The 288,358-nt window shown below is 45.2% G+C and overlaps 4 protein-coding genes and 1 long non-coding RNA gene across 19 annotated transcripts; 2 read left to right on the forward strand and 3 right to left on the reverse strand.

Moving 5' to 3' along the window:
- The first annotated feature begins 10,064 nt into the window (after nucleotides 1-10,064).
- CALD1 (caldesmon 1) lies at nucleotides 10,065-192,737 on the forward strand. Of its 12 annotated transcripts, none has more exons than XM_053407364.1 (16): nucleotides 10,065-10,228; nucleotides 86,269-86,374; nucleotides 109,779-109,892; nucleotides 161,510-161,656; nucleotides 163,418-164,591; nucleotides 165,312-165,395; nucleotides 171,560-171,720; nucleotides 175,186-175,447; nucleotides 177,403-177,543; nucleotides 182,858-182,901; nucleotides 183,001-183,079; nucleotides 184,651-184,788; nucleotides 186,705-186,800; nucleotides 188,822-188,902; nucleotides 189,076-189,109; nucleotides 190,344-192,737. In XM_053407364.1, exons 3-16 carry the CDS (start codon nucleotides 109,822-109,824, stop codon nucleotides 190,373-190,375), a joined length of 2,544 nt encoding a protein of 847 aa, XP_053263339.1. In that variant the 5' UTR covers nucleotides 10,065-10,228; nucleotides 86,269-86,374; nucleotides 109,779-109,821; the 3' UTR covers nucleotides 190,376-192,737. The 12 variants fall into 12 exon arrangements, with proteins under 12 accessions (XP_053263339.1, XP_053263340.1, XP_053263338.1 ...); XM_053407365.1 differs by having other exon boundaries at nucleotides 109,784-109,892; XM_053407363.1 differs by lacking the exons at nucleotides 10,065-10,228; nucleotides 86,269-86,374 and adding an exon at nucleotides 108,587-108,910.
- LOC128422831 (uncharacterized) lies at nucleotides 127,616-140,913 on the reverse strand. The gene is made up of 2 exons (XR_008332602.1): nucleotides 140,714-140,913; nucleotides 127,616-128,050 (listed from the first exon to the last, which is right to left on the reverse strand). It is a non-coding gene; the product is annotated as an uncharacterized LOC128422831 (long non-coding RNA).
- Nucleotides 192,738-192,980: 243 nt separating the features above from the next.
- On the reverse strand, nucleotides 192,981-213,724 carry LOC128422830 (aldo-keto reductase family 1 member B7-like). Its single transcript, XM_053407376.1, has 10 exons — nucleotides 213,563-213,724; nucleotides 202,883-203,050; nucleotides 201,805-201,921; nucleotides 201,580-201,657; nucleotides 199,638-199,760; nucleotides 199,008-199,105; nucleotides 196,955-197,036; nucleotides 195,875-195,958; nucleotides 194,396-194,478; nucleotides 192,981-193,747 (listed from the first exon to the last, which is right to left on the reverse strand). Exons 1-10 carry the CDS (start codon nucleotides 213,626-213,628, stop codon nucleotides 193,705-193,707), a joined length of 942 nt encoding a protein of 313 aa, XP_053263351.1. The 5' UTR covers nucleotides 213,629-213,724; the 3' UTR covers nucleotides 192,981-193,704.
- A 7,627-nt stretch (nucleotides 213,725-221,351) lies between these two features.
- On the reverse strand, nucleotides 221,352-236,028 carry LOC128422476 (perilipin-3-like). 4 transcript variants are annotated; one of them, XM_053406545.1, is made up of 8 exons: nucleotides 235,886-236,028; nucleotides 235,192-235,275; nucleotides 231,083-231,168; nucleotides 229,893-230,088; nucleotides 227,605-227,687; nucleotides 225,801-226,065; nucleotides 223,971-224,167; nucleotides 221,352-221,918 (listed from the first exon to the last, which is right to left on the reverse strand). In XM_053406545.1, the coding sequence occupies exons 1-8, from the start codon at nucleotides 235,950-235,952 to the stop codon at nucleotides 221,484-221,486; spliced, it is 1,413 nt and encodes a 470-aa protein (XP_053262520.1). In that variant the 5' UTR covers nucleotides 235,953-236,028; the 3' UTR covers nucleotides 221,352-221,483. The 4 variants fall into 4 exon arrangements, with proteins under 4 accessions (XP_053262520.1, XP_053262523.1, XP_053262524.1 ...); XM_053406548.1 differs by having other exon boundaries at nucleotides 235,836-235,979; XM_053406549.1 differs by lacking the exons at nucleotides 235,192-235,275; nucleotides 235,886-236,028 and adding an exon at nucleotides 232,691-233,006.
- Nucleotides 236,029-253,835: 17,807 nt separating this feature from the next.
- LOC128422058 (perilipin-3-like) lies at nucleotides 253,836-260,381 on the forward strand. Its single transcript, XM_053405579.1, has 7 exons — nucleotides 253,836-254,104; nucleotides 254,736-254,931; nucleotides 256,030-256,112; nucleotides 257,009-257,207; nucleotides 257,958-258,145; nucleotides 259,382-259,444; nucleotides 259,663-260,381. The coding sequence occupies exons 1-7, from the start codon at nucleotides 254,006-254,008 to the stop codon at nucleotides 260,056-260,058; spliced, it is 1,224 nt and encodes a 407-aa protein (XP_053261554.1). The 5' UTR covers nucleotides 253,836-254,005; the 3' UTR covers nucleotides 260,059-260,381.
- The last annotated feature ends 27,977 nt before the right edge of the window (nucleotides 260,382-288,358 follow it).

Raw genomic sequence — 288,358 nt, forward strand, 5'->3', positions numbered from 1 at the left:
GTCAGGCATGCTGAATTAATAGTCCATTGCTCTCTTAAGGTAGGGGGTGGAGATTCGATACTCTTCCAGAGGTTGTGTGGCTACCATAATTCCCAAACTGGGGTGTGTGTGGGGGGGGGGGGTTGGAGTTCCACAACAGATGGAAAACCACAGGCTCCCTCATCCTGCCTTGAGCACAACTCAAGCTCTGAGCTCCTCCTTCCCTACCTCCTCCAGCTGCTCCTTTTTCCCTAGTAGGGAGAGAGCCAGCCGCAGGCTCGTATTAAGTGCCCTGCTAGGGAGCAGTAAAATAAACTAGTTAACAACACAGCTGTGAGGAGTCCGAAATCTGATGGACAATATAGCCACCATCAACTTAAGTCTCCCTGCTTCTCTTCCACCGTCTTAGCCATGGTGAGGTGGCTTAGAGAATCTTCACAGCACTGCAACAAGACATTCCACGTGGTAAAATTGTAGGTGTAAGAGCTTGCTATGGGAATGGATTTATTTTTATTTTTTACCAGAGTCTCCACGGCAAGTAAAATATGTATGCCCAGGGAATTTGTGGCTAAGCCCAAGATATGAATCAAAGCTTTCCAAGACGTATGTAGAACCCTATAGAGCTTCTTTTCCATACTGACGTTTTAGCTGAATTTCGTAGAGCTCATAAAATGTCCGAAACTCCACTAATTAGGGAACAAAGGGTGGTTGCTGCAGGGAGGGGGAAATGCCTAAAGATATTGAGCAATGTGGTGACCCAAGCTGTGCAGCAATAACTTCTGCCGAAAACAAAACCCAAACAGCTATTTTGAAATACGAAAGGGTGGGTGGTGAGGAAGATTTACGAGCCCTTTTCTCACAGTGGTCCATGTTGCCAGCATACAGAGGCCAATGCATCTGGAAGAGAGAAGTTAGCATGGAGCGAAGGGGAAGATAAACAGTGCAATCCTATGCCCGACTGCTCAGAAATAAGTCTGTCTTGTGCTCAGTTGGGTTTTCTCCTAGGTTTCCCCCCCATGCATGCAGGGGGACTCGCAAAGGACTGGTGGATGTAGTGGGAGGTTGTTCTTGGCTCCCCAAATATGGGGAGACCAGCCACGCTAATTCTCTTGTTGTGGAGAATCGGGAAAGGGAAGCGGTGAGGAAATCATGACACCATTGAGCCAATGCATTTACAATTCATGGGGTTTAAGATGCAAGCTTTGCTTTAGATCAAGAATTTCCCCAGAAATTATAGGCCCTGCTGCACAGCTGAGTTTGTTGTGCACTGAATGGACATGTTTTCCTCAATGGTTGTGCAGGCCTTTCCTCCCTCTTAAGCCTCACTGGAAAGCACCCAATTATCGGGGCATATTCAGGGCAGACTGAAGAGTATTTTTTCCCCAAACATCGCATCATATGGAATTCATTGCCACAACATATGGTGATGGCTACTAGCTTAGAAGGCTTTAGGAAGGGATTACGCAAATTCAAGGAGGACCACGTCAATCAGTGCGATTGCCACATGCGACAAGCCACATGTTTAGAAGCTGCTATATAGCTAAACAAGGACCCTTCACGATCATTTCTTCAAACAAAGAGCTACCAGTCTAAACCCACCTAGCTTCCACACTGGTAGGTGGGCTTATTCTGCACCAAAATACCATTCAATGCCTACAAAATTATATACAATTTGTGTTTTTTTAAGAAATATTTACACTCAATCTTCAATCCAAGTTGTTTAACGATGTTAATTTTTCTTGGTTTCTCATTTTTCAAGCTTTCAGTTCAGTTCAGCTTGCCCTATAGCTGCATCAGTGTGAATCCTCATGAAATCTGTCAGTATTCCAGTGCACCTTTCCCCAAATGAACACATTTTTGCAAGCAATTTTTGCATTGTTATTTTCATGAATATTTTGGAGAACTGCATCGCAAAATTCTGAGAAGCGTGAACAGTTGTCTCCCATTTGGAACTGAATTGGTGCTGCGACCAGTACAATCATAGTGAAAATAACCGGCTTTCTAAATTAGAAGGATCTGGGGGTTACTAGAAGTGTAAGATCATTTGCGGCACTATCTGCAGGAAAAGAAGAGTCCATTGTAGGCCTGTGATGAAACGAATCTTATTAGTGGAAATTGTCATACATTAGATTTTAGCATTATGCAGCTGCCCTTTCCATGTCTGGTCCCATAATACTTTTACAGTCAGCACAAGTACAGAAAATGAGAAGCAAGCTCTTTCTTTCTTTCTTTCTTTCTTTCTTTCTTTCTTTCTTTCTTTCTTTCTTTCTTAGTGCATCATTTGAATTGGGAAAAGCCAACTCTATGTGATAGCAATTGACTTGTGCTTGAGATGTCGCCAATGCTCCTTATGTTTTACAGCTGTTTTATACCTGTTTGTGGGGATGAGTATGATGATACAAGACGAAGAACATACCAAAATGCATAAAAGTTTTCAGTGGATTATTTTTTTAAAATAAAAAATCATAAAAATATTTATACACCGCTATGTCTTAGAAATACATCGCAGTGGTTTGCAACAATATAAAACCATACAGTAAAATCACAAAAAGTTAAAAGCAACAGAATTAGGAGCAAATGTCAGTAGACCATGGGTGTGTGTGTGTGTGTGTGTGTGTGTACACAATGGTACCTCGGGTTAAGTACTTAATTCATTCCGGAGGTCCGTTCTGAACCTGAAACTGTTCTTAACCTGAAGCACCACTTTAGCTAATTGGGCTGCTGCCACGCCACTGGAGCACGATTTCTGTTCTCATCCTGAAGCAAAGTTCTTAACCTGAAGCACTATTTCTGGGTTAGCAGAGTCTGTAACCTGAAGTGTATGTAACCTGAAGCATATGTAACCTGAGGTACCCCTGTACTCTTAATTGCCTGTGGAACAGAAAGGTTGCAAAACAGAAAAGGCAGCTCATCTGAAGCCCTCCCTGTTGTAGTATGGATATGTGCAGGCCAAGTTATGAAGTTGGGCTCACACCATAAGTGTAGAATCTGCTGTGCTTATTACATGCAGAGCTGGTACTAGAGCTGGTCTGGGCTATAACCTTTTCAAGAGTCTAGATGAAAGTTTTATGTACTTCAAGGGGGTTTGCAGTGATGACAGCAGGAATGACGACAAGCAATAAAATGTCATACTAAAATTATTTATGTGCATGGATTAAGTTCACATTCATCAAGGGAAGGCTGGAGGTTGAAAAAATGTAGTTATACTTCTCAAGAGCATTTTTTTAAATAAAATAAAAATAAAAATAAATGTTGAATATGTGCTATGATGGCTAGTGTGCTCTTTACCGGTAAATTCCACTGGCATGTTTCAAGGCTAACAAGACTTTGCTTATGCCTTGGATTAGGTGAAAGCTGGGCTTTCTGTCTGTGCATGTGACATGAAACTACAGTCGTATCTTGGATCCCGAACGCCTTAGTACTCGGATGTTTTGGCTCCTGAATGCTGCAAACCCAGAAGTGAGTGTTCCGGTTTGCGAACCTTCTTTGAAACCTGAACGTCTGACGGGGCTTCTGTGGTTTCTGATTGGCTGCAGGAGCTTCCTGCAGCCAATCAAAAGTTGCACCTTGGTTTCCAAACGTTTTGGAAGTCAAACAGACTTCTGGAACGGATTCCGTCCGACTTCCAAGGTACGACTGTATAGTTAGGCCGGAAGTCAGAATTGGGGTGGGAGGTGGTGGGTGGAGTGGGATAGGGATGGATGGATCTTTTAATTTCAGCTCCCTCTGTTTCTCATTTCCCCCCATTTTAAATTCACATTTCTGCAGCAGTTTGCATTTTTAAAAACCCTCATGAAAACCCACCCACGTTTTAGTGCAAAATTCTCTGAATAAACACATTTTTTGTATGTCATTTTGAATAATGCACACATTCTTGGAAGCAGTATACACCAATATAGTGCATTTTTGTGTTATTTTCATTAATTTATGCATTTTATACACATTTTCCGGCAATACATGCATTTTTGTATACATTATTTGGTTGGAGAACTGTATCGCAAAATTCCTAAAAGTGCAAATTTTGAAAGATAGCTGTGTTTCCGTTCATGAGAAGTGCAAATTGGGTAGTTTCTTATTAAAATGAAAACCAAATTGAATTTCTCCAGCACCCCTAGCTGGGGAGCGAAGGGAGAAGCACAGCGATTGAGGGAGATATGCCACTGTCATCCTAAAATGTCTCCACAATCTTTTTTATGGCACAAGCTTTCATGGATTAGAGTCCACAATGAAGTATTGTCTGACCGCTCCCCCACTTCCTGAGGAAAAAAAACATAGATTGGCTGCAGTTTGGTGTTAAGTCACTTAGGAAATATCTCACAGCAATCAAGTGATTCACTCCACTCTTACTTTATCCCATCTCTGTCAACATAAGGCTGATCTGTGCCCTATGTGTCTCTGATGGCACCACGGTCTTTGCTGCTGTTGCATGAAGAGGGAGGGACCCTTCCTCATGTCATGCAGGAGTGGTAATGTTGAGAGAGTTGCTCTAGATATGAGACACATTGCCCAGAGCAGGGGTGAATAACCTGAGAACCTTTCCTAGAATCCTCTTGCAGGGGTGCTCCCGACTCAGGTACTGACCTTTCCAGACCACTGGATCCCTTCCTGAGACAATCCAGCAGCCACTCCTCTCCTCTGTCCTGGCCTGGTCAGCCAACCTGGACAGGGCAGAGAAACTATGCTAGCTTCTAGGCAGGCAGGTCATTGTTGCTTACTGGGTGGGAAGGCTGGCGCGGTGCAAACACATTGGCAGAGCCAATCTTGCTGGTGCACTTGCAGTGTCGACCTCCTTGTCCCTCCCTCTCTCCCACCCAGTAAGCCACTGATGAGGAGACGTTTCCTGTGAGGACAGTTCACCTTACCTGCTGGGAAGTGGTGTAGCAGCTCTGCTCCACCCACCATGAGGAGGCATTGGAGGATAGCTCAGATCTGAGGTCTAGCAGAGACATCACCTTGCCAACAAAGGTCCGTATAGTTAAAGCTGTTTTCCCCAGTAGGGATGTATGGTAGTGAGAGCTGGACCATAAAGAAGGCTGATCGCCAAAGAATGGATGCTTTTGAATTATGGTGCTGGAGGAGACTCTTGAGAGTCCCTTGAACTGCAAGAAGATCAAGCCTATCCATTCTTAAGGAAATCAGTCCTGAGTGCTCACTGGAAGGACAGATCCTGAAGCTGAGGCTCCAAGACTTTGGCCACCTCATGAGAAGAGAAGACTCCCTGGAAAAGACCCTGATGTTGGGAAAGATGGAGGGCACAAGGAGAAGGGGACGACAGAGGACGAGATAGTTGGACAGAGCATCCAGAAAGTATAAAACAATGCAGCTACATAAGAAACTCAGGGCTGATTTCCTTAAGAATGGATAGGTTTGATCTTCTTGCAGTCCATGGGACTCTCAAGAGTCTCCTCCAGCACCATAATTCAAAAGCATCAATTCTTTGGTGATCAGCCTTCTTGATGGTCCAGCTCTCACTTCCATACATCACTACTGGGAAAACCATAGCTTTTACTATACGGACCTTTGTTGGCAAGGTGGTGTCTCTGCTTTTTAAGATGCTGTCTAGGTTTGTCATTGCTTTTCTTCCAAGAAGCAGGCGTCTTTTAATTTCGTGACTGCTGTCACCATCTTCAGTGATCATGGAGCCCAAGAAAGTAAAATCTCTCACTGCCTCCATTTCTTCCCCTTCTATTTGCCAGGAGGTGATGGGACCAGTGGCCATGATCTTTGTTTTCTTGATGTTGAGCTTCAGACCATATTTTGCGCTCTCCTCTTTCACCCTCTTTAATTCCTCCTCACTTTCTGCCATCTAGGTTGTGTCATCTGCATATCAATAAAAAAATAATTGGTGTGGCTGAAAGTGTGGCCCAGAGAAAAACGTTTGAGAACCACAGCTCCATACTTTTCTTTCTTTTTTTTCATTATTATCAGATAATGGCTTCATTATTATCAGATAATAATGGCTTCATTATTATCAGATAAATGAAGTCTTCAAACAGGACAGGAAAATTGGCTTCCAGGTGGAGAGGTCAAAATTAGAAACAGAGCTATTGGAACCCAATACTAAGAACTTGTCAAGAATGTATAACTTGCTGTTGAAATGGAATACACAGGATGAGACGGTTAAATCAGCTATGATTAAATGGGCACAAGACATTGGTCATAACATTATGTTTGCTGACTGGGAACAGTTATGGACCACCGGTATAAAGTTCACGGCATGTAATGCCTTGAGAGAGAACATTATGAAAATGATTTATAGGTGGTACATGACCCCAGTCAAGCTTGCAAAAATTTATCACATGCCCGATAATAAATGTTGGAAATGTAAGGAAACTGAAGGTACTTTCTACCACCTTTGGTGGACGTGCCCAAGGATCAAGGTATTCTGGGAAATGATTTATAATGAAATGAAAAAGGTGCTTAAATGCACGTTCGTGAAGAAACCAGAAGCCTTCCTCCTGGGCATGGTAGGCCAATTGGTGTCAAGGAAAGATAGGACGTTTTTTATGTACGCTACAACAGCAGCAAGAGTATTATTAGCGAAGTATTGGAAGACACAAGAACTACCCACACTGGAAGAATGGCAGACTAAGGTAATAGACTATATGGGACTGGCTGAGATGACCGGCAGAATCCGTGACCAAGGGAAAGAGACGGTGGAAGAAGACTGGAAGAAGTTTAAAATCTATCTTAAGAACTGTTGTAAAATTAATGAATGCTAAAATGTTTTGGGTAACGCAAAATAGAATTGCAGCGATTAGCAATTGGATATGAGAAATAAGACCTAAAGAAAGTATTATATTGAAATTAGGGGATGCTGAAAAGATTGATAACAGGGATGCAGAAAGGGGAGGTATGGGGAAGTCGCTGAAAGAAGGCTTAAGAAATGAAAGGTCAAGAAATTATACTTGTTTACATGTTTGTATGTCTTGTATTGTGTTGTATTGTCTTGTATTATGTGTGGAAAAAACCAATAAAAAAATTTTTTTTTAAAAAAAGAGAACCACAGCTCCAGTATATTGTTTCCTGAATCAAAGTACCGTAGTTCTATGGACTTAAATACCATATTTGGGTGGGAAGGAAATTCTGCAGACTAAGGATAGATTGATAGTAGGCTTAGAAGGAAAGTGTTGTTGACAGGTGACCAGCAGTCCTGTGGGGCCAGATGACCACTCCTTGCTCTGATTTTGGGGGAATTATTTATGGGAGGGCTGAGTTTGGGGAAATGAAGCTGCAGGTAGCTTAGGGAAGTTTTTAATGTTTAATGTTTTATTCTATTTAATATTCTGTTGGGAGCTGCCCAGAGTGTCTGGGGAAACCCAGCCAGATGGGCTGGGTATAAATAAATAATAATTATTATTAAACAACTCAGTTTTTAAAAAGCTTGGGACTCTTAAGTATAAGAATCTGGATGTATGCTAAGCTTAACAGATGTGGAGTTCAGTCTCCTGGTTCCTTTCTTGCATGTGGCCACAAGTTGACTCCTATGTCTTCAAGTTTTGAAATGAACCCATTCATATGTGACTAACCCAGGGCATTTTGAAACGCTGGTCTGGATTAAGGAATGGATCTGCCATATTACAACTAGCATTACAGACCACAAAGTCTCCTTGCCCTGAATAATCAGGTGACCCCAGAGAGCCAATCCACATGCAACTGCCTGCTATAAACTCCAAAATATGCTGAGAACTAGCTGGTCTAGGGCCTGAGTGCCTGACAATTGCATTCTCCTTCACCATCTTGGCTCACTGACGTCAATCGGATCAAACGATACACACCCTTTTTGGCCTGGATTGATCTGTATGTGTGTGTGTTGGGGGAATGGCAACTATGAATGTATTGTTCTATCTTTCAGCAGAGAGTTAGGCGAGAGGAGCTTTTGATTCCCTCCAAGTATATGAATCTGTGGATACCTTTGTAAGTGGTGGGGTCATTATGAACGCATGGATAGTCTGATTCCCTGTGTTGGCCAATTCAGTCGGCTGGGTAACCTGAGGAGAAGGTGGGCCCCTCTCAGATCTTTTCTAGAGGCTTTCACAGTAGGCATTAGTTATTCATTTGGCACCATCAATATAAATATATGTGTTTAGAGACTAAGCAAAATATAATTCCTGTGCAGAGGAGTCCAAATTTAGACAACAGAAGCGGAGTACAGAGGGAAAAAGAGAGTAGAGACGGAGGAGAATAAGGGAGCAGTGAAGGTAAGAAAAGGGAGTAAAGGGAGGAATTGAAAAGGAAAGGGAGGAATTGAAAAGGAAAGGATAACAAGGGCTTTTAGTGAGCAAATGCTTCATACATTCTCTCACTAACATGCTAAATGAGAGAATATTATTATCTCAGAAAGGAACACGATTCCTGGTTCTTCACTGGGGGCGAGGAGAGAGCACTGTAAATAGTTATTGATTTAAGATACTAATTCCTACTTTATCACAAAATTCCAGGTGGCTATACATAGCCCCTCCCCATACCCGTTAACCTGAAGTTGCCTACAGAAGGGGGGAAATGGTCATTGCACCCAGCTCTCCCATTGTGTCCTTCTAAGGGGCAGCTGTTGGTGGCCCCTTCCACTATTAGGGGTAATGGTGAGTTGCCCTGAAATGCAACATGTTATCCCCACCCCCTCACTTTGTAGTTATGGAGCAGCCATTTGCTTATGATGGATTGTGGCTGACTCAAGATATTTTGCTGCCAGGGGCAGAATAGAAAATGGCACCCTTCTCCTCAAGTCAAGCACTATGGTACACAAGGCTGACCAAGTAACGTTGGCACCCGAGGCAGAAAATCCTACAAGTGACTCTCACTCTTATTGGGAAAATAACCAACAATTTGTTGCTGTTCTATGACACCCAAAGTCAGCTACAATTTTTTTCCTGATGAATTTTTGCATCTTGACTAACAGACAAATATTTTTACAAGCGATTTCCCTCCAATATTACGCATTTTGTAGGTTATTTTCACTAGTGCCTTCATTTGTTTAGACCCACTTCGCCAGTGTGTGAATTTTTGTAAACATTTGTTAGAGAACTGCATCGTAAAATTCAGATGAGTGCAAATTTCGGAGCTCCTATGTTTTGGTTTTGCAAATAGAAAGTGTCAATTTGATAGATTCAGCTTTAAATGTGAACTGAATTGAGTTTCTCCTGCATCCATATATGCTATATCAACCTTTTAACTGGAGACACCAAGAACTGAAGGGGAGAACCTTCTCCATGAAAAAGCATGAACTTGTCACTGAGCTGTGGCTTTTCCTTTTGGAGAGTGGGACGAATAGCTGGAATAGCTAGCCAGGTATTTAGAAAGATACAATTCAACAGATGTTGTCTTTAAAAAAAACCCCAACAACAATGCCATGAGAAATATGCAAGGACTATAGAGTTATTTTTTTAAAAGAGAAATCAGCGTATTTTAATAGTTGTACATGCAACTGAAAATGCTTTCTTCTCTGTTCAAAATGCTTCTAAAGCCCGCTAACTCATCTTTTTCACTCTCCCCTCCACTTTCCTTTCCCAGCAGATTCGAAATGATAAAGGAAATACTTCTAAAACATCTGGTATTCATTCCCAAAATACAGTGTCGCTGTATTTTGTTTGCGTCGAATGCCTTGCTTTTAATTTTATCCCACCTCCTCCTCTCCAAAATGAATGCATCAGTAAATATGCAGAGACCGATTCTCTCCCCCCCCAACCCCTGTTTTCCAATATATTTCATTTTTTAAAATATATATATATATATACACAAAAAACCCACCCTCCATTTGTGTTCAACAAGAGAGCCTCTTTCTCCAAGATTAACATTTCTTATGATTGTTCCTGACAGAGGATTTACTTTCAGAGGCCCTGCGAAGGATAACCAAAAAAGGGCATGGAGCAAGACAGTTTTGGCAGCTTGTGCGAATTTTCGGAGGTTTTTAGGTCTTGGTTTCTTATGAGTGGCTTCCTGAGCGTGCCTAGGGAATGACAGGCATCCCTTCAGGCTGGCTGACCCCACCTTTGGCTGAAGCCTAGCCATTGGCTGCTTATTAGAATAAATTGAGGACAATGCATACCACTGGCTGCCAATTTTAAACATAAGGGATATGTATTCACTTAGCACTCACTTTAGGGAGGGGCCAAGGAGAGAGTTTAGTTCCATGGACTAGGGCTTGCGGGGCTTAGACTGCCTGGGTGCTTCTTATGCTCTGCTGCCGCCGCTGGGGAACAGCCAGAGCCTCACTGCCTAGACCGGTCTGAGAACAGTTTCTGCTGCTGAGGTAAGGGCTCAATGAACGATAAATAAATCCAGAGGACTTTTTTCTTTTGCACTTGCACTGTGGATAATTTGCAGGAGCATTCCCATTAAAACAAACGCAAAGCAAGCGTTAGAGGTATTGCAAAGACCACCTCACAGCTTTGCAATGATGCTCAGCGTTGAATTAATGGAGGAGGGATGCCAGAGTCTGATGTTTCCCAGAGATACTTTTTTTTATTGTATATGTGTAAGTACGATGGGTATGTTTGCACAGAACGAAGACTCCGTGCAGCAGGATTTCTTACCTGTCTGTCATTGGGAGACGGATAACAACTGCCCTCTTAGATGGGGTGTTTTATCTCCCGTTGTAACAGGGCTGCTAATCTCCTTTTTAAAGCGTGGGGTTTTTGTTTCAAAACTTGAGGAAGAAAAGTTGCACAACTGGAAACTAGCCTCTCTGCTCCCCAGCCTGCCCCGCCTTTTTAAGAGTCCAAAACCTGGGCTCTGAAAAGCTTAGCAGCAGAGAGAGAACGCAACTAGCACAGACCTGGCAAAGCTCTGGTTAATGTTATGGATTTGATATGTTGCTGAAACAGATGTCTCGCTCCGACTGTCTTTTATAAAAGAGGAGCTTTGTTGAAAGTAGTCTCCATCCGTTTTTAGTTTTTAGCCTTCCACATGTAATGTTGCCTATTGCCAGGATGTTTCTTATGAGGGAGCCTTTCCGGTTAACAGAAGAAATGTTCATGGATGGAACTGGCTGATAATAAAGTGAGTGTGGGTGGGTGAGCCAGACTGTCGCTCTGCAAAGACTGGAAGCAGACGTTTAAAGCACTCCTGACATGCTCTGATGACTTTGTGAGTAGAAGGCGATGATATTCTGGAAAGCACAGAATTTCTCTTAATGCTAGTAATAATGGGAGCAAAGGGGTGGAAATGTCTAAAGGAGACAATATCCTTCACCCAGAACCAAAGATAATACATGGGCATCTAGTGTTTGTTTGCTTTTGTTGAACAAAACGGCTTTCTTTTCTTTCTTTTTGGTAGCCCAGGCTTCCTTTTCTTGGTATGTGGCTGTGCCTATATTTTGTTTTAGTTCATTGTGGATCTTTTTTGCCCTGGAAAAGGGGCTATGTAGGCGAAAGCTCTCTTAAAAACATCAAGGACAAGCTACCAGGAACCTCCGCTGAGCAAACACCTTTAAATTAATTTGAGATGCAGGAGAGGTGTGCTCTCCCAGGATGTGCTTTTTTCATAAGACCATTGCGCACATTTGCATCTTTTCGGTAGACACCTAAAAATGTAATGTGTGAATCAGACATGTGTTGGGCAGTCTTTGTATCACTTGGATACACTTGTCACAAAGGCAGCTCCCGGACCAGGGGAGACCCAGTCACTAACCTGGGTTTACTGCCCCATTATGCATGGAAAGGCCCTTAGGTCCACTTCACATGTTACTGTTTAGATATAACTTACAAATGTAATGTGGGAATGCATCAGGCACTTGAATCAGACAGTTACACTTGGGAGGGACTTGCAGTTGGCTGGCGGTAAGCCTGGGTTTCCCCCTGAACAATGTGTGAAATTGCCCAAGAAACAATGAATGAGATCTAAACCATCAACACAACGAAATATGCAATAGATAACACAAACATCAGAATCATGTCTGTTTCATAAGGACTGCCACAGCATGCAGTTCATTAAGCAATGCTGCTTTTAAATTCCAATTCCTTTTAGCAGTGCTTACAACTTATAAGGGAGTAGAGTGCCTTGTAAGTGTTGCCTCTATGGTCCAATGTTGCCTTCAACCTACCAATCAGTCTCTTGGTCCAACTAGGCATGATGTATGAGCTCTGGGTGTGGAAATTCCAACCGCATTTCCTTAAGTTGTGATGTGACTCCTGATAGTGGATCAGGGCTGCCGCACCAAGGCAGTGGACTTTTTAGCTCTTTGCCCTCCAGGTGATTTCCAAATCAACCCCGCCCCCCCAAGCTCCTATTAATCATGAAGGGGAAAACTTATTTCCTTCTGCATGAGCATCTGGACAAGGAATGGGGCAACTGAGAAGTGGTCCAGTCCAGTCTTTCACTCTTGGCTTCTGGCAGAAAGATGGACTGGACCACTTTAACTCCCAGTCATTGTCTGTATGCAGCTTAATCTTCCACACAGAGAGATGTGTACAGGCCAGGTGCATATGCAGATGCAACAGGGGCACTTTGGATGCTGAAGCAGCATAATTTAATAGCCTTACTTCAGCTGATTTTGCAGTGGATCTGATTTGCAAGTGAGTGAATGAGGATGGTTGCAGAAAGGGATTGACAAGGTGCTGAATTTGCAAACGGGTCATTGGCAACAAGTGTGCTTCCCCCCCCCACTTTCCCCAGAAATTGGATATTTGGATCATAGGATTCAACTCATAGGGGCAGAGGAGTCTTTGGCTCCCCAATAACATTTTTGAGGAAGCTGCACCGCCCCCAAAGTTGATGGGCATTGCCATTCAAATGGTGTGTCTACACTGCATCATGTGAATGACTGGGCAGGGCTTACCTGCTCCCACCAATATTTTATGCAAGTGGGCACTCCTGATCTGGATGAAATACGATGACAATTGCATGCATGTGGAGAACTCTTTTTATGATTCACATCCAGCTGGAAGCACCTTTGTTAATAAAACAATAAAGGCTTTGTTCTGTAATAATTAAGGGCCAAAGCAGCTCTGGAATCAGGAACATTTCTCTCTCCAGTTTGGATCAGGGACATAGTGATGGTGGGGGAAGGGTTAAGCATGATCTCACTTGCAGTCATTTTTCACATTTAACCCTTCCACAACCTCTTTGCAGGTATGTCCCCCTACCAGCGTGGCAAATAGCAAATTGGGAGGGGTGTATGTGCCAGCACTGCAACACTGTTGGCTCAGTGTATGGTTGCCCCATATGGTTACCTTTAAGAACTTCAGGTTGGAACATTTGGGCAGTGAAGTGACCTCAGGTTCTGGACTGGCTCCACCCACCCAAGCTGGCGAGGAAGGACTATAAAAAACTTCCTGTTTGGTCTGAAGCCTTGCCTGAGCGACAATGCCTTCCTAATTCTGGCATGTTTCTGCACAGCTCTTGGTGAGAACCCTTTGTCCCTTGATGAGGGCTTATCTCCTGTTCCCCTCTGAATTGCTGCCTGCAGCTCAGCAATTTTAACTGGGGGGTGAAATTATGGTATATTGGCACATGGAGAGTTAACTCTTCCACATCCTGCACTGTAATCCCAGTCCGAATCACACTTGTTATTAAGTTTAAATAAATAAATAAATGTGAAGATCCTGAGTGTGGGTCCTCTGCATCGTACCAAGACGCCCCTTCAATATCGAGCCGTGTGCCCCCTCCTGTTATTTCTGTTTCAAAGCCTTTGGGAGGAAGATGAGGGAAGGGGTCACAAGGCTGTCGCTATAGCACTGGAAGTTAGAATGGTGCATATTCCGGTTTCTCTTCAGATTGTATGCCTTTGGTCAGAATGTGTTGTTCATATTAACTTTGGTTTGCAAAAAGTCCTGAGTATTTGCAGACGTTAACATATTTTCAATTATTTTCCTGTGATGTGGGTACTAACGTATCGATGACGAAAGTGGACCCTGCGGGTTGTTAGGAGAGGTGTGTTTTGGTTTGTGTATTGGGTCGGCATCCCTCTTAATGGACAGTCCAGCAGGTTCTTCTCAGAAATATCTCGCCAAACATCTTTGTCACCTGGTTTGGAATATGAATTTCTCCAGCTCATAATGCTTGGATGTATTTCAAATCGAGCACAGCTTCAATTAGAAGTTATTATCTGGCTCAGAATGTGATAGAAGATTGTTCACATGCACGATCCGCGACCCCATCAAAAACACTGCCTGTTTTTTGTCTGAATCGTAGCTCTGCAAAAGGCCTCCAGAAGCTGTTTTTAGGCTCCAAGAAACTGCAGCTCTTCAGCAATTAGCAACAGGCGTGGCTTGGGAAAGAACCCAAGTCTCCAGAGCTAGAAAAAGAAAGCTCATAAATAACTGTTTTGAGTCAAGCTGAGTGGAGTTCACCTCTGACCAGTTCTTCATTTTCTGGTTGGGTGCCACAGAAATTGCAGCTTAGCTCAGACCTTCTCCGTATCTATAAGGAACTGCATTGGTGTTCCCTCCCTCATTGTTGCTGTTGTTGAATCGTTTAGTCGTGTCCGACTTTTCGTGACCCCATGGACCAGAGCACGCCAGGCACTCCTGTCTTCCACTGCCTCCCGCAAACTCATGCTAGTAGCTTCAAGAACACTGTCCAACCATCTCGTCCTCTGTCATCCCCTTCTCCTTGTGCCCTCCATGTTTCCCAACATCAGGGTCTTTTCCAGGGAGTCTTCTCTTCTCATGAGGAGGCCAAAGTATTGGAGCCTCAGCTTCACAATCTGTCCTTCCAATGAGCACTCAGGTCTGATTTCCTTCAGAATGGAGAGGTTTGATCTTCTTGCAGTCTATGGGACTCTCAAGAGTTTCCTCTAGCATCATAATTCAAAAGCATCAATTCTTCGGCGATCAGCCTTCTCGATGGTCCAGCTCTCTGTTCCATACGTCACTACTGGCCCTCCCTCATTACTGTGCACCATTTGCATAGATCTGAAGGCCTATAAAGGGCATCCTATATTGTACTTCTAGAGCTTTATTGTGCAGAAATTCCATATGGTGGGGTACTGTACACAGTTGGGGTTCCTTATCACATGGAGTATCTGTGCACGCATAGCTCTGCTAACACACAGAGGTGCTCCTTTTTTATGTCTATGGGTCTACATGTGAAGGTCATGGGCAGAGCCAGTGGTGTGGTCCCACTCTTCTTTCTCACCCCCCTCCTCTGCATTCCTTCTACCCAATGAGAATATTTGAACAGGGCTTTTCCTATCATTAAAATAATGAAAGCTGTGATTTTCAAGGTGCTGAATGCGGTGTTCTGTACAAGCTCCAGCCCTTCTGTGGAACACACACAGTGCTTTTGAAATCTATTGGTTTCAATGGGGTTTTTTGTTTTTGTTTTAGCAAACTGGACTTCCTCAGGAGTTTACATTTATGGAGTTCTTTCCTTCCAAGTAATATGAATGTGGAGGCGGAAAGTTTATCTTGGGACAATTGAGGGATTTAGTCCTTGCGAATTCCTATATGAAATGGCCTTATCAGGATCTCTTGGACTAATGTGCAGCTTGGGACTTAGGCATCCAACAGATTTTCCACATCTCCAAATTCTGCAGTTCCTGGATGTTCATCTGTCAAAATACTCACTGAAATATGTATTTTGGAAGGAGTTTTGTTTTTGCATTAAAAATAAAAATAAAAAATCAGATGAATGTGGAAAGAGAGTGGAATGAAATTATGGGTGAAAACCTGAGAAATGTATAATGACCAGAAGTTGGCAGATTCAACCATCCCTAACCTGGAGGAAGGATGTGAAATTGGCAGCATGGCCCGAGTAGCAAAGGTAGCCTGCGTTTTTGTGACAGTCTCTGTTCTCAGCGACTTTGTGAATGACAAGCAGCCTGCACAACTGGCAAGGCCGAAGGGAGCATCCTTGTGACTGCTCTCACCAGGGTTTCCAAGCAGAGGAGAGCCTAAGGCACAGATGGGAAACCTGTGTTCGTTCTGCCTAGACACTGAGGTCCAGCGCCGAGGGCCTTCTGCCGGTTCCCTCGCTGCGAGAAGCCAAGTTACAGGGAACCAGGCAGAGGGCCTTCTTGGTAGTGGCACCCGCCCTGTGGAACGCCCTCCCACCAGATGTCAAAGAGAAAAATAACTACCAAACTTTTATAAGACATCTGAAGGCAGCCCTGTTTAGGGAAGCTTTTAATATTTAATAGGTTATTGTATTTTAATATTCTGATGGAAACCGCCCAGAGTGGCTGGAGAAACCCAGCCAGATGGGTGGGGTATAAATAAATAATTAATAATAATAATAATAATTTTCCACTTCAAGAGTCACATTCCCTTCTGGGTAACCTTCCAGGGGCCACATGCCACTGGTGGACAGGGCCAGGAAGTAAATAACACACCCCCCTCTATCCAGGAAAGCAAAGAGGCATCACCAGAGTTCATGGACAGGCTACATCCTTCTGTAGCCTTCAACCTAATATCATGGAGAGGGAGAATGGGGTGGAAGAAGTGGCAAAAAGATGGGGGAAGAAGGGAGAAGATGGAGAAAAGAGGCAAAACAACAACAACAAAACCCTGCAAAAGGAGTGCCCTCTCCACTTCTGACTCTATTCCTGCCCACTGCTGGCCTTGCTTTCAATATCAGCCCCAACAGAACAAGGCCACATATGCACATGCAAAACTTTGGCATCAACCTTAACTTGGGAAGGCTGATTATTCTTTGGGAATGAAATTTGATGGGCTATTTTTTAAGATGAACCTATTGATGAGACTAGAATTTGTGATCTGAGCAACTGGAACCAGGACAGGCAGTGGTGGGAAAGTACCCTACTTGGAAAAGCTTTGGCTCTGTGGAAACTTCCACTACATATTTCAATGCTCTGCTCATACCGATAATAAATAAGGGTCCTCTGAGAGACGCTGCGCAGGGTGTAAAAACAAGACAATAAGCAACCCGCCCGCTTGCACATTCATTGGTTGGATGTCCTTAAATAGGAAAAAAGGGGGAATAATGGAAATTGGCTCATAGAACTGTGTAGAACACCATGTCTAGTCATAAATACTTTTTAGCTTGGAACTACCCAGAGGTTGTGGGATACTTCAATATGTATGCATGCCCCCCTCACCCCCGCCACACACACAGATTGACAAGTTACAACGAAACCCAAAACAATGCTGGGAATATTGCCCTTAAGAATCTGGTAACTCAGACTTGTCAGGAACTTTATATTGTAGTTTTAAAGAACACAAAGGACAGAAACAACAGATTTACGAGGCAAACTTTCTTCGCACCAGCTAATCCGTGGGGAGATATGATCAGCATTGCCATAAAACACGTTTGTAAATAAGCAATTCCGCAGGCCTGGGATTTTGGAGGGGGCTTTTGAAACGTGCCCTCTCTCCTTTTTAAGAACACAATTACTGGGTCATATGCATGACCCATCTCATCCACTAGTTTATTTCCAAGCGTGGCTGTTGGTGGATTTGACAGGGAAAGTGTTCAAGAACATGGAGCAGGGAGTTAAGCCAAATGTTCAGGGGTGTTTTGAGGACAGACTTGATGGGAGAGAAACGGAATCACATGCCTGTTCTGAAAGGAGAGGGAATAAAGAATAATAAGCAGGGTGCTTGTGGAAGTATATTGGAGGAGCACAGGTCACAGGAAGGCTATAATGAGAAATAAGGTGGTGAGGGGAGATTGTAGGACAAGTACATTGAGGGGTTTAAGGGACAAAAGCTTGAACTGGATGCAAATGGGGTTTGAGGAAGGGGTTCCTATGGTTTGATCAACCATCGATATGCGTGCCTTTTATTTTTTTAAAAGGTGAACAGATAGTATATGTTGAAAATACTCACATTACTCAGGGTTTTTTTTGTTTGATTGCAAAATTGCTTGGAAAATGCTTAACCATTATTATTATTATTATTATTATTATTATTATTATTATTATAGCTCAGTGACCCCAGTGATCTTGAGCCTCTCTTGGTTTTTGAGCAGTACACCTGTTCTGGAAGTGGGATTTTATTTTTTTATTTTTAGTATTTTATTTTCAATTTTTCTAATAACAATTTTCTTACACATAGATATCCAATCCAAATTTGCATTGATTGACTCCCCCCTGCCCCGGTTTCCAATTTTTCATTTTTCATTTTTCATTGCATCTAATTATTTTCCCCAATTAATTTCCAATTATTTTTCACATCATAATCCGGCCTTCAGCTCATAAATGCTGCAGCAATCCTGCTAATGTTTCCACGTTCTTGCAGTGTTCTTTAAAATAATCCACAAAGTTTTTCCAATCTTGATTAAATGAAATGGAGTTGAGATTTTAAATCTGAACCATCTTCCAGTTCCACATAAGCAGCTCCTAAGCATGAGATCCTAGCCCTCAACCACGAATAATCTGTACTGGCAATGATCCAGTGAAGCTGGAGACACTTCCATACTCTGTTGTAGCCTTCCTCAACCTGTGTGCTGGCTGATGCTGATGGAAGTTGCCATCTGGAGAGGGCACCAGGCTAAGGAAGCTTGCTCTCTTGCTTGAAATATTCTTCTGAGGCAACAGTTGGCATCGCTCACTTTTCCAGCTTGAAAATAATCACAATAACCTTTCCGTTCAGCTTGCTCACGTTGACAGCTGCCTCCCGAAGCTTCGGTTATCAAAGTGGCTTCAAACCTTTCCGGCGTTCAAGTGCCTCAGAGCTCCTGCCTGGCTCGCTGTCTCCTTTGCTCCTGAGTGGCCCTGGGGGAGACAAGGAGGTGTCCGGTTTCCTATGAAGGAACCAGGAAAATCCCACAGCGGGGTGTGGCGATCACACAGGGTCCCCAGACATTTCACCGTCTGTTGATCCCTGTGCCACCACTTTATTTCTTGCTGCCACCACCCAGGCCCTACCTGGTACAATATTGAGTCCAGTCAGGGTTAAATTGGAACATAAACTTCTGTTTATTTATTGCAGTTTAACAAGCGTGTGGTTTCATAAACTGTATTGGTCCATTACAATAATGGGGTGCCTATCCAGATCTATAACTTCCGCTACCTGCTCTCACTCACTAAACCACCTCTCAAATGTCTTCCTAGTTCCTAAATGTTCATGACTCAGCTTATTTCGCTAGACTAACTCAGCCTACCCACAGACTCTATTCCAATTCACTCCCACTCCAGCCAACGACCCAACTCCCAATGAACTGTCCCTTTGCCCCTCCCAGAGCTGGTTTTATAGTCCCTCTGACTCCACCCCTGGGTTCTGATTGGGTAACCTGTTTAACTATTTCACCTCCAGCACTCTCATATGTTAACGTCACATGGGGATGCCTGGATCTATACAGTTTTTCGGGGTTGCTGGTGGCGCAGAGGTTTCTGGGTGGTGGTGGTGTAGATAGCTAGCTAGAAAGGGGCAAGATTTTAGATACGGGCGAATGGAACAATTTTTTAATTAAAATAAAATCAAGACTCCTTGTGCTCTGCTCCCCCTTTCTTCCCACCCAGGGCAGCCCAGCTCTCTGGCTGCACCTCAGAGCTGGCATGACACACCAGGCAGGGCCTCAACAGGGGCAGCTTCTCCTCTTTGCCCGCTCTTCAGTAACCACTATCAGCTGCCCAAGGGAGGAAACAACAGAGGGGCCACAGGATGCTCCCCTATATCTTCCACTGCTGCTCAGGACAACCATGGCTCAACCCAAGCTCGGTGGCGGCGGCACTGGTGGGGAAAACAGGGACATTCCAGGATCAAATCAGAAGCCAGGATGGTGTTTTGTAATTCTGGGTCTGTCCCTGGAAAATAGGGACACTTGGAGGGTGTGGGGTAGTCTGCCTCTGAAAACCAGATACTGGGAACAACAAACAGCTTAGGGAATCTACGAAATGCTGAATTAACAATACCCTTTAGATTTCATGGGACCCGTAGGTATATTTAGAGCCAAGGTCCTAATGCCCAAAGATGGCCCCGTTTTTACAATTTTTTTAGGAGACTTCTGTTTAATTTCCTTGGCAGTTACCACGTTGACCACAGAAAGGCACAAGTATTCGGCAAACAGATTCTTCAATCAGTAAGTAACTTGTGGTTAGGATTTAAGAGCTTTTCGGTCCCGTTTGCAAACACCTGAGCCCATCATTAACAGGTCAAGGATAACTGGAGCTTTGGAGCACTTTTTATGTACCTAGGAAGGCTCAGTGTAAATACAGCAATTCATAAGAGGCAGGCCTGCGAAAGGCATGAGCCATCGGACTGAATAAAGCCTGTCAATCATGTCTCGCGGGCTGCAAGGTCCCCTAGATTGTGGAATTTGAGGAGGACTGCGAAAAGAGAAATCTTAGAGACTTCCTCTTGGGCTGCTTAGGGGCTGGTTTTGGTGGTTTTGGCTCAGTGGCTCATAAGTTGTGGAGGCCTGTGACAGGGAGAGAGAAACAGAGAGACAGAGGACGGAAATTAAGACTGGGCGAAAATGTCTGCCTTTCCAATTTCCCCACTACTGTATAATTTCAGGGAGGAGTGGGTGGGTGGGTGGAAAGGTGACAAAGCTGGCAGAAAATTTACCACGGACTCAGCTACATTAGTAGAAAACAACAACAGCGATTTCAATGTGCTATAAACATGCAACACCAGATGGCGCTGGAGAGCAGGAAATTTTAAAACGCAATTTTCCATAGGGATTTTTTTCTTGTGTTAAAATGATCTAATTTCTGACTTATTTATAGTGTTCCTCTCTGCCCCCCGAGTTTAGATCCAACCCATCAGTGGTGACAGTCTTCCCAGAAGTCATGGCAATTGCAAGCTGCCATCTTCTCTCTAAGGAGTTCCTAAAGCAGGGGAGGGGAATCTCAGGCCTAGGAGCTGAATGCAGCCTTCCAAGCTTCTCTGGGCCCTGGGACTTTATTCACACCACATATCACTCTGGCTGTCTGCCCTCTACCCAGGGCTTAGCCCTCACTGGTCTTGCTTGAGTGTCATTGCCTGTCAGGACTGTGTCATTGAACTCTGATACTGCCTTTTGCTTGCCTGATGGAGGGTAGGGAGGGACAGGTGAGAGCGTGAAGAAAAACTTGCCCAGTGTATAAAAACATTTATATTTATTGCTACACCAGCTTTGGCCACTGGCATGTGGCTCCTGGAAAATTGCCCAGAAGGGAATGCCCTCAGACTGAAAATGGTTCCTATCCTGACCTAGATTAAGGTTCTAGGCCTAGTTTTGTTCTCACAGTTTAAGACAGAGCATCTCCTTTGTCTCCAAAAATTCACAAATGAGATTCGAGCAGTTTATTTGAGTGAAATGCGAGACCAGTTTCCTGCTTTGAAAAATTATTTATGGGTTGTTGATGGGTTTTCTTTTTGCTCTTCTTCCGGTTATTTGACCCTAAAATAATGGCAAGGCCATCACAGCATATGTTCATCAGACTCCACATTGCAGCAGTTAAAATTCAGCATTCCTGTAAAAAAAAAAAAAAAAGGCTTTTGAGCTCCCAGAGTGTCAAATACCATCTTGCAATGAACTTAGAATCTTGATTAGACTGACACACAAGGAATTTTTATTCTCCGTGTATGATCCTGTACTCCAGTTCCTAGATTCCAGTTCCATATTTTGTGGTACCTGTCATATTTAGGGCTCTGTGCCTTAATTAAGATTAACTTAACTGCTTGGGCTTCTGGAGTATCCTCACTTGTATTATCTGTTTTTCCTCTCTGAGTTGAAATCACAATTCTTAATAACTATTAGCAGCAGTTGGAACAGAACTAAGTTCTTAGGAATAATACACATTTCGCTGCGAAGTCCTTCGAAATCATTTATTGATTTGTGACAATTATGTATACCCCACCTTTCAGGATGCCAGTTCTCCCAAAGTATTTGGAACATGACCAGGCACTCAATGTGTGGTGTAGTGGTTAAGAGCAGTAGTCTCATAATCTGGGGAACCGGGTTCGCTTCTCCGCTCCTCCACATGCAGCTGCTGGGTGACCTTGGGCCAGTCACACTTCTTTGAAGTCTCTCAGCCCCACTCACCTCACAGAGTGTTTGTTGTGGGGGAGGAAGGGAAAGGAGATTTGAGACTCCTTTGGGTAGTGATAAAGCAGGATATCAAATCCAAACTACTATTCCTCCTCCTCCTCCTCCTCCTCCTCCTCCTCCTCCTCCTCCTCTTCTTCTTCTTCTTCTTCTTCTTCTTCTTCTTCTTCTTCTTCTTCTTCTCCTTCTCCTTCTCCTCCTCCTCCTCCTCCTCCTCCTCCTCCTCCTCCTCCTCCTCCTCCTCTTCTTCTTCTTCTTCTTCTTCTTCTTCTTCTTCTTCTTCTTCTTCTTCTTCTTCTCCTCGTTCTCTTGGGATTCTTGCACCAGTTGCGAGTGTGTGCATTGGGTGGCTGGAGTCTAGTGGTCTGTCTTTTCTGGCTGCCTCTAGCGGACATTTGTACTGCTTCATATTTCAAGATCTTGCTGATTACTGGGTTTTAATTGACTACACGTAGGAGTGGCTAACTCACAGCCTGTGTGCCTTATGCAGCCCGTTGCCCAGGAAAAAGTGGCCTGCCAGCCCCTGTGGATTTAGTGCCTCGTTTGATAGGGAGGTAGGCCTCTCTCCCTGTTCTTCAGAGAGCCATCTCCAAAGAGCAGGAGGAGCTCTTTATCTCCTGAAAGGGAGATAAAAACCCTTCTGCCTTTTCTTTAGAGATCTTCTCTAAAGGGCAGCCAAAGGGATCTTCTATCTTCGGTCTTTAGGACTAACTCCACTGTACTGAGATTTGAAGCGAAGTCCTTTTCCCTGCTCTTTAAGATTAAAAGGCAGCATTTCTCCCTCCCCTCTTTTAGAGGTGGAAATGCTGCCTTTTTGTATAAATCCTGAAGTAGATCTGTGTAGAAACTGAAGGAAAGAAGCTGGGAAGTGCTGGTTACATGTGCCCTTGCACCTCTGTATGTGCATGCATGACTATTCATGTGTGTGAGAGGGGTGGAGAGGGGATGTATGTGGGCATACATTGGCCACACCAGCCACTGACCTGTGGCCCTCAAATTGGTAGCTGACCATCAATAGATATCACAGATGTTCTATTTCTGAGGTGAATAAGATGCTAAAATACTTAATTGTTCCTCCACGATCTCCTTACAGCCCCTTTTAATGGTTTAGTCATAAGTTTCATCCTTATTCTAAGGCTGTAGCACTAACATATTGGCTGCATTTGGGGACAATAATATGCTACAGTTTGTTGTTACAGGAATCAGTTTAGGCAAGCGTAGGTTTTGCATGCTCTTCCACTCCTTTCTCTTCCTCTGGTATGGACATGATCAGAATCTTTGCTTGCATTTCTGATTAACCACAGTTTAGTGTTACATCCAAAACTCATTTTTACACAGTCATCTAATCCTAAGCTTTTATTTCTTAGTAGATGATCTAGAACTGTTCTAACTACTTAAATAACACCACCGTTAAACATTCATTATCCTCCTCACCATTTTATTAAGAATGTTCCCATGGTGATCCTTTGAAGTCTTAACCAAAGAATATGATTCTGTATAACATTTTGCAAGTTCACTCAGTAGTTGCTTCTCCTTCCACTTTGATTCCTTCTCTTGTTTATATAGGCAAAATCAGTGTTTTCCTCTTAGCTTGTTTTGTTCTCTGTGCCAAAATCTTCCCAAGTTTGTTCCCACACACACAAAAAAATAGTTCTGCAAAAGCCAAATTTTATCTATTTCAACCTTTATACTTATACAAATATGTCAGGGTATCATCTTTGCCTATTTTCTGCGGTGTTTTAAGTGTTGTTAATCTTTTTACATTACTTCTCTTTCCCCGTTAGTTTCCTTCCATTCCTAAAAGCTGCAACAGATGCGAAAAGCCCTCTGCAAAAACTAGAAATTAAACACGTCTGATGTCATACAGTATTAACTTGCAAGAAGTGGTTGTATTCTTCCTTTACTTGCTTAACTCATCCGCACTTCCATTTGACCCCTGATTTATAGTCATGAGTCTGAGAGGTTCCTTTTTTTTGGTCCCATCTCTTTCCCTGGGAAAAACCTGTGATTTACCTGAAGTAGGGGCCATATTCACACCCTGCACTTAAAGAACTGTGGATACTGATTTAACTATCTTCTACCTCCAGAGAATTCTGTGAGTTGTGGTTTAAGAGTGCTGAGAATTGTTAGGAGACCCCCGTTCCCCTCAAGAGCTACAGTTCTCTGAGCAGTTTGACAACCAATTGCTCTTCCCAGCAAAATTTGGGAATTGCAGCTCTGTGAGTAGAATAGTGCACTGTGGGTTAAACCACAGAGCCTAGGACTTGCCGATCAGAAGTTTGGCAGTTCGAATCCCCGCAACGGGGTGAGCTCCTGTTGCTCGGTCCCTGCTCCTGCCAACCTAGCAGTTCAAAAGCACGTCAAAGTGCAAGTAGATAAATAGGTACCACTCCGGTGGGAAGGTAAATGGTGTTTCCATGCACTGCTCTGGTTCGCCAGAAGCGGCTTAGTCATGCTGGCCACATGACCTGGAAGCTGTACGCCGGCTCCCTCAGCCAGTAAAGCGAGATGAGCGCCGCAACCCCAGAGTCGGCTACGACTGGACCTAATGGTCAGGGGTCCCTTTACCTGTAACAACTCTCAGCACCATTAACAAACCATGCTCCCATAGTTCTTTGGGGGAATCCATTGTTGCTTAATGCAGTGTTTCAAATATACTGTCTGAAGGTGTCTGGAGTGTGTTTTCACGTTCCCTGAGGTCAAATGATTGGGAGCTGAGGCTGCCAGCCCACAGGAACAGATATTACCTTTCTTCTGCCCTCTGTGCCTGAAGTGCCTGAAGAGGATTCACTAAGATCAGTCTCCATCTCAAGCCATAAGGTTCCCAGAGTCTCTGAGACTACACTGAGCCGAGGCTCCAGTGCAATGCAACTTGGAAATCTTTTGAAACCACCACATGGGAGTTCCTCACATGGTGATACAATGGTTCCATGTTGTAAGTTTTTATACATTGAGTTTTATATGCTGTTGAGAGTTTTCTTTAAAAAAAAGAGAGTTAGAAATGTTCTTAAAATAACGTCTTCATCAGACACGGAAAAGCAATATGGAATGCCTGTTTTGCAAAAGGGTTCTGTTCCCTGTATTGCATAAGAATAAGCAAATTACATCAAATCTCACCTCAGAGGAAAGGTGAAATCCCGACAACAGTGCACCCTCCTTGCTTCTGGACTCTGTACAGAAGGTGATCTATGGTGCTTCCTCGTAAGAACTTTTTGAGGTTGGAAAGGCCTACATAAGCATAAAAAATAAAAGGGTTATGAGGGAACGCTTGAAGAACCTGGGCATGCTTAGTGTTGATTCATTTAGACTGCATTTTGGGGTCAAATTCTCCCAGTTGTATAGTGTGGGGGGCACAGGAGTGGTTGCTCAGGGTGGAAATTGTTAGGGCGTACAAAATTTCAACACCCGGTGCTGCCTCAATGTGTGCTTCTGTTGCTGGGCTCTGTTGAAAACAGATTCTCCATGCGAACGAGGAAGTCACTTCTCCAGACAATAGGACAACTCTTCTCTTCTTATCTCTGTGGCTGTGATCTCCTGGGTGATGCGGACACCGTGAGGCAGTTGTATACACGTGCCTACTCTGTCTGTTTTTTTCCCTCCCACCCACACCCTCCACACGGACCCACGCTACATCACTGAACTCTCCCAAGGCAGCTTCTGACATATAGACTCATACTATATAAGCCACAATTAATTTAGAACCATACAACAATAGAATTAATAAATAACAAGAACAGGCACTAACGCTAGACACCAATGAGATCTGGCTCAATGGATGAAAAATAAGCTGCAGAAGTGAAGGACCGCCATAAAATCACCATGTAAAGAAAAAGGAGGCGCAAAGAGAACACATATAAAAGGATATGTGCAAAAAAGAGGGAAACTGCTCACCTTTGTCTATAGGGGACATTACAGCAAGGAAGGTTCTAAAATATGGTTGGAGGACTGGAGGAGGAGGGTGGGACTGGCTCCAGGATTACAATACAAAGCCATCTAGGGAAATAGTGGTGTTCTCCCTTGCCTTCCCTCGGCTTCCTTGGAGGTCTGCTGGGAAATAGTTATGTACTTGATGTACTGGTTTGGCCTATCCAAAGGCAGGTGGCTCCAGTCAGGCTCGCGCAGTTGTACATTAAGGGCTGTGGAAAGGCCTATTCCCCACGAGGCGAAAAGGGTACCTCTCTTGAGTATGTGATTTATGCGCCAGATGTGACTCTGCCGCGATGCAGGTGTGACCAGCTTGAGCTGAAAGGCAATTCTGGAAGGAGACAGATTGCCTCATTATGTAATCAATGTAAATTATGGCTTGACTTTTACATGTGTAGAGTATAAAGCTAACACGCACCACTTGCGCCGGCCGTTTCCGAGTGTACATGAAAGAGAACCTGTGCTCGTCAGGCTTCCAGGAAAAGCATATGGGTATAATGCACCAATTCAGCATTCATAAAAATATATGAGACCTCTGCTGAGGACAGGGTCCTGAAGGCAATTTCAGAATTCCACCCAGATGAAGTCACGGATTGTTGCAAATAGAATATTAATGCACTTTCCTTCTTTATTCTGTGTAATGTTAATTAGGAGGTAAAGCATCAGCTGAATGTGGCATGCCTTGCTTTTCTAACATGCTCTGGGATCTCTCGAATTTATCTTCAGTTCCCATGCTCTCTGACAAGGCACACAAAAAATATGACAGTGCAAATCTAAACAGTGCTAAACAGAAGCTTCTGAAGCGGCGGCAGGGTGCTGCCAAGTTGGTATGAACCTCCTTAGAAGGCAACAGAACACTTTTTTTATTTTTATAAAGGCACTATGAACATATAGGGGCTCATTCCACAGGCCTTAATGCACAGCAGCCAGCCACCTGTGTGATGCTTGTTTCTGCTAGGCCGGAGACCTAAGGGAGATGCAACTGATTTGGGAAAAGGCAGAGCCCTTCATACAAGCTTATTTTATTTCCCTACTGCAGGGGTGGGCAACCTGTGCCCCCCACCGACGTTGTTGGGGCTATGCCTCCCGCCATCCTTGACCATTGGCCATGCTGCCTGGAATTGACGGAAGGGAGTTAAGAGTCTAACAATGTATGGAGTGCCATGGGTTCCTTATCCTTGCCCCATTCCCTGTGGTCCAACAGGTTTTGACCAAAAGCAAAAGTGAGATGAGGCTACATACCATAAACAGCTATCTTTTCTTAAACCAGCTAGAGAAAAAAAATAAAACAGAACAACCCCCCCCCCCACACACACTATTGTCCATCTCTAGCCTCAATGACATTAATAACAGAGTGAGTCTTAGGCTTCAGTCCTAAGCATATTTACTGGCCACAAGCCCTTTGAGCTCCATAAGCTTTGCTTTTTCGGATAGACATGTTTGTATAACTGGACTGTTGAGATGCACCCCAAAATGAAATACTCGTTTAACCTTGGAAATATTACGATGCATAATTTGTAGTCTGCGTTTCTTTTCTCTCTGTTGTGACTCTGTTGTTGAGTAGCTTGGTGGATTCTCTTCACAATACAAACCAATGTTTGTTGCTAAAACTGCTGCAAAACACTCTGACCCTGTTACAGATATTGGTGTGAATTTGTAGCCCTTGAGAAAGCTACAATTGAGGAAGGGCTGTAGCTCAGCAGAAGAGCGGATAACTTTGTGTGCAGAAGGTCCTAGGTTCAATCAATGTAGAGCATGAGGAGATGCGAGTTGGAAAAACTGGAGAGTCTCGGTCAGTTGGTGTGTGGATTAATGGTCCAGGCAAGCCTGTGTTCCTATGTTTCTCCAATGGCCATAGCAGGGATGGCCTGGTCTTCTTTATTACACAGGCAACTCCCTGTTTGCATGGAACAGGCACATGCGCAACTGCTGACATGTGCGCCTTTCAGTCCACATGGGGGTGGGGCAGGCTTTATGCGCACCCATCGGACACACACGGTGCCTTGGAACGCAACCCTCAAGTAAATGGGGAGTTGCCTGTACTGGGTTTTCACAATTTAATTCTTGTCTTAGTTTAACATAAAGCAATAGAAACAGCTAGAAGATCAGCTTTCAGTTTATTCTTTAAAATGGCATTTAAATAAAAGAAAGCATATATACTCACGCCCACATTGAACTGATCGTTTCTTTGGCTTGCCTCTTGGCCTAGGTGCTTAATGCTGTAGAATAGTCCCTGAGCCAGTTTGACACAAGCCATAGAGGCATAGCTTCTTCTTGAGTTAGAATTCCAACCCTGGGTCACTGGGGACTTCCTTCCTGTTGTGCTGAGAGGGGAGGCAGAAATCAGAGCAGGGTTAGCACCAGTGGTTGGACAGGTCAGGCTCTGGCAACAATGGATGATCTAGGGGAGTGTGACCAGGCCGGTCACACCGGACACAGATCTTCTGGGGTGCTACAGCAGGCACTGCAACTACAATGCCCAACAGAAGATGGTGGATTTTGGGGGTGCCACTGAAATTTGAGATGCCATGGTCCATCACTTCTGGCCGAGGCCCCCAGCAGCTCAGAAGAGCCCTTCACTGGCATAACCCAACTTGGCCACTACTGCTGTCTCCACTGGGACCCAAGATGGCTGTTTTAGAAGGGGGTAGGTGATGGCGCTGCTTTTGAACAGGAGTATGATGTGGCCTGTTGTCTTTGTCCTAGACAGCATCTTAAAAAGCAGAGACATCACTTTGCCAACAAAGGTCCGTATAGTTAAAGCTATGGTTTTCCCAGTAGTGACGTATGGAAGTGAGAGCTGGACCATAAAGAAGGCTGATCGCCGAAGAATGGATGCTTTTGAATTATGGTGCTGGAGGAGACTCTTGAGAGTCCCATGAACCACAAGAAGATCAAATCTATCCATTCTGAAGGAAATCAGCCCTGAGTGCTCACTGGAAGGACAGATCCTGAAGCTGAGGCTTCAATACTTTGGCCACCTCATGAGAAGAGAAGACTCCCTGGAAAAGACCCTGATGTTGGGAAAGATTGAGGGCATAAGGAGAAGGGGACGACTGAGGACGAGATGGTTGGACAGTGTTCTCGAAGCTACCAGCATGAGTCTGACCAAACTGCGGGAGGCAGTGGAAGATAGGAGTGCCTGGCATGCTCTGGTCCATGGGGTCACGAAGAGTCGGACACGACTAAACGACTAAACAACAACATGATATGGCACCTGTAAGAGTGCCAGTTCTGCAGGGTGAGGCAGCCAAGTGGGCACATACGGAGTAAGGTGATTGTTGATCTATATAACCTTCTCTGCTACTTACCAAGAGTTCAAAACTGGTAGGGGCATTTTCCAAACAATAAAACCAAAATGGGAAGCTTGGTCCTGTGGGAGCTGAGGTGGCACACGATGTATCTGATTTTATCTCTGTGAAATGAAGCAAAACCTCTGGGCTTTGCTCCATTTAGGGAGCAGAGCCAAAGGCTGCTGCCTGTGCCATCCTAATCTAAACAGCTGCAATTCAGCCAAGCAGTTATTTTCTTTTTGTAAGAGTGGCCCCTAGTTCCAAGGAGTACTTTTGCCTTGAAATGTGAACTGAATCAAATGTATCCCCCTCCCACCTTTATTCTCTATAAATCACACAGCAACAACAACAGCCTACAAGAATACCAGCATGCTTCTATGCATGCCTACTCTGGAGTAAGCCCCACTGAGTTCAATAGCACTTGCTCCCTGGTAATTATACATAAGATTACAGCCTGAATCTCCCTGAGACCCCCCCCTCCCGATAGCAGCCTATTCCAACCTCTGTGTTTGCCAGCTGCAGTGAGAAGAACCAGTTTATAGACTCTTTGCCTTCAGAGCACCTCAGCAGTGGTGATTTGTATTTGGAAACACCCCAAACTTCTCTCACTCCGAAGAAAATATATGATTTTTATCTTGGGTGTTTCTGCGGCGCTCCATTCTGCCTGCTCTGCAGTCTGCATTCCATTTAGCGCAAGTGTTGAAATGCAAAGCCACTAAAGAGTTTTATGCAAGTGCCTGTATGAAAATTATATTATTTATTAGCACATATGAAGCTGGGAACCAGAAGCGTGATGAGGGGAGGGGGAGAGTGATGGGGGCGCCTGGCCTGGGCACAGTCTGGTTAGGGGTGCTAGCTAAATGTACTAAAGCTCATGTAATACGTTGACAGTTATTGCATAAATTAACTTCACTAGCAGATTCTGTATTTATTTTTTGTATGGAACACGTTTTCAAGATGGCCGATGAGAAGCGAGAGACCAGCTTCCTCAGAGGTTTAGTGAGGCCAGCAGGCCGGGCAGAAGAGTGTATATTGCATCTTCTCAGTGGTGTTTGGTGCCTAGCAAACCTCCCATTTTAATACTGCCGCTGGGAGAGATGAAGATTGGAGACACCAGCTTGGTTCACACGTAGCACTAAGTCAAATTGAGGCTTAGTGCAAAGGCAAAAACATGCAGGTTTCAGAGAGGAGACAGTCACCGCTTAATCTGGTCCTGCTTCTGGCGTGATGCTGCGAGCTAAGACACACTTTGCTTATCTTAGCATCCAAACCCTAGGCTCAAGGTTTGTCTGGAAGAGAGAAACCATGGACGACAAACCATGGCTTACCTCACAACGGTGCAGCAGCAGCAGCAGCAGCAGGACTGGAGGAGAAGCAAAATGGCTGTCATTTCCTCTCTGGAAACCTTCTTTTTTGCCTGCTCAAGCTAAGCCACGGTTTGGCTTAGTGGGGTATTTGGACTGAACCACTGAAAACCAGTAGCCAGCAAATATTTTGCAGAATAGCTGATGGTGAACAGGAGCAGTATGCTGGGAGAACTTTTTTTAAAAATTTAAGCAGAAGGCCATTTCTTTCTATGATTATGGGATTTAAAGATCCACAAACTCACTCTGGTGTTTGTTCCTAGGGGTGTTGGAAAATGGAATTTTGAAATTGACCTAGGGTAGTTCTGGTGTTGTTAGAAGCAACATGCTTTAAATAATAATAATAATAATAATAATAATAATAATAATAATAATAATACCCTGCCCATCTGCCACTACATATCAGAGAAGCACCATCTCTACTGGCTTTTCAGTGCCCATTGAAAAGTCTCCCCTTTTCAGCAAACTTTCCAAGTGGAAATTTTAATCTGAGTCCATCTGCATTCAATTTGATAGTGCTTTCATATCTGCTGATATTTCTGTGATTTTATTTTATTTTTTGGTTAATTGCTTCATAGCCCAACCCCCTGCAATGCATGAATCTTTTTTGTCTGACATGGGATTAAGAGTCTCATGCTCTACCAGCTGAGCATTAAAAAATCTACCTGCAACTCTGCAGTGGGGAACCCTAGGCTTCTTAGAGAAAAATCAGGATACAAATGTGATGGATAAATAAATAAATAAATAAATAGATAAAAACAGCTGGAAACTCACAGTTGAACCCTCTGAATGCATCCATCTGAGAATCTTCAAAGCTGTGGTGACAAGAACTGTTGCCATTTCACTCTTACTTCTAAAGTAATTGCTGGCCTTGGTGAAATTACAAAAAACAAAACAAAACAGTAAGGTAACTTATTGACTGGTTTCTCTCTGTCTTTTCTAAATCATTCTTTTCACACTCTCCTGGCAAAACCCCACTATGAATAATTCTTGCTCTCCCGGAGAAATTTGCCCATTTTGTCTTTCAACCCCTCCCTGCACTGATACATGCCTTTCAGAGCACATTTTATAGCTAAGGGTGAAGACATGGGGGGAAAGCAGGGAAAATGGGGAGCTGAAATGTAATCGGAAAAATATTTGTGCTTCAAGGCCCACCACAGTTTTCTTACTAACGCCAGCTTCCCTGAGGATTCCCAGACGCAGCCACGCCTCAAGGATACAGCTCTGATAATCTTAGGGAAACTGACTTAAAAGAGATGTGGGTACTGTATTGTGTTTTTGTTTTTTAAGCTACAGATCTATGGCTACCTCAGTCCTAAGCTGTGCTCATGTTGTGGAGAAAGAAAAAGAAAAAGGTGAGCTTGAGCTGCAAATTAGATGTTAGATGCTGTTATCTGTACTAAATGATGGTCAGATAGAAGAGAGGTTTGCTCCCTTTGGAATGCTTCATGGGTTCCAAGCTGTGGACATTGCCCTCTGTTAGAAAGGAGTCGTGAATTTCACTGGCCGGAATGGAAATGCTGGACACTCTCTAGACCAGCATCAAAGTAAACTCATGTCATTTGCCAAAGTGAATGCAGATACTTGACAAATGTATGCCAGCTGTCCAGGTTTCGTGCCAACATACCTGTTTGCTAAGAACCAGTTAACAGCAGGCGACAGTATTCTGGAATCAGTGGTGGGAGATGAGAAACAGTGGCAACGTACCAGGTAATTGAAATGCAAGGTTTTGAGGGTCAGTTCCTGCTGGGTGCAGTACATGGGATTATCACAATGGAAGGCACCTGGATATAACCTGTTTTCGCATGATTTCTCCATATGTGCATACTGACAAGCGAACCTTGTCAGCATCAGATTTGACATTTGAAACAGCCCTAAGGGGTGTGGAACTGGCAAGGGGACCTTGAAGCTGGTGAGCAACCACCGTCTGTGTGAACTTGGACCTCACAACCCTCTCCAGGTCCAGAAGGACATGTAGCACCAACCCAGTCCAACTGGCAGGTGGTATGAAGCCCCTTGGTTGTTCCTGGAGCCTGGGACTTCACATGGACAGCAGAACAATGATGCCTTCTTGCTACACTTCAGTCTTAGCATATGTTGTCGCCCACTGGCACCCTGAGCTGGGAAGATTTGTTCAGATGTGGTTAACCACAGTCCTGGTTGGGTTTTGAAACTACCCCACTGCTTCCTTGAAGCAGAGATTTTGTGGGGTTAGGAAATGTACGTGCAGCGTTCTATGTCTTTGAATACCAGGTGCCGAGAATCACAAGTGGGGAGAGTGGCTGTTGCGTTTAGGTCCTGCATATGGGCTTCTCATAGGCCTCTGACTGGCCACTGTGTGACCAGGATGCAGCACTAGATAGGCCATTGACTTGGCCCAGTGTGGCCATTCTGCCCGGACACTGAGGTCCAGCTCCGAGGGCCTTCTGGCGGTTCCCTCACTGCGAGAGGCCAAGTTACAGGGAACCAGGCAGAGGGCCTTTTCGGTAGAGGCGCCCACCCTGTGGAACGCCCTCCCATCAGATGTCAAAGCGATAAACATCTACCTGACATTCAGAAGACATCTGAAGGCAGCCCTGTTCAGGGAAGTTTTTAATATGTGACATTTTAGTGTATTTTTCATCTTTGTTGGAAGCCGCCCAGAGTGGCTGGGGAAACCCAGCCAGATGGACGGGGTACAAATAATAAATTATGATGATGATGATGATGATGCACTCAGAGGGGGACTGGCTTAAACAGCATCTCCTCCTGTCTCCTCCCAGCTCTAACCCTTGCATTGCTAATAGACATTTCTCTAGGTGAGGAGTGTTTGGCTTACATCAGGGAATGGGAAGGAAGGTTTCAATACCTCCTCTCAGATAATTGTTTCTGATCTTCAAACCAGCCCCAAGGGGCTGCTAATTTGCAGAATGAAAAAGCATGGGGAGATCCTAATTTTGTATATCCCAGAGCCTTGTTTGGTGTGGCCTTTCAGCTTCTGTTTTCTGGAAGAAGATACAGGGTTATAAAGACTAGGACTAGCCACCTGAGAAACAGTTTCTATCCAAATGCGATTTTGGTTTTAAACACAGTGTAAGGTAGTCTCTGTAGGGACGCAGGTGGCGCTGTGGGTTAAACCACAGAGCCTAGGACTTGCCAATCAGAAGGTCAGCGGTTCAAATCCCCACAACGGGGTGAGCTCTCGTTGCTCGGTCCCTGCTCCTGCCAACCTAGCAGTTCGAAAGCACAAAGTGCAAGTAGATAAATAGGTACCACTCCGGAGGTAAGGTAAACGGTGTTTCCATGCACTGCTTTGGTTCGCCAGAAGCGGCTTAGTCATGCTGGCCACATGACCCGGAAGCTGTACGCCGGCTCCCTCAGCCAATAAAGTGAGATGAGTGCCACAACCCCAGAGTCGGCCACGACTGGACCTAATGGTCAGGGGTCTCTTTACCTTTACTTTTAAGGTAGTCTCTATGGGAGTATATTGTATTTAATTATGGGGTATCAGAGTTTTAAGGGGGCTAACCAGGCTGGGATAGCTGGAATAGCAGGCTTGTGGGTTTTTTAATGTCTGATGTAGATTTTTTCAATTTCATTGTTCTGTATGGGACAATGACAATAAAGATTATCGTATATCATATCGTGGTGCTGCCAGCCACTGGACAAGCATAGAAAACTGTACTTTGCAGATTGGAGGCTGCCTAGAAGGAGAGGCCACTGAAGCAAGACTTGTCAAATGGCATTAATACCCTCTCCTTTGGCTTCTTGAGTGCTGTCTTGCATTCCTGATTTGTTTGATAAAGCACATACCAGAAATGCAAAGAACCTCCTGTACAGTGATGACCTTAACCCCCAGCTCCGTGATCACTTCCTGTGGTAGCAGCATGAGGGCTCTGGATGGCCTGACCTGGTTGAGGGCACCTATTCTTCAGATGGGAGTTTAGTTTCGGTCATCTGCTAGGTATAGTTGTCTAGGGATGGGGGAGGAATTATGTTTGCATTTCAGTGCAGACCTACCTAATTCACGGGAACCGAAACACAGATATGCTTCAACATCCACCAATCTCTGAATTGTGTGATGCAATTCTTCAAAAAAAGTGTACAACAGCACACATATGAGGGGAAATTTTTGTGTAAAAATGAATACATTAGTGAACGTAATTACAGAAATTTATGAAATTGCATACAAAAATGCCAACAAATTTTTATGAGGTCTTTCCCTCCCCGCCCCCAAACTGCAAGCTGATTAGCTATTTGGACAAGTAGACTTCACGCTGGGAAAATGAAAAGCTGAGAGAGGCTGAAATTGATCCATCTATTCACAGTTTTGTCTCAGAGGCCAATTGTGCCTTGTCCTTGTTTTGGCCTTTTTGGGTGCAGGGGGATGCAACTGTTTCCTCCTAAGGTACACAAAGAGAGGAAGTAAAATACTGGCTCTGGGTTTTCTGTTAAACACTTGCACAAGGAAAGAAAGACTACCCTTCGTTAGTTGAGAGGAAGATCAGAAGAACAAAGACGTGTTCTTTGACATGTGAATTTGTTATCCAGGAATGTTTTGGCTGAGTTGGGGTGGAGAGATTTTGGGAATATGGAAGCCATTGTCATGTCACCTCTGCCTGCTGTCCAACCATCACACTCAAAACCTGGCAGTACGAAACAGACTACAACTCCACTTTTTATTTTTAATATACTAGATAAACATTGTTCTGTGGTGACCATGGCATCAGTCCAACAGGCCTTATTAAGTCAAAACTCCCCTTGGAGATTTCACTGGGTATATTGAACTCCAAGACTCTTGACAGACTAACATCTTTTTTTTTTTCTTTTCTGTAATGGAAACAGAAATTTCACACGTTATTCTCACGACAGGATATATGGCAGAAAACTGCACAAAGAACCTCGGCATTCTGTATCCTGTATCAATTCACGGGTAATAATATTTAGAAGTCTTAAAGCCCTCTCTGGGAGGGAGAAAAAAGTAAAATAATTTTGGCTGCCTCTCAGTAAAGTGTAAGTTGATAAAATGCTCAGAAAATATTGTATGTCCGCACATGTATTTTATCTTGACAGGCTCTGTGCAGTGGAGAGTCACACAGCAGAGTCTTGCAGCCAAGTTGGAAGAAAAGAATGTTTTTCTTACAAGATTGTATTTGAGGTGGACTCTGGGGTTCTCCTAGAGAATGCCAGGTTCTGGAATCTTCTTTTCTAGCCCAGACTTTCTGGTGACTTACGTTAGCATAGTATTACAGCGGTCAGTGGAATGAACTTCAGCCTAACCACAATGAAAACTAATTCTTATTGAAATAGCACTTATGGAGAAATTTATGGCCACAATATCACAATTATTTAAAAGGACGCTCTTGTTCTATCACCCCTTATGGCTGCTCTGAAGGAGGAGACTGGCCTCCCTTCCCCTCTGAACTGATTGGACGTCCCTCATGAGGAGGGACGTGTCATTCCTCACGTCAGACGTCCCCTCACAGGAGAGGACAAAATGGGGGGCCAACGCTGACTGGCTTGGTTTTTGTAGTTTAAGGAAGGTGCAAGGATTATTATGATCCAGTATTTACCAATAAGACTGGTGTAGCCCATCTCAGCCACATGTAGAAACCTTTTCCTATCCTCTTCTGCCCTAACCCCACTGGCCTCTCACAGTGTCTGTAGAGTGAAGACTACTTTAATGATGATAATGAACATAGATGTATGATGGGACGATATGCATCATTATGAAGAGTGAGATGGAGAAGAACTGGGGAAAAGCACCATCTATGGCAGGTTCTTGGGAGAGATCCACATGCATCTCTGCATTCTGTGTGATCCATGGGATCCTGTTAACAGAGGCTACCATTGTCCTCATTTCAGAGACAGGGTCACTTTTGCCCTCCGTAATGGTGATCAGACATGTTGTAGTTTGCCGATGGTAGTTGTTTGCTTACATGCAGGAAAGCAAAGTTACATTATCAGGGTCACATGACTGGAATAGGGCCAGAGTTGCCCCAATGGCTTCGGTTTCTCCCCCCTTTCTCATCAGTGTTCCTATTTGCCAGCCTACCCCATGGCTCAGTGGGACAAACACTGACAACCAAATCGACTTCTGTTTGCATAGTCCTCCCCAGGGCCTTGGTCAGAATGTGAGGATATTGGAGAGTGGCATGCATATTTTTATATACCACTGTCTCACAAAGCATCAGAGTGGTGTAAAGTAGCATAAAAATCCATGGATGGGTGGATGGATAGATAGATGATAGATAGACAGACAGACAGACAGACAGACAGACAGACAGACAGACAGACAGACAGATAAAGGTAAAGGGACCCCTGACCATTAGGTCCAGTCACGGACGACTCTGGGGTTGCGGCGCTCATCTGGCTTTATTGGCCGAGGGAGCTGGCATACAGCTTCCAGGTCATGTGACCAGCATGACTAAGCCACTTCTGGTGAACTAGAGCAGCGCACGGAAACACCGTTTACCTTCCCGCTGGAGCAGTACCTATTTATCTACTTGCACTTTGACGTGCTTTCAAACTGCTAGGTTGGCAGGAGATAGATGATAGATAGATCCCCGCAAAACATAAAGTAGGTCTGGGTATCCTATGTATTGCTCTCATGCACTTTTGGGATCTGTAATAAGGCATGTTCTTTGCGGATGGGAAGAATACCTTTCTTCTTTGGTGAGTGTTTTTGGGGTGTGTGTGTAAGAATCTGTCCAGTAGGCTCAGAACCGACATAACTAACGCAATTCTGTTTCTGAGCTGTCAGTATCAATATAGACTGGATCAGATGTTGCTTGTTATTCCCCCTCCCCATTTGTCTTTTTATTTTTTTAAATGTTCAATAAAACCTGACTTTTGAAATCTGCTTTTTAAAAGATGTTGTTTTCGAATAGCGTAACACTGACTCCCTTTCCCTCCGTCCCTCACCCCACCCTGCCTTTGACAGATGGGGGAAGGAGGCAGCCAGAAGGAGTGAGACATACTGGGCCCAGTTCCAGCAGTTGAAAAGATACCCTGGAACAGGATGTATGCGCAAATACCCACTCAGCAAACATGTAACATATTGATATATTTAAGAGGCTGAAGATTAGGACTATCCAGCCACCACTGGGAGTGGCCCTGTTTTCCTTTGTTTACAGTTTCAGTCCTATGAGTTGAAAGCTTTAAAGGAAAAGTTTTATCTACTTATCAAATATTAGAATTTATGATCTCTCTCTCTCTCTCTCTTTGGCTGAAGTACTTTTGGAGGAGTTGACATCTTGAAGTCTGCATGTTTGCTTGTTTGTGTTAGCTTAGCAGTTGTCAAAATTATCAAGTGGTCTTATCTGGTACTTTGTCTGCTACTTTTCTTGCTTCCTTAATTTTGCTTCCTAGGAGAATTTATAACAACAAAGGGTCCATCAGGAAATATTTTTTTTGTTAGTGGCCTCAAGCACCATCACTGAATGACGTTTCCTGAGGTTTCCTTGCCTGGGAGCCATGGCGCAGGCTTGGAATTAGTTAGAATTTGTAATGCCGATCTGGTCAGATGACGCTTTTGTGTGAACCCCCACCCATGGTGAAACATTTCCGCTGTGGTGACTTCACAAGCTTTGCCATTTGGTGATTTGCACACTGCACCAGAAACAGTGCTTATGTTATGCTTAAACCAGGGTAGGGAATCTGTGGCCCTCCAGAATTTGTGGGATTACAACTCCCACCATCCCCAAGCATTTATCATCATTTATCATGGACTGATGGGAGTGGGAGTCCAACAAGTTCTCCATCATGGATTTATTTATTTATTTTATAAAATATTTATTAGAGTTTTACAAAAAACAGAAAATTACAGAATAAAAAGAAAACAAGAGAAAAAAAAGAAAAGAAAAATACAAAAAATACAAAAATACATAGAAAAAAAGAAGATACAAAATACAGAAAAAGTAAATAGGAAAAATTAAAAACAAATCCATTTTTTCATATCTTGAATTTTGTTTGCTTATTTCCCTGACCTCCTCACACCTCCCTTTTTTGTATTCCCGTTCACATAGTCAGTTCAGCAAATCCTTACCCTCTTTCATTTATCTTAACTCTATATCTCAACATAATATAACTATATATTTTCATCCGTTATCACTCCATTTTTACATATTCTTATTAACCTTGTTGCTAATGCCACTTAATTTCAATCCAGCATCATTCTCCATCATTGATTTAAAGGGGAAGCCCACTCACTTAAATTGTATGACGGTTAGTCAACTGATTTGCCTGTTCCCGTGAGTCAAAGAGATATCAAAGACACAACTTTTCAGAAACCAATTGGAACGGCAAGGGTGCTGTAAATGTGATCCTGAACTTTGATGAGAAATGGTGGCCACTTCTCATTCTAAGCCCCTTTCGTCGTTAAAGCTTGTAGAACTTTAATTAGAACTTTCTGGATTTTGGAAGCAACATTTCAGCAAGATACTGCAACATAGGTCTCAAAATCCACATAGGTCTCAAAGCAGGCCTCAAAGAAGCACATGCTTCCAAAACCCCCCAAAAGTTTTGTTACGTTTAGAACATTCTTGGGATGTTGGTCTTTCATCACGGAATACAGTTGTAAGGGACATTTTCAAAATGTTGATGCAACACCAGAATATTTAGTATGTTGCTAGTTACTAATCTACTGCTTTTGCCAGAGAACCACATTCATTTTACTCTAAACAGATAATTTGTGTAGATTTTATGTTTATTACTGAATATCCAGTCTCTCTCTATTACATCTGTTTTTGATAAATTACTTTATGAGTGTCCTGTATATAAAAAACAAAACTGGCCAATTGGCCAAACAGTATAACCGAGGCCTCGTTTTCATAGATAGCAGATTAAATTATAAATCTGTGTCTGGAATGTACTACTTCAGACTTAAAGTGGGAATCACATGACTGAATATCATTTGTACAACATAAAATATATAATATTATATATAATAGACTATATCTGTGGCAAATGGATACATACTTTAAGAACAAAAACAAAGCAAAAACATTCCCAAACAGTCAAAACATTCTAAGAACAGTTAAAATTAAAAACATCTTTAAGCAGTTACAGTTAAAAACATTGTTGCATGCAATGATCTTGGGGTTGTCAGGCACAGTATTCTTAAGCCACCCGATGCCTGGGTAAACAGGAATGTTTTCTAATTCCTCCCAAAATTTAATAATGATGAGGACAGGCACTTCTTCCTTGAGAGGGCACTCCACAACTGGGGAACCATCACTGAAAAGGCCCTGTCACGGGTCAGTGGCAATTGGGCAGCCCCTGGTGGTTGTGCCACCAACAAGGCCTCATGTGGCTTAGCCTGGAATAGAGGAGACTGAGAGGAGATATGATAGTCATCTTCAAATATCCAAATAGCTGTCCCATGGAGGATGGAGCAAGCTTCTTTTTGCCTGCTCTGAAGGGTAGGACCTGAACCAATGGATTCAAGTTACAAGAAAGGAGATTCCGACTAAACACAAGGAAGAACTTTCTGACAGTAAGAGCTGTTTGACAATGGAACTGACTCCCTCAGGAAGTTGTGGACTCTCCTACCTTGGAGGTTTTTAAGCAGAGGTTGGATGGTCATCTGTCATAGATGCTTTATTTGATATTCCTGCATTGCAGGGGGTTGAATTAGGGGACACTCGAGGTCCCTTCCAACTCTATGATTGTAGAATTGTAGAATTCTATGACTCTGTATAAGGCAGCTTCCTAGTACAGTGGTACTTCGGGTTAAGTACTTAATTCATTCCGGAGGTCCGTTCTTAACCTGAAACTGTTCTTAACCTGAAGCACCACTTTAGCTAATGGGGCCTCCTGCTGCTGCCGCAGTGCCGGAACACGATTTCTGTTCTCATCCTGAAGCAAAGTTCTTAACCTGAGGTACTATTTCTGGTTTAACGGAGTCTGTAACCTGAAGCGTATGTAACCTGAAGCGTATATAACCCAAGGTACCACTGTATGATAAAAAAAATTTGGAAAAACTCAGCAAACAATGAAAAAGTGAATACAACCATGGCACTATGTTCCTCACCCATAGTAGTTATAGAGAGCTGACACTTAGTACCAATGGTGTATATTCATTAGATCAGCTTTTTGTTCATACTTATGCCCATTTTTTGTTGATTATAGCTGAATCTCCGCTTGAGCTGATGTCCTCGGTAGGGTTGCCATATTTTGAAGAGCAAAAAAGAGGACACATTTGTCGACTTCTCCTTTTAACTATGGATCACGATGATGACTCTCATTTTACATACCCATGAAAAAGAGGGTGTGTCCTGAAAAAAGAGGACATATGGCAACCCTATACAGTATAGCCCATGTATTTTATCATCACACTAATGGAGGGAAATAATAGAACCAAGGTATCCAGGCTAGATTCAACTCAAAGTACTCCGGCTAGGTTCTGCTCTAGGGGAAAGTTGTATGCTGCTTTAAGAGATGCCAAGAGTCAAGTTCAAACTGCTATGCAATGTTTTTCAACCCTTTTTAATGCCTTGATGCGGGGTTGATAACACAAAAGGAAAATTCCTGCCAAATACCTGATTTTTCACAGAATGGTATTTCATGGAAGGGAGACCTCTCTGTTGCATTCTGCAGAGTTCACAGACCTCTGCAGTTTATTTTAAGAGATCGGCATTTGTTTGGCCTAGTTTAATGTCAATTATCTAATCAGAAGCAGACACACAACATCTTAGGCTGTGAAAGATACCGAGGAATGTACTAAGAACTTCAAAGGGGAAAGTAAGAGTTCAGTACCCATCTTAACCATGAGACCCCTTACAACCCATCTCCCCCTTCTCTACTTAATTAGGTTTGGGGTTTTTCAAAGATCAGTTTATCAGCAGCTATATTTCTTCTGCGTGAATCACAGCTAACAGAATTGCAGTTAAGTCAGCTTTGCTTATACCAAGACAATCAACGTTAAGAGGTATTACCATCCCCTCCACTTCTGATGTTTAGCAATCAGTGCTGATGCATGTGTAGTGAATAATGTCTGTGCACAAGAGGGAGGTATCAGCAGGCATGGACAAAACGTCTTTAGGAGAAAACCCTGAAGTAGTGGACAAAGGGCACTGCAAAGCAATCCAATGAGGACCAAGCACGCTCAGTGACCATGGGGCAGAGGCAGGGGATCCCAGAATACTGAGTGGGACTGCAATAGAGCATCTGGAGGAGGGTGTGTCTGGCCTACGGAGACATTCTGCATGACAACCTGTTGCTGCAGATCCCACTTTTATTCACCGGCATTGGACAAAGCAGTATTGGTTATGCTGGACAGAAACCAACCACCATTTGTTTTTCCCATTGTCTCAGGCTGAGGACTCTAGGACAGTGGGGTTTCAGACGCATCATGCACCTGCCATTATGTAAGCCAGCTATTGCTGTCACTGCAGAGGGCCTTGCCAGGTCAAGGAAGGAGGTGGAGGCGCATGTGACACAAGCAGCCTATATATATATTGCATTTTATGTTCACAACCACCCTGGGAGGTGGGTTAGGCTGAGAGAAAGTGACTTGCCCAAGACCACCCAGTGAGTATGTGCTTGATTTCGACCTGGGTCTTCCCAGTCTGACAGTCTAACCCAGTGTTTCTCAAACTTGGGTCTCCAGCTGTTTACGGACTACAATTCCCATCATCCCTGACCACTGGTTTTGCTAGGGATGATGAGAGTTGTAGTCCAAAAAAACAACAGCTGGAGACCTAAGTCTAACCTCACTGACCACTGACCTGCTTCAGGTGTATCTGAAGAAGTGTGCATGCGCACGAAAGCTTATACCCAGAACAAACTTAGTTGGTCTCTAAGGTGCTACTGGACAATTTTTAAATTTATTTTGACTGCGTCAGACCAACACGGCTACCTACCTAAATCTAGACTCACTGACCTTATCTATTTAAAAAGCTGGCCCAGTCTGAACATGAAAACTCTGGATCTGGCCAAAGGCCGTCTGTCATCTTGTTCTTGCAGTGGCCTGTGATTCCCAGCAGCAAGTATTTAGAGGTATACTGCCTCTGACCCATGGAGGTATATCTTGGCTAGCAACGTGCTTTTGAAAAGTGCTCTGCTTTGATGTGCCTTTGGAGTGCTCTGGATTACAAAAAATAAAGACAGTGAAATCTGCCAAAACGAAACTACACACACCTTGATTTCAGTTTGGGTGTCTCAGGTAGAAGGTTGCCCTGTGCTTTCTAAGTTCCACCACATCTGCAGTTCTAGAGTTAGAGAATCCAGATCAGCACCTGCTGAAGTTGCCTTGGGAATTCCAGACATTTCCTGTGCACCTGCCAAGTTCTCTATACATTCATTGTATTATTTTCACTGGGACAGACACATTCACACTGAGCGGAAAGTGCCTGCTGTCCTGGAATTCTCAAGATTCTGGAATTCTGTTTGTTACCCTGCAAGGTAAATTTTACTGAAATAACACGATGTTCTCTTGAGGAGAACACACACACACACACACACACACACACACACACACACACTTCCTCCCTTAAGAGGCAAAAGGAGCCCTTGTGATCTAGGATTGTATTTCTTTCTTTTGGTGGAATATCTCAGAAATCAGCAGGACAGGGCTGTAGTAGTGTTACAAAAGAAGAAAAATAAGACAAAGTCGTCATGGCGCCCTGGAATATGGAAAATTCCGATAATAGTTTGGCTTCCATGTTGACAAAGAGGGTTGCTTTTGGCTTGAAAATGGCCCTCTATAAACCAAGGAATTGTCTACATCTCCTCTTTAAAGACATTACGGAGATCAAAATCCTGTCTTTTATTGGACCACATTGTGGGTAACTATTTGATACGATAAGGAAGGTTTCACGTCATGCAGAGTCCTCTGTTGGACTAATGCCGAGACAGATAATTTATTAACTCAGTTTGTAGCCCGGCTGTCTCCTTAGACACTGGATTGGACATGGAGAAGATTTGACAGCCATAAAGAAGGAAATGGGAGGGAAACCAAAGCCTATAGCCTGTAGTGCTGAGATTGTGCTGTGCAAGGTGTAGAATTCACTAGCATTTCAAAGGACTGACCCTGGCATGTTGGGAAGGAGAGAATGATAGATCCAGAGCGAGAACGGATGGGGAAAAGTCATGTTTGCCCTGTCACTAGGAATGGACTGAAATATTCAGTTCAGTAATTTGGGGAGGTGCTAAAAAATAAAAAAGACCCCGTAGACTAGCTCAATTTTCAGGAGGCAGGCAAATTCTAAGGAACTTTGGGTAATGGGGATCTTACCTTAAATGGCGTTTCCATGTGCTCTGGCACCTGTCCTGGTGTCCTGTGTGCCAGAGGCGGTTTAGTGATGCTGGCCACATGACCAGGAAAAGCTGTCTGTAGACAAAGACCAGCTCCTTTGGCCTGAAAGCGGAGATGAGTGTCACATCCCATAGTCAAATTCGACTGGACTTAACCGTCCAGGGGTCCTTTACCTTACCTTACTATAAGGTAAAGGGGCCCCTGACCATTAGGTCCAGTCGCAGATGACTCTGGGGTTGCAGCACTCATCTTGCTTTATTGGCCAAGGGAGCCGGCGTCCAGCTTCTGGGTCATGTGGCCAGCAGGCGAACCAGAGCAACTCACAGAAATACCATTTACCTTCCCGCCAGAGTGGTACCTATTTATCTACTTGCACTTTGATGTGCTTTCGAACTGCTAGGTTGGCAGGAGCTGGGACAGAGCAACAGGAGCTCACCCTGTCGCAGGGATTCGAACTGCCGACTTTCTGATCGGCAAGCCCTAGGCTCTGTGGTTTATCCCAAAGCACCACCCGCATCCCACCTTACCTTACCTTACCTTAAAAAATGAGGTTCTTATGTTCTCTTGAAGAGAAGAGCACAACTGGATCGAGCTCATCTAGTCCAGCATTGTGTTTGCATGATAGGCACCCAGATTCAAGTGGGAAAGCTGTAAGCAGGAAGCTTGGGGGTGGGTCAACTGCAGTTCTTTTGGGGGACAGGGGTTCTTAAAAGTAGATTATCTTACCACACAAATTCCACTCCAGATACCGGCCCCTCCACAAAAAGCTGAACAAAGTGTGCTTTGCTCCTTGCTGATGCTTACAAATGATGATCATGATGATGATAATAATAATAATATTTGTATCCCACCCATCTGACTGGGTTGCCCCAGCCACTCTGGCAGTTTTTCCATAGGAATCAGCCATATTTAATATCTGCTATGCAGCAATGATTCATGTAGCAATATGTTTCATTAGCTAGCAGACACAAAAAGGGAGTATTTGAAGGGTGTTTACTATTTAAGGATGTGCTGAAGCTTAACCTGTCCAAAGAGGAAGGTGAAGTAGAGGAGGTTTCGACCCCAAAAGGGAAGTGTTTTCTTGTTTTCTTTCTTTCTTTCTTTCTTTCTTTCTTTCTTTCTTTCTTTCTTTCTTTCTTGGAAACTGAATGCATTCTACCCTGATATAATTTGTGTATATGCTGTCCCTTACATTGCCTGTCATTTAAGTGCTTAATAGACGCATATGCCTAATGTGTCTTATTCTGCCTCCACTTTTCAAGCTGCACATTATCAGGTTTCCAAATGCAGAGACTTTTTACAGCTCTGTATTTTGTGTCCAACTGCACACAAAAAATAACACCTTGCTTTGGAAAAGGGTTCTCTTTGGGGAAAGGCAGTAGCTCAGTGGTAGAGCACACAAGTTCCGTGAAAATGGTTCCAGGTCGCACTCCCAACATCTCTAAGTTGGGCTGCGAGTGTCTCCTGTTTGAAGCCCTAGGCAGCTGCTGCCAGTCAGTGTTGACAGTCCTGAACTGGACAGACCAATGATCTGACTGGGTATAAGGCAGCTCCCTGTTTTCCTAGGTTGGTTTTTTTTTTTGCCAAAAACAAAATTCAAAAGCCACATTGCACATGAACAACAGTACATGTGTTCCGGTGGAGAGGGGAGATGGGTGCCCCACTGGTAGTTTTTGCAGCAACAAAGAATAGGTTGGATGCAGAGTGTTAAGTTGTGGGTGAACATATCAGATGACACAGCGATTCTTCAACAGCTCTTGTTTATTCACAGGCCAGAAGAGAACTGAACTGAAGGGTTCCGCCAGCCTGCTTATATAGAGCTCCACTAGAACGCAACAGTAACCATTTTCTGTAACTATCCAATCACTGAACGTCACTTTCAATCCCTTATTTGCATATGTGGACCTGAGTGAAAATTATCTACAGTATCCCCCTGCTGGCCCAGGGTGAGAACTTCAGTACATAACACAGAGGAAGTTAGTTATACCTTAGACCCACTGGAATCAATGGGACCATCATAGCTGTGTGACTAACTTACCCCATGGATTTCAGTGGGATTAAAGCAGGGGTCAGCAAACTTTTTCAGCAGGGGGCCGGTCCACTGTCCCTCAGACCTTGAGGGGGGCTGGACTGTATTTTTTTTTGGGGGGGGGGAATGAATGAATTCCTATGCCCCACAAATAACCCACAGTTGCATTTTAAATAAAAGGACACATTCTACTCATGTAAAAACTCTAGTCAGGCCCCACAAATAACCCAGAGATGCATTTTAAATAAAAGGACACATTCTACTCATGTAAAAACACTAGGCAGGCCCCACAAATAACCCAGAGATGCATTTTAAATAAAAGGACACATTCTACTCATGTAAAAACATGTCGATTCCCGGACCGTCTGCGGGCCGGATTGAGAAGGCGATTGGGTCGAATCTGGCCCCCAGGCCTTAGTTTGTCTACCCATGGATTAAAGAATGTCCAATTTACTATGGATTCAATTCAACATGTTTCTTACCCCTTCCCCCATTCAACTGAGCACCTGCAATTAGCCTCTAAGGCCCCATCCCTTGGGTTTGGGGCAGCCATCTTCAACCTGGTGCCCTCCAGATGTTTTAGACAATGGATCCCATTGGGCTGAACTTCTGGAGGGCACCAGGTTGAAGATGGATGGCTTAAGGGGAAGAAGGAATGCCATTTCAGAAGGCACAGAAACCAGACAAGCTTTAACCCTTGGAATTTCTCGTTATGGAACATAAAACACAGCACACCAGGCAAATGCACTCAGAAGTTTTGGTTAGGCTCATTTCTGTAACATTTTCATCTATCAGCAGAAGCACACCTCAGTGGAGCGTAACCCTTTTTTTGGCCCGAGATTTATACATTTCATTTTACAGACTTTGCCAAACTTTTAAAATCTCTTATTCTAAAGTGGAACAACCCCTGCCCCCCTTTTTTATGAAGTACAAGCACATATTTTACATTTATTTTCATAACTTCCACTTAAAAACAATCCTTTGGGGGGCTGTAGTTGGGTTAATAAAGCTGAGCAGTTAAAGAGTGTGGAAGGAGCCTTCGAGGCCTGTTCCGCACAAGGAGACAATGTTGGCTGAGGGACAGAAATTAAAGATGCAAGGACATGATCTGGCAGCCTTTCTCCAGAGCAGGACTCGGATCCAAGGGCTTCGTCCCAAGTGCACAGAAGTTAAAGGAACGACTCCGACAGTGCTTTCCACAAGATCACTTTAATGCAGATTAGCTGTTCTTTAACACCATTGCTGTTGGATTTCTTGGCAAACACAGGGCGAAAGCCAACGCAGTACTAAGCGAAAGTTCTCCCAACATGAGTGATTTTGCTTGCACTACAGAATCTTCTCCCCCTACACCCCACTAAAACTGTGATAAGGGTTCCCCTAACCGTTTAGAGGGACGTGGGTGCTGCTGTGGGTTAAACTACAGAGCCTGGGACTTGCCGATCAGAAGGGCGGTGGTTCGAATCCCTGCGATGGGGTGAGCTCCTGTTGCTCGGTCCCTGCTCCTGCCAACCTAGCAGTTCGAAAGCATGTCAAAGTGCAAGTAGATAAATAGGTACGACTCTGGCGGGAAGGTAAACGGCATTTCCGTGCGCTGCTCTGGTTTGCCAGAAGCAGCTCAGTCATGCTGGCCACATGACCTGGAAGCTGTACGCCGGCTCCCTCGGCCAATAAAACGAGATGAGCACCGCAACCCCAGAGTCGGCCACGACTGGACCTAATGGTCAGGGGTCCCTTTACCTTTACCCTTAACCCTCTAGAACAGATTTGGGAAAGGTGGAGGGAGAATCCCATTTCACAAGCAGAAATCCTTGCACAGGTAGGATGTGTAGGTTGAATACTGCCCAGGAATTTCCCACATTCTTCTGGAACATTTTACAGGCTGGAGGGTGTTGACCTACCCTAACCACTGAGGAAACAACCTTTTTTTTTTTTAGCTCCTTGGGCACATTTGGGTTTTTGAGTAAGGGCCATGGCAACAATGGAAGCAATTGCATGTGTTTTGGTAGGCTAAGCAAGGAAGTTTGCTTCAAGCAAAATTTGAGAACAAACTGGAGGTTTCTGCTTGGACAGAGCATCAGAGGAATTTTGATGGAAGTCATGCACTTTCGCGAAATGTGTACATAAGTGACAACTTTTTTTGTTTAAAATGAACTTACTACTTTAAAAAATGAAATTAGCACACAGGGTGCATGTGTGTGTGTATGGCACTAAAGGGTAGGGGGTAACCTCCAGCAGGAAACTGGTATGGGAAACCAGGAAACCAGATTGGGAGCATGATCAAGAATGGGTCCCCGCAGCTGTTTTCCTTCAAAATAAGAGTGGCAAGTTGAATCACGTGGCTTCCTCTCCCCCACCTCCACAAAGTGTTTGGGCCAAAGTCAGGCTTGAAAAGAACAAGACATCAAGTTTTATATTTGTAGCTTGATAAAAGCCAAGTTCTAATTAGTACTTGTGCAAGCAGGAACTGGAACAAAGCATTGTAGCTCCTGTCCAAAGTAGTAGCCAGCCAGCTAGCTGTGTCCTCTCCCAGGATACTCCATTGCATCCTCCCTCCCCATCTAGTTTTCCCCCCTTCCCTCAACAGCCAGCCAGCAAATCAGTGGCCACTGAGCATGTGCAGTCCCCCCTGATTTGCTTTCCCCACCCTCCAATAAAGATTTTTTTTTTTGCAGGTTTGCAAGTCTCCAGGTTCCCCTATGTATGGTGATATAGCTCTCTTATGCATGGAGGGTCCTGTTTCAATATCCAGCGGTCCTTCCCCCCCCCCCCAGACAACAACACACTTTCTGTATCATAAGTAGATTTATAATCTGCCCTACTGCCCACTTTCCCCCCTTTTAACTGGATTTTCATTATGAGACGTTAGTGATATAAAACAAAATGTATGGAATGCTGAACACGTCCTTGGGAAGGCTGCAGAGCAAATCTGCCTTCTGCGAAAGCCAAAGGCACAGTGGGAACCAATAATGTGGCATCCTCCCTCCGTCTCCCTCCTCACAATGATTCATTTCATTTTTCATAATTCCTCTGAAATGTTTCGGCTGGAGATTTGCAAAACAAACATGGCGTGATATCCAGCCCTTTGATATCTTGCCTTCTAGCCAATCTATCACCCTTCCCACCCGCAAGACACGCTCTTTAAAGTCTCCCCCCGATCTTTCCAACTTTCACGTACATCCTACGGGTCTCACTCTGGTTTACTGTAGACCTTTTAGCAATAGAACAAGACTTAGTCTTCAATATGCCACATGAAAAAAGAAAAATAAACATAAGAAGCTGCCCACCACTTCAGTCAAGTCACCATGGCCCGCGAAAGTGTGGGGGGACTGCTATTATTATGATTATTTTACTATTAGGATTCTCTGCCAGTATGCTTTCTACTAGGTTTTTATTATGTTTCCATCCTTGATGTTTTGTAATGTATTTCTAATGTTGTACACCGCCCTGAGATCTTTTGATAAAGGACAGTATATAAAATGAATTAATAATACTAAGACTAATACTAAAATACTAATAATACAGCACAGGTGGCCACTGGCACATAGGAAACTGAAGCACCAATTTTTCATGGGGGTTTACTATGGGGCACTTTTCACTGCAGCTCCTTATGCCACCCACAGGAGGGGAGAGCACTCTTGTGCTTGAATTCTGCTTGCGGGTTTCCCCACAGGCATCTGGTCATTGTTGTTGTTTAGTCCTTTAGTCATGTCCAACTCTTCGTGACCTCATGGACCAGAGCATACCAGGCACTCCTGTCTTCTACTGCCTCCCGCAGTTTGGTCAAACTCATGTTGGTAGCTTCGAGAACACTGTCCAACCATCTCGTCCTCTGTTGTCCCCTTCTCCTTGTGCCCTCCATCTTTCTCAACATCAGGGTCTTTTCCAGGGAGTCTTCTCTTCAGGATGCTGGCCTAGATGGATTCTCTTGAAAATGTGGAACCAAATAAACATAAGTCTTATAAGTCTCTGAAAGTCTTTGTAGACTATGCAAGTCTCTGAAAGAAGCAATAGGTCAGATTCTTATCTGGTGAAAACAAGTCGTAAAGCTTTGTTTTATGGCGTCCAACGCTGCCGAAGTGGTCTGCAAACAGATGTAGTGAACAGAACAGTGATTCCGGATATACCTACTGTTTCGTAGAATTCTTCTTCAGCACAGTAGAAGGATACGGAAATGCTGCATAAACCCATCTAGATGGTGAATGGAATTGTATAGCAGCAATAACTATGGAGCAGTGGCCATAAGGTTATGACCTTATATTTTGGAAATGTACAGCCAGGGTGTTTCTTCTTCAATTTTTTGGGGGGCCCCCAAGAAAGTGGGGCCCTAAGCTATTGCTTGTTTAGCTTATACGTCAATCTGGCACTGGGTCAGTATTGTCTACGGTGCTTGGCAGTCGGAGGTGGATTTTTAGGGGAGCGTGACTGGTTCTGTCACACTGGGTGCGGGGCCTCGGGGGCTCTGCAACCGTGATGCAAGGCAAGAGGCAAGGAGGGCATCGGATTTTGGCATTTCACAGGGCACCACTGTAGTTTGAGACCCCAAGGTCTCATGGTTTGTAACAGAGGATCTCCATGCTTTGTGGCAAGAGGACATCTGTCAGGAGTCCAGGTTCCCAGCTTGATAGCACAGTAAGTGTAGGTAATTAAAAAAGAGGATTTATTGCAAAAATGCTCCGGACAGCTCTGACAAAGCCTCGGGCATCATTACACAGGATGACCCTTCTGAAGACTCCTTCCAGCGTCAACAGAAGATATTGAACTTACGATGCTTACATCTTTTGTTTTGCTTCCTGTCTAGTAACCCTCCAATTCACCGACTCTTTGGCCTTAGTGGATCATCTCCAACCTCTTCCTGTTCTGAGAGGCTGTCTCTGAGTTTGTTCGCTCCTGTTTGTGCTTCCGTTGAGCTTTGGCTGTGTTCTAGCCTGCTCTCATTATCAGCCTGCCCATCAAGGTCAGGAAGAGCCGAAGACTGCAGCTGCCGGCTCTCCCCTGTCTGGCTAACATCTAAGCCTCTCTGTTCCTGGCTGCTTTCTGCAGTTGGCTGCAAACCTTCGCTTGGAGCTGGCTCATTCCTGACAACATCCCCAGCCCTAGTTGGAAGTGCTGGGGACTGAACTTTGGGCCTCCTGCATGGAAAGTGGCTGCTCTGCCACTAAGCTATGGCCCTCTGTGCTCAACTCCCTAAATTATGTGTTGTGCAAAGTACTAATCTGTTTCATTGGATCATGCTAAGTTCTACTAAGAGAGGGAGACATGCTTCTCCCTGTTCACTTTCTCCATACCAAACACCATTTTATGAACTTTGATCATGCTGCACTTAGCCACACCCCCTGCAAACCTAAAGAGGTCCACACATTTTTGTCTTTTCCCATAGGATCATGCAGACCTGAGACACGTAGATTGATAGCTCCAGAATCTCCAGTTTGGAATGGCAGTTCAGTGCTGATTCAGTGGTGTAGAAGCAGTGGTTTTTGAACTAGAGAAGGCAGGTGTGAACATAGGTTAACACCAGAGAGAATTACCTGACGGTAAGAGCAATTCTGCTTCCCAACACCATCGCAGAATATCCTAACCTTGATATGTTTCCAAGGAATAGATGCTTTTGGTATGAAGACAAAGGGTCAAGGTAAAATATATATGCAAGTAATGAGCAATCCAATAGCATGTAAGTGTCCTAAAGAGGCAGAGACTAAAATTGACGGACCTGCAAGAGTGGAAAGGTGTGACTGAGACTGTTTTCAGGCTATTGGTATTTTGCAGGTGGGGTTCAAACATATACCTGCACAATTAAAATGGATTTGGGGCTCTTGCACAAGCAACCTGCCTCCCACAACCAAATTAGACTTTTTGCAGCAAGGAAAGTGAAAGGAGAATGAAATGAAAAGTACAGGGTAACCATCACTTGATGTGATATCATGTAATCTCTGTACAAAATAAGAATGAATGCCCAATAAACAGCAGTTGTCATTTAACTTCAGTGCAAATATTGTGAACACAAATCAGGATGAATGCTCAAGAAACAGTCCATATGGAAATCCTCTAAGTCTCAACCTATGCTATAGGCACACCGTTAATAAAAGTTTTCTTCAAAAGATCTGAAAGGGGGGCAGTTTTTGTTGCTATGGAAAGCTTTTGAGAAAAAACACACTCACCTGTTTTGATTCAACCCTATTCTAGATCCATCACTGAGGTAACTTTGCAAGCGATTGGTGTAACTGTCAAAGAGTAACGAACTAAGCATTGATCCTGAAGCAAGTTACCAAAATCGGGGGAAAGCACTTGGTATAGCTTGTTTCAGGATTGGTGCTAATGCTTTACACTTCAGCGATTATATTGATAGGTCACAAATTTACCTCAGTCTCACCTGATGCCCTTTCACCCTTGGTTCAAGCCTATGACTTGCCTGTCTTTCCCAATCTCTTCATGGATGTCCAGTTCCCTCACTTACAAAAACATGAAGCTTTTGATCTTTCTAACCTTGCTCTCCTGGTCCTATTGAAGCGTGTACACACACACACACACACCCCCCCCTTCCCCTTCAGTATAGTTAAGCTTTATTATTATTATTATTGTTGTTGTTTTAAAAAGGTTGTGTGAACCTTTCATGAACCTGGGCTGAACTTTTTAAAAGATTGGTTATGCAGCTTGGACCCAGGAGATTTTTGCATGTTTTGGATTTTATTCTGAGCATTTGAGCTTTTCTGGGCTGTCCGTCTCCCAAGTGTTAAATGAAGAAAACCCAACACCGATTAAGAACTTGTATTTTCAACTATAATATTTTAATGGGCAGCTGAAATGCAGAGCTAGTCCTGTTGGGACTTGTAAGTATGCATTGAAAAAGGATAGTTATTCAAAACTAGAGTGCCACATGCATCCCTGTAGCATGGGAATTTAAACAGATGATGTTTATGGGAAAGAGTTAGTGAGTTCCACGATGGATATGTATGTTTCTTATAATTTTTTTGGCTGCGGCCTGCACTTCTTCCTGAGTGTGAGCAACAGAAGCATTGGCCCTCCTTTTGAAGGAAACCGTATAGTTCTGTGGTGAAAGAACAGCAAAACATGGTGGATGGTAGACGAGGGAATGAAAGACCTAAATGGGTGACTTGGCATCTTCTGCATAGGACCGGCCCAAGACATTTTGACACCTGAGGCAGACCCCAAAATGGCAGCCTCCTCCCCACAAGGAAAGAAGGGATGAGGGAAGATCTACATCAGGACCAAGGGGGGAAAGAAAGGTCAACATTTGATCTGCTGTCCTGGTGGATCTTGCGGCAGCTTTGCCTTGCCTCATGGGTGAACTTGGCCTGAATAACTATCTACATTGGGATCTGTTGCCCATGAGGATTTTGCCACCTGAGGCAGTCACCTCACCACCTCATGGGTGGGCCAGCCCTGAATTACAACTCTTGTTGGCCATGGTGGAACAACAGCATCTGCAGGGCCACAGGTTCCCCTTTCTTGACCTAGAGCTTGGGTGTGTGGCTTAAGTTCATCCTGGTCGCAGCCTATGAGGAAGAGGCGTGAGAGAAGCCCTTGGGTGGGGGGAAGTCCTCAATGAAACAACCTCAATCTGAATGCCATAGAGCAGCAGTTCTCAACCTGTGGGTCCCCAGATGTTGTTGGACTACAACTCCCATCATCCCTGAGCTCTGGCCTTGCTAGCTAGGGGTGATGGGAGTTGTAGTTCAATAGCATCTGAGGACCCACAGGTTGAGAAAGGCTGCCATAGAGCAAGAGAAAGATTTGTCTGCTCCCCTCAAGGAGTCAGACCAGTTGGTGCGTCTAGCTCAGTATTGCCAGTGCTGACTGGTAGCCACTGCAGGATTTCAGACAGGGAGTCTCTCCCAGCCCCGTCTGGAGGTGCCTGGGATTGACCTTGGGATCTTCTGCATGTAAGGCAAATGCTCTTCCACATAACAATGGTCTCTCCCCCCCCCCCCGTGCAAGAAAAGAGAAGATACACGTATTGCCAAAACAGAGGACACAGGTTGGCTTCAGATTTGCATATGCTAATTTGTATGCATAGGCTCAGATTTAGATTTCTGTCACCAGATTCTTCTGTTTTCAAAAGTTATAAATGCACTGTTTATGTTGGCTCGTGGGCTAGATGTTTGCCGCAGGCTGTTGTCCCACAAAAATGTATTGAAAGCCTTGCCAATGAAACTATGTAAAAATAGGCCTAAAGTACTAAAATAACTCCTAAAGAGGTTCTCCCCCCACCCACCCTGCAAAAAAACAACATGCCAGGTTTTTGATGTCACTCTGGTTAAGACTGCAGCCATACAGGATTATTTGAGAGCAAACTCTACCTAACGCTGTGAGACATATGTGCAAGGGGGCAGCCAGTTGAGAGGTTCGGGGTAGGCTGGTTGGCCTAATCGTGTCTAGTTTGGGCCTCCAGATTCCTATCTAACTGTTATGAAACATCTGTATTTGTAGGAGTTGTAGTTCAGCAACATCTGGAAGGCCGCAGTTTCACTGCCGCTGGCATACACAAGTCCTGTCAGTGTGTCAGACCCACCCCCTTCTAAAAGCTGTGCTAAGAAAACGAACCATCCTATGGAAGATTTTTGATGTACAGTGGTACCTCGGGTTAAGAACTTAATTCGTTCCGGAAGTCCATTCTTAACCTGAAACTGTTCTTAACCTGAAGCACCAAGTTTAGCTAATGGGGCCTCCCGCTGCCACCGCGCCACCGGAGCACGATTTCTGTTCTCATCCTGAAGCAAAGTTCTTAACCTGAGGTACTATTTCTGGGTTAGTGGAGTCTGTAACCTGAAGCGTCTGTAACCCGAGGTACCACTGTAAAAATAAATCAAAGTATTCCCTCCTCCAGTAGTCCTCCTCTGTCTCTTTTTCATTCAGCTGCTGTTTTTTCTCTCTCCTCCAAACTGGCACAGCTGCTTACCTCCAGCAGATATTTCCTGTTCAAAATCTGATCCAGACAGGATGCACAAACTATAATGCAACCCAGGAGAGAGTATGGTGAGCCCTGCAGTGAATAGCAATAGAAGAGAGTGTGGTTGTCTTAACCACATGAGCTCTCATGTGTAAGCAGACTCTGAGAAGCAATAGCTGATGAAGCAAATCCATTTGCTTCGAAGTGTGGTGTTACAGTTAAGGGTGTTATGACCCGGGAGACTATGGTTTGAATCCCCACTCAGCCATGAAGTTCTCTAGGCGACCTTGGGCCAGTCAGTAACATACCTCACAGGGTTGTTGTGAGGATAAAATGGGGAGGGAAGAACTGTGTACAGCACCTTGGGGGGGTTTTTTGGGGGGGGAGGAAATGGCAGATTATGAGGGATTGCTGTATTTGGTTGCTTTCTTGCTTGGGGGTACAGATTAGGTAGGCTCATATTAAAATGTGAATGTAATAGATTTCTCCCTATTGCTGATGTCACCCACCCTCCTCACTCTTGCTACTCATTGGTGGGTTTGCTGACCAGCAGTGGCACTGTAGTGGACCGGGAGCCAAGTGACTGCTCAGATCCTGGCTCATTGCCCTTCTGGTGCCAGGTAAGCTCTCGTGAAAGTGTGAATGGCAGGTTAAGGCCAGCCACTGCAGAGTGGTTACTACCAGGGGGCCCAAATGGCACAGGATCTTGGAGGTCATAGAATTGTAGAGTTGGAAGGAACCCCAATTGTAGAGTTGTCCAAACCCCTGCAATGCAGGAATCTCAGCTAAAGCATCCAAGACAGATGATCATCCAATCTCTGCTTGAAAACCTCCAAGGAAGGAGAGTCCACAACCACAAACAGCTCTTCCTGTCAGAAAAGTTCTTCCTGATGTTTAATCAGAATCTCCTTTCTTGTAACTTGAAGCCGTTGGGTCAAGCCCTGCTCCCCCAGAGCAGGAGAAAACAAGCTTGCACCATCTTCCATGTGACAACACTTGAGATATTTGAAGATGGCTATCATATCTCCTCTCAGTCTCCTTTTATTCAGGTCCTGGTCAGCTCTGGCTTGGTAAGCTGTGGGGAAACAGCCCATCGTCCACCCCTGCCCCAATCTGGAGCCAGGTCTTCCAACAAGAAGCAGAGGCAGCAGGGGTTTCTCCATCCTTTCATGACCATAGCCAGCCTCGAATCCTTTGAGACTGGAAGGAGTTCCCAGTCTTACTTCTACGCAGCTCCTTTCATTTAATGTATTTCTGTTGCCTAGTAATCCATGTCTGCAATCACACAGAAGATTCCTCCTGCTTGGATCAAATAGGAACTCTGTCACACTGCCCATGTGGGCATGTGGACAGAGATTTTGGTGGTGTGTGGGATCACTGGTAGCCCCCTGAACATTTTCTGGGCCCTGGCAAATTTCTTGACTTTGCCCACTGCTGATGCCAGCCATACCTCAGCTGCCACACTGAGTGGGGCGAAATGTTTCATGTCTTCCACACAAGCCCCAGCTGCTTATACTACTGGGTAAGAGCTCTGGATGGTTTTGAACCCGGGAAGGCACATCCCAGAACAAAAGTGAATTGGATTCTCCCTTCATGCATGGGTATATGCATACATCTTTCAATAAATAATGAGCTTAATTAAGCCCCAATTCCCTTTGGCCCAAGACATTGGTTCACAACAAAGAACCAAACTTGGACATTTTCTCTCCACTCCTCGCCTTCAATGTCTTTGTTCCAAGCCTGCTTTTTCTGTACATACAGCAAGGAGCAAAATGACCATTTTCAGAAAACAATCAAGCCACAATGCATTAGTATGACATTTCTGAGCAATTCCTTGCGTTTCATGTAACTTGACCGCTACGGTACGCATGCCGAGCGCTGTGGGTTATTATTTTGGCACGCAATGGAAAGCTTTGTTGAAATGGGGTGTGTGTGGCCATTGTCTCTCATCTGTGTTGCTTCTTGGCATAAAAGAATGTGGTTGAAAAAATCTGCTTTCTATGATTGGGGAAAAAAATTGGGCACAGATGAGAAACTTGGAGCTAATTTCTGCAGTTGTGGAATCCTCTTCCCATAGGCTTTAGAAGATCTTGGAAATGTATTGTAAGCAAATGTTGTAAGCAAAGGACGGATTCGGAGGTGTATGAGCCACATCCCCTTGCCTCCTGAGGCTCTGTTAGATGGCAAGCTGCGAGGTTCCGGAATATTTCTGCTTCCATCTGCTATCCCCCTTCCATTTTCTTTCCTTCCTTTCCAAATGCCACACTGGGCTTGAGCAGGAGAAAGTCTCAGGATAAACCCATCTAGCTGCAATTGGCTGAGTTGCTCTGACGTGAGCAGGGAAGTATTTTGTTCAGGACTGCAGCAAGGGAGAAAAGGATTAAATCTCTGCTCTGATTCTGTTCATCAGGGGTGGCTAACCCTTTGCAGCCCAGGGGCCACATATTCTGGGGCCACATTTCGGGAGTGGGAGGGGCCTGAGGCAAAAGTTGGTAGAGCAGTAAGTGTAAACGTTACCTTTGGACATTTTGCAAGTTTCTGCACACACTCATACATCCTTCTCTATCCTCCATCCAGGAGGGGAAAAAATCCAGCCAGGCGTAAAAAACGGTGGGTGCAATTAGAAAGGAGCTGTGGCCTGGGGAGAGTTCTGGGGGCCAGACAGAACAGCCTGGGGGCCGCATTTCCACTTCCTCATCCTGAGGTTTCTCACCCCTGCTGTAAATGATCAGCCCCACCCCTATTGGTGCAAATTAATTCTTCTTTTCAAGTGCATTAAATCGAAACACATTTTAACATCATGTACCGCTGGGTTTTTATTCCTTTTGAACTCTGTATTTGACCATGTGAGCAGAGGCTGTGCACCCAGGGGCAGGGCCATTGGGGAGGGGTAAGTGTTCCAGGGGGCGAGACGCCCATGGAGGCAGAGTGAGCTGCCCATGGCAGGGCGGGGGGGGGAGCCACTCCACTTTGCCAGCAGCCTTCCTCCCTTCCCTCTTCCTTTTGACAGCTTGGGTGAGGCTTCTGTTGGGATACTGCCGGGGAGACGGGGGCATCAGGCAGGCATCAGGCAGGCCCCCAGCTGGCTCCAGCCACCAGCCAGCAGCCGGTCTCCCTTGGAACAGCATCAATTAGCGACACAAGCCTCAGATTCATTTAGAGACCCGTGCACGCTCTATCAGCAGAGTGCGTAAATCTTCTCACAGCAGAAGAGACGGACAGAGAAATGTGTAAACATAATGTACAGCATTTTACTCAGCATAGTTCAGGAACATAGGAAAACATGTCTGCTTCCCTTCGTTTCCAGCAAAACAGCAGTAACACAAAAGCTATATACAAACGGAAGTTCCCAGCAAGTGCTGGAAGTAAACAGGCATGTGACACACCAGTCATGCCTGCTCCTTTTAAGGGGGAACGGAACTATATCCTAACAGCTCCCCCCCCCAGGAAGCAGCCCAGGAGCATGGGGCAACAGCGCACTACCCACCTGTGACTCCCAAGCCTCCCCCGAGCTGTCAAAATGAAGGGGAAAGGGGGGAAGGCCGCTGGCAAGGCAGCGCAGCTCTGCCCCTTTCCCTGACGGCTCAGGGTAGGCTTGGGAGTCATGGGCAGGCAGTGAGCTGAATGTCACACCCCTCAGTGATGACACCTGGGGCGACCCGCCCCTTCCTCCGCCCCTGCATGTGAGCACCCTCACTTGAATTCTTGTGCACAGAACTGAGGCTGGGCAGACCCCCATGCCTCAGTTCTGCTCACCCCACTTCAGTTCTGTTTACAGTCTCTTTTTCATCAACTGGCAGCCTCCAAAGTGGCTGGGTGGGGGACCACTTCTCCTCTGGGGACAGGAACATAGGAACAGTTGATAGCAAGCTCCCTTGAAGGCAGAAGAGACCCTCCCCCAACTTCAGGCTAAGTGCTGGAACCACAGCGATACTTCCAGTGGAAAATGACACGGGGGGAGGGGGGAAGCTCAGTGAGTCTCCCATTGTTTCCTCCGCTGACTGCTACCTTGCCCAGTAAATACAAAAAAAGGGAAATCTTTTATACTTCATAAATTATTATGATGTCTTTATTCCACCTAGTAGTGGCTGATGTCTGTTGGAACTGGGAGGGGTGTAAGGTAGGAGGCCAACAGTAGGTGGAGCTAAAGGTGACAAGGACATCTTCCTTCTGCATTCTGCAAAGGCAACACTTGAGGCTGAGGAGGAGGTAGCTGATAGCCCACGCAACCCCCTGGACTGGTTGTAAGCAAGGAGATAGGCAGGTGGAGGCTGCCTGAGGACATACCGGCATTGGTGGAGCCAAATGGACCAGCCTCTGCTGATTCCATCCTCCAAGCAAATTCACACAGTGGTGCACATGGCATTTCTCCCCATGCCCACAACAACTCTGTAAGGTTTGGGCTGAGCGATGTTTATTGGCCCCAAGTCCCTCAACAGGCTTCCTGATGGGAGTGGAGGGGAAGGTTTGAACCTGAGCCTTCCCTGTCATAGCCCTGCCTTCTCACCACTGCCCCAGGCTGTCTGTCTTTTAAGTCAAGCTGTGTTGACATCTCCCTTTCCTCCGAAACGTGTCTTGGCTCCACTCCTCCTCCTCCTCCTCCCTTGCTCCCCCCTGTCCCTTTTTGACCTCCTCTAGTTACACACAGGCAGGCAGGCAAGCGCAGAGGCAGTAATTAGAGTTCAATAGTCACCATTGTTTCTCTGCGGAAAGTTATGACTATGACGGCTGCTGCCACAGACCATTATAATAATGATATTGTTGGGCATGTAGCAAAGCCAGCAATTCTCAGTTTTCTACGCCCTCGGGCTAGCCTGAGTTGGCTGCGGGAAGCAGAAGGAATCCTTTCCAAGGCTTTTTCTCTCAGCTGCCAGGTGGAAGAGTTTGCCACAACAGTGAGTGACTTCCAGCAGGTTGCTGTGTCAGCACTTGATGCTATTCTCCCTCCCTTTCTCTCTCTTAAATAGCTACTAGGGTTATTTCCCCCATCACCCCTTTTCATTTCACGATTGCACTTTGGCAGCAACCTTTTAGAATTGAGGAATGTCACGATGACATGTACCGTACCTGCTTCGGAGACAGGAACAGATCAAGCAAATGTGTGGGATTTGCATTACTGCAGGTGTTCAGGAAGGGAGGCAGCAGCTGCGGTGTTTGTCAATGATACATACAGGGATGCAACATGCGCTCCACCTATCCCTGTTTGCTAGGGATGGGGCTTATTTCCCTGGACCTTGTTAAATCACTTTCCTATTTCATCCTTGGTTGTTGTTGTTTCATTTGTGGGGTGTTTTTTTTTGGGGGGGGGGGCGGACGCTTTGCTAGGCTGCTTCCAGACAGTTGCTATTTTGTAGGTAGGATTAAACTGCATACCAGCAAATTTAGGTGGCCCAGTTAAAGTGGTCTTGGTGCTCTTACACAAAACCCTGGACTTCCAAACAGCAAGGAGAATGTTGGGAAAATGCACTGGAAAGTGTGGTAGCAAATCAGGACGAATGCTTAGTAAACAGGTTGTCTATAAGCAGCTCTAGTCTGATCTGCTACAAATGTCAGCCTTCAGATATTAGGCCGCAGTCGTGACTGACTGACTGATTTCATTTTTACCCTGCTGTTCCTCTGAAATATTTAGAGGTGTGGGCTGATTTGGGAATAAGTCCTGGTTGCTTATATCCCAGTAGACAGGTGTAGGCTTGCATTGTTCACCTCCTGCCCCAGGCCTATGGAAATCAGGGCGGTTCACGCCATGAAAATGAAATGAGAAGCAAAACAAGTTAGTAAACGAAAGCACAAAGCAGTGGGTGAAAAGTAGCAAAAGCAACACCCTTAACTAACAAAAGCCTGCCTTTGAAAACTGGGTAAAATAGGTGCCAGGCAAGGCTTCCCAGGGAAAGGTGTTCCAGAAACATGGTGCCACCACTGAGAAGGCCCCCTCCTCAGTCACCCTTATCATGCTCCTCATGGTAGGGGCACTCCCTTGATCTCAACACACAGACTGGCTGATGTGGAGGCAAGTGTTCCTCCTGCTATCCTGCTCCCAGGCTGCTTACTCAAATGCAGACACATGTCAACACTCACTCACTCACTCACTTACCAGAGAACCCCATTCTGATAAGATTGCAGGACACTTTCAGCTGCATTCCTCCTTTTGTGGTTCCCATCACAAGAGGGAGAGTGTGTACGCCAGCCAGCCAGTCAGCCAGCCAGCCTCCTCCCTCCCTCTCTCACATTTCTGGAGACCTATTGCATGTCATGTGTTGGGGCTGAATATCTGCAGCGCAGAATGAACCCCACACCTGGAGGCTCCCTGCACCAGCATTGGGAATCATGCAAGGATCATCGACGAGTACAGCCGCCTTCCCACTGCAGATGTTTGCCCTCCAGGGCAAGGAAGGCAATGGAGTCAGCAAAGGCACTGTGAGATGGGGCAGGGCTAACAAGCATGGTCCTGTTCTTCCCTTCATGCTGCTGGAAGTGCAGTGTGTGTGTGTGTGTGTGTGTGTGAGAGAGAGAGAGAGAGAGAGAGAGAGAGAGAGAGAGAGAGAGAGAGAGAGAGAATCTATAAAACGGGCTAATGGTTTTCTGGCATAACTTTTTTTTTAACAAAACCACATTGGCTTTTGAAGCAGCACAGAACAGGGAACTGCAAAGGGATTGGAGCCTTCAGTAGTGCATAATGCAGGAGGTGAAGCTCGGGGGCAGTGATGCTTTGTGTTAGAAGTGTGTCCCTGTTTTCATCTGTGAAATGCTAGCCTTCCACAAGACAGAAGGCATCAGGTCTGCACTGCAGAAAAGAAGGCTGTGTATCAGCCTCCCATCACCTTTTCTGTAATCTTCAGTTCCAAGGAGCTGCCCATTTCCTGGACTAGAGGTGGACTGGAGGAAGCACACTGTTCTAGCTTAGCAAATGCATGACATGCTTCCTGATGCTGACCCGACCATTAGGCAGATGCAGGCGATCACCCCAGGCAATGGATGCTGGGGCCCGGTGAGTGGCATAGAAATGTTGGAGTTCTCTGTGTGTGCATGCCCTCTAAGCAAGCTTGCTACCCTCAGATGTGGTGTTGGATGTTCTCCCAGCATTGAAATAAGCTCCACCTGCCAATCTGGTCCGCTTCTGCCCATGGAATGATGGAGGGTGCCATCTTTTCCTTTGCCTCAGGTAGCGAAATGTCTTGGGCTGGCCCTGATGCTTCTATGGTCACTGTTTTCATGGCCATCCAAAAGAGGCTGGGGAAGACACATACATCAAGACTAATAGGCCATTGTTGCCAAGTGCTTTCTTCATTACTTCCTGTGAACTGAATCAAAACAGCCCTGGCCCAACAGTGTGATGTAATGATAAAAGAAAAGAATGAACCTATGACCACTCTTGATGTTCTCAAGGTGGGAAACATGTGACCCTCCAGATGCTGTTGGACTCCATCATCCCAATGAGCATGCTCATTGACCAGGGATGATGGGAGTTGTAGTCCTGCAACATCTGGGGGGCCATAGGCTCCCCATTCAGATCTACTCTGACAGACAGCAGCATAATGTTTCCCACGGTCTCTAGCCAAATGCCTCTGAGAAGACCACAAGCTGGACATGAAGGCAATTGTTCCCTCCCATTGTTTCTCCCCAGCAACCAGCACTAGAAGTGACCCACACATAGGGGCGGTAAAAATTCTGGTTTCCTAGGCCGGAGGGAATTTTTGACATACCTAAAATTTGCTGGGACTTCTGAGCATTCCAGCCATTGCAGAATGTTATTTCCTAAGCAGATTATTGCAATGCTTCCCATGGAACAGATAAGAGGAGAAACATTCTGAATGTCAAGGTATTTGTGTAGTCTGTTGTTTTTATAGGGGGGTGTCAAGAGTCAGCTAGTCCAAAGGGAAATTCCCAGCTATCAGAACCAGTTTTGCACTGTGATCTTCACAGTTCACACAGCAGGGATGCTTGGGCATTCAATAGGAACTTCAGAAGCTGCCCTATACTGAGTTAGAGCACCAATCCATCTCACTCAGTATTGTCTACAGCCGCTGTTCAGGATTTCAGGCAAGGGACACTCCCAGCCCTGCCTAGTGTGGGAGCAGGGATTGAACCAGGGGAAACTTCTGCATGCAGAGCAGATGCTTTGACAGGGAGTAACAGCCCTTCCTCAGCAAATTACAAAGACATAGGTCATGTGAGACTATTTCCATCTTTTATAACTTGAAAACCATTTCCCCATCCTTCTGCTGAGTAAAGGCTGAGCAAAAATGGCCTCGCAGAATTTGGGGAGGAATGAGGAGATCTTGCTGAATATTCTCAGGGGCAGAGGACAAAATTCTCCCGTAGTTTCTTAAGTGTCAAGAAGCAGCACAGCTTCTTTCTTTCTTCTCCTCTGTGCCCTCCCCCAAATTGCTGGAAGTAAGACCTACTGGGTGCCTGGGTTGGCATTTGGTCACCATTTCATATTCCTTGTCATCCTGGGCATTAGTGGTGGTAATGGTGGCAAGCTGCCGAGAATAACCAGCGAATATTCTGCAGAAGTGTCCTCTTTTTCAGAAGGGTTCTAAAAATCCCCCCAAACCAAAGATGTCTCAGAGAATTTATTTTACTTGTCTCGAAGTGAAATAGTTTCTATCTACTCTTTGATCAAAGCTGCAGGCAGGCATTTCACGGCATTTTGGTTCAATGTGGCCCCATAAAACTCCCGTGGGGGCTAAATTTGGCCTGAGGGCCACCTGATCTCAGGAGCACCCTAGATGTCCTTCCTTCCTTTATATAGCCCAAGACAGTCAAGCAGCTTTTAACTCTGCACCCCTTCTATGGTAAATGATGTTTACTGTTGCATTTCACTGATGGCAGGGAGAATACCAAGCTATCTGCTTTCTGTAACACAGAACCACTGGCGGGCTGCAGTCAAGTTATCTGCTCCATGCTGCAATTTCCCTGAGCCTAAGCAGAGGGCTCCTTGGCATTCTGCTTAGTTGTTAAATTTGGCCCTTGCCCGTGCACTCGCTTCCAGTCAAACATTTTGCTAACCATATTAGGCAATATGGACACCAGCCAACGAGCAAAGAGCTGGTTGAGTTGCTTACTTTTCGTGAAGCGCTTCTTAACATTTCTTAACCTCCCTCATTTTCGTTCAGCACATCTGTGGGTTCCTTCTGAGAAATGAAAGGAAAGCCCTAGTTTACTGTGGTTTACTGTGTTAGATGACAAGTCTCAAGCCTGTTTGGAATCCTTTTGGTCCCTAATTCCGGATCTGGTTGCAGTCACTCATGGATAAGGAAAAAGCATTCTGCACATGGTCAGAAAAACACTTCTGTTTCACAGGTTGGCTTTGCATTCCTTAATTCCATGCTATTCATACTGAATTTTTAAACCAAGATATTCTAGATTGGGGGTTCCCAAACTGTGGGCTGTGAGCTTCATTCAGCTGGTCTGTGGCATGTCCACATTAAACGCTCATATTGATTTTTATTTTTTGTTGCTTGTTATTTCTTATATTGTATTTAAATTCTTGATTTTAATTGCTTTTTATGCCTTATATTGAATTTAGATTTGAATTCCATAGGATGCCATTTGTGATACAATATGAGAAATAAAAGAAGCACTAAGAATACTATTAAAAATCGCACAGCATCTAGCACAGTGCATTGATAATTACTATTACAGGCAGAAAAATTAATAGGTGGTCTACCAAGACCATCAGCAATTTGTAAGTGGTCCATTGGGGGTGGGGATCTGGAAATAACTGGTCTAGATCTCAAATTGGCCTAGAAGCCCTAGACAAACATCTTTCCCATAATCAGATACAGGGGTTGGGTGGGTTGTTAATGAATGGTGAACAGAAGGCACAACACTCTGTCATGATGAAAGGCTAATTCTTCTGCATAGGAGTAAAACACACATAGTTCTGAGTGTTAATATTGTGTGTCTTAAATGATAAGCATTTCACATGCTGAAACCTGTTGATTTATGCTGCTTGGTTTTGTAGCTGTGTGCTTAACTTGCAATATTATGCCAATATTAGGCAAATCTGGGTCCTCTTTGTTCTCAGTATTTGGTGATGCATTTCCCACCCACCCACCCACAAAACAATGCATGAGTGGCCAATCTATAAGCAAACTGATTACATTTTGCACCATTTCTCTACAAAATGGCACACCACACAACATCGCATTGTCTGGAGGAGGCTGAGTGCTTGGTCGGAGCCAGTCACTGAATCTGCAGCATGCAAAACATGTTGTGCATGTGACGTTACATGCACATGATGTGCACCAGGCCCCTCAACATGAAGGGCTCTCGGCCCCCTTCCAGCAAATATTGAGGGGGCCAAGGTGTCTATGGCCCCCTAGAATTGGCACATCTAGGTAGGGTGGAGCTGTCTATCTCGGGAAGCAGATTTTGGAAGGTTGGGGACGTCATCTGGATTTTCTGCCTTGTGTACCAAAAGGTCTTGGGCACTCTCTGTGCCACAGGTAAAAAGGGTCCACTCTGGGGAAAAAATCCCCCTTCCTATGAATGGGTTTGCAGAGTAAAAATACCCATGTACATGCACTTGTGAATGAACCTGTGATTTATATTTTTGTTGACCAAGATTCTCTTTGGGAGTGAGAGGCTGGAGCTTCTCAAAGATAAGTTTGGTCAAAGAAAGGAATTCCCTTATTAGATATCTCTCATGTTTCTTGCATGCAGTCACTGATAAGTTGCTTCTGAGAGATTAGATTACATGGGTATCAGAATGAGGAGGGGATTAATCCTTCGAAGGGGTAGGGGAAGTTTATACAAAGACAGTGCCTAAGATGAATCATTCTGCCATGTGATGGATGCGCATTATGAAGAATGCAAGGAAGGAGGGGACTAGATCAGAAGGGATCAAGGAAGATACTTTATGGCCTTCAGCAATGTGTAGAACCAATCTTAAGTCTCTGGGTGAAATACAAGCCTGGTTTCCCAATGGTGATTGTTTTTTTACCTTTGTTCATGGTTGGTGAAAGGACCAGCTTATATCAAATTAGTCTGTCTAGCTCATTACTGTTTACTCTGACTGGCAACCTCTTCACAGAGTTTACCTAATAACGTCAGAGTCAGGATCACAAAATGGTGCAAGCATGCCCCGCATCAGCTCTCCCATCAAGGGGGAAAAGGCATCTGCAGTAGCCACCACTGCGTTCACTCACAGAGAGAGGTTCTTTTCACATCTCCTCTGTTCAGAGCAGAAAGGTCCAGTCCTGGCATCCAGCGAGCCGCGGGTTTGTTTAAGGGTGCGTCTTCAATGTAGGAGAGGCTGAGGCAGTGCAAACAAGAACTGAGTAGGAAGAGCCAACATTGTGCATTGTGGATTTTTAAAGGGATATTTGGTGAGACCTTTTGTGGGCACCTGAGTAGATGCTGATAGACAGGCTGGTCCCATAATGTCTATCTACAGTCTCTCCACAAGATAAGCTTTCATTCCAAACAACAGTGCAGCATTGACTCAAATTAATGTCATCAGTGGGTTCCTTGAAATATGGCAGGTTTGGCTGCTAACTATCCATCCGTGGAGTCTCATTCTCCACCTTATTTGCACAAGACATGCTTTGGCAATCCCCTTGTGGCTAGGAGAAGCAGAAGCTTGCACGAACAGAAGACTGCACCCAAAGCCCTCAGAAGGACCCCTTAAAACACATGCATCTTGATGCATCTTGTCATCATTCCCCCCCATGCTACGTGTGTGTGTGTGTGTGTGTGTGTGTGTGTTAAACAACTCTGGTGAAAGACCTGGTAATTCTGGTTTATAGGTTCAGAGGACTTCACTGTACCTTGCAAATGGTTCTACCGTCCAAAGCTGCTACCCAATTCACCCTCGGTGGAGAGCAAAATGTGCTCTTTGTACTGTTGTGCTTTATGCTGTTCCAATCTTTTTAGCAAATCAAATCAAATCCTTGGCAAGGCACTAAGATAATTTAGGTACGAAGGAAGATTTGGTTTTACAGCTATTAATTGAGCGTGCAGCTACACATGGGGAGATAACGATAATTGAATGTCATGCTCTAAAGAAAAGGCAGATTTGCTTATGGCTTAGAATGTCAATCTACTAACCGACCCTGCATTTTGCTGGCCACAGTCACCTGTGCAAGATAAGGAGCCTGCAGCAAAAAGATAAGGAGCCCACAGCAAAAGCCTGGGTGGTGATGCGGAGACTCAAGTTTGCCCTGCACCTGAGATCCCCTCTTGACCTTATAGGTTGACTCAAAAGGAAGCCCTAGATCTCAGCACTCTCATTTGCAAAATGCAAATATTAGTGTTTCTCCGAGTTTGTTTCAAGGATGAACGGAACACTTACATTAAAGACATCATATTTGAAATTAATGGTTGAAGGTCATAGCATGAGATTCATGTGGGGCAAAAGCACTGTGTGGGGTGGTGGTGGTGCAAGGGAGCATCATTGCAGTGGCAAACTCTGGCACAAACAGCATGCATACATTAGGGTGGGTGTGGGGAACCAGTGCTCCTCCAGATGTTGCTGAACCACAACTACCATTAACCCTGGTCATTGGCTAGGCTTGCTTGTTCTGATGAGTGTTAAAGGTAAAAGGTAAAGGGACCCCTGACCATTAGGTCCAGTCGTGGCCGACTCTGGGGTTGCGGCGCTCATCTCGCTTTATTGGCCGAGGGAGCCGGCGTACAGCTTCCAGGACATGTGGCCAGCATGACTAAGCCACTTCTGGCAAACCAGAGCAGCGCACGGAAACGTCGTTTACCTTCCTGCAGGAGCGGTACCTATTTATCTACTTGCACTTTGACGTGCTTTCGAACTGCTAGGTTGGCAGGAGCAGGGACCCAGCAATGGGAGCTCACCCCGTTGCGGGGATTCAAACCGCCAACCTTCTGATCAGCTCTGTGGTTTAACCCACAGTGCCACCCGCGTCCCCTGATGGGTGTAACAGATCATCAAAATCTATGCATGCCAGAAATTTGTACATATGTGGACTCTGTTTAGATATAATAAACACACTTAGGTTGGGAGCAGAACCTGCCACTGCATTGGTGACCCACCACATCTGACCGGAAAAGAGCTAATGATTTACCCAAAGCAAATCTTGTGACTTAGTAGGGACTTGATTTTCTGTCTTCTTCACAATGTTCTTTCAACCACACTGGGTTTTAAACATGAATCGAGTTATGGTCTGAGCTCTCCCATTCATTCACAGCTGGAACAAAGTAGGGGCTGATTACTTTCAGACAGCAGTTGCAAGATTATTAATGAAAGAAAGGAGGAGGGTATCCCCTTCCATTCTTGCACTGTGAACAGTTCTGTCTGCTTGCTTTGTACAAGTCTGTTGCAGACAGTTGCTTATATGGCACAAAATTGGCAATCATCTGCCACAGAATGGTTGCTGTGAAATGGGTAGAACTTCTCTAACTTGGTAAATTATTGGGTGGCTTTGTCAAAGCAAATGCCCTTGTTTCTACGCTTCCATAGAACTTATTTAGAGGTTTTAATCATCAAAAGTAGTTTTAAAAGAAAAATTAACAAGGGAAAAGGAAGCAACTCCAAAAACAAAACAAAAATTGCCTGATTCTGCCGAGTGAAAGGGCATTAAAATGGTGTTATACGACTCCTGTTGCAATATGTAGAGTTCCTATTTGCTTCACTTTGTGTGGGATAGAGGGGGAGAACTCCCACTTAGATTTTCAGTGAAATCACAATTTGCTAAATAAAAGGGTGTGTGCACAGGAAAGGATTGGAATTAACATAAACATAAAAAACCTTAATATAAAACTGAAGTGCATAACAAGAGTATGAAATGCTGGCACATCTTACCCTCATTACCATTCTAGGTCCATGTTGTTAATTGGCTGTGACTCTTGATGCAGCTGGTTCTTGAGGATGTGGTGGCCAAGTTAGTGAAGAACAGGCTGGATGGCTGTGTGGATGATTGGGGCAACTGTCCATGGTGCCAGCACAGAGAACATGCTCAGCAGTCTCTGTGTGCAGCCTCCCTTTACCATAGGGGACAAATTATAGCTCAGTGGTAGAGTAAATGCTTTGCAAGTGGAAGGTTCAATCCCTAGTAAAGGTAAAGGGACCCCTGACCATTAGGTCCAGTCGTGGCCGACTCTGGGGTTGCGGCGCTCATCTCGCTTTATTGGCCGAGGGAGCTGGCGTACAGCTTCCGGGTCATGTGGCCAGCATGACTAAGCCGCTTCTGGCGAACCAGAGCAGTGCACGGAAATGCCGTTTACCTTCCCGCCGGAGCGGAACCTATTTATCTACTTGCACTTTGACGTGCTTTTGAACTGCTAGGTTGGCAGGAGCAGGGACCGAGTAACAGGAGCTCACCCTGTCGTGGGGATTTGAACCGCCGACCTTCTGATCGGCAAGCCCTAGGCTCTGTGGTTTAAACCACAGCATCACCCATGTCCCACCTCGATCCCTAGTATTTCCAGTTTAAAGGGCTAGTAGCAGATGATGTGAAAGACCCTCTACCTGGGTCGTGGAGAGTTACTGTCAGCCAGGGTAGACAATATTGGGCTAGAAAAGTACAATTTTAGGGCGGCTTCCTGCAGTTCATGGTGCAGACACAGAACCAAGCTAAACACTGGTGAAAATGAGGAAGCTCTGAGTATACATTGGAGCTGCAAGGAGCACTGGATCATAGTATTTTACTGGCTCCAAAGCTGTCATCCTCCTCGCCATATCCACGTTGCAAGGACACTGATTACCGCGATGCATCAACAAGGACTTGATACTTTTTCATTAGTTCATGCCTCACACTTGATTTTGTCGGTCAGATCTGATTCAGTCCTGCCCCCTCTCTGTGGCCTGCCCCAGTGAATCAGGTCAAGGAGGAGCCTGAACCGTTTGCTCTTGTTATGCAGAAAATATGTGGTGCGGTGTGATATGCTACAAAAGGGGAGGAATGCTTAGGTTGCAGACAATGCCTGTCTTCCACAGGGCAGGCCTAAGCAAAGTTTTCAGAAGGGATGGGGAAGAGGCGTCTGCCTCAGCTACCAAAATGATTTGACTGACCTTGGGTTCAATCTAGCACAAGAAGAGCCCTGCTAGATCAGACCAAAGGCCCATCTAGACATCAGTGCAACCGTCCTCTACCCAGTTGTGATTCCCACATGGCTACTAGTCATTGATAGCCTTTTCTTCCATGCTGAAAGTCTTCCACGTTGGTGGCTATTACTATGTCTTGTGGGAACAAGTTCCAAAAATATGGGCTATGTGGTATTCAACTATGCACTGTGTGAAGATATACCACAACCACTGCCTCCTCCTAACAGGCTATCTAGATGATGTGCGACACCTGCAACCTTTGCACCATGCAGGCAAATCACCATGTGGTCTGCTTACCCATCATTAATCCACCTATACATGTTCCTAATGATTGAGGAGTATCGTTGGTGTGAGAAGATGTCTCTTCATCTCCCAATGAATGGGTACCTTTCTTACTAGGAGCCCCAATTTTAAATCCAAAAATGAAAAGAAAAACTATATAAACATCAAAAACTATATAAACAAATATATAATCGAAAACAAAGCTCCACCTTGAAAATCATCACAAAGAGCATGTGTTATCCCATACTGTGTATTTCCTCATCAGTTTCCTTATTGACGCAGGTGGCGCTGTGGGTTAAACCACTCTTGGGCTTGCCGATCAGAAGGTCGGCGGTTCAAATCCCCGCGACGGGGTGAGCTCCCGTTGCTCGGTCCCTGCTCCTGCCAACCTAGCAGTTCGAAAGCATGTCAAAGTGCAAGTAGAGAAATAGGTACCGCTCCGGCGGGAAGGTAAATGACGTTTCCATGCACTGCTCTGGTTCGCCAGAAGTGGCTTAGTCATGCTGGCCACATGTCCTGGAAGCTGTATGCCGGCTCCCTCGGCCAGTAAAGCGAGATGAGCGCCGTAATGGTCAGGGGTCCCTTTATCTTTTACCTTCCTTATTGGAAAAAGTGGGGTTGCCGGGCAAAACTTACCCACCAGCTATAATTGCACGGCCTGAATTTGCAGGTATGTAGTTGAATCCCACCCCCAAAAGTGTCTGTCTGGAAGCACCCAATAAACGAACCCCATGGAGGCATATCTTCTCATTTCCTGAGGCATGTGGAATGTGGAATTTCCAGGGTTTGCTTGTGGCTTGTAGAAGAGGGGGTGCTGAATTCATTCCATTCCTCCGCTGCCCAAATGAAAGCATATCTGCACTCTCTGAGGACCTGGCCACCCTTCCAGGATTCCAAGCTCCGCCTGCCTGCAGATGGAACTTGGAAAGCAAAAAAACCATAGGCTTACAGAGCGTGTGTAGATACCCTGTGGTTCTTTATAGTTTACATAACAACAAAAATTTAACTATTCAGGAAAATTCAAAACCCTAGGAAAGAAAAGTCATGTCCAAAACCCCAAGGGCAATCCAGAACGAACCAACCAAGTAGAAACATGTGGAGCACGTCTCGTCTCTATGTGTGCAAAAGCTAGTGACCACAGCGAATCCTGCTATGTCTGTTTTCCCCCCTATGGTCATGTTTTCAGTCCGCGTGGTACAGTGGTACCTCAGGTTACATACTCTTCAGGTTATAGACGCTTCAGGTTACAGAGTCTGCTAACCCAGAAATAGTACCTCAGGTTAAGAACTTTGCTTCAGGATGAGAACAGAAATCGTGCTCCAGCAGCGTGGCGGCAGAGGGAGGCCCCATTAGCTAAATTGGTGCTTCAGGTTAAGAATGGACCTCCAGAACGAATTAAGTTCTTAATCCGAGGTACCACTGTACTTATAAATTTAAAGTTTGCTTTATATTTACTCCAGGAATGCAGCGGTCACAGGAATGTAGGAAGTTGCCCTAGGCCAGAAGTAGCCAATGTGGTGCCCTCCAGGCAATGATGGACTACAATTCCCATCAGGATTGACCATCAGCCATGGGGGATGGAGCTGATAGGAGCTGTAGTCCAACATCAGCCCCAAGCAGTATGGCCAGATGTTGCGAAGGCTGCAAGTGGTAGCCCAACAGCCTCTACAAGGCACCATGGAAGCTACTCCTACCAAAGTATTGTCCACCCTAGTATTATCTACTCTGGTAGGCAGAAGCTTTCCAGGGTCTCAGGCAGGGATTGTTTTCCCCTTCCCCTCCTACTCAGTCCTTTTTATGTGGAGACACCAGGGGTTGAACATAGGAGCCTTCATGAAAAGGGTGCATCTAACGACTAAGTCTGGGGTCACCCACCAGCACAATGGTGCCCTTGAGAACTTCCCCTGGTATCTGCAGAGCCTCCACATCCCTGCACACAGCTCCCTTCATTGTGAGGTGGAAAGGGTGGTTTCATCTCCCGCACCCCAAAATGGCTTAGAGCTGAGGGAGGAAATTGGAAGAGTGGCAGTCTTCCAGCTCGGTGTGATTTTCAAGGTGCAGATTGGTACACCTGAGAAGGTGAGGAACACAGGGAGATCAACAGGATGGAGGGGAAAGAGGAGTGAGCCTGAAGATTGGGGGAAGGGAAACAGAAGTTATCAGGGAGAGGTGGGGCGAGGGGAGAAAGTGAGGGTGCTAGAGGTTTCAGAAGGGAAAGAGTTCAAGAGAGTTTGAGAGAGAACATGGAGTGCCAGAGAGAAAAAGAGCACGCATACACAAGTTGGATCAAAGAAAAGAGAGCCTATTGAAATTGCATGTTTTTTTTAATTTGTTCCCCCTCAAATCACAGATCATGTGTGTCTCCATTGTCTGAACTCTAAAAATCATGGATCCTGCACTTTTTAACATTGCCATGGCATAAAGACATGGATCCAAGGCACAGACCCTGATGAGGCCTCATAATTTTTACAAGAATATCCTGAAAACCACCATGAAATCGTAGGTCACCTCTGTGTCTGCAGATGGTCTTCTGTTGGTCTTGTTGTCATCTCATGCCTTGGCTCAATGGTTTTATGGTACTGGCAAGCTCTAGTAATGTGATGGTTGTTTTTTTTTTTTAAGTGCAGTCACCAATTAAAGTTTCAGTTTGATTTGGCGAGTGTGGAGGTTGCATGGAAAAATCATGCAAATCCATTTTAATTCTACTGGATTTGAGTCTAACCTTGACCCCCACGGAAAAGCAAAGTGTTGAATCCAACTACCTAGAGTAGAACCATTGAAATTAATGGAGCAAATTTAGTAATGTCGATTGATTTCAATGAATCTGCTTTGAGCATGGCTAATGTGAGACAGAACCGTGTGTGTGCAAGCAAGTGCAAATGTTTTCTTTCTGTCTGGGGTAGGTGGGGAGGGTGGAAATGTGGTACAGGGAAGGGAGAAGGAGAAGGAAACCCATAAGTGCCCGTGGGTCCAGAGACTGGCAACCCCTGCACTAAGTCTTGGCCTCTCCCCCAGAAGTACTAGAAGAGTCCAGCAACTTATTGTGAAGTACTGAGCACCTTGTCCAGCCAGGACTCTGGCTTCTAAATATAAACTTCTAAATGTCCATATGTGGTGGGCTGTTCTGGGCAATCTTGATTCATTCTGAAGGTATGTCCCAATGAGGCAATCCTTTGGCTGTTTACTTGGGCACCAACAAAACCCATAACGATCGAAACCCATTTTTATGGACCGTAGCAGAAGCCAGGTAGTTCTCAAGGGAAATTTATGGGTTTGAACGAACAGCAAGATTCATGGGGCAAACTAGCAGCGTTATTTATAGCATAGGATAAAATTTAGGTTTACCACTAATTGCAGTTTTTTTTTATTTTAAAAAATTTAATACTTGCAAAAAAGAGACATGCGTGATTTATATGGAAATATGTTATGAAGTTTCCATAGTGAAACAGAGTGGGATAGAAAAAGGGTTGTCTGTGTCTTATTATTTTCTAATGGCTGTCACAAGCAATTAATTCATTGAGCTCATTCATTAATTTGAGTGTGTTGCAAAATAATGTATGGATTTTAATTCGTGTTTTTGCTTGCGTATTTATTTTGAGAACTGAGTTTAAGTGCTCTTCTGAAACTGAAACCTTAATAGGCTCATAACATAACACATTCTTTCAGTTTCAGTCCATTGGTCCAAGGAGAAGCAGGAAAGCCCAAGCCAATAGCTTGTTGAAATGGCAGGCTTTACCTACAATGCAAATATTTATTTACTCATTTTACACAAAATATTTATAGGCATTTTTTTTTATTAACGTAACATTGAAAGTGGGCACTTCAAAAAGAGGAAAATGTATGGGAGCTTTATGGTTAGCATGAGAGCTCAGAGATTAATGCAGAAATCTCATTCGTTCAGTTTCCCCCCTGTTCATTTTAATGGAGGGAGGGCTAGGCCACTAGAAACCCTGGCAATCCCAATGCCATCAAAGATGAGGATATGCTGGGGATTTATATGCTGGGCCTTCTTCATATGTTCAAAAGAATATATGGAATCATGAAGTGGATATTGAGGCCATCGGTCTCACCCCCAAGTAGGGGTGGACTTGTTTGTTTCCAATCTTGATTTCTGCTTTCCCCATTTCTGTATCAGCTTGCAAACTCCCCCCCACCCAAACAACGTCTTGAAAATTGGTGCTTATTTTTTGTGTGTGATTTACTCCTAACATACACGTTTTTTCACATTGTTTTCACATGTCCTACTTAACAAAGGGCCATTGTCTGCTTGAAATTGCCCTCTATTTGAAGGACAGGACTGCCCCTATCATTTGCTGGCATGAGGCAGCTGCCTTAGATGGCAGGAGCTTTGGGACAAGGGGTGGCACCCAGGTTTTAGAGGACAGAGATCTATGTGCCATGCGATCTGCTCCCTCCATGCTAGCCTTCTGCCTTTAGGAGTACCGTCCCATCACCAGTGTTGAAGTGAGACTCAACTTCCAGTCCAGTTGGCTTCTGTAAATGGATTGGGGTGGGAAGCGCCATCTTGCTATTTGACCCAGGGACTGAACAGTCTTGAACTGGCCCGGTTGAAGGACTGTCTAGTCCGAATCCAGTTTAAAGCTAAAGAACTTTTAAAGAGGAGAGCAGGAAGGACCATGAAGTTGCCCACCAGCAACTTCATCAACCATCAGTTATCATCACCTGGGCAGCAAACTGGGCAGGCACACCGCTCCCCTGATCATAGCATTTATCTTCCCATATGGTGAAAGGTATCGTGTTTCTATTTAATAATGTAATTATTTCTAAATGTGTAATTAAATTGCAGTGGTTATTTCTAAATCTGTGTATGTAAACGTTAGCATAATGCACATTTGATGCAAATCCCTGCCCTCTCTTTTTTGGTGGTGTATTCCCACTTTTGGGGTGACACATAAATGGCCACCTTATCAAGCAGCAGAACCAGGAGCCCACAGAAAGCAGCAGTGGGGTCCACAGGTTGTTGGGGGTGCCTAATGTTGCCAACCTCTGACCTTGGCCCTGCATGGGTTCCTTCCTTATGCTCGGTCGTTTAGCAAAAGCAGCAAGAAGTACTGCCATGGTTTTTCCTTGCCCCTCCTCTGTTCTAATGATGAAAGCTTAAAAGACAACCAGCAGTGGATCTTCGTAGGAAGAAAGAACTAGGAGCAGCACCTGGTTCCCGAATTCTAAGCACGTGTCTGTGCTGATGGCATTTGGCACCTGCTCTGGTTGGTGAATCTTGCTGGGTCTGCCCAACCCTAGTTTAGAGAAGTCTGTGCAGGGTCCGTCTCTGAATATGTTGGCCTCTCCCAAATATACTACAGTCTCTCTCTCTAGCCTTATGTTGCTAGCTTCCTCACTTGGATCAGGGGCTACAGTGAGAGGCAGGCCATATCTGTTGTTTTGCATCTTCCCCATTTGTCCTTGGAATGCGTTTGCTATTCTTGGCGTATCGAGAGATGTTGTTGGGAATTGACTAAGCTGCTTCAAGGTCTCTTGGCTCAGTTGGCGCTTTACTTACTTGACATTCCATTTTGTTAAGGGGTTTTTGTCACACACACCCCCACACACAAAAAAGGGCTAGCGATTCAGAGGCCTTCAAGGCTGATTGCACCAGAGGAATAAATTTCCGAGGGTTGTTAATGCTCTTGCCTTCTCAGGGCATATTTATCTGGCTATGTTTGGAGAGAGGAAGGGCCTGCAGATTGCTGAGGGGAGCAGACTGCATAGAGGTTTCACCTGCTCTGTTTGCAGCTGACTGAGGGCCATGAACATGAGATTCTTAATCTGAGAGTTGTAAGTTCAAGCCTCACCTTGGGCACAAGATTCCTGCATTGCAGGGGGTTGGACTAGATGACCCTCGTGGTCTCTTCCAACTCTACAATTCTGTGATTTTGTGAAAACTAGGTTGAACAATGACAAACACAGACACTTGATCCATACTCCCCATTTCCTGGAGAAGTAGAGAGTTCCAGGAGCAGCTGTTTACTGAAGGAGTGGGGAACCTTTTCTGGGCCAGATCCTTATTTCCTCACTTCTAGGAGACCAGTTTTGACACGAAATGTGTCAATCACCTGATGTCATCACTTGAAGCTGCGGTTTGAAGCCCCAGTGGTTGGAACGTCAAAGCACAGAGTGAGGCTGTTTGAAAGCCCTTTTCCAAACAACCCTATGCTGCTCTTTGAAGCTCTGAAAACCATAGCTTTGAAGAACAGTGTGGATCTGTTTGCAAAAGGGCTTTCAAACAGCCCCACACTATGCTTTGGCCGCATGCAACCAAATGGAGCAGGGCTGAAGCGTCTGCTCAACAGCTGATGAGCAAAGGGTTCAATTCTGTTGGTAGCAGTGGCCTACTTCGCCAGCACATTCCCCGCCCCACTCACATCACCCAGTGATGTCAGCTGATTGACAGACGTGTGTGGTTTGGGGGAAATGGCCTCAGGGGTTGGAGATTGCTCATCCCGGGTTTACTGGGTAATTTCCTGTACTGTATTGAGACATAGCAAATTAACTATGCCCTGCCTCCTCAAACCCAATCCAGCCTGCAAACTCACTCCTTTTCTTCTGTGAGAAAACCTCCGGTCCCTCTTTGATTAATACATCTGTACCCTGCTGCCTGCACAGGAACTGCACCACCATGAAAGAAATGCAAACTCTTGATTTATTTTTGCTCGTAGTTTCAAGTTGTATTGCTGTAAAAATGATGAATGAATCTCCTTTCAAGGTTCATGGCTATGACCTGTGTCAGATGTGCAAGAATCTCAGTCTTCCCTAACGGCAGTAGAAAGTTTTTTAGTTTTGCTCATCCAAAAATGGAACAAATGCTCTCTATGCCAAAAAAGGCAGAGATATTGGACTCACTCCAGCCAAAATAGCTTCGTTCCAGTGAAAACAGGAATCAGATGTACAGTCCTTATGATAGACTAATAGCACAGTGCTATTTGCCATATGTTAATTGCAGTGACATTAGACCCATATTTTCTCATATGCAATTGCCTTAATTGTTACCATCAGTGGCCTGCAATGTCAGGCAGGAATGTCATTTGAAGAAATTGCTATTGCAGAAGACATTTTGGTTCAGCTTGGGCATTCCTGAAAGTCGTTTGAAAGAGGGAAGCCGTGTTTGCATCTGTACAGTCAATCCGGCAGGTAGCGAAAACAGATGGGACTCTATTTGGTGTCTCTATTGGGTGGGGAAACCTGTGATGTTCCAGATGTTCCAGATGTTTACTTATTCATTATATATATATATATATATATATATATATATATATATATATATCCCACCTTTTTTCCAAGGAGCTCAAGCTGACGTGCACACTTTGCTGCCTCTCCATTTTATCCCCCTTCGCTGTCAGGAGCTGGAGTCAGGTGCAGGTCAGATATAAAAAACATGGTGTCAGTGAAGTCAACTCTTCATACAAAGAAACAACAACAGCTCAGGCCTTGTGATTGCAGCAACTCTTCCCAGTAGGTCTTGCCCCAGTGAGGCAGTTGCGAGGACTGATGGTCCTTCCTACAGCTGCCTAAGTCCCCTCCTCTCCAGGGTTACCCCCCCCAAGCAATTGGAGACTGTGCCCGTGTGCAACCAATCTCTCCTCTGCTCTTTTCATTTCTCTGTGTGTTCTTGGAGACCGGAGGTGGGGGGTGGGTAGAGATGGTTGCAACAGGAGGGGGAGACTCCCTGGATTCTTCAGCAGCCGGCCTCATCTCTGTCTCCTGGCCCTCCTCCTCTCCAGCCTTTGAATTAGGACTGCTCTCTGCCATCGCTTCTTCCAGCTAACTAAACCCTGTTGCTTCTTCTACTTCCAACACCACCTTCTCCCAGTCTGGAGGTGCTGTTGGTAAACCAGGAGGTAGCTTGGTCGCAGACAAGTAGGCAGCTTGTATGATGCAACTGGATTTCTATATACAAACAAGTTGCTCAGACTGCAGAGGTTGGCTAAGGTCTGTGGATTTATGCAACACCGCTAGAGGCTTAGATCACCTGAAAAGTGCCGGGTCACTAAACTGTAGTACCTCCTTCTGGCCATCTGCCTGGGTAGTGCCCAAGAGCAATTATCAGTAACTCCCTCTTCTGGCAAAACTACTACTGTGATACAGGACTGACTCCTAGAGTTCCTGGTGCTAGATACTTGCTGCTGCCCTACTTGCATGTTGTGGTCAAAGGGGACTTGTGGAAGTAGTATATAATCTCAATTTATTGTTCCCAAATTAACATGCAAATAGAAGTGGAGTCAAAGTTGTATTTGTTTTCAGCCTAGAACAGTCATAGGAAACCCGTGACCCTTCAGATGTTGACTCCAGGAGTGACAGACAGGGATTATGGAGGTTGGATTCTAATAACGTCTGGAAGTCCATGGGCTCTCCCATCTGTGGCCTAGAGCAGGGGTCAGTAAACTTTTTCAGCAGGGGGCCGGTCCACTATCCCTCAGACCTTGAGGGGGGCCGGGCTATATTTTTGGGGGGAAATGAACGAATTCCTATGCCCCACAAATAACCCAGAGATGCATTTTAAATAAAAAGACACATTCTACTCATGTAAACACGCTGATTCCCAGACCGTCTGCGGGCCGGATTTAGAAGGCGATTGGCCCTTAGTTTGCCTACCCATGGCCTAGAGGGTGCCTGTTTGCATGAACCCCGGCTCAGATTTAGGGAAAGGAAACCTTCAGTGCAGGGCATGAGGCGAGGGGAGGTGACTGCCTCAGGCGGCAGATCCACCAGGGCAGCAGATTCTGATGTCAATCTCTTCCCTCCTTCCTGATGTAGATTCTCCCTCACCCCTTCTTCCTTGACAAGGAGAGTGGGGAATATGTCATTTTGGGATCTGCCTCAGGTGCCAGCTCTGCTGCAGTGTAATAAACAAGCATTCATTGCTCTAGCTCTTGTAAATGAACAGAAAGCGTACGTGTTTGATTCAACTCCGGTATTAATTTCAAGCCAAATAAATGTGTAACTGGAGATCCAGTTGACGCCGAGGCACCAATAAAAGCGAGAAAAGATGGGGAGAAGCGGCCTTTTATCTCCGCTGTATCCCTTGCCAGGGGAGTGGATGTGACACATTGTCACATACAGACATCATTTCTGCAGTTCAGAGGAAGAATTTGAAGCATTTCGCTGCACTATTGAAGTGGATGGGAAAAAGTCAAAGGGGGACTATTTGGAAACTTTCAGTCAGGCATTCCAAATTCCTGCGAAGGCATCCCAGAGCGATCATCATTCTGCAGAACTTCTGCTGAACAGCACTCGTGAGACAGAGAGAAATATGAGAGAGAGAGAGAGGATGGCTTGCCTTGAGAAGAATAATGCCATTGTTTTCCTGATAATTACTTTGAGACTTCATTCAGTGGTGTGTGTTGGCATTCAAGAAATAGACGCTGCATAGGTCAGGAGCTTAGAATCCCAGCTCCTGAACTACTTCCTGCTATAGATTTTTGAAAGGGCAGAAGGATACCCAGAGGAGGAGCCATAGCTCAGCAGTATGGCTGAAGGTTCCAGGTGTTATCTCTGGCACCTCCAGGTAGGGCTGGGAGAGACCACCTGCCTGACGGTCAGTGTGGACAATACTGAGTTAGATAGCTTAATGGTCTGACTTGGTATAAGGCAGTCTCTTTCTATCTTCCTATCCTCCTAATCCATTCCTGTGAGTTTGGGAACATAGCGTCTGGGTTTCAAAGGACGTTTGGGTGTGCTGAGCTCAGCCAAAGAACAGATAATGGTGGTGTAATATCTGCCAGTGTGAAACTGAGGGGGGCGGGGAATCTAAATTAGGGATGGGGAACTTCTTGTTGTTGTTTAGTCGTGTCCGACTCTTCGTGACCCCATGGACCAGAGCACGCCAAGCACTCCTGTCTTCCACTGCCTCCCGCAGTTTGGTCAAACTCATGCTGGTAGCTTCGAGAACACTGTCCAACCATCTCGTCCTCTGTCGTCCCCATCTCCTTGTGCCCTCCATCTTTCCCAACATCAGGGTCTTTTCCAGGGAGTCTTCTCTTCTCATGAGGTGGCCAAAGTATTGGAGCCTCAGCTTCAGGATCTGTCCTTCTAGTGAGCACTCAGGGCTGATTTACTTCAGAATGGAGAGGTTTGATCTTCTTGCAGTCCATGGGACTCTCAAGAGTCTCCTCCAGCACCATAATTCAAAAGCATCAATTCTTCGGCGATCAGCCTTCCTTATGGTCCAGCTCTCACTTCCATACATCACTAATGGGAAAACCAGAGCTTTAACTATATGGACCTTTGTTGGCAAGGTGATGTCTCTGCTTTTTAGGATGCTGTCTAGGATGGGGAACTTATTGGGACTCAACTCCCATCAGCCCCAGTCAGCATGACCCGTGGTTAGGGATGATGGGAGTTGGAGCTCAACGACGTCTGAAGGGACAATGGTTCCCCATCCTGACCTATTTAGTAGTATTTTAAAATAGGTTGGTTTTTATTTTTTTATTCTTTTACATTGCCTAGCACCTTCATTTAAAGCAAGAACACACCTGTGAGTTTCTAGGAATGCCCCCTCCCCCTCAAAAAGTAATAAGTTTTATTTATTTGTTTACTTTTTAAAACCACAACAGCAACACATAAAACAATAGCAGTGGGGAACCTGTGGCCCCCTGGATACTGCTGGGCTGCATCAGCCCCTGCCCCCATAGCCAGGGATGCTGGGAATTGTAGTCCAGCGGCACCTCAAAGGCCACAGGTTCTTTGTTCCTCCTGTAAAGGATCAGGCAAGACTCAACTCTGTGCTAACTGGGGCAGATGAGGCACAGTCCAGCACAAGCTGGCAAGGGGTGTTCTAACCACTATACCACGCTGTCTCCCAGATACTGAAAGGTGTTTGGCATCCTTCCCTTATGAACTTGCGTATGAGCGTATCCTGGGAAGCAGAGAAGAGATGTCTAGCTCTGCCCCCACCCTGTCCACACCCCCCCACTTTCTTTCTTCTTCTTTCCTTGCGTTTTTCTCCCCAAGGAGCAATGGAAAGACATTTTGGTGGATGGCAGCGGGTTGTGTAGTTCATAGACTTGAGTGCAGTCTTGAGAACGTTTAAGAGCTAACACTCAGCAACGAGTAAGTTTCCCATGAGAAGCGCAAAAATAATGGAATGCCATAAATAGCTAATACTATTTGTGTTTCCTGCAGACAAAGAGGGGGAAATTGGCTGGTTTTAAGCATCTGTCACAGTCATATTGAGGCATCTGGCTATGTTTTTGTAGTGCCCATCTCACACTCCTTTGCCCTACAAGGCAGAGAGACAAAGGCCCCATCTGCGCTACACATTTAAAGCAGTATCATGTCACTTTAAATGGTCATGTCTTTTCCCCCCAAGAATCCTGGGAAATGTGGTTTGTAAAGGGGGCTGAGAGTTGCTTGATAGGAGACCCCGTTCCCATCCCTGGACCATAATTCCTAGAGAGGTTTAACAATCAGTGGCTCTTCCCAGGGAATGCTGGGAACTGTAGCTCTGTGATGGGGAATAGGGGCCTCCTAGCAACTCTCAGCACCCTTAACAAACTAGTGTTCCCAGAACCCTTTGGGGGAAGACACGGCTGTTTAAAGTGGTGCGATACTGATTTAAATGTATAGTGCGGATGGAGCCAAATAACCCTTTGCCACTCATTCAGTTTGACGAAAAGAGTCTGTTTCCTGATATATTTCCTGAGATAATCAATCAAAGGCCGACAAACAGAAGGGAACAACAAGCGAAAATTCACATCATAAGTAAATTATTTGTGGGTATAGAGAAATGCAGCATTGATTGGAAGTATTATGTATGGTCCACAGGAGGGAAATGGACTCCCGTGCAGTGGTGTTTCTGAAGTGCCCTGCATGAAAGGAGTCTGTTGTATGTTATATTGCACGCTCACCTAGCTTTATGAGTGCGGGGTGCGCTCGGCACAATTTTCGATAAGAATAATATGAAACAAAAAAACACACACAAAACCCTCACCCTTCCCTTCCCTGCAAGATGGAATGCTAACCAATCCCCTTATGGCAAATGCAGTGTTTATTTTTAATTAAAAAATAACAGAGCTGAGTTGACCTCAGTTTTCCCAGCTGCTATTCTTCCATCATAGCAGCTCATTGGTTGGTTTTCCCTTGCTGATTTCTGTCATTATTTGCACTGAGCCTGTATGTGTTATATATATATATATATATATATATATATATATATATATATATATATATTCACATTGCCTCCCATTTATTTAGCAGTACAGCTGGCCAATTGTTCACTAAGGGGTAATGCAATATTAAATGTTTTGGGTCATGCAGGCTGGCATCAGCTGTTGCTTCCCCAGGCAGCTCTTGGGGACTCCAGGACCTTAGTGGAGCTCACCAATGAATGCCTGCCAGCTGACCCATTAGGTGGCTAGGTCTGAGCTGCCCGTTTAGTTTCCCTCAATGCCCTGGAGCAGTGCTAAGTATGGGGCATTGTGGGGAATTAAAATGGTGGCTCCATAGTGCTTGGCATGGACTGCAGGGCAGCGGCTGCCACTGGGGCACTCTGAGGGGGCCCTCAAACTTGGAGGTAACCCTGAGGCTACCTGTGGTTATATTTTGTCTGTGTCGCAAAGATTTTAGGTTGCATTACCACAGCATTTGTGGCTATAACTCTACCCAGCCCCAGTACAGTGAAACCTGGGTTCACGAACGGCTTAGTTGCCGAACAAATTGGCTCCTGAATGCCACAAACCTGGAAGTAAATGTTCTGGTTTGCGAACGTTTTTTGGAAGCCGAACGTCCAAAGCTTGAGTGCAGGAAGCTCCTGCAGCCAATCGGAAGCCGTGCCTTGGTTTTTGACCGGTTTCAGGAGTCGAACAGACTCCCGGAATGGATTAAGTTTGAGAACCAAGGTATCACTGTACTTGAATTACAATGACCCAGAGAGATGCTGTTCTGTGGCTGGAGCCTACTAGGAAGTTAAAATGACAGCTGTAAGGCATCCAGTATGAGGGATTCAGGAAACTAATTGGCACCAAAGAGGGCTACACTGGGGTGCTGGAGCCTGGGCAACTTTCCCAAAGATTTCACTTACTGATCCTGTGTGTTCGTCCATTCAAGGAGCAGCCTGTTCAACCAGGCTGGGAACATTAAATCTGCCATGTGGCAATCCCTTGAAGACATCTGCAGCACCTGGAGGCAATCAAGTCAGATCATGTATCCACTGTTAGGATATTTCCGTTCCACCTTAAAAGGGAGCAGGATGTTTGTGTCACAGCCTGCGTATTTCCTGTCTCACAGGATGATTATGTTGTCAGTTGCTTTCGTTTTCTTGTTGTTGCCTGAGCAGCCGGAGCAGGCGGTCATGGATTCTTTGTTCTGACCAACGCTGAATAAACTGTAAATATGCTCTCCTGCTGTGCATCTTTTGCTGTGTGAATTCTGCTGATAGAGTGTGCACCAGTCCAAGAATGTGGCAATCTAAATTCTTGAGGCTTCGTGTCGCTGATTGCTGATATTGCCTGTCTACGGGAGATCGATGGATCGTCCGGCAGGAGCTTGGGGGCTCAGATGGACTTTATCTCCCTGGCAGTATCCCAACATCCACAGCAGTGACCAGGGGAGGAATGACTGCCGGGAGGAAGGCAGAAAGCATAAATGCCATAGTACACTTGCATCAGCACAACTGATGCCTTCATCTGCCCCAGCTGTAATGAAACATGTCTCTCTTGTATTGGTCTCTACAGCCACAGCAGGTGCTGTAACTCTCCAAAAGTTTGGTGCACTCTTCTATTGTCTCCTGAGATAGGTGGGTGCCAGCAATTAGCAAGATGAGTGTGTTTTAGGGGTGTTGAAGAATTCCAAGGAAAGCTGAAAGGGGAACAGAAATTGCCGGTGTCTGCTTATTTTCTCCATGACCAAAATGGAAATCAATTCTGCAAATATGATTGGTATTTGCTGCAGCTGTTGTTTTGAGCCTGAAAATACGCAATTGATTATGTGATCCTCCCTGCTTTTGCATTGTGTTTCCTTCACATTGAAATGAATGGAATGGCGTAACGTAATGACAACATGAATCACACAATGGATGTAATTAATTATGTAATTTATGCAATTTTGCTACATTAGTGAGTGAAATGAATAATGTAGCTTTGGGGAGAAGGCGAACTGCAGCCTGTTGGAAACAGTGCTGCAACACATTGTGAAATGGAAAACAGTGCTTCCTTCCGTCCCAAGATTTGTAAACACAGAGATATATCACAGCCCATGTTAACACTGCTAACATTTCCTATATAATACCCAACCAATTCCACACTTCTTTATGGTCAAATATAAGGGGGAAAAAACCCCAAAATGTCTTGCAAAAGAGATTCATCTTCATTTTAAGTGACTGCTCTGCCTCTCCATTTTGAAGTAATTCTGGTCTCTGCCAGCTAGGGTAGTGTGAGCAGCTGCCAAGCGATGCTTCGAATGAGTCAGTTTCTATTTGCCTCTTGTCCCAACAGCTATTTCCTGTCTCCTTATGGCACTAATTCTGTGCGCATATTAAAACTTGGATAGGAAAACCCCAGAAAAAGCACTTCTTCAGCTTTTCCAGAAAGGCACAATGAACTCCACATCCTGCTGTCATTGGAGCTCTTGGTAGCAGAGCTTTTTGAAGCTAGACGGCAAATGGAATGTCTAGGGAAATGCAGTGAAGTAAGTAATTTTTATTAACAGCAGTAAACAGATTGCTCCGGCAGGGGTATTCTGTTGCAGAAACGCCCCTCTCCAATGGCCTGTGTCATTCCTAGATGTGAAGATTTGCAAAGAGATGCATGGGCTGTTTTGACTAAGGCTCGATTTGGACAATATGCCGTTCATGTGGAGCCCACTGGAAACTGCCTCCACAGGACCACTGCTCTCTGTGGCAAGCTGCACACTTTTTGTTAAAGGCACATAGGGCTGGAATCACACCAAAAAACTTTATGCAGGCATGGGAGGAGTGTGCAAGCCTAAGACCGAATTCCACAATGTTTTTAAATTAGAAGTGCACAAAAAAGCTGCTCAGTTTTAACTGTGGTGAGATCCCAAGTCAGTAGCCATAATTCAGTTAATTGTTTTTCTTCAAATTACCCATGACCATAAACAGCTCCTAATCTTTCTGGCTGAGAGGAAATAGCAAAATCTTTTAACAAAAGTAAGATGACTTGAATAAGCGACATCCTTGTCAAAGCAGTAGCTGCGCTCCTTTGGCTGTTGGAGCTGATGAGGAGACGAAAGGGATGGGAAGCTGCTCAGGTTGGTATTGTGCAGAGGTTTGGCGGGAAAGGTGAGCACTTTCTTCCAGAAAGGCTAGTTGCCAATATCAGGTAGTTTAAGGCCTCTGAGATATCTTCTTCCTGTTCTCTTCAGAGCTTGCAGGACATGTGGAGGTGATCGGGTTAAGGGATCACAAGTCTTGCCTTCCTTCACAGCCCAGATTTTCTGTCAGGAACTGGATCATGGCCAGTCTAGTCACTGGAGGTCCGATTAATTTGACATCAGCAGAAATGAAGATCTGGGTTTGGACCAGGGTGGCCACTTACACCTTGTAAACAAGAGAGACATGGCCACCCTATTTTGGAAGAGGGTTTTGGGTGACAGGAAAAGAGAAGGGTGCTTCTCTTGCTACTGTTTCTCACCTGACTTTGGTGGTTTTTGTAGTGGTTTTCACTTTGTCCATGAGTACTAGAAACTGTGTGCAATTTAAATGGTGTATATAAGCCAATTTAAATGGTGTATATAAGCCAAAGTCCCCCTTATTTAAAGCCCTAAACGGCCTCAGTCCAGTATACCTGAAGGAGCATCTCCATCCCCATTGTTCTGCCCCGACACTGAAGTCCAGCTCTGAGGTCTTCTGGCGGTTCCCTCACTGTGAGAAGTGAAGTTACAGGGAACCAGGCAGAGGGCCTTCTCGGTAGTGGTGTCCGCCCTGTGAAACGCCCTCCCACCAGATGTCAAAGAGATAAACAACTACCTGACATTCAGAAGACATGTGAAGGCAGCCCTGTTTAGGGAAGCTTTTAATATCTGAAGGACTATTGTATTTTAATATTGTGTTGGAAGCTGCCCAGAGTGGGTGGGGTATAAATAATAAAATATTATTATTATTATTATTATTATTATTATTATTATTATTATTATTAGTATTATTAGTATTAGTATTATTATGGCTTCTCTTCTGTGAAGAGAAATCTTGCACACCTGCACACTCTTATTTGTGGGAAGCCTGTGTCTATATTGCAGCTGCCGGAGTAAGTCTGTACTGCAAAAGTTCCTGAATGTAAAACGACAATGTCATGTTGCTTTCGTCTCTCTTCAACGGAGTTGTGCAATAACACAGAAATGTTCTGTGTGAACTGTATCCTTCACCTCTTGAATCCTTTTCTTTCCACAGCGATAGCCTACTCAGGCTGCAGAGCCATCTCTGTCATCTAACCTCAAGCCTTCAGTCTTTGACACGCGACTGACCAGCTTTGACGTGCTTGCCCAGCTGAGTCAATGTGAGTATGATGGATGAGCTTTTGAAATTTGTGCTACTTTTGCACTGTTGTTTTCTCACTTTTGTTACTTAAAAACACAATGCATTGCAACAAACCATTGTAGGCAAACTGACCTTTCATGGGTATTTGTACTCTGCTTAATGAGAAGAAAAATTCAAATTCTGTGCTGAGAAAACCTACATTTCCCCCTCTCCATCATGCAAATCCAATGGCTTTGAATGGTAGAATCAGAATAATTCTAATATATTACACTGGGCTCTTGACATAGGTGCAAAACATTTGCTCTATTAGCAGAATCAGCCTCTTGAATGATGAAGGGTCTCCAAATGCAGCTTTCATCAAGTCCAGATATTTTGGACTATAAATCAGGAGAAATTTTTATTCTATTTGCATTTAAAGGTGAACCTACCTAATTTGCTCTTTCCGGAACAATAGATCAACTGGGAACAGTCTTCAAAATCCACACTTCTCTGAGTTTTGCAGTGCTGTTCTCCAGTAACGTGTACCAAAATGCACATACTATGCATAAATATACATCTATTAGTGAAACTAGCATGTAAAATTGTCTATAATTGTGTATATTAGTGGAAATCAGCACTACAATGCTGATGAATTTTCATGAGGACTTTTTAATAATTGCAAACTGTTGTGGAAATGTGAAAACTTAAGATTGGAAAAGTCAGCATTATAATAAAAAGAGTACAGAGGATTTTCACCTCATTATTAAGATTCCCACTTCATTATTATAAAAGATTCACTTGTTGGGTCTTTTGAAGCTGTTTTCTGGGGATGAGAAAAGCTGTCATGCATCATCCACCATTAAGCTAACCTTGAGAAGTTTGATTCAAAGCAAGACTGACGCTTGAAACAGCCATGATTCAAATGAAATGTGACATTACGATACCAGCTGCTCCGCTGTCAGGCGAAAGAGGCACATAGCTTAAATAGCACCTTTCGTTGAAGATGGTCTAAGCTTTTTTTCAAATATCTGAGCCTTGGGCGAAACATTTTAGCCTTCCTTAGGAGTGTTAAATGTAGTCAGGTGCAGAATTGTGGGGTCTGGAATCTAAGGTTTTGATCATAGGACAGGGATGGTCAATGTGGTGCCCTCTAGATTTCGTGAGACTCCAGCTCCAGTCAGCAGCAGCCAGCATGGCCAATGGCCAGGAATGCTGGGTGTTGAAATCCAGCAATGTTGATTACCCCTGTTATAGAAGATAAGCACCACTATCAGTTTGCAAATGATGGTTGTGTGCCTCATTGTTTCCCCATTGTTTGACTTCCTGCATGCTGGCATCATGTACTTGGGGCACTTACCTGCATTAAAAATATATATATTATGATTGTCATTTATGAGCATCTCATGCGTATAGATCCACAATCAGTTTAAATGGTGCTTCGTGTTTTGTGGTGGCACTGAAATTCAAAATGGCCTATGTGTCTCCAAAACACCTGCCCCCCAGGCAAGCCCAAACCCTCTCTGACATTTGAGCCTAGCATAGGAAGTTGAGTTGGAGCCACCGGTCTATCTAGATCAGTGTTACCTTCACTGACTGGCAGTGACTTTCTAGGGTTTCAGACAGCAAGACAATTCCTAGCCTGGTCTGGAGGTACTGGGGATTGAACCTGGGATCTTCTGTTTGCAAGGCAGAAGCTCTACCTATGAGCTATGTTGCTTCTCTGGTTTGTAATGGGGTTCCCCCCAGCTCCAGCAAGGCCGTCTGGAGTCATTCAGTCAGTCTTCCTTGCAGCCAAGCCCCTTTCTTTCCCCACTACACTTATGATGAAGAAGGGAATCCAGTGGAACAGAGGACTTCAGCAGCTTCAGAGGCCTAATTTTTAAGGCATGAGCGCTACTCAAAAGTGTTCTTTGCTTTGGTGAAGCCTGGGAAATGGAGTTCCCAGTGCTCCATCTGGTACACAGGCTGAGACCCTCCCTGCCCATGGACTGTCTCACCTGAGTTGTGCATGCTCTAGATATCTCCCGCTTGGACTACTGCAACACACTCTACATGGGGCTACCTTCGAAGGTGACTCGAAAACTGCAATTAATCCAGAATGCGGCAGCCAGACTGATGACTGGGAGCGGCCACCAGGACCACATAACACCAGTCCTGAAAAACCTACATTGGCTCCCAGTATGTTTCTGAGCACAATTCAAAGTGTTAGTGCTGACCTCGATGGCCTCCGTCCAGTATACCTGAAGGCACGTCTCCACCTCCATCATTCTGCCCGGACACTGAGGTCCAGCTCCGAGGGCCTTCTGGCGGTTCCCTCACTGTGAGAAGTGAAGTTACAGGGAGCCAGGCAGAGGGCCTTCTCAGTAGTGGCACCCGCCCTATGGAACACCCTACCATCAGATGTCAAGGAAATAAACAACTATATGACTTTTAGAAGACATCTGAAGGCAGCCCTGTTTAGGGAAGTTTTTAAAGTTTGGTTTTTTATCGTGTGTTTAATATTTTGTTGGGAACCACCCAGAGTGGCTGGGGAAACTCAGCCAGATGGGTGGGGTATAAATAATAAATTATCATCATCATCAATGACTTGAATTGGGAGAGGGGCCAAAAACTTCCACTGTCCATGTTTCCTCTCCTCCCCAGAAACCACTTCGTTTCAGTTCCTTTTTATCCCAGTGGGGTACTGAGCCTAGAAGTAACCCCCAGTGGGAGATGGCTGGGGGTGGAGGGTTTTTTTGGGGGGGAGGGGACATCATTTGTAGAGGAAGGTTGATTTCCCCCTCTTTGCTTCCCTTGTGCTGCGCCTTAAATTGCCCCCCACCCTTCCACATTGTGGGAAATTGGGATAACCTGCCTTATGACACATGGGGCCTTTGCCCCTGACCTCTGCTTCTGAAATTATGTGAGATGCTTATTTAAATGAGTTTTGCCAAGAAATCCAGAATGCCTCAACATCTTGTTTTCATAAATGGTTCAGGGTGGAGAGCGGGGCGGCGTATGCCAACAAACAAAAGATCCGTATACGACATCCAGAGCATGCAAACTGACCACAAATCCACATTTTGAATGGGTTTTAAAAATGTGACGTAAACACTCCAAGCTTGGTTGGTCCTGCTGGCTACAGGAATTCAGAGGCAGAGAGCAGAATGCCCTAGCGGTCAGGATTTGCCCCTCTTCTTTCTCAGCACAGAGTAGGAAGAGTTAGTGGCAGGAATTCTGTTGTACGTGTGCTTTTGGAACTCTGCATTTATTAATCTTCTTTAAAATAACATTTATTCTAAATGAAGAACAACTCCATGGAATGAGAATACAGTGAGATAGTAGACAACATTGCCAGAAAACCTGCCAGGGCCACCAGGGCCGTCTTAAGCATATGCGGTGCTGGGGTACAAAGATCCGCCCGGCTCCCCTGGGTTGCCCAGACTTGCTGACCTTTTTTTAGGGAGGGAACCCCCAAAGTTGTTGACCTTTTGTTTTAGGAAATAGCTGTTTACCTTTAGAACGGTTGTGGGACACAGGAACTCACAGCGCCAACCAATGGGGGTGCCAGTGCCCCCCACACAGGGGCGTATGAAGGTGGGTGCAGGTTCCATGCTGGGAGGGGCAAAATGCTGGGCGGCACAGTCGCCGCGCTGCCCACCCGCTGCCTCCCCCCCCCAGCTGCATGGCGGCTGTTTCGGCTGCACGCACAGCACCCGGCGCGCCGTGCAATGTTGTGGGTGCTGCGTGATGCATCCTGTTGTGTGCGCTGAGCTGTGGGTTCCTCTGCTGGCTTTTCTGCTGTCGGTGTACGCTCCCAGAGCCGCTCAATGTGGGGTCCCAGCACAGAATGACGGGGAATGCAAGTGGAGGAAAGTTTTCCGGAGGTGATCTGCTCGCTCCTATTCATTGGGTTTTGTTGCTGCCGTTGGCACTGTTGGCGCATGGGGGGGGTCCCATCTGGAGATGTTTCCTCTGCTGCCACTTGCATTCCCCATCATTCTGTGCTGGCACCCAAGGTTGGGCTTGGCGCACGCAACAGGATGCGTCATGCAGCACCCACAATGTTACACGGTGCTCCGGGCATGGCACGCACAGCCGAAACAGCCACCATTCAGCTGTGGCAAGAGCTGACAGCCGAGCGTAGCAGAGTGGTGGCTCGGCGTGAGTTCAGCGGTGAGCAGTGGAGTCTAGGGAAGAGCTGCCTGCGGCACTCCGACGGGATCTGCTCCGCTCGGCTGTCGGCGGCTCTGCCCCGGACTCCAACGCTTGGCCCCGGACTCTTGGCCTGGCGCCCCTGAGAGCCCGGCACCAGGGTGCCGTGCACTCCTAGCGCCAAAGGTTAAGACGGCCCTCAGGGCCACTGTATACTTATTGATCAAATAGAGGTGGTCTGAGCCAAGTATCAGATAAAGGCAAATAAAGTCCTGCCGAGAGCCAGTGTGGTGTAGTGGTTAAGAGCGGTAGTCTCGTAATCTGGGTAACCGGGTTCGCGTCTCCGCTCCTCCACATGCAGCTGCTGGGTGACCTTGGGCCAGTCACACTTCTTTGAAGTCTCTCAGCCCCACTCACCTCACAGAGTGTTTGTTGTGGGGGAGGAAGGGAAAGGAGATTGTTAGCCGCTTTGAGACTCCTGAAGGGGAGTGAAAGGCGGGATATCAAATCCAAACTCTTCTTCTTCTTCTTCTTGGACATGGATGCCCAGATGCTCTTATCAAGGATCCAATCATTGCCTTGCTGGATTGGATTAACAGTTTATCTAATCCAGCATTTTGTCTTCAACAGGGATTAAGAATAAAACTGTGAGCTACCATTGTGCCTTTCTACAAACTTTTGCAGGAACACATGGACTACTGTGTACAGTTCTGGTTGCCTTACCCCAAATAGGATACTGTAGAGCTGTTAACAGTTCTGGGATCATAGAATTTGAGAATTGGAAGGGACCCAGAGGGCCATCTAGTTCAACCCCCTGCAAGGCAGGAATGTCAGCTAAAGAATCCATGACAGATGGCCATCCATCTTCTCCTTAACAATCTCCAGGGAAGGAGAGTCCACAACCTCCTGAGGAAGTCCGTTCCACTATTGAACAGTTCTTACTGTCAGGAAGTTCTTCCTGATTTTTAGTCAGGATCTCCTTTCTTCTAACTTGAAGCCATTGGTTCAAATCCTACCCTCCAGAGCAGGAGAAAACAAGCTTGTTCCCTCCTTCATGTGATAGCCCTTGAGATATTTGAAGATGGCCATCATATCTCTTCTCAGTTTCCTCTTTTCCAGGCTAAACATACCCAGCTCCTTCAACCGCTTCTATTAAGGCTTGGTTTCCAGAATCCTGGATCATCTTGGTCTTCCTCCTTGGCACACATTCCAGCTTGTCAACATCCCTCTTAAATTGTGGTGCCCAGAATTGGACACAGTATTCCAGGTGTGGTCTGACCAAGGCAGAATAGAGTGGCAGTATTATTTCCTTTGATATGGACATTATAATTTTGTCAGCATGGGGAGGGGCTTCTGGGGCAGTTGGCCTGGTTGCATGGGGGGTGTGTGTCTCTGTTCACGCTCCCCTCCCTGAGCCAGGCAGTAAAATGTCCTGAAGTCAGGTGAAGTTTAACCCAGCATTTAAAGCATTCCATAGCCTTTGATGGCTCAGTTTTGGAATGCCTTAATTATTATTTCAGCTCTGCTTCTTTTGCTACTATAGTAGTACTCAGCTGCAGCCTTGGAAGGAGTTACAAAGGAATAAGGCGTGTTGCTTTACAAATAGGGAAACTGAAACTGAGGAGAGTGGAAGATGTACAATGAAATTCTGAGTTCTCGTGTCCCAGAGTGAATATAACTGTGACAGTGACGAAGTTTCCACCATCCTGTCTAGTTTGGCTCCTAGTCTAATGCTGCAGCCGCTAATCCACATCACCCTTTATCTAGGGTTCATCTCAGTTTCTGCAGAGTGCATTCCAACAAGAAACAAAGGCAATGAAGGGGCTGCTTCAAAGCCAATGCCCTGTTTAAGGAGATAAAGGTTGCATTTTTTCTCAACAAAGTTAGTCCTCTCATGATAGGCCTATAATCAGCGGTTCGGCTCACAAGTGATAAGCGTGTGGGAGAGCTGAGCAGACCTTGCCTTGCCTTGCTTTTAAGGCTTTGCTAGAGGGAGTTGAAATCCCTCTACTTAAATGTTTCCAAGCAGGATGAACCATGCAGCACAACGACTGCACAGCCGCTGGGTTGTTGTGTTTGGAATACATATGCACATGCATGTGTTTGCTCTTCTTTGTTGAGGAAAATGCCACAGGTCAGTTCTGTTCTCTGCAGATATAATTCAGACAGGTTCGTTGTTATATGCAAATAGGATTAGAAGGACCCTAAATGGACTGATTTTGCTCATCCAAGAATGGAGCCTCTTTCTAAATTAAGCCAAAATATTTTAATCCCCCCAGAGTTCCTTTATCCTCTGCATCTGTCTTACACTGGAGATACATTTTTAAGATTTCTTTGTCAAAATTACTTTTCTCTCCCACCCCCACCCACCTCCCGCTTCCTCCAACTGTACTGCGGTGGGGTCAACAGAGTATGGTTTTACTCAGGCTGAGAAACATCTGAGATTAATCACGTACCCGCAAGCCGGAGAAAACCATCACAGAGGGTCTAATGAATCTTGACTGTTAGTCAGGCTGGAGAATCCCCTTACAGACAGTGCGTGCGTTCAAAATTAAAACAAAGCAAAATACCTCTTGTGCACTCTGGCTCTGTGAGGGAGGCAAGCTGTTCCATTTCACGACCGTTCAAAAGATGGGGGGTTAAAAGGGAGCCTGTCCCTGCTGGTGGCCAGGATTTTCAAGGTCCGACCCTTCACAACACTTGCTCTCTGGTGGGCAAAGATACCACTGGCTCCTTCCATGCTGAGCACTGCGGCTCTGCAACTTATAAACGCTAAGAGTCTGTGCAGCCACCATGGAGCAAGGAGCCCGCGTCTTCCTGTGTTTCAGGGCCCAGGCTAGACCTGAGGGCAACCAAACCTTGATCAAGGTTATGAGGTCGTTCTCTGCAGCTCAGGCTCCCTGAGGGCTATGATTGCCCGATTCAAAGCAGGAGAGAACATTTAGTATATACGTTTTGCACAGAGTGACAAAAGCCAAGGCTGCAGCAACTTCTCCTGGCAGTTCCTTCCTTGTCCCTGTCTTCTATTCCTCCCCCAACGCTGCTGTGATTCATCAGGGCTCTATGCATGCCACACAGCAAGCAGGAGTGAGGAAGTGAAGGACAGAGCCAAGGAGAGAATGGGAAGGAGGCTGCCTCAACTCCTGTTATAAAGGTAAAGGTAAAGGGACCCCTGACAATTCCAGTTGTGAACGACTCTAAGGCTGCGGAGCTCATCTTGCTTTAAAGGCCGAGGGAGCCAGCATTTGTCCGCTTCTGAGGACAGTTTTTCCAGGTCATGTGGTCATGTGGACGTGCTTTCGAACTGCTAGGTTGGCAGGAGCTGGGACCGAGCAACGGGAGCTCACCCTGTTGCGGGGATTCGAACTGCTGACCTTTATATCGGCAAGCCCACAGTGGTTTAACTCACACCGCCACCCTGTTATAGCGACACCTGTGAGATTTAAAAGTCTATGTGTGTTCTGTGGTGTTGGGCAACCCTGCTGAGGTCACTTGCTAGAATTGGAAACTCCATTGGTAACTTTATCCTCCACGAATAGGTCTAATACCCGTTCAAAGCCATCCAAGTTGGTAACATCACTGCATCTTGTGGGAGCAAATTCCATTTGCTGCATGAGGAAATATTTTCTTTTCATCTGTCCTGAATCATCCATAATTCATCTTCATGTCCCTGAGTTCTGGGGGGGGGGTTTGCGGGGGAGAGACTTTTTCCTACCCACTTTCTCTATATCATGCATAATTTTATACATGTCTATCATGTCACCTCTTACTTGAATTTTCAAAAAGCCTCAAATGCTGTAACTTTTCCTTATAGGGCAGTTGCTCCATCCCCTTGATTCTTTTGGCTGCCCTGAACCTTTTCGAACTCTACAATATCCCTCTTGAGGGGAGGCGACTGGAATTGTGTACCTAGCGTTCCAACTGAGGTTGCACCATAGACATGGCAATCTCAGAGTTTATAACTTAGAGATATCCAGTCCACTAAGTATTAAGAAGTTGGTAATTTGAGGACTTGCCCTAAGGTCACATGATGCAGGCAGTTCCAGTGACCTATCCATTGCTGCACGTTTATCTTGGGGAAGGGCTGCGGCTCAGAGGTAGAGCACAAGATTTGCATGCTGGGTAAACAGTGCTGAGCTACATGGGCCAGTGGCCTGACTCCATATAAGGCAGATTCTTGTGTTCCTAGATACTGGATGCTCTAGAGTCAAGCTGTTTCTAGCCATTCCCCATTCATCTAATCTGCCTGTGAAGCATCACAGACATGGTACAGTCATCCTGAGATTGCACCACCTCAGAATGCATGTAAAAGGGGAACTGTGTGTGCAAGCAGAACAAAACAGAACCAAAACCCCCAAAACCATTACAACTTGGCTATGCCATGCTAAAAACCTCTCTCCTTAGCAAGCAAACTTTTCTCAGGCAGAGATGCTGGGATTCCTTTCATTGGCCTTCTGATCTTTAGTCCTTAGTGTACACGCAGGCTATGCTTTTGATCTTTGCTCCAGAAAAAAGAAACCACGAGACTCAGAAACGTCTTATGTCTGTGCATATTTATTTTTTAAACAAAAGTTGGGGTTTCTGACCATGAATGTGAAGCTTCAAGCAAACCTCCCAGTACCATGAGGCCTGCAGTAAAAAGGCTCAGGTTGGCAAAACGACTGATGTAATAAACAGAAGCGGGCTTGTTTATTCAGACTGTTGGGCATCAGCTGAGGGTAATTTGCTGTACTGCCTGAAGAGCACAGCCTTTGCTGAACAGAAACTTGTGGGAAAGGCTGTCGTTTGCTCCTGAAAAGTCTCGTTTAATTCATACTTTAGTTGAGACAATTTTTGGTGGTGCGTGCCTCATTCTTAGTCCTCGAGATTTTGCAGTGCAATTCTCCAACCAAAAAATGTGTACAAAACTGTATACCAGAGGAAAAAGAGTGTCAAAATGCATATATTAGTGAAAACAACAAACAAAAATGTATCATGTTAGGGGGAATTGTTTGCAAAAATATGTACAGTCGTACCTTGGATCCTGAACGTCCTAGAACTCGGACGTTTTGGCGCCCGGACGCCACAAACCTGGAAGTGATTGTTCCGGTTTGCAAATGTTCTTTTGGAACCCGAATGTCTGACGGGGCTTCCATGGCTTCCGATTGGCTGCAGGAGCTTCCTGCAGCCAATCAGAAGCTGCAACTTGGCTTCTGAATGTTTTGGAAGTCGAACGGACTTCCGGAATGGATTCTGTTCGACTTCCAAGGTATGACTGTGTGTTAATCAAAATGCCTGGCAAAGAGTTTTTTATTAGGAGAAATTTGCACAGGAAGGCTTATGGCTTTTCTTTAAAATTGGGAATTGATGTGGAAATGTGGACAGCTGAATTTAAGATGGGAAAAACAAGAAAGGGACTGAACTGAACACAACAATATTCTAGGGAAGCAGTTTCCTGAGGGTGTGGCCAATGTCATGTGCTGACAGCTTCTAGAGCCACTGATGCAAGGAGCTGAATGCAAGGTGGAGATCAGTGGTGCACAAACGACCCCAGAAGGAGCAGGATATGTCCCTCACCAGAGGTACTACCCTGGCCCTAACACCTGGAGTGGAGTCCCTAAGGCCTTGCACACCTCCTCCTAGCAACTCCTGCAGCCAAGCTGGTGCCAAACATATTGCTCTGCTTATCTTTGCACACATCAACAAGGTTGAGAGGGGGGTGTGTGTCTGGTCATTTGGGCAGCCCAAGACCTCCATTCATCCTGTCCAGACTTGCGCCTCAGAGAGGTCACTTCGGTGCTGCTAACGCAGCCGTTTGACTTCACCCCCGAATGCTCAGAAAGACGGGTGCCAACAATTCTTGGAGGAATACACCTATACGAAGGAAGTTGTGGCAAGAAATGTGTGAATTCTCAAAATGGGCCTCTCAATAGCCCCTTTCCCACTTGAATTGTGGGAAGGGGACACCATGCTGGTTCTGGGAGCAGGGCATTGTTGGATGTCAGGAAGTTCTGGGGTAGTTTCTTTAGAAGGTGGATATTACTATTATTTTATTGGGGAAACAGTCATCCTTACCTCCCCATCAGCAATCTGCCATTTGTGTGATCTAGGTCATGGTCTCCTAATGAAACCATGTGTTTATGCTCAGTTTCCCTTGCTATAAATGAATTATGTTAAGTTTGCTGCTTTGGTCTGCCCATATTCTTGAGTTATTTCTAAAGTTGCTATTAAAACTGAAAGAATGCCAAAGCCAAACACAATTTCTTCTAGTATGGTAAGTTATTTTTGAACCATTACTGTCCTTGGAGCCATGGAAATAAATTCCATTGCCAGTGGGTGACCTACAGTGATGGGAAAAGGGACATTAGACATTGAAGACATTTCTCTTAACTTTTTTTCTGTAGTTTCTGTGCGACCAGAAAATAATACCTCTGATTTTAATGCTACAGAGAAGGAGTTCACAAACTTTCTATCCCCACGATCCGTTTGAGAGAGATGAAAATTACTGAGCACTGCCCATCGCAACATGGGGTGGATGTACACACAGGAAAATCCCCACTATAAATAAGTCATAAATTAAATTGTTATAACAAAGGGGGAAAAAACCCTATGTAAAATCTCATAGAAAAGTTCTATGCTCTACAGCATCATCTGGTGTTGTTTGTTTACAATGCATTTAAAATGCTGTTTTCTGACTAATGTAGCTGAGACCATGGTGGTGCAGGGGCAGAGCCAATTACAAAAAACATGGCAGGTGGAGGTGGAGATCGGCACAATCAGCTCACAACTACAGATATCATTTTCTATTGACATCTACTCCCTCTTTAGAAACTGCTAAATTCTTTACCATAGTGATTTCCTTGTTGCAAAGCGTCCCACAACTTTAGCTTTCCTCAGGCTAAGTACAGATACTGGCTCTGGAGGTTTTGTGACTTATCCTCCCTGTTTTAGGCAAAATTTGCTGATCCAAAGGCTTTAAAGTGGAGAAGCCCTTTTACTTTATTTTTTGCCCTCCCTCACTCCCTGCTGCTTCTTTTTTTTAAAAAAAAAAAAACTCCCTGAACTACCCTTTCTCCTTTGGTACCTTTACATAGTGTGTGGGGAATTGCTGGAGCTGTCCTCAGTCCATGCAAAAGGCTAAGGTGCGCCCAGGGGGCAGGGCAGGAGAGCAAGGAGGCACACCTGAAAGTGGCCTGAGATGACACACACACACACAGTGCTTTTTTTCTAGAAAAAGAGGTGCAGGAACTCCGACCTTTTGGGGATGGACAACCCTAAGTTGTTGAGCCTTTTTTTTTTTTTTTAGAAAGGCAATTGTCATGATTGGCTTTGGAGTTATTGGAAGCAAAGCTGATCTTAAACTGTAGTAGTAGTTGTTGTTATTTAGTCGTTTAGTCGTGTCCGACTCTTCGTGACCCCATGGACCAGAGCACACCAGGCACTCCTGTCTTCCACTGCCTCCCGCAGTTTGGTCAAATTCATGTTGGTAGCTTCGAGAAGACTGTCCAACCATCTCGTCCTCTGTCGTCCCCTTCTCCTTGTGCCCTCAATCTTTCCCAACATCAGGGTCTTTTCCAGGGAGTCTTCTTTTCTCATGAGGTGGCCAAAGTCTTGGAGCCTCAGCTTCAGGATCTGTCCTTCCAGTGAGCACTCAGGGCTGATTTCCTTCAGAATGGAGAGGTTTGATTTTCTTGCAGTCCATGGGACTCTCAAGAGTCTCCTCCAGCACCATAATTCAAAAGCATCAATTCTTCAGTGATCAGCCTTCTTTATGGTCCAGCTCTCACTTCCATACATCACTACTGGGAAAACCATAGCTTTAACTATACGGAGCTTTGTTGGCAAGGTGATGTCTCTACTTTTTAAGATGCTGTCTAGGTTTGTCATTGCTTTTCTCACAAGAAGCAGGCGTCTTTTAATTTCGTGGCTGCTCTCACCATCTGCAGTGATCATGGAGCCCAAGAAAGTAAAATCTCTCACTGCCTCCATTTCTTCCCCTTCTATTTGCCAGGAGGTGATGGGCCCAGTGGCGATGATCTTCGTTTTTTTGATGTTGAGCTTCAGACCATATTTTGCACTCTCCTCTTTCACCCTCATTAAAAGGTTCTTTAATTCCTCCTCACTTTCTGCCATCAATGCTGTCACCTGAATATCTGAGGTTGTTGATATTTCTTCTGGCAATCTTAATTCCGGCTTGGGATTCATCCAGCCCAGCCTTTCGCATGATGAATTCTGCATATAAGTTAAATAAGCAAGGAGACAATATACAGCCTTGTCATACACCCTTAAACTGTAGACACTTTTAATAATAACCCTCAGAGTGCTTAGTCATTTCCACAATCATTTTTGTCTGCTTTAACATTTTGCAATGTGCAAAGGGGGAATCGTATGTTCTCTGAGCAACAAGATGGATTGTATCCATTCAGACTTCCGGGTAAGTCTGCATTCGATATGTATGCATGTGTGTGTCTCTCTATGCTCTGATTAGCAGCACCTGTTTCATCCCCTCCCCCCTCCCATGGTCTTCCTCGTGAAATACAGTAGTTTACTTGAGGAACAAGTCTCCCGAATGCCCCTTAGATGAAAAAGCTTGCCATGAGCCATGAATGATCCGCAAAGCTCCTGAGAGTGGTTTCATTTGAAAGCAGGTAGAATCCCAAATTGTTGAGATGCTTTTGTTGTTGCTATTGTTGTTTTTAATGTCTGTCTTGGTGGAGGAGAACACCAGGTTTTCCAGTTGCACAGAAGTCTTTGTGAGGCAGAGGGTAAATCAATCAATCAATCAATCAGAGCATAAGAACAAGAGCAAGAATAAGAACATCTAGTCCGGCATCCTGTTTTCACAGTGGCCAACCAGATTCCTGTGGGAGACCCGCAAGCAATTTCTGAGCCCAAGAGCATGCACGCCCCCTGCAGTTTACAGCGACTGGTACTGTATTTCAAACCATTTCTGCCTCCATGGCTAGTAGCCTTTGAAAAGCCTGGCCCACTATGAACTCATCTAATCTTCTTTGAAAACCATCCAAGTTAGTGGTCCTTACTGCTTCCTGTGGGAGGAGTTCCACCATTTAACTATGTTCTGCATGATACCTGTTCTGAATCTTCCAACATCCAGTTTCATTGCAGGTCCATGAGTTTCTGTTGTTATGAGAGAGGGAGAAAAACCTGAATTAGAGTGGAGGTTGGGTAAAGGGTGAATCTCGAAAGATGACTGCACAGTCCAGGAAGGGCAAATTGCATAGGTTTCCCTCTAAATGATAACAGACCCACATTTCTTCCCCATTCCTGCGCCATGCCTTCTGGTGCATTCTAGGATACTCTGGGTAGGTTCCCAGCTGCTGCTGTGACCATCACCACTACCAGGTAAGCGCTTCTGGATCCCTGAGACTGCCAGCAACCAGAGCTTCAAGTCCATACCTTTGAGGTTGTCCTCCAGTTGGCTTTCTGGAAAATTCTAGAAGAGTAAAAACGATACGTGTGGTTGGGAGTGTCTGAAGCGGTGATCCTGCTCTCTGCCGGCTCCTTGTACGATTTAGGACCCTGCACAATGCCGTTTCTAAATCACAGGGGGAGCCTCTGCGTATAGAGCAGGATCCGTGCTTCAGACCTCGTCCTCAAGCATGCAAGTGGTGGAGATGCTTGCTGATGGGTCAGCTACACACTCCCCCTGAAGGCCCAAATAAGGCTCATGCTGCTGTCTTTTCCATTCCACATGAAGGCATTATTAATTCATTTTACACAAAAACATAAGTCCCCCCACAAAAAAAATTAAATATCTGATGAGATCTTAGTACAGTGGTACCTCGGGTTAAGTACTTAATTCGTTCCGGAGGTCCGTTCTTAACCTGAAACTGTTCCTAACCTGAAGCACCACTTTAGCTAATGGGGCCTCCTGCTGCCGCCGGAGCCCGATTTCTGTTCTTATCCTGCACAATTTCTGTTCTTATCCAGAAGCAAAGTTCTTAACCTGAAGCACTATTTCTGGGTTAGTGGAGTCTGTAACCTGAAGCGTATGTAACCTGAGGTACCACTGTATTGATTTCAGTATCCTGATTTTGATCATGTTCCCCACCCTAGCCATTTTAACTTTAAAAAATGTATTTTTAAAACTGTAAACTGCCCTAATGTTTTCTGCAGAAGGGTAACATATATGTTTAACAACAACTCTGATTTGTGTAGCCTCATGTTGGGCCAAAGGGGATGGACTATATGTCCCTCTAAGAGAGTCAGAGAATCATAGAGTTGGAAGAGACCACAAGGGCCATCGAGTCCAACCCCCTGCCAAGCAGGAAACACCATCAGAGTACTCCTGACATATGGTTGTCAAGCCTCTGCTTAAAGACCTCCAAAGAAGGAGACTCCACCACACTCCTTGGCAGCAAATTCCACTGTCGAACAGCTCTTACTGTCAGGAAGTTCTTCCTAATGTTTAGGTGGAATCTTCTTTCTTGTAGTGTGGATCCATTGCTCCGTGTCCGCTTCTCTGGAGCAGCAGAAAACAACCTTTCTCCCTCCTCTATGTGACATCCTTTTATATATTTGAACATGGCTATCATATCACCCCTTAACCTCCTCTTCTCCAGGCTAAACATGCCCAGCTCCCTTAGCCGTTCCTCATAAGGCATCGTTTCCAGGCCTTTGACCATTTTGGTTGCCCTCCTCTGGACACGTTCCAGTTTGTCAGTGTCCTTCTTGAACTGTGGTGCCCAGAACTGGACACAGTACTCCAGGTGAGGTCTGACCAGAGCAGAATACAGTGGCACTATTACTTCCCTTGATCTAAAGGCTATACTCCTATTGATGCAGCCCAGAATTGCATTGGCTTTTTTAGCTGCCGCGTCACACTGTTGGCTCATGTCAAGTTTGTGGTCAACCAAGACTCCTAGATCCTTTTCACATGTACTGCTCTCAAGCCAGGTGTCACCCATCTTGTATTTGTGCCTCTCATTTTTTTTGCCCAAGTGCAATACTTTACATTTCTCCCTGTTAAAATTCATCTTGTTTGTTTTGGCCCAGTTCTCTAATCTGTCAAGGTCGTTTTGAAGTGTGATCCTGTCCTCTGGGGTGTTAGCCACCCCTCCCAGTTTGGTGTCATCTGCAAATTTGATCAGGATGCCCTTGAGTCCATCATCCAAGTCGTTGATAAAGATGTTGAATAAGACCGGGCCCAAGACAGAACCCTGTGGCACCCCACTAGTCACTCTTCTCCAGGATGAAGAGGAACCATTGATGAGAGAGAGAGAGAGAGAGAGAGAGAGAGAGAGAGAGAGAGAGAGAACGAGAACTAACTGAACCCTCGCTGAACTCAGTGGCACTTACATACAACAAGATTGTACTGGTGAACTCTATAAATGCTAAGTATTATATAGGAATTCTGTCCCTGTTTGTATCTGGCCACCCGAACTCTGAACAATCCCCACACCCGTCCTCAAAGATATTATAGGCTGCTGACTGCATCGCATGGAATTACTATATTCCAGAATCCCCCCCTCCCTGGGTGAAAGGTTAGCTCAGAGGATCATTGTTTGTCTTGTAAAATATACTGCTGAAAGCATGCAGCTAGCTGAATTAATTAGTGTTCCTGCTGGAATTTTACCTTTTGCATTTCCTGGCTTCTCGCGACTGTCCTTGCGTGTGACCTTAATGTTTTGTTTAGCTCAAGATGCGAGGAAAAAGAGAGGGAAAGGAGGAGGGAGGGTGTCGGCCGAGTGATAAAAGCATTCATAAAACAAGCTCATTCACAGGTGATTAAGGCTTTTATATAGCATTTTAATTAAAAACCCAGAAGCGGGTTTAGTGCTGCCGTGGGAGAGGGCCATTAAAACAAGCTGTCAAGTGCAGTATACGTAGGGTATGTTCAGACATGACACCTATCCATGGATTTTTGTTACATGAATGTGCACTGAGGGGCCTGTGGCTCTTTCTTTTCCCCTGCATGGCAAGACACCTTCTTTCTAATCCTTACTTGTCGCAAACCATAGTTTATAGTTTTGTCCAAATGGGCAGAAGACGGTCAGTGCTTGCTTATGAACCAGGAGGGAATATTGTTGAACATGGGGAGTGAAATATACTCGGAGTCGAGAGTGGATTTCATGCTCTTTATTCAGCTCATAGTGGTGAGGAGGAATGGAAGTTCCTCCAGAATGTCTATTTATATCCATTATTTACACAATGGGCCCCATGTGATTGGCTAATTTCGGGATTCACCTGTAGGCGAATCAGGTTGCGGATTCACTTCCACCTGGAGCTGGATTGGGTGGTTCCTGTGGATCAATCAGACTGCTGCATTCTGGATCCTATTGTTCTAGGACCAATCAGACTGCTGCATTCTGAATCCTATTGTTCTAGGGCCAATCAGGCTGCTGCATTCTGAATCCTATTGTTCTAGGACCAATCAGACTGCTGCATTTTGGATCCTATTCAACTCAGTACATAACAAGGAGGAAAGTGAGAGGTCTATGGACGAGCCCAAGGTTCCTCAGTGCTTACTCACAGAATGCCAAACCACGGCTTGGTGTTGCATCCAAAGATCTCCACAGATATGCACCAGTTTATGTCTGTTTCAGAGTGAGAAGCCCATTCAGGAAATCACTTGAAAGCTGATTTACAATTTCAATTAATAAAGCCGGACTGAATTTTCTGAAAGCAGTCAGGAAAGAGCGGGGGAGGGGGCAGATGCAAGACAGGCCTCCTGCACCTTTAATAGCTGGATAGAAGAAGGATTTCAGCAGGTGTAGCTTGTCACCTATTCTACACAATTACTAAAGGTGCAGAGGCCCTTCTTTTGCACCTGGCTGCTGTGCAGTATTCCTAGATTTGCTGCATGGATCTGTTCTCAACAGAGCAGAAAAGGAATCTTTAAGGCCACCAGGGTTGAAGGTGGTTTCTCTCTTATCCGATGTGAAGGTTGGGGGTGAGTATGAGTTTGTAACTTACCAGCTTTGCCCAATGCACAGTGTGTTTGCTCCACAGCCCTGGTTTTCCAGCCCTTGTAAAACTATATCGAGTTGAATGGCATTTAGGGTGGTTGTTGTTGTTTTGCCTGGGATTGCCATGCCTTGAAAGCCTTTAAAGGCACACACTGAAGAACGAAGGGATGGGCTGAATTCAAACAAAACTTCTATGTTCACATGAGCTAATGTGTTTATTTTAACTGGCGTCCCAAATGAGCTGTTCTGTTTGGGAAGAAGCAAGCTGCTGGATACATATCCTTTAAAAAAAAAAGTGGTACACAAGTTCAGTATCTTCAATGAACATGGAAACATAGTCAAGTTTACAGTAAGGACTGCGTACATGGTTACATGAAAGGAACACAGAGGAAGAAGTCAGTCCAGAACAACCTTAAATGGAGGGGTTTCTTTTTTTCTTTTTTTGAGCAGGGAGATAGGATGATAGATGCTGCCATTTTGTCTTGATTCCGAATGTCCCTTTTGCAATGCAGTACATTTTGCATTGTGGGTTTTTGACTGACAAACCACCACGTCACACTCAATTTCATTCATGAAAGTGGGTTGTGGTACGACACAACAAGGATTGTCAATGGACCTGTTATCACTCCATTACCCTTTTCCACTCATGCATGCTTCCGTTCCCCTATGATTCACTGTGAGGTATGCCAAAATACTCCCAAATATTTCATTACGCAAGCAAAGCACCCACAATATGGGTTTCTAGGGCTGCAAATGGTTTGAGTTTTTTTTAATGGGAATGATTAGCACAAAAATGAGCACTAAACTTCTACTACATTCCGCTAGATTTCCAGAAGCATATTTTTGTGTGTGCTATTTTGCCTAATATAGTCATTTTTGCAAGCAATTTCCCCTGTTGGGATGCTTTTTTTGTGTTATTTTCAGTAATATATGCATTTTTGTTCCTGCTTTAGTCTAAAATACAGTCTGTATGCATTTTCTGATTGGAGGACTGTATCACAAAATGAGGAGGGCTGTGAGTTTTGAAGGACAGCTGCATTTCAGCTTGTGTGTGGGTCTCAAAAGTGTGAGCTGGGTAGGTTTTCACTAACATTTAGACCATGCTAATTTCTCCCCCTGGTTTACATGTAGCATGTTAAAGGGTTAAACAGGTGCCTGTGAGTGGTTTCAACTTCTTCTCAGTTTCTGCAGAACTTGTCCCTGTTTATAGCAGGTCTGAACAATGGCCAATGACCCTCCCTCCCTTGTAGTCTTCTGGAGAATTTTTCACTTCCAAATATTTCTGAACAGGTTTTGATAGAAAACAGATTTATTTGTTTTCCTTCCAGACGGACTAAGAATATCTAATTCTTTTAGATATTGCAGAAGAATGCTTGACATAGCTATAAATTCAGGGTGCCAGTTTAAACAACCTAAGCTCGAGTCAGGATTGCTGCTAGTTTGCTCGACTTTTCAGATGGTGGAGGGGGTTGGGGAGGGGAGAATTGGAATGGCTCGCCTGTCTTCTTCCCCGGGGTTGCTTGCTTGTGGTTCAGCAGATGCCATAGCATACACGCAACTGAAGCAATACATTTTATACCCTCAAAGGCCAGAATGTCCAGTGTGCTTGGAATTGGCCATTTCACATCCTAGACGAGGCTATGCATACAAACAGACCCAGTCAGTCTCATGCCTCCACTAATAGCAGCTGCTAAAAGAGTTGGTGAACTTCAGCTATGGCCACTTTAACCTCCATCATCATCCCTCAATTTTTTCTAAGCTGTTTTTGGGCACTGTGAATTGTTTACAATATGTGTCCACTTCCTCCAGATCCTTTCTGCAGCCTCCTTAAGCTTTGTAGTATTGCAGACCACACCTTGTATCATCTTAACGAAATCTTGCATGCTCTTACATTTCAACTTTTGGGGGGGTGAGCAGCATGCCTTCCCTGTGCCCCGATTTCATTATTCTAATAAGCATTTAAGGCTACTGTAGAGACTAGGATTCTTTTTTTTTTAAAAAAAGGGTCTTGTGATTCCCCCCTCCCCTTTTTGTACTTTTCATACTAATTTTTTTCCTACTTAAAAAAAAGCCTAGTAAAAGAAAATGGGTGGTGTGATGTCATTCCACTTCACCCTGCTGTACCCTCCACTCAGAATCATCAATTTGGCTTTCGGAGGGCAAGGGGAAGGCTGACTGAGATATCTGCCATCTATTATGCTGGAAGTTACCAAGTCTATGGCGGGTGGGGAGATTAGGACATGAATCATCCACCGCCACAAGTCCCCTGCAACTTCTAGTTAGGGCCTGCATTCAGGAAGGGGGAGACATTTGATGAACTTTACATTTAAAGGTGAACTGCCCCAGTCTTCACTTTGTGAAAAAGATACACAAGCCAAAATGCAGCCATAATCTGAGATTTTCACAGTTTTTGGGAGAATAAACCAATTGCTATACATTTTGGCAAACCTAGACAGCATCTTAAAAAGCAGAGACATCACCCTGCCAACAAAGGTCCATATAGTTAAAACCATGGTTTTCCCAGTAGTGATGTATGGAAGTGAGAGCTGGACCATCAAGAAGGCTGATCGCCAAAGAATGGATGCTTTTGAATTATGGTCTGGAGGAGACTCTTGAGAGTCCCATGGACTGCAAGAAGATCAAACCTATCCATTCTTAAGGAAATCAGCCCTGAGTGCTCACTGGAAGGACAGATTCTGAAGCTGAGGCTCCAAGACTTTGGCCACCTCATGAGAAGAGAAGACTCCCTGGAAAAGACCCTGATGTTGGGAAAGATTGAGGGCACAAGGAGAAGGGGACAACAGAGGACGAGATGGTTGGACAGTCTTCTCGAAGCTACCAACATGAATTTGACCAAACTGCGGGAGGCAGTGGAAGACAGGAGTGCCTGGTGTGCTCTGGTCCATGGGGTCACGAAGAGTCGGACACGACTAAACGACTAAATAACAACAACATACATTTTGGAAAGTTGCTTGTTCACTGTGCATTTGGATGCCTCTTAAATGATCATGAAGAAATGTTAGTTACCAAGATCAAGGCGAGGGCTTTTGTCTATGTTTGGATACAACTGGGCCCCATTTTGAATCAAGATGGTGGACCGAACCTTTCAAAACTGCACTGATTTTAATCACTGATTTCATAACTCTGCCAATGTTTTGGTTTCTTAGAATCCCTAAGCAATGCTAGGCCTGAGACTGCTTGTATAGTATATAGAAGAACAGACCCTTAATCATTGAATACTATGGGGGTGGTGGACTGTGATCCTTGAATGACCATTGAAGTGTTGCAAGCGTATATCTGTTTTCATGTGTACAACACGGCAGCGCATGGGTGCTTGGATGTTGATAGGTTGGCACAGCTCCACATCACTGATATGTTGGCCATAGAACACTGCTTTGAAGGTAAGGGACCTAGGAAGGCATCTAGTCTACCCACCCTGCTCCTAGCAGCTTTTGCAGCGTAGAGCGCAGCTACAGCATCCTGACAGATGGACCCTTAGCCTCTGCTTAAATAACCCCAGTCAATCAGAATTGATCCTTTTCCTCCCATCATTCAGTGTCTCTGCATCAGAGTGCCAGAAATTGAGTTTTCCTTCTGCGTTTGTCATCATTTGGCCATTAGGAACTTTCAGCATTTGTCTCCCATCGTTTGCTGCTCCTTGCTTTGGTTGAAACAAGCTGAAAATGGTTGCTGCTGTTTCCAGATCTAAAGGTAAAGGTAAAGGGACCCTTGACCATTAGGTCCAGTCGTGGCCGACTCTGGGGTTGCGGTGCTCATCTCGCTTTATTGGCCGAGGGAGCTGGCGTACAGCTTCTGGGTCATGTGGCCAGCATGACTAAGCCGCTTCTGATGAACCAGAGTAGTGCACGGAAACGCCGTTTACCTTCCCGCAGGAGCGGTACCTATTTATCTACTTGCACTTTGACGTGCTTTCGAACTGCTAGGTTGGCAGGAGCAGGGACTGAGCAACGAAAGCTCACCCCATCGCGGGGATTCGAACCGCCGACCTTCTGATCGGCAAGCCCTAGGCTCTGTGGTTTAACCCACAGCGCCAACTGCATCCCATTTCCAGATCTAGCTGAGCACAATAGGTTTGCCAAATGCTGTGATAGTGTGTGATTATTTGTTCTGGGTGAGAGCTTTGGGGGGTGGAGCTCTCCGCCAGAGGGCAGAGCCTAGAGCAGTCTTTGCCAACCTGGTGCTCTCTGGGTATTTTGGACTGCAATTGCAGCCAGAGAGTTACAGTTCCCAGAACACCCTTGTGAAGAAGAGTGAGTAGTTGTTAAACCGCTCGGGGAATTGAGTGGAATAGGAACCTCATAATTACTCTCAGTACCCTTAAGAAACTAGAGCTCCAATAATTCTTTGGGGAAAGCTGTGACTGTTTAAAGGGGTATCATGGTGCTTTAAATGCCACCACTTCAGCTAACGGGGCCTCCTGCTGCCGTTGCGCCACCGCTGCACGATTTCTGTTCTCATCCAGAAGCAAAGTTCTGAACCCAGGGTAATATTTCTGGGTTAGCGGAGTCTGGAACCTGAAGCGTATGTAACCCTAGGTACCACTGTACAGTGGTACCTTGGGTTAAGTACTTAATGCATTCCGGAGGTCAGTTCTTAATCTGAAACTGTTCTGAACCTGAAGCACCACTTTAGCTAATGGGGCCTCCCGCTGCTGCCGTGCCATCGGAGCACAATTTCTGTTCTCATCCTGAAGCAAAGTTCTTAACCTGAAGCACTATTTCTGGGTTAGCGGAGTCTGTAACCTGAAGCATATGTAACCTGAAGCATATGTAACCTGAGGTACCACTGTAATAGGAAAATATTTGATGGTTGTCCAGCTCCCCTCCTCCACCTTCGTGAGATGTGCCCTTCAACTCGATAAGCATGGCAACAGTCCTCCTGTTCAAATATTAAGGAAGGTCTCTGCATAGGTCTCCCCTCCTCCTCTGTCTCACTTCCACCAAGTAATCATATGTGAGCAAGCCCTATATATACATATAATCAGCAGGCAAGCTTTAACTAATTCCAGTTTTCTTTTTGTCTCCTTAAAATTGCACTGTGCATCAACTCCGTGTCCTCCCGCCCCTTCTCTTTCCTCTTTCCTTCATTGCAAATGCCTGAACTTGGAGTAAAGGGTTGGAAATTTTGCACGAGGGAGGGGGGGAGGACTCTTTTTTCCCCTCTCTCCCTTTTAAATAATAAAAAAAAAGCACCCTGAGTGCAGAGTCTAGGCTAGAATTCCAGAGGAAGTTGAGGGCCTCCTGTTCTGCACAGGAAGCAATCTTGGAGCAGGCCTTAAATGCCAGATTCCAGGCAGAGTTTAACTAACCACTGACAGCTCTGTAAACAAAGCAGGGACAAAAAAGAGAGCAGCTTTCCCTTTTCTGGTAGTCATTTTTAAGTTTGGGGCCTGCAGGAGAATTCTCCTATATTTGTCTCGATAGGATATAAACCAAAGGCTGTGAGAGGGCTTTGCATATGAAGGAACTATAGAAGAGAGCAAATATTTCATGGAGTAAACCCTCAGGAGGAAGGTAGGTGCCTGTTTAAATTGCAGGGATCAAGCTCTGTCTCTTTCTCCCCTCCCCGCCCTTCTTCCCCAAAACCCAGCAAAAATGTGCCAAGCTCCAGCTTTGCTTTCTGAAGAAGGATTTATAGCAAAATTGCCTTTGACTGGGTGATGTTTTTAAACACTAGGTTCCCTCTCTCCACCCCCTCCTCTCCACTCCCAATGCCACCTTTAATCTTCCCAAAATTCCTCCTTTTAGTAGTGTGGCTAGCAAGGCAAAACGTCTTTCAAGTTCAGGGTAGAATTTTTCTGGGAAAAGTTGGTTAATTTCTTTAGTTACAGTTTCCCCCTCCTCTTTCTCTCTCTCCCCCAAGTCTGCAATTGTATAATTGTGATGTTACAAATTAACTAATATTTCATTCACAGTTCCAGTAACCAAGCTAATGTTAAAATGTATACATTGCTCATGTTTATTATACCCAGACTGTGGTTAAATAATATATAGTTGTTTTGTCAACTGTTGTGCAATCTTAAGGAATAATAAAATTGTTTATATATTTTTAATTTTTTTTAAAAAAAGACTGTTCCCCCTGCACAAAAAAGCCTTCGCATAACAAATAGAAAATGTTCTTGTTTACTTTTAAAACATCTTAATTTCTAGTTAGGGAGCTGAATTCCAAAATGTGTTGCATCAAAATTTTAAAATTTTTATCTCGGTGACTCTTTGGGGATCCAGTTTACTATCAAGGGGAACATGATAGAAAACTGAATTTGGAGCTGAATTTAAAAGGCGAACAAAAATTTAATGTAACCCAGTTAATTAAAGGCACCCTTTCATTTCCATCTGTTGTTCTAAGCAACTTTCGCCTCTCTCTCTCTCTTTCTCCCTGAAGTTCAGTCTGATTTGGGGGGTTTATCCAAGTCTGAGTTCACGCCATGGACGACTTTGAACGTCGCAGAGAGCTCAGGAGGCAAAAACGAGAGGAGATGCGCCTGGAAGCAGAGAGGTGAGTAATTAAATTTTATTTGGAAATGCTGTCTGCAGTTTTATTTTTTACTTTTTAAAAAAGCCTTGTCTCTGAGACTTCCTCCCGTTAAAATGAACCGAAGAGACATGGTTCAACAGACCGTGCTGCCTGGAAGCTTAAGAAAAGCAACTTTCTTTCTTTCTTTCTTTGCATAATATGAATGCAGCAGTTCCTCAACCACTAGGCCCTTTTGTGCCTTGGGAGGGGATTACCTGAAGGAGCAGGGAGGCAGAAGACAGTTTATAGGCCTTATTAGAAGGGAGCAGAAGAAGCTGGTAATAGCCATGTTTAAAGTGTCTAATTACTGTCAAGTCGACGCAGTCCTGTTTGAGAGCCTACGATGAAATTACAGGGTGTTTGAGTAGAAGCTGGTAGAGAACATTTTTAATGTGTCCTTAACAGTATAGTATGCAACAGTAAATACCGTTGCTTATTAATAGTGGATAGAGTGTTTAATTCTAACACGTCCTTTCGGACTATATCCACTGGAACAATTTCTTGCTTGTTCCCTTTGTATGGTGCTGGTGGAGAACAAAGCTATTTAAGCCCAGGGTAGGGAACTGATAGCCCGTGGGCCAAATCCACCACCTCCTGGCCCTTAGATAAGCACCTAATCCCAAGGATGCCTGCTTGGCAAATGCTGCAATGCTCAACCACTGTTCCCTGAGCTCAGACCCAGGTAAAGGGCTCTTTAACCACTTATCCACCTAGTATGAACTGCAACAGAAGTTATTCTGGGTGCTTCCTTTACATCCTACTGGTGTGTGAGCCAAATGAGAGCTGAGGTGTATTTGGCAAGAAGTCTAAACACACACACACACACACCAGCAGCCCCCAACGGACTGCTGTTATTAGTTCTGTGAAAGAGGGCTTAGTGAGGTTATTTGCATACGTTCCATTTTTTTATTGTTAAAGAAGGCAGCCATTTTGATTGCCGTTTCATCCCCCCCCCCGAAGAAGCGCTTTTTGCAGGGCTGCAATCTCGTGCGGCACCCCAAAATGTGTGTTTCTGGGCACGAAGCCCTGAAAAGTGTTTTTTGGGGGGTGGGGGAACCACAGCGCAAAATCATGCAAGATCACAGCAACCAAAATGGCTGCTGTGCTCTAGTGATAAAAACCAGGAAGATGGCGTCCCAGATATTGGTTTCAAACTGTTGAAGGGTATGCATTTTCGCGTGTTTTAGTTGGCATGGGAATAAGCCAAGTGGGTGGAGCAAAAGCAGTTCGCCTTTCATCCTCATTCAGTTCAGAATATGAGTCTTGTCGAAGAAGATTTGGTGTCCAGGGATTTTCACTGTAAGGAGCTGTTTTGAAAAGCTGCCCATTCCACTGCTCATATGTATGAGATTGCTGAGATTAGGCCAGCTTGTGTGTGGATGCAAATGGAGGGTGCACGGAAACTCTCAGCTACTTTGGGGGAGGTCCTTGGGCCAGATGATCTCTGTGGGTTGGGTTTCCCACTCTGAGCAGGCACACTGCTGTTGCCACTGCCTCTCCCTCTGGACCCAGTTGGCACCATCTCCCAGAGAGAGAGGACAAAGCCTTTGGAGACTACTGTTGCTTCTCCTCGCTCTCCTCAGTTCTTCTGAGATGGCATGTGAACCGGAAGCCACACCAAGCAAGGAGGTTGGGAGGCTCCAAGGAGTGGGGCCCTGGCTATAGGGTGGGACTCAGCTAGTGCCCAACTATGTCTACCTTGACATTGACCTTGCTTCCAGTATTGAGCTGGTTTTCCCTAACCCCAGTTAATTGAAGGTGGCATAATGGGACACTGTTGCCTCCTATGACATTTATGCATTCACCCCCCTACAGGTATGTGGGCAGAGTTTTGTGGGTTTCTATACCGCTTTAAAATCAGCAGAATTTTCACAATTGGGGAAAACATTTGAGAGAAATGCCCCTGGGGTGATGTTATGTCAGGGCATAGCATTGTTTGAAGTGAGGCATTATGGGAGAACATGGCAGCCCTTTAGGCCGTTGAGAGAAAAAATTACTCCTACTGTTTACACTGAATTTTTAACAATGAAAGGAAGAGGGTGGGGAGCTGCTACATGTTTCCAGTAAGCCCCTTGCCTCTGGCAATGTGGAAAAATTTTGCCCACCCTACCTAGAAATTGGGTGGGAGATCCATCCCATTTTCACTGCCGCCAGATGGGCTGGGAAGTGGAGCAGCATTTTGGGTTCAGCTTCTTTCTGGTACAGCTGGGCTAGAACATCTTTCCTAATGTTACTGTTAAATTTTCACCCCCATCTCCATGGTAACATGGGATATAACACAACTGCATGGCATGACCTCATGGTGTCTCTGCTCCTGTCTCGCCTCACTGGCTGACTGTGGAGAGGAGATACACCATGTCACATCAGATGTTGTGCTCTGCTCTACACCAGGGAGTGGAGGAAACCATGACGCTGCAAATGTGGCTGAACTCCAACTCCCATAAGTCCAAGCCAGCATGGCCAGTGGTCAGGGATGATGAGAGTAGTAGTCCAATGACATTTGGAGGGCCACTGAGTTCTTACACTGTTCTAGATGTAACCACATTGCAGTGGTGGTAGCCCTATTTGTCCTGCAACGCCTAGTTATACAATATACTTTAGATAGGAGCTTTAGAAATAAAGTAAAGTAACCATTTAGGTTAGAGGTTTAAAAAGTGCATTCTGTTTGCATTTCTGCAAAACGTCTGAAAGAAGTTTGCTGAGCCTTCCAAGGAATATATCTGTGGAGAAGTCAAGCATGAAGTCTGTGACCTGAAATGGCGTATAGATGGGGAAATGTATATGTTAAATCCATCAACTGATTGAAGATTGATTAGCTGTGCTATTGTAACTAATTAAACAAAAGGCCTGAAACCAGCAGTATTTCCAGGTTTTAAAACACTCTAGGGATTTCACCGAACACTTGCACCATTCAGATCTGGCTTGAATTATACTGGTATCAGTATTCCCTCTCCCCTCCCCCATATATCCAGCTGAAGTTTCCTGATTTGGCAAGGACTGGGGGCAAGCTCATGGGCGTTTTGAATTCCTCTCTCTACGTGTGGCCAACATCCAAGATGGCTGGCTGGGTAACAGTCTGTGGATGTGGGCATCTTGCTAGGGTGGCTGTTTAAAACAGCAAGAAACAATCTCTTTCTCCATATGGAGGCTCTGTGGGTTGGAGGATTTCATCCTAGGTGCATTGTCTCCTAGATTCATCTTTGTCACTGAAGGCCCAAGTGGCCTTGGTGTCATGGAGTCTTTGGACCAGCTTCAGCCATTCCCAGACAGGGATAGCTTGACCTCAGTCATCCATGATCTGCTAAGCTATCGACTGGGTGGCTACAATCCTTAAACATGACATGGAGGCTGCAACTTGCTGCACAATGTGGTGGCAGATATGCTGGGAAGAACATCTTATAGGAGCCACATAACACTAGTCCTCAAATAAGTCCACCGGCTGCCATTATGCTCTGGCCTGATTTCAAGGCACTAGATATGAGTGGTTTGAGACTTGGCTATTTGGAGGAATGTCTTTCCCCATATTGCCATGCCTGACCTTTAAGACCCACCTTGGGGAGCAGGGCGCTCCCTGACACCACCCTTTTAGAAGCTACACATTATGTGGGGTGTGAGACAGGTCTTCTGCACGGTGTGGCAGCAGCTTGATTACGTAATGCCAATGGAGGTTACTTTTTAGTGCTAAAATAAAACCTCTCTCTGTAAGCATTTGGGCTGGGCTCTTGGGACTGTTTGGTTATGACTTGCCTGCTGGTTTCTTCCTATTGATTAGGGTGATTTTGTCAGGGTTTTTTTTTTCTTAATTCCAGCTCCTCATTTTTTGAGTCTTCAGTTTAGTTCTCCACATTAGCTTGCATTTAAAAAGAAATCCTCATGAATATTCTCCAGCATTTTAGAGCAAATTTCTCCTGACGGACACATTTTGGCAAAGCGGTCTTCCCTAATAAAACACATTTGTGTATGCTACTTTCACTAAAATGTCATATTTTTGCACTCTAATATATGCATTTTTGTAAACATTACTCAGCTGGAGGACTGTAATGGCAGAAGTGAGACTTTCAAAGGATGGCTGTGTTTCAGTTTTTTGTATTGTTTCAGAAAGTGTGTATTAGGTACTGTAGATTCATCTTTAAATAGAAACTGAACCAAATTTCTCCCCCATCACTACTATTGATAGATCATGTTTTTCTGCTCTTACCTTTTAGTATGTGTGTTATAACTGTTAGGAAGTTGTGCTCCAGCCTGAAATAGTCATTGAAATGAATATAAATGAATAAAACTGGCCTTCCCAACTGAAGTTATGGGTATGAAGCATAGCTCGAACTTGGGCTTACTGCACCCTCTATGGTTAACCACCATTTTGTGGTGGGGATGGATTGAGGAAATATTGTGCTGTGCTGGACTTTCAGAAAGAGTAATGTTTGTTCGAGGACTGTGTTGTTGCTTAAAGGTAAAGGGACCCCTGACCATTAGGTCCAGTTGTGGCCGACTCTGGGGTTGTGGCGCTCATCTTGCTTTATTGGCCGAGGGAGCCGGCGTACAGCTTCCAGGTCATGTGGCCAGCATGACTAAGCAGCTTCTGGTGAACCAGAGCAGTGCACGGAAACACCGTTTACCTTCCCGCCGGAGCGGTACCTATTTATCTACTTGTATTTTGACATGCATTCGAACTGCTGTGTTGGCAGGAGCAGGGACCGAGCAACGTAAGCTCACCCCGTCACAGGGATTTGAACCGCTGACCTTCTGATCAGCAAGTTCTAGGCTCTGTGGTTTAACCCACAGCGCCACCTGAGTCCCGCGTTGTTGCTTAGTGCTTTTTAAAAAGAAGTCTCTTGTGTTTTTGTCTTTAGAAAAAAACCGAATCCCAGAAACTAGAAGAGTAAAATGGGCTTTTCTTTAGAACGTTCTCCTGCTCTCCCAACTTTCCTGAGCAATGAGATGTTATAGAGCTAGGGCTGCCATACACCTGGGTTTCCCCGGACATATCTGGGATTGGGCCCTCAGAAATTGCATCCAGGGGAAATTTCTGGTAAGTGGTAAAATGTCCGGGAAAACCCAGACATATTGCAACCCAGTGCAGCCTCCCCAACAGCTCCAGTCACAGATGCAGCAGCAAAAGGGAGGTAGAAAAGGAAGCAAACGACGGCTGAGCCTTCCTTGCCAACTGCCTCACTGGCCCAGGAGCAGGCAGCCCGAGAGGCCCATTGACCCTCTCTGTGGGGCCACTGAGAGTGCCCCAGCTGCCCTTCCTGTGTCCAGTGCACTGCACAGTGCGCTTGGCCAGAGGAGAAGAAGAAGAGAAGAAGAGTTTGGATTTGATATCCCACTTTATCACTACCCGAAGGAGTCTCAAAGCGGCTAACAATCTCCTTTCCCTTCCTCCCCCACAACAAACACTCTGTGGGGTGAGTGGGGCTGAGAGACTTCAGAGAAGTGTAACTGGCCCAAGGTCACCCAGCAGCTGCATGTGGAGGAGCGGGGAAGCGAACCCGGTTCACCAGATTACGAGTACACTGCTCTTAACCACTACACCACACTGGCGTGACGCCTGTTGTGCGCCAGACTCGGCCACGCACCCGACGGGAAGCACAGCGAGGCGACTCGGGGAGGAGCGCAGAGGCCTGCGGTTGGCTGGAAATGGCGCCCCCTGCCTCCCTAAACAGCTGGAGGCTCTGGGGAGCTGTGGTCACCCGGCGCCCTGCATTTGCCAGCAGCATGATGGGCAGCTCTGTTGCAAAGAAGGCACTGTAGCCTTGACACCTCGGATTGCCTCCGCACAGGATGCAAGTCAAAAGCCAGATTTTCACCTTTTGAAATATGTAGAGCCAGCAATTTTGGTTTCCATTGCCTAAGAGAACCTGGGAAACTTGGTAAATTTTGCTTTATACATACAGGTAGAGCATAGCTGGGCATAGACAGCAGGTAGTCATATCCATTGCACTTTTTAAATATACATTGATAGGCATAGTTCTCCAGGAATCCAGATGAAGGTCTACCTGAAGATGATGGTCTTAGTATGAATTCCCATCTGTATGCAAAGGGTCCATCACTGAGGCATGACCCTTCCTCCAGTATTGTCCATCTAGTCCAATATTGTCTACTCTGACTGAACAGCAGTTCATTGGGGTCTCCTATAGATTTCTTTACCCTCATCGCATCGTAAGTGAAGATATCCAGGACTGAACCTAGGACCTTCTTCGTGCAAATTACGCCCTTTACTATTGAGCTGTGTCCCTCCCTGAGGGGTCAAAACAAGAGAACGACTCAGAATGAAATGTCTTTTCAAGAGCCTCCTCGGGGCATATGTAAACCACACAACTTTACAGCTATGAGATTTATTTTCCATGTTACAGCTGGGGGCTCCCAATGCTGCTGTTATAGCTGAAAAAGGCATTTTCATTAAAGGACTTTGTTGTTTATGACCTTAATTTTCATCTGCTGATTTACAACAGCAATGTAAAGAGGCCTTTAAGTGAGTGTAAGTAGTGTAACTATTTAAGAAAATATTTACACTCTCTTAAAAAGCTACTTTTTGAAGCTATTTTCCTCCGGGCTAAAAGTCCAAGGACCCAGCGAGACTGGTGTTCTTGCACCTATGTGCTTGTGGGATGGCTGTCCTTCGTTATTCTGAAGATGCTGAAGTTTCTTAAAACCTTATATTCATTCCCTTTTAAATTCTGAAGGTATCTCACACTTCATAGATGGTGGGCATATCTGATGTTTGTAAAGTATTGTTTCCTACATAGAAACTTTGGTGTGCTGCATTGTAAGTCTTATTTTCTAAATTCACCAGGGTATAGAAGAACTGCTTTGGGCTAATAATGAAATACAGTCATTAGTTTTCCTAAGTGAAGACTATGGTGTCATTAAAAAGAAAAAGGCAAATAACAACAACAAAACAATAGATAGAATAGCTTCCTCCAGCAGTTCCCCTGTCTATATAATAACACAGATTAAAGTTCATGTCAAAGAACTGCATGCCATTCAAAGGAAGTTAAGTAAACGTTTCGGTAGCAGATTTTGTTTAATGTGATCATATCAGAGTATTGCTCCAAAATTGCAGGCAAATGTACTAAAACCTGCAGCTTTTACATTGTAACCTTGTGGTTACATTGTGGGGAGAACTATTGGTCACGCAGTGTCCCACGGGCAAGAAGGATTATTAAAAACTGTAGATCTTTGTGGGGAAACGGGGTCTCCTAAAAACTCACAGCACTCAAAACAAACTGCAATTCCCCGCATACCTTGGAAGAAGAGTTTCAGGTTAAGAACGGACCTCCAGAACGAATTAAGTACATAACCAGAGGTACCACTGTACTGCTTTAAATGTATACAGTGGTACCTCAGGTTATAAACACTTCAGGTTACAAACGCTTCAGGTTACAGACTCCGCTAACCCAGAAATAGTACCTCGGGTTAATAACTTTGCTTCAGGATGAGAACAGAAATCGTGCAGCAGCGGCACAGCGGCAGTGGGAGGCCCCATTAGCTAAAGTGGTGCTTCAGGTTAAGAACAGTTTCAGGTTAAGAACGGATGTCCAGAACGAATTAAGTTCTTAACCCGAGGTACCACTGAAGTGCAGATGGGGCCTACGTTGCTGCCCTTTGAAATGAAGGCGGGTATCTCTTAGGAGAGTTGCTAGTCATGAGATAGGGAAGACAATCTTCCTTAAGTCTGTCTGCAAAAGACTTTGCTATCATTTTTCAATGGCTACTGCTCCGTGGCAGCAAACAGAGACAAAAACAGAAAGCACACTTGGTAAGACTCCACTCTTGGTTTTTGTGCATGAAATCTCAATGAAGGCAATGTGGTTATGTGCGTGCAACTATGGGTTGGGGTTTGGCGTACAATCCCTTATTATGGCCAAACACTGTGTAATTTGTGTGGCATTTCAAATCTTTGTGGGGACGGCTCTGTTTGCAAACATAGGGGCTGCAAATGCTGCAGATGCGGCAACATGGCTAATCCAAATGTTCCTAAAAGGAATCTCCGTATCTGTAAGCAAAGAGGCCCTTCCACAAACAAACCAAGTTTTGTTATCTCAGCTGCTTCTTGAAGCCGAATATTCAGCAGCTGGAGATGTTGGGACCAAATCCAGCCCTACTGAGGGGTGAGTATCCCAAAAAAACCAATTGCCGTACTTCTCCGTGTATAACATGCCCGCATGTATAAGACGCCCCCTATTTTGGGGGACTCAAATTTAAGAAAATGGGGGGAGATGACACAAACTTGTTGAGCTTTTTTGAGAGAGAATTGCTGAGAGTTGTTATGCTGTTTTAGGGGGGAATGCCAAAAATTGCTCACCCGCAAGCGCTGCTAAATATGCCTCTCATATGTCCGCTCGCTAGCAGAAGCTGCCAATTGCCCGCCCAATTGCTGCAGCGTCAGCCAATCAGCACCACCCATTGATGCAGAAACCAATAACACACACAATAGCCACTGACAGCCACGGCAGCAACCAATCAAACATCCATCCTATGCACTACCCATGTATAAGATGACCCCCACTTTTTAGCATGATTTTTTTAAGTAAATATCCTAGTCTTAGACACAGAAAAGTACGGTATTTTATTTCTTTATTACAAGTGTTCTGTGAGTTGTGCCCAATCTAACTATAAATAATGCAAAAACCATCACAAGGTATGTGGTGTTTCTGGGAAAATTTTGATTTCATTTGGCGAACTTTGCATAGGAAAAAAAATCAGTTTGCGTTGGAAATTTTTCTGCCACCTTACAGAGTGATCTGTTTTAGCACATTTATTTTACTTGTAGGTTTATGTTTATTAAATTTACATATCACTTCCCAGTAAAAAAAAAAGTAACTTATAAGCATGTAATTATTATTATTTTTTACAAAAAAATGAAATTACAAAAGAAGATTTAACAATATAATATAATATCATTGCTGTCCAAAAGCCTGGGAAAACAAAAATCCTTGCCTGACTTGGAAACAATACCAAGGTTGGTGACACACAGCCTCCCTAGGAAGAGCACTCCATAAATACTTAGGCTTACCTGCATTTAGTACAAGGATGGGCGTTTGCTTAGGCCTGTACATAAATGTTTGTAACATCTGCATAAGTGATTACTAATAAAAATGATCACATTGGACATATATTCTGTTCTGTATTAAAGCCAAATGTGCTAATAAAACCCAAGGACCTTAGGAAGTCACCTCATGCCAAATATCATATTTATTGCTCATTTGCTTTTAATGATATTTCATGCAAACAAAAAGCTTCCTGCAAATGCTGATATCCTGTCCATTTCTGTTTTGGTTCCAACGATAGTGGATACAAGTCATATTTCTGATCCTGTCCACAAACGAACATGCGGACTGTGGCAATTTCTGCTCCTGTTTCCAATGGAATTCTCCAGAATTCCTTCCCGTAGCCAGAACGCTTCTACTGCAAGGATGGGGAAAGTGGGGTGCTCTGAATTTTGTTAGACCCCCTAGTCCCACCATCCCTGAATATTCTCCATGCTGGCTGGAGCTAATAGAAATCTGAAGTGCTATGGGTTCTCTGTCCCTGCAAAATAACTTTCCTTTGCAAAGGAGCCATTTCTCCTCCTGTTTAGAGGCTGCTTAGATGTAGCACCTGCGGCCTGTTCCTCACCTTCAGCCTACCTGCTCAGGTGGTAATGGTGCACTGTAGATATTCCAGAGGACTGGCCTGAGTTGAGACATCAGGCAGTGGCTGTCCTACAAATGCAGCCTCGTCCCAAGTCAATGCTTCAATACGCAGGCAGGGCTACGACATCCAAAATGTGTGCAGTGACAGATTTGGGTACTACGGTGGCCAGTGCAAGGCCAAAATTTGGCAGCCCCTCCCCAGACCTCACACTACCTTCCCAAAGGCGGATAAGGAGGCATCTGACTTTGGGAAGGAGGTGTGAGGGAACTGACAGGTCCAAGAGCCCTCCTACTTCCTTCCTGAAGCCAGCAAAGCGCTGACTAGGTTTTGGGAGTGAGAGGACTTTAGGACCCTGCTTCCACCCCAAACCCCAGTGCCTCAGTTACCGAGCTTCGAGACAGCACCCCCTCAGCTCTGTGCCCATTGCACGCTTGTACAGCCCGAAATCCACCCTGATGTGTGAAGTAAGAAGCAATAGTAAATCTACTCTTCTGAGGGTTTTTTATTTATTTTTGGCTTTGCTTCGTTTATCTCTGGCAACGGTAGAAGCGGATAAAATATTTGCTCCCCCAGTAAAAATCTGCCTGGGTGGCAACTCTGCTCAGGTCCATATTTGTAGAAGCCACTAAAATATCTGTTTCAAGATGTCAGGTCCCTCCAGTTCCCCACCCCCAGCCATAATCTATGCTAGCAAATTAATGGGCAGGACTGCACACTTTGTCTGTGAATAGTTCATTTGCAGCCCATGTGACACGACCGCTTCTTCTGGTCTCTGTTAGTGAGAACATTCCAAAGATTCTCCCTCTGAACTGTCACTTGTATGTCTTAATAAGGCAGCAGCATGTAGCTGTAAAACAGATGGGTGTTGCCCTTTTCTAAATACTGGTTGCCTGCAGATTCCATTTATGGCAAGGCTCGCAAACCTGGTATTCCATTGAAGGTCAGCAACACAGATAACAGTGCATTTCTCGCTGCAGTGCTGAGCTGGGTCTGATTGCAGGCGTCACGCCTTCGAACGAAGGATTGCCTTAGGGCAGAGAAATAGGGTGAAATAAGCAGAAAGAGATGGGGCAGTTTGTGATGCCTCTGGGTTAAGGTGCCAGAATGTGGGGGCTGCCAAAACGCACGATATCCATCTGTTTTTACATGTGCGGTGATGGGAGAGGGTGCTTGGGGAATTAGTTCTTTGCAAATTCTGATTGAACTTATCCGATCAAAACCTCCCAGGCTATTTTGCATATTTTAGGATAAGATGCATTTAGAAATGTGTATTTCATAGGAAACCTCATTCAAAATCCATATTTAAAATATGTATTTAAATTTGGATTTTCATGCTGTTTTTTTAAAAAACAAACAAACAACTGGGATTTTATATTAGATGCTGTTCACTTCTTACCAATGATGGTGAAGAGAAGCAACAGCTAGGATCCAAAGAACCATGCAGGAAATCCTGTGTGCCCTCAAGACCTTTAGGAGGCAAAACTAGAATTAGCTGGCTCATCATTGGTTCTGGCTCCCTCTATTGTTGACCTCCCTGCCTTCTGCCTTACCAGTCCCAAAGAGCACTGGCCACAATTGTTTGGGGTCAGTTGAGCTTTGTTCATCTATGGCTATATGACATATTGGTGCAGATTGGTTGAGTAGTTTTGGATAGAGAAATTGTGGGCAGGGATATTGGAGGGATGAAGGGAAATTTCTCTACAGTTTCTTGTTTGTTTGTGTTTGGTGTTGGGGGACACTTTGCATCCTCCACTGTTCCTTGGACTTATTGTTGTTCCAGGACAATGTGGGAGGAGACGCGGTGGAGCATATATGGGGGAAATTCTGCAAAGTGGACTTCCTTTTCTGAATCGCTCGCCCCCGCTGAAAAATATATTCTGGGAAAATTTGGCTCCACCCAACCTCAGATTTCTTTCCCAGAAATAAATGAGGTGCTTATTTAGATAGAACATAAGCGTGTCTTCTCTTTCTCATGCATGTACGCAGACATACAAAGTCCGTTTGCCTTTGGACGGGCTGTATTTGGGGCAGATGTTCCCAGATGCTAGAACAGGCTTCCTCAAACTCGGCCCTCCAGATGTTTTTGGCCCACAACTCCCATGATCCCTAGCTAGCAGGACCAGTGGTCAGGGATGATGGGAATTGTAGTCTCAAAACATCTGGAGGGCCGAGTTTGAGGAAGCCTGTGCTAGAACATAAGCCCATCAGAACAGCTCTGCTGGATCAGGCCAATGTCCCATTTGTCCACCATCCTGTTCTAATGGTGGCCAACTAGATGCCCACGGAAACCTGAGGCATGCAGTGCAAGTAGTGCTTCTCAACTTTAACTGAACACCATCAAAGGCAAATCAGAGATGCAGAAGATGAAAGAAGTTATATTGTATCTGCAAAAATTAAGCTCAATTTATTTATATAAGATTTATAGCCAGCCCCATTTTCTTACTTTGTTCATCCTCAGCCCAGTGACCCAGGTCACCAAATTTTAATGATAGGATATTGACGCCTGGGGGGTAGTGAATTGTAGAAGGCCACCCAGCAGGTTTTCGTAGCTGAGATTCGCACTTTCACCTCTCAGGTAGAAGACCAACAATGATCAAATGCCCTTGTGTATTTCCTTGCTCTAAGGAGGTTCTGCATGTTCACAAAATCCAGAAATAAAACAAAACATGATCATGCCTGACTCCACATTTTCAAGGCATGTGCAGCTTGTGTGAATCAGGGTGGACATTTCAGGAGGACCTCACTAGAACATTTGGAACGGCATGTTTCTTAAATCCACAGTATCTCAGAAGCCCTTGGTCTTCATCTGGTGGGTCATGATGCTGACTGAACTAAAGCAGATGACAGCAGTGGTGCTGTCTCCATTTTCTGTAGTGGTTGTTGTATTCACAATTTTATTTGTTTAGCTGCAAGCCATATCGAAGAAGAAAGACATTCAGAGTTGAGCTGGAAATCTGGTTATTAATTTCCTGGCAGCCAATGCAAACAGAGAAACAAGCAGGCTTTCTGGTGGTCTGTTTTAATACACGGATGAAGCCTAGAAAATATCAAGGAATGGATATTTAACATATCAGTCAAAGAAACTCTCTCTCATTATAAACCTGCCCGCTTTATATTGCATCTATACTTTGTATTTAGCCCAGATGAACGCAATGAGACCCTGTCTCAAATAAATGTGTACGGTACAGTCGTAATGTCTGAATATTACAACTCTTTTAATAGGGCCCCATTCTTTCTGCTCTGTATACTGGGGAACTACTAAAGCCCATTAAGCTTCTCGCTCAAGGCAACCCCACAGAGTTCAAGATGGGGTACAGGGGGAGGGTGATAGACACTTGAGCTGAGATTTCCTGGATTCAAGGGCAGCGCTGCATTCACAGGAGGGGACCCTGACTTTCCTTGAAGCCTCCAGGGCACGTACATAAAAAGAAGATAAAGAGGGAAGGAGAATCTGAAGAATGTACAGCAGGAAATGTCACAAAGCGTGAGCAAACTTGTTTGTTTACAGTGTTTTGCGTCTGCAAACAAAGAACATTTTCATTAGCAAAAAGAAGAATCGGGTCCAGATAATGCAGCAGGCTTGGGCTCCACCAAGCTGGAGGTTAGCTCCCCAGCCATTCATTGGTGAGTGCCAGACACTTGGCAATTTCCCACCCTTGTGTATGTTTGTGGAAGGGGTGTCAGTCCCTGGAGGAAGGCAGAAAAACTAGGAGGTTGATTCAGCCATGGCTGTTGAGCTGTGATGAGCTACAAGCCGAAGTACAATATAAGATGCCTGGCTAGTTTTCCTTTCTTTGGCTAGTTATCAGAGTGACATGTGGAGGTAACCAGTCGGTTGGCTGGTGTCTTGGTGGCAGACCAATTGGAAGGAAGAACTATTACTCTCATCCAAAGAGCCCAATAAAAGAATGAATATCAGATGTACGAAAGCCTGTTGAGCCACCAAGGAGAGGACAGGATGTCACTTCCTTAACCAGCCACAGCCCTCTGTGTATCCCTTACCTAATAAATCCATATACTGTGACTGAAATATGGGTGTCAGAGTGTTAAACTACTGGTGTGGTCTCTTGCAGCCTCCTTTGCTTCATGTGGAATATATTAAACCACCAGTTAGATTTAAGCCAGCTAACTCTGCTGTATTAACTCACTTCTCCCTCTAGAGAAATGGGAAGGAAGTCTTAATGTCACCCATGGAAAACTAGCTATTTATTTATTTATTTATCCTAGTGATATGAGTCCCATCACTGGAGGGACTGAAGAATGAATAGCACTCAGGTGCTGGAAATAGGTTCATAGGGTACATGGGGCTCTCTCTTACACCAGGAAATGGTCTAGTGCAGTGAAGAAGAAGAAGAAGAAGAAGAAGAAGAAGAAGAAGAAGAAGAAGAAGAAGAAGAAGAGGAGGAGGAGTAGTTTGGATTTGATATCCCGCCTTTCACTCCCTTTAAGGAGTCTCAAAGCGGCTAACATTCTCCTTTCCCTTCCTCCCCCACAACAAACACTCTGTGAGGTGAGTAGGGCTGAGAGACTTCAGAGAAATGTGACTGGCCCAAGGTCACCCAGCAGCTGCATGTGGAGGAGCGGAGACGCGAACCCGGTTCCCCAGATTATGAGACTACCGCTCTTAACCACTACACCACACTGGCTCTCAACCACCACAGTGGTTCGCAACCTTTTTTTTGGCCTTGCCCCACCTAGGTAAAGGTAAAGGGACCCCTGACCATTAGGTCCAGTCGTGACTGACTCTGGGGTTGTGGCGCTCATCTCACTTTATTGGCCGAGGGAGCCGGCGTACAGCTTCTGGGCCATGTGGCCAGCATGACTAAGCTGCTTCTGGCGAACCAGAGCAGCGCACGGAAATGCCATTTACCTTCCCGCCGGAGCGGTTCCTATTTATCTACTTGCACTTTGATGTGCTTTTGAACTGCTAGGTTGGCAGGAGCAGGGACCGAGCAACGGGAGCTCACCCCGTCACAGGGATTCGAACTGCCGACCTTCTGATCGGCAAGTCCTAGGCTTGGTGGTTTAACCCACAGCGCCACCTGTGTCCCCATGCCCCACCTAAGCACCTCTAAAGTCCTGACCCCCCCCCCCGTGACATATAATTCTTATTATTCAAAAAAACAACTCTTCACATGGAGGAAGCCTAAAAGGCCATTAACTTGGTCTAACTCATTCTTGAATTGCCCTCCTTAAAAATCAAATTGCCCCCCTATGGAGTGTGTGCCCCACATTGGGAACCACGGGTCTAGTGGTTGAACTTCATTGGACTTCAGATCTGGGCAGCCTGGATTCAAATCTCTGCTGAGTCCGAAAGCTTAGGTGATGCTGGGCCATTCACATTCTTCTAATCTAATTTATCTCATAGGTTGTTTTGAGGGAGAAATGGTTGGGAGGATGCGTGTCATGAGTAAAGGGATGGTATAAAAAATGTAATACTTATTTTAGGATTATAGTGCTTGGAGAAGGATACACAGGGCTGGGCGATATATTGATATATCGTCCATAACTGGTTTGAAGTCCATCTCATGGTATTGGTTTCATAATTTTTGACCTGGCAATATATTGCAAATTATGGTGTGGGTGTGCTATGCAAAAATCACAATGTGGGAACAACCGTGAAGCCAGCCAATGTTTCTCTCGATTCCTGCAGCCCCTGTTAACTCTGCTGGCTCAGCTCTCTCCAGCCTCCTGCGTAGGGCAGCGAATCACAAGAGCAGGGGCCGGCAAAAATCAAGATGCAGGGGAAACCCTGAAACCAGCCAGCATCACTACATAGCTCCATCCTTATATCAGACGTCACAGTGTATCGGTATATCATGATGTTTAGCTGGTGATATATTGTGATGTTGAAAACCAGATATCACCCTGCCCTGTTAGGCATTTTTCACTCTTTAACCTTGCGTCTTTCCTAGAACCTTGACAGACAGAAATTAAACAGGCAAAGCTTTCTCATCTCTTCATCTACATGTCAGAATATGCTTCCTTTAGGAATGGAGTAGTGTTCCACATCTCGCCAGAACTTGGACTAGAATTCTAGTGCTCCCCCCTGGGGAAAACCGCTCAGTCGGAGCAAATGGCAAGAGGGTTTCCGGCAGATTGTTGCCTGTTCCAATTTAGAGCTAAAGAGCGGGTTTTCCCTGGGGAGGGAGTGGTTCAAGCAGAAATCTGCTCAGACCCATGGCTTCTGGGCATGGGAGAAGTGGAAGTGTGTGAGAGCTTTTAATTTCCATTTTAGAAAAGAGTTATTAAAGCTTCATACAGCAGCTATTGTTGCTGTAAAAATATTTGACATTGCTACCCAATACATACGAATAATATGTGTTTAGTCCCAGGGTAGATTTCAAGCAAAAGTATTTTAAACCACAAACATTGTTTAGAGTAGGAAACTCTTTTCTGTTTTCCATTCTGTGTTGTTGGATCTCCCCCCCCCCGCCCCCTTTCAGCCTCTCACTGCAAGATTCAAGATAATAGCTGACCTGCATGTGAGGCAGACTTGAATGTGTGTCTGTGTGCCTTGCAATCCAGACTTGCTAATTTTGGCTCTTGGCAACCCTATGGGAATTTAGAACAATTTCTGGGGTTTATTGGAATGCGAACGAGATCTCTTGCAGTGTCTCACTATGAGTCAGGTAAGTTGGCTCGGGAGAATTTGATTTGCAAAATGGTCTATGGCAAAATAGCCTTCAACCTTTCCAGACCCAGAACCGAAACATAGCTTTGGGGCCCCATTTCTTAATCTTTAACCATATATTACCATGATGGTGGGACGCGGGTGGCGCTGTGGGTTAAACCACAGTGCCTAGGACTTGCCGATCAGAAGGTCGGCAGTTCAAATCCCCGCGACGGGGTGAGCTCCCACTGCTCGGTCCCTGCTCCTGCCAACCTAGCAGTTCGAAAGCACACCAAAAAGTGCAAGTAGATAAATAGGTACCGCTCCGGCGGGAAGGTAAACGGCGTTTCCGTGCGCTGCTCTGGTTCGCCAGAAGCGGCTTAGTCATGCTGGCCACATGACCCGGAAGCTCTACGCCGGCTCCTTCGGCCAATAAAGCGAGATGAGCGCCGCAACCCCAGAGTCGGCCACGACTGGACCTAATGGTCAGGGGTCCCTTTACCTTTACCATGATGGTAGTTCTCAAGTTGCAGCCCACCTCACGACTCACCAGTTGAAGACGAGTGACATTGAGATGGTTTACTCGCTGCTGCTTTGAGATAATTTTATGGTTTCATTATGCTCTGTTATGTACTTGGCAGTGTGATTTGTGAACTGCCCCAGGTTTTTGAAATTAAGAGTGGTATATGAATGAATTTAATAAATGAGTACAGAATGAATGCTCTATAAGTGCATAGATCATCAGATGAAGGAATGTGCCCCTTGGAATAACAGTACCTATTTTATACAGCCACAGAAAATATTCTTCTTCTTTTTCCTTCTGACAACTTTGTGTGAACTGCTGACGGGGCTAAACCTTTGCCGTAGCACCATCCTGTTGGAATGTGCTTTCACACTGAAGTAAAAAGCAAGAACCCAAATTCAGAGAGATAAGTTGACATCTGATGGGAGGGCATTCCACAGGGCGGGCGTGACTACCGAGAAGGCCCTCTGCCTGGTTCCCTGTAACATCACTTCTCGCAGTGAGGGAACCACCAGAAGGCCCTTGGAGCTGGACCTCAGTGTCCGGGCTGAACAATGGGGGTGGAGAAGCTCCTTTGGGTATACAGGGTGTAGGTTGTTTAAGATCAACGCCAACACTTTGAATTGTGCTGCCTTGAAGTCTGTATATATAACGACTGTTGCAGTTACCTTTAGCTCTCATGGATATTGGTAGGAGGGCATAAGACAGCCTTGAAATTGTGCAAGTGGGAATTAGCTTCCAAGGAAGCATTGATTTCCTCTTCCTGTTTTTCAAGAACTTTATGTGGGGCAGGGGGGAAAAGACTTCTGCTGCATACACATTGCAGGGAACACAGTTGGGACGCTGAACTCAAACGTTTTGTCAGTCCTTAAAGGATCTGTGTTAAGCTTTCGCTTCCTTTGGGGGGGGGGCTCCCATTAGAAGAATCTGTACTTAGACCAAGGCCACATTCATTTTAGTGGAGGATACATTCAGAAAGATTATGGTATAATCTCATCTTTCCTTTTCAACACATGTGCACCATATGTCCTTGTGCACGGCTCCTATGGCAAGTAGCATTCCTGAATGCCTCTAGTCGCATGGAAGTGTCTTGCAGAGCTAGTTTCCATTCTGCACGGCTGAGAGAATTGCCTGCTCAGTTTTTGTTGCATAATTGCTGGTCTGGTTCCGAAATCCATTGGCTAATAACTGTCTTCAAGCTCAGCCGTGGTTTGAATGCTCTTCTGAGACAGAAGCATGATGCACAAATCTGCCCAGGTGTGATCTGAACTCTTGCTTGTGTCAGCGGTGCCATCCATTGAAGCAACTAGGATCATGGCAGACGCCACTTTGAGCAACATCTAGTCAGCAGTGGACTGTGAGCAAGTCCTGTAATCAAAGGGAGAAATTTGATATACAGTGGTACCTCGGGTTAAGAACTTAATTTGTTCTGGAGGTCTGTTCTTAACCTGAAACTGTTCTTAACTTTAGCTAACGGGGCCTCCCGCTGCCGCTGCGTGATTTCTGTTCTCATCCTGAAGCAAAGTTCTTAACCCGAGGTACTATTTCTGGGTTAGCGGAGTCTGTAACCTGAAGCGTCTGTAACCCGAGGTACCACTTTAGTTGAAAGTTCAAGGTGAACCTGCCCAATTTGAATCTTCCAAAACAATACAATAACCCAGTGCTATTTTTTCTAGAAAAAGTGGTGCCAGAACTCACCACGAATGCCTCCTTTCTCCTCTTATCATGGCAATGGTACCCACCTGAGAGGTGCTGGAACTGAGTTCCAGCTGAAAAAAGATCTGCAATAACCAAAACACAGTGTCCCTTGAAAACTTCTCTGATTTTTGTCCTGCAGCTCTCTACCCAAGTAATGTGTACAAAAATGTGTGTGCTGTTGCAAAAGGGTGCATACAAATGCACAGGTTAGCGAAAACAACATTAAAATGCATTGTATCGGGCAGAATTGCTTTGCAAAAAATATGTTAGGTGCAATTGCATACAAAAGTGTATGTATTTGGAGAAATTCACACTGAAATGCTGGTGATTTTTCATGAGGACAATTGATGTGGAAATGTGGGGAAGTGAACTTCAAAAAGACTGGAGAAATTAGAAACTGAGAATAACTAAAATTGACAGATTCACCCATCGCCACTGTTATCACAACTACCAGGCCTTCCACTCACTGCTCTTGCCTCAGGGCGGGCAACTGAAAGGTGAGGCAAGCTAGCATTTCTCAAAGAGCCACATTTTCCGCTGGGATCTCCAGCTGCTGACCCCTCATTTAAATGAGTAGAGTAGATCTTTTAGGCATAGGCAAACTTGTTAGATTATAGACAATTGATTGCAATCCTGAGGTGTGTGCATGCACCAAACCTGATTGCACACCCAATCTTTCTCGTGCACAGCACCTTTTGATGCTGACCGTCAATCCTCTTTTATATTTATCGAGGCTTCAACAAGGGTGGAAGCTGCTGTATGTATATAAAAAAAGCCTTGAGGAAGCTCTGAAGAGAAACTATTTTTAAATTTTCTACCGGCTTTCAAAAGGAAAGAAAAGCATCATCTCCTGTCTTCAATTAACTCTGTTAATGATTCCCAGAGCCTTACAGTATGTGTGGTGGTATTTAATTAAATCAGAGGAGACATGATTTGAACAAGACTTTAGTTTCACTTTGAAAGTTATTAAATAAACTGATATGGTTTTGTTCCACTAAGGTTCCTGGGAGCATCCGGCTAAATTTTAATCGTGAGCAGCTAGTCAAATAGTGGCCCTCCCAAAAAAAAACCTGAGGATAATAACTAGATATTTAAAAAAGATGGTATGTAAGATCATATCTAGCAGCTTTAAACCCGGCACCCATCTGAACAGAGTGTACAACTTTTGCCCAACTAAATGAAGTTAACAATCATCTCACAGAGGCCCGTTTTGTGTGTTAGGTTGCAATCCCAAACATGTCTACTCAGAAGTAGGTCCCATTGAATTCAGTGGGGCTTACTCCCAGAGAAGTGGGGTTGAGACTGAAGCCTTAGGTGCTTGCTGACATTCCATTGACAAAAGAGTGGCTGGATATTGAATGGGCAGGGCTGGTGATTCTAGAAGGTTCTGCAATGATCATTCCACTGCCTAGTACTGTACAGTAGTTTCCATACTGTGCTTAAGGAAATTTTTTCACCTTGAACAGGCAGCTGAGGGACTCTCCTTGCATCTGCGATGCAATCCCATATGCACCACAGAAAATTTTGCATGCATTCTAGTCATAATATTGTGGCAGGTAGAGAGTAGCTAGCCTGTCTTTCTTTGTTTGACTTTTCCTACGGCATCTAGTCTGTTTCACCCTTGTGTACAAGGCAAGAGAGAGGCCTGGTTAACATCCTATACCCTGTTAAATGTATTTGTGGGAGGGGGTACTGGTTTGCATTGTCCCTGTTTTTATTATGTATTTTGTGTTGTTCATCTGGAATTTCAAGTTGTGAGGTCTGTGGATGAAGGGAGATATACAAATTTAAACAACAACACAGTTTATTTCCAAGCACTTTAATTTTACCATTCATCTCCAAACCCAAGGTCTCCAGCTGTTATGTTAAGGATATTTTAAGAAGAAGGGCTTTTGTTCTACCTGTGAAGGCAAAGTGACTACGTACAGTATAGTGCTTTTTTCTGGGGGGACGCAGGGGTATGCATACCCCTAAACATTTTGTGAATCTAAGTTTGGCCTCATTGAGGAGCAGTATTTCAATATGAGTAGGAAAATGAGAGTACCCCTAAACATTTTTTTAGAAAAAAAGCACTGACTACCTCTATTCAAGTAGCAGAATCAGCAAACCTTACGAGTTTTGCAAAGGGTGCAAAATTGACTTGGCAATTCATTCCACTCCATGAAGAGTGGGCTTTGGTTTCGCATGGTGAAATGCTCCTATTATTTTTAGATCTGCTCATTTTTTATCCTTTAATAACAATCATGCTATCAAAATGTCTTTATAGAAGCAACATGTTGTCAGAAACAAAGGACATTTCTCTGATAAAACTCAGACACCAGAATCCTTTCCCTTCTGTGTAAAATTGGTATATTTTTGGTGTGTGGGAACATCTTAAGAAAAACAGACAAATGTATCCACCCAAACAGACTGTGGTATTTATGCTGGAGCTCTCGGTGCAGATCTGTTTCATATGTACTTAGGTTGGCAGAGTTGATCCTGACCTGGTTAATGAGGCTGGAACTAGACGTTAGGGCAGATGCATGAAGGCTCTTGCCAAGAACAGCAGTCCTGTGTCTCATTCTTCTCTCCTTGGTAACATCAAGCAATGCAAAATTTATCAATTTCATTTTTATCCCTCCCAAGAAGGTCAGTGCAGTGCAAGGATGGGCAAATATGTCAACCTGCCACTATTTTACTTTCACTGGAGTGATGATGCGCCAGGCTATGGAGATGGGTGGAACTGCCGGTTTCAGTTTCTCTTTAATTCTCATTTTCCTAATCTTAACATTTGGCTCTTCTCATTTCCACATCCATTTGCAATTTACTACTACTACTACTACTACTACTACTACTATTATTTTAAAGGATGCATTGACATTTATCAGCATTTTGGTGCAAATTTCTCCGAACATACACATTTTTGTATGCAATCTTTCCTAATATGAACATTTATGCAAAGCATTTTCCCAGGATATAAGGCATTTTGGATGTTACTTTCACTATCATATGCATTTATCTGCACACTTTACTCTAGTACCTACGGGACTGACTCTCCTGGTATGTCCCATGGAGGACCTTACGGTCTTCAAACAAAAACATCTTGGAGGTCCCAGGCCACAGAGAGGTTAGGCTGGCCTCAACCAGAGCCAGGGCTTTTTCGGCTGTGGCTTTGATCTGGTGGAACGCTGTGTCACAAGAGACCAGTGCCCTGTGGGTCTTGACATCTTTCTGCAGGGCCTCCAAGACAGAGCTGTTCCACCAGGCCTTTGGCCAGGGCACAGCCTGACTCCCTCCTTTGGCAATCCTCACAGAACTCTAGCCCAATGGTTGCCATTAATCTGATTTGAATTGATTTTATAATGAAATTATTTTAGAATGTTGTATCATTTTACTGTTGTTAGCTGCTCTGAGCCCGGCTTCGGCTGGGGAGGGCGGGATAAAAATAAAATTTTATTATTATTGTTATTACTAGTACAGTGGTACCTCAGTTTTTGAACGTCTCTGTTGATGAACGTTTCGGTTTTCAAACATCATAAACCCGGAAGTAAATGCTTCGGTTTTTGAACAAGCCTCAGAAGTTGAACATGCCATGCGGCTTCCGTATTGAGGTTTCCATTTTGAGGCTTCCATTTTGAGTTTTTGGTTTTAGAATGTTTCGGAATTCAAACGGTCTTCTGGAATGGATTGTGTTCAAAAACCAAGGTACCACTGTATACCTATTTTTGTATGCATTACTTTGCTGGAGGACAACATTGCAAAATTTGTAGAAGGGTGAATTTTGAAGGATGGCAGTGTTTTGATTTGTGTCAGAAAAGATGAATTCAGTAAATTTGCCTTTGAATGCGAGCTTAATTGAATTTTCTCCCCATTGTCAACATAGCGTACACAATTCTCTTCCCTAACCCATTTTATCAACCCTGTTAAGTAAGCTAGGCTCAGAGGGAGCAGCTGGCCCAAGATCACCCATGGAGCTTCATTACTGAACAGAGATTTGAACCCGACACCCTTGTCCATCCTTCCTTCCTCCTTTGAACTGTAACTTGCATGAGCCCTAGCCAGCATGTCCAATGGTCGAGGTAATGGGAGTTGTAGTCCAATAACCTATGGAGAGCAATAGGTTGGAGAAAGCTGCTCCAGTCACCATACCATGCTAGACTTTGATGTGTGTGTCGTGATGTCTGCACGTGCATGCAGTGCAGTGGAGTGTCATATTGCACATTTTGAAACACAAGGCATTAGAGGGAGGAGAGTCAGAGAGTCAGGGCTGTTGTCTTCAAAACCACCATGTACCGTATTTTTTGCTCTGTAAGACTCGTTTTTTTCCCTCCTAAAAAGTAAGGGGAAATGTGTGTGCATCTTATGGAGCGAATGCCGGCTGCGCAGCTATCCCAGAAGCCAGAACAGCAAATGGGATTGCTGCTTTCACTGCGTAGCGATCCCTCTTGCTGTTCTGGCTTCTGAGATTCATAATTTTTTTCCTTCTTGTTTTCCTCCTCCAAAAACTAGGTGCGTCTTGTGGTCTGGTGTGTCTTATAGAGCAAAAAATACGGTATCTGCTGAAGCGTCTGCTTCCAGTTTGAGGGTGCAACTAGCCAAGTGTGATTGCATCATGACTGCCGTTTTGTTTATTATTTGTTTGCATATGAATATGCCAAATTGCTTTTTTCCTACACTGCATTTAGTGTGAGTTATAGTGTAAAATGCAAACTGAAGATAAAATTCCTATCAACACTAAAGCGAAGCACGGCATTAGACACGATCCAGCCAAGTCAAACACTTTTTAAGTCCCATTAATTTCGCTGACAGAGTTAAACGTTATTTTAAATTTCTCTCAGTGAGAAGCATTTGAACTTTAAAAGTGCTTAATTTGGACTGGATTGTTCCCATAATAGACAGCAGCAGCAAAAACACTTTAAAAAAATCCAGCTGCCAGAAGATTCAAAATGCCACAGCAGCTAAAAATAACCCAAGAGAGAAAGCTTTTTAAAAAATAAAATAAAAGCAAAACAGTACACAGGTCTGTTGGCTGGGAGCTTTGTCACATAGATGCCACTTGTAAAAAAAATAAAAATAAAGGCTTGCCAGTATGACCTAACACTGTCTGCTTCCAGGTGAAGTCTATATCGAAGCACCAATTGCCCTAATTTGCTTTCACAAAAATTGCATGGAGGTCATACTACTTCTCTCTCAATATTGTGCACTCTCAGCTGGAGTTTTCTTTCACTTTTCTTATTGCATAAAGTCTTTTTCTTCTTCTTGAGTGGATTTATTGTGCAAGGGCTCTGCTTAGATATTGCTTTTTTATTGCAGTGTATCCACTTCCTTTGTGGGATATGAAGGTACATTCTTACTGCGCAAAGGGAAATGTATTTGTGTTGAGAGTCGGTGTGCAGTGGTGGTGAAGAGTGTTGGGCCTCAAATCCCCGCTCAGCCATCAAGTTCACTGGGTGACCTTGGGCCAGCCACTATCCCTTATCCCTCAACCTAACCTACCCCACAGGGTGGTTGAGATGGTGGAGAACCATGTCCCACCTTGAGCTCCTTGGAGGAAAGGTACGATAGAAATGTAGTAATGAATAAACAAATGTTTACATAAGACACCTGGAGACCTTTTAGGTAACAAGTGACTAATCAGTTTAAAGAATAATAAAAATATACCTGCACCCAAACATGGGAGAGATTTGTGCAAACTGTGACAGTCTGGAAGCTCCCTGGAAAAAAATATACAGTGGACGCTCAGGTTGCGAACGTGATCCATGCGGGAGGCACGTTCGCAACCCGCAGCGCTGCGTCTGCACACGTGCGGGTCGCAATTCGGTACTTCTGTGCATGTGCAAAGCGCAATTTAGTGCTTCTGTGCATGCGCAAGCGCCAGAACCCGGAAGTAACCCATTCCGGTACTTCTGTGTTCAGCGCGGTGCGCAACCCAAAAACACGCAACCTGAAGCATCTGTAACCCGAGGTGTGACTGTATTTCAAGGCAGATTCTGTTCCCCTCCTAAATATACCAATCATTTGCTTATTTCGAATACTTAAGGAAATCATAGAATCATAAGGCTGGAAGGGGCCCTGAGGATAATCTATTCCAACCCCCTGCCATGCAGGGATTAATCCTGCAACACTGGACATCATCAGCACCATGCAACCAACTGAGCTTTCCAGGCTGCATCAAAGAAGCATTGTTATATCACCGTAGCCCTGAGAAGCTGTCAAAGATTAGAGAAGATCATCAGAATAAAATCATGCTCAAACCTAATAAAGGAGCAGAAATGACGCGGTGTCCATATGGAACCAGCGTTATGCAGGCAGCTCTTCCTGCTGTTTCCTGGTGTCGTAGACTGAGAAGCCAAGCAGCTGGGTCCTGCTGAACCATACATTTATCGTGTTGTGATGCCACTTCAAACAGTGATGGTTTCCCCAAAGAATTATTGGAGGCTGTGTTTTGTTAACGGTGCTGAGAGTTGTTAGGCAATCCCTATTCCCCTCCCAGAGCTACGGTTCCCAGAGTTTCCTGTGAAGAGGGGTTGACTGTTAAACCACTCTGGGAATTGTAGCTCTGGGAGTGGTGTTGGGGTTTTCTAATAGCATCCATAACAAACTCTGCTTCCATCAGCCCTAGCTAGCATGGCCAGGAATAATGAAATAATGAAGCCAAGTTACAGAGAACCAGGCAGAGGGCCTTCTCGGTAGTGGCACCAGCCCTGTGGAACGCCCTCCCACCAGATGTCAAAGAGAACAACTACCAGACTTTTAGAAGACATCCGAAGGCAGCCCTGTTTAGGGAAGCTTTTGATGTTTGATGCATTACTGTATTTTAATATTTTATTGAAAGCTGCCCACAACATCTGGAGTTCCACAACATCTGGAGGGCCACCGGTTCCCCATCCTTTCCACCACATGGGATCTGGACATGTAAGCTACAGTATTTCTTGAGGGATGCTTCAAGCCGCCGCTCATTGTAATAAGCTTTGATTTCACCCGACAGCTTCCACTTAATGATTTTAAAACCAGTATCTCTATGCTGTGTTGATATAGCTCTGGTAAAGGAGTGTGGCTCTATAGGACATTGTTGGAAGCCTTCTAAATTAACTGGCCTCCAGACATGACAAGGAGATCATTGTTCTAGGCTTTGTATAATGTACCCCACCACCAACGGCACAGCAGTAAAAACAACTCAAGGAAACACTCGGATGGAAATAGCCTTCCTTTCTATCACAGATTTATAAAATATTATGTTCCTTTGTTGCTGGATTTTGCATCACTTTGTGGACTGCCGACATGGAAGTTGGTCCTAGGAAATGTGGTTTTCTAATCAAGTTTCAGTTTGCAGTGAGAGAGGGAGCCGATATCATATCTTGCTACTCCTTTCTTATAAAGGAGAGCTGCCAGAAGGCAAAAAATATGGAAAACTCCATTTTCTGAACTCTCTAGTGGAATGCTGTTCTGATAGAACAGGGCTCCATTATGTTCTATGAGACTATTATGTTTTGGAAGAAGGGAGAGTTTAAAAAAAAATTATAATAACAGGTACGTAGACTGTTCACGTGAAACCTATCTAGATATTTCTTCAGGGGTTTAACAACTGTTAATGTCCTAAACATTGTGTACCAGTAACTGAGCGAAAGCCTGCACTTTGGATTAAATTCCACTTTGCCCTTCAGATTTTAGTTGCATTCAACATTTATAAGTCACTTTGCCAATAAAACCACCCGAAGCTGCATACAGGGAGTTAACACTATTCAGCAACAATCTTAAAATTGAGACTTCGAACCAATAAAAGCAGCAACCATAAGTATCGTATTTTTTGCTCTATAAGACTCACTTTTTCCCTCCTAAAAAGCAAGAGGAAATGTGTGTGCGTCTTATGGAGCGAATGCAGGCTGCGCAGCTATCCCAGAAGCCAGAACAGCAAGAGGGATTGCTGCTTTCACTGTGCAGCAATCCCTCTTGTTGTTCTGGCTTCTGAGATTCAGAATATATTTTTTTTCTTGTTTTCCTCCTCCAAAAACTAGGTGCGTCTTATGGTCTGGTGCGTCTTATAGAGTGAAAAATACGGTAAATACCTGGTAATCTGTTCCAAGGCAGTAAACAAAGCTCATGGGCTGTGATTTTTTTACTTGATGGCTTCAACTTTACATTTTCAAACAGTGACCAAGCTGCACTGATATATCTCCACTAAAGGAGATGCATCCATTTTTGACCTGGTGGTGGAAGGCAGGGAACAAGGAAGCCTACTTCCTTGTTATGGGCTTTCACAGGGCAATCTTTTGAGGAATTGGGGCCAGCACTAAAAAAGCCGTGTTCCATACTTTTGGCAGATTTCCCTTTATACACTGAAAGGCACATGGAGCAGACCGCCTCTAGATACCCCAAGAGACTAGGGTGGTTGATTTGGAATACAAGCATGGAGATACTTATGTAGTCTTCCTTTCTAGGAATCCCTCCCTCAATCTAGCTTAGACACACAGGCTACTAACCTCTAGTGAAAACATTGCCCCCGACTGGTCAGTCTTGTTGAGGAGGGAGAGAGCCAGTCTTCCTGTGTTTCTGTGCTGTCTGTGGAACAAAGGGTTTCCCTTCCTCAGAGCAAGCATGACTAAATGACATATGGAGAGATCTACCCCTGCTTCTATCAAATCTGCTTATTTGCCTGCCAAGAATTCTCTATGGTCTGTGCCTCTTACCATCTATGCCTTCTGTGCATTGCAGGGGGTTGGACTAGATTGCTCTAGGGGTCCCTTCCAACCTTACTATTCTGCTTCTATACCAGGCAAGGCTGGTCAGTAGCATGTACAGTGGTACCTCGGGTTACATATGCTTCAGGTTACAGACTCCACTAACCCAGAAATAGTACCTCGGGTTAAGAACTTTGCTTCAGGGTGAGAACAGAAATCGTGCTCCGACGGCACAGCAGCAGGAGGAGGCCCCATTAGCTAAAGTAGTGCTTCAGGTTAAGAACAGTTTCAGGTTAAGAACAGACCTCCAGAACGAATTAAGTACTTAACCAGAGGTACCACTGTAGTTCTATTTCTCTCCCTCCACAATGCAAGTAGCAATAAGGTGTTTTTTTCCCCGTTTTGCTGATCAGCTCTCCATAGCAATATTTCCTTTAAAAAAGGGAAACTCTGGTGTTCTATTCAGAGATCTCCCATATAGCATGCAGTTTAGCTCACAAATTAAATGGGATTATAATGGGATTGTAATTGCCACTGAACCTCAAATTGCTTCCAATTGCTTTGAATATGCAGGTGTTTTCCCTTGCTGTTGCTCCTGCTGCCTATTCCCTGTTTAATTAACCAGATAAGAATCTGCCGCTCCTTGCAATACCCAGAATTAAAGGGCTAAAGAAAGCTCTCTTAAAAAAGAAAGCATTTGAATGGGACTCAATACAGAAGGCTGGGTTAGCAATGTACGTTATAAAGGCAGAGTTCCTGTGTATTCTGCAACAGCAACAAAAAGTTGTGACAATCTTGACTTTCCCAGGTAGTGAAGAGTTAATATTATTATTTAAACAATGAGCAGATGTTAATGTCATTATGCTGGATTTTTTAACAACAAACACATTTCTTTTTCCTGCACAGTGCCAATAGCTTTGTGAAGCCTTTGGCAGATAAGGCTGTTTTCTGAGAAGTGGTACATGGCTGGAGTTTGTGTGTTTGTTGCAGAAGCTGGCATCTCTGAAATAAGGCAGTTGTATTTGTATCTCTTTCCCCCTTCCATCTTCAGTGTAAAGTTCAACGGAGGATAAATACCATGTTTACCAGGAGGTGAAAATAACAACTTTTTCTTTAAAAACAACACGTTTATCTAGTAAGCTACGATATTTGAGATTCCTGGCACTTTGCATCTTTTCCTCTCCAACAGACCCTGTGAAAGCATGTGGGGACTGAGTTCGAATTCAGACGTGAAATGTCGTTAAACACATGTTCATTTGGAGAAATTGTTGAAGGAGAAATGGTGCTACAGAAGTGCAAATAAATGCCAATGAAAGCAAAAGTTTCCCTTTTACATCAGCCAGCTTTCAGGTTTTAAAAATAAATTAAAGCCATTTAGCAATATTCAGTGTGAAAATCTTGTCCTGATCCAGAGAGAGTGACTGGTGCTCAGATCCCCCTGTTTAGACTTTGAGTTGCGCATGCAAAAAAAGGTGAGGCTTTTATGCTATTCCCTTTCCTGAATTCCTCCATGTAATACCAGGGTTACTGGCACAGTTCCCATCTCTGGAGCGAGGCTTCATATACAGTGTGAAACAGATGCTTGATGCTATCAGCTGCCCCTCATTGCTGAAGGTAAAGCCAGGAGATTAAATCTAGGCCCGCCCTCCCCTTTTGGAAGGTGATTGGTTCTGCCACCTTTGACGCTGCCAAACATTTGTTGGGTGGACATACATGCTGCCTGCTAATACATGCAGAAAGAGTTCCCATTTCGTTTTTAAAGAGGAAACACAGCTTGCATGTGTATGAAATCAAGACACAGTCTCTGCCGTATTTTGTACTGTGGCCTGACATTATGTTGCATAACTACTATTGCAGATAATTTGCTGAGCGTGCCGACTCTTATTGACACTGGTGGAACATACCCAACCCAATAGCTTCCTTAGAAGCTTAGAAAGGCAAAAGGGGCCATTCCCTCAAACAGGACAAGACTCTGAGTTCAAGAGACCACATTGGCTGCAATTCCTGGAAGACCTGCTCTTCCCCTTGCAGGTCATTTCCCCCAGACCTGGGAGGGTGGAGCCTGGACTGACTCCAGCTACAAAAACTGGAGTTGATTAACAGATTCTGGGGCTGGGGTATTTAGTGGATTTTGTTGGTGGGTAGTTGTTGCTGGTTTTTTAACATATATTTTAGATCTTATTATGATCTATGTAGAAATTATTCAGTTTGATTGTGTACTCTTTGATATTTCATTGTTTATGACTACTTTTGTTATGTTTGTAATTATGTGATTTTTGTTTCATGTTGTAAGCTGCCTTGAGCATGTTTTGAACTACAGAAAAGCAGGAGACAAATGAAATGATGTACATATGTAAGTTCTGTATGTCACCGTAAAGAACTATGGCAAGATCCCTTGGGGCAAAATTATATTTAAGTTGTAACTTAGCTCCTGGAAAAATCCTCATTTCCATAAAGGGTCAAACTGGACATGCCAACAAAGAGGTGCTCAGATGTGAACTTTTGGGCTTGTAAAATCAGTTTCACATGAGTGATGAGCTTTCAAATTCTAATAATAATTATTTATTATTTATACCCCGACCATCTGGCTGGGTTTCCACAGCTGCTCTGGGCAACTTCCAACAAAGATTAAAAATGCATTTAAACATCAGTCATTAAAAACTTCCCTAAACAGGGCTGCCTTCAGATGTATTCTAAAAGTCAGATAGTTGTTTATCTCTTTGACATCTGATGGGAGGGCGTTCCACAGGGCGGGTGCCACCACCGAGAAGGCCCTCTGCCTGGTTCCCTGTAACTTGGCTTCTTGCATGAGGGAATTGCCAGAAGGTCCTTGGCGTTGGATCTCAGTGTCCGGGCAGAACGATGGGGGTGGAGACACTCCTTCAGGTATACTGGGCCAAGGCCATTTATTCTAAATTCTTCTGGAGTTCAGATCAAAATCAGAGCTAGAAAGGTATTCCTGACACTTACTGAAGGGGCATAGCAGGAGTAGAGAATCTTCTTTGCATACTGAAGGTGCCCCCAGCATCTTCATGTAGGCTTGGGAATGTTCCCTAAAACTGGGTGGGATTCAACTGAAATGCAGTGGTTCCCAATTAGCCAAATGCTGAACACCCCTGAACAGCCTGGTGCAAGGACTTAAAGTTTGTGGAACGAGGCTTCCCCCCTCCTCTGTCCGCCACTCACAGGCTCCCTTGCCCCCAAACTCGGCTCTTTGGGGGGTAGGGAGAACCCAGAGGGTGAAGAAGGGAGCATTGCTCTGTTTGGCAAAACAAAATGCTTGCCTTGACATAACTATCGCCTTGGTGCAACATAAAATTAGGCAAAATTGCATGCAAAATATTAGCAGACATGTATTGGTGAATTTCCATGAGGGTTATAAAAAAGAAGAAGAAAAACTCCTGCAAACTGATACAGAAATGTGGGAAAATGAACTTGAGACTGGAAAAGGAGAGACTGAAATTGACAGATTTGCTTATCCCTAATTCAATCTATAACCATGCATAACTGAAAAAAGTATCTTACACATCTGGTGAAGTATTCTGTGTCCCACAAAAGCTCCTTTTACGAGAAAAAAATTGTTTTTAAGATGCCACGGGCCTTGTGCTTCTGCGTGTTTGCTGTTCAGACAGGCTTTTGACCTGAAGCCCTGCTGTTAACACACATGCTGGTTTACCTGGAATGCGGCTCCTGCTGCAAGCAGGGCATCTGCAAGTAAACAAACACCTTTGCATTGTGTTTCACGTCCCAGCAGCTCAGTGCTCGCTGCAGGCAAACCCAAACCGAAGAAAACTCTATGCAGCAGACCGGTATCTGCTTACCGGTGACATCACAGCGGAGCAGCTGGGAGAAACCTGTAGAATCCTTTCCAGTGTTTGCAAAAGAATGGGCCTGAGCTTTGCAAACGGGGCTCTATTAGAGAGAATGCAGTAAAGGTAGTGCTGGGGGTGGGGGCAGCTTGGGATCATGTGATCACAGTGCAGAGGGGACTAAGTGGTTGGAGGATTCGGGCTAGAGAGTCAGTAGAACAGAGGGCACAATCGGAGCTGCCATATAATACACCAAAGGGTCGTTCCAGAGCAGTTAGCTGACAAGGGAGGGAGCGAAAGCAGCCAATATCTTCTCTGGCTGCCTGAAGGCAAGAGGAATATTTTTGCTGCCTCCTTCCACACCCCTGCTCATTCCTTCAGCTGCTCCCTCCGAGGCTGTCAGCCGGCAAAGCACCATTCTCTAATCCCTGCGTTCCAGGGATGATCAGCGGAGCCTGTTGCAGGAGAAACCTATCAGGTCTTTCCATGTGAGTTCCTAATTTTTGATGCTGTGTGTGTGTGGAGGGGGAGAGTTTCTAACTTTTCAGTTTGTGGGGTTTTCCTCGTGAAGTTGGAGAAAAATTGGCTCTGATGGTTCAAAGAAGCAGAATAGGTTGCAACATGTTGGGAGAGCTATGAGCCAGTGCTTTCAATTGTCTTATTCCATCCCTGCCCCCCTTCGCCCTTTTTTGCTGTAGTTTGCTTTCTTGTAAAAATGGCCACAACTCTGTATGCATTCAGAAAAGATCTAGCAATCAAATTTCAAATGAAAATTGGCTGCTTAGTTGTTATGGAAGTCGCTTTCGTCTATGTCTAATTTGGAGGCTTCTTAATCTCCAGGTAAATACTAGACACTGATTAACTCAAGGGGCATAGAAAGTGATGTGGTATCTGATAGTATGATTTTGAGAGAGGAGTTGTATCATTGCACTGCATGTTTTAATTGCTGCGTTACACACACACACACACACACACACACACACCCGTTAAAGTCTTGAGAACAGGCATTGTGTCCCAGTCTGCTATTGGCAAAGTGCTCTTTCGATTTTAGAAATTTGCAGAAATGTTATATGGGGGTATTAATCAGGGTAGAGCAGACTCTAGCAATCAAACCAAAACTGGGGGTAGTTTAGAAAGCCTGTTTTCATGATGACAACAATGTGACCTACATGACTGCAGAGAGGTGAACATTGTATCCCTTAAACATTCAGAAATAACCAAACCCTCAAAGGATCCAAATGTGTCAGTTTTAGTTACAATGGTTATTTATTTATCATTTACAGTGGTACCTCAGGTTAAGTACTTAATTCATTCCGGAGGTCCGTTCTTAACCTGAAACTGTTCTTAACCTGAAGCACCACTTTAGCTAATGGGGCCTCCTGCTGCTGCCGCACCGCCGGAGCACAATTTCTGTTCTCATCCTGAAGCTAAGTTCTTAACCTGAAGCACTATTTCTGGGTTAGCTAAGTCTGTAACTTGAAGCGTATGTAACCTGAAGCGTATGTAACCTGAGGTAACCATATTTGTATACTGCTGTATCATAAAAATATATCACAGCGGCTTATGGCGGTTTGCATAAAGCCAGACAATAAAATCACAAAAGTTAAAAACAAGTTTATAGAAAAAAAAAACCCTAAAAACAAACAACATTAGGCCATTGTGGGAAATGTACTCTTAATTGCACACTCAGGCCTGGTGGAATAGAAGAATTTTCAGCAGGCCTTTAAAAGTTGGCACAGAAAAGTGCCCATGGAATCTCTAGTGGCAGGGTGTTCCAGAGGACTGGGCCGATAACACTAAAAGCCCCATTTCTTAGTTTTTTAATTCACGGTGGATTTTATGGCATGATTCATAATATGAAAACCTGCAGAGGTAATTATACGATTTCCCTGCAAAAGGAGACTTGACAAGATTACATACATTGAATCTGGATAAATTGATGCAGATATTTCTTCCAGCTGAATGAGATGAGTGGGAAACGACGATGGCACCACGTAGACAGTTAACCACAGGGGCTCATTTTTGTCTTGCTGAAGTCAGCTCAATTTGGCGTTTCCACATAATTCTGTGATTCTTCCAGCGTATCTCCAACTATCAGCTCAACCCTTCCCACTCATTCATCACTCAGCTTTGTCAGAAGGTGACACATGCTCATATCATGACTGAGGGTCACCAGGCTGCCTGACTCAGAGCCTGCCAGTGTTTCTCCCCTGTTAAAGGGATAAAGGCTCAAACAGGTATCTAGACAGTGACTTTGTTATCACACGGAAACTGGACTCGGGCAGCAGACAGAAAACGAAGTAAATATTAAACATTCCTTCGATACTTACATGTCCCACAACATTGCACCAACGAGCTTCACAAGTTACTCAACCTTTTGTGAATCACAGGTAATAAAAAACTTACTCAAGCGAGTCAGATTTGCAGCAGGACCTAGTAGACTCAGTGGCTCCAAATCCCTGACAGATTGAGTGAATCCAACCAAATTCCTCAATTCTGGATACTTAGATTCATATCAAACTGCTGGGGTTTTTTATTTTGTTTTGTTTTAACAGAGCAGAAGTCAGCTGAAGCTGCTGTGTCAAGCAAAGGTTATGTATGCAACAAGTCAACTTGGTACTGCAACATATAAAATTATAACCTGATATTAAATGCAAAAACGCATATATGGCAGATTTGGCCTTTCTGTGTGAGAACTGAGCCCAAAATGGCCCCAGGAATGGGTTCTTTGGGATCTCTTTTTAGTATGTAACGGGACTTGCAGAAAATAAAAATACAAAATAAAGTTTCAGGGTAGAGTGCTCTACCATGCCTACTTTTGGGATGTTCCATTCCATTTCTCATTCAAGATGGTTTTCTGCTTTCCACCCAGCAGTCAGCCAGCATGATGTAGTCACTGGGCATGCTCAGACTTCAGTGGGGGTCTTGGCCCCCACCCCTTAGGGGTTTTCTACTACTGCAGACCTTGGGGTTCTCTCCCCAGTCTGCTGATACCCCCCCTTGATATGCATGGATGGTGCCATCTAGGCTGCCTAATAATTGACCCTCTACATGCATTTGCTATTAAAATATAGGATAATATACAACATTCATCTGGTGATTTTGAGTGCTTTTAGCACCTCACTTACATTGCGTTTTCACAACAGTTCTGTACGGTGGTCATTATTATTATTATCCCTATACAGTAGTACCTTGGGTTACAGACGCTTCAGGTTACAGACTCCGCTAACCCAGAAATAGTACCTCAGGTTAAGAACTTTGCTTCAGGATGAGAACAGAAATCGGCGCAGCAGGAGGAGGAGGCCCCATTAGCTAAAGTGGTGCTTCAGGTTAAGAACAGTTTCAGGTTAAGAACGGACCTCCAGAACGAATTAAGTACTTAACCCAAGGTACCACTGTATTTCTGAATGTTTAAGGGATACAATGTTCACCTTTCTGCAGTCATGTGGGTTACATTGTTATCATCATGCAAACAGGCTTCAGGGCCATTATTATTATTGTCCCTATATGGTACCTCAGGTTACAGACGCTTCAGGTTACAGATGCTTCAGATTACGGACTCCGCTAACCCAGAAATAGTACCTCAAGTTAAGAACTTTGCTTCAGGATGAGAACAGAAATTGTGTGACGGCTGTGGCAGCAGCGGGAGGCCCCATTAGCTAAGTGGTGCTTCAGGTTAAGAACAGTTTCAGGTTAAGAAGGGACCTCCGGAATGAATTAAGTTCTTAACCCGAGGTCCCACTGTAATTAGAGATGGAGGGCTGAGGATAAGCACAATGGCTTCTTGAATGTGCTGTAGTAGTTAGTTTTGCTTGGACTGGGGAGAACCAGGTGGATAATCCAGGAAGCTCACGGAGTCCTTGGGCCGCTCACTGTCTCTCAGATCTGGCCTACCTCACAGGGTTGCCATGAGGACAAAACAGAGGTGGGTGGGAACAGGACTTTGTGCAGCAGCCTGAGTTCCTTCGAGGAAAGGAATAAGAAATGCAATGTTGCCTACTGAGCAGAGGCAGCAATACACTGCATAGCCCTTACTGGGGAATAGCAGCAGGGCAGGGTTCCCCCCCCCAATGCCCTGTTTATGGGACTCCCACAGACGTCTGGACGGCTGGTGTGGAAAAGAAGATCGGGGCCAGAGTCAAAATTCTGGGATCCCACAGGGGTCTTCTTATGTCCTTAGAGAAAAGATAAATTAGAGGCGACATGGCAGAAGTGTACAAAAAAGTATGAATGGGAAGTGGATAGAGAACCTCTTTCCTCCCTCTCCCATTAGGCCAGAACTCGTGGCCATCGAAGCAGAAGGTTGGAGGGTGGAAAGCACCCATTTAAACTGTGGAACTCACTGCCACAGGAGGCAGGGATGGCCCTCGACTTGGATGGCTTTGAAAAACAATTGAACGGTTCCTGGGAGGATAAGGCTACTACCCTTGATCTCCGCGTTCTGCCACTGCCGTTGGAGGCAGAAGGGGAGGGTTGCTGTTGTGCTCAGGACCTGTTTGCAGGTTTCCTGTCCTCACAGCATCTGGTTGGTTGCGGTGAGGGCAGGATGATGGAGTCAATGGGGCTTTGGTCTGATCCAGCAGCGCTGTTTCTAAGTTCTTAGAAATGAGTATTGAACGGGGGACTTCTGAGCGCTAAAATGCAGCCTCTTAACCATCATTTGCATTAACTCTCACTACAGCATATTATTAGCAGTAGTATTTGTTAAATACTCCCCATTCTTCCCAAATGAGTTTACTGATAGCTATATCTCTACAAACAGAACAAGCTAGTTTGTCACCACTGCCTTTGTAGCCAGAGGGCTCTCAGTACAATGAATGAAAACTATTTCCATTCAGGTAGATATATTTGTGTATGTGCCGCTTTGCACTGGTCTCTCTAGAGGTTTATCTCTCTCCTGATTGAAAAAATAATATTTCCATACAGAAGTGTTTGGTTGTGTGTGTACGCGCTTTGCATTCGTGTGTTTGTGCGTTCCTAGTTTTCCACCACTGTGAAAAATATTTTCTCATTTTAAAGGTGTTGTTTTCCCTCACCTACTACCTAGCTTTTTCCATGCCATTTTTGGATGTTTCCCCCCCAATCCAATTGGCTCTCAAAAGGATGGAGTTTCATAGACCTAGACTTTGCCTACGTTTCTTGTGTATTCAGGAGTAAGACATCCCCAAAAGTAAAAGTGAAGGTGTAACTGTGGTTTCTTTAAATATATATATAAAATTGGCTTTTAAATGGGTTCCAAGTGTCTTTTCATCAAAATTTCTTTCACAGTAGTAATCAGTTCACTCATGAGAGTTCTACCGTCTTTGGAAGGAATGGAGGGATAGAAATTTGGCAAATACATACGCACAAGGGTTTTACAATGCATCAAGGAAGGCAAAACCTGCAGAGCCGGGAAAATTCCTTCCCGGCTCCGAATATGGCAACCCTTACAAACCGTAGCAAAGCCCACAAAACATCCTGGAAGGAAAGGTTTAGGACACCAACACAAAGGCAATAACGAGCAGCGGGTGGGTGATGCTCCCGGCAGAATGTACTGCCGAGAGCAGCGCCAGCCCCGTTATATAGGCTGGGAGCGGACCTGAATGAAGACTGCCGCACTCAGGTCCACTCCCCAAGCCCCGCCCCCCAGGCCGCCACGGATTGGAGGATATTTCAAATCAGGTCTGGCGGGAACCTGTGATGCTCCGCAGTGGCGGGGAATGAAGCAAATGGCTGCCACACGACAGGTCACAACCACCGCCCACCCTGAACTGGTAAGGGGTGATTTCTGTGATAATTGAATATTGATCCTTCTGGATACTTTGGTCGCATTTACTTTGGCTTTCAAAGAATCCTGGCTTAGTGTTGAATTGGTTTAAAGCAACGCCCAGCCAGCGTATAAGCAAGCTGACCTCAAGCTACGTGTAATGAATTTAATACAGTTTAGTCCATTAAATGAGAGGTGCAGGGTTCAAACTTGCCTGAGCACCAACTAAGAGTTTGCTTCCTTGGTAATCAGGCAAATGCACTCTGTATGTACTGAGAGGCACGCTGTATTTTACGTGTTACAGGATGCAGAGCTGAGTCCTTGCTAAAATTATCAACAAGATAAGATTACTCTCTTTTAAAAAACGCAAAATCTTTCTTTTTTTAATTGGTCGCAAATTCTGATGCAGTTGTGCAAACCCAAGTGAACTCCCAGGCTTTTATTTCTTCCCTGTTCTTTTAATTTCCAATGTGTGCTTTATTTTATTTTGCTTTTTTATTGCTGATGTGCAGCGTATGTTTGCAAAGTAAACTTTAGGGCCCAGAGGTTGATAACCGAGATTGTCCTAATAAGGGCAAATAAAAAATGCACAGCTTTTATTGGCGAGGTCAAAGAAATGAGGCAGTGCATATATTAACTCCCTCTCTCACTGAGGAGGATATGGTGTGGTTTGGCCTGCGCAGCGGTGGTTTGGCTTAGCTGGTCACGAGTCAGTTTGTTCCACTGTTGAAATCCCTTGTAGAGTCGATGGTCACGACATTATAGCCTTCCTTCCTTCCTTCCTTCCCTCCCTCCCTTCATTATATTTTATGTATCTGCTCAATGAGTCACTCACCGGTGCAGTGAACAAAGCTGAAATACCTGGAGCCAGAAGATGCTGCCAGAAAAACTGTTGTCCCACTGTGAATTGGGGGCTCCTCCCCATTTATTGAGCATTCACCATGATTTGCTTGCACAAAGCTTACCTGGACTTTATTGAGGATGAGCGGGGAAGCTATATGACAATGATAATTCATCCTCTATCTGCCCTGATTTGCTTACGTGATGCTTACACACCACAGATCCATTATATCCTCACAAACAACCCTGCGAGGTAGGTTAGGCTGAGAGAGAGTGACTAGCCCACCCAAGGTGATCCAGTGAGATCCGTGGTTGATTGGGGATTTGAACCAGGATCTCCCCAGTCCTTCTTTCAAACCACAGCACCACACTGATAATGTGCCTGTTTTCACAGAAGTAGAGGTGTGTGCTGTGAAGGTAAGCACTATCGGCGCATAATGCTCTCCCCCGTTCATTTTTGATGTGCAGAAAGTTACTTTTACACATCATTACTGAGTGGTGTGCAGATCCACATCTTCAGCTGAAGCAAGGCCTAGGTTTGTGCCTCGGTACAGCATCTTAAAAAGCAGAGACATCACCTTGCCAACAAAGGTCCGTATAGTTAAAGCTATGGTTTTCCCAGTAGTGATGTATGGAAGTAAGAGCTGGACCATAAAGAAGGCTGAATTGATGCTTTTGAATTATGGTGCTGGAGGAGACTCTTGAGAGTCCCATGGACTGCAAGAAGATCAGACCTATCCATTCTTAAGGAAATCAGCCCTGAGTGCTCACTGGAAGGACAGATCCTGAAGCTGAGGCTCCAAGACGTTGGCCACCTCATGAGAAGAGAAGACTCCCTGGAAAAGACCCTGATGTTGGGAAAGATGGAGGGCACAAGGAGAAGGGGACGACAGAGGATGAGATGGTGGGACAGTGTTCTGGAAGCTACCAACATGAGTTTGACCAAACTGCGGGAGGCAGTGGAAGACAGGAGTGCCTGGCGTGCTCTGGTCCATAGGGTCACGAAGAGTTGGACACGACTAAATGACTAAACAACAGCAACAACAACAACAACTAGCATATCTTAACCATCATCCAGGTCCCTTTGCATTTTTCATTCCTCTGTTTCTCCTTTTCCTCTGGAGTTTTGTGCACTGCTGAAATTCAGTGCCACAGTGGAATGCAAGCTGGGAGATTTTTTTAATAAATAGATAAGGGGTGTGCATAGGGCCCTTCCATCTGTGCTTTTCAGAAGCCACCCTGCTTTTAAGGCAAGGATGTGCCCCACCAGATATTGTTGGATTCCCATCAGTCCTGACCATGCTCTCTGAGGCTGACGGGAGTTCGAAGCCTAACAGCATCAGGCTCCTGCTTCTGTCTTTGAAAGTTAGGGCAGTTCTGGTCTGTGGCTCCTCTTTGCTGCTATTCTGTTGATCTCTGTCAACTGGACTTCTTCTGACCATCCTCTACCCCCTGCCCTTTCCCTCAGTGCTTCCTCCTGGAAAGGAGCTGGAATGTGAGGGAAAGTTTTCAGATGGGTGTCACGGCAGAAAGGGAACACAAAACAAAAATGTATTCCGCTTATTTTTGGTGCTTTGAAAGTGCCCGTCAGTAGCACAGGAAGGAGGAGGCGGGTGTTTCAAGAGTGCCAAGTGGAACAAAACAGACGGCGAAGAATCTTCCCTGTCTGCTGCAGCACTTGCAGTGAAGAAACAATACCACATTCTTTCAGCGCTATCTCCTCCTTTTTGTCACTGGGATGTATCGGTGGGGATCTATGGAGCATGTTTATTTGGCTTGGTTTCCCAGAAGTGAAGACTCAACGGTTCTAGTTTTAAAAGCTGTTCTCTGAAACCATGAGAGCTAGAAACTTAGCAGGAGTGTAGATAAACGGATAGACAAATGTAACATGCTGTTTATGTATTTCTTCACCTTTTTAAAACTACCTGAATGAGGGAAGAACTTGCGGAAGCAGCAGATCTTCCATATGGTCAGGAAATGCTTCTGCCTTACCTGGAATCCAGAGTCAGGATTCTGATTTGGGCAGAGCTCTGGACACTGGAGAGCCAGCGTGGTGTAGTGGTTAAGAGCGGTAGTCTCGTAATCTGGGGAACCGGGTTCGCGTCTCCGCTCCTCCACATGCAGCTGCTGGGTGACCTTGGGCTAGTCATACTTCTCTGAAGTCTCTCAGCCTCACTCACCTCACAGAGTGTTTGTTGTGGGGGAGGAAGGGAAAGGAGAATGTTGGCTACTTTGAGACTCCTGAAGGGGAGTGAAAGGTGGGATATCAAATCCAAACTCCTCTTCTTCTTCTTCATGCTCACTTTAAGCCTGAACTGCAAGACTTGTTTGCCAGAGCTTGGAATAAAGGGATGCAACAATGTTTTCTTTGTTCCAAATGGCAAAGATCTTGTTTAGAGTGCCGCTTTGATCTTTCACCCGAGGTTCTACAAAGCCTACTAAAGTGCAGCGTGCTTTCTTTCGACGCAGCGTGAGTCATTTGCAAGTGTGCTGCAAAGTGTGCTGCAAAGTGCTTGTTAGCTTTAAACGGACCTGAGCTGTGCTGTGCAGTCTTCTGCACTGATTTAGCTGCTGGACTCAAAGACTTAACAGTTGATAGCAATGGTTAGAAAACTCCCGCGGAGTTAACAGTGACCAAAGGGAGAGAGAGAACATCAGATCAGAGTTCGTTGTGGGAGAATAGAAATCCGCCTTAGCATTGAGAAATTCCCACCTGACAAGTCTACATACGTAGTGGCCAAATAGGAAAACTCTCCCCAAATGGCATTGCTACAGTTGGTCACTTCTGCCCACTTGTGTGTGGCCTAGAATAGACAAATAACGCAGTGCCCACTTGCGACAGTTCTATATCATGTCCAAGCCACCAATCTCTCCCAGAGCGTTGAGCAAGTTATTGAGAAATGGGAGGCATGGGGGTGGATTTCGGGCACATTAGGGTCTGTGGCAAATTCTTCTGTGTGGTTTTATCCCACGCCTCTGCAGAAAACGAACCACATTTTGTTCTGCTTCTCAGTTTCCCAGAGGGTGTTTTAGAAGAAATAATAATAATAATAATAATAATAATAATAATATGCTGTTCTTTGTTATTTATATAAAACTATTCTTGCAAAGAATGAGAAAACAGGAATTACAGCTTCCCGCAGCGCATAGTTGAACTGTGGAATTTGCTGCCACAAGATATAGTCAGTGTCTTTAAATGGAGGTTAGGTCCAGTCGTGGCCGACTCTGGGGTTGCGGTGCTCATCTCACTTTATTGGCCAAGGGAGCCAGCATACAGCTTCCGGGTCATGTGGTCAGCATGACTAAGCCGCTTCTAGTGAATCAGAGCAGCGCATGGAAACCTTCCAGCCGGAGCAGTACCTATTTATCTACTTGCACTTTGATGTGCTTTTGAACTGCTAGGTTGGCAGGAACAGGGACTGAGCAATGGGAGCTCACCCCGTCACAGGGATTCAAACCGCTGACCTTCTGATCAGCAAGTCCTAGGCTCTGTGGTTTAACCCACAGCGCCCTGATAGCAAAATCAGGAATGCACCAGGAAAGGAGAAATAGGCTTGTGCGTCAACTCAAGGCAGACCCTCGTATGACCCCCCCCCCGCAATGGTTCCTTATTACAACGTTTTGTTAGAACTTTGGTAAATGGCATCATCGCTGTCATTCATCAGGTGGCTCATTAGCGACATTTAGCAACCAACGCCTTGTAAGTCTAGCAGCAACCAAAGCTAAGCAGTCTTCTTTGTGTTATCTTTGGAACCATTTTTCGCCGCCTTGCACTGCTTTTTCACTTAACTAGAGGCAAAGATGAGCAGATCAACATGTGCGTAGGAACGTTTTGTGCAATTGAAGTCAAATTGGATGAAACCACAGATTAAATGTAAGAGGTGACTGCCGGCGCCGAACTCAGCCCTTTTTCTGTAGCTCATTCTTTGGCTCTCTGAAAAGCCTTTTTGGGGTAGTTGGGTTGTCAATCTAAAACAGAACGTATATATTTTAGATAGAATATATCTATTTATCCCCTGCCATAGTAAGCTCCAGTTTCCCCCCCTCTCTGAAGAATCTGACACTCGGGACGGCATGCCTTTAAGTTAAAAGCCCTGAAATAATTGTGCCTGCGAACACCTGATACAGAGCCTTGGCTTTTGTTTGGCTCAGTGTAGCCAAATTGCCTACAGGCTTTTAGCCATAAAACATATCACTCATGCTGTGTGTAGGCCTGAAGCCTCTTAAGCATAATTACAGCAGAACTTTGCAGTGCCAGAAATGTTAAATATCTTGGCAGTGAACTTCTCTTTGTAAGAATCTTACCCAGGGCCAGATCTACAGGAGGGCAACTAGGATTCTGAGGGTTAAGAAAACTGCTTTGTATCTTCACTTTTGTGAACTATTATTTTACACTTCTTCATATTTATTCCCTGCCTTTCTTTAATTGTGGTACCCAAGATGGCATAGATATGGTTTCCAGGTGGCCTTAGCATCCAGGCACTGAGCCGATGAGGCCTGCTGGTTTCAGCCAGAAGATGACCTGGTGCCTCATCATAGTCAAAAGAAATAGTTTCTTAGGGCACCAGGAGCAGTTTGGGTTAAATTTGCCCTTTCAGAACCACAATAGTGACAGTGCTATATTGGTTTTGTCTACAAAGGCACTTCAATATTTTCAATGCCCTTGGACATACTATTTTCCTCATGGTTATCTGCAGGGAAAGATGAGCTCCTTTGTATATGAGGGATAAGTTAAAGGCGATTGGTTTTGTGTCGCTGTATGTTTCCAAACTGTTTGATCATGCTTGGTGCTGAGTGTAATCCAAATAACGCAAATATTTCTGTTATTCTCGGAATGTATTCAGAACTTTCAGAATTCCAGGACATTTTTACACTGCAATCTTCCCAGTTTATTGCTTATTCTTTATGCGCCTTTTGATCATAAAATACTTCAAAGCCGCTTACAAAAAGTTGGAGCAAAGACATCAGTCTTAGCCATTTTATGAAGTGGGAACAGGGATGGGCTGAAGGGAGGAAGTCAAATGGTTTTGAAGTTGAGGTGTATGGAAAGGAGGTGGGACTCACAGCTGTCCATGGAGGCACAGGTCAGTTCTGTATCCAGGGCAGCTGTCTACCAGCTCCATCTGGTACGCAGGCTGAGACCCTACCTGCCCGCAGACTGTCTCGCCAGAGTGGTGAATGCTCTGGTTATCTCCAGCTTGGACTACTGCAACATGCTCTATGTGGGGCTACCTTTGAAGGTGACCTGGAAACTACAATTAATCCAGAATGCGGCAGCTAGACTAGTGACTGGGAGCGGCCACCGAGACCACATAATGTAGGGCTTGAAAGACCTAAATTGGCTCCCGGTACATTTCCGAGCACAATTCAAAGTGTTGGTGCTAGCCTTTAAAGCCCTAAATGGCCTCGGACCAGTATACCTGAAGTAGCGTCTCCAACCCCATCGTTCGGTTCAGCACCGAGGGGCTTCTGGCAGTTCCCTCACTGTGAGAAGTGAGGTTACAGGGAACCAGGCAGAGGGCCTCCTTGGTAGTGGCTTCTGCCCTGTGGAACGCCCTCCCACCAGATGTCAAAGGAATAAGCAACTATCTGACTTTTAGAAGACATTTGAAGGCAGCCCTGTTTAGGGAAGTTTTTTAATGACTGATGTTTTAATGTATTTTTAATCTCCTGTTGGAAGCTGCCCAGAGTGGCTGGGGAAACCCAGCCAGATGGGTGGGATATAAATAATAAATTATTTTATTATTATTATTATTATTATTATTATTATTATTAGAGACCTTCCTTATTCATGGCTACGTGATATTGTGAGGTTGGTCAACAGTTATATGTTTGCAAGCAGGGGTACTGAGGCTGAGAGGTGGTGACTCGCCTCATCGCAAATGATAGTTTGGTTTCCATTGGTTAGAAAGGAAGTTCAGCAGCATATTTTTTAATTGTAGAAAAGTGCTTGGCAAAGGTATGCTGCAAATCCCCCACTTTGAAGAAAGATCCTTTCTGCTGTGCATGGTATCTATCCATCCAGCAAGTCTATGGAGACGTTGGCGAAGTAGGAATGTGGGGCATCTGATTCTTGTTAGCTCTGTTCTCCACATGCCACACAGCTCAGCACAGCACATCTTTGGGAAGCCAGGTCTCCCCTCCCTCCAAATCAGCACAGTTTATTTCAATTAATGTGAAATTTCACAGTCAGCTCTTGTTTGGTGTGGGTCTTTCTTTCACACGCATGGCTTTCTGGTTGCTAGCAATAGTTAGTCCACCAGCTGGAAAAAGGGGGGAAGGAAACACTCCGTGGGTATGTATCATCTAGGAAACGCATGCAGAGCACTTTTCTGTTGGTTGGGTAGCCTGCTCTCTGGTAGAAAAGCCACCACAATGGGGACATTTCTCACCTCTCTTATTAGAATATGGATATAGCTGTGCAATCTAATTTGAGCACAACCTACTAGAACATAGGATTGTGAAGAAGAGCCCTGGTGAATCAGGCCCGTCTAGTCCAGCATCCTGGACCAGTGGCCAATCAGATGCCAATCAGAAGCCTGCAAGCAGGACCGTGGTGCAATGCACACAGGGGTGTTACATCCCAGTTTTTCCTCTCAAGGTGAAATGAGAAGTGCTGCCCCACTCTGTCTCCCTGCAGTTCCCTCCTCCTTTGCTGGGCCACTCGCCTCCTCTGGCCCCACTGTACCGCCTCTGCCAGTGGTGGGGAAGTGGCCCTGCCATAGGCACCGATTTTCTGGCAGATATCATTTCTTGCGCTGCATAAGGTCTCACGAGATCTGGCATGAGGATTTGGTGCTGTTTCTCTGACAGCAGTTGGGCGGCTGCTTCACCCTACTTCCTGGGTGGGCTGGCCCTGAATTAATACATTATGGAACAAACTCTGTTGACCGCATGTCATATTCCACTGTTGGAAGGGCTGTCTGGTCCAAGTCAGCTTAAAGATAAATAACTGTAAGAAGGAAGAACAGGCGGTCCTTTGTAGCAGCACATCAACCCTGAGAGATTAAGAAGGCACATAGTCACCTGGTCACAATCTTCCCCACTGCTTGGAGATGAATTTCTTTTTGAACGAAAGTAATTGTTTCTAAATTTGCCTCTGTTCATATGAATTCACATTTGCCAATTTTATGCAAGTGTCTATCTTTCTGTCCTTTTGGGGGGGGGGCGGGGAGTGATTAACTTTCTCTTTTGGCAGTGTATGACTGGCCACCCTAGCATCAAAATTTATTCCATTCCAAGCAAGGTATATACTCCATAACTTCCATGTTTAGTTTCTTTTATTTTGCCAGTGTCTGTGATTTCCAGTTCTAAATTATCCCACTCAGACAGCAAAGGGATTTACAATACCAGGCCAAAGAGATTTTTGGTGCTGCCACTATGTTTTATATGACTGTGCACAATACAAACTAACGTGGAGAACTGAATTGGAGACTGGGAAAATGAGAAATTGAGAGAAGCTGAAAATGGCGCATTTGCCATCCGTAAAAAACAGAAGTGTGATATCCCACCTTTGGACATGTGTATCTTTTGGGTGGTCTGTGGCAGAGGTTAAAAAAGGCTGCCCTCTGAGATCACTGAGTCTTAAACCCATCGTAGATGCGGCAACCCAGCAACCCATTGTAGACTTCGCATATTGAGCACATTACTCGCTTTGGCTTTGGGATGCTTCCAGCAAAGCCCTTTTATCTTTTCGTTGGAGGCAAATTTAACATTGTTTCAGTAGCTGAAGGTTTTATTTTTGCTCTCTTTACAGGCTGCCTTGCCTGCAGTTCTTCCTGAGATATAAGCAGGAGGCAATTTATAGACTTGCTGCAGATGTGTTTTGTAGAATCAGCTTGCATTTCATGCTATGAAGCAAACGATCAGTCTTTCTACCATTTTTTTTAAAAAATAGGGCCTGCCTATAGAAATTGGTGGACTTTATTCAACAAAGTAGCCTATAAATACATAAAGGAAAAGTAAAATTTAAAGTTGAATTTAAATTTAAAGTTGTACACAGCAAGGTGGTGATGTTTAGAAGAAAAGTTCAGATTTAAGGCCTCTAGAATTGCTCAGAAGTGGGACCCCGTGTGAAGTCTTCGTTGATGTTCCTCGATGTTCCTGCATGGGTTCGTTCTTCACACTTTAGATATTTCTACCTCACAGACTGGTGCATGTGACACATCTATTATCTATTAGAGGTGGATGGATAAGCCAATTTCTCTTCCATGTCAGTTTTCCATGTGCTCAGTCATAGCTCTGTATTGCCCTATCTTTTTGGTTTAACTTGCGCACATTTGTATGCATTTTCTTGCTAGATCACACATTTTTGTAAGCTTTACTTTCCCCCTTAAAATACCTAGAACTTCTGTACACAATTTTAAATTTATGTGTGCAGCTTTGCACTACAACTTCATTGCAAAAATCAAATAAGTGCTTAACCCAATAGGTAGCTGTGCTTTAAGCCACATGAGAAGAACCCTACTAGATCAGACCAAAGACCTGCCTGGATTAGCATCTTGCTCTCACATTGGCCAATAAGGGAAACTTTCAGGTAGAACATGAGCACAGCAGCACTCTTCCCCACTAGTGGCTCTTGGAAACTGTTATGCAAAGGCCTACGGTCTCTAATACTGGAGAATCTATAAGGCACAAACCAGCAAATTAGGTTGGTTTTGCTTTAAAATGCAGAACAAACTAATTTCTCTTTCATCGCTATTAGCAAGAATAGCAAGAGCTTTCCAGGCAGGGCCGACCCACCCATTAGGCAACCTCCTCAGATGGTGGGATTGCCAGGGGCAGCAGATCCTGATGTCAATTTTTCTCCCCCTCTTGTTCCTGATGTAGATCTTCACTCACCCCTTTTTCCCTGGTGGGCATGGGTGTGCTATTTTGGGCTTTGCCTCAGGGGCCAAGCTGACTCAGGCTGGCCCTGTCTCCGGGCTTGGGGCAAGGGTTTCTCCCAATTATGTTACCAGGCTTTAAAGTCAAGATGTTGCGGGTTGAATTTGGAACTTCCTGCATGCAATGCATGTGCTCTACCATTGTAGTCTCATAGGGAGAATGGACAAGTCTTCACATGAAAATTCACGGTGTGCATCTGAACTCATGCAATTGGTGGCCCTTGAATATGGTCCATTCTAGCACCCAATACAGACTTCAATTCAGCCCTTAGTCTGTGATGCTGTGATTCCCCAGGAGACATTCTCCATTTCCTAGCTGCTTTGCCAGGCTTGAGCTTCTCTGAGCTATATGTTTGCCAAGATGTATTTTTAGATAGGAAGAGATGAATTAAATTTTAAGAATAGATTTGTAAACAATCCAGCTCTGCATCCAATTAATCCATGAAGCTGTGTGTTCCCCCCCTTTTTTTTGCAATCTGGTTGGCGTATGTAATACTTGCGCGCGAAGTTCATTGGAAACAAAACCTGCATCTTCTCCGTGCTGTACCTACCTCGGCGGTCTGGATTGAGACATTTTGGAGCTTCCCTAAGACAAATAAATACTATTAAGTGTAATGCAGCTGATGGGAACAGACAGCTCAAAAGAGAGAACAAGCAGCGTCAAATCACAGAGCCTTGACGGGCAGTCAGAGCAAAAACCTACGGCTCCGAGTGGAAATAGCCGAAATGTCGAGAAATTTTGTTGCCAGTGGCCAAAACCAGAATGCCTCTTGAGGGAGGAGATTGATAGCTGGTGGTGTATCCCATTTTATTTTTAGCAGGATGTAAATACAGATATTAAGGGCAGCTAAGAATTCCAACCACTTCCTTGGCTTCCGGTGTGTACATCGCATTAGCAAGTTTAGCAAGAGAAAGGGCTCCTCTTTCCCAGTGAACCTATTCTATGTGTACGTACTGCAATGACTATAACAACACAACAACTGCCTCACTGGAACAGTCTAAGGTCCTTCATGACGTGCAAACATTTTCTTATAGGTACTGGAACAAGCAGACAGAGATGTGAACTTACTTGATTCCCACTTCCTTAACCGATACATGAGCTGAACTACAGCTCTCCTTCAAAATCTACATTTCAGATTTGGTGACGGGAGTTCTCCCCCCTCCCCCCCCCAAATCTCTCTCTCTCTCTCTGTGTAAAAAAACTAGGGTCAAAATGTTGAAGTCATGAAACAGTATCTGGAGGCACTTCTGGAAGGAGAGAGGCATTACGGTAAAAGAGGGCATACCTGCCTTCTCAGTCCCTTGGCCGGAGGTGATGACATCAAGGTGTGTGCAAGACGGAAAGCAAACCATAGGCTGGTAGGTTTTAGACTGAATTGAGAAAAGGACCACCTCAGCGTACATGGCTCGTCTTGCGTACAGCTTATGCAAGACAAGTTGCCTGACCTATCTGGACCTATTTATCTGCTTGACAAGCCAGCAAGCGTTCAAAGGGCTTCACGCACATTATCTCTGTGGTTCTTACAAAAGGCTCAAGCAGGGCTTTGGTTGATGAAACCAAGGGCCCGCCTAGTTCAGCATCCTGTTTCTTACAGTGGCTGTCCAGATGTCTCTGGGAAAACCCAAAAGCAGGACATGAAGTCCACAGGCTTCTCCTGCCGCTGCTCCCCAGGAACTGGCCTTCGGAGCTAAGCTGCTTCTGAACACGGAGATTCAGAGGCGAATGGCATGTTTATGCTTCATGCCCTGCATGCTGTTACATCCTCTGTTTTTTCTGTAATTAATTACACGGGGGGCAAGGCATGTGTGTCTGTGTGTGTATGTGTCTATGTCCCCAGTATGCTAAGAAGGGAGGGGTTATTCCTTCCCCAGCCACAACCCCTCTCTGAAAATGCTCCCTCCCCCTGGTATGGCATATTAAAAATGACTATATAGAAAGGAGAGCCAGGCAGCCAGGCTGATGTAAAAACAAAAGTGCAGTTGAAGAGGGCCTTTAGATTTATTCCAGCTATGATTCTCTTAAGGCAAGGTTGGGGGTGAGATTTTCAGGCTCTCTCTGCTATGCATGCAGAAAGTGCATCTTCAGGCAGGACTGGGAAAGATCCCTTGTCTGAAATCCAGGAGAGCTGCTGGCCATCAGTGTAGACAATATTGGGCTAGATCAAGTGTTTCCCAAACTTGGGTCTGCAGCTGCTTATGGACTACAATTCCCATCATCCCTGACCACTGGTCTTGCTAGCTAGGGATGATGGGAGTTGTAGTCCAAAAACAGCTGGAGCCCCAAGTTTGGAAAACACTGAGCTAGATGGACCAGTGGATTTGACTCCGTAGAAGGCAGCTTCCTGTGATCCCATTATCCCTGACCATGGGCTCTACTAATTGGGGCTGATGGGAGTTGGAGTTCAGAGGGACCCTGTTGATCTACCCCTGGTTTAACGAAGCAGTGCACTTCCTGTTCCCGGTTGCACCATATATGGGAAATGCCCCGAGCAAAGAGCGAAAGAGAGAAGAGTGCTCTTATCTCACAACATCCTCCTTTCAGCTGAATATTTAATAAGGCATATCAGATGGTCAGGAGTGCAGAGAAACCTATCATTATGGAGCTGTTTTCCCAGCGGTGACAAAATAGCTTGCAGCAAGCAGATGTTCAACCAGGGAAAAAGTTTGTTAAGAGACATGCTGCAGGTAGAGAGAACGTTATCTCAGTGTGGATTGTGCAAGTTGCATTCTGGAGAAGGGCATTGTTGATTTGACATCCTGGGTTGCTTAGAAAGGAGGCAGAAGTGAATGTTTGCCCTGGCTGGGGAATATCTCACTTGCATGGAATGTTGCAGGGGCCCACAGCATGCATTATGGAGCCTTGGTGGGTCCCAGCTTCATGATGTTTGATAACAAGTGTCTGCCTTTTGCAGTTTATGTGTTTATTAAAAGAAACACACATGTAGCAACGGTCTGGATGTGGCAGGCACAGTTAGCCAGGTGAAGTATGAGGTGTCTGTGAGGACCAAATTAAGCATTACCTTTTATTGATTGACCTTTATTTTATTTATCTCTTGCATTTCTTCACTAGACCTAAAACTAAGCGCATGGCTGGCAGCTGTATGCTTTGTTCATATCTTTCCTTCTGTAATATCGGGGGTGGATGAAATGCAAAATGCTGCAGTGCCAGGATATCTAAGTTGAATTAGAACTCCCTTTTTGGGTTGGAGAACTTTTTTGCGAAATTCTGGGAAGTGTGACTATTGAAGGACAGGTATATTTTGGTTTGTGTGTTGTTTCAGGAAGGGCAAATTAGATAGGATTGTATTAATATGCAAACCCAACCCAATTCCTTCCCCCATGATATTCATTTTCCTCTAGCTGGCAACATCACCTACCAGGGCCAGATTTAGGTTTGATAAGGCCCTAAGCTACTGAAGGTAATGGGGCCCTTTATATGTCCAGCTGTCCTTTGTCAACAACCAATTGTTGCTGTTATTTGTGTTGCATATATGCTATATGGTACTGTAATTTATGGACCTAATAGGAGCAAACCAGTGATATTTTAGGTAGCAGGCTAGCAGGAGGGGCCCATTACTTATATCATAGGAGCCTACACAACACAAAACACTGTTGCTGTAAGTAGGTTTTATTGTATTTTTTTATCTTATATTTTGGAAATGTACATCCAATTTTTTTCCTTTAATTTTTTTTGGGGGGGGCCAAGAGAGTAGGGCCCTAAGCTATAGCTTGTTTAGCTTATACGTAAATCTGTCACTGGGTGGGAAACTTTTATGCATGGCTTCTAGGGCTCTCAATTTTTAAGTAAAGCAGATTCCCTGCTGCAGATGCTCACCCAGAGTTGGTGCCTCATTGTTTTGAATGCCAGGATAGGGCTCTGCTTTAGCCCTTATTCGTACCAGATCCTTCTCATTTAGGGTCAAGGTTTTCTGCTTTGTCTCTGCTTTGAACTCTTCCAACCGCAAGGGCTGCCCTGCTGACACATGCCTCCTCCCACTTTTTCTTCTTTTTATGGCAAGGTCTCACCAGCAAGATTAAAAGAAACAGTTGTGGTGGAACAAGGGGCAGGGGCAAACCAACCACAACAAAAGCTTGCGCCGTGCCAAAGCCAAGAAACACAGCATGGGAGCATAGTTTCCACTCCAGCTCTGGCACGTTAACGGCAACATTGGCTTTTAAGTTTCTTTTGGAACTCGTAAAGCCAGGGTGTGAAATGTCTGCTGATACAGCTTTTTCTCCCTTTCTCACTCCTCCCCCTTTGTGTGTTTTCCTCCTCCTAAGGGCAGCTTCCGACATGACGACTCCATGGAAAAGGTGTTTTTGCACCAAGCTGTTGGGAAACAGCCACATGGGTTCATTTTGGAACTTACAAGGCCCTTGATGCTCCTCAACGCCTGACCATCCCTCCTGGAGCACCTCATGACCCAACACCTTTCACCTTTTCCCATAAAGCCTTTCACTTAACCCTTTGGTTCCTGCCTCCATCAGAAACAAAACCAGGGAATGTTAAAGGGACCCCTGACAGTTAAGTCCAGTCACGAATGACTCTAGGGTTATGGCGCTCATCTCACTTTACAGGCTGAGGGAGCTGGTGTTTGTCCACAGTTTTTCTGGGTCATGTGGCCAGCATAACTAAGCTGCTTCTGGCGCAACAGAACACTGACATCAGAGCAGCACACGGAAACTCCATTTACCTTCCCGCCGGAGTAGTACCTATTTATCTACTTGCACTTTGATGTGCTTTTGAACTGTTAGGTTGGCAGGAGCTGGGACCGATCAACGGGACCTCACTCCATCGCGGGGATTCGAACCGCTGACCTTTTGATCGGCAAGCCCAAGGCTCAGTGGTTTAGACCACAGCACCATGTTAATTGCATGCAATTCCTGGCAATCACCTCTTGCTTTGCCACCCTGCTCCTTTCCCTTCCCTTCTCTCTTCTTGTAGACTTCCCACTCTGGCCATATATCAGATTGTAGGCTTGCTGGGTACAGAGACCTGCCTTCTTTCTCTTCTTTTCTGTTTTGCTTCCTCCGCACATTCGTTGGTAGTGTTGTACAATAGTAGAAACTCTGTAACCTTAGAAACAGTCTAATGCCGCTGAATGAACAACAGCAAAAAGGTTTGCAGGCTCACAATTGCTCCAGGATGGATTGAATAAAGGCTCTGACCTCTCCCAAATGGTCTTTTGCAGGTTAGCCTACCAAAGAAATGACGACGACGAGGAAGAGGCTGCCAGAGAACGCCGCAGGCGGGCCCGGCAAGAAAGACTGCGGCAAAAGGAAGATGATGACTTCACAGGGCAAGTGATAGAGAAGCCTGAAGTCAATGCCCAAAACAAGTAAGACTCAAATCTATGACTCTGTTCTCAGCTTGCCTGACAAATTAGGGCAGAGAAGTGTCAAGTAATGTAATAGCTCCTGCTCAGGGGTGACCTGTCCTGTTTTACCACCTGAGGCAAAAGGTGAATGTGCCATCTTCTGCTGCTGTGCCCCTGAGATGGCTGCTTCACCCGGCCTAATAGGTGGGCCGGCTCTGTTTCTGCTGTTTAACCCAATGTTCTATATCAGGCATCCCCAAACTCGGCCTTCCAGATGTTTTGGGACTACAACTCCCATCATCCCTAGCTAACAGGACCAGTGGTCAGGGATGATGGGAGTTGTAGTCTCAAAACATCTGGAGGGCCGAGTTTGGGGATGCCTGTTCTATATCATCTACTCCCTCAACTGAAAGAAATGTTTAGTGTAATAGAGGCACCAGTAATCTGGAACACAAAGCGTATTTTTAAAAACAAACATTTGATTGAAAGTATGGAAGAGAAGAGGGCTTCAAGTTGAGCAGCCCTGGTAAGTACAGTCAGCATAAGCGTTCAAAGCAAAGATACAGTGCGGATTGTAAGGATTGGATTCATGACTAGGAAGTGAACATACGTTTGGTTTGCATAATTGCATTTGTAAACAGGTCCTCCTCTCAAAAGGAAGCCTGTGTGAAAGGAGGAGGAGGAGGAGGAGGAGCGAGATGCTTGTTTACATAACTCACTAAGAGGGAACCAAACTTTGTCAAATTTATCACATCTGGCAACACTTCCCCTAACTGAAATCAAACAGACACCTACAGTTCTGATATTTAAGAACATAAGAAGAGGCTGCTGGATCAGGCCAGTGGCCCATCTAGTCCAGCATCCAACCAGAGGCCTGTGGGAAATTCTGCAAGCAGGACCTGAGCTCAAGAGCATTGTTCTATCCTGCTCTTTCCAAAACCTGGTATTCAGAAGCATTGCTGCTTCTAGCTGTGGAATCAGAGCATAGCAGGCATGGCCTATAGCAGGCATGGCCAAACTTGGCCCTCCAGATGTTTTGGGACTACAATTCCCATCATCCCTGACCACTGGTTCTGTTAGCTAGGGATGATGGGAGTTGTAGTCCCAAAACATCTGGAGGGCCAAGTTTGGCCATGCCTGGCCCTATAGTCATGAATGTCCCTCTCCTCCATGAATTTGCCTAATCCTCTTTTAAAGCCATCTAGATTTGGTGGCCTCCTATGGGATATAGAAGTACTTTCTTTTATCTGTCCCGAATCTTTCAACATTCAGCTTCATGGAATGTCCATGCATCCTAACATTTGTCGCCACTGAAAACATTATTGTTTCTCCAAATGTTTGTAGAGAATTCATTTGATTTGTCCTGTACAGTAGTACCTTGGTTCGCGAACGGCTTAGTTGTCGAACAAATCGGCTCCCGAACGCTGCAAACCCGAAAGTGAGTGTCCTGGTTTGCGAACCTTTTTCAGAAGCTGAACGTCCGCAGCTTCGGCTTGAGTGCAGGAAGCTCCTGCAGCCAATCGGGAGCCACGCCTTGGTATTTTAACAGTTTCGGGAGTCGAACGGACTCCCAGAATAGATTAAGTTTGAGAACCAAGGTACCACTCTATTTTATGATTTTTCACTTTGATGATATTTTACTGATTTCATTGTGCTCCTCTGTGAGTTGGCGGCTTATAAATATTAAGATAAAGAAAATTAATGTAATAGTTGACGTAAAACCAAAGCACTTTGTTGTGGCTGAAGGCTCACAGAGTATCACTAATTTTGTGTCTTATGTAGCATTGAAGAAGAGACCAAAAGTACTACGACAACAGTTACCACCGTTACAAATAGCCAAGGGGATGGGGATGATGATTCCGTGTTCTTGGAGAGGCTGGCCAGGAGAGAAGAAAGGCGCCAGAAGCGTCTCCAGGAAGCCATGGAACGCCAGAAGGAGTTTGACCCGACAATTACTGACGAGAGCCTGTCACTCATAAGCAAAAAGGAGATGAACAATGTGGAAGAAAATGAGACCCCAGAGAAAGATGAAAAAGTGGACACCCATAGGAGACGCTATGAGGTAGAGGAAACTGAAACCATCACCAAATCGTACCAGAGGAACAACTTGAGACAGGACGAGGAAGACGAGAAGAAAGATGAGGAAGACAAGGAAGAGCCTCAAGACGAGAAGCCAAAGCAAAGAACCCTAGAGGATAATCAGGTAGAAGTAACATCAGAAAAGGAAACAGTAGACAATGCAGAAGAAGCTGTGGTGGTAGAAATAAAACATTTTGAGGTAAACGCAGATGAGGGAAAAGTAGAAAACGGCACCGATGCCCTAGCAGTTGAGGAGGAAGCAGGGAGTGGGGAGGTAATAAATATCACCGTAGCCTTAGATCAAAAGACAGATGAAGAAGATGAAACAGAAGCAGAAAAGAAAAAATTAGAGGAGAAAGAGAGGCGTGAGAGAGAGGAAATGGAGAGGGCTAAAGCAGAGGCAGAAAGGAGGGCTGAGGAGGAGAGAGAGAGACTCGAAGCAGAGAAAAGGGCAGCTGAGGAGAAAGAGAAGTTAGAGGCAGAGGAAAGGGAAAGGATCAAAGCAGAGGAAGAACGGAAAGCGGAGGAAGAGAGGAAGAGGATTGAGGCAGAGGAGAGAAGGGCTGCCCAGGAGAAAGAGAGGCGTGAAGCTGAGGAGAGGGAAAGGGCTAAGGCGGCCGAAGAGAAGAAAGCTGCTGAGGAAAGGGCAAAGGAACAGGCAAAGAGGGAGGCTGAGGAACGGGAGAGGGCGAAGAAGGCAGCGGAAGAGAAGGCTAAGCTAGAAGAGGAAAGGTTGAAGGCAAAGCAAAAGGCTGAGGAGACCAAGGTAGATCAGGCCAAAGGGAGGAAGGGAGAAGAGAAGAAAATAGAAGACAAACAGGTAAAAGAGAAGAAAGTACAAGAGGAGAAAGCCCCGGCAGCTTCCCTGAGAAAACAGGTACAGTAAACATTTTGCACTCAGTCAACTTACGACACTTGTGTTTCGTGGGAAATGTAATGCATTTTACCAAAACAAAACAAAACAAAATGGCTGGATTGCGACTTGCTCACAGTCATCCCTCTGCACTTTTGACCACTAACTCTTGCAAAAAAAGGGAAAAAAATATTATTATTATTATTATTTGTTCTTAAACTTATTGCTTCCAACTCTGGCTAACATAGTGCATGGTGGTGCATGTCTGTTTGTTCCCTTCTTGGCTCTCAGATCTTCCAGTGGGATTTTGTGCATGATCTGAAACCCTCACCGTCTCTTTTGCCTTCTCTTTCTGCGGCTGCCAGTCGGCCAGGGGCAATAGCCGGGCGCATATGCAAGGTACAAAGGCACGGCATGGGCGGGCTGCGGACGAGCACCCAGCAAACGATTGTGGCGGGAGTGCCAGATAAGCACCCTTGAGTATTAGAGCCAAGCACAGACCGAGCTCTGCTGGGCTATGCGCAGACACGGGGCACTCCAGAACGGAGGGAAGAGAGCACGAGCGTGCAAGAGGGATGTGGAAGTCACTGTGCTACTACCCGGAGGGAGTTGTGTTGCACGGCGGCAGCAGCAGTGGCACGGAACCAGGGGGTATGTGAGCACAAGCTTGGTTGACGCCGTGACAGATGGGGCAGGGTTTGCCATGGAAATTGATCTTTTCGTCTTGCGGAAACATTGCAAAAGGGGGAAGAGAAAGAGGTTAAAGTGGAAGATAAAAAGGAAAAGCCTCAAGATGACAAACTCCGGCCGGCCTTCAAAAAAGAGGAGGTAACTAACCTGTTGCTTTGGGGAGGGGAGCATGTGGGAAGCAGAACGGAGCCACGGACATTCGTAAAATAAGCTCAGAGGAGAGTCACTCAGCGAAAATCAAAGCCATTTAATGTGCCTTCCAAGTGTAGGAGCACCTTGACTCCAGAGCACCGTTTTCCACTGGGGAAAAGGAAAGGAAGGTCGCAAGAAGATAACGGCCAATAGCAAGACGTGAGCTGAGTCAAAGCTTTGTGAAAACGGGTGTGTGTGGTAAAACAGGCATGAGGCTACTTTAGCCTGCCGCAGCCTTAGCTTGCATCCAGGTGTATGATGAAACAATCGCATTCCCATTTTACCAAAGAACCAGCTTCAGTCAACCTCAGCCCACATCCCTGTACAGAGTGCAGGATGTGGTCTTTGGTCCTGTATTTTTAGTAGGTTAAGGGAGCATCTGGTGTTGGGGTTCTGGACTGGCACCGACTAACCTTCCGTTTCTCAATTTCTCCCTCCATTTCCTCATAACTTCTTTTCCTGGAATTGGTAACTTACTCTATTAATGATGGATACCCCAAGAAACCTTTAGCTCCTTAGTCTGAACTGAACTAATGATTTTCCATTTCATCATATAAAATATGCAGACTCCAGCTTCCTCCCCCTTGTTGAAAAAATACATTTTTTTACAAAATACAGTGCATTGCATTTCTTCTGTAAACACAGGAGCTGGTGCCATTGTGTTTCACTGTATGGTAAGTAAAGAATATTGGGCCCCAGAGCATTATTCCCAAACTCAGGGTCTGGCTCACTTATGCAAGAACCATAATGTAGGTTTCGTTTGAGTGAATCTTTCCATTTCAGTTTCTCGTTTTTTCCCCAGTCGTTAGTCTAGTTTGCATTTATTTTTAAGTCCTCATAATTCTGAATTTATCCCAATGACCATTTTTTTTTTGTATTTAATTTTGCTTAACATACACATACTTGCAAACAATTTCCCACCAATCCATGCCTCTTTATACAGTTTGCCTGAGCATATGCATTTTTGAACACATTACTTGAGTGGTGAACCACACTGCAAAATTCGGAGAAAGGATTGTTGTGTTTTGGTTCACCTGCAAATTGGGTATATTTGACTTGAAATGTAAAGTAAATTGGCTTTCTCCCTGATCCCTTTTCACTACCCATGGTCCCAGTTCCATGAGGATCAAACTGGCAAGTATGATCTGTTGCCTGACCCATAAAACGAAGGATTTACCTGTGTGCTTTTAAAGCAAGCTGAGAAAAAGCTATATTTTGGTCAGTTCCCATCCTTAAATGCTAAATGAAGTGTTATGTGTTGTTGGCAATTAACTGATGAGCTTGACCATTCATCAGTTTCTCAGGGAAAAGCAAAGCTGTGAAAACGGGAAGAGATTCCAGTTCACAAGGGCAACCATCGTTCTGTATCCAGTTCAGTTTACATCCTAGAATCAGTTAGGTTCTCTAGGCTACCTTAAAATTCTGGGTGTGCAGAGCTGGCCTGCAAACGTCGTACTGAAGCAAGCTTTCTCATGACATGATATTTGTGGTATTTCCTGCTTCCAATTTGGCTAGACATGCTGCATGAACCACATTTTATTTTCCTTTTCTTTATTTACAGAGTCTCCACCCCCCTTTTTTCTTTTTAAAATGCATTTATGTTTACAAGAGGATAAGCTCTTAGTCTAAATTGTGGTCGTAAAAGGCTCACAACTTTCTTTGGAGAATTTTGATCTTGAAATCCAGTCAGGATTTGAATTGTCCAAAAGAAGTATTCAAGAAATCCAGATTAAAATACCACGCATTATATATTCCCTCTAAGTCAGCTGGTTGCCAGTCAACTGATTAAGGAGCTGTTGGTAAATTATATACATTTTAACTGAAAATTAAGTGATCACAAATGAGTTTGCAGGATATCAAAAACTTGTCTAGGTGTCTTTGGGGGCAGGAATATTAGAGGAAGTGTGAAACTGAAAGAGCAATGCTATATATACCTACTCATAAGTAAGTGCCATTGAATTCATTACACTTGTAAAGTGTTGTAGAGTTGCAGCCTCAAACTTACAAACTTACAAAAGCTACCATGTGTTACTAGATTTGGGTTGGAGTTCTGCCCTCCATGATGGAATCTGTTTCTGATGGGGTTTCCTGGAAGGTTTCTTTATTTAATTATTTTTTATTTTTATTATATATTTTTAGGAGGGCTTTAGAGGACATTGCAGCCTGGTGGTGGCTGGTTAGTGGTATTAGAGAAGTGCTTCCAGCTTTTGTATTTTTATTTTGTCTGGGTCCTTTTTCTCTCAATTGATTTGTTAAAAAAATGTTATTGTCTTTTTTTGCAAGCATCTTGAATATCAATATTGAGAGAAAGCTGGGGAAATATTCTAACCCCCCCCCAAATGAGGCAACTGCTATGATGCAACAGTTGAAACACTATGTTGTTGTATGTCTGGGTTTCATTTCTACCCTGAAATTGGAATAAATGTGTAGTAGAGCCATCTTGACATATCCTCCCCCCCCACAAATATATTTGGCAATCTCCAAAATTCCTTTTTCAAAGATTTTAGCATTTGTTCATGGTGAAGGTTGCTCGGTTGAGTCAAGGGAGAACATTTGCATTTTTGCTCACTGCCATTTCAGGTTTGCTTTGGCTGCTAGTTTAACTGATGTTCTTCCTGAGAATACAATTTCTCTTATGTGTCAGAAGAGAGGTTGTGTTGTTTTTTTTTAATGCTGCACGGTTCCAGTGAGCATCCAGCCATGATGACTCAGTGTGCTGTAGGGTCAGTCTGTCAGCCGTGGACATAAATGATGCTAATCCCTAATGATGCTTTTTGGGGTGGGAAGGACTTTGCAAGGATGTTGCATCTGGCTGAGAATATCACTAGGCCAAGAATTGTGCAGCAAAAGGGAAGAACTCCACTTGGCTTGCCTTTGGCACTGGAGCTCAACCTGAGCAGTAGAACTGCTTACCGTATTTTTCGCTCTATAACACGCACCCGACCATAACACGCACATAGTTTTTAGAGGAGGAAAATCCGTAGGCATGTCACCCGTAGGCATTTCCTCCATAACACGCACAGACATTTCCCCTTACTTTTTAGGAGGAAAAAAGTGAGTGTTATGGTGCAAAAAATACGGTATATGCTTGCGCAAAGCATATGGAATGGACTGCAGCTCAGGCTACCTGGTTTGCTTGAACAAAGTCTCAGGTTCATTCTCTGGCAACTCCAGGTAGGAAGGAGAGACCGCTGTCTGAAATCCAGGGAAGGCACTGGCAGTGAGCTAGATAGACCAATTGTCTTGACTTGATGTAAAACAGCTTTCTGTGGTCCTATAGGTATGGTGGAGTCATGTCTGCACCTAGATGCGCCTGAAGCCATTAAAACCCATAATCTGTGCATGGCACAGGGAACAGGAGTCAGTGGCTCACCTTGACAGGAGCAGGACATCCAAGTTGTGGCATTGAGCACAGGTGGTGTTATGTACTGAGTTGAATAGGATCCAAAAGGCAGCAGTCTGATTGGTCCTAGAACAATAGGATTCAGAATGCAACAGTCTGATTGGTCCTAGAACAATGCAGCAGTATGATTGGTTGGCAGGAACTACCCAATCATGCTCCAGATAGAAGTGAATCCACAACCTGATTGGCTTACAGTAGAATTCCGGAATTAGCCAATCATGTGCAGCCCATTGTGTAAATAATGTATATAAAGCAGATACTTTGAGGGGACATTCATTCATTCCTCCTCACCACTATGAGCTGAATAAAGAGCATGAAATCACTTCGTGACTCTGAGTATATTTCAGTGGCTAACCCACAGAGCAAAAACTGTTGTCATCCCTTGAGGCCCTTCCTTTTGTGCCTCCTACACAAGAGGTCTGGAGGATGGCAACACAAGAGCAGGCCTTTTCTGTGGTGGCTCCCCATTTGTGGAATGCTCTCCCCAGGGAGGTTGACCTGGTGCCTTCATTACATATCTTTAGGTGCCAGGCAAAAACATTACTTTTCTCCCATTCTATGCCCTTTTAAATGTGTTTGTGGGAGGTGAAGTTATTGGTTTGTTTTTGTTTTGTTTCATTAGGTATCTTATGTTCTCATTTTGTATTTTTTTCTGAACCGCCCTGGATGAAGGGCGGCATACAAATTTAATAAATAATAAAATAAAAAGCAGTGACTGGTTACAGTTGGAAGGGGTGTGCGACGAAATGCCTCTCCCAATTTCCCTATCTTTTTTTGCACAGAGCAAAGTTGGAGCTGGCATTTCCGTAATTTTTTTGACGGGTTGTAGCGTCATCAAGAAGCCAGTTACAGTGGACGCTCGGGTTGCGAATGTGATCTGTGCGGGATGCACATTCGCAACCCGCAGCGGTGCGCCTGTGCATGCGCGGGTTGCGATTTGATGTGTCTGCGCATGCGCAAAGCGCGATTTAGCGCTTCTGCGCATGTGCGACCGCCAAAACCCAGAAGTAACCCATTACGGTACTTCCGGGTTTCGGTGGTCCGCAACCCCGAAAAACACAACCTGAAGCGTCTGTAACCCAAGGTTTAGTGACTGTTTAGTGTACAGTGGTGCCTCGCAAGATGAACGCCTCGCAAAATGAAAAACTCGCAAGACAAAAGAGTTTTCCGTTTTTGAGTCGTTCCGCAAGATGAATTTCCCTATGGGCTTGCTTCGCAAGAAGAAAGCCCATAGGGAAATCTCCGGGGACCTCTTTTAAATGCTGGCGGTGGGGAGCAAAGCCTTTCGCCCCCCTCCGGCCTTCAGAAGAGGTCCAGGAAGGCCGGCGGGGGCCGAAAGACTTTGCTCCCCACCGCCAGCATTTTAAAAGCGGTCCGGGATAGCAGGGAAGTGCGCTGCGCTTTCCCGCTATCCCGGACCGCTTTTAAAATGCTGGCCATCGGGAGCAAAGACTTTCGCCCACCGCCGGCCTTCAGAAGAGGTCCTGGACCTCTTCTGAAGGCCGGCGGGGGGCAAAAGTCTTTGCTCCCCCCGCCTGCCTTCCCGGGACAGCGGAGACTTCTCCGCTGTCCCGGGGTGATCTTAAAATGCTGGCGGGCGGCAGCGAACCCTTCGCTGCCGACCCCCAGCATTTTAAAAGCCCCCGGGACAGCGGAGACTTCTCCGCTGTCCCGGGGCGATCTTAAAATGCTGGCGGTCGGGAGGAAAGCCCTCCTGTCCCCGGAGCTTGCGGGGTGGAAGGTGGGGAGAAGGGCTTTTCTTCCCACCGCCAGCCTTCAGAACAGCCTTCTGAAGGCTGGCGGTGAGAAGAAAAGCCCTTGTCCCCCCCCCCCCCAGCCTTCAGAAGAGGTCGGGGGACAGACTGTCCCCGGACCTGGTCTGAAGGCGGTTTCCATAGGAACACATTGATTGATTTTCAATGCATTCCTATGGGAAACCGTGCTTCGCAAGACGAAAAACTCGCAAGAAGAAAAAACTTGCGGAACAAATTAATTTCGTCTTGCGAGGCACCACTGTATTCAGTGCTTCCTCGGAGAATGCTAGGAGGAAAAAAAAATGTGGCAAACAGCAGCTGAGGTTGTGGAGATGGTTATTATTGCTTCCACCAGAAGTATAAAATACATGGTGGTGCTGGTGGAAAAAGTTGAGTCAAGGTGCAGTTTTGTGAAGCTTTTTCTTTGTCCTGACCTGCTCTGGATTTTGCAGGGTTGGGGAGAACTTTCAACACTGCCCTAAGTGGACTTGTGCAGGAACAGGATTGTCCATGGACAATAGTGGGGGGGAGGGGGTTGTTCTTCCTGCCAGTTACTCCAGCTTGGTAGACTTGGGATGAATCCCTCTTGCTGAACTCCCACCATCCCCAGCCAGCATGGCCAATGACCTGGGATGCTGAGATTTGTAGTTCGGCAGCATCTGGGGGGTCCTGGGTTCCCCACACCTGTTGTAAGAGCCGCGGCAAAACATGGATCAGGAAACTGTGGCCCTTGAAATGCTGTTGGATTATAACTCTCATCACCCCTGACCGTTGGCTATGGCTTGATGGGGCTGATTGGAGCTCAGCAACATCTGGCAGACCACAAGTTCTCCTGCTGCAAAACATCTGCAGAAGATTAATGGCTCGTCGTCTGCTTGCTGAAAGCAGGAGAGGGATGCCTCTCCTCTGGGGTGCTAGGATGTAATTGGTTCATTTTCGCAATGTCTCCCCAGCAGATAAAAGACAGCAAGCTGATCAGGGACAAAGCACCCAAAGAAGAGGCTAAGCCAGGCTGGGATCGCAAGAAGGGAATTCCGGACTCGAAGCCACAGAACGGGGAGCGTTTCCAGGAACTCCCTGCCCACAAACTTAAGCATACAGAGAATGCTTTTAGGTAAGAGATACACTCGTAAGGGGGCAGTGTTTATACTTGGGCCTGGTGTTGCCTGTAATGGCTCTTGGCTGCAACAGGATGAACTGTGCCGTAGGAAAGACAGGAGCCATTTTTACACGGGAGGCTTGAAAGGGTTTCTCGCTAACCTGTTAATCTGCAATTTGTATATAAATCCCATGTTGGCTAGCGTTCCCGTTCTCGTTCCCCATGATTTCTCTGCCCCATTGGCAACAAGTACAACAGTTAGGTCAATAGTGCAGTGAAATGCCCCAAAGTCTAGCCTCCTGCATGGCTTTAGCTGAGTCCTGCAAAGTTTAATCTTGCACAGTTTACTCTGTGAAGCACTGGGCAATTTGAACAGGGCAGCGACGTTGGCGTGGTGCTTCTGCCTGCAATGTTTATCCTTTAGGAAATTAAAAGGTAAGCGGTGAGTTAGCTATAAGAGCTAGCGACTGCTAGTGTGGTGAAGCAGTTCAAGTGTTAGATTAGGACCAGATAGGCCCACCCAGCTGTGAAGCTCATGGCATAATAATAATAATAATAATAATAATAATAATAATAATTAGTTATTTTTTATTTATACCCCGCCCATCTGGCTGGGCTTCCCCAGCCACTCTGGGCGGCTTCCAACAAAATATTAAAATACAGTAATGCACCAAAATTAAAAGCTTTCCTAAAGAGGGTTTCCTTCAGATGTCTTCTAAAAGTCTGTCTCTGCCTCTTAGCCTAACCGCAGCCACAGGGTTGTGAGGATAAAATGGGTAGGGGGGGAAGCATATATGCTACCTTGACTTCCTTAGAGGAAAGGTGGGGTGGGAGGTCGGCCTCTGACAATATAAACCGACCTGGACTCTGTATTCATCATCTGAGGCTTTCGTTTGTGGGCCCTCCTCCATAAGAGATCTGGAAGGTGGCAAGGGGGCCTTTTCTGCAGTGGCTTCCCGTTTGTGGAATGCTCTCCCCAGGGAGGTTGACTTGGCACCTTCACAGGTGCCAGCTGAAAACGTTCCTCTCCGATCAGGCCTTTGGCCGATTAATATTCTACAGCCTTTCAAGTGTGTTTCTGTTCCAACTCTTTATTTGTGCTCGTATCTCGTGTTTTTACCTTGTGGACTGCCCCGAGATCGTTTGATGAAGGGTGGTATATAAATCAAGTAAAATTAAAAGTAAATAAATAAATAAATCAGTTTATAAGCAATTAAACGTTGCAACAAATGCCCCAGATTTGGTGTAGGTTGACATTCACATGATCTGCATGTCGGCAGGGTTTTGCCTTGAGGGGGATTTTGCTGGCCTCATTCTCTGTCCTCCGGCTAGCAGGAAAGTTCTCTAGAGAAACTTGCCTCGGGACTGGGACACTTCAGGCAACAGGGCGAGAGAGCTCACTTTGACCACGTAAGAAACACAGCTCAAGAGCCAGCGGCAGAACCTTGTTTCTCTTACTCTTACGATCTGCCCAGATTCACTGCACGTTCTCAGATGCCTCTTGCAGCCCCATCTCAATGTGGCCCTGGGAAATGTACACTGCTCTACTTACTGTAGAGTTTGGATTCGCCAGCTGTTTTGTTTTAATCTCCCGCTCATTTCCCCTGTGGCCCTTTCAGTAGATGAGATAATATTGTAAATGCCACTCACAAGCCTCCATTTCTGTAAATCTGAAGCTATTTAGGGTTGTAAAGATGACCCCTGAAGCTGCATATGTCTGCAAACCTAAACTATGCGTGTTTAGGCCATATAAAGATACAGTGTGAAAGGAAGGCCTAAGAGGCTCAAAGAATATTGATTGATTTACTGCATTTTGTTTCCCCTGGTTTTGACACTTGCAATGTACACTATTTTTTTTAAAAAAAACAAGTAATAATAAAACAATACACAATAAAACTGTGTGTGTGTGTTAATGCATATATGCATTAAAGTACAGCAAACACACAAGTGCAATGAAACGGTTATATATTTTCTCCCCATCCCCGACAAACAAATACCCAAGGCAGCTTGCAAAAAATAAATGATTCAGAAACGTAATGAGAACAACTAAAAACATGCATAGACTATATTAAAAGCAGCAAATCTAAGGAGGGCAGCATAAGCACAGCAGCAGAGGTAAAACAGTTAAGGATAAAAGGCCTGATAAAGAGGATTTTTGCCTGGTGCCGAAGTGCCATCAAAATAGGTGCTGGATGCGGCTGCCTGCAAAAACCATTCCAAAGTCAAGGCTGCCACCACTGAAAAGGAATTTTCCTCAGTAGCCACATGCTTCAGAGAGCACAAGGGAAAATATCATGCTATGATTCCCTGATGCTTAAATGAGGACCAGTCTTCCCATTAAAACAGAACGAGCTGGTAGAATTCTGGATTCTACCAAATAATAATAATAATAATAATAATAATAATAATAATAATAATAGTTGTTGTTGTTGTTGTTGTTTAGTCGTTTAGTTGTCTCCGACCCCATGGACCAGAGCATGCTAGGCCCTCCTGTCTTCCACTGCCTCCCGCAGTTTGGTCAAACTCATGCTGGTAGCTTCGAGAACACTGTCCAACCATCTCGTCTTCTGGCATCCGCTTCTCCTTGTGCCCTCCATCTTTCCCAACATCAGGGTCTTTCCCAGGGAGTCTTCTCTTCTCATGAGGTGGCCAAAGTATTGGAGCCTCAGCTTCAGAATCTGTCCTTCCAGTGAGCACTCAGGGCTGATTTCCTTAAGAATGGATAGGTTTGATCTTCTTGCAATCCATGGGACTCTCAAGAGTCTCCTCCAGCACCAGAATTCAAAAGCATCAATTCTTCTTCTTTATGGTCCAGCTCTCACTTCCATACATATATAATATATAATAATAATAGTAATATATTTATTCCCCGCACATCTGGCTGTGTTTCCCCAGCCACTCTGGGTGGCTCCCAACAGAATATTTATAATAATAATAAAAAGCGATAAAACATCAAACCTTAAAAACTTCCCTAAACAGGGAAGACATCCCTTCAGATGTCTTCTAAAAGTCAAATAGTCATTTATTTCCTTGACATCTGATGGGAGGGTGTTCCACAGGGTGAGCACCACCACTGATAAGACCCTCTGCCTGGTTCCCTGTAGCTTTACTTCTCGCAGTGAGGGAACCACCAGAAGGCTCTCAGAGCTGTACTTCAGACTGCAAGTGGCAGAGTTTTATTTATAGTGCTCTCCCATGTAAAAAGTGCATAGTATACTTTCATACTTGGGGAGAAAGCTAGGCAAGAACCACTCTCCCTGATGTGCTGGTTTATTATATTGAGGGAGGTTTTTTAAAAATGTGGAAGAGAATTGAAAGCTACGACACCCCATTCTGCGCTCTGAAGTGGTCCAGTTCAGGGTACAGTGGTCTCTGCCATCCATTCCATTTTGCATCATTTCTAGATTGAGTCTCACAGTGCCTGTCCCGACAAGCTACAGAAAACCCTTCCTCACTGTTGCTTGCTTCTTTCTCTCCCAGCCGCCCAGGCCTCAAACCTGCCCCAGATTCTGAAGAAGCCAAGCCGGTGTCCCACGTGGAGGCTGGCAAGCGGGTGGAGGAGCTGCGCCGCCGCCGAGGCGAAAACGAGAGCGAAGAGTTTGAGAAGATGAAACAGAAACAACAGGAGGCAGCCGTGGAGCTGGAGGAGCTGAAGAAGAAGCGCGAAGAGCGCCGGAAGATTCTGGAAGAAGAGGAGCAGAGGAAGAAGAAGGAGGAGGCAGAAAGAAAAGCTCGGGAGGAGGTAATAGCTGCTTGATGTATTCCAGGCTTCCTCAACCTTGTTTTTGGCCTACAACTCCCATGATCCCTAGCTAGCAGGACCAGTGGTCAGGGGTGCTGGGAATTGTAGTCTCAAAAAGATCTGGAGGGCCGAGGTTGAGGAAGCCTGATGTATTCAGAACAAGACATTGTTGTGGTTGATGGAGGAAACTGCCTCATATGGAGACATTCCACTGGTGCATCTACATAAGTTTTGTCTACACTGATTGACAGGAAAATGGTAGGCACTTTGACCCTCTGTGTGCATGGGTGTCTTTGTAGAACAGTGGCATTGCACACTATATCCTGAGCATGGTGTGGGATGAATTGCCCAGCTTTCTACCATAAGAACAGGATCATTGGTTTGGGTAAATATCTCAATTGGACCTAAGAATTGTGCCTAGCTTCTGGTTGTACACCTCTGAATTAGGTTGCTCTTTGGCAAAGATCCTTCTGGTGGTGTTGTGACTCAGACTTACTTTAATGGAAAAATCTGGTTTGGAATAAGCTCTTTAAACGGAGGGTAATTGCCTTTTAAAACTGAGCGTCTAGCTCCTAAAACCCTATGGCTTTAACGAAAGACAGCAGCACATTCCAAAAAATGAGGCAACCAGTGACTAATATTGAAATACACTTTAAGGGAAATACTCCTCTCAAGAGATAATTGCATTGTACGAGGTGCTCTTTCAAAGCTTGCAATATTGTTGGTTCATTTCATTACTTATTTCACCAAATTTGCACACCACTCGGTTGTAAGCAACAGCAACAACTTCCTCAAAGCAGCTTACAAAAATAATAAAACAATGAAATGAGTTCTTCTCTTCCTAAGTTCCACTTGCAAAAATAGCCTCTGTCTATGGATTATCCTGCCCTTTTTACTGTTGTGCCATGGGACGGTCAGAAATTCTGTTCCCTTGCTACAGTTCTAGCTGGGTGTGGGGAAGATACAGAAATTTACCGCAGGGGTAGGAACGGATAGATCCCAATGGTTTGCTTTGTGATGTCACATTCTCCCAACCAATCGGTGCTCTGAACAGCCACTTCAGGCTGGGCACTCCCTCCCCCCCCCCACGTCCTTGAGAGATGCTTGCCAGACTTAGATAATCCTCTGGTGTGATCTGTTGGGGTTTGTCCTTAGGTCTTAATTTTTCTTGTGTATGTGTGAATGCAACAATATTAAAGGAAGTGCAGTTTCCACTGTAGCCTGACTCCTGTCTTCATGGATGCCTGTATACACTAGTATAGAAATGCCACCTTTGGTTAAGTTCCCACCAATTTTTCTTCTAATTTCTTCATAACTGTAGCCTTGTTCACTTAACAGTGCTAGTTTACATCACTTTTTGGGTGACCAGCCAACTCTTTGCACCAGTTCTTCAATATTATTACGTTATACAAGCTCACTAAATGAAAGAACCAGAAAACAAAACAAACAAAACAAAACAAAAAAACCCCAACCAACTTGATAGCAATCACATAACACACTGACAAATGTCCTCCTCTCAGCTCCGGTACATAACATCAATAGATGAATCCTACTGTGACCTGACTGGATCATTAACCAAAACAAGATGATACCTGATTGGCTCTCTAAACACTCATGCTCATTGGCTACATTCAAATGAAGGAAAGCGGCTGCATATCAACCTAAGCAAGTTGTGCTTCCTTTTTCTGGTTATTTGGATATAACTTTTGATAGAATACTGATAATTGAACAAACTTTGTTGCATTACATTCTTCATTAAATTATATTTCCATTGATATATAGATTTATGCTATTACTCCATTGTATTGCACCACATTCTAGCAGTGGCTTTGCTGAAGCAGCTGTGTTAACTGCTGTCCTGAATTCGGTGTGTGTGTGTGTGTGTGTGTGTGTGTGATGTAAACATGAAAATGAGCTACAAGCTACTCATTCACTACATATTGTGAGTTTGGTAGGAAGAGAAGAGGCGGCTGAAGGAAGAAATTGAGAGGAGAAGGGCGGAAGCTGCCGAGAAACGCCAGAAGATGCCCGAGGAAGCCCAGAGCGAAGACAAGAAGCCGTTCAAATGTTTCACCCCAAAAGGTTCCTCTCTCAAGGTAAGGCTTCCTTGAGTCCATGTGGAGGGTTAATTGCAGGTCAAGAAGGAATTTCAGCTGGCTCCTAGCGTCCATACCATTTTAATCCAGGTTTGATGAAATGTATCCCCTATTTCACTTGCAAAGTAGGTGTGGAAATAATGCCTTTTTCTCTTCCTTGGTTCTGCTGATAGCATCTAAAAATTATGATTGCTATTCAAAAATTCAAAGCAACGGTACAGGCCTTGCCTATTGGCTCACTCCAACATGACGGTCGGATCATGCTTAAAGCACTTTCAACACATTTAAAGCACATAGCTTCCTTCTGCCACATCCTGGGCAGAAGGAAGTTTTCTCCTCACAGGCCTATATGATTGCCAGCACCTTTAAGAAGCTACAGTTCCCACAATTGCTTGGAGGAAGCAAGATGCTTTAAATGTTTGCTGAATGTGCTTTGAAGACAGGTGCACTGACTCCTGAAGGCAGAGGGGTCTTCGGCCCCCTCAAGATCTTCTGGCAGGGTGCCAAGCCCCCTTGATGTTGAGGGGGCTGAGGAGGCCGAGTGCAGAACAGTTCAATGGATGGCTCCTCCTGAGCAAAATAGAGGAAGCCACGTCACGCTGGGCTCCCCACTCAGCCACTCCCAACAATATGACGCCATGCACTCTCCAAACCCTCTCCCCCACTAATCTTGGGCATAAGACAGCACCTCTGTTTAAAGGTATGGTTTGGCTGCAGCCCGCCTCCCTTATTTAGTTTTTGGAGGGAGTGTCCAGGCCACATTCAAATAAACGCTTTTGCTCTATAACTGTTCAAAGTCTTTACTGCTAACAATCCTGTCTTGAGCTCGACCCTCCGGGAATAAGTTTACCAACTTTTTGTGTGTGTGTGTTTTGGTGCTCTGTGCTTTGTGACCAAAAAGATACGAAGTATTCTCCCACCACCACCTCCACCAACAGCAGCATGCAGGGCGTTATGTACTACGCTTGGATCCTAGAACAATAGGCAGGTAGGATCCTAGAATGCAATAACTGATTGGCTTGTGGGAGCAGCCCAATCAGGCTCCAGGAGGGAAGCAGAATCAGCCAATCAGACGGGACCCATTGTGTAAATAATTTATATAAAGCCTGAGGGGTTTTTTTGGGGGGGGGGATTCATTCACTGTTTTACGAGCTGCAATAAAGAGCATGAAATCACTACGCGACTCCGACTATATTTCATGGATGTAGCAATGAGAAGAAGAAAAGCTTTGCTTGCCAAATTTGCTACCCTGTTGAAGAGTTTGGATTTGATATCCCACTTTATCACTACCCAAAGGAGTCTCAAAGTGGCCAACATTCTCCTTTCCCTTCCTCCCCCACAACAAACACTGTGAGGTGAGTGGGGCTGAGAGACTTCAGAGAAGTGTGACTGGCCCAAGGTCAGCCAGCAGCTGCATGTGGAGGAGCAGAGACGCAAATCTGGTTCCCCAGATTACGAGTCCACCGCTCTTAACCACTACACCACACTGGCCCTCAGGTCAGTTACGGGTCAGTGCCAACTGGGCAGCCGCTCATGGCAGCGCCACCTGCAAGGCCTCATCAGACAATCGTAAGAGATCATAGCTCAGTGGCAAAGCACGTGCTTTTCATGCAGAAGGTCACAGTCCCTGCTATCTCCAGTGTCTGAAACTTAGAAGCAGCAGTGGACAGCAGGATTGGGCTATGCCACTCACCCGACCTTAGGCCAGCTGAGTTGCTGCTGCATACTAGGATGGAGAGGGCGAGGTCGGGGCTGTGCAAACGGGCTGGCAGAGCCAAACCAGCACTCCTGCCGGCGTGTTTGCACTTCACCTACTGCATGCCTGCCTTGCCCTTCATCCCAGTATGCAGCAGCCACTCGGCCAGAAGGCGGTCAGGGGCGTAATGCTCCATGTCATCTGCTACTGCTTTAGAGGATCTGATAGCAGATGTGTGGTGGGATTCTGTGTGCGAGACCCTGCAGAGCTGTTTTAATTGAAATGGACGACGCTCATCTAGATGGACTCTCGTAAGTACTGTTTGTCGATTCCGACAAATTTGGAAAAGAGATATCGCCCTTCCCTGACCGGTCCTCTTCATTCCCAGCTTAATCTACATCTGGAGTTGACTCTGGGCTTCCTCAATAGGAAAGAATAGGAAGCTGCAGAGTGGGTTTTGCTGTTACTGTTGTTCTTTTTCATTGCTTATGCTTCCCAGATTCTTATGTGCTGCCTTGTGAATCCTGGCATGTGTGTGTGTTGCTTGCACTCAGAACAGAGATCTGTCTCTGCTGCGCAGAACCATTAACAGCAACAAGAGTTTTGCCACTGATTTTAAAAGGACAGTGCATTAAACCCTATATTTTTAGATAGAGCAGGATGTAAAATTCAGACTGAGAGAGAAAGAAACAGGCTGGGTTTGGAATTCGGATTTAGAGAGATCATAACACCTTCTGCTTTTGATGTCTTGTTTTACAGATTGCTGCTTGTTTTACAGATCTCTCCTGCTTTCTGTCTTGTTTTACAGATCTATTTTGTAATTCTGTTTACCGTATGTGCCCATAACATTTTTAAGTTGTGAGCATGCTGGTGTTGTGCAGTGACATCTGTTTTCCTGTGAATAATCTTGTGCTCAGCTTGATCAACTCCTTCAAATACATTTTCTTTCTCCCGTTTTTTGTAGGCTGGGGGCAGCCAATGTAGTTCCCTCCAGAGGTTGTCAGACTCCCAACTCCCATCAGTCCCACCCAACATGGTCCATGTTTTTTGGGGGGAGGTCAGGGGTTCTAGTCCAGCAACATCTGGAGGGCACCAGGTTGGTGACCCCAGTGTGCAAGCCCGCAAATTACAAAGCAATTTTTAATTTGTTTGTTTGTTCAACCCATTTATCAGCCAACCATTAAAAAACTACAAGCAACAATAAATATAATACAAACCACAAAAGGCAAACAGCATAAAACACCAACAGCAGGTAGAGATGCAAACCAATTAAAAAAGATATGTAAAAAACGCAGCATCACAATAATCCTGGGCGGATAAAACTGTTTCCCTGAAGCCAAAAACTTGGGGTGCTGCAACTAAAAAGGCCCTCTCATCGGTTACTTACACCCATCATACTTCTTAAAGCAAGAGCCCTGGAGGAAAACCTTAGCAGTCATGCAGGTTCGTGTGGATAGAAGCCTTACAATCTCTTGACTAAAATTTTTGGTGTGCTTAACGTGGGGCTCAAACTCACAACCTTGAGATTAAGAGTCTCATGCTCTACCGACTGAGCTATTGCCGTAACATAACCCACTGTACAAAGGTAGAGATTCAAACCTGTTGCTCTGTCCATACTTGGCTCTGCTTCCTCCACCTGCATGTGGCCCCCAGAAAGTTCCTCACTAGGAAATGCGGCCCTCGGGGAGGAAAAGGGTTCCCATGCCGTGCTTGACCTGTGACCTTCCATGTGCTGCTGAACTACAACTCCCAGGAGCTTCAGCCAGCATAGCCAATGATTTGCAACAGCGGGAGTTGTCGTTCAGCTACATCTGGTGATGGATCACAGGTTATCCACCTCTGGAGTAGAGATAGATTTAATCCATTGGCTTCCAGTCCATTTAACTTTTGCATGGATTCACTCACAAGTCTTTTTCTGTCTTGTTTCCGCCTTAAGCTATGATCATTATTTTTAAGTGCACAAAAACGTGCATTTAGCTGATTATTTTAAATGCATTCTCTCTCAGAAAGTGTTTTCTCTCAAATTGCACATTTAAAAACTTGGTGTGTGTGCGTGCTTGTGGCAAAATATGGGACACCCAGAGAGTAAAAGAATCGGATGGATTGCTAAATTCCAATCTGCAAATTAATCTGGGATGTGCAGTCAGGTCCGTCCATGCTGGAATTATTGAATTCCTCAAGGATCTCTATAAACTGGGTGGTCTGACAGAAAAGCATACTGCCATGTTTATCATTCTCCAAGCAGGTATCTCTTAGTGATTCTCAATTAAAGAAAAACATGAATATATAGGCACAGAAGAGGGCAAATATACCAGCCAGACAAGAAGAGCAAAGTGGCTGGCATTTCAGATGTGATCGATTTCCTCACATGAAGTTCCCATAGAGATATAGCTGTAGATACAAAAAGCACTGAGAGTGTGCAGATTATTGTTACGTTCTGATTGCATATGCAAATGTTTCTCTGCACTCAGCCATGGCTTTCTAGCGCATACATGTAGATTAAAAACAAGTACCTATATGTGGTTGCTAGACATGTGGCTTGTATGTTTCCCCCACTATGTTGAAATACTATTATCCTTGTTGGAGATACATGATTTTTGAAACAACCCTGAGAGAAGTTGAAAGAAGGAGAAAATTGAGGGATTTGTAGGGGAACTGTATCCTTCTCTCTGTGTTACGTTGCCATCTTGTGGCGGTGAAAAGCACACTGCGTTTGTGGTCGTCTGCAACCCCAAACTTCCAATCTGAGCAACAGTTCAGGTGCTCCAATTCTGCAGTCAGACAAGGGACGTGGGTAGTGCTGTGGGTTAAACCACAGAGCCTAGGACTTGCTGATCAGAAGGTTGGTGGTTCGAATCCCCGCAATGGGGTGAGCTCCCGTTGCTCGGTCCCTGCTGCTGCCAACCTAGCAGTTCGAAAGCACGTCAAAATGCAAGTAAATAGGTACCGCTCCGGCAGGAAGGTAAACGGCGTTTCTGTGCACTGCTCTGGTTCGCCAGAAGCGGCTTAGTCATGCTGGCCACATGACCCGGAAGCTGTACGCTGGCTCCCTCGGCCAATAAAGCGAGTTGGTCACGACTGGGCCTAATGATCAGGGGTCCCTTTACCTTTATATCCTTTTCTCTGTGTTACGTTGCCATCTTGTGGCGGTGAAAAGCACACTGTGTTTGTGGCCATCTGCAACCCCAAACCTCCAATCTGAGCAACAGTTCAGGTGCTCCAATTCTGCAGTAAGACATTATCATGCAAGTGAATTATCCGGCGTGCAATTACTCCTTGCATGTTGGATTCTTCGGCACGAAGATCCCAGATATCTCCTTTTAAATGCGCTTGTGGGAGGGAGTTACTGGGTTTGTTTTATTGCATATTTTAATTGTCCCAGCTCTACAATTAATGATTCTAAGAGACTCTCATGCTTACAGAACTGCAGAATCCACAGGAGGCCCTAACTAGCCATGAGTTCCTTCCCCTCCATGGTCACCTCATCTTGTTGCGGTGGTGTTGTGTGTTGTGCTACTGTTTTATTTAGTGCATCTCAGCTTTTTATCTCTTCACCAGGCTCTGTTGCCTTAGTAAACCTTGAATTTTATTTTACTTGACTTTTTTCTTCTTTTCTAGATAGAAGAACGTGCAGAGTTCTTGAACAAATCCGCCCAAAAGAGGTAAAAGACCCTTGCTGTAGCAACAAGAGCATTGTAAAAATTTGGTGCCCAGCAATAGGGAGTAACTTTCCCCCCCATTTATTTAATTTTTTTACATAGTGGAATGAAACCTACCCACACGACTCCAGTCGTCTCCAAGATAGACAGCAGGTTGGAGCAGTACACTAGTGCAATTGAGGTGAGCTTATTGCAGCTTCAGGGTGTATTGGATTCCTCTGGTTGGCTGCTGGCAAGGCCCAGAAAATGTACTTGAGGCTCCAGGCCCAGGCAAGAGTAAACTTGGATGTAACACAAAACCATGGTTTGCTTAGTGAAATTGGTTAAACATCTGAACCCAAAGTCTGCCTACAAACCCATGTGTTTAGTGTTAATAAACCCAAAACAGAAATCTCAGCCTGAAGCTGGTTTGTAAAGAACAGCTTGTACTAACCACAGTGTGATGTAGAATCTGAATCTACAGATTATTGAAAGCCATAGTTAGGGCCAATGCTCAGCCTCAAGAGGCTGCTGCACCATGAAGATGGGAGGGGACTTCAGAATTTGTGCGCTGAGCAAATGGGAAACAGAGGCAGGCCAGGAGTTCGCAACCATGGTTTGCCTATTGTTTGGAAGAGTAAACCACGGTGCGGGTTCTTAACTATGGTTAGCACAATCCATGGTTTTATGTTCTGTCTGAACTCAGCCACTCCCTCCCAGTCCCTTTTGTTGAAATCTTGGTTATTCTCCGAGTGCTTGAATACTGTAACTTTAAGCCGGAAAGGAAGAACCGAAAGCATCCTCAGAGGGAGAATCTTTGCAGCTGCAGCTTAAATTATTTTTGAATTCAAGCGGTGACTGCAAAGGAAGGATCAGAAGCATACTCAGGGCATGCTCTCGCTTCTCCCTTTGCAGCCTCAGCATGTGAATTTGAATCACATGGTGTCTGATGATTGGCAGCTGGGCACTCCCACACTCCTAACCCTATGGCTGGATGTAATTCCTTCCCTCTGCCTCCCCACCTCCAGACACTAAGCAAGCAACTGCACAGCTCTGCCTGACATAAATGGCACAGAAAAACAGACGTGGGTGTTGCCCACATACTGATGTCACTTTGCCTCAAATCCCTGGATGACCACTCGGAGTGGATTTAATCTTTCTCTCGCCAGCAGCATTCACAGCAAAGTGCTCCCCTGCCCCCAATGTGGCTGTGGTGCTTGGGGAAAACCCCTCCCACTGGTGCACCATAGATCCCTCTGCAAATGGAATTAAAAAATAAAAATAAAAATAAAAAATATTTATTTATTTATATCCCGCCCTTCCCAGCCGAAGCCAGGCTCAGAGTGGCTAACAACAATAAAAGTAACACAGCATTCTAAAATCAATCCATTCTAAAATCAATTCAAAATCAAATTAACGGCAACCATTGGGCTAGAGTTCTGTGAGGATTACCAAAGGAGGGGGTCAGACTGTGCCTTGGACAAAGGCCTGCTGGAACAGCTCTGTCTTGCAGGCCCTGCGGAAAGATGTCAAGTCCCGCAGGGCCCTAGTCTCTTGTGACAGAGCGTTCCACCAGACCAGGGCCACAGCCGAAAAAGCCCTGGCTCTGGTTGAAGCCAGCCTATCCTCCCTGTGGCCTGGGACCTCCAAGACGTTTTTGTTTGAAGACCGTAAGGTCCTCCATGGGACATACCAGGAAAAATCATAGCTGCTCACTATGCAATTGAAGGAACATCTGATGTGTCCTGCAGACTGACTGGCTTCTTCCTGCAGGGCACCAAAGCTGCAAAGGCCGCCAAGCCAGCAGCCTCTGACCTCCCAGTTCCTGCCGAGGGAGTCCGAAACATCAAAAGCATGTGGGAAAAAGGCAACGTGTTCTCGTCACCTTCTGGCACGGGGACACCCAATAAGGTAAGTGTTCCCCCTTCGAAGTCACACACGCGTTTAAGCGCCTCTGCTCTGATTCCAGGTAGCAGTCAAGGCAAGGGAGGAAAGGATGCTTAGCTCCACTTTTTGCAGGGCTTGGGGTAGTGGAAACCTTCGCTGGTCCATGTCTATTAGGCATTGCTGATGGATGGAGAATCACAAGTTGTATTCAGGTCCTGCTTGCAGAATTCCCAGGGGCACCTGGCTGCTGACCACCGTGAGAACAGGATGCAACACGATACGATAATCTTTACTGTCGTTGTCCCTTACAGAACAACGAAAATGAAAAATCTACATAAAACATTCAAAACCCAAGAAGCCTGCTATCCCAGCTATCCCAACCTGGTTAGCCCCCTAAAAACTCTGATACCCCATTTTTAAATACAATATACTCCCATAGAGACACCTTACACTGCGTTTAAAACCAAAATCTCATTTGGGTAGACACTGTTTCTCAGGCGGCTAGTTCTAGTCTTTATAACCCTGTACCTTCTTCCAGAAGGCAGAAGCTGAAAGAGATCATTTCTGGGGTGCGCACTATCCTGCACTATCTCTGCAGCTTTCTTATGGCACCTGGAAGCATAGATTTGATCCAAGGTGGGAAGAGTGCACCCAATTAATCTCTCCGCAGTCTTTACAATCCTGGACAGCATTGTTTTTTCCTTGACCATGCAGCTCCCAAACCACACACAGAGACCATAAGTTAATACACTCTCAATAGTACAATGGTAAAATGCCATCAACAGGTCCTCTGAGAGATTGTTTTTCCGGAGGATATTGGACTAGATGGGCCACTGGCCTAATTCAGCAGGACTCTCCTTATGATCTTAACCTGCACTTTGCATCTAAATGGCAATGGGGGCTCTCCATTGCACAGCCCCCTAGACTACAGCATCTGCTCTACGTTTTGAGGACACATCACCCAAAGACCACCACTTCCGTGAAGTTGCGAAACACAGGCTTGAGATACGATTTATTATATTTCTACGCTGCTCTTCATTGGAAGGAGTCCCAAAGTGGCTTACAAACAAGAAGTAACATCACAGGACATCACAAACGCAGCATAAATCATGCAGAATAATTAACGAATCATCAGTAGAACAATTGCAATCTATAAAAAAACTCTTAAGAAGGCTGCAACTAAGAAATAAGCTAAACATTGCAGTTAAAGCAAAGGTCATGTTACTAGCAAATTGGCATAGCGTTTGTAATCTATAAAACAACATTAACAAAATAGCACCAGCTAAAAAATAAGCTAAGCATCACAATAAAAGCAAAAGTCATATTATGTGATTAACAAATCAGTGCAGCATTCATAATCTATAGAATAATAATAGTAATAATAATAATAATTTATTATTTATACCCCGTCCATCTGGCTGGGTTTCCCCAGCCACTCTGGGCAGCTTCCAACAAAATATTAAAATACAATAGTCTGTCAAACATTAAAAGCTTCCCTAAACAGGGCTGCCTTCAGATGTCTTCTAAAAGTCTGGTAGTTGTTTTAACAAAATATTAACAAAATAGCAGCAAAACAACAACAACTAAGCACTGTTCAGTTCATAAACAAACTCTCCACACTCCCGTACCTCATAATCTTTCACTCTGTTCAGCTCATTAGAATAAGCATATACTTTATGCCCGTGACAGCAACTCCCCTGTGATGGCAAGCAGACTCTCTCAGCTCGCTGTTCTTCCTCTGGAAACTGCTCCCTTATGGAGGCTTCTAGGGCTGGAGGGTGGGGCAAGGCAGGTGGAGAAAGCCATTACCTGCTGGCCAGCTCAGTGTCTCTCTCCCCTCACTTTGGCTTCACTCCTAAATCCTTACCCGCCCCCTGCTCCTTTTATAATTCATTCTCACATGCAACCTGTAAACACATTGGGAAATGCATGTTCTGCAGGAAACAGCTGGGCTAAAGGTCGGCATCTCCAGTCGCATCAACGAATGGTTGACCAAGACCCCGGAAAACAGCAAATCGCCTGCTCCCAAACCATCGGTGAGTGCTTGTCCTTCTGTTTACAGTAGCTTCGTTCATTGGTCATCAAACAGCTCCAGTTTAACACAGCAAGGTGAAATGCCGGTAACTTCCTGCAGAAGTGAGTCCAGAAGAGGACAATTCTGCACACAATGGGAACAAGAACAAACTCTGGTACTGTTTCTGGGACGCGGGTGGTGCTGTGGGTTAAACCACAGAGCCTAGAGCTTGCCGATCAGAAGGTTGGCAGTTCGAATCCCCGTGACGGGGTGAGCTCCCGTTGCTCGGTCCCTGCCAACTTAGCAGTTCTAAAGCACGAAGTGCAAGCAGATAAATAGGTACCACTCCAGTGGGAAGGTAAATGGTGTTTCCGTGCGCTGCTCTGGTTCGCCAACGCGGCTTAGTCATGCTGGCCCCATGACCCGGAAGCTGTACGCCGGCTCCCTCTGCCAGTAAAGCGAGATGAGCACCACAACCCCAGAATCGTCTGCAACTGGACCTAATAGTCAGGGGTACCTTTACCTTTACTGGCTTTGTATTTTGGTGGTGGTCGAGTTGCTTGATCCTCTTATATGGAGTCAGCTTTTCCTCCTCCTCCTCCTTGCCATCACCATATACCTATGGCTTCTGAGCATGGGCACGTGCCTTGTACTGTGAATTGCCGGAGCAGGGAAGGAACCAGTGCAAGATAGAGGCTGTCGTGCATGAAGGCTGTAGGGGATCAAGTAGGCTAATTCATGGACCCTGCAATTAAGAAGGGCCATTAATCATAATAGTGGGACCTTTATGTTTGGAATGTGTGTCTCCTCAGTTACCAGATGCTAGCGGGGAGGAACAGGCGATGGTAGCAGCCACCATTAGTTCCTGGTGGCCAGTTTCCCTACAACAGAGATGGGGAATCATAGAGTCCAACCCCCTGCAATGCAGGGAACCGCAGGGCCAGGGCACCAAATGAGGCCCTTCAGATCTGTCTGTATCCAGCCCTTTACCAGCCCCTGTCCTTCTCTATGCTGTCCTCCAGCTCTTCTGCCTTCCTGGAATGTGTCCTTGAATTGTGAAAACGCCTCTTGCTTGCGAGGATGTAGAAGCCTCTGACTTTTGCATGGCTGGAATATAGCTTACTGAGCAAAGGTCACACCTGTTGCTCCACCCACTTTTGCCTGTGGCCCCGCCCACTACTGGCATACGCAGCCCCCATCCCCCAAGGAAGGTTGCCCTTGATGCAAAGCAGCCCTTGGGTTGGAAAGGGCTCCCCATTTTCGGTCCATTTGTATGCTCTTCTCCACCTCTGGTTAAAACTCCTCACTGGATGTTTGCAAGTACACAGAGAAGTAAATTGCATGCAACGTAAATCGGCACTGCAATTGGTCTGTGGGTGTGTGCAAGAGCAACAGAAGTGGATCAAGACTAACCTGTCCTTTTCTCCAGTTCATTCTCTCTTTCTCAGTTGATTTCTCTATTCTCTTCTCTGTTTTCACCATCATCTCCTTGGCTGGATTCCAGATACCTGCTGTTCTATTCTTCTCTTGGACTGGCTGTTTTCTGTTAAACTAGTCAGGTAAATCTCTTTCTGAGCTACCATCATGCTAAGCCACAAAGGCGTAGTCCTGCAGACCCAGTCGTAACCAGGCTTCCATTCATACGAGTCCCGTTTCTGTCAGTGGGGCCGTTTTCAATAAACGATGAAAGACTCGTGGCAATGTACGTATATGAAATTGGCCTTAAGGGGTCTAAATAAGACACAACTTTGTTTGGATCGAACTATGCCATTGCTTGCATCTTGGTACATAGCCTCTCTCCTTTCCCCTGAGCATCCTGCCCCAATCTGCCCTGGGGTTCCCCCAGCCTGCTAGAGCAGATTTTTTTGGGGGGGGGGGCGGGGAAGCATATGAGGGGAGGGGAGGGAGGGTGGGTAAGTTCTATTTGCACAAATAGCAGTCTTTCCACTTGTGTAGTGACTTAATTGGATAAAACCCTTTCATTAATTGCTTTCTCTTTTTCAAACTTCTTGCTTTGTTTCCCCGTCTCCTCCCTTGAACTAGGACTTAAAACCTGGAGACGTATCTGGCAAACGTAACCTCTGGGAGAAGCAGTCGGTTGAAAAAGTCACTTCCCCCACAAAGGTAAAAGATCGCAAAGAGCCACCTCTGTAAGCTCAGTATTTTCCAGCTCTTTATACCTTTCTTCTGAACAGTATTTAGCAATCTATTGGAAATAAACGCTATGCAATTATTATATGTGCACAGAAATAACCTGACCTGACCTTTCAACTTTGTGCTCTTCTTCTGTAATTCAGGCGACAGCGGCCGGCAAAAAGTCAGAGACCAATGGTAAGTGAAACAACAATATTTTTTGGGTGTTCATGGTGTGAGCATGCTTCCGGGGTGGCTCTAGTTTGAGAAGTGGATTCCAGGAATGGTGGCATAAGCGAGGGAGCACTTTTGGAGGGGCAGAGTTTGAAATTTAAGATTAGTTTGGGTGAGAAACAACCTTCTGTATTGGATAAACAGCCCCAATAGCCTTTCTATGATAGTGGCAGGAGATGTTTGGTTACAAGAGTCTAGATTAACAGAGTAGTATTATATTTGCTTCCTAGTTTCAGGTGCTTTTTTTCTTTTTAAATTGAGATGGTGTTTTTCCTCTCTCCTTTTTTAGGAGGGCTTGGTTGAGTGGGGAAGTTGCTGCTATGAGGGGGGTGGTACCTATGGTTTTGGTGTGATGGATCCTCTTCTTTCTCCTTCAAGTCTTTTTTCGCATTGTTGGCTTAAAACAAGAGGTGGGGAACCTGCGGCACTTCAGATTTTGCTAAGACTCCCAACTTGCACTGTAAGCAGGGCCGGTGGTCAGGGATGATGAGCACTTAAAATTTTAACATTCCTTAAGTGTTCATGCTTTACGCTTTTGATAATCAGTTAGCAGGTAAACAATACAGTGGATATTATTTGAGTTACATAGCGGCAGATGGGAGTGTAGAAGTGATTGCAAACCACTTCTAGACCTTAGAGTGAGCAAAGGAGTATTGCTAATAACTGTCTGGAATACCTGGGCTTTTTGCACTTTGCCGATTCAGCATCAGAACGCTGAATCAGCACTAGGGGGAGAAATGTGATTCAAGTTGTATTTAGAGGCCACTAATCAACCTAATCCAAACTTTTTCAAAAAAACATGTCAACCAAAACACAGCCACACCTCAGAATTTGTTTTCCTCTGAATTTTGCAGGGCACTTTGCCAGCCAAGTAATAATGTGCACAAAAATGCATTATATCAGGAAAAATATAAATATTAGAGAAAATATGCTTTGCAAAAGAAAGTATGTATTAAGAGTCATTTGCACTAAAGTGCCGCTGAATTTTCATGGGGATTTGTTGGTTTTTTAAAAGCCCCAATGTGGAGAGCTGAACTTAAAAACTGAGAAACTACAAGAAACCAAAGCTTGACAGATTCACCCATGCCGTAATCAGCAGCCTTTGTCACAATTTAAGATTTCTTGGTTATGCAAATAGGTCAGAGGAAGGGCATTTTATTGTGAATCTCTGCTACCCCCTAACTTCTCTTTCTTTCAGCAGGTTTGAGACAATTTGAAAAGGAGCCCTAAGAAACTTACCAACGATGCTGGACCAACTCGGTTTTTAATAACGGAAGTGCTAAATTTGTCCCTTTCCTTTTATATATATTTATGTTTGTTTACCAAAAGGCCTTCGGGAGGGGGGGCGGGAGGGGATTGGGGGGGTCCGCTGTGTTTTTTGGTGCGTTATCCCATTTTTTAAAAAACAAAAGACACCATGTATATTAGCACTGTATTTAATAATCAGCCTTAAAGCATTCATCCTAATAGTAGTGCCTTCGAACAAGAGCTTTATTCTTCAAAAGAAATCCACGCTGTGAAACGAGAGACACTTCTACTGAGTCGCTCTAACCAATTGTGTTTCGGAGCAAGGCTGTGTTAGTGCCGTAAAAGAGGGGCGCCCTCTAGTGTGTACACCTCCCAAATGCAGTCCTAGTTCAACGGAATGATGCTTAGGAATAAGATTGGTCTGGACCACTGAGGGGGCGAAAAAAAATTGAAAGCGTTCGATGGCTTTTAAAGGCAGAGGTGTAAACGACCTATTTGCCGCTGGCTCCTTACTGAACACAGATGGGTTTGGCATTAATTCCCTGTTGCATTCTTCCTCGGAAGCCCACGATTTGTGCATCTTCCTTGGGATGTAATCGCATATGGCATAGGCACATCACACCGATGCTCTGTTGCAACAGTGCCTGGTCCATTAACAGTATTTTTAAAAATATTGTTTTGCAGCAGGGCCAGGAAAAATGTGGCATGAGGTCAACGGCAGGAGGTGAGAGGAGGGCAAGTGTTTTCCCCACTCTGTGAAAATGAATGCCACTGGGGAGACCACAGGGAACGGGCCACTGTGGACCCCCCACAAATTCTGCCCACATCCACAGCTGGATTGAGCCCTGTTATTTTTCTTTCTTTCTGCACTTTAGATTGAGGCATGGAAGAAATACCTTTTGCTGACAATATATATATATATATCCTGTACTTTGCCCATGTCAAATCGGCACCCAGTTGAAACCTGCTCTGTACTTTAAGGTATCGTTCCTTTTCCAGTCTAGTTTTAAGTTAATAACCTAAATTTGGATGATTGCGGTTGACAGCGGTACTGATAGCTTTTCTCTCTCTCCTTTTTTTGTTGTTGTTGTTGTCATTTTGGTTACTTGCAACTTTAGAATATATGCATAAAGCTTTACAAAAATTAGCTGTAAGGCACTACTAATGGTAGAAGGCTTTTAATACCCGCTAGAGTACTATATTTAGTTATAAACGTACATAACTAGCCAATATCACAACTTTTTTGTTTTTACAAAAAAAAAAAATACACACTTTTTATATTAAGATTTCATAATTGCCATTAAGCACGTGGCAAGAGAAATATTAGATTGTTTTTTAAAGAAAGTATCAGATGCCTTTTAATGGGTAATTAAAAGTATAGTTTTAAAGAGGGAGGGGGGGTTGGAAAGGGTATTAAGCGTCAAGCATAATGTCACTTGTATAAAACAATGTAGCTAATTTATATAAAACTACCGTAATTAACACACACGAGACACGCGTACACATTGTTGGCGACACACTATTTCTAACTTACCGCACGCTAGATTTGCCCTTTATCAGGTCTCTATGCATCTTGGTCTCTTTTAAAATAGGCATAGCCCAGCCACTTGTAGATGCAGCTATATGCATCCAACACCTCTGTCCTTCCTCCCCCTGGCCCTTGGCCAGAGGTGTTGTGCCATAGATGGGCCTAAGCACACCTCAGGCTGAACGCTCAAGTTATTTCTACTGCAGGGTCAAAGGCCAGCTGGGTTGTGGGGATGAAGGGGGCTCCATTGACCCCTGTGCGGACATTCTCTCCTAAAGAACTGCAGCAGCACCGGGTGCATTTTGGGAGCTGGGGTGTTGATGAAGGGGATGCTCACGGACCAACACTTCCTCCCAAAATTCCTTACTTACAGCCATATTATTTGACTTGTATATATAGCAGCCTCAAGGGTGACAGAGTTAGGTTTGAATTTACATATCACACGAGGTTCTGCTTTTACACCATAAATTAGATGGGTGGATTCAAAATAGGCCACTCAGTTTATGGTTGTTCAGGTTTTCTGGCCCACTTCTCAGATGCAAGTTATAGCCTGGGAACAGTTATTGCCTTGTTACTTCTTTTCGTTTTTGTTGCCTCCATCTGCCCTATTTTTATTTTAAAACCTTCTTGTTTACATATTGAATTTCACTTGGGCTTTCAGAATGAAATCATGCAGTGAATGGCTTTTGGATCCGTCTGTTACTGTTTGGTGGTGGTTTGTTGTTTTTAATACACTTTTTGGACTCTTTACGTTCAAGTATCTGCAATAAAACCAGTATGTTGAACCTGCAATTCACAATAAATGCAGTATGTCTACCAGGTGGTTGGGTATTCTCTTCCCCCGCCAAATAATTTAAGGTACTGATGGGATCAGGCTCTGTCTGCGTGTGCGTGTGTGCGATTAGCCCCCTTCTGTGTAGCCACAGGGTCTGCTGTGCATACCTGTTGACAAGAGTCACAGGCAAGAGGCTGCTCCCAGTTCACTGGATGAGGATAGACAGGATGAAATGGGCAGAAGATCTTAAACAGGTGACATGAATCAGGTTACCCAAGTGTTACTGTGGGAATCATTTTTATTATTTCCAAAAGGTACACACCACTCAGTAACAAAACAGGTAAGGTGTTTGGATTTCATTGGCCCAGAATGCACAACTGGGTGGTGCATACTTACCCTTAAATGTAAGGCAAGCATTAGGACCCAAAAATTCTTCTCTGGCTCAGATTTTAATCTGAACTGGAGAAGAAAACTACTCCTTCTCCCCTCATGTTCACAAACTGGTTCAAATAAATCAGGTGGGGGAGCCTATGGCTCTCTGGATGCTGTTTGGACTACAACTCCCATAGCCCCTGAGTGCTGGCTGTGCTGTGTGGGGCTCATGGGAGTCCCAACAACATCTGGAAGGCCACAGGTTCCCCATCCCCAGAATAAACCAAGCTTTTCTCTCAAGCCCACTTGCCGGTGGGTTCACCCAATACGAGTGATGTTGCAAAACCATCACAGCCAACAAGAACCCTCTAGCAGTGTCCTTGATCAACCCTCAATACTTGGCCAACTTCAGTAGATGGGGAGAGAGAGATGAGGAAGGTAGCCTTTTACAACATCATCCACTTGTGTTGCTTCTGTGGAGTCTTCTGGTTGTTCATTCCACTTGGCCTGAACATTTCACCTCTTCTTTCGGATGAAAGACCCAAAGTGGTTGGCTAAGAATAGGTACCTGCACTAGAGCTTCACGACGCAGGAGTCCCAAAGGCAATAATTCTACATCTGGAGCAGCTTCGGTTCTTAGTAATCGGCTTTGAAGGGGTAGTCTTTGTGATTGACAGAACTGCAAGAACAGGACATGGAAAAAGCTTCCTGAGTTTGAATTCATGAAAGGTAAAACCATGGGGTGGGAGAGGATTATCATCATCAGTTTGCTACTCGCCCTTCACCCTAAGGTTCCTGGGCGGGTTGCAGAAATTCAAATACAACGCTAAGAGTGGTTTAACACAACTTTGTATGCCACCTAGTCCAAACCCATCTCAAAGCAGAAAATGCAGAGTTACGGCATCCCACAATTTGTCCACAAGAATGTCTCCATTAAAGGAAACCCCACTGTCCCTCTGATAGTCAATACCATTGTCCAACAGCCCTTGCCCTTAATTTTACAGTTCAACCAAAATCTACCCCACTGTGATGTCAACCCATTAGCTCTAGGCCCCCCCTTCTGTGTGTGACAGCTCTCAATGCCTATAGTCAAACAGTTTTCAGGCAAAATGCCACAGCATACGTTTAGCAGGATGTCAAGGCAGCAGGGAAAGGGTTACCTTTTAATTATATTTGATTGAGGAGGCGCTTTGTGTTTTTAAGAAAAGTTGGAAAGAATTTGGAACAGAAACAGTGGCTGTAGGTGCACTATAGAAATAAAAATGATTTATAACCCCTCCTAAACCTCCCACTAAAAAAGAGAAGAGCATGGAAGTTTTAAGCTTACTGAGCCATCACACAATCTCTCCAGTTCTTGTTCAGGCTGAGGAGAGTCGCCATCTCTTCTTTAGTCAATTCAAAGTCAAAGACCTATAATTTTAAAAAGAATGAAAAAAGTGAGGTACATTCCCCCTGCCCATGGGCTGAATAATGAAATGTCAAGGTAACCCAGTGTGTGTGTGTGTGTGTGGTTGGGAGAGAAAGGGTGCCCAGTTTTGAAACTGAGAACAGTAACATTCCTACTGAAGAAGGTGTTAAGTGTGCATGGTTTGTGAGTAAGAGTAGTTGCTCCTGTGTGCAAGGAAACTTCCAGAATGCCACAGTTACCGTCATTTTATCACAGCCTTCTGGCAAGGAACCCAGGGTGGCATCCTCTGTAAGGATGTTCGGCAGATGTTGAGTTTCATGGCTGAGCCAGGAGTTGAGTCCAGGTCTCCCTGGTCAGAAGTTCAACTCTAACCACTGTAACACACTGGCACACACCATTGCCTCAGATGCAGTAAATTGTTAATTAAGTACAGTGGTACCCCGGGTTAAGTACTTAATTCGTTCCGGAGGTCCGTTCTTAACCTGAATCTGTTCTTAACCTGAAGCACCACTTTAGCTAATGGGGCCTCCTGATGCTGCCGCGCCGCCAGAGCACGATTTCTGTTCTCATCCTGAAGCAAAGTTCTTAACCCGAGGTACTATTTCTGGGTTAGCGGAGTCTGTAACCTGAAGCGTATGTAAGCTGAGGTACCACTGTAATTAATTAGACTTCTTGCCCTACCACAAGGGCCCAGGGTAGATTACAGCAATTTAGGAATACAATATTAAGGTGCACCTATGTGTGAAAAGCATTCTATAACTCAGGGACAGCCACAAATCATTTCTCTCAAGCTGGCCTCCCGAACCTCTGTGGGCGGTAGAACTACCCAAATAGGTTCCCTCTGCCAATCTTAACATCCAAGAGAGTCGGTGGGGAAGGAGGTGGTCTTTCAGATTTTGGGGGCCTGAATTGTTTAGAGCTTTAAATCCCAAGGTGTTTGAAGCTGTTTGAAAAGTGGGTCTCAATGGAACCCCAAGCAGCAATCTGGCCACTGCATTTTGGACCAGTTGAAGTTTCCAAGTCCTCTCCAAAGGCAGTCCCACGTAGAGCGCATTGCAAATGCAAGCTAAAAAGTAATGACTGGGATGTTCTTTGATTATGGGAACACAGATTATACTCTCAGATTATGGGTTTGGTGTCGGGAGCTAGCAGCCATTCAACCAATTAGCCATTCAGCTCCTCATAATCCTTTTCATACTACATCAGACCATTGTACCATCCACTGCGACTAGCAACAGAACTCCAGGATACCAAGACTTGAACCTGGGTCCTTCTAAATGCACAGCATATGCTCTCCACACCACTGGACTACAATCCTTCCCAAACTGCTATTTGATTCAGGTGAGTGGTACATCCACATGGCTGCATTAAGAATGGGGCAGGGAGATTCCTCTTTACCTTAAAATTCTCTTCCAGGCGGTGTGGTTTTTCTGACTTGGGAATGACAGCCACGTTCCTCTGGATGTGAAACCTGATCAGAACCTGCATGGGCAAATCAAGACCTGTTTCCAACAAGGGTGGACCAATGTTTTGAGCATTTCAGATTTCCAATGAACTCAGCAACAGCTGTGGCAATAATAATAATAATAATAATAATAATAATAATAATAATAATCTGTCTCCCTATCTCCCCCACCCCTTTAATCATCTTGCCATGGGGATTGGCTGAAAGGCTTAATCCATGGCAGTGTCAAAACTACGCATCTCATTCTCATGTCTGTTTGCATGAACAGCAAACAGCCTCCTCAGAAGGAGAAAGTAAGCAGTCCTTCCAAGCCCAGATGGGAATCAACCACTGTGCAATGATCCTAATGCAATTCTCCTCTTAGTTCAATTGTGCCATCACCAGCACAGGCCCCGATCAGCCCCTTCTGGTGGGCTGATTTGCAAATGCAAATACAGGAATGGCTACATGCCTGGGATGAAGAAGAAGAGTTTGCACTTGATATCCCACCTTTCACTCCCCTTAAGGAGTCTCAAAGCTGCTCACAATCTCCTTTCCCTTCCTCCCCACAACAAACACTCTGTGAGGTGAGTGAGGCTGAGAGACTTCAGAGAAGTGTGACTAGCCCAAGGAACGCAGCAGCTGCATGTGGAGGAGCGGGGAATCGAACCCAGTTCACCAGATTACGAGTCCACCGCTCTTAACCACTACACCACGCTGACTCTCTGAGCTGAATCTGTACCCCTCACCCCACAATTACTACACAGATGCACCATACTCAGTTTTTGAGCATCTCGTTCGGCTTTCAAACACTGAATACCCAGAAATGCATGCTTCGGTTTTCAAACGTTTCAGAAGTCGAACGGTCTTCTGGAACGGATTACGTTCGAAAACCGAGGTTCCACTATATTTTCAGCAGAGAAGCTCCCACGTTGACTGAGGCTTCCCTCAGCTTTTCCACATGCAAAAGTGAGGCACCATCCAAGCTCAGGCTGACTGCCTCGTTATTCACTCTTTGTCGTCAGCATATTTACCTGCGCGACGCTCTTCTTGTGCCTTGTAGCAATCTCTTTAACCGTTGGGTCCTCCAACAGGATAGGGTCCCCAGGCTTGAGACTACAAAATAAAGCCAATACGCCCATTAACAGTGTGATTCCATGCCTGTGTGTTCAGAAGACCCATTGCATTCAATGGGGCTTCTAGCTAAGTGTTGGATTGAAGCTTTAAAGAGTTATCCTCTTATTTCTCTGGCAAATGTGACCCTGAGCAGAAAACCTAGATTTTCTACATAGAACTGCGGCGGTAGCTGTCTTGCAGGAGGCAAAACTACTTCCAAGTAACACAATTCTCATTTTTATTCTCATAGAATTTTGGGTGTTGGAAGGGAACTTGGAAGTGGTTTCATCCAACCCCTTGCTCGGTTCAAGGTCTGCTGTGCAGTTTGCAACTACAACACCCCTGACAGGTAGCTTAAGTTTTGCTCTGCTTAAAACACCCCCCAACAAAGGTAAGCCCATCACCGCCACTGAACAGCTCTGACTGTTAGGAAGTTTAGTCAGATGCTTACAAACGAGTCGCTGTCTTCTAATTATTTAGAGGGTTGTCACCTAAGAAGATGGAGCAGACTGGTTTTCTGTTGCTCCAGGCCAAGGACTAGAACCAATGGCCCTTCCTCAATCTTAGAAAAAACTTCCAAGCGAGAAGAGCTGCGGAACATCCTTTAAGGACATAAGAAGACTCCTTCTGCATCAGGTCAAAAGGTCTATCCAGTCCAGGATCCTGTTCTCACACCATCTGATTAGATGCCTATGAGAAGCCTGCAAGCAGGACACAAGCACAACAGTGCTTTGCATTCAGTAGTTTGTATTTAGAAGCATACTGCTTCTGAAAACACAGGTAGAGCAAAGCCATCGTAACTACTAACTGTCAGGAGCTCGTCCTACACTCGAGTAGGACCCTGGCAGAGACACATGCCCGACTGGCACGTTCCCTCCGTCCTGGTCGATCGTTCGGGAGCTTCAAAAGCTTTCTTCAGCCCAAACATCACTCCGCAGAGTCTTCACAGCTTGCGTGACAGACCCCAGCAACTCAGCATTTTGGCTAATCTACTTTATTTACATATAAACACACACGGAGCACTGCAACATGGCTCCCCCTCTCTCTAGCATCAGACAGCAAAAAGAAAAAGAACAAAGGACAATAGTCCCACTTCACGGAACACAGTAGCACAAACATCCTGTCTCCGTCATTTCCCACTCTGTGGGGTCAAAACATACTGTATACAGTCATGTGAAAGACAACATTCCCATGACTGCAATCACGGAGCAGGAATTCTAACAGCAGCTGCCAACCTTGGAAGGTGAGAGATTTTCCTTTGCAGGAGGCATTTAAGCAGAGTCTAGGCTTAGGGATTCTGTATTTGCAAGAATATTGTGTCATGTAATATGTAAACCAGGTAATACATAAATTAATAATAATAATAGTAATTATTTATATCCCGCCCTCCCCAGCCGAAGCCGGGCTCAGAGCGGCTAACAACAATAAAAGTAACACAACATTCTAAAATCAATTCATTTTAAAATCAGTTCAAAATCAAATTAATGGCAACCATTGGGCTAGAGTTTTGTGAGGGTTACCAAAGGAGGGGGTCAGACTGTGCCTTGGACAAAGGCCTGGTGGAACAGCTCTGTCTTGCAGGCCCTGCGGAAAGATGTCAAGTCCCGCAGGGCCCTAGTCTCTTGTGACACAGCGTTCCACCAGATCGGGGCCACAGCCGAAAAGCCCTGGCTCTGGTTGAGGCCAGCCTAACCTCCCTGTGGCCCAGGACCTCCAAGATGTTTTTGTTTGAAGACCATAAGGTCCTCCGTGGGACATACCAGGAGAGGCGGTCCGGTAAGTACGAGGGTCCTCGGCCGTATAGGGCTTTAAAGGTTAAAACAGTAGGGAGATTAACTAGATAAGCTCCACAGACCCATCAATGACTCCATGGCCATATACACTTCATCACACAACATAAAGAGAGAAAGCAAACAATCTGGACAACGAATGTTATCATCCTGCCAAAAGTTTAATTCAAAGCAGTCTTACGTATGGGCACCAAAAGGTCGGTAAGCCGTCACAGAGATCCCTTTGGATTGGCAGTAATGGATCAGCTTCTCCTGGGTAAGGTATGGGTGGCACTCAATCTGCAAGCCCAAGAAAACTCTGGATTACTCAACTAGTAGGCACTGACACACTCCTTTGAACAAATATCCTATTTTAGGGGAGACAAAATATTTGCGAACTCACCTCCCACTCTACAGACACAAATGCACACACATATTATCTAAGAAGGTGATGAACAGTCAATCCCTCTTCACAGGGAACTTTGAGAGGGGAATAGAGGTCTCCTAACAACATGCAGTGCCCTCAACGAAGCACAGCTCCCAGAATGCTTTGGGGGAAGCCGTGACTGCAGAAAGTGGTAGAGTGCTTTAAAATGCATGGTGTGGATGCGGCCTAGTTGAGGAAGGCAGCACAGCTAAGGATTTTCAAGCACAAGCCAGTGACCAGCTTCAAGATGTCCACATCCATGAAAGCAGGGAAGCTCAGCTATGTTGGGGGAGCTCGCAAGGTAAGGTTGTGGAGGGGCAGTTCCTGACGAGACCCTGCCCAGTACTGAGGAGCTTCAACGCAGCAACATTTCCAGAAGCTGGCAGAGATGCTAGCCCTACTCACCTGGTGGTTGACGGGCTTGTGCTTCAGGCCAGGTTTCTGCAAGAGCTTCTCGATCTGATAGTGGTTGAAATTGGAGATCCCAATGGCTTTCACCAGCCCACAATCCACCAGTTCCTCCATTGCCTAAGGGGAGAGCGGGATGAAGGCAGATGAAATTCAGGGCATCACCTTGGTCCTATGTGTTGGAACAAACTTTCACACCTGAGCTATAACCACAGATGGCAAGAACACAACATCCCTGGCCAAGTGAACCATTTAGACGGGTGGAATATCATCAGCATCTCAAAAGCCATGATTAAGCTATGATGACATGCAGCTGGAGATGCGATAAGGAAAATGCTTCTTTGAAACTCATGTTTATGCAATGTCTGACACTTAGAAATTTTTGGAAATACTACTATGGGGGGAATTTAAAATTGTCAGATAATTGCATCATTTCTTTCTTTTTTCACCCCAGTTTTTTAATATTTCAATTTTTATTGGAATTTTATTTACAACCTAACATAAACCTCCCATCCCCAATACAGAAATCCACCCTCATTAAACGTGAACATAACATACAATGAGCATAACATACAACAATACAACCAACCAAATAAAAGACTTCCTTTATCCTGTATCTGGCCTCCTTGTTTACTTCTTATAAGCTGTTTCCTTTATGAATAATTATGAATCAGTATCTGTGTTTTGGCAGAAGGGTGCAGAGAGACCACGTACGTTGACCCCGTATAGTTGGTATACAGTTTGAAATGAAGCAATTATACAAATAATAATAATTGCATCATTTCAAACTATATACCAACTATACGGGGTCAATGTACGTGGTCTCTCTGCGCCCTTCTGCCAAAACACAGGTACTGATTCATTGGAAAGAAAATACCATGGCCCCCTCTGATCAATGGACAGAAGACATGACAACTCTTGCAACATACAAACAGATTGCTTTTAGATGCAGACTGTGTCTGAATAAATATAACAATATTTGGGGTCTATTTATAAAAAGCACGACGTGTTAATGATAATTTTACATTTGTTGAAATAACTGTATTACTTATACACCCGTATATTATACTGTATCACAATTTCAATGTTTCGTTGTGTTTTGTTTTTGCTTTTTTCACTTTATTTTCTCAGTGAAAATTTTCAAAAATACATACATACATCTATGTTTAACCCAAAAGGGTTTAGGTTGCAGAGGACAGGGCTGAAACCAAGCCCAGTTAACCTTCTAACCTCCCAGGTAAGCACTTCTCAATGATGCTCAACTCTGGCTGGAAATCCCTATACTTGACTGGAAATGGGAATGCCTGTGCTTGACTGAAATAGGATTCAATGAGAGCACTCGGGAGGTGAGACCTGCTGTTTGGTTGGGGAGAGACTGTAGCTCTTTGGCAGAGTATTTGCTTTGCCTTCAAAAGATTCCAGGTTCAATCCCTGGCATGTGCAGGTAGATCCCTGGTTAGTCACTGCCAGTCAGTGTAGAGCAGGTATAGCCAACATGGGGCACTCCAAATGCTAGGACTCCAACCCCCATCAAGTCAGCATGGCCAAAGGATGATAGGAATTGTAATCCAGCAAAATAATAATAATAATAATAATAATAATAATAATAATAATAATAATTTATATCCTGCACTCCCCAGCCGAAGCTGGGCTCAGGGCGGCTAACAACAATAAAATAATACAACATCTAGAAGGCATTGTGATTGCTGCCTTAGTGCTGATGGGACAAGTAAGGCATCTTCCTGTGTTTGCGCTTATAAAAAAATTATGGCCTCCATTTTCATCATCTCAGATCGAAAAAAGGATTTCAGGGAATAGAGCTGCAAATGAGAAGACCTTAGTGGGCTGCTTCAAGTTCCTTAGCATCCCTGATTTTCCTGCTCAACCACAAGATGGAATTCATTGAAGCACCTTCAAAATGAGCTCAAGTCAAGCTTACCTCCCAAGTGCCCAGATAATCCGTGTTGCTGGGGATGACCATACCCTTCTCGTCACGGGGAACTAAATCCTCTCCGGCCTGGCGGAGAGAAAAGGGCAATTGTTATGTTTCTGTCGGTTGGCCACCTCCCAAGGTCCCACCCTGCCTCTTGGGAGGGATGAGAATCTTCCTGCAACATCCAAGGTCCACTGAACAGAAAGGGATAATGAGGGGCTTTGCTGTTACCTTGAATCCCATGGGAAAGTGCATGAGATAGAGGTCCAAGTAGTCCAGCTTCAGCGCAGAGACCGAATCCTGGCATGATTTCTTCACCAAGTGCTTCTCATGGAAAGTGCACCACAGCTGTGTAGGGGAAGAAGAAACCCATCAGCCCATTGACCAGTCTCCTCTGCCGAGTTGGCAGAAAACATCACTTTCAACCCTGATGATGAGTCCTTTACCCAAGGAACCGTTGCAGACCCCAGGCCAGGGAAAGCCAACGTGGGGCCCTCGAGCTGTTGTTGGAGTACAACTCCCATAAGCGTCAGCCAGAATGTCTAGTGGCATGATGGGAATTGTAGTCCAATTCTCTTCGCTTAAGAAGTATAGCAAGCCCTCTCTGTTACATTTTTGACATTAGTCGAACTTTTCCTCTCTCCCAACACTTCCCAAATTGGTCCATTTCTGCACTTTTCAATTCTCACTGGGGTTTGTTTGCATGCAAATGCTGTTTTATGCTCCATATTATTATTTCTGCACACTGCTTGGGTATTCTCTGAATGCAGAGCGGTTTGGACATTATGAAATAAATATATAAAATCTTGGGAGAAAGCTAGTTTAGGACTCATATACAGTGGTACCTCTGGTTACATACGCTTCAGGTTACATACTACGCTAACCTAGAAATAGTGCCTCAGGTTAAGAACTTTGCTTCAGGATAGGAACAGAAATCGGGCTCCGGCGGCGCGGCAGCAGCAGGAGGCCCCATTAGCTAAAGTGGTGCTTCAGGTTAAGAACAGTTTCAGGTTAAGAACAGACATCCAGAACAAATTAAGTACTTAACCCGAGGTACCACTGCATCTGACATGCTAGTTTTCCTTGCGTCTGTTTCTTCACAATGGCCTTTCCCTTACTTTCACCATGAAGAAGCATCTCTCTCTCACACACACATACACATACACACACACATACACACACACACCTGTAGCCAGGGAAAGGAACCAGGGCCCAATCCAGAATGTGCTCCCAAGATGGTTTCTCACTGAAAATCAACAACCTCAGGCTGGGGCTCAGAGGAATCTTCTTGCTGCAATAACCACCTTACCTTGCTAACGATGAAAAGTTCTTCCCGTTTCACAGCCCCTTCCTTGATTTTCTGCTGGAGGGCACTCCCAATCTCATCCTCATTCTTGTAATAGTGGGCGCAGTCGAAGTGGCGGTATCCGAGGTCAATGGCACATTTAACGGCTTCGCCTACTTTTCCAACAGGTGCCTGAAATACAAAATTTGTATATTTTTTTTCAAGCACCAAAACAAGCACTGCCAGCCTTAGAAATGTACCCAATTTCCTTTTTCTTTCTAAAACAAACATACATTCCCAATTTGAATAAATGTCATATTACCAACTGGATTTATTAAACATTTTCAAGCATTACCACAAAAAGAAAAACCAAATATTACCACATACTACCCTGCCCCTCCACTCCGAAAATATGCATTTCCACAATAAACGAGCAATGTGATTTGGAAAACAAATTTCAGGGAAGAATGAAAAGGATGGCCAAGTTGCTAGCTTCAAAAAGCTTGCACAAAAACTAGTTCCAAATAGGCAGAACAATTTGACACCGGAATGCTGGAATTGTTTGCTGCGGCCCTTTAGATTTCAGTTAAGCTAACCTGGATATAGAGTCGATATGACAAAATGTTAATCTGGATCAAATATTCCAAACTTCCACCCATACATCTGGTGCTTTGCAGAGCGGCAGAGGCAAAAGGGTAGATTCCCTGTTCCAAAGACTTGCAATCTAAATCAGCATTTCCCAACTTGATGCCCTCCAAATGTTTTGGACTACAATTCCCATCACTCATTCTGAGGGCTCTTGGTCAGGGAAGGCTGATCCACCACAGTTCTGCTGCTAACTCTTGAGTCAGCAAAACCATGCTGGCCAAACTTACCCTAGACCAGTGCTTTTCATACAGACTTTTAGAAGACACCTGAAGGCAGCCCTGTTTAGCTAAGCTTTTAATGTTTAATAGACTAATTTAATACAGTGATACCTCGGGTTACATACGCTTCAGGTTACATACACTTCAGGTTACAGACTCCGCTAACCCAGAAATAGTGCTTCAGGTTAAGAACTTTGCTTCAGGATAAGAACAGAAATAGGGTTCTGGTGGTGCGGCGGCAGCAGGAGGCCCCATTAGCTAAAGTGGTGCTTCAGGTTAAGAACAGTTTCAGGTTAAGAACAGACCTCCAGAACGAATTAAGTACTTAACCCGAGGTACCACTGTATTCTGTTGGAAGCCGCACAGAGTGGCTGAAGAAACCCAGCCAGATGGGTGGGGTATAAATAAATTAATAATAATAATAATAATAATAATAATAATAATAATAATAATTGGACCCATTGGATGTAGAACTGGCTCCCCATTTCAGAAGTTATGCCTAAGAACGGCAAAGGTGGGAGGAGTCGTCTGACCACCCCACAACCCCATTTCCCCCCATGCATGTCTCACTGGTGCAAGTGATGCCTGAATAGGGTTTGTGGCTTTGGGGGGCAAGCAGATCTTTCTGCCTCATTTCACAATCTGCAAAAAGAAGGGGGGGAATTAAGATGGCCGATGCCCTTAACAAAAGGTGAAAAATGGGGAGAGGATGTTGCGTTGGGGGTCTTGGGTGGCTGAGGAAGTTCAGGCCGCCTTATGACAGGAGGAGGCAGAAACATGTCTTTATATTTCTAAAATTGTTTCCATTACTTTTATGAGGCTGAACAAAGAGAATGAGAAAGGCAACGTTTTCCTCTTGGCTGTGCTTCCACAACAAGGCCCTTGGGAAAGAAACTTGTGATGCTTACCGTGAAACAACTCTTAGGCTTCCAAAAACCGGATGATTCTAACTATGAATTCTCTACGAACTATAAATTGAGAGATGTTGTTTGCAGGCGATGCGGCCTTGACAGGGCACTCCAAGGAAGCTCTGCAGACACTTATCAACTGTTTTGTCTCAGTTTCACCATAATCAGTTCCCTTGACGCTGAGCTGGACAAGCATATTGGCAATGCAGCTACTTCAATGGCTCGCCTCACTTTGCCATTTCTACCCATGAATTCCTCTGCAGCAACAATGAGCAAAGTCTGCTGTGTGCGTGTGTGTGTGTGCATGAATGAGAGACAGATAATTTGCCAGTGCTTTACTTTTTCGTAAAGTCATTAGTACAATGGATGTCATTGTACAACTGCAAACCCAGTGTTAGCCAAGCTTGGCAGCTTCAAGGCATCTAGCATTTTTAAAAAAAATATCATTAAAAACAATTATATCCTGCTTTTCACTCTCTAGGTTGCAAAGCAGCTTACAATGCCAGAAATTATACAATGTAAAGGAATTCGAAACATAAATTGAACCTCAATATTCAAAACCCTCAGAAATTTTAAACGTTTTAAAATTTCAATCAAACGCTATTTACCACTGTCAGGGAATCAGGAGCAGGAGCACTGGGGAGAGAGGATTGGGAGAGCGAAGGGGAAGAATCTGAGGGCAGCGTAGGGGAGTATGACAGTGGCCCGAGAGATTCCATGAGCTTCTCCAGCGAATCAGAAGATTCCCAGAAGGGGGCGCCGATGGTCAGGGCAAGGGGGGTCCCAGGGGGGACGCACCAGAAACAAGGAGCCAGAGGGGAACCCCAAAGCAGCAGTGGAGGAGCGGGACCAGTTTCCCCACCAGAGCATAGTGGGGGGGAGGAGTCACATGTGTCAGGGCCAGCGTCTCCTCCAGAGAGGGAGTCAGGGCTGACCACGCCTCCATCGGAGAGTGGGGGAACGGAAGGGAGGTCAGTTGCAGCTAGCCCCCCCGAAGGGGGAAGCAGTGGCAGCAGCAGTGAAACGGTCAGGAGGAAAGCTGCTGGCTGGGCGCGCGCGCCAAGTTCAAATGTGCAGGCGCGCGGAACAGCAGGAGACCCGGATGGGGAACCAGCTCCTAAAGCCCGCCGGAGGGAGGGAGAAGGCTCAGGGGAATCAGCGGGAGAAGAGGCTAGAAAGGGCGGAACCCCGGCGGGCAGGCGGACCCAGAGGAGGAAGGAGCAGCGGAGAAGGTGGAGCAAGGCTAGGATCTTAAATTGGTGTCAGGGGGGAGGAGACTCAGACGGAGCATCAGTGGTCTGACACTTTAGACGTGGGGCTGCGCGCTGCGGCTCTGGAAGTGAAACTGAACTTCAATAAAGACTTTTATACTTAACAACGAAGCAGCGTTGGTCCTTTGTGAGCTGGGACCTAGGGCAGCCCTGACAGTATGCTCCGTCTCTAATAAAAACCTCGCAGCGTGAGTTGGTGCAGCGAGGGGCAAGACTTGGTGTTTTGCGAGCTCACGAAGATAGGCAAAGATGACTACAGAGAGCCAGGTGAAAGAACTGCAAGAAGCAGTCACGACGCTTTACGCAGAAGTAGCTGCATCCAGGAAAAGAGAAGAAGAAGCAGTAGCGCTCTGCCGGGATCTGCAGGCCAGGTGGGACCGTTGGGGCAAAGAGGGGCTGCCAGGACCCAAACCGGAGGGAGTTGGCCTCGGGAAGAGGGGGGGGCAGCCTAGTAGCCCACTTTGATGGGAACCTGCAGCAATACCCTAACTTCAGAGCTGACGTGGTTTACGCGCTCAATTTGCTTCGGAAAGACTTTAGAGATGAGGAAGAGAAGGTGGGCTTCATAATCACTCATTTGCATGGGGAAGCAAAAGCGTGGCTGCGGAATTTGTGGCGCGAAAAAGACCCCGCCCTCAAAGATTCCGATGCATTTATCAAAGCTATGGACGCTTGCTTTAAATCTACGGTAGATGTAGATATTGCTCGGAGGGAAATGCATGGACTACAGCAAGGGAAAGCGACGGTGAGGCAATATCACTCGCGCTTTTTTGCCTTACTGAACGTGCTGGGCTGGGAGAAGGACTCTATTGCTGTCAGAGACCTGTTCTGGGAGGGGCTAAGTGGAGAGGTGAAAGATGAGCTGGCAAGAGGGGAACGACCCCAAAGTACCCAAGAAGTTGCCCAAAGAGCGTTGGCAATTGGTGTGCGCCTGGAAGGACGCCCTTGGAGCAGGGAGGAAGGACGTAAGGCAAGCACCCCAGCCAGGACAACCCCTTTCTTTCCCAGAGAGGCGGGGCGGGCGCTGTCCATGCCTCCTTTGGGAAGGGGAGAAGAGCCGATGGAGATTGGTGGGGCCAGGGCTCAGACTGCCAGCAGAGCCCAAACACCGGGAGCAGTCAAGGGGAAGGCTCCTAGAGGGACCAGGAAGTGTTACATCTGCGACAGTGCACAGCACATGGCCAAAGAGTGTCCCCAGAGGCTCCAGAAGCACACTGCAGCCTCAGCAACAGTAAAGGGAACAGGTGAGCAGCCGAAACAGCTGCAGGGGGAAGAAGAAGCCTGGTTGGAAACAGAGCCACTGGGGCCCAACCAGGCAAGTCAGTGAAGCAGTCCCCAGAGATTTTACAGCCCACAGACCCCCTCCCACCCAAACCAGTGGTGCAACTCACCGCATCGCTCCAGTTGCCCAATGGGCACACCATGCAAGTACCAATAACCATTGACTCTGGGAGCAACGCAGACTTTATTGGAGTGGACTTTATCAAGCAACATCGCATAGCACTCATGCCAGCCACAATGCCCCTAAACGTCGTCACGGTCGATGGCAGGAAGCTGCTGGGAGGAGAGGTGGTACAGCAAACACCACCGATGGTGATGCAAATTGGAAACCACCGCGAAGTCATCAGCTTCAACGTCACCCACCTGTCGGACACGCCCATAGTGTTGGGTATGAGTTGGCTGGATAGGCACAGCCCGGCATTGGCATGGTACCAGCGGCAGTTGACCTTCTGCTCCTCCTACTGCGCAGAACACTGCATCCAGACCCGCCAGGAGGAGGAGGGGCAAGAGGATGAACCGCAGCTACACCTAGGCATGGTGCAAGCGGTACCCAACAAGTACAAGGAGTTTTTGGAGGTCTTCTGCGAGAGGGAAGCGGATAAGCTGCCTCCCCACAGGCCTTACGACTGCAAGATTGACCTCCTGCCGGGAGCGACGCTGCCGACTGGGAAACTGTATTCCATGTCTGAAGATGAACTGCAGGAACTCAGGGAGTTCATAGATCACAACTTGCAGCGGGGGTTCATCCAAGAATCTAAAGCAGTGGGGGGCAGTCCCGTGTTTTTCGTGAAGAAGAAGGACACGCCCCAACGGAGACTCATAGTTGATTATAGGACCATAAATTCCAAAACAAAGCCCGCAGCATTCCCCATGCCCAAGATCGACGACCTGCTCGCGACGGTGAGGAAGGGACGGATCTTCACCAAGTTGGATCTACGAGGGGCGTACAACCTTATACGCATGCGGGAGGGCGATGAGTGGAAGACAGCCATGTTTACACCTTTAGGCACCTATGAATATCGCGTAATGCTTTTTGGTCTGCAAAATGGCTCCCATACCTTCCAAGCTTTCATGCATCACGTGTTAGCGGGACTCCTCTACAAGAAGTGCGTCTGCTTCCTGGACGACATCCTGATCTTCTCGGAATCGCAGGAGGCTCACGAGAGGGACGTCAAGGAGGTCCTGCAGAGGCTACGGGAGCACAGACTTTACGCCAAATTAGAGAAGTGCCAGTTCGACATGACGGAGGTGGATTTTCTGGGCTACAAGCTGTCCGACAAGGGACTCGCCATGGACAGCGCCAAGGTCCGCGCGGTGTTGGACTGGAAGAGCCCGCGCAATCGGAAGGAGGTCCAGAAGTTCGTCGGCTTCGCCAACTTTTATCGCAAGTTCATCAAAGGGTTCGCGAAGGAGACGGCGGCCATCACGGACACCCTCAGCTCCAAGAAGAAGAAGTTCACCTGGACGGACCAGGCGGAGCAGTCCTTTCGGAGACTCAAGCGTCTCTTCGCGTCCGAAGAACAGCTGCTACATGTAAACCCCAGCAGACCAATGAGGGTTGAGACGGACGCCTCAGACAGAGCGGTGGGGGCCGTCCTGTTGCAGCCAGATCCGCAAGGGGAATGGAGGCCGTGCGCATTCTACTCCAGGAAACTCAGCAAGGCGGAACAGAACTACACCATCTGGGACAGGGAGTTGCTGGCCATTCATGCAGCTTTCAAGGCGTGGCGGCACTTCCTCGTTGGAGCCAGACACACAGTGCAAGTCCGCACGGACCATAAGAACCTGGAGTACTGGCGCACGGCGCGGTTCCTGAACCAGAGACACATCCGCTGGGCGGAGTTCTTTGCGGATTTCGATTTCCGGATAGAATACATCCCGGGAGACAACAACGTCATGGCGGATGCACTATCCAGGAAGCCGCAGTATCTCGAGGAAGCGGCGCCGGTGGCGGCCAAGCACATTTTCGCACCGAAAGCGTGGGCGTGCGCTTCAGCTGCCGTGGACCTGGACGCGGTGCGTCGAGCGCTGCAGACGGATTCGTTCGCACAATCCAAGATGGAGGAGGTGCGAAAAGGCACAGCGAAGGACGACGAGTTCCAGATACGAGACGGACTGCTCATCCGCAAAGGGGCTCTCTACGTGCCCGGAGACGACCTCCGCGCGAAAGTCTTGCAGCAGCTACACGACGCGCCCAGCGCTGGGCACTTCGGCAAGGACAAAACGGCGGAATTAGTAACCAGAGACTTTTGGTGGCCGAAGGTGAGGGGAGAAGTCGCGGATTACGTCTCCAGGTGTGACACCTGCCAAAGGGCCAAGCCAGTACACAGGAAGCCGGCGGGTCTACTAGAACCCCTACAGACGCCGCTCGAACCGTGGGAGAGAGTGGCCCTGGACTTTGTCACAGATCTGCCCAGCTCGCGAGGCAAAACAGCGGTGCTCGTGGTCGTAGACATGTTCACCAAGATGGCGCACTTTATTCCGTGCGCGAAGGTGGCCACAGCGGAACAGACCGCCAAGCTGTTCATAGACCACGTGTTCAAAGCTCACGGCTTGCCGCGGTCCATCCTGTCCGACCGGGGTCGCCAATTCGTCTCGAGCTTCTGGCAAAAGCTGCTGGGCAGCCTGAACGTCAAGATCAACTTAGCGTCGGCACGACACCCGCAGACCAACGGACAAGCGGAGAGGGTCAATGCCATCATGCAGCAGTACCTGCGATGCTACGCCAATCAACAACCCTCGACCTGGGTGGACTACCTACCGCTGGCCGAGTTTGCCTACAACAACACGAAGCACGGGTCTACAGGAGTGACACCGTTTTTCGCCAATAATGGGCGGCATCCCAGAACTTTCCCGGGGTTGGAGACGAAGGGGGAGGAGGAGCCAAGGGGAGCAGAGCACTTAGCAGCAGAGTTACAGGAGGTCCACGAGCAACTCCGAAGGCAATTGGAACTGGCGAAACACGCCTACAAAATGCAGGCAGACAAGCACAGGAGGGTCGGGGAGGACATCCAGGTGGGGGACTGGGTCTGGTTAGCAGCCCAGGCAGTGCCGGCCAGGACGCTAGCTAAGAGGAAGCTCAAGCACAAGCAGCTGGGACCTTACCAGGTTGCGGCACAAATCAATCCAGTGGCCTTCCGGTTGACACTCCCGGAGGGCTCCAGAATGCACCCAGTCTTTCATAGGTCAGTGCTCACACCCTACAGGGAACCCCACAGGTTTCAGGCGACAGGGAACGCGCCAGACACACTTAGTGAATCTCCGAAGAGGGAGGGGTCACGGAGGGCGACGCCACTCAACGAGGTCACAGAGATTTTGGACTCGAGGTGGGGGGAAGAGGGGGTGGAATACCTCCTCGCCAGGGAAGGTACCCCAGCCAGTGCCAACAGGTGGGTACCGTGCTATGCCGTGGAGGAGCACTATCTTAAAGACGAGTTCCATGCACTCTTCCCACACAGACCTATGCCGGCAGAGTTTTTCGACGACTGGCTCTTCACACCCACACTGTCAGCCAGTACGTTCCAGGGTTTTTCATCAGCTGAAGAGATGACGCCGGACACTAGCTCCTCGGAGGGGTCTCTCTCGGGGTTTGCCACTGACCGCTCCTATTGGTGGGACACTCAACCGGAGGTGGGGTGGCGCAGGGAGCTGCTGCGGGGACCTTTGCAAGCAGTCTCACCAGAGGTACCCGGGGGAGGGGAGGACATGGACGTGTTGGGGGAGGATCCTGGATTCGAGCACATCAGCAGAGAGATGGAAGCAGAGGAAATCGACGTCGACGAGCCCGTTGCGGTTGGGCCGGATCCAGTGGACCGGCTACACACCAGGGGGGAAGAATGGTATCCCGCACTCACACCCACAGGACTGGAGCACCCGGAACCCACACCCGAAGAGGGGGAGGGGGGAAGGGGGGGCTTCGAGGGGGGGATGGATGTCAGGGAATCAGGAGCAGGAGCACTGGGGAGAGAGGATTGGGAGAGCGAAGGGGAAGAATCTGAGGGCAGCGTAGGGGAGTATGACAGTGGCCCGAGAGATTCCATGAGCTTCTCCAGCGAATCAGAAGATTCCCAGAAGGGGGCGCCGATGGTCAGGGCAAGGGGGGTCCCAGGGGGGACGCACCAGAAACAAGGAGCCAGAGGGGAACCCCAAAGCAGCAGTGGAGGAGCGGGACCAGTTTCCCCACCAGAGCATAGTGGGGGGGAGGAGTCACATGTGTCAGGGCCAGCGTCTCCTCCAGAGAGGGAGTCAGGGCTGACCACGCCTCCATCGGAGAGTGGGGGAACGGAAGGGAGGTCAGTTGCAGCTAGCCCCCCCGAAGGGGGAAGCAGTGGCAGCAGCAGTGAAACGGTCAGGAGGAAAGCTGCTGGCTGGGCGCGCGCGCCAAGTTCAAATGTGCAGGCGCGCGGAACAGCAGGAGACCCGGATGGGGAACCAGCTCCTAAAGCCCGCCGGAGGGAGGGAGAAGGCTCAGGGGAATCAGCGGGAGAAGAGGCTAGAAAGGGCGGAACCCCGGCGGGCAGGCGGACCCAGAGGAGGAAGGAGCAGCGGAGAAGGTGGAGCAAGGCTAGGATCTTAAATTGGTGTCAGGGGGGAGGAGACTCAGACGGAGCATCAGTGGTCTGACACTTTAGACGTGGGGCTGCGCGCTGCGGCTCTGGAAGTGAAACTGAACTTCAATAAAGACTTTTATACTTAACAACGAAGCAGCGTTGGTCCTTTGTGAGCTGGGACCTAGGGCAGCCCTGACAACCACAAATACAGTGGTACCTCTGGTTACGTACTTAATTTGTTCTAGAGGTCTTAACCTGAAACTGTTCTTAACCTGAAGCACCACTTTAGCTAATGGGGCCTCCTGCTGCCGCTGCGCCGCCAGAGCACAATTTCTATTCTCATCCTGAAGCAAAGTTCTTAACCCGAGGAACTATTTCTGGGTTAGCGGAGTCTGTAACCTGAAGCGTATGTAACCCGAGGTACCACTGTACTCATATTTAAGATTTGTCTACTGAATGCAAATATAATAAGCGGGCTACACTGGATCACGATCTAGAACACTGGGGGGGAAATTCTCATCCCAAGTGCAACATCCGCAGAGGAAAATTGTTTAGAACTGGAAAATGGGTGCAGGAACATTTTCCAGTTTAAAATCTACCAGGAATTCCACATCGCAGATGAATGTTCGAGAAAAGCCAGGAGTGAACTGCCTTGGCTTACAAATTCTGCCACTAAACTGGAAACTGAGAGGCCGTCCTAATGGGCTTACTGTTCATTTGGGGTCATTGCAACTACAAGAGATGCTTTTGTATCTCACTTGATGACTATGAACTTGGAAGACTGGAAACTGCATGGGAACTGACTCCTCTGAAAAGCTTTTGGGCGAGTTGACGCGAGGAGAAAGGAAACCGCTCTCTCCGATAAGAATTCTGCATTGGCCATTCACACACGCAAGTCACCAGGTCCTGCAAAACACTTCAGAGGTCATGTCTGGCAGCAAACGTCTGAACTGACAACTGAGAACCACTTGGAACTGAGGGGCTACGAGGCAACAAGAGGAGACGAGTTCTATGTGTGAGGATGCTGGCAAGGGCCCCATCCACAAATGCAAATTATCACTGGGAGCAGCAGGCAGGCATATGTGAACGTGCATGCACAAAGTACGATTTTCTTCTCTCCTCCTCTCGTACACTAGGTCTCCTGTCCATCCAATGAAATTGGCTGCCAGCTGATTCAAGATAATAATAATAAAAACTAAAAAAACTTTCGATATCACGGCGCATAATAAAACTCCCTGGACGCGCAGTCATAAAATAATGGCGACAACCACTGCCTTGGATTGCTTAAAAATGGAACCAAGGCAACTTTGGGGAGAACACGCCTCTCAACTGCTAATAAGCAAAACCGGACCTGCAGCTGCTTTGACAAACGCCGCGAAGTTCTCACGTGCAGGCACTCCGAGAAAACGATCTGCACGTGAGAACGGAGCTTGCCCTGGAAAGGCACTGAAACATTTGTCCTGGAAACGCAGCCGGTTTTGGATGAACCTTGTATTACCCGTTTCGAGCTGAATATAGGCAATAAAAAGCAGAGGAGAAGGGAAAGAAGTCGCTCCAAAGCGCTGCAAGGCCGATCTCCTTTCCCGGCTGCGCTGAGCAAACGTGCGGAAAGGCACGGCGGCTAAGCGCTCCGCCGAGCAAGCGGGTCTCCCTCTCCCTCCAGCTACGCAAGGAAAATAAATAAATGGGGGAAAGGCTTAAAAGCAGCCGGGCGCGCAACTCCCGCCTGCAGCCCGGGAGGCTTGGAAGGCGCCGCGCTGCAAAGGGCAAACTGCAAAAGCAGCAGCTGCAGCCGGGTGGTCCCTGCGCCCGCTTTGCCCCCCAGTACCTGCCAAGTGCCCAGCCCGAAGAGGGGCATCCTCGCCTTGGTGCTCAGCTCCACGAACGCAGCCATGGCTCTCGCCCTCGGAGCCTCTTCCTTCCCCCGGGAACAAGCCGCAGCTGTGCGGGTTTCTCTTCCCCGTGACCAGCCTGGCTCCGCCCCGGCTCGGCAGGAGAGCGCGGAAGCGCGGCGCGTATTGGAGCGGAGGGCGGGCCGGACCGGAGACGCACTGCTTAAGCGCGTGGCGCTGGCGCGGTCCGGACAGGATCCATGCAAACGCCTGATTTGTTCTGTGTACTATGAGCCCCCCCCCCCCGAAAAAGTTTCCATTGCAATGGAAGAAGCGGGTTTAGGAGAAAGGGAAGCTGTCTGGAGGAAAGTGCGAACCTGCAGACTTTTAAAATAGACTTGGCCTTTCTCTGGTTGCTATAAGGAAGCGCCGGGATTTCTTAATCTGCCTTTGAGGAGCCCAGGGCAGTAAACGTGCCTCTTTATTATTGTATCTTTTTTTCCTTTACCCTCCCACCAAGGTCACCAACAAAGGCAGTCCACACATATTCTTACAGAATGTGGTGGCAAATCTGCAGCTTTGACTGGTTGTGCATTCGTTGCTAGGTGAGGATTTGAACCCACGCCCATCCCGTTAAGCCCTAGAATCATAGACTTGTAGAGTTGCAAGCGTCCCTGAGGGTCGCCTAGGCCAACCTTCTCCTGCAATGGGTCACCCATCCAGTTTGAAACCATGCTGAACCCTGCTCAGCTTTGCAAAAAATGTGGTAGCAGTTTTTTTGCTGCATCATAGTACTTTATCTACACCCCACAGGCTTTCTGCCTGCAGGGAGTTTGTACATATAAGGCACTGGGCGGGTAACCTCAGATGTGAGGGCCAAATGTGGCCCTCCTGGCCTCTTATCTGGCCCTTGAGACTCTTCCTAGGCCACACCTGCCACCAGTCCAACTTTGCACCCTTTCCTGAGTAGTTTTGGCCCTGCTGGAAAGTGTCCTTGAACAGAGATAGGTGTGCAAGTCTGTATAGGTAATGCCATGGGTTACTCTAGAAAGCAACGTTTACATGTGTCGCTTCAACCATTTGTGCCTATGGCCCTCGGAAGCCTGCCACAAAGGGAATGTTGCCCTTCACCCCTGACGTCGGGAAGCAGACAAGGATATGCCCACCAAATTCAACTCTGCTTTGCTGTTTCGTGAATAGATCTTCCCATCAACAGCTAATATGAACAAGGGGAACAGCCTCTTCTCTTTGCTAGTAGTGCAACAGGAAATCCAGAAGTGCAGGGTCCCGCCATGGGAGCCACAGCCACACTTCTTCTAAGATTGTGCAAGGATGTATAATAAACTTCTGCAATAATAATAATAATTAGGAGCGCACTGCAATGATCAATGAAGATCTCTGTGTGTTGCCTTTCAGCTAGATCTGGGCCCATACATGGGCAAATGATTTGGAGTTTTCCAATACCTTCTTTTAGAGTGGCTTGAGTTGTGAAGTGTCGGGCCAGCCGTTACAAATGGCGCTTAATTCAGCATAAAATAAAGACGCAGAGAGCTAGCTTATTTCCTTGGACTGATGGAGCAGCTCTTTCAGACATCTTCTCCTCTCCAGTCCGTTTTTATTACCCTTTGTTCTCTCCAGCCGCATGGCTGCTTGCCAGTGTCTCATGTTACCTCATCTGGCCAGCTTAAACCCACCCACACCATATAGGGTCAACACTGCCCAGAGGAAACACAACTCCTTTTAAGGTCAATACAATCCCAATACACTGTAAGACACAGACATGCTGGTCACTGGGTCAGCAAGACACCAGGTGGCACTACAAACCTCGGCCAGGGCTTTCTGGCTCCCACCCTGGCTCCCACATGCCCTCTTTCTTTATATTTTAAGCATAATCATATATATCAGTACCAATGGCTTTGTCGAGCGTGATAAGCGACTCTTTTGACACCGGAAGCGGGCCGTGGACTGGAGAACCATGCAGTACATACAGAAATTAAAGAATGAATACATTGTATATAGCAACACAAAATAATGCAAATAACTACTATAATAATCACTATAATCAATAAATGTCGAAGCCAACTTCCATCTGGAAGCTAAGAATGTAAGAATTCTGATTCCATGCTGCATGGTAGGCTTCCTTTCTAGTTTATTAGCCATGCACTGGTATCGCTTCTATAGCACTGAGATTGGTCACTGTATGTTCCTGTAAGAGAACAAGAGCTATTAAACATGAATTTCAATGTATATTGACAGTTTGGATATATGCCCCATGATTCTTTCCCCTCTTTAATTTGAAAATAACTGGGGGCAGGCATACATACCCAACATTTAGAAGCATGCAATAAACTAGTAAACTTAATCATAACTTGTACAAAAATATTATTCCTCCATATCTTATGATAATTTTCACCCTTAAAAGTCTTATTCAACAACACTGTTCTTATAGTTCGAGAGTGGCTGAGCCGTGAATACTGCCAGCCAGTGTAGGATTCAGGCAACTGCTGCTTGCCAGCCAATAAGGTGAAATATGGTGGTTTCAACTGGACCGTGTCGTCTGCTTCTCTTCCTTGTATAATGGTGCAGCAAAGGATGGCAAGGCAAATGGTTAGGAAGCACTTCCGCAGTTGAAGGGACTTGCCATGGCTGCACACATCGAGCTGAAACCCATAAAGGCTTGTCCTCGACATCCACTGCCGCGTACCCTCGTCCCCACGTGATCAGCGGGACAGGTCCATGCCATGCGGAATCAGGCAAGCGTCTGTACACCACCAAGGGGCAAAGGAGTGCCTCCTCCTTCCTAAAATGCAATTCCGCGGGAGTATGGGTCCTAGTATTTGGATATAAGAGAAGGTTAAACACAAAAAGAACTTGGTGAACAGCTGAAGGAATGAGTGCTGTTGGATGTTTCGGCCGCCAAGCTGTTTTAGCAATAGTGTTTTGAACATCAGGTGCGCTCTTTCCACTATCGCTTGCCCTATGGAGTTAAAGTGTATACCATGAGTTAATTTCACATTCCACAACATACAAAATTCCGAAAATGTTTTAGAAATATATGCTGGGCCAAAGGAATAGAAAACTGCTTAGCCAATGCTTTTGCAGGGAGATGAAGGTTGTTATAACATAGTATAGGATCAGAAAAGAGAGAAGGCAGAAATGTTCTTCAGAGCTGAATCTGCTCTTGAATTTCCCTCTGCTAAATACCCTGGGTGTGATGTGTGGGAGCGAAGATGTGCAACATAATAAGGAACTCTCTGTGCTGAAGTAAGGCCTACAGGGCAAGAAACAAGGAAAACAAGTCAGAATCCAAGGAAGGAGTTATATAAGATATTGGTAAAATAGCAAAAAGCGATATACATACTGAGTATCCACAATAAGATTGAAAGAATGAGTAGGAAAGGATTGAAAGGCAAGAATCACAGCTGCTAGCTCTGCTCGCTGGGCAGAAGACTGTGAAGAGGTAAATAAACTTTCCCATTTTCCTCCCTCCTCCCACATCACCACCCCCATACTTCTTGTTCCATCTGTGAAGAGGATTAATGCAGAGGGGAGAAGTGTGAGAGACAAGGGGTTTGTCAAAACATAAGTGACTTGTGTCAGAAATGTCAAACGGTCATCCTTTGGAGGATTAAAAATGATGACCTATAAAATCAGCCAAAACAATTTGCACGGCAGCATTTGTGATCAATAAATGCTGCTGTTCAGTCTGTGAAAATGGCATATAAATTGATGCAACATCAAAACTGCTCAAAGTTATAGCACGTGAACGTCCTTTGATAACAATTGTCTGATGTGGATTCATTTGCGGAATAAATGTTCTTCAAAGGGGTATGAGGTAAATGTAACCATTCTATAATGCAGATAGTCTTCTTCTTGTCCGTCTGAGCATATAAATTTCCTGTTGGCAACAATGGTGTAGCAAATACTGCCAGATGCAGCTTGTGTTCAGCACCTCTAGGTGGCGCATGCGGAAAGGTTTCAATGCTTCATTCACAAAATTTTGGCAAAGTGTAGGGGAGTTCCGCATGCTGTTGTGGCAGAACAATCCACTGATATCACTGGGTGGATTGCAAATTGTTATATACTGGCAATGTAAAAGCAAACTGTTCCTGTCTGCTGGATCCAGTGGGATAAAGATGTTTCAATGTAGCCAAAAGTTAATTGTTCAGAAATAAGCTGTTCAGAAACGAGATGGTGCCATCGCTGCGGTTTTTTCTTTTGGTGGAGGCCACTGTTCTACCCACACTGAGGTATCAGTGATCTTGGTTTGCCATGCTGGAAATGTTGTATTCATGGCTACAGGTTGGTTTTTATCTTGTGCTGCTGCCAGCAATTGAGCCTTGTGGGTGGCTGTACCAACAGACTGACAAATGCGTAGCATCGTAGTGGCAGGAAGGTGTATTATCGGGCGCGACGCAACCTTACAATCCTCAGTGGCATTTTCAAAGGCCAATTGTTTGATAATTATTTGTTTGGCTTCAGGATTTTCAATTTGGCTACTCACTGCTGTAATCAGCCTGTCCATAAAGGAAGGATATGATTCTCTAGGTTCTGGGATTTTTCTCATTGCTTGTTTAGCAGCAAGAGCTGTATCCCTCAATAAGATCTGCAGCAGTGTGGCTTGTACTGAAGCCTGAGCAATGGGGCCATGCTCCATCATAGCATCCATCACATCTGCGAGGGTAGGATTAGGATTTTTTCCTCTGATTTGTTGCAGTAAAGCAGGAGCATAAACACCACAGGCAATTTCCCATTCGTGAGCAAACAATACACCAGCTGATGGGGGTAAAACTGTACGTGCCAAAGGCTTGAATTCATCTGGAGCCAAAAGCTGGGCTTGAATTCCTGCTGGAACACCAGGGAATGCCTTAGTATCCTGAGTTAAGGAACAGGCAAATACTGCACGTTGCAAAGGGGTAGCTGCTTTTGCTGCTGCTGAAAAAGCAGAGTCATTTCCAGCCAGACCATGGTATTTTTGCAGATTTGGGTCTTCTGGTGAGGAACTGCAGTCTGGAGGTTTGGGATCTGGGGCTGCAGCAGGCAAAGCAAAGGCTGGAACACATGGCAGGACAGCAGGCTGAATTAAAGAAGCTTGAGCTTGTGTTGGCAATGCAGCTATGGAGATATTTTTTGGTGATAAAGAACCCATAGCATATCGAACCTTGCACCATGCATTTAAATTCCGTACACCAATGCTGGGAAGCCCATGAAAATGTGTTCCAATATTGTCCCAATGTTTTAATTCCAAAGTTCCTTCTGCAGGAAACCAGGGGCAATGTTCATCGATTGCCAGAATGAGCTGTATCAAATCTCCCTCAGGAACTTCCAATTTGTTGCAGGAGAGGAGAAATTTTAAGTCTTTTAAAAATTTCTGTTGGGGAGTAGTCAAAGAGCTGCCCATTTTTCTAAAATCAATATTTAAGGGATCGACTAACCTTGGATCCGTAGATGAATAGCGCTTGCAGCCTTTTCCAGGCGAGGTAAGTCGATGAATATCCACTGCTTGGATCAAAAATCTTCTCACAGTCTTGCCCAGACTGTTTGCTTCAATCTTGCTTCTTTAGCTCTCTTTTAAAAACCTCAGTCGTATCTTTTATTCAGCCTCACACGGGGCACCACTTGTCGGGCCAGCCGTTACAAATGGCGCTTAATTCAGCATAAAATAAAGACGCAGAGAGCTAGCTTATTTCCTTGGACTGATGGAGCAGCTCTTTCAGACATCTTCTCCTCTCCAGTCCGTTTTTATTACCCTTTGTTCTCTCCAGCCGCATGGCTGCTTGCCAGTGTCTCATGTTACCTCATCTGGCCAGCTTAAACCCACCCACACCATATAGGGTCAACACTGCCCAGAGGAAACACAACTCCTTTTAAGGTCAATACAATCCCAATACACTGTAAGACACAGACATGCTGGTCACTGGGTCAGCAAGACACCAGGTGGCACTACAAACCTCGGCCAGGGCTTTCTGGCTCCCACCCTGGCTCCCACAGTGAAGTATTAAGGGAAGTAACAGAACATACACATAGAACTTACGGTCTTCAAATAAAAACATCTTGAAGGTCCCAGGCCACAGAGAAGTTAGGCTGGCCTCAACTAGAGCCAGGGCTTTTTCGGCTGTGGCTCCGACCTGGTGGAACACTCTGTCACAAGAGACTAGGGCCCTGCGGGACTTGACATCTTTCCGCAGGGCCTGCAAGACAGAGCTGTTCCACCAGGCCTTTGGTCAGGGCGCAGCCTGACTCCCTCCCTCGGCAATCTTCGCGGAGCTCTGGCCCAATGGTGGCCAGTGGCTTGAATTTAATTTATTTTATAATGAATGATTTTAGAGTGTTGTTTGTGTTGTACTTTTGTACTGTTTTATTGTTGTTAGCCGCCCTGAGCCCGGCTTCGGCTGGGGAGGGCGGGATATAAATAAAATTTATTATTATTATTATTATAGGTCTATTGAAATGGAAGCACCTTGTGTTTTCAGTGTTCCTAAATGCTTAGCCTTGGTGCATGCAGTGGAGAAAAGGCCCTCCTTTTGTGCTGATAGGGTGTTTCTCTAGGGCGCTGGAGACAGGGACCCTGCTGCAATAAGTTTTGGACCCCCTGAACCACTCCACCTCTGCTCCCCTCCCACCAGATGATACTTTTAGGGCAGGGGTAGGGAAGCTGCGGCTCATTAGACTCCAAGTCCCATCAGCCCCAGCCAGCATGGCCAGTGGTTAGGCATGATGGGAGTAATAATAATAATAATAATAATAATAATAATAATTTATTATTTATACCCCGCCCATCTGGCTGGGCTTCCCCAGCCACTCTGGGCGGCTTCCAACAAAATATTAAAATACAGTAATGCATCAAACATTAAAAGCTTCCCTAAACAGGGCTGCCTTCAGATGTCTTCTAAAAGTCTGGTAGTAGTTGTTCTCTTTGACATCTGGTGGGAGGGCGTTCCACAGGGTGGGTGCCACTACCGAGAAGGCCCTCTGCCCGGTTCCTTGTAATTTGGCTTCTCGCAGTGAGGGAACCGCCAGAAGGCCCTCTGCACTGGACCTCAGTGTCCTGGTAGAACGATGGGGGTGGAGATGCTCCTTCAGGTATACTGGACCGAGGCAGTTTAGGGCTTTAAAGGTCAGCACCAACACTTTGAATTGTGCTCGGAAATGTACTGGGAGCCAATGTAGGTCTTTCAAGACCGGTGTCATGTGGTCTCGGCGGGCGCTCCAACAACCTTGAGAAGGTCACAGCTTCCCCGTCCCACTTTTGAGGGTGCTCATGCTGGGACTACAGGGTTATAGGAAAAAGTGACGGTGCGGAGTCCTTGCCATGTGGCCCCCAATCTTCAGGTGTTACCAAAATAGTATAAGACGAGGCTGGGGAACCTCCCGATGTTTTTGGACTCCCGACAGCCTCAGCCAACAGAGTGATGGGCTGCAGCCTAACCTCTGGAAGTTCCCCATCTTTGACAGAAAAGGATGTTCTGAAGCAGCTCCCCACCCTTAAAGGAATGTTGGACGGCTGCCTGATATAGAAATCTTTCCTACAGGATATGCTGCACCCCGTATAATGCTAAGCATGAGCCCTCTCACTGAGCTATCCCATGACTTGGGAAGGAGGTGCACTGGGACATGCATACTGCATATTTTTAGCTTGACAACGTAACCGGGTCTTTGGGGATCCTAGAACAAGGACTTCTGCTTCGATTCCCTTCGTCTTCCCTCAGCCTCAGTCTCAGAGAGAGAGAGAGAGAGTTTCCTCGGCTTTCTGAGACACGAGAAAAACACACATGCACACTAAGGTCTAATTCACTCATTTACTGCCAGGCTGCTGTTGTGCCTAGGATTTAATCTAAGAACCAAGCCCTTTAAAAATGCCCTCAAGTCCACATTGCATGCTTCTCCCTCTGCCTTCTACAGGTGACCCCGGAGGGCTCAGGTGGTTGGGGTTGCTGCTGCCAGGAAGCCGGTCCTGGATTCCTGCTGCCCAGAAAGGGTGCTTCGAGACGCCTGCCCGCTCCGCGCAATCTTGAGGGCCCTAAGGGCACTGCCCGGGCAGGTCTTGCATCTGCAGCTGTTTGTGAAGAAGCAAAAGGGCAGGGATTGCGACACGTAGTTCAAAAGCGCGTTCAGGTTCTCCTCCTCGGACATTCTCTCCCACACTCGGGTGAAGATTCTTCGGCAGAGATCCTGCAGGCATTCTAGGGTGGAGAGTGCCATCTTGAGTTCTTCGAGGGCGTAAGAGGCCTGGGGGACATTCTCGTGAAACTGGGAGGATAATTCTTCCACACTGAAGAGGATGATCAGGTAGATGGTCCTCAGAGGGAGTGTGACCGTATAGTACAAGGCGGCCAGCCAAGCCTTCCATTCCTGAAATGCAGACATCCATTGGGGAATGTATATATATATTAAAACAACAACAACAACATAGGGAGATGACTTATTCCAAGTCATGACCTTTGGTCCACTTAGTGTGGTGGAGTGCTTACAGCAGCCTCTCTCAACCTTGGGTTGTTGGACTACAACTCCCATCATCCCTAGCTGGCAGGACCAGTGCTGCATCAGGGATGATGGGAATTGTTGCGCAACATCTGGGAACCCAAGGTGGAGAAAGGCTGGATTAGACTACAGCTGGAGGGAGTACTGTGTCCAATTCCAGGCACCACAATTTAAGAAGGATATTGACAAACTGGAACGTGTGCAGAGGAGGGCAACCGAGATGATCAAAGGTCTGGGTTGGACTAGATGACCCTTGGGATCCCTTCCAGCTCTAAGATTCCACAATTCTAGAGTGTTGAACAAAGACCTGGGAGATGGGGCTTCTATTATTCTCCACTTAGTCACAGAGCTCACTGGGTGACCTTGGGCCAGTCAACCTACCTGGCAGGGTTGTTGTGAGGATAAAATGGGAAAAGGAAGACCCATGTGCACCACCTTGAAAAAAGGCATTACATAAATGAATTTTTTTTAATAAAAAAAGGCAATAGCTGTGCACTGGCTGGCACTGGCTCTCCAGAGCTTCAGGCAGGAGTCTTTGCTAGCCTTATCTCAAGATGCCAGGACTCAAACCTGCAACCTTCTGCATGCAAAGCATTTCTCCTGCTACTGAGCTATGGCCTGTTCACACTTAAAGAGAAATTTTGACACGGAGGACGTGACATAATGCAAAGATGAAGTTGCCAACTTTTCCACTAGCCCCTGCTCCTAATGCTTTTTTTACTGTGGATCAGCTTACAGGGAGGTGGTCATACCTAACTTTGTGTTGTGAACTTTGTGCTGTGAACCTGCTGAACTCTGTGGATCATGCTGACGACGCACCCAGGAGCTGGCCAGCATGTGCATTTTGGGTGCCAAATGCAAGCCAGGCTGCCAGGGTCAGATCCACCCGGAAATCCACTGAATCCGAACAGTGCCAAGTGCAAGGTGCACACTTGCAGTGGGGAAAACAGGAGTGCACTGTTAGTGTCCTGGTCACCCTTCCCCAGCACAGCTTGCATTTAGTGCTGTTTAAATTTGGAACATAAATTCCCTTTCCCATGCATTTATTTTAGTTTGTGGGCTCAATGGTCTTATGCTCTCCTCTCTCTCTTTACATGGCAGTGTACTTCTCATTCTGCAGCGTATGTGTATGTATAAACCAGACCTTTCCAAACATTACTGTGTCGGTTGCAGTGTGTAGGTGTGTCATGTGGACGCTCCCCATGCTCTTCCCAGGGCTAGAAAGGGGTTAGTTTAACCTCTGGACATGGGTGGCGCTGTGGTCTAAACCACTGAGCCTCTTGGGCTTGCTGATCAGAAGGTCTGCAGTTCGAGTCCACCCAACAGGGTGAGCGCCTGTTGCTCTGTCTCAGCTCCTGTCAACCTAGCAGTTCGAAATCACACCAGTGCAAGTAGATAAATAGGTACCACTGCGGCGGGAAAATAAACAGCGTTTCGGTGCGTTCTGTTTTCCGTCACGGTGTTCTGTTGCACCAGAAGCGGTTTAGTCCTGTTGGCCACATGACCTGGAAAGCTGTCGGTGGACAAACACCGGCTCCCTCGGCCCGAAAGCGAGATCAACGCCACAACGCCATAGTCACCTTTGACTGGACTTAACAGTACAGGGGTCCTTTACCTTTGACCTTCCTTTAGTTTAACCTCTGGTTTGCTAGTAAACTGAATTACTGTGCTACTAAATGATGCATATCTAAAAAGTGTGTCACGAATATGAAAAGTTTGGAAAGTTCTGGTGTAGAATTTGACCCTGATGACACAGTTGCCTTCCCTTCCCCCCCCTCTCTCTCACATACACCATCCTTGGGGCTAATCTAAGAAATATTTCAGCCTTGAAAACTTTTTGTTTTCAAAGGAGATGTGATTGTTTTTCCCCAGCCCAGAGCGACATAGGAGGGGGAAAGAAAGGCAGGGGAAATGTGCTCTTACCGCATAGCAGTTTTCCGTGACCTTTTGGAGGCTTTGGCACGTGTGGCTGATGCGGCGCTGAGACTGCATCGAAGCATAGTGTTGGAATTTGTTCAGCAAGGAAAGCAAGCAGACCATGTACCCTTCGCACCTGATCTGTGCCTGCACTTCCTCCCTGGAATCCCCTAATCCACATTTAGAACATGTCCGAGTCTCATCTGAAATGAAAGAAACATCACTGTGTGATCGTAAAGGGAGACAGAAGGTTGCAGCAGGAGATTGCAGCAGCCCCGTGTTCGAGGTGGCCCCAGTTATTTTTGCAAGGTGTTGGGATCTATGGCCAGGAGACATCTCCATGAGCCAGTTGCCATATACACAATTTTTCCCTATGCCAGGGATTAACCATGTTGGCATCCTTGGGGACCATTTTATAAGTTAAATTGTAATCACATTTTACGCCCGAATGGTGGAGCCATTGTTTAAAGCTTTTCATGTAGCTACGGTGGGTTCATTGATTTCTGTGGGTCTACTCTGAGTAAAACTTAGCAGAATACTGCCCAGTCGTATGTGTTTTCCCCACTGCAGCTGAAAACGTGCGTGGGGGTGAAAGAGGGTGAAATGCCTTACTTTCCCCAGTCACCACTCCCCAGAAAATCTCTGGGACCTGCCAGTTAGTCTGGCTGCCATTCCCTCCCCACACCTGCAGAGATGTCCTGGGAATTATGCTATGTCATCACTTATCTTTCAAGATGACTTTGGGAAGGCTGCCCCCCTCCAATATGCCCCTCATTTCACCACATTGCCTGCCCCCTTTGCAAAATTTCTGAAATCTCTCTTCCCATTTTGCTACCTACAGATAGGGCAGTGAGCTGGGGAGGGGTCATTTCGTCTAGGGCCTAATATTTTCACAGACGCTGACCCCCCCCCCTCGTGAGTGGTCAGGCTCCGTAATAAATTTGGCACATCTAAGTGGTAGATGCTTCACAGTTAATGGAGCATGTATACACATTTGTGTGTGTGTGTTTCTTAAAAATCCAACACTGGAGGAGCATAAAGTTGCGGAAAGATGCTCATGGGGCTGACCCAGCCTTAGACTAATGATTTGTCTAAATCAGGAGCATGGAATCTCAGGCTTGGGGGATAAATATGGCCCTCCAGTCCTCTCTATGTGGCCCTCAGGGCTCTCCTCATGCCACACATCCTCTCCCCAAGCCACACCCCTCACTGGCCTTGTTTGCCTGTGCAGAATGCGTCCTTGAGGTCTTGTATTGCCTCTTACTTGCCTGGATATAGAGGGGTGCGTGCAGCGCTTTTTATCAAGAAAAATTGGTGCCAGAACTCACCATGAAATTGTAAGTCACCAGGCAACCTGGGGCAGCCCTGAACAGCTGTTTGACAACAGCAGCATTCACCGCTAAAAACTACAGAATCATAGATCTTTAAAAGTGTAGACTCGCACACACTGGCCAGCTTCCGTTTTGACTTGAAATGTATGTTTGGGGCTTCGCGGAAGTACATAAAGGCAGGAAACGGGGGGCGGGGGGGAGGGCGCCGGCCCGCAATGGTGCTCACCTAAGAGATGCTGAAACTGTGCTCTGGCTGAAGAAAAGCACTGAGTATGTGTAGGAGCTAGTCTACTGTCCAAAGGGTTACTTTGCCTCTGTACCTGCCACCCCCCCACCGGGCGTGTGACCACCAGAATTTGCCCAGAAAGGAATGTGGCTCTTGAGCTGAAAGGTTTCTCTCACCCCAGGTCTAAATCTTGGTGGTACTTTGCCTGCACGTATCATTAAGATAAAAAAACACTCTGCACTGTACAGGTAGGGGGCAAGCACTCTAAGGAGCCCTTACTCATATCATCATCGGCAACCAGGAGATAGTGATCTATAAATGCATGGGACCTGCCCAGCATGGTGTCCACACTGGTCCTGGCCATCTGGCCAACTCTCGTCCCCATCAACAGGCTCATACTCCCAGTCACCATGGACGTTGTGGTCCTCACGCTACCCTGGACAACATCTCTGGTCATGTCAACCATCCCCGATAGCCTGCGGGTCATGGCGCTCTTTGCACATGTGACTTTAGAAGACATCATCTCCTTCGTACCAGAGACAACCTGCAAGAGTCAGAAGACAGATCCTGGTGGGAATATTGGAAACTAGCTTTTGTCTTGGGTACTGTAAATTGTAGGGACGCGGGTGGCGCTGTGGGTTAAACCACAGAGCCTGGGGCTTGCCAATCAGAAGGTCGGCGGTTCAAATCCCCACGATAAGGTGAGCTCCCGTCGCTCGATCCCTGCTCCTGCCAACCTAGCAGTTCAAAAGCACATCAAAGTGCTAGTAGATAAATAGGTACTGCTCTGGCGGGAAGGTAAACGGCGTTTCCGTGCGCTGCCCTGGTTCGCCAGAAGTAGCTTAGTCATGGTGGCCACATGACCTGGAAGCTGTACGCAGACTCCCTGAGCCAATAAAGCGAGATGAGCGCCGCAACCCCAGAGTCGGCCACGAATGGACCTAATGGTCAGGGGTCCCTTTACCTTTACCTTTACTGTGAATTGTAGCTCTGTGAGGGGCAAACTGCAGTGCCCTGGCTTCTTTGCAAGGAAGACATGTGCTCTAAATTTATGGTGCATGGGATGCGACCTGAGTTTACCTCTGTGGTTTTTTATTATTTAATTTAAAAAATTATTTATGATTTTCAATTTTATACATGTCAATAATTTTATGATCATTTTAACATTTCAAAATTTGGCTCCCTTCCCCCTCTTTCTGCAGTTCCTTAAATTTATTTTTAATATTTTCTGGATATCCAAATTAACTTATTTTGCTCATTTATTCATCTACTTTAAATATATACTCTTATAAAACTGCATGTTATTACAATAATCCTGCCAATGTTCTTATCTGTTTATTTGTAAATATTAAATAAACAATTTACATTATTTTATACAAAGTTTGTTATCTTGGTTTCTTATTTTTCTGCTAGGCTTCGCCATTTCTGCATATTCCATAAGCTTTTTTATCCATTCTTCTTTTTCTGGGACTTATTCTTCTTTCCATTTTTGGACAAGTAACATTCTTGCTGCTGTAGTAGCATACATGAATAAATTTCTAGACAGTTTGGGTAGTTCTGTCCCTATAATTCCCAAAAGGAAAGCTTCTGGGTTGTTGTTTTTTACAAACGTTATTTTAAACATCTTTTTCAATTCATTATATATCATTTCCCAGTAAGCTTTAACCTTACTACAAGACCTTACACATACGATAAAAAGAACCTTCTTTTTCTTTACATTTCCAAGACTTACTTGATTTGGATTTATACATTTTTGCCAATTTACTCGGTGTTAGGTACCATCGATATATCATTTTCATATAATTTTCTGTTAGACCAATAACATGCTGTAAATTTTATGTCTGTATTCCACAGTCGTTCCCATGCTTCCCCATCTATATTATGACCAATATCTTTTGTCCAATGTATCTGCCCTCTGTGTTTTAAGAGGACCATCTTTTCTCTTGGTTTTGGGCTGCTTTGAACTGTGGCATCCTTCACCTCTATTTGTGATGTTTTTAAGATGTTGCAAAGTGCCCAGAGACTTATTCGAAATGGCCTAAATAAATGTTTACAATCTTCTGGGAGGCAGACAACTGCTCACCTGATCAGCCGTCTGTTGAAGGATGGGCATCTTCTCTTCCACTGTATCTAAGCCCCGGCAGGCGAACCTGTTTGCTGTTGCAACTAAGGAGAGAGACACGGAGAGGAAGACACTTAGGTTTTTGTTATGGTTGCTGTCATGAGTCCCTTTCAGTCTCACTAAAACAACTGAGCTTTGACTTATTTGTAACAAAAATATTATACCAAGAAATCACATAAGGAACTTTGGCAATGGTTACAAAATACTGGTAGGGTGAAAATCTATCAATTGTTCTTTCTCTCAGTCCCTCATTTTTCCAATGTCCGTTTTATTTTCCAATGGGCTTATCCACACTTAACTTTCCTTTGCACTTTCCACACTTTAAAGCTCTGTGTCTGAGCATCCTTTTTTTTTTTTTGCTCCAGAACTTTTCCCATGAAAACCCACTCTTTAAAGCACAGTCTCCACTGTCCCTCATTCCAAAGGCAACATGAACCCTGAGTCAGTGCCTGGAACCCCTGGAATCTCACATCCCTCAAAGATTGCAACAATATCAACAGCAATAAATCAATTGATCTAACAGCACACAGTTAAATAGCCAAGATACTGAGGGCAGCCCTATGTTCATAAAGGAAATCAGGAAAATATCAACCACATTTCTAACTTAGAAGAAATTACCCAACTCAACTTTTGTACAGGATTTTGAACTTGATTCCCTTGTAATTTCTTACTGCCGTCTAAACAAACCTTTACTTTTTCCACCACTGGTGTGATTATTTGGCTGGTCAGTTTTGGATTTCTGTCTGTAACAACCAAATTCATCAGCAGATCCGCATGTTTTTTTTCTTGGTGGACTACTGAGCAAAGTAGAACAGGGACTTACTAGAATCAGCGGCATAGGAAGGGGGGTGCGGGCCACCCCGGGTGTCATCAATGAGGGGGGTGACAAAATGGCCAACCAGCTGGGAGGTGGGCACGCCGCTTCCCTGGTGCCGGTGCTCAACTCTGAGCGCGCTGCGCGCCCACCTCCTGGCACTACCATCCTGAATTGGGGGGGGGGGCTGGCACCAGTTTGGGGAGCCGTGGGGAGGGGGGGAATCCTGACTCCATCCCACTGGAGAAGTGGGGCAGAGGTGAACTTGAAAGCTGAACTTTCTGCAGGAAAACACAACAATCACAAACAGGTGCCCTGCAGCAGCGAGTGTCTTTCAAAACGCAAGCAAAGCAACCGAGTCAGGTGACTTTAGTTTACGCCGTGTCCCCACACTGAGCAGCCTTGCAAGGCTCAGATCTGGGGGGGGGGGCAGAAGGGCACAACAGCCTCCGCTCGGGGCTGGGGTTGCTCCAGCGGCGATGGGGCTTGGTTGCATGATGCCTTTGTTCTCTGCCACTTGCCCGGCCCCCTTGTGTTGGCGGGTGCCCGCCCCCTCCCACCCCGGGCGTGTTGGAGTCATGCTTCGCCACTGACTAGAATCCGTTTACAGGGTTCCAGAAAGCTCCTGCACTCTGCTAGACCTCCTTTCCAATGTAGGAAGGACTCCTAAACCCAGAGAAGCTTGAATAGATTGTTGTGTGTGTTGATAGCAGTGGCAATTTGAGGGCGATTGTTACATACAGTGCTACCTCTGGTTGTGAACAGGATCCATTCTGGAGGACCGTTTGCAACATGAAAAGAGCGCAACCCGCAGCGGCGTGTCTGCGCACGTGCGGGTTGCAATTCGCCGCTTCTGTGCATGCGTGTGACATCATTTTGTGCTTCTGCGCATGCGCGAGCGGCGAAACCCAGAAGTAACCCTTTCCGGTACTTCCAGGTCACCGCATGACATAACCTGAAAGAACATAACATGAAGCGGACGTAACATGAGGTATGACTGTACTAAGCTTGGATCCTGTAACAATAGGCAAGTAGGATCCTGGAATGCAACAACTGATTGGCTTGCAGGAAAAGACCAATCAGGCTCCACAAGGAAGTTAATCAGCCTATTAGGCTGGTTGGATCGTAGAATGCAACAACTGATTGGCCTGCAGGAAAAGACCAATCAAGCTCCAGGAGGGAAGCAGAATCAGCCAATCAGACGGGACTCATTGTGTAAATAATATAAATAAAAGCCTGAGGTTTGGCGGGCAATTCAATCACTGTTTTACAAGCTGCAATAAAGAGCATGAAATCACTACAGGACTCCAAGTATATTTCAGCGATTGTGGGCTAGCTTGTCAATAAATGCTCATTGTCATCTCTTCGGCTAATTCTAGCTTGTTGCATTTAGCGTGCACACAAAAATGCAGCCCTCTGCCTCAGTTTTACTCACTCTGAGGTTCAAATGTAGTCAGAAGTGGCTGTGCCTTGTTGATGGCAGCTCCAGTGATGGTTTTCATGCCTTTCTCTGCCCCGCCACACACTGTCTGAAGGTAGGAGCTTTTTCTCTTGATGGAGGTGTAGTTTGAAGAAACTAAGTCGCAAACAGAGCACACCAAGGGGAGGCTGCCAACTCTCTTCAAGACATTCTGACATGGAAACCAAAGCCAGACCTTTGTTATTTAAGCCATCAGTTGTACAATAAATAAATAAAAAAACCATTCAGAGCACAGTTCAAACAAAACAACACGTCCACACTACGGCAGTACCAATAAACAATAGCATACCACAAAAGAAGCAGAGGCCGCGATTTGTAATACAAGTCAATACTATAACCCGAAGTTAGCAACCCTCCGTGTTTGGGTGGACTTTATAATTTTATTTTAAACATTTGTTATATTAATTAGTCACTTGCTTTTCAAAAATGAAACTCAAAGTGACTTCCAAAAAACAATAGCACTTAAAACAAAGACAAAACAACTTAAAATACATTAGTTTAGATCAAGTTTATGCTCTGAGATCTGCTGAGATTCTCCCAGTGCTCTGCCTTTCATACTGTGGTTCTTTGAATCCGTTGCAAGTGAGGGATGGACGGACCAGTCACTTTTCCTGATGCTCCATCATAGGGCCATTCCATCATATCTTTACAGACTTTCCAGAAGAATGCCCCCCAAAACCCACATGTAAACTTTCACATTTTGTACATACTTTGCTTGTAAAACACACATTTTTTCGGTGCGTTCTCCCCTTTAAACATGCATTCTGTATGAGGTTCTTTCAAAAACAAAATAACACCTTTATTTTTGCACCTTTGGGGGACTGAGATGGCATTGCAAAACCTGGAGAGATGGGTAATCTGATCATTGAGGAGAGAATAAGAAAGCAAAAGGGTGTGTAGCCCAGCAAAAAAACAGGAGGAAGAAAAGAACAATCGGAACATCCATAGAAACAAAGTGGGGAATATTAATCTAAACACTTGTTCCAATACAACAACTTCAAGCCATCTAATTTCCCCTCCCTGGGCTGCCCCCCAACTGCTTTGGAGAGTTGGGGGGAAGGTTGGGGAAGTTACATCGCATAGCTAAAAACTGTTTTTGTTAGATTCCACCTATGGTATGCAAACGAGCTTGAATACACAACTACCTCATCCTCGAGACTGTCGTCAGAGGTCTCTGAAGACGTAGCAGACGGTTCTGGCTTCGCAGAAGACATGATGCGTTCCGTGGTCACTGGAAGTGCAGAGAACAGAAAGCAATTGTGTCGGGGGCAATCATGGCCCAATTAACGGCCACAAATAGCTCTGTTGCCGGGTTGCTGCCAGTGGAAGCAGAAGATGAGAAACTCGGGTTCAAGTCCCTATTCAACCATGGAACTCAGTGGGTGGCCCTGGACCTGTAACAATGCTGACCTACCTCACAGGGGTGTTGTGAGGATGTAATGTTTATGGGGGGGGGGGAGAGAGAGCCCAGCATACCACTTTCAGAAGGAAGGTAGAATATAAAGGAAGGTAGAATATAAGTGCAGCAAGTAAATCAATAAAAAAACAGGCTATGCCTTTCCATAATGGGAAACTTTTCCATTGATAATGAGGCTTGAAAGCACTCACACTGTCTCTAAATTTTTAAAACAACAACAATAATACTTTATTATTATTATTATTATTATTATTATTGGAGGTGGGGGAAATCCACCATAATCTTTTTTTTTTTTGAAACTTTAAAAGATATTTATTGAAATTTTCAAAATAAAAATAAAAACAAAACATAAAGAAAAAAAAACAGTTAAACACACATACAACTTACATTTCTTACTGTCAATGACCAATTTCCTTGACTTCCCCACACCTCCCCTTCTTGTATTCCAGTTCCAATTTTTAGCTCAGCAAGTTCTTGTCCCCAATAATACTTTTATTATTTACACCCTGCCCATTTGACTAGGTTGCCCCAGCCACTCTGGGCAGCTTCCGACATATATAGAAACATAATAAAACATTAAACATTTAAAAACTACAGAGCTGCCTCAGATGTCTTCTAAAGGTTGTATGGTTACTTATCTCCTTGCCTCGGAGATACCCTCCAACATTTTTCTGATGGAAATAGAAACGTCTTAAGGAAAAGCAGGACATTCTGGAATCAGATTAGAAACCGGGACAGCTTCTGTAAATCCGGGACTGTCCCTGGAAAATAGGGACCTTTGGAGGGTCTGCTGATGCTGTCTTGTCTGCTATTGCTTCCTTCCCGCCAAATGTTAAAGATGAGCAATCTGCGTTGTGATGGAGCAGCTATATGCCCACTCAAATGAAGCTCACTGGGTGACCTTCAGCCTGCATGATTTCTCAGGTTATTTTACCAGGTTGTCATGATTAAAAAAGAGGGGGAAAGCGCTGCGTTTTGTTTTATTTTTACAATCAAGAGGTATATAATTTTTATGCAGTGAGTTGTGAAATGAGTAAAATGTATGTTGTGCTGAGCTCTTCGGAGGAAGGGCAGAATATAAGCTTAAAGAAACTGATAAATGACATACCATCCAAGTCGATCCAGCGACAAACAGATGTGAGCATTAGAATTCCTGGGATACAAAGACCCATTGTGAGGTGGGAGTGGCCATGATCCAAAGCTCTGTATACTCACCCATCCTCAAAGCAGCCTTTGGGGAAAACTAGTGGCTAACCCTGTTCTTAAATAAAGCATTGTTGTCCCTATAGAATGAGCTGTATTCCCCCACCCCCACCCCGTGTTTACCAAGACTCACCAGAAGGTGACCCTATTACCGTTTTTCCCCAGAGCAACAACTACTTTGGACTTGGAGGAGGAAGACTGGATTATTCCATTGGGCTTATTCTTCACGCTGAGGGATTCCTATGTTAACATTTTGGGCATTTCCCATTAGAGGAGGACTACATTGGCTCTCAGGAAGAGGCTACCGCTGCCATGGTTTCAAACTTCATCCCCAGGGTGAATGAGGATGGTTTCAGGAAAGATGGCGGCGTTTTGCCACTGTCTAAGACGGGTCATGGGGAGAAACCACCAGGGTTGCAAGTGATGGGAGTTCCCATTGTTTCTTCAGCCCGGCAAGCACTGAAGGAGAGAGCAGTGCCAACCAATCAGGCTGTACATGCAAATTAGTTTCATTATGATTGCTTGTCCAATTGGATCCAGCAACTATGAAGGCTGCAACCCTATGCACAGCTTGCCTGGGATTTCAGCCCCATTGAATCCAGTGGGACTTATTGCAAAGAACATTTGAGCCCTACTGGATCAGACCAAGGGCCTGCCTAGTCTGCTACCTTGTTTCTCATATGAGGAGCATGACATGAGTGCAATAGCTCTTTCTTGGGGCCCTTCTACATGCCTGTTTAGTGTGGACTTGGCACTGCTCCTGCACACAAGTCACTTTAACTGCATGAACCCTAATATTTCGGTAGGCATTTGAATCCATCCTGCAAAACTCTCAAGGCAATCTTTGGCCAATTTTGAGAACTTTCAGATTGCTTGTATTTATTGTTTATTATGTTGCGAGCTTCCTCGGATGGATCATGCCCCCAAATATTGTCACAAATAAATATGTGCATTGTGGAAGTGGTTTTCAGTCAGTACGGTTGACCCTTTGCCCACCAGCGTATTTAAATTTTATTACAGCATGTTGTAGCTTATAAAATGCCACCAGAGGGCCATACAACCACATTTGCTTTAAAAATTCTCAAGTCAGGAGAGCCTCAGTAGGTGAATCTTTCCATCCATCGGACTTGGCTACTTTTTCTCTTCTCTTTGTGGAGATCCCACAGCTGTTAAGCCTGTCATTCCTTCCAGAAAACTCCTAAGAAGTGTAAATGATCACTTGAGGTGCATCAGATACGGGAGATGATTGCATTCACTTTCCTGATTATAATGCTAGAACTTCTGGCATCTGATGTTCTATTTACACTGCAATCAGTACCTGTCGTGCTAAGGATCGGCGACTTTTTGACTGATATACCTCCATATCATGCATCCACTGAATCTTCTTTTAAGTCTTTTGTTCAGTTTAGAATGCAACACATGCATTTATTTTTATTTATTTTTGGCTTGAAACCACATGGGTGTCTGATGTCAGCAACACCTCAGTTTCAAAGGGTTCCCCATCCTAAAGGCAAACTTATTCTATTACCTTGTGGAACTCATAACCACAAGTTATAGTGGTGATGGCAGGGAGGCGGGGATTAGGCAAAATAATGGAGGACGTCTGTATTCAGAAATCCTTCTCTTCTACCAAACACAGGGGACAGACAACAGGATAAGACTGTTTTCTTTAAACCATAACTTGCTTCTGATTTTTCATGAGGCATGTGTTGTCCGCTGATGGAAGCAAAATGCTAGGACAAACTGACTTTTGTCTGATCCAGCATACTATATTCTCCACATGGCCTAGCAAGTGACTTTAGGATTGCAGCAATAGTTATTTGACAATGGTGTGGTTAAAGATACACCATAGTGACCCTGTTTGCATCTGCTACATCGCCAGGAAGGACAAAACTCTAAATTTCACATAATCACATAGTTGGAAGGAACCTTGTTGGCTATTTCCATCTAATTCTCAGCTCTGAGTAGAAACTCTAGAGCTACAAGCATCCTCAATAGATGAATTTGCAGCCCACCACTCCTCTAAGTCTTTAACTTCAACATTGAACTGTTCTTACTGGCTAGAGGTTCCTCCTAATGTTCAACCAAAATCTACCCTCTTTGTAATTGAAGCCCATTGGAACTACTTAAAAAAAATTTAGTTTTTACACTGCCTCTTAGCTTTAGAAAAGCTTCTTTGTCGCCTTGCAAATTCAAAGACATAATAATGAAAAGCATGCAGTAAAAAATATAAAGAGTGCAAATGCAGGAGAGCAGATAAAATAAATAAACAGTAAAATCAGCAGACAGCTTTCATCAGAATGAGAAAAGGCTTGGGAAATAAATAAGAAAATGGTTTTCAAAGCTGCATCAAAAAGCCACTCAGGCTGTGTACACCCATCAAGTATTTAAAGTATTTCAAGAATCCTGCGAACTGTAGTTTCTTAAAGGTGCTGGGAATTGTAGCTCTGTGGGTAGATTCTTTGGAGGCAACTATGATTTGAACATACATTATGTACATTATCTCTGTTGTGTGATGATAAAGTATTCTGCAAACAGGATACCACAACTTAAAAGTCTTTTCCTACAGGTATGTTTGACAGTGGGGCCTCCAACGCTGATCTTAATAATATAAGTGATCTTTATGTTGCTTACCTGATGGGGAGCTAATGGAGTGAGTAAAATTCTCAGGATAAATCATCATAGCAAGAGCCCGGCGCAGTTTATGTAGCTTCTTTCCTAGATTAAAAGATTGCAGCAGGGGCAAATTGGTTATCTGTATTCTGAAAAGTTTGTGCTGACAAATTCGCAGAACATTTGAACATATTCACAGATGTCCCACACAAAATAGAAACCAAACAAAACTGAAGATGATGATTTTTTCCTTCGCACCAAATTCTTACGAAGGAGAAAGCTTGTTTCTGGCTTCTGTTTATGAGGATAGGACAAAAAGAGTCGGGTGCAGAATTACCACAGAATAACCAACGTTTGGTTTCAAAAATTCTGATCCACGAGGCAGGGGCACAAACAGAACAGGATACAGCAAACAGGATCAACACAATATGGTGGGTCAACTGCTAGACTTTGGCCAAACCAGGGGTTTATTTTACCTGCTTTGCAGACCATAATACTGCTTAACCTAACAGGAGGACATATTTTTACTTGTTACAAAGAGATGGAGTTGGCAACCTCCGGCGTACATTTTGCAAATATTAATCGAAAAAGAAGTGCTATCTTAATGATTCCACACACACCCCACCCAGGGGACAGATCAATATGGCAAGAATAGTAAGGCTTACAAGATATGTAAGGTGAGCACACAGCAACAGAAATACAAATTCCGTCTCACTTTTTTTCCAGAACTTCTGCAGCTTCTCGGAGATGTCACACTCCTTTCCCTTCCCTCGAAACGGCATTTCCCTTATACAGATAGAGGGTAAGGGCTGTCATTCACAGAGTTCTGAAAACCTCCATTCCTCTGTCACCCCCACAGAGGAACGCATCAACAATCGCCCGGATTGCTGCCTTAGAATACGGAATCCCTTCGTGGGAGGACATTCTGCTCAATGCATTCAGAACTCTCCACCGGGTGGTCTCCCTCTTTTATGTCACTGATGGATCTTGAAGTGTCCCCTGAAAATGCTTTCGAGCAATTAAAATTTCACAGAAGACTGGGAAACTCATGGTGGCATCAGTGATGAGGGCATAAACCTATTAGGACAAGTGCCTTAAATTTCCAGGCTAGCAGACCATGTAATTCATGATGGAGGTCGCAGAGACCAGATTATGGGCCACCCTGGCTGAAGGGCTCCATTGCCATAAATATATGTAATTCGCGTGCATTTGTGTTTGATTAATTTCCATAGCGTAGTAACAATGCTCTGTAGTGGTTCAGAGGAGAAGTAGAAGAAGAGTTTGGATGTGATATCCCGCTTTATCACTACCCTTGTTGTTGTTGTTGTTTAGTCGTTTAGTTGTGTCCGACTCTTCGTGACCCCATGGACCAGAGCACGCCAGGCACCTCTGTCCTCCACTACCTCCCGCAGTTTGGTCAGACTCATGTTTGTGGCTTCGAGAACACTATCCAACCATCTCATCCTCTGTCGCCCCCTTCTCCTTGTGCCCTCCATCTTTCCCAGCATCAGTGTCTTCTCCAGGGAGTCTTCTCTTCTCATGAGGTGGCCAAAGTACTGGAGCCTCAGCTTCACGATCTGTCCTTCCAGTGAGCACTCAGGGCTGATTTCATTAAGAATGGATGCGTTTGATCTTCTTGCAGTCCATGGGACTCTCAAGAGTCTTCTCCAGCACCATAATTCAAAAGCATCAATTCTTCGGCGATCAGCCTTCTTTATGGTCCAGCTCTCACTTCCATACATCACTACTGGGAAAACCATGGCTTTAACTATACGGACCTTTGTTGGCAAGGTGACATCTCTACTTCTCAAGATGCTGTCTAGGCCTGTCATTGCCCTTCTCCCAAGAAGCAGGCGTCTTTTAATTTCGTGGCTGCTGTCACCATCTGCAGTGATCATGGAGCCCAAGAAAGTAAAATCTCTCACTGCCTCCATTTCTTCCCCTTCTATTTGCCAGGAGGTGATGGGACCAGTGGCCATGATCTTCGTTTTTTTGATGTTGAGCCTCAGACCATATTTTGCGCTCTCCTCTTTCACCCTCATTAAAAGGTTCTTTAATTCCTCCTCACTTTCTGCCATCAAGGTTGTGTCATCTGCATATCTGAGGTTGTTGATATTTCTTCCGGCAATCTTAATTCCAGCTTGGGATTCATCCAGCCCAGCCTTTCGCATGATGTATTCTGCATATAAATTAAATAAGCAGGGAGACAAAATACAGCCTTGTCGTACGCCTTTCCCAATTTTGAACCAATCAGTTGTTCCATATCCAGTTCTAACTGTAGCTTCTTGTCCCACATAGAGATTTCTCAGGAGACAGATGAGGTGATCAGGCACTCCCATTTCTTTAAGAACTTGCCATAGTTTGCTGTGGTCGACACAGTCAAAGGCTTTTGCATAGTCAATGAAGCAGAAGTAGATGTCTTTCTGGAACTCTCTAGCTTTCTCCATAATCCAGCGCATGTTTGCAATTTGGTCTCTGGTTCCTCTGCCTCTTCTAAATCCAGCTTGCACTTCGGGGAGTTCTCGATCCACATACTGTTTGAGCCTTCCTTGTAGAATTTTAAGCATAACCTTAAGCATAACCTTGCTAGCGTGTGAATATCACTACCCTAAGGCGTCTCAAAATGGCTAACAATCTCCTTTCCCTTCCTCCCCCACAACAAACTCTCTGTGAGGTGAGTGAGGCTAAGAGACTTCAGAGAAGTGTGACTGGCCCAAGGTCACCCAGCAGCTACATGTGGAGGAGCGGGGAAGTGAACCCGGTTCACCAGATTACGAGTCCACTGCTCTTAACCACTACACCACACTTTTGCTTCTCTCTACAAGCATATGTATGTCGTAAGCAGTACTAGACCTCAAGCCTGTCTTGCAGCAATGTGCTTTCATACCCACCAAGTGTCCCAATTTCCCAGGGACAGTCCCAGAATTACAAAAGCCACTCCAGCTTCTGATTTGATCCTGGAATGTGGCTCTTTCCCCCATCAGTGCTGCTGTTGCCAAGCTCAGGGAAGAGGATGAGCCAGCACTTGTCCTGAGCGGTGGCGGCGGCAGCTGTGACAGAACCCACACCCAAGTGTGTCTATTTTCCTGGAATGTCCCTGATTTAGAGAAGCCGTCCTAGTTTCTGATTTGCTCCCGGAACGCCCCACTTTTCCTTAGGATGTCCCAATTTTCACTGGAGAAATATTGGAGGGTATGGATTTATGTGACACCTGAGCCAAGGAGATATGTAACAATACAACCTTCAGAAGACATCTGGAGGCAGCCCTGCATGGTGAAGTTTTTAAATGTGTAGTATTTCTTTCTGTTTTTATATATGTTGGAAGCCACCCAGAGTGGTTAGGGCAACCCAGTCAGATGGGTGGGGTATAAATATTATTATTATTATTATTATTATTATTATTATTATTGAATAGGATGTCCCTATTTGGAGAAATGTTGGATGGTATGGTATACTGACTTGGGGACAATCCTCACCAGATGCATAAGATACTGTTAGCACACATCATTCAGGTACAGTGGACACTCGGGTTGCAAACGTGATCCGTGCGGGATGCACGTTTGCAACCCACAACGTTTGCAACCCGCGTCTGCACATGCGTGGGTCACGCTTCTGAGCTTCTGTGTATGCACAAAGCATGATTTAGCGCTTCTGCGCATGTGCGACTGCCAAAACCCAGAAATAACCCATTCTGGTACTTCTGGGTTTCGGTGGTATTACAGTCGGTGGTATTACTGGGTTTACAGTCAAGGTATGACTGTAATGCATAATGGGACAGATGAGGCTGTATACCAGAGGTGGGGAACCTGTGGCACTCTGGATGTTGCTGGACTTCAACTCCCATCATCTCTGACCTTTGGTCATGCTGGCTGGGGCTGTTGGGAGTTGAAGTCCACCAACAAGCTCTCCCACCAGACCCCCAGCCACTACTGCTCTATATCCTGAGAGCAGACTCCATCACCAAATTTGTGGACCTAAAGCCATGCCGCCTATGAGTGATTCTTGTCTGCAAAGTGGGTGGCACACTTGTCACAGCAGTCGGCATTTATTTGTGACTCAAAGGAGAGTCAACTGAGTGTAGAGATCTATAGCACATAATGTTGGGAAACTGTCTATTTAGAGCTCTAGCCAAGATCTGACCCAAAGTGGGGGAAATTAAACTTGACAGATGGACTATTTCACACAGCTCAGCACTTTACAGTATATGCAAACTATTTTTGAACACAGCTGCTCAGAAAGAGCTTGTAACATTTTCTTAGACGTCATAGGCACCTGGAAAAGCAACAACTGGTAATTGGCTGAAATTGAGGCTTGCTAATATTATCTGGGCTCACTGAGTTTTGGATCGCACTGCCAACTCTCTCTCTCTCTCATGACTTTTAGCATCTGAAAGACTAGCTGTATTTCTACATAGATATATAGATATCTCAGTCCCACACACAAAGTGAAAAAGCACTTAATTTTAAATATTACAGCCACATCTTTACCTTATTTAGAAAGTGTATTCATTTTCCTATTGAGCTATGCAATTTGTAAGTTCAAGTTTGTGGCATCCTTTGTTCCATGGTACAGCATCATTTTCGAAGTCAATCTTAACAAGCAAGCTACTACAAAATAAGGAAGCTGATTTAAATTCAGCTACAAGCCAAGCTGAAGCTATGGTTTTCCCAGTAGTGATGTATGGAAGTGAGAGCTGGACCATAAAGAAGGCTGATCACCAAAGAATTGATGCTTTTGAATTATGGTGCTGGAGGAGACTCTTGAGAGTCCCATGGACAGCAAGAAGATCAAACCTATCCATTCTTAAGGAAATCAGCCCTGAGTGCTCACTGGAAGGACAGTATTGGAAGCTGAGGCTCCAATACTTTGGCCACCTCATGAGAAGAGAAGACTCCCTGGAAAAGACCCTGATGTTGGGAAAGATGGAGGGCACAAGGAGAAGGGGACGACAGAGGATGAGATGGTTGGACAGTGTTCTCGAAGCTACTAACATGAGTTTGACCAAACTGCAGGAGGCAGTGGAAGACAGGAGTGCCTGGCGTGCTCTGGTCCACGAGGTCACGAAGAGTCGGACACGACTAAATGACTAAAAAACAACAACAACATGCCAATTGCAAATGACCAATAATCACCTTCTGGGCTGCAGGTATGATGAGGGTTTTCAGCAAGTTTCGATAGATGCTACTAAGATGGCCAAGGAGCTAAAAAATACTACCAAACTTTGAGAAAGAGCAAGTTAGAAGGAGGAAAAAGAAATGGCTGTTTGAGTATAAGGCACCACAAGATTCCAAAAGATTTAAAGTCCTAAATGGCCTCGGTCCAGGATACATGAAGGAGCGTCTCCACCCCCATCATTCTGCTCGAACACTGAGGTCTAGCGCCAAGGGCCTTATGGCAGTTCCCTCACTGCGAGAAGCAAAGCTACAGGGAACCAGGCAGAGGGCCTTCTCGGTAGTGGCACCCGCCCTGTGGAACACCCTCACATCAGATGTCAAAGAGATAAACAACTACCTGACATTTAGAAGACATCTGAAGGCAGCCCTGTTTAGGGAAGTTTTAATGTGTGACATTTTAATGTATTTTTAATTTTTGTTGGAAGCTGCCCAGAGTGGCTGGGGAAATAAATAATAATAATAATAATAATAATAATAATAATAATAATAATTCCAAAGCAAAAATTCAAAGGAGGTTTCCACTATGCTGTCTTAGACATGGCCATGCAATCTGTTGAAGAGAGATTCCAAGAGCTACAACAATATAATTCCCTGTTTGACTTCCTGAATGATACATACAGTATATAATTAAGACTACTGAAGGTCTGCAAGAATTTGGGGGGGGGGAATCATTGATGCACAATAGAAACAAAATATATTGATGTTGAAGATCTGTGCTTATAGTAATAGCTCAAAGACTTCCAAAGTCCATGCCGCCACAAGTAATTACACTGGGCAACACGTTTTTACTTTTTGAATGTTGTCTAGATTTCTACAACTCATTTAGGGTATTTTTGCACTGCTGAATCAGGAAATGGCATCCGTTTCTCTCCATCAGGTCAGGTTTATTGTAAACTGAATGGTGGGCATTGATAAAGGTAAGTACACGTAAATTGCATGTTGCTTCACCATTCTTCAAACTTCAGGGCTTGAACTTCCATTTCTTGGAACTCCAGGAATGCTCAGTGGCAGGGAGGTCTCTCTTCAGAGTCCAACAGTAGTCAGCCATCATGACTGCGTCCCAGCGACCCTGATACCTGGTCTCCATCTCTTTCATGTCCTGATGGAATCTCTCCCCCTGCTCATCACTCATTGAACCCAGGTTCTCAGGAAACCGGTCCATATGTGAAAATAGGTAGTGCATCTTGACGCTCATGTTGCAGCCCAGGTTTCTGAAAGCAGTCAGCATGTTGTTGACAAGTTCTGCGTAGTTTCTGGCCTTATTGTTGCCAAGAAAGTTCTTCACTACCAGAACAAATGCCTTCCACGCTTCCGGTTCCACTACGTTCATTGAGTTTCCGAACTCTGGATCTCTGATGAGCTGACGGATCTGAGGACCGTCAAAGATGCCAGCTTTCAACTTCTCCATGGTCAATCCTGGAAAAGCCTGGCACAAGTAAGTGAAGCAGTCACCATCCTTGTCCAGAGCCTTGGTGAACTGCTTGATTAAGCCGAGCTTGATGTGCAGCGGTGGGAAGAGTATTCTGTCTCTGTCCACCAGAGGGTCGTTGATGACGTTCCTTTCTTTGCAAGGCACCAATTCCTCCCGCACAGGCCAGTCCTCCTTCGTGTAATGCTGAGCACGATCCCTACTATCCCACATGCACAGAAAACATGGGTACTTGGTGAAGCCAGACTGTTGTCCCAACAAAAAGTTCACCATCTTCAGGTCAACACAAATAAACCACTTATGCTGATCCTAACCAATTTTCTCCAGCACATACTTCACCGCTTCATAGTTCTCCTTCAGTGTACTCAAGTGAGCCAGGGGTATAGAGGCAAACTGGTTGCTGTTGTGTAGCAGAACACATTTCAGTGGTCACTTGCTGCTGTCAATGAACAGTCTCCAATCTTTGGGTTCGTACCATGGCACTCCAAGCTTGAGCAGAAGCTGCGCAATATTTGCACAGTACACCAAGTCCTTCTCTTCCGAGAAAAAACGGAGGTTTTATGACTTCAAACTGATCCCTTTTCGACATAATCACCCAGAACTATCGGACCTGAATACTTCTTGTCATTAAAATAATCATTTCCAATCAAAACAATTATTTGACATGGCATTTTACCCCCACCAACTTCTTCTAAAATGCTCCCCACAAGCATACATGTGAACAAAAACATAAAAAAAACATGTGGCCATAGCTCAAAAACTTGACCTGATTGAGCAAAACCAATGTTATTTTTGGATTCAGCGCATCAGATTCGTCCTAAATCAACTGAAAAAACGCAGACAACAAATTTGTTGTTGACCAGTGTTATCTTCATGCTACAACAAAAACTCCTGGTGTCAGTGTCAAGTGGTGAATGCAGGTTCTCAAAACTCAATTTTTTTAGAACTTTCATACGCTTTGTTGCAAAATAGACTAGCTGGCTTGGCAACTATATCAGCGGAACATGCCCAGACATCAGCACTTGACCTGAAGGAATCAGTGACAAAATTCGCAAAGGATAAGGCATGCAAGTGAGATTTTGATGTGCCCGAGATTGAAAGTTTTAAAGGGATTAAATTTTAACACCACAATTCACAAGATTATTCAAAATGATTTGTGTGCTAAAATGTTTGGTTTGGTGGGGGTTTTTTGTATTTGAGAAGGATAAACAGACATGGTTCTATACTTAATCTTGCAATATAAAATAAATTTAGCAGTTTCTAGTTTTGTGCTTTTCATTTTTTTTCTACAAGACATCTGTTTTTGAAAATTGAAATTAGCAGAGAGAGAGAGAGAAAGAGAGAAATGAGATGAGGGAAGCAAGCAAGCAGTTAAGCTTGCCTGGGGCACAAAATACTTTGGCACCGGCACTGCTCCCAACTCTTAGCACCCTTAACAACCTACAGTTCCCAGGAACTATAGTTCTCTAAGGAAAGCCAGGACCATTTGAAGTGCTGTGATACAGCTCTAAAGACATATCCACATTCCCTAGCCCTTAAAATTCTCAACTGATGTCTGTATCAGAAGGATTTTACAGTGTTCTTGCACTTCATGGTTCATTCTGTAGCCCACATTAAGCTGTGAGTCATCTACTTAGTTTTCTGATTGGGGGGAGAAAAGCAGGAGGAATAAATACATAACTTTGCAGCAGCAGCAGCAGCAGCTTCAAGACGGAAATGCTCAGAATTTTGTTCTCCAGGGGAGCAAAAAGAATAAAAGCAATCAGGTGTAATGGCAAATGGGAAGCAGAAAAATATTTCTTCCTTTTTATTCCTAACACTTATGCAATTGTGGGTGGCAGAATAACTTTGAATTGCAAGCAATTCTTCTAAATAGACTTTGTAGAATTCAGTTCCCCCTTTAGGATTACTACGGTGTAATTTGGAGGGTGAAATTGAAGTTGTTCCTAGCTACCCATCAGCTTCTATGCTTCCGGCTATCCATTTTATTAATACAGTTTCCCCCAGCTTACCCTGCATGCAAGGATTTATTTGCTCATGTTGGGAATTATATATCACATCCTGTATTATGACTCCAAAGAAGCCTGCAGCTTTTGGGTTCATGCATGTGCCTCAGCGATACTGATCTTTGCAAAAAGTGTAGTGATAAAAGTCTAGCTGCAGCATAAATTCTTAATTGCGTGTCGAGGTCCCCAAGCCACCCCTCAAATAACTCACAACACACACTTAATTTTTGTTTAAGGTTTTTGGCATAATTTTGGCCACAACTTTATTTAAATACAAAACCGTGAGTGGTTGTTTAGGCATTGGTTAAGACTATCTGTCCCCCCGCCTGGGGACAGAACTGACTTCCGGGCACCACCGAAAGACAGTGCGGGGGAATGCAAGTCGGGGAGAAATGCAGCTGAGTCACAGACCCTCAATTCTCACCCACATGCTCCCCGAAGGCTTGCTGGCCCTAGTCCCATTCCAGGGATTGGATGAAAAGATGGCAAGCCCCAGGATTCCTTTAACGGAATTCCCTTTCTGCAGCAACCACGGAGGGGCAGGGCCAACCTATCCTAACCCCTCCTCCACCAATTTATAACCAATGCCTAACCGCAACCTTACAAGTTGTGACGATTTGCTACGCAGTAGGCAAAAACCAAATGGCCCAGCCAATCAGCCAGATGGACAAAATTCCTACCAGGCCCCTGCCCCAACGGCAGACGACCCCATGACAGGCATAGCAAGGTCAATGCAACAACCCCTTACTCAAGGGCGGGTGGGCGGGCGATCCGTTGCACGCAGCAAAGAGAAAGCTCAAGGCTGCGTGCAGAGTATTTAAACATTTTACCCCTCCCACCAAAATTGCAACATAACTTTTACCCCAGCAACCCAGTGAACCAATCACTGCCCCAGGCCATCTTTAGAGACCCTGCCTAGTAACAGAGGGGTGGCTCAGCAGACCCCACCGCAACACGTGCTCTCCATGAAGGAGAACACGCTTTCTGCAACAGTATGGCTCCAGGTGGAGTATAGTGTCAGGTTCAAGGTGCTGGTCTTGACCTTTAAAGCCCTGTATGGCTTAGGGCCCTCATATCTACAGGACCGCCTCTCCTGGTATGCCCCACAGAGGACCTTAAGGTCCATGAATAACCATAGTTTAGAGGTCCCGGGCCCTAAGGAAGTTAGACTATCCTCCACCAGAGCCAGGGCCTTTTCAGTGATGGCTCCGACCTGGTGGAATACTCTTTCCCATGAGACTAGGGCCCTTCAGGATTTAACCTCCTTCTGTCAGGCCTGTAAGACAGAGCTATTCCGCCTGGTCTTTAATTTGAATTCAGCCTGATCTTTTATTTCCCTTCTCTTCCCTCCCCCTCCCCTTTTATCACCCGCTCTGAGACCCCACAGCAAATTCTCCCCTGGCCTCCTCACTGGCCCAAGTAGGACCAATTCAGCCAGCTAGCCCTGGGGATTATCTAATTGATTTTTGAATTTTGAATTTTATTGTTATTCATGTTTTTATACTGTATTTGATGCTGCTTTTATAATTAAGTGTTTTAAAGTGTTTTAAATTTGTTGTTAGCTGCCCTGCGCCTGGTTTTTGAACTGGGAAGGGCGGGGTATTAATAATAATAATAATAATAATAATAATAATAATAATAATAATAATTAGGTGAGAGCTTCAGAAACGCTAACATATGAGGGTGGAGGATGGCTCAGTCGGTAGAGCGTGAGACTCTTAATCTCAGGGTCGTGGGTTTGAGCTCCATGGAGGGCAAAAGATTCCTGCATTGCAGGGGGTTGGACTAGATGATCCTCCTGGTCCCTTCCAAGTCTACAATTCTAGAAGTTCTCGAGCCAAGTAATGCATACAAAATGCAAGAATGCATGTATCTGGCTAAGGTGTGTGACGATTAGTGAAAGATGCATTATATAAAAGGGAAAGATGCATTGGAAAAGTTAATACAACAACGTGTATAACTGGAGAAAGTCACACAAACATTTGTGCAAATTTTCATGAGGATATAAAAATACATAAATAAAACAATGCAAACTATTGTGGAGAGCCAGTGTGGTGCAGTGGTTAGAGTGTCAGACTAGGACCTGGGAGATCAGGGTTCAAATCTCTACTTGACCATGAAGCTGCTTGCTTATCTTGGGCTAGTTAGGCCTCTTAGCCTGACCTACCTCACAGGGGTTTGGTGGGAATTAAATGAGGAGGAGAACCTTGTGGACCACCTTGAGCTCCTTGGAAAAAGGGTGGAATATAAGTGCAATAAATAAATAAATGTGGAGAACCATATTGAAGACTTGGGGGTAGGGAAAAACAGAATAGTACTGAAATTGATAGATTTACCCACCACTACCTGGGAGTTGCACATCCCATTCTGAAACTAAACTTTATGAGGATTACAAGTGAAGGATGCCAGCTCTCAGAAATTTGAGAGCTCTCATGCATTTTCTTCCAGAATTACTAACTGTCCAGAACTCATTTCCCAGGATTCTTTGGGGGGAAGCCATGACAGTTCAGCTGACAGATAATAAATCCAATGTCTGCAGTTAGGATCTGCTGTGAATGATGCCCAAGCTCCCTACAATATGTCTCCATGGTAACCTTTGCTCAGAAAGCACTGGAGATGTTTAGTGTCATGCCAAAAAGGTCAGCATCTTGCAAACAGAAATAAATTAAGGGAAATTGCTGTGACTCAGAGGCAAAAAGTCTACTTCAGGATGGCTGGGCGTCTAAAGCTATGAAGCACCTTCTTTCATTTGATTACCTCTTGAAGTAGAGAAGTGAATATATAAAGATAGGGGGTGTTGGGTCCTACATTTCGCTACGTCTCTGTGAACATAGCTACATGTAACAAGCATGTTTATTTGTTTTCTTATTTCAGGAAACATATCCTGAAACTCTCAGGGTGTTTATTTTATTCATTAATTTATTGAATTCATATACTGCCCTGTATCCACAGGTCTCAGGGCAGTTCACAGACTAAAGGGTAGCTTACAGTTAAAAATAAGGAAACAAACAATTTGACATAGAGGGAGAGAGAGAGAGAGAGAGAGAGAGAAAGAAAGAAAGAAAGAAAGAAAGAAAGAAAGAAAGAAAGAAAGAAAGAAACTTTGATAATTGAAACAGCAGAGAGCAGCACAACGATCAGGAACTTTTAATGCAGATGAAAACCAACAATTTAAAGCCTGGGTAAATCAGTACTGTATAAGGTAAATCTCTCTGAGAAGGAAATACTAAAGGCAGAGCACCACAACTGATGATTCTTTCTCAAGTAGTTCCCCACATTCAGCCACCACCCATTTTCAGTTAATGATGATGATGATGGTGATGATAATGTACTCATTATCTTTCCCCCAGTTTGCAGGGTGGTCAGGGTACAAGCATCCACAGAGACAATTTTCAGCAGAAAAATGGCAAGAGTGGGGGAGTTAAGAAGCCTCTCTCCTCCCTCCTTCCTGAAAACCACCTTCTCTTCCCACTTCTCACTACAGTGGAACCTCGTGTTACGTACCGTCCTGCTTGCGAACGCTGCGGGTTACGAGCTCCGCTAACCCGGAAGTAGATGCCCCTTGTTGTGAACTTTGCCCCGGGATGCAAGTGGAAGTTGTGTGCCAGCAGCACTGCAGCAGCGGGAGGCGCCATTAGTGAAAGCGCGCCTCATGTTATGAGCAGTTTTAGGTTACAAACGCACCTCCAGAACGGATTAAGTTTGTAACCAGAGGTACCACTGTACAGTGGTACTTCAGGTTACATACGCTTCAGGTTACAGACTCCGCTAACCCAGAAATAGTGCTTCAGGTTAAGAACTTTGCTTCAGGATAAGAACAGATATTGTGCTCTGGCAGCGCGGCAGCAGGAGGCCCCATTAGCTAAAGTGGTGCTTCAGGTTAAGAACAGTTTCAGGTTAAGAACGGACCTCCGGAATGAATTAAGTACTTAACCGAGGTACCACTGTACAATCTTCATGTCTGTGTGGCACTAAGAAGAAAAAGAGACAGAATAAGAATTATGGCATAAATAAACACAAATGTGGACAGTTTATCTCAGTACAGTGGTACCTTGGGTTAAGTACTTAATTTGTTCTGGAGGTCCGTTTTTAACCTGAAACTGTTCTTAACCTGAAGCACCACTTTAGCTAATGGGGCCTTCTGCTGCCGCCGCGCCACCGGAGCACAATTTCTGTTCTCATCCTGAAGCAAAGTTCTTAACCTGAGCTACTATTTCTGGGTTAGCGGAGTCTGTAACCTGAAGCGTATTTAACCTGAAGCATATGTAACCTGAGGTACCACTGTATTGTCTATTCCAGAAGGTGGCTCTCCAGGGTGTCTCCAGAGGCATATTTAGGGCTTCATGACCAGTTCTGCTGCACTGGGTGCTGAGCCTAGTGGGTGTTGCAGGGTGCTGCAACTATGACATAGTGGATTGAGAAGAACAGAAGGTGAGAATCGGGGACGGGTGAGTTTTGGCCTTGCACAGGGTGCTGCTGAAATCTGAAAGACCAACGTCTGCTCCTGGTGTCTCCCACCCACCATCTCATCTTTATAAGGAGAATGAAACCCAAGACTCTCCCCCCCCAAAATGTGCTCCAGCATTGCACCGCGATGCCTGCCCACCCCCTCCTAGGCTTTCGTATGGAACAATGCAAATGCCAAGCCTCTTTCATGGATTCTTTTCTCTCCCCAGCTTCATTTCCTATGAACTTTAGAATTGTTCAGACCAGATCTTAAGAGAAGATTGTGTCATCGTGCTTCATACTTTGGAAGCTTTCTGCTTGCACTTAACCAAATCAAAGCCATGGGAAATCATTTCCCTTTGCAAAGCAGCTGAGTACCTTGACATTTATCAAAAAGCTGCTTAGGAGGATTCTGGAACTCCATTTTTGTTAAAAGCTGTTATATAAATGTTCCGCATTTTAGCATCTGGGCAGGGTGTCTTCAAAAGGCAGGTACACACTGGGCTTATTTTCTCTGTATTAGCAGACTCTACACACACATATAAAATAGCAAGAAGAAAGGAGAGGTCTGTGATGGCTTTAGCTGGTTTGAGACGCTCTTGAAAATCTAGTTTCGCCGTATGAGCCCTGCAGCTTTTAGTAGAAGTCATGCAACGGGCAATTTCATTCAATGGAAAGATAATGATTAGAAAAGCCTGAAACATATGAATAGGCAAAGCCTGGAAAGCTCATTTTGAAAAGTAACTAGTTCAAGATATCCAAAAAGGAACCACCTCCTGTTTGTCTCTTTACAAAACAGACTAGTTTGGTTCACATTCAGATCACAGTTCAACTCATCGGTGGCGGTAGAGGAGGGGCAGGAGACCAAGCCCCCTCCTAAACAAGCATCTCATCCCCACTTGCCCACCCCATTTCTGAACTCTTGTCATTAGCATATACAGTTATTTTTCTTTCTTGCCCACCTAGAAATATACTTTGCCCCTTCTGTGCCCTCCTATAATTTGTTTTTTTTCCTGGTGTTGCCACTGGCTCAAATTCATCCAAGCAATCCTCAGCATGCCCCTGCTGCAGCATTTAGAATATCACAAGATGCTGCGCTGAACTATAAAAGAGCCTTAAGAAAACTAAGGAAACCGTAAATGGCATATGCAGTCGAATGTGAATTGCTTATTTTCCCCAGCAGTTATGATCTTCAGGTTTAAAAGTCAAAGTGTCCAAGAAGTATTTTTTTTTATAAAAATGAGCTGGGATAGTTCGGTCGGTACAGCATGAGATTCTTAATCCCAGGATCGTGGGTTTGATCCCCAACAATGGGCAAAAAGATTCCTGCGTTGCAGGGAGATGAACTAAATGAGCCTCATAGTCCCTTCCAACTTTATAATTCTATGAACTAGAAATCCTTCCAAGTTCCATTTCAAAATGAACTTAATCCACATTCAGTTCGCTTGACGATTATGGGAACGACTTTTGAGGTTAGTTCAGAGATTGTTTTTCTGTTTTTCTGCATGCTTACACACAAAGGCACTAGCTGTGTTTACTCTGCTACACATCCGGTAAAGCTGAGCAACAGCCGAAGTATGCTGGACCTAATTACACTACAATTTGAACTGATTTGTGGTTTGTTTGTTTTTTTAAAAAAATTATTTTCAATGCAAAATTACAGCAAAAATTACAAACATTGAATCCAAAATAAAACAGTACAAACAAGAAAAAAAACACACGAGAAAAAAAGAACACCAAAAACAAACAAAAAACAAAAACACACATCTACAAATAAAACAATATCATTCTAATCTAGTCATTACATACATATACACATATTGACTTCCTTTGTTCTAAGACCTCGAAATTTTTACTCTTTCTAAGTTGTTGTGTCTAATGTAGATTACCTCTGTCTTTATACTTTTTACACCATTTTTCTCTTTCTTTAACCCTGCAAAGCATCATTCATTACATACCGATAAATTTGAACTAATTTGATGGCCTTAATTAAACCTAACTAGCCCATTCCAAGTCCTTTGCATACGGTTGCCAACTTTTGCACTGGACGCTGCAGCTGATCAACATCATCATCAGCCTTGTTCTCAGGCATCACTTGTAAGAGTAACCAATTTGCAGCAGTGCCTTCCTTATTTTTGTGTGAATGGAAAAGACTACTCACAGTAAAAATGAACATCCAACTTGCCTTTCCCAATGCAAAACAACAAGAGGTGATTTCAGGAACTTTCCTTCATTTAGGAGCTACAAGCCATTTAGACTTGCTATACAGAATTGACCAACACACCTAACCAGTGCTAACTGGATTGTGAAGGAAACCACATCCATTCAAATCAGAAGGGAACTGCTGTTAGGGATTGGGGGAGAAATCTGAATTACGTTCGCATTTAAAGGCAACTCTACCCAATAAATAAAAATACTACCTAATTGACAGTTTCCTAAATAATACACAAACTGAAATGCAACCACCCTTCAAAATTCACACTACTCCAAATTTTGCAATGCAGTTCTCCAGCTAAGTAATTTTTACCAACATGCACATACTGGGGCAAAATGAGAATATAAATGCATACATTAGTGAAAAGAAGATACAAAAATGTATTGCATTCGGTAAGACTGCCTGGTGATATTAGGAGAATCTACCGAAGAATTTCAATGAGGGGTTTTTTCCCCCCATTTAAAAAAATCACAAAGTTTTTTTGGAAATGTGGAAAACGGAAGTTAATAAAGGGAATATATTCCACCCTCAGCTGTTGTTATAATCTAGGCAAGCCTCTTAAAGAGATAGGTCACACATGTTGCGGAGTAGGTCCTTTGTCTCATTGCAAAGGAGACAAAAACAGCAACAAAACTTACACAGCTGCATTAATTTGAGATGATCTCAACCATGGAATGTTACAGAGAGAAGCAAGGGGGTAAACTCAAAGTAAACTAGCAATTCAGTAAAGGCACTCAGCACCCCACTCTCAGATATATTAACCCCTTGGAGACTTTCCTATCTGAATACAGTGAATTTTAATTAAAGGGTTTTGCCTATTCCAACAATGCATACTTCAATATCACCATAAGAAGAGTCCTGCTGGATTGGGCCAAAGTCCCATCATACTTCAGCATCCTGTTCTCACAGTGGTGAACCAGATTCACTGTGGGAAGCCTGTGCAGCAGTGCTCTCCTCACCAGCAATTGGGTTACAGAGGCCTTCTGTGGTGTGGAGTGCCAGTGTGGTGTAGTGGTTAAGAGCGGTAGACTCATAATCTGGTGAACTGGGTTTGATTCCCCACTCCTCCACATGCAGCTGCTGGGTGACCTTGGGCTAGTCACACTTCTCTGAAGTCTCTCAGCCCCACTCACCTCACAGAGTGTTTGTTGTGGGGGAAGAAGGAAAAGGAGAATGTTAGCCACTTTGAGACTCCTTAGGGTAGTGATAAAGCGGGGTATGAAATCCAAACTCCTCCTCCTCTTCTTCTTCTGCTTCTATCATATAACCACTGTGGTTGGTAGCCACAGATGACTTTGGATATCCTTAGGGTGGAAGGCTACATCACCTTATTTCTTCATATAATACTGCCATTAAAGACAAAAGAGTAGGCCAGACTATATTTCTTATTTCTTAATTGGCTCCTATAGGTTATATGTTAGGTAAGTTTTGTTCCTATGAATTTACATTCAGGTTTGTTGTTGTTGTTGTAAATAGATTGCCAGAGTAGCTTCCACCCCAATACTGTTCAGGATCCTGATGTGTGTGTTGTGATCCAGATCAGGTCCCTGGCACTTGGAATTTGCATTGGATTGGGGCCATAGCAGGAACCAAATGGTTAAAGACCACACCCACCCCACATTAGGGGCCTGATCTAAATCCAGACTCCTTGGGTGGGATTTAATGGTTGTTCTTGTCTGAACAAGCTTTTCAGCCAAATGGAATGATCCATTCCATGCTGTTCAAAGGGATCCCCAGACTATCCCCCAAACCAATTTTGAGATGCATAGAGTGGGGGGGGGAGGGGTGATGTAAAAGTTGGGGAAGCCCCATTGCACAAGTAGAAGTCTTTGTGCAGCCCTTCTGCTGATGGATCTCATTAGGTGAATCTTGCCCCGTGTTGGAAATTTGGGTAGAAAAATAACACAATTATACTGAGAATTGCAACTATGCAATTTGGCCCTGCCATCAGCCACATGTAGAACGTTCTGCAGGTGTTCCTAAGCTATTGAGCAATTAAAGAAGTTGCTCTCTTTTCATGCTATCCCAAACCATCTGCAAGAGATGGCAGTTGCCTCACCCTGTCTAATGATAGGCAGGCCCTGTTAAATACGCAACTGTAGGCCAGGCTATGTTGTCACCTTAAGAGCAACCACTGCTAAGCCATTAGAGGCTGAAAGTTCTGCAGGTGTTTCCATTAGAGACCGTTAAGTGTTTACAGGGTTAGGTCCTCATTAAGAGTCCACTGTCATCTTCACTTAGCTGAATACCTTATTCCTGAGTTTGCTGCACATCAGTGAACTATTTAATAAAACTTGAGCAAAAAGTGGCTTCTTCAAGAAAAATCCATATTCCAGATCATTTGCCATTGGAGACCTAGGCCACTGATTGAAATACCTGGAGAGGTTGACCTCTCTGCAAAGGGCCCTCCCATATTCCTGCCTACACCCTCTTATTCTTCAGGAGATAACATGCCCCATTCTCTTTGGTTCCTTGAACTGTCAGTGTGATGGCTTCCTTCCCCACCTGATATATAAATCAGCTGAAGAGGGTTGTGGGAGCTATTATAGAAGTGCTTAGCTAAGTAAGGGGCTTGTGTGGGTTAGTTAGAGAACATCTTTGGACTTTAGCTGCAAAAAAATATGTAAGTTTTGGTTATGTTTTTCTGATTTGCCTGTTGTGTTGCTGACAAAGGTGTGGATATGTATCTGTCCTACTTATAATGCTGTCTACTGTGAAGTGAGCTGAGAAAGGCTTTGGAGTTCTTAAGACTGGGGTAGCTTGTCTATCTCCCTTTTTGAATGCTTATAGGTTTCTCTTTATTGGCTACTTCATAAATTTCAGGCTCTCATGTTCTTTCTGTCTTATTTCTGGAAGGCCTGTAATTTGGGGGCTTGTTCACCCAGCTTTCTCCTCTTAGGGTAAGACTCTGCAAGTCCTTCCAATATCTCTTCTCTGTTCCTTTTTATTGTGGAGTGAAATAATGGCTAATGCAGAACTGTGCTGTGCCTTTTTAAGAAGACCTTTTAAAAATGTGTATTATCCACCCACACCCACACCCCAAAAAACCCACTCATTGACTAACGATAAAGCAAGACTGCATCTCTAAGCTGGGGGAGAGCTGCACCTGTTGAAATACTACCTGTCCTGTTGGGTTGCTGTTCAAAGCTTTTCCTATTGGGAGTGAAAGTGGGCAAAATATTAATGAGGAAAGGGAGAGGACCAAAGGTATACATCTATTTAGATACAGCCCCTGACTGTGAGAAGGTGGGATATATTTTTGAGGTTTGTTTGAGATGTGGGGCTGGAATAGCTACAAACTTTCATGAAAGATGGTGGTGCAAAGTAATAATGCTTCTACCAGTAGGTGGCGCCAATGGGGCCTCTTGTCTTCAGGCATTGCATCATTATTAAACTCAAGAAGACGCTGTTGGAAGCCTTGCTTGGCTTTTGGGACTCTGAAGCACTTCCCTGTCTGGATGCCAAGCCAAGCTAGAACAAAGGGAATAAACTGCCTTTCTCATAAAGGCTTTAGGATGAACTCCTGGCTTGTGTTAGGAAGTCTTTTTGTGTGAAACGGGCACAAATGGAGTTATATTTCTGGTCTTCCAGGTCAGACCACACAATGACTTCTAAGAGTCAAGAAAGCATTCCAGTTCCTGAGACTAAAGAAGTAGTACAGCAGGTATGTTTCTCCTATCAGGTCTTACTATCTGTAACACACACACACACACACACTGCCTTGAACTTTTGGTTATCAGGCAAGGTATCAGGCAAGGTATAAAACTCCAAAATAAAATTTCTTGTTGGCATTTGGTGCTCCGGGGCTCTGGTGTCCTCGGGCTCTGGCACAGCTCCCCTCCACCCCTGGACTCTTTAGCCAAAAAGCTCCAGCCTGAATCCCTGGCATTTCTAGCCATCCTATACAAAGCATTTAGCTGACAGAATATGCCTGCCTGATACCCTGGAGAGCTATTTCTAGGACAACATTGGTTTGGACAGACTATTGTCCCGACTCTCTATAAGCAACTCAAGAAGTTTGTGTCCTGAAGTACAAAACATGTGCTCTCATATTGAGCTACGGGAGTGTAATTCATCTTAACAATTGAAAAAAATAGGCAAGGTAACTTGAAACTTGGTGCATGGATTAATCCTAACGTAGAACTGTTAGATTTTTAAAGTTTGGAATGCAGTCCATCTTGACACTAACTTTTCTGTAATGTGTCTAGTTAGGTTCAGGCCATTGGTAGAACAAATGTCTAGAAGATTACAGGCCACTGAGATACTTTACGGATGTTCTCTTACCACACCTCTAGGATGTCCTCAAGAGAGCTACCAGTCTGCCTCTGGTAAGCTCCACCTATGATCTGGCTGCCTCTGCTTATGCCTCAACCAAAGAGAACCATCCCTATGTGAAAGTTGTTCTAGATTTGGCTGAGAAAGGTGTGAAGCATGTCTCTGATATTGCTGTGAGCGGTGCCCAGCCTCTTCTCAGTAAGCTTGAACCACAGGGTGAGTAGGCTGCACCGGAAATGTTCTGATCTTTTTCTTTCTAAATACCTTATTCCATCATACGTACAAAATTAAACACAAATGAAAGCAAGTGTAAAAAAGCATAAAATATCAGAGATGACAAATGGAACCCTTTTATCCATTCTTTGTCAAGAAAATTGGAGGCACCTATTACTAGAAACAGTAAAATGTCTATTTTTCCCACACTGGCAATGCCAAAGAGCCCTGGAGGTTAGTTGTGTTGGTATAAATGATAAATGTTCCACCACACAGTATAATAATGTTCTGGATCTTCTAAGCTTCTGGAAATTTGTATATTGTGGGTTATCTTTCCTGTGATTGTGAAGTTCCATACATTTTTATACCACAGAGAAATTTGCAGTGCCTGAAAATTCTTCCATTTTCGTGCGCCATGCATAGCCTAGCTGCTGCCAGCAATCATAGTACAAATTCTTTAGATTGCAATCTTTGAAGATGACCATCCCATATATATATTTCGAAGTGAATGCTGTGGGGTCATCTGCACAGAAGTCTGTACAATAGTCGATGCTGCCTTGACACACATTAGACCTGAAACTTTGTACCAGTAGGCGCTCCCACCATGAATAGGGAAAAAAACATTGCTCACATCTCACATCTTGAAATATACTCAGAGTCGAGAGTGGATTTCATGCTCTTTATTCAGCTCATAGTGGTGAGGAGGAATGGAAGTTCTCCTACAATATCTGCTTTATATACATTATTAACACAATGGGCTGCATGTGATTGGCTAATTCCGGGATTCTCCTGTAGGCCAATCAGGTTGTGGATTCACTTTCACCTGGAGCTGGATTGGGTGGCTTCTGTGGACCAATCATACTGCTGCATTGTTCTAGGACCAATCAGACTGCTGCATTTTGGATCCTATTCAACTCAGTACATAACACATCTCTACCAGCAAAGTGTGTCACGTGTGATGCCACCTATGTGGAATACTCTGTTCTAAATGTCCTCATTAGTATGTGGTGCTAGATCAAACAATGACAAGTGCGTAGGCTACAGTAATTTCCTCTTCCACAATTCATGTGTGCACCGCAACTAAAGGAATCCTCTCTGTAGTTGCAGCAGCAAGCCACTATGCCTCCAAAGGCTTGGACAAGCTAGAGGAGAAGCTCCCCATCCTTCATCAGACAGCTGAACAGGTAGATTGCATCCTGCTCACTACCTTTTCTTATGTCCCAAGCATTTATTTAATTCTACTGTTGGAATATTGCTCTTCATGCGTTCCTGAACTTTGGGGAACAAATCCACAGCAACTTGGATAAGAGGTTGCTTGCCTAGTCACAACAATTCTGGTGGGTGGAGAGTGGTCACGGCAGTATAATATACTGCGTGGTAGGGGGTGATGAATAAAGCTGCTTGTTTGATGATATTTATACGCAACAGTAGCAGCAAGGCTATTGATTGCGAAAAACTGGAAAAGTGGTATAATACCGACAAAAACAGAGTGGCTTGCCAAATTATGGGAGTATTACAATATATCCAAAACAATGGAAGAAATTGGAAGGATTTCAAAAGAAAAGATAGATAGGGACTGGAAGGTGTTTAAAAGATACTTGCAAAATCATATCGAAAAATCAGAACTCCTATTAGAATAAACAAGTTCCCTTTCAAATACTGCAATATCAAAAAAGATGGATAACAATGTGTAATAGAAAAAGAAGTATGAAATTAGGCTAAAGGTGTGTGAAAGAAAGTAATAGAAGTGGAAAGAAATTGTAATTGAGTAGATTGGAAGTCAAACACAAAGGTGGGGTGAGGGGTGGTGGATGGTGATGGGGAAAGCAATTATTTGTGGGATTGAGTGTAAGTATGTTTGAACACTTTTAAGGATTGTATGTTTGTATGTTTGTATATGTGTATTAATGATGAACTATTTTAACAATAAAAACTTATTTAAAAAAAAGAAACAGGGAAAAAAAGAGGTTGCTTGCCTAGTCACAACAATTCTGGTGGGTGGAGAGTGGTCACGGCAGTAAAATGCACTGTGTGGTAGGGGGTGATGAATAAAGCTGCTTGTTTGATGATCTGGCTTTAGGTTATTTCTGATACGCAAGAACTGGTGTCATCGAAAGTAGCAGATGCAAAAGAAGCAGTAGCCAAGGCTGTGCAGGATGGCAAAGAGATGGTGGTAGAAACGAGAATGGGGAAGATGGCCCTCAGTGGAGCAGAAGCAGTGCTGGAGAAATCTGAAGAGCTGCTGGACCACTACCTTCCGATGACTGAAGAAGAACTGGGTAAGCAAAGAATAGCAACCTGATCTATTGTGATCCATGTTATCAAGGCTGTCTTAAGCATATGCAGCATCGGGGTGCAAAGATCCACCCGGCACCCCCCCTCCGGTTTGCCCAGTCCCAGGCGCACAGGAGGGCGGAGTCAGCTGGCTGCCTCAGCGTCTCACTGGCTTGGTTGCCCCCGAACTCGCGGTGCAGAGCTGCCCGCAGGAAAGCCGCCAGCTGCAGTGCTCCAACCACTGCAACTCAACTCTCAGGCCTCAGACTCTCGACTTGGCGCCCCTGAGAGCCCGGCGCCTGAGTGCCCCACACCCCTAGCACCTATGGGTAAGACCTATGGGTGAGCATGCTATGCTCACAGCTTCTTTGGTGTCTACTTTAGCCTTAAGATCAGGAGCCTACTGGGAAACAAACATTAGTTTGAACTGCGTGACAACCATGTTTATTTGGATAGTCTCCAGGACTCTACTCCAGGTGTGAGCACCTTCTGAAACTTAAGCAGGTAGCGACTAGACATGAGAGGCTGCCCTGAGAGTGGTGCCTGATTTTTGTCGCATTCATCCTAGATGGGTGCAACGTCTTTCAAAGGCCTTGCTTTGAGTAAAAAACTACTTCATACTTCATGAATCTTCCTTCTGATTATGGGATTTCGAAAGGTGGTATGCTGTGATCTTTCCTGGTGTGTGTGTGTGTTTGAAGTTAGCTAGGGTAGAAACCTTTTAAAAAGTAACAATATTTAAATGTGCTCTTTAGCAAAAGTTGCAGAAACTACACCAGAAGGAGTGGGCACACCCCTTGAGACTCGGGGGTACTTTGTGCGTCTTGGTTCTCTGTCAACCAAGATCCAGCATCGTGCTTATCAGCATGCTGTAGCCAGGATGAAAGCCGCCAGAGAGAACATCAGAGAGACTTTCATTCAGCTGCGTCAAGCCATTGGGCAGGTAGGGTCTTCACTTCTGCGGTGTGTACTCTTTGTTAACCACAGGGAAAAGATGCCTGCTTCCTTTTTAAGCTACTGTAAATATCTGCGTTCCTTGTCAACCAGTTATGACTGGCAACTGAAAAAACTTCATGGCATGGAAATCTAAGCATTTAGTCTCCATAGGCTGTTTTTAGTGGGAGGCATGGGGTGGGGCGGGGGGCTTAGGATCATGACACAAATTTGCATATGGAGATTTGTGCCATGGGCCTGTCCCCGTCCCCTTGCCCCAACACCTCAGGCAGTCAACACTGTCGAACTGTTGAGGATATAGCAATGGCTGGTGGCAATTGAGCCTCGAGTCACAGGATGCTTTGATCTCTGAACCGTAATGAAGCTCCACACAGCAGCAAAATGCAGTATAATAATAATAATAATAATAATAATAATAATAATAATAATTAATTAATAATAATAATTTATTATTTGTACCCCGCCCATCTGGCTGGGTTTCCCCAGCCACTCTGGGCGGCTTCCAACAAAGATGAAAGATACACTAAAATGTCACATATTAAAAACTTCCCTGAACAGGGCTGCCTTCAGATGTCTTCTGAATGTCAGGTAGATGTTTATCGCTTTGACATCTGATGGGAGGGCGTTCCACAGGGCGGGCGCCACTACCGAGAAGGCCCTCTGCCTGGTTCCCTGTAACTTGGCCTCTCGCAGTGAGGGAACCACCAGAAGGCCCTCGGAGCTGGACCTCAAGTGTCCGGGCAGAACGATGGGGGAGGAGACGCTCCTTCAGATATACTGGACCCAGCTTTAAGAGCGATATGACCCTGATTCATAAGAAGTGTGTAAAAGTGTCACATTTAGACAGTCAAAGCAAATTGCTGGCACTAGTTAAATATTGATGGTTGCTTATGAGCACCAGTGGAAAACTGGGAGTGTAATTGTATGGTCATGTAAAATCAGGTATCATTGTGTGAGGATGAACAATGTTGATACCAACATGGCAAGCTATGAAAGGGGAAAATCTTATTTGTACAAAAAGCTCAACATCTGCATGTGCTTGCTTATGAAAACTTGTATCAAATTGAGTGAGATCTTGCCCATCTCTCTCAATGCACTTGGGGCCTCATAGGGGTCAGTAGTTATCTGACAGGTATGGTAACAAAATGTGTAGCAATTGCATGGTTTGTCTTGGCTTTAGTTTATTCCAAGCTGCTCTGTTGATTTTTGTTTGTTTCCTCTCTAGATAGAGGATACAAAGGAAAGTGTTCAGCAGAAACTCCAGGAAAGCCAGGAGAGGCTTCGTCAGGTATGGTTATACTACTGATTTAATGGTGATATAATCATGGATTATCTAGTCCAACCCACTGCAGTGCAGGAATATGCACCCATACAAACCCGTGACTTTGGCATTATCAGCACCATGTTCTAACCAACGGAGCTAACCGTTGGTGGCTTGACATTGCTTGACCCTTGCACGTAGAACCCTGGTTGAGGGATCTGTTGACTTCTTCCTTCTAATTGCAGATAGAATCTCAGACCTTGGCCATGTCCCACCACATCACCCAGCAGTTGCAAGCAGCCTACAAGAACCTGATTGCCAGCATCCAAGGCCTGCCAGCTAACTTCCAGCAGAACATCCAGCTGGCCTACCGCAACATAGAAGAGCTTCACACCTACTTCACCAGTGCTCACTCTTTCAAAGACCTCCCCAACAGCATTCTAAGCCAAAGCCAAGAGAAGGCCCTCAAAGCCCAGGAGTATGTGGACGACATCTTGGACTATGTCTTACACAATGCTCCAATGTCTTGGCTGGTGGGTCCATTCTCCCCTTCACCTTGGAAACCTGATGATGTGAAGCCCACGAAGCCTGATGATCAGAACAAGGAATTGAAAGCGGCAGTGCCAAAGGAGAGTTTGTGACCTGTAGCTCATTCTAGAGGCTGGAATTCTGTGTCTCCGGGCACTGATGGAGCTTGAAAGAGCACTTGAGCCTGCTGCTGAATTTGTTGGAAGAGCTGAAATGAATGTAACTAAGCTAACATGACAGAACTATGGCCCTGGAACTTTTGGTTGGATGGGAGACTTGACCATTATTGGAAAACTCAGTTGCTAACTCCCATGGGCTTCAGTCTCTACAAGTAAAACAAAAACAAAAAACCTGACTTGTATTTATTCATTGGCTGTGAATGAATGTATGCAGCTGATAGTCTCTGCAACCTGGCTTTGAAATATGATTGGAATAAATTGTTGCACTCGGTTACTTGTCTGTGTGAAGTCTTAAGCAGTAACTCGGCCTAAGCATGTTTCAGCTGATGGTGGAAGCACTCCATGATACTAGGGAAAAGCCTTTCCTAGAACAAAATGTTAAAAGGTTGCCTAGATGATGGGTTCACCATGCTGGGAAGCAGAATTGCAGCATGAAGTGATGAGGAAAAATGGCTGTAGTGTGGAACTCAAACTCTGCATGCAAAAGGTTCCATGTTTCCCCTGGCAAGGTCCTAGGTTCAGTCTTTGGCTTTGGTAATGTTCCTGCCAGAAGATTGGCCTTTAGACTTGACCCAGCAAGGTTTTGACCACTCCAGCATCAGAAGCAGTCTTTCTGAATACCAGCTGTTGGGGTGCTATTGTGCTCCATCTTGCTTGGGGGCTTTCCAGAGGCAGCTGACTGCTGAGGACAAAATGCTGGAGACCAACCTTTGGTCTCATCGAACAGAATGCCTGCCGCAAAACAAAGCACACTAACTTCACCATGGGGGTGGGCCTTCTTAAAACGACGAAAGGCCTAATTATAAAGTTGGAGGGTAATTTAAAAACCCAACCAAAAAGCGTCACCCCTATAGCTGTGCAAGGTTCTTAACCATAAAGAAACAGGGTGAGAATTGCAGAAAGAACTTGGAGTCAAGGCCAATCATGGTAGATGTACTGAGAGTTTGGGTTAACGGAAAGTCTTAATCTGACCATCTAACATGAGTTCTAGTTGCTGCATCTTGGCCTCAGTAGTCTTTACCTGGCCTGCTTATGAGGCAAGACCTTCAAGATGGCGAGGTCTTTTCACACTGAGGTGTGCATCAATGACAAGATTTCATTTGGACCCTCCCTATGAAGAAGACTATGTTCCTTTCTGAACCAAATTGGAGAGCATATGAAATGCTTCAGATTCCAATTCTGAATCCTATTTTGGGGAAATGAAGCTTCATCTCCCTCATGCCTGGAATCTTAGAAGAGAGATAATAAAGGTTTTTGGTGACTCGTTTCCTGTCAAGTTGGGAAGTGATGACCCAGACTAATCCTGGCAGGACAGCTTACTTTCTGGTGTTAACACCTTCATGCACTAATTAGATTCATGTTTGCAGGATATTATTTCTCTGGATGCAGTGACATTAAATAGGCCCATTTGTGTGTACACGCTGGGCACTATTCAAATTTGATGCCCTCCCCTTTTCTTCAAAGGATGAAATTTTCAGGCAAGGTATAGCCCCTTCTGAGAGAATGAGAATTTCTGGGCATAAGCTGCAGAGGTTTTTTTCTGCAAGGAAATCCTTTACAAGTGTGTGTGTGTTGAAAAGGATTTACTTAATCTGTTTTATATGCAATGCGAATGAATATTGCATGTTTGAGAGAAGGGAACCCCTGGATAAGAAACCTGTCAAATTGCAGCAAATATGCCTTGGGGCCTTTGTGCTAAGCAACTTTTAAATTGACCTTTTTGCGGGAGGGGATGAAAATGGGATTTTATTCCTTCACGGTGGTTTTTTTGGGTGACTATTCTACAAATGGCATACAGTCATATATCATAGAAGTGCCCCTAGCAAGGTAACCTGCAAAATTTCAGAATGCTAGAGATACAGGATATGAGTGTGCCATTTGTTTAAAGGGTTTTGCTGCCTGCGGATCCAGTATAATGATCTATCAGGACGTGAAGTTCAATGACAGGTCTATGTCCCCCAGTGCTTACTTTTCCTGTACTCTCCCCACCTTACCCACAGAGCCATCTCTTGAGAGTAGCATGCATCTCATGCAAGAAAATTATTCACAATTAGAAACAGCATGCTAAAAAGACATCTGGCCTCAGACGCATCCGCCCCCAGGATGGTTATGACAGACAAAAGGCATAGATAGAGAAGATGGGGGAAATGTGAGTCACACTGTCAGACAAATTATAATGAGCTGAGAAAACTGTTCTCACATAATACTATAGCTGGTCACAACGTTTTCTGTAGTAAGTTCCCAGGCTGTTTTGGAGAAGCTTCGGGATCTTCAGAAGGTGGTCAGTGTTTCTAACAGAAGTTTTATGTATTTCATTTATACTGATATCCTACCTTTCTTACAAGGAGTTCCTTGGTTCTTCTCCTGTCGCCTCCAACAGTCTTGTGAGATAGACCAGGATGAGAGTGAGTGCCTGGCCCAAGGCCACCCAGTGAGCTTAATGCCTGGGTTGCCTTAGTTGTAGTCCAATAGTCAAATATAGTCAATATTACTAATGGTAACTAAGCTTTCTTGAAAGAGTTCCTGATATTAGGTGAGTCCAATGGCCTGGCTTATATATTATTGGTAGCTTGATACCTGGTGTTGTTTGGAATTCTAAGAAACAAAAACATCAGTTTTGAAAGGTAGTCTGCCATCTTGATTCAAAACAGTGTCCAGCTGGGGCCAAACCTAGAGAAAAACCTCTTCCTTGATCTTGGGAACCTCTCCATTACACAAATGTATATATTAGGAGAAACTGGTATTAAAGTGCTGACATTTCCCAGAGGACTTCGCTTGCCATTAAAAACACGTGGAACGGTGGAGAGCAGAACTTAAGAATGGAAAAATATGACACCCAAACTGACAGATTTACTCATCCCCAGGCACACATAGTTCTGTTAGCCAACAGAGGGAAGCTTGTCTGTTGGGGCTCAGGGAGGGCAACTGTAGGGGCTACATCTTCTCCCTGAGGTGACTGTCTCACTAAAACTAATGGCCAGCTCTCCTTGCAGCAGCCTTTCACTTGCTCACTTTGCAGGATTTGGGGCCAGTGGAGAGAGATGGAGAAGAGGGGCTGCTGTGGGGCAAAGGAGTGGAACCCCCACACCTTAGATGGCTCAGGCCTCCACTGCCTGTACTGGAGGCAGTACCCTTCCATGGCAACTGGTCATGGTTTGGTAGTCCAACCATCAGGATGAGGCCTTGGTAGCTGCCCACACTGTCCCTGTTTTTGTCCTTTGCAAGCTTAGGCGATACAGGCAGAAATTCAGTAGGCGCGTGTCATGAAACTGCCTCCACAAGGAAACTTATCTTTGCCTCTTTTGTCTCGAAAGTCACCGGGGGGTCTTTGACAGGTGACAAATCTATCTACACTCTTCCCCAAAGAGTCTCCCCGAAGATCACGGAAATCTTGTTTATTTCCTCAAGATGCAGTTCTGAATGTTCTGAACTTGCTTATTAGAAGAACCTTTCCCCAACCGCACGAAAGCTAAACAGATTTGAGGAAATGTAACCCAGCCAGCTGTGGGTTGCTGCTGCTTATCCAATACTAAATGAAATAGCTTTCAAAATACATCTACATCTTGATATTGGAAACGGCACTTTCTTGGCAAGAAGAGCTGCTCTGGGGAGGCAATGTGACAGAAATGTCTCTCCCAATGTGCTTATGTCAGCAATTTGCCAAACTGTGTGCCAGTTTGCAATAGTAGGCCGCAGCCCAACTATTAGTAGACCATAAGAAATCATTAAACGTTCCTGTGAGCCGAAAGCACCTACTCGCTGAGGGGCCTTGCCTGCTGTGCTGCTCTGTGTGATGATGGATGGCTCTGTTCTGTTTCTCTGCCCATAAATGTAATAAATCAGGAACTGTGTTGCACAAGGTGTGATTGTGATGGAGAAACAACGTTCTTGTTTTCATTTAGCACCTCAGTGTATATTGCAGGGATGGGGAATTTGTGGCCCACCAAATGACTCCAGCTTCCATCAACCCCAGCCAGTGTGGAGAATGGACCACAGTTTCCCTGCTTCTGCTGTACAGAGTCTCACAGAATTCCATAAGCAAAGGATTGGGGTCTTTGCCCTGAGGCGCTTACAGTCCAAATTTTGACCGGGAGAAGGAAGGCAAGAGAAATAAGGGGGTGGGCATTATCAAATGCAGCTGCACTGGTGTCAGCTGGGGATGAGGGTTGAGGGCTTCCATTCAGGAGAAACATTGGGGAAGGAAAATTGGCATATGTCAGGGCAGATGTCTCTTTCTACTGGCTGCCTGTGTTCTGAAATATTTCTGAAACGAATTCTGACAACACCAGAACTGGAAGAAGTAAAAATGTGAGACAGAGCCTGCCATTTCAAGACAGAATAGAAACAATCCCAGCAACTGAGCACAATATATTAGATATTGTGGATCTCTCTGGATTTTCTACTGCACCTTTCTGCTAGTGTTTGACTGTAGCAAAATACTTTAAGTTGTCACTATGATTTGATGAACAACATATCCTTATGGTCAAGCTTCCAATTCCAATAATTGTTTTGTGAATATTTGGTGGCTATTTTCTTCCCTTTCCTCCTTTTTTTTGGAGGGGGGGGGGAGGTAATTCTCTTGCAATTCATTGTTGGTCTGTGAAAAAAAAAATCATCTGTATTTTTCATTTGTTGGTTTGCAAAACTTGTTGATTTTTATTATTATTATTATTATTATTGAGGGAAGGAAGGGGAGGGGAAGCCAGCCAAGCTGAATATCTTACTATATTATATGGAGTATAAGCCTGGTACCCCAGGCTGCCAAAAAATTCGAGTTGGCACCTTGCTGAAATAACAAACTGTTAATATCAGACGGTTTGCTCACAAAGTGTCTGCACTCTAGGAGAACCGCAAACTGTTACCATATGTATGCCTGTTGTCACAAAATCCTGCCAAACAGTGCAATCATTGAAAACACACACACACACACACATACACACACACATATCTCCCTTCTTAGGCCCTGTGTAGCTGTGCTGCTTGTTTGCCATGGCAAAGAAAACACTGCTACAGGCTTTGTCCTTTGCAGTTCAAAGACTCATAAGCCAGATTCAGAACTTATTACGTTTATATCCCACCTTTTCTCTAAGGGGCTCAAGACAGAATACATGAACCTGCCTCTTTTATCCTCACAAAAACCCTGTGAGCTGGGTCAGGCAGCAAAATGTTCCAAGGTCACCAAGTGAGGGACATGGCTGTGTGGGAATTTGATCCTGGATTTCTTCAGCACTGGTGTGATGCTTTTTAGCATCTTAAAAAGCAGAGACATCACCTTGCCAACAAAGGTCTGTATAGTTCAAGCTATGGTTTTCCCTGTAGTGATGTATGGAAGTGAGAGCTGGACCATAAAGAAGGCTGATCGCTGAAGAATTGATGCTTTTGAATTGTGGTGCTGGAGGAGACTCTTGAGAGTCCCATGGACTGCAAGAAGATCAAACCTATCCATTCTGAAGGAATTCAGCTCTGAGTGCTCACTGGAAGGACAGATCCTGAAGCTGAGGCTCCAATACTTTGGCCACCTCATGGGAAGAGAAGACTCCCTGGGAAAGACCCTGATGTTGGGAAAGATGGAGGGCACAAGGAGAAGGGGACGACAGAGGACGAGATGGTTGGACAGTGTTCTCGAAGCTACCAGTATGAGTTTGATCAAACTGTGGGAGGCAGTGGAAGACAGGAGTGCCTGGCGTGCTCTGGTCCATGGGGTCACGAAGAGTCGGACACGACGAAACGACTAAACAACAAAGTGTGATGCTTTTAAGTGCTGTACTATGCTGACTACCATTCTTACAACAGGATGTTGTGCACACAGAAACCCTGTATGAGCAAAATTTCCTCATTCATTGCAAAGGAAGGTGACAGATTCTTAAAAGCACAATAAGAACCTGTTGGATCAGGCCTATGGCTCATCCTTTTCTCACAGCGGCCAAGCAGATGCCTGTGGGAAGCCCACAAGCAGAATTTGAGCGCAAGAGCACTCTCCCCACCTGTGGTTTCCAGCAACCGGGATTCAGAAGATGCCTGGAACTGTGGAGGCAAAGCACAGCCCTCATGGCTAGTGGCCATTGATCTCTTCCAGCAAATCCCTAGCAGACAATATGAAACCCTTAAACTGGGCAAAGCCTGGTATAAATTCTAGGAGTAGGGTGGACACATGTTCTTGTGAGGGAAAATATGAGGGAAGATTTAGATGTAAAAACACTTTTCTGTTGCATAAACTGTTTGGTGTGTAAATAATTATAATAAGACAGAAAAGGCCTAGGAATTGTCCACACTTCCTGAGTGTGAGTAGTTTCCCCCTTGTCTAGGCATGGTTCTGAACAGTTTTGTGTTTGACTGGCAGCTTTCTCCTGGAAAACACACAATTTACTGCTGAATCAGAAAAAATAGCAATCTGCAGAAAACACACTTGCTATTTGTTCTGATTCAGTGCTTAAATGCAGGTTTTCCCAGCAGAAAATGAGGGTTTATGAGTTGGCAGTTTGCGGAGAGGCAGCTAAGCCGAGGCAGTTGCTAAACCGTGCCCTGTTAGGTTTTCCGTTATGGCAGTTGACAGCAAAACGTGGCTTTTATAAGCATTGGTGTAATCCTAAAGCTGCGATAGGTCCTTTAGTGAGCATTCTGTTTGAACTCATTGGTCCTTAGCTATAGTCCAATGGGCCACAGGATTTTCAGAGGGAACTTTGTGATTGGTTACAGGACTCTGGCTGAAGAGAATAAAAGGGCAGGCGCAGGCATTGTCGGGTAACTGCAGGCAGAAGTTCCGTCAGGGAAGGACTTTTGGGGTGAAATCCAGAGCTCCCCTCAACAGAATGAGCAGGGTGCCCCTCCGCGAAGTGCAACAGGGCTAGCTTACCACTTTTTAAAAATAAGTAAAGGAGGAGACTCTTGAGAGTCCCATGGACTGCAAGAAGATGAAACCTATCCATTCTTAAGAAAATCAGGCCTGAGTGCTCACTGGAAGGACAGATCGTGAAGCTGAGGCTCCAATACTTTGGCCACCACATGAGAAGAGAAGACTCCCTGGAAAAGACCCTGATGTTGGGAAAGATGGAGGGCACAAGGAGAAGGGGACGACAGAGGACGAGATGGTTGGACAGTGTTCTCGAAGCTACCAGCATGAGTTTGCCCAAACTGGGGGAGGCAGTGGAAGACAGGAGTGCCTGGTGTGCTCTGGTCCATGGGGTCACGAAGAGTCGGACACGACTAAACGACTAAACAACAACAAAAACACACGTTACCCTCCAGAGTACTCCCCCCACAGCTGTGACATCATTAGGTCCAGAGTCTAAAATTTCCTTATCACTGAATATATGGGGGTTAAAACTGGTCAGAGTTTCTGTTCTGCACACTGATGGGCTTTCTGAATGCTACTGGCTGCTGTGGGATTATAGCAGCCTCCAGGCCTGCGGGACTTACTTGAAATTAAAACTCAAAAGAATGCCCCGTGCATCATATTTCAAACCTTGTTTCCCCATTCCAGAATGATAATGGGCAAGAGATTGATGGCAGTTTGCTTGATCAATATTACCTCCCACGTTGCCAGCTCTCCCTCTGAGATTTTTTAAGTGGAAGCAAGTTTGACTACCCTTCTTGTTGAATTTAACAGGCCAGCGGTGAAACAAAACCACAATCAATGTGCTGCGTGGGAAGGTATCAGGAGGATATGAATCCTGCTCAAGCAAAGCGATATTTGCAGAATAATGAAAGGGTTGAGGATTTCTTATCAGCTGTCAAAGCTTGTTGGGAAATGCACTTGAGTCAACAGCAAATAACAAATATGAATTATTCTTGCTGTTACACACACACATATAAACACACCTTTCAATGAACTGCATTATTACATTACAGGAAATTCTCAACTTGGTGTCTTGCCAAGGGAAACGTTTGAAACTTCTGTACCTGGTCTGTGGATCGTTACCTGCAAACACCCAAACCTTCTGGCGCATGGTGGGGCAGGCTATGTAACTGGAACATTAAAGCCTCTCCCAAAGGCAGATTCTCAACCGCTGCCTAATAGATCAAAAACTTAATGTTCAGTGCAGGCTGCTTTAAAAGGAAGCCTCTGATCATCAAATCAATATGAGAAAGGGAACATGCATGGCAGGGGGAGGGGAGAATTGGGTACATGCCACACACACAGGCTTCAAGGGGAGAATTGTCCTGCCAAGTCTCAGAATTAAAGCTTCGCCAGAGATGGGGAAAAGTTTGGCATTGAGAGAATCCCCAAATACTTTCCAGATTCTCTTCTTATTGCATATAGTCTAGGACAGGAGGTCGGGCAGCAGCGAGTTGGGGGAGAAGAAGAAGAAGAAGAAGAAGAAAAGTGTTACTTTTATATAAATGCAAAGTGCTCTCCTTGGAATATGTTGGATGTCAGTTACCTTGTTCACTACCTCTGTAAATAATCGAAAACAAAATATTGCACGTAAAATAAATTGAATTGTGAGAGTTCGGCTCATGTGAAAATAAATGCAAATGACCCATTGAATTTGAACAAGAGCTGGATATCATGCAGTGCTTCAGGGGGGTTGTTGTCAGTCTTAATCTGCAAAGCAGCAGAAGGGTTTGTTTGTTTGTTTGTTTGTTTGTTTAGCATTTGCAGCATAAAGAACAACTAAGGAATGAACTGGCATCGGTTTGCACATAATATAATAGGCAAGTTATATTGTTTGTATGTGTGTCTCCTACCAGTTTTTTCCCCCTTCAAGAAAATGTTGGGCTCAATCCTGCTAAAGTGAGGCAATTTTAAATGCCAGGAATTTCAAAGGAAGGGAGCAGTAAGCCCTTGACTAACCCCTTGTGACTTAAAAACACATGCTTAATTTTGGACGGACCATAGCCTGTAAAAGCAGCGATGACTGGCCAAAAAAAAAGCATAATAGAAAAGTGATAAAACACAGGGCAGAGTTACAGCACAATCCTCACCAGATCTATTCAGAAGTAAGTCCATTTGAATTCAGGAGGGCTTACTCCCAGCCAGGTAAGTGGGGTTAGGACTGCTGTCTTAGGTGTTTTCAAATCCTATAGATTTCAAGAAGCAAAAGTTAGGCATGAATTTAGTTCTCTTACAAAGGAATCAGCAGGGCGTCAAAGTGTTTAACTTTGGCTGGATAATTTTGTTTATTTGTTGAGCAGATGCATTGCCCTTTTATAGACAAAAGATCCAGCTTTTCTCATCTGATCGTGCTGGGGGTGCGTGATATCCTTTGAAAAGATTGTTCTTTTATTTTTGTATTAGTGGTAGCCCAAAATGGCCTTCATTTCCTTACAATCAGTCCTAAGAAGGTCAAATAAGGCTGCAGTCCTCTGCACATTTACACAGGAGTAAATGCTATTCAATTCAATGGGGCATTGTACCACATTCCAGTTATTGCATAAATGCAACACTGGGAACTTTGGCTGACAATTCACAGAGTTCTCCAAGAAGAGGGATTGATTGTTAAACCACTCTGGGAATTGTATTTTTGTGAAGGGGATAGGGGTCTCCTAACAATTCTCGGTACCTTTAACAAACTACAGGTAAATTCCCCACCACACCTACTATTTTGTATTATATTAGGGGAAATGGCTTGTAAAAATATGACTATTAGACAAAATGTGTATGGATTTTTCTTTTTTAATCACAAAGTGATCTTAAGACTGGGGAAAGTGAGAAACTGAAATTGAGAGATTTCATCCACCCCTACCAGTGTTGCATTTCTCAGTTCCTGCCACGAGGGGAAAGCGAGCATGAAAGAATATTTTTGAAGTGGGGTGGGTTTGTATCAGGTTGCTGCAAAAGCCGGTCTTCTCAGGCTGAAGAGTTTTATTCCGAAAGCATAACCCCTTTTCGATTCTTGTTCTGTTCTAGTCTCAATAGGTAACTCATTAGACAGCTTGTCTAAAGAAATCAGAAATGTGTCCATGCTCATTAAACCCCAGTGGGGACCTTCACTGCGGAGTTACACTCAGCGCAACATCTTTGGCTTCTGTGATGCCACAGCTTCACTGCAATTTGAGCATTTGCTTACATAAAAAAGCACACCGCTGGCTTCCTACCCTTTCCTCTCTTATGAATGCTAATGACAACAACCTTGAACTGTTTCCTACGGAGAACAGAATCCATCTACTATGTGCTTTGCATTCTATATGCCAGGAATGACTAATGGTCAGAGATTAGTGTGTGTGTGTGAGAGAGATGGAGACTGAGAGTTCTGTTGCAGTAGCCACTCCTATAACTACCTACCATCTGGGGAGAGAGAGAGTGTAGGAACCAAAGTGGAACCTTTCTGGATCAAACCAAAGGTCCATCTAACCCAATGCGATGTTTCCTTGGTTCCCAACTAGATGCCTCTGGGAAGGCCATCATCAGGACATGAAGGCATTTGTCTCTCCCACCTTTGCCCCCATAGCAACTGGTATTCAGGGATGTTCTGCTTCTGAACACGGCTGCACATGCCTAGAGCAAATGGTACAATCTTCAATAATACATGGTGCGAGGCAAGCCAGTTGTTTCTTGTTCACTTTGTGCATTTAGAATAGAAAAAGTATGACCAAATGTTTCCGGGGGGGGGGGCTGGCTATTGTCCAGGACACCAGCCACTCCTGCTTCCCGCTTCTGGTTTTCCATCCCAGTCAGCAAGCATCCAGTGTCCACTAAGCATGCTTAATCCTCACTGGGCTGTGTTTGTGACCCCCCACCCCTTTTAAAGACGTCTTGGGGTTTTCCAAAGACTGCTGATATGCCAACTTTGTGCGGGTGGTGCTGTTTTAGCCCCATAAGAACGTCTCTATTTCCATCGGAGAAATGTTGGAGGGTTTGCAAAAGTGACAGCTCTCTCCCCTGGAGATTGGAAATAAAGGGAATGGTTTTTAAAACTGCTGTTTTGTGCCACATCGTTTCCCCTGTAATTTTGGTGGGATTGATGATCTGTGACTTTAGAAATAATGAGGCATCGGGGTTCCCTTTTAACTAAGCACATAACAAATGATAATTGTGGGAAGCTGGGCAGAGCACACAGCGTCTCTCGTGTTGGTTTTATTTGGGAATGTTTCTGAAGGCCCTTTTTTGTACTGAATCCCATCCGTAAACAAGAGCACCAGCCAGCACTAACAAAACCAGCCTATTTTAAGAATGTAGAAATTGTACTTAGTTACGGTAAATCCCGGTGGGGTGACTTGCAGTCTAATCAAGCAGGTAGAACTAATTGGTCCAGGAGCTGAAGGTGTCACAATATTGAGGTGAAGAATTGTTAGGATATTTCCAGTTACAGATAGGTAGCCGTGTTGGTCTGCCATAGTCAAAACAAAAAAAAAAAATTTCTTCTTCCAGTAGCACCTTAAAGACCAATTTTTTCTTCCAGTAGCACCTTAAAGACCAATTTTTCTTCCAGTAGCACCTTAAAGACCTTAAAGGTCTTTAAGGTGCTACTGGAAGAATTTTTTTTTTTGTTTTGACTAGGATATTTCCGTTCCACCTTAAAAGGGAGCAGGCTGTGAGTATCAGAGTCTGCGTATTTCCTGTTGCATACGATGTTTCTGTTGTGTCTTTGCTTTCATTTCCGTCTTCGTGCCTGAACGCTGAAGCAGGCGGTCATGCTTTTCTTTGTTCTGACCAACGCTGAATAAACTGTAAATATGCTCTCCTGCTGTGCATCTTTTGCTGTGTGAATTCTGCTGATAGAGTGTGCACCAGCCTAAGAATGTGGCAATCTATTTCTGAGGCTTCGTGTCACTAATTGCTGATACTGCGTGTCTACGGGAGATTGATGGATCGTCCGGCAGCCGGCTTGGGGGCTCAGATGGACTCTGTCTCCCTGGCAGTATCCCAACAACAGGTTTCGGGCCCAGATTCACGGCACTTACAGGAGAGTAAGACTGCGACAGACTGCTGAGGTATGTGTGGGAAAGTGAAAGCAAATGAGGCTTTCCGTTGCCGCGGCAAAGTCCCTTTGATGTCCGGCAAGACTAATGGCCTGGGAGCCGAGCCAAGCAGGCTTCGTGATTTATGAGCTGCCAAGATAAGACGTCTTTGAGGGCATAAAGGCTCACGGCTAAAGCAAAAAGCTGGAATGGAGTTTTTCCAAGCTTCTGAGGCCACTGAGTGCCCAAAGTTAAATCGGCACAATTATCAGACCTGGGCAAAATGGTGTGAGAGTTTGCTGAGTCAGTTTGGAGTGTGGCATACTGTGTCTGAAGCCCCTCCAGTTCCTCTGACAGATAGATGGAGAGCCCAGAATTCGAGGGCCATTGACGTAATAGTCTTGTCCGTCTCTCTGGAGGAAATTGCCACGCTAGCTGGCAACACGACTGCACGTAAGATGTGGAATGCTTTAAAAAAAGCCCATCTGCCAATCATCCCAGCCCAGAGTTTGACTGCATCGGAGGTCCTGGCTGTTTCCCAGAATGCGAGTGAATGCAGGGATGCTGAGGGCACCGGTTGCAAGCTGCAGGGGGAGTTGACTGTGATGTCATCCCAGGCAGCATTCCAGCCTCCAGGGGGAGCCAAGGAGTCGGCAGCTGAGAGCTCTGTTTCTCGTGAGAACCAAGGTCATTGCCTTTGCAGAGGCCGGAAGGCCAGAGGTAAACAGAGGCAGATGCCTGCAGATGGCCGGAAGCAGAGGGAGGGTCAAGAGCCCACACCAGTGGAAAACAAGGTTTTGTTTGCTGGCACAGCTTCACCAAAGGCTAAAGGCAAGTCTGATGGCCAGGAGCAGGGGGGCAAGCTGCAAAAGCCCACGCCAGTGGAAAACAAGGTTTTGTTTGCTGGCACAGCTTCACCAAAGGCTCAAGGCAAGTCTGATGGCCAGGAGCAGGGGGGCAAGCTGCAAAAGTCCACGCCGGTGGAAAACAAGGTTTTGCTTGCTGCAAAAGCTGCTCCAAAGGCCAGATTTGTTGTAGACTCTGGTGCGAGCCACCATTTGTCAAGAGATAGGCACTTGTTTATCTCCTTCACACCTCAAGATGGAGAGATCCACCTGGCTGATGGAAGGACGTTGCGAATTGCAGGAGTCGGGAATGTGAGACTGGCAAGTCTACACACTACCATCAGATGTACTTTTTGTTCCAGGTGCTGCGGACAATTTGCTTAGTGTCCCACAGCTGACTGAGTGTGGCTTTGAGATTTCCTTCAAGAGGAGCGTCTGTGTCATCAGAAAAGGCAAAGAGGACATTTTGCATGCAAAGTTTATGGATGGCTTATTCTGTATAACTTATGATGACAATGCTGTTGCTGTGTCTAATGCTGATTCTTGTTGTGTTGCACAAACTAACAAAGTTCTTCATGCAGGATGCATTCACGATGTACATCGAAGATTTTGTCACCTCTCTTGGCAGGCACTGGCCAAGATGCCTGGGTTGGTTGAAGGTTTGAACATCAAACCCTGTAAATTTCACATGAAATGTGTATCTTGTGCAGAGAACAAGGTGAAGGTTGCTCCAAACGGCAAGGAGTCTAGCAGGCAGGCTCCCAAACCCTACCAGCTAGTGCACGCAGACCTGGTTGGTCCTCTTGCGCCCTCTTTGGGTGGAGCAAGGTACTTCATGGTTCTAATTGATTCTTTTTCCAGGTATATTCATGTGTTTATGCTCGAGCAGAAATCGCAAGCGTTTCCTAGGTTCAAGGCGTTCTGTGCTTGGTTGGAGAATGTTCACAGTAAACGTATCGGGTGTCTCTTTACTGATCGGGGCGGGGAGTTCACTTCTCAGCAGTTTGAAGCTTTCCTGACTGAGAAGGGAATCCAGCATGACTTGTCAACGCCTAGATCGCCATGGATGAATGGGCTTGCAGAGCGAGCAAATCAGACTTTGCTTCAAGGCCTGAAAACCTTGTCGCATGATGCCAACCTCCCTGAGAAGTTTTGGGGGGAAGCTCTGTCGATGTTTGTTTATTCTTTTAACAGGAGACTGTCATCACCTATTGGTTGTACTCCCTATGAGAAGATGTTTGGTAAGAAACCTAACGTCAAGCACATGAGAATCTTTGGTTCTGACATGTGGGTACACACCCTACAAAGCAACAAGCTTGGGAAGCGTGGGGCACATGGTTTGTTCATGGGGTATGAAAAAGGTGCATACAGGGTATGGATGACTGACTCTAAATCCATAAAGTTCACAAGGAGTGTTGAGTACAATCCTAAGTGGGGGGAAAATGTGGGAATTTTCCAGAGTTACCCAGAGGACGATGTAGGTGATGTGAAAAAAGCAGATCATGCTGAGGAAGCTGAGGAAGCTGAGGATGATGATGATGATGATGATGATGATCAGAGTTCGGATTCCAGTTCAGTGGGCGGCGCTGCTGCTGGTGTCAGTGACAGTGATGACACAGCAGACTACAAGAGTGCAAAGGCCTCAGTAAGACCACCTGATGCGTCTGACAATGAACTGGAAGAACCACTGTTCACCATTGGTCATTTTTCTCCTAAGAAAGAGGAGATGAGTCCAGAAGACTTGCGTCTAGTACGTAGGTCTGAGAGAGCCACGAAGGGCAGACCTCCGAAGAGATTTGCTGATGAGTTTGCCAAGACGGCAACTGCTGTTCTTAGTAGCTCAGAGAAGGTGTGGGAACCTTCAAGCTTCAAAGAGGTTCAGGAGTTAACCTCTAAAGATGCTGAGCCTTGGCTAAATGCCATGAAGGCTGAAGTTGATTCCTTGAACAGGAACCAAACTTGGGAACTGGTACCGGTAGTCCCAGGTATGAGACTGGTTGGCAGCAAATGGGTCTTCAAGGCCAAGACAGACCAGAATGACAAGGTTGTCAGACACAAAGCCAGATTGGTTGCCAGAGGTTTTTTACAGGTACCAGGACAGGATTACCACGAGACCTACTCACCCACCGTTAAATATGAGAGCATTCAGCTGATGCTCAAGATCGCTGCAGAGGAGAAACTGCATGTTTCCCATCGTGACATTAATACAGCTTTTTTGTACGGGATTTTGGGGGAGGAGCTGTACATGCTTCCACCTGATGGAATGCAGATACAGAAGGGAATGGTCTGTAAACTGCGGAAATCCTTATATGGTCTCAAGCAGAGTGCCAGGTGTTGGGACACAAAACTCACTGAGACGTTGCTTTCTCTAGGTTTTCACCAGGGCAAAGCTGATCCGTGGGTGTTTGTCAAGGAGGAGGGGCAAAACAAACTGTATTGTTTATGTTTTGTTGATGATCTTCTGATGTTTTGGAAGAATCAGGCTTTCTATCAAGCACCCTAGCTCAGCTGAAGGAGCACTTTGACATGAAGGATCTTGGTGAGGTATCCAACTATCTTTCTCTGCAGGTGGAGAGGGACCAAGCAGGTAATTTTCTGGTACACCAAACACAGAAAATTGCTGATGTATTAACCAGGTTGAATTTGGTTGATGCTAACCCTCAGACACACCGATGGTGACAGGTTACCAGGTAGATAGTACTGCTGAAGCGTTTTCTGACACTACGCTGTACAGATGTATTCTAGGCAAGTTGAATTTCATTGCTAGATGTTCAAGACCTGACATAGCTGTAAGCACTAACCTGCTTAGCAGACATGCTAACAATCCTACTGTTCAGGATTGGAAAGCTCTGAAGCGCATTGCCCGGTATTTGAAAGGGACTTTGCACTACAGGCTGAGGTTCACCAGTCAGAAGACTGGAGGTCTTGAAATCTTTGCAGATGCTAGTTTTGGAAGTGACACCACGGATGGTACAAGCACTTCTGGAGTATGCTACATGTACAACCACTGCCTGTTTGACTGGTTGTGCAAGAAGCAGACGACAGTGAGCCTAAGTTCCTGTGAAGCAGAACTCAATGCTCTGTCATTTTCACTCATGGATTGTGAATGGTTGATGCAACTGTTTAGGGACATCAGAGTTTCTGTGAAATGTCCTATACAAGTGTATCAAGACAATAGATCTTGTTTGGCTTTGCTGAACTCGGAGAGTTGCAAGCAAAGAACCAAGTACTTGCAGATTAAGCTACATCGTGCAAGAGAGTGTATTCAGAAAGGTGTCCTACATGCCAGGAAATGTGTGCTGCCAGACTGCGAATACCTTAGTTCACATTTTGCTCTAGGCAGGCTGCTGTTCTCTCAGCCTGATATGGAGTTAACTATTTTTGCCTACCTCACAGGGCTGTAGTAAGGATTGTGAAAAGATCTTTGAACACATAAAAGGGTCTGCATAAATGCTCAGTACATAAAAACTAAGCCTGGGGCAGCCTCATTCTGACATCCACACTTGGGTCCTTGCACACAGGTTGGGTCCTTTGCATGGTCCCATTCCTCCCTCCTCACAACTCTTAAACTCTTATGCAGCCTAGGATCCACGTACCTACGGGACCGCCTCTCCTGGTATGCCCTGTGGAGGACCTTAAGGTCCACAAATAACAACACTTTGGAGATCCCGAGCCTCAAGGAGGTTAGATTGGTTTCAACTAGGGCCAGGGCCTTTTCAGCACGTGGTGGAACGCTCTGTCACAAGAGACCAGGGCCCTGTGGGATTTGACATCTTTCTGCAGGGCCTGCAAGATGGAGCTGTTCTGCCTGGCCTTTGGTTTGGACTCAGTCTGACCCAAGCTCTTATGTTTCCCTCCCCTTATGGTCTTGATTTATCGGCTACTTTAAAATGAGGCTGCATTTTAAATTGCATTTTAACCTGTATTTTAAATTGGTTTTTTGCCCCTCTCTTTTTCCCCTATTATGTTTTTACTGTGATTTTATTGGTGTTAGCCGCCCTGAGCCTGGCTCTGGCTGGGGAGGGGGGTATAAATAAAATTTATTATTATTATTATTATTATTATTATTATTATTATTATTATTAAAGTTGCAGAAGTGCCACCTTCTTTCGAACCTGCCCATGCAACTGCTGTCCCGTGTCTTTTACTTCTGTTGCCATATGACATGGCTGCTGCTAGATAACTACAGGACAGTGATGCAATCGTGTCCCGACTTCCATCTGTCAAGTGTATGAGCTTGAGGTTTACCCAAGTTCTCCAGTAAGATGTGTGGTTTAGCTGGAATTCAATAGCACGTCTCCCGGGTCTTAGCCTGCATGCTTTATCTGCTGGTGTTAAAATGTTTTTGTTTTTTTTTTGTTAGCTGTGGTGGGGAGGAGATCCTACCGCTGTTGGGTGACACAATGTACCAGTACAGAAACTTGGCCTGGACAGCCAGGCTGACACACTTTCCTTGCAAAATGGGTGTAATAAATTCAAAAGTGACAAGCCGGCATGAAAAGTACCCTGTGCTTCATCTTTCGCAAGAGAGAAAAATTACAAATAAGAGAGGTACAAAACAGGTCGAGGGAGACAATTTGTTATGTTAACTACCCGTTGTGCAGAGGCCGTGTGCCCGTTGTCAGTGGAAGGGAGCGTGGGATGAACACAGAAATGCAGCCGGCCTTAGGAAACAGATTGTTTAAAGACTGTCCAAAGCCATTCATCTCTAATCGCTTGCACAGTTTTAAGCTCAGGTCTCTCTCGCATAGTCACAGTGGAGGGAGCAATCGAGTTGCCTGATGCAAAAGACGCCAGGTGTTCCTGCAGCTTTAACAGCAGCTGGAATCCACACCTCTGCACAACTATTAAAGGTACAGCAGCCCTGGCCGCTTTTGCATTTACATTTCATGGAGGATATTGTGTAATTTCCTTTGAGAACCTCTATTGCGGCCCATTACGGTAATTGAGAGGATGGGCCTTTGTTTCTCCACCCAACAGCTTTCAGGTACAGTGCATAGCTGTGAACTTACAGATTTGAAAATAAGGGACCAGCGGCCTTGAAAATAAGGGACCAGCAGCCAAAATAAGGGACCTGCAGCCTCACCTGTTCCAGGCACTCCAGTCTTCCTGTCCTTCTGCAGTCTGGTCAAACTCATGCTGGTAGCTTCGAGAACACTGTCCAACCAACTTTGTAACCAGAGGTTCAACTGAATAGAATCTGAATCACATGTACCACAAGGCCTATGCAGCCTCAACTTAAGATGGCTCCCTGGTCTGGCTTTGCACTGCAAAGTTTGCAGCAGCACGTGCAACAAAATGGCGTCCAGCATTCAAAAACCTCCTCAGCTTGCATTAACTAGCCACACACAAGGCATGCTAGCTCCACCCCCCCCAGTCGTTCTTAGACTTCTTATTGGGTGAGCAACACAGCCAAGCAACACAGTTGGAGCCTCCCTCCTCCCTGGCCGGCAGGGAGGGAGGGAGAGGAGCTGCTTCCTTTGAAATTTAAGGGACATCATTTAAGGGACATTTAAGGGACATCTATCAATAAGGGACAGCAGCGGGACATGGTGCTGGAATAAGGGACTGTCCCTTCAAACAAGGGACACTTGACAGCTATGACAGTGGTACCTCGGGTTAAGTACTTAATTCGTTCCGGAGTTCCGTTCTTAACCTGAAACTGCTCTTAACCTGAAGCACCACTTTAGCTAATGGGGCCTCCTGCTGCCGCCGCGCCGCCGGAGCACGATTTCTGTTCTTATCCTGAAGCAAAGTTCTTAACCTGAAGCACTATTTCTGGGTTAGTGGAGTCTGTAACCTGAAGCGTATGTAACCTGAGGTACCACTGTATCAGGAACTGTCTCAAGCAAAAGCATTATAAAGAGTTGCCAACTCTTGAACCAGACCGTGTAGTCATCCCTTCAACATCATTTGGATCTCCAGCAGTTAGTGGCTGGGGATGTTTAGATACCTGCAAGGATAAGCTTAAGTTGCCTGATTTCTCTTTAACAAGCCTCTGTTAAAGGCAGTGGCGAAGCTGCATGCTCTGGTACTGGGGGCGAAGAGCAGGCAGGGGCACGGTGTCTGGCGCGGTGAGGGGTGCATGGCGCGTGTCTGGGGGGCAGCCATGATGGTACCCCCCCTCCCCGATGGTGCTGGGGCCAGTTTGCTCCCCCCACCCCTCCCTTCCTCCGCCAGTAGTTAAAGGCAGTGGAGCAGAGCGGCTTCTACTTGTGAGGTTGGGGTGGCGGATATTGTTTTTCATGGAACCATGGTGCAGAAGGAAATGGTTAACCCCCTCTAGTGCTGGTCCTGTTTATATATTTACAGTGGTACCTCGGGTTACATACGCTTCAGGTTACATACGCTTCAGGTTACAGACTCCACTAACCCAGAAATAGTGCTTCGGGTTAAGAACTTTGCTTCAGGATGAGAACAGAAATTGTGCTCCGGTGGCGTGGCAGCAGCGGGAGGCCCCATTAGCTAAAGTGGTGCTTCAGGTTAAGAACGGACCTCCGGAACGAATTAAGTACTTAACCTGAGGTCCCACTGTATTTATATTTCACAACATTTATTATAAAGTGGAACCTTGGTTCTTGAACGGCTTAGTTGTCGAACAAATTGGCTCCTGAATGCCACAAACTTGGAAGTGAGTGTTCCAGTTTGCGAATGTTTTTCAGAAGCCGAACGTCCGACCTGACTTCCGCGGCTTCCGGTTGAGTGCAGGAAGCACCTGCAGCCAATCAGAAGCCGCGCCTTAGTTATCGAATGGTTTTGAAATTCGAACGGACTCCTGGAACGGATTAAGTTCGACAACCAAGGTACCACTGTATACCGTTTGATTGCAACAAAAACCTAAAGTGATTTGCAGGAAGAACTGAATGACAGCCATTATCAGGTGTGTTTTTTTATTTAAAAAAGGGAAAGTTAATAACGAGTATTTAAAATGTTCCAAAAATAATAATCCAAATCAGCAACCGGCTGAAACCAGATTAAAACACATGACTGTGTTTACATGCCCTGTTTACCCTGTCTCTTGTAGCTGCTATTATTAATGGGAAATGACGCATTAAGTGCAGTCCCATTTAATGCCATGCCTGTTATGGTCCTTCATTCCTCTCATTTGCTGTCAGGATCTATTACTTATAATGCATCTTCTCTCTCTCCCCCCCCCCCCCCGCATATTCTCATGATTGTTAATGTGGGAATGCGCTCATTGACCTTGGGGTTGTGATGGCTCACAGTGAATTAATGCTTGCGCAACAGACAGCTTCAAAGTTCTGGGCTCTCACTTAACCTTTCTACATGTAAACCACGATGTGCTCTTCGAGGGCATTTTGAAAATTCTAGACTTTTTGTGCATATGGTCTTCCAATTCTAAGCCTTAAAAGCTTCTCAAACAACAAGGTTGAAACAAAGCAACAACAACTCATATCTCTCAGCTGCCTCTGGAGCAAATGAGACCCAGTAGTGTGGAATTGACTTGGCTAACTAGGATGTGCTATGTGCCAGTGCTTGGAATGAACTAGTTTTGTTCAACAATGTTCACTGAATTAGTTCAAAACTTTATGAACTGCACCTGAAAGTAGTTCCCATAACTGCCAGGTGAACTAAGTTCATTTCGGGATAAAACTTTGATTTCCACTTCAAATTCATACTCTTGTTTGGTTTGTTTTCCCCCTCCTCCTGTTTATTTATTTTGTTGAGGATCATTTGGATGAACTTGAACTGAACGTGAACCATACTACGTAGTTCATTATATAAAGGGACAAATGTGAACTAGAATTGGTTCCTTTCAGGACATTTGAACTAGAATGTAAAGCTAGTTTCGTTTAAAACTGAATTTTCCAAGATTTATACTATATGATTTAATTTTTGTTAAAAAAATATTCCTTGCACAATATTAACACAAAAAATGATATTAATGAGCATGAGCATTTCTGTTTGTCATTCATATCGACTGTAACATTTCCCTGCTCCACTCAGAGCTTTGCCACACAGTGAACAACCTTGTCTATTGTGCCAAACCATTATTGAACAACGCATTCTCCTCTCCCGTAGAGACCACACATTGATCTCATTTCTTTTCTAGAACCAGGTGACATTTACAGCCAATGGGGACTCTCCTAATCATCATTCTTCTGTCACCCACACATGTTTGGAGAGCAGTTCCTATGGTGATGCATTTTGCATATCTTCCCCCTTTTGCTTTATGCAATCCACGTTTGGCGCTAATGTTTATAATACTGTAAGTTTGTGTTTTTGTAGCATCCATCTTCATTCCAAATTCATGGGGAAAGCTGGAACCCTTCCTTATTCTCAATTATCAGCAAATTGCTTTCCCAGCTTGCTTTGATGAGTGCTATCTCTTGTGGGGCATCACCCACATTGTAATATAATAAGAGCCCAATGAAGCAATGTTTGGGATGACAGCATGCACCAGTGGAGCATGTACAAGCACACAGAATGAAATTGAATCCGGGTAAGACAGAGACTCTGTGGGTGGGTGGATCCAAGCTCTGGGAGTTGGGGTATTTACTTTTATTTACCTTGCACTCCCTCTGATGGAACAGGTATGTAACTTGGGGATGCTCCTAGAACAGGGGTCAGCAAACTTTTTCAGCAGGGGGCTGGTCCACTGTCCCTCAGACCTTGTGGGGGGCTGGACTATATATTATTGTTGTTTAGTTGTTTAGTTGTGTCTGACTCTTCATGACCCCATGGACCAGAGCATGCCCGGCACTCCTGTCTTCCACTGCCTCCCACAGTTTGGTCAAAGTCATGCTAGTAGCTTCGAGAACACTGTTCAACCATCTCGTCCTCCATCGTCCCCTTCTCCTTGTGCCCTCAATCTTTCCCACCATCAGGGTCTTTTCCAGGGAGTCTTCTCTTTTCATGAGGTGGCCAAAGTATTGGAGCCTCAGCTTCAGGATCTGTCCTTCCAGTGAGCACTCAGGGCTGATTTCCTTCAGAATGGATAGGTGTGATCTTCTTGCAGTCCATGGGAATATATATATATATGAATGATCACCATGAGCCCTGGTGGCTGCTTACCTGTGTCTTGTGAGCGGCAGGGGCTGGCAGCAGTGGCGGTGGAGGGACGATGAGTGGCACGCGAAAGGGCTCCGGAGAGGGGCTGCTTAAAATGGCGGCCACTCAAGCGCTGCTGCTGCTGGCACCAACAAAGCCCAGCCCCCTTCCTCCTCTAGGCAGGGCGGGGAGAAGCCGGGAGGAGGGAGGAAGGCGGTGCTGCCGCCATGTGAGGGAAAGGGAGGGAGAGGGAGGGAGAGGGAAAGAACATGCATGCTGGTGATCCATGAGGCGATTCCCGAACCATCCGTGGGCCGGATCCAGAAGGGAATTGGGCCTGATCTGGCCCATGGGCCTTAGTTTGCCGACCCATGTCCTAGAACTTGTCCTTAGAGGCTCAAGGAACTTCCATGGATAGGAAAGTCTACTGCCAACTTCAGCTGGTACACTGGCTACACCCTTCATTGAATAGGAATAAATTTATTGATTACACACACACACACACACACACACACACACACACACACACACACCACCCTATACCCAGAGGTCTCAGGGCAATTCACAGAATAAAATCAAAATATAAAACCACAAAATACACCATCAAAATAAAAAGAACAACCCAATAACCCACTCCCCGCAAAAAACCCACATTTTAAAAGGGCATAGGATTAATAGAAGTACAAGTCTCAAAGGATGGCTGTGTTTTGGTCTGTGCCTTGTTTCAGGGCAAATGAGCTAAGTTTGCTTTTAAATGAGAATTGAATTGAATTCGCCTCCCGCGCCTGAGGAGACTGCAGAGGAGCTTCTTAAAACAGTGGTGGAATTTGAAGAGCACGTCCCCCTTTTGTACTGCTTCTCGCTCTTCCTCACCCCCTCCATTCTTTCCATTCTTTCTTATCAATGTTATTATACCACTAACATTTTGCTTATTAACTTCAGAATCCGCCTGACTCCATAATAACCACAGGAGAGCGATTGTTGTTTAAAACGAAAGCGCATGGTGGATCTTGTCAGGCGACATCCGCTGTGATTATTTCAAATATTAGAAAAATGAAAAGGAAGAGGAAGGCGCATGTCTCGCTATTAAGGAACCTCATATATATGTTAATATTGGCAGAACGCCTGCATCCGCCAATTTACTCGGTCCCATTCAAGCAGCCTCGTCTCCTTGGTGTTTCCTGAGCGGGGGGGGGGGGAATGGCATGGTGTAAAACTGTACTCATCTCATATTGATCAAAACATCTGCTGCTTTCAGATTTCAACCTTGGAACGCTGCTGTGTGCGAACACTTCAGGGCACACCTGCTGCCACTCTAAGGAGGAATGGAAGGGCTTGAAGCTCATTATGCCTTCAAAATGGGAAACAAACACACAGCTTCCTCTTTCCTGGGCTGAGCAGTGCTGTCCTGAATTGATCCTAGGCCTGCAGACACATTCTAGGACCTGAATGTGGCCCTCAAGGCTCCTCCATCTGGCCCTTGGGTCTCTCTCCACCAAGACACCCCCTCTCTGTAGGCCACTCTTCTCACTGTGAAAAGGTTATATTTACTTTCATCGCTCTGCCCACTTTTGCCTTATGCCCCCCCAACGCTGGTATGTGGCCATACGCTGGTATGTGGCCCCCAGAAAGTTGCCCAGAAGGAATATGGCCCTTGGAGTGGCAGATGTTCTCCATCCCTGTTCTATAGCTTGGCTTTGACTTATTCTTGTTGCGATGATATAGATAAAGGTAAAGGTAAAGGTACCCCTGACCATTAGGTCCAGTTGTGGTTGACTCTATAGGCTGAGGGAGCCAATGTTTGTCCGCGGTTTTTCTGGGTCATGTGGCCAGCATGACTAAGCCGCTTCTGGCGAACCAGAGCAGCACACACCGGTTACCTTCCCACCCAAGTGGTACCTATTTATCTACTTGCACTTTGATGTGCTTTCAAACTGCTAGGTTGGCAGGAGCAGGGACCGAGCAACGGGAGCTCACCCCGTTGTGGGGATTCGAACCACCGACCTTCTGATTGGCAAGCCCTAGGCTCTGTGGTTTAGACCATGTCCCGTGATGATATAGATAAGGCACGCCAACTTTAGGGGGAAGGGGTGTCCTCAGCACCCTCAGTGTTCCTTAGCAGGGGGCTCAGCCCCCCAATATTGAGGGGGCGGAGCATTAAAGGCAGGCTCTTCCTGATGGCAAGAGAGGAGGAGCTGCGGCCATTGAAGCTGTGCGATGCTGGGCAAGGCTTTCTCTCAACAATGCCATATTTTGAAGAGCGAAAAAGAGGACACATTTGCTGACTTATACTTCTAACTATGGATCACTATGACGACTCTACCCAAGGAAAAGAGGATGTGTCCTGGAAAAAGAAGACACATGGCAACCCTAATTGTAACATATGACTTGTTAACTGAGTGGGACACTTTCAGAAGTCCCTGTGAAGAGGGAGTGTCTGTTAAACCACTCTGGGAATTGTAGGGCTGTGAACAGAATGGAGGTTTCCAAACAACTCTGAGCAACCTTAATAAACCACAGTTCCTTTTTTTGGGGGGTGGGGTGGAGTGGGGAGCCATGGCTGTTTAATGTGGTTTCATGCTTTAAATATATGGTGTGAATGTGACCCTATTCTTCTTTCATCTAGTTCTACTTTAACTTTAAACCTGACTCAGGCCTGACAGCCCTTAATATAGAGATAGCCTCCTAGTCTAGATTGGACATCAAATGCTACTTTAGAATAGTGTTTGGTCCTAAGAGTAAAACCAAGTATTCCTTACATGAGCAAAGCTGTCTACTGTGTGAATTGTAAGTCGATGTAATTCAGTTTTAGAAAAAATTATCAGCTACAAACAATGTTGAGTTATAACCCTGGGAATCTGCCCAGAAAATCAATTAAGAGAAAAATAAGCCACAAAGCCATCAAGCCACGGGATATGCAAATATTATTGCTAAGGCTAGTCACACGGGGTTGAGATTTGTAATTCAAAACCCGGTTGATGGTGTCCAAGTCTGGATTTCAGTAGGGCATTTAATTTATTGACTATTTAGTCTCCCAAGATTAGTTTCCAGTACATCATGAAGTGTTGTCATCTAAGCAATCGTCAAGGCTGTAATGGCAACTGGCTTATCCTAATGCCATATCATGCTTAATTAGTTCTCCGTGTCTAACAGGGGTTACGACAAAGGAATGGCATGCAACTTGCCCTACAAACTTAAGGATTTAGTCGAGCTAGACACATATATCGCAGCTGACACTGTGCATTATGCTTTGGAGCAAAACGAGGTTTCTTGGGCTTGAAAGCTCTGTGATGCTAACGCAAAAGTTTTCTCTCTCTTTGGGAAGAAACATTCAGCCCATTCTGCAGCTTCTCCCAGGCTGACTCTGCTGCACATCTCACATATTGCATTTTAAGGCCTCTGGCAGTGGAACCCCAATGTCCAATGGGTTGCAGCACCCTGCTAGACCCAGCAGAAGAAAAAGCGAGTGTACTCCACGTGTCTTTTCTCACTGTAACCATCTGAATGCTTTTGGCCCCTGCCCTGAAAACCATCCATTTTGCGAATGTGGGTGGTAGTTCATCCGGTCCTAGGTACATTGAATAAAATATAGCAACAAGAATTAAGAAATCACCCCAGTCCTGATGGTGCCAGACCACTGTTGTCCTGATGAGTACATTGATAAAACACTCCAAGAAAGCAACCTCAATGTGATTGTAACCCATGGCCTTGTGGTGGCTTAAGATACAGATGGCTGTGTGGTGCTTTACCTACTGATCAAGAGTGCATGCATGCAGTCATTGAAACATTTCACAAAAGGAATCTTGAGGCAACGGCATGAAATGTTGAGATTGCTGTTTTGCAGTGTTTAATCAATGCACGTATGGGCATGGGCGGGAACTCGACTGGGGCACCCCTCTCATGCAATCATCTCAGTCTGAGCATCTTTGAAATCAGGCACAGATAGAGCTGCCTGCTACCGCCCCTGGGCAATGATCTTAAATTCAGCTTCTACCTATATGGTAACAGCACTGGAAAACTCTTCTTGGAGTCTCCTTTACAGACTGCATGGCTTCCAGAATGCAGCTGTATTGGACAATCCAGGACCATTAGAGCAAGCATGGGGAACCTCAGCCCTGGGACCCAACTATGACCCTCCTGGTCTAACTGTCTCTTGAAAGTCTCTGCAGGCCACACCTTTCATCAGCTTTGCTTTGCACCCTCACCTCCGAGTGCTTTTCAAGGAATGTGTTCTTGAATTCCGATCGTGCTTTCGCTTGCCTAGATAGAGGACAGAGAGATGTGTGAATGTCTAGGGGTTTCCGCACAGTATACAAAGGTAAAGTTTATATTTGTTGCTCTGTCCTCATTTGCCTCTGACTTTACTCAGCTCTGCCATTTGGCCTCCAGAAAGTTGCCTTGACGGGAATGTGGCCCTCAGTCAGAAAAAGTTTCCTTATCACGGCATTAAACCAAGGAGTGTTTGGACTGTGATTCCAGTGGGAAGTAGATAAACACTACGAGGATGCGGGTGGTGCTGTGGGTTAAACCACAGAGCCTAGAACTTGCCGATCAGAAGGTTGGCGGTTCAAATCCCCTCAACGGGGTGAGCTCCCGTTGCTCAGTCCCTGCTCCTGCCAACCTAGCAGTTCAAAAGCAGACAGTGCAAGTAGATAAATAGGTACCGCTCCAGTGGGAAGGTAAACAGTGTTTCCGTGCACTGCTCTGGTTCGCCAGAAGCGGCTTACTCAATCTGGCCACATGACCCGGAAGCTGTACGCCGGCTCCCTCGGCAAATAAAGCAAGATGAGCTCCTCAACCCCAGAGTTGGTCACGACTGGACCTAATGGTCAGGGGTCCCTTTACTTTACTAGATAAACACTGCTTGTTTGTACTCTTCAGCCCGAGTTGAAGATCATCCCAAGAGCTCATGGCAGGCTGGCAATGACCTTCTGTTTCCTTTCCTGTAGATCTTGTACTTTAGTTGAAATTGTCTGGAACAGCGATGATGCATTTTACATGCTCTATGAATGGAGTTGTGACTAGGATGTGAAAGGAGGCTGGGGAGAATTCCCCCACAGCCGTTATGCAAGCTCGATCTGTCTTTGTCTCCACCAATGTACTTTGTGTTAATGGGTTCATTTAAATGAGCCAGACTGAAATGCGGGGGAAAGAATTGCTACCAGAGGGAGGGTGATTCATGAAGTGATGCTCTTGAAACTACTTCAGGTCCCCACAGGACATAAAACAAGCCTGCTGCATCAGGCCAATGACCTACCGAGTCCAGCATCCTGTTCTCACAACAGCCAACCAGATATCTTTTGGGAAGCCTGCAAGCAGGACATGGATGCAACAACACAACCCACCTGAGATCCCCAGCATCCGTTGGTGGTGCCCCTGCTGGCGTCAGCCCACAGCCTGTTCATGCTGACCCTCAGCACAAGCTTGACCAAGGAGGGATAAGGGAGAAACAGGCTGACCTCATGCAGCAGTGATTGGTAGGTACTACTCCCAAACTAAAGGGATGTGGGTGGCGCTGTGGTCTAAACCACAGAGCCTAGGCCTTGCTGATCAGAAGGTCGCGGTTCAAATCCCTGCAATAGGGTAAGCTCCCATTGTTTGGTCCCAGCTCCTGCCCACCTAGCAGTTCTAAAGCATGTCAAGTGCAAGTAGATAAAAAGGTACCACTCCGGCGGAAAGGTAAACAACGTTTCCATGCACTGCTCTGGTTCACCAGAAGTGGCTTAGTCATGCTGGCCACATGACCCGGAAGCTGTCTGTGGACAAACGCTGGCTCCCTCGGCCAGTAAAGCGAGATGAGTGCCGCAACCCCAGAGTCATCCGCAACTGGACCTAACGGTCAGGGGTACCTTTACCTTTTACTCCCAAACTAAGCCACAGCTCTTGGGATTTATTTCCACTCAAGTACTATGGTGAATTGAGAGATGGTGGCAGCAGTATGTGAGAAGTGTCACAGGTTAGTGTTGTCTTAAGACCACTGGCTTCATAGTGTGAATATCCAGGGTGAGGGTTCACTTTACTTAGGTGTGTGGTGGTAGGCCTCAATCCTGCTGCAGGTGGTCGCGACCAAGTCCCAAGTAGATAAGTCATTATACTAAGTTCCAAGTCTTAGTCAGGGCTGGCCTTAGAATTAGGCAGTACAAGATGGCTTCCTCAGGTGCAGATACTGGGGAACGGCAGGCAGCAGGATGTTGGAGGGCAGGGTGTCTGTGCACCATACAGCTTGCAGTCAGCAGCCAGTCTGGTCAAGCTGGGTATATGGAATAGTAGGAGGTGCTATTTTGGAATGGAATGAGGGACACAATCTTGTCCTTCACCTCCGTCAGCATAATATCTTGTGGTGGTCTTAGTCTTGGGCTGCCTACACATTACAAATTTAAAGCACATAATTTTCTGCAAATCATCCCAAGAATTGCATCTTACCCCTCACTCAGCTACAATCCAAGCCTCCTTAACAAAGGAGTTCCCAAACTGAAGTTCCCAGGATTCTTTGGGGGAAGATATGTGCTTTAAATGTACGGCGCATACACAGCCAT

The sequence above is a fragment of the Podarcis raffonei genome, chromosome 10 (assembly GCF_027172205.1).
Source record: "Podarcis raffonei isolate rPodRaf1 chromosome 10, rPodRaf1.pri, whole genome shotgun sequence".
Classification (NCBI taxonomy): Eukaryota; Metazoa; Chordata; class Lepidosauria; order Squamata; family Lacertidae; genus Podarcis; species Podarcis raffonei.

Coding starts and splice junctions, on each gene's coding strand:
- CALD1 (XM_053407364.1), top strand. CDS start 109,822: ATGGACGACTTTGAACGTCGCAGAGAGCTCAGGAGGCAAAAACGAGAG. Junction 109,893..161,509: donor ATGCGCCTGGAAGCAGAGAG/GTGAGTAATTAA, acceptor GGTCTTTTGCAG/GTTAGCCTACCAAAGAAATG. Junction 171,721..175,185: donor CATACAGAGAATGCTTTTAG/GTAAGAGATACA, acceptor TTTCTCTCCCAG/CCGCCCAGGCCTCAAACCTG.
- LOC128422830 (XM_053407376.1), bottom strand. CDS start 213,628: ATGGCTGCGTTCGTGGAGCTGAGCACCAAGGCGAGGATGCCCCTCTTC. Junction 199,761..201,579: donor ATTATCTGGGCACTTGGGAG/GTAAGCTTGACT, acceptor CTCTCCCCTTAG/GCAATGGAGGAACTGGTGGA. Junction 197,037..199,007: donor CGACCTTTTGGTGCCCATAC/GTAAGACTGCTT, acceptor TTTATTTTGTAG/TCTCAAGCCTGGGGACCCTA.
- LOC128422476 (XM_053406545.1), bottom strand. CDS start 235,952: ATGCCGTTTCGAGGGAAGGGAAAGGAGTGTGACATCTCCGAGAAGCTG. Junction 230,089..231,082: donor ACGACAGTCTCGAGGATGAG/GTAGTTGTGTAT, acceptor TTTCCATGTCAG/AATGTCTTGAAGAGAGTTGG. Junction 221,919..223,970: donor TCACGGAAAACTGCTATGCG/GTAAGAGCACAT, acceptor TCTGCATTTCAG/GAATGGAAGGCTTGGCTGGC.
- LOC128422058 (XM_053405579.1), top strand. CDS start 254,006: ATGGAGTTATATTTCTGGTCTTCCAGGTCAGACCACACAATGACTTCT. Junction 256,113..257,008: donor TTCATCAGACAGCTGAACAG/GTAGATTGCATC, acceptor ATCTGGCTTTAG/GTTATTTCTGATACGCAAGA. Junction 257,208..257,957: donor GATGACTGAAGAAGAACTGG/GTAAGCAAAGAA, acceptor TGTGCTCTTTAG/CAAAAGTTGCAGAAACTACA.